The following is a 231,658-nucleotide window of genomic DNA, read 5'->3' as shown; positions in this document are numbered from 1 at the left end:
TTCTGAACTTAAACGTCCTGGATTACTCGAACCACGCTCTGAAGCCTCGGCCCAGTACGTAACATCATTACCAATATGCTGGTTAACAATTTAGAGTTTAGATACAGACATTTTTGTAGAGACATCCCTGATGTGCATGGTGGTTCTAATTAAGCATACAGTAGGAGCATAGTATGTGCCATTTAAAAACAGTGTTCAAGTAAATGCACTTCGATACTTTCCATCATGACAATTAATACGAATGATTTCAATTCTGATGATGGTCCGGGGGAAACAAAGTGTAATATATAAATATTTTTTTCAGCGTGTTATTGCAAATTTCCAAAACATCTTACAATATTTATGATATGTTAATATATACATTGTTCAAACTATTTATTTGATAAATAGTTCACTACAACAGCAACATATCGAAATAACTAATACACAGATTTTGGGACACAGAGCCATTCCTTATTTGTGAATGTGTCTGCGGTGGAAAACATTTTATAATTTAAAATAAATCTAATGATAAGCCCAACCATGTATTTCATCTTTTTTTCAACCTTTGAAATAAAGTCATACATATGCATTTGTGGCGGATGTGGATGTGGTAGAAGTAATCTCGGAAATCCTGCTCCCAATACTATCACTGGTGGTGGTCCTTGATTTTCTTCCATAAGATGTCGCTGTAATTGCCACAGACGCAATACTCTTTTTTGTTGCAACACTTCTGTAGTCCTTAGGCAACTGGTAGTCAGGGTATTTTTTAGGACTGCAAGGTTCAAAGTCAAGAAATAGATGGTTATTTTTTTCTGGAAATAATCAAATGATGGAGAAAAAAACAAAGTATACAGTGGCAGCATTTTACCTTGAGTCGAATCCTTCCCTCCCTGCAAAGATACTGTAAATAAGGCCTCCAACAACAAGTAAAGTGGAGCCTCCCCAGCCAATAAAGACACCAACACCTATTTCAAACCTGGCAGTTCATACAAGAAAAGTATATTAATGTACATTTCTTTCTTCATAGATTAATGTTATAAATGTTGATATTTGAAATAAGGCGAGTTTGTAGTTATCCATGTCACTTAAAAATAATACGTACTTCTGAGCTTTGTAGTTTGGGTCCTGAAATTCTGCTCTGATTTTGTTTCCATAGTAAGAGAAAGCGGTCATTGAACACAGACCTGAAATATAAAAAATAAACTACATTATTAATCTTGAGATGAATAATGTAGTTTATTGTTAAATGACTTAAAGAGGTCTATGTAAAGTCTTACCTCCGATAAGGTAGTTCATTCCACCAGCAAAGGTTACTCTTGCATTAACAATCTCTGATCCTCCAACTTTAGTGCACTTCATTCCCACCAGGACCAGCACTGATCCAAAAAAAGCCAGGATAATAGAGATGATGATGAGAGCACGGCACATATGTATGTCCCCTGTCCAAGGACAACAAAAAAACAATATTATGCATACATGACAAGATGCAGTTACAAAAGATTAAGGATCTTTTTTTATTATTTATCATATTTTATCATTTTACTTACAGTTTAGTGCAAGCATTGATGGAATTCCTTTGCAGTCAGAAACTCCAGTTGAATCAGATATACAATCCTTCCACAGGTTGGAGAAGTAGTTTGAAGTGGTCAAGACTATGCTGTCTACCTCAGACCATGTCCAGATCTCTGTGGGCATGGTGGAGCACACCAGGATCCATCCAAATACACAGACAATAAAGCAGCCAATCTCCATGTACATCACCACAGTCCTGTAACTCATGCTTGCCTTGAAGTTGAGTCTCTAGGCAGAGAAAAAGCAAATACTAGCAATGGCACAGCAGCTCTTGAACACTGCTGAAACTGCGCACTGTGTTTCCAGCACTAAAGGGAACACACACACACACACAAACACACACACACACACAAACACACACACACTTGCACAAACCACACAAACAGGCCCAACTTGGTTTGTGTACATCATCACATGCTATGCCTTGAATTGTGATTCCAATGTTTTGTGACCGTCACTAAGGTCATGTGTTTGTTGTTAGTACAATACACCTGCCATCATCAGCTTATCAATTCCACAGAATAATAATAGTTCATTAAGAATATGTTGGCACATCATGACAAGGACTTTCCTGATAAATATGATTATATAATACACAACATTTGTTATTGTTAATCTAAAAACGTAACATGCAATTAAAAGCTGTCAACTCTGCTATGAAAATAAAGGAGTTAAGGAAGGTCATACCTGGATATAGTTCATATATATATATTATTGTGCTTACTCTAAATGTGTTCTCCATGTTAGTATCAAGAAATAATAAACGCACAAAACATTTCTGTAATTTAAACGGAAAAACTTTGAAATATGGAACCTATCCTGCTCACCTAATTATAGTCAGTTCAGTCACACAGTTCTTGTTGTGTGAATTGTGTGAATAGATATTACACAAACTATTCACCTATACTCACCACTAAGTAAGAAATGTACACCAGCTAAAGCAGGCAATTCTGGCTTTGTTTTTGTCAGTTTCGCCAATGTTGGTGCATTTAATTCCAACAAGGACTAGTGTTGAAACAAAAAATCCCAAACAGATAGCTGAAATCATCAATCCCATGCATGCTTGTGCAATGCAGTCAGGGTTTTGCATTTCCTCCATTTTCTCATCAATGGGTTACTGACCTTGCAACACCTAAAGCCAGACACATATCTTGTCACAAGCAACCCTAATTGTTTTCAGGCACTTTGCAGTCACTCTCTTGTCAAAAGGGTCCCATTCATATTACCTTGAAAATGAACATTGTGAAACTAGTGAGCCATGGGAGAAACCGCCCGAGGCTCCTGCTGAATCTCTTTTATAGCTTTCAAGCTTCAACACTTACGTATCTGGAAGTGAACGAGTTGTTCCTTAACTCATTAGGCCTTAGGATATCTAAGTGCTGAGTAATAATGAGCTTCAATTTGAATTAGAGCTGAGGTTGAACACTTTTAAGACACTTGAAAACTGGGGATTGATCTGCAGCACTCGACCAAACATAAAAGTGTAAAAAAACCTAATGCCTGTAAGGCTTTCTGATGACAGAGTAAATAACATATACAATGGAGAACTCATACAACCCCAACTTAAAAATGCAATTCATTTCATCCATTTAAAGGTGGCGTAGGTCATTTTGGAGAAACCAGCTCGAGTGCGCTGGAATTTGAAAATACACAGCCGGAAAAAATCTGCCACTTCCTTACAGAGCCCCTCCTCCAACACACACGAACGCGCACATGACCAATGAGGGCACGAGATAAGTTTGTACACAGATGGAAGGCTGACAGGCAGGTAGGCCATCCAGTTATTTTAGCCGGGCCGGCTAAAATGATTGGTCATGCTTTTTACAGTACTACGGCTTCCACAGATGAAAAATTGTTATGGATTTTTTGTCAAAGCACTTAAGATATTCATTGCTATCGGGATGTTAAAACCTGTTTCACGCCTTCCCCCCGGTACCGGGCGGATAAACGAGTCATTTGCAGGAAACAACGTCTAAGGAATCTTAATATTGAATAAAACTATGAATGTGTTAAATCCATGTAACGGGAAGAAACTCAGCTAACTGATCTTTTTAATTTTTTTTTTCAAAAAAAACCCACAATGCTAGCACTCAGTCTCTGAATTAGCCTCGATCGAAAAAACGGGACCGACAAAGACACATAAACTCACTCAGAACTCCCTTATTACTTATCCTAGATGCACAACCAAACACTATTTTTTGGTGTCCTGGAGACACTGAATCTAACGGTGCCCACCTCAACACTCAGTGATAAACATTCGCGACGCTATCAACGAAAGCGTACATCATCACATGTGGAGCTAAGAAGCTAAACACGTAAATATATCTTACCTTGGTCAAAAGTGGTCTTCAATGGCATTAAAACGATAAAAAAACGATGCTGCAGTTAATCCATAGGTTCATCCTATGTGTCTGTGCCTTCTTTGAAATTATTTCTGATAATCCATAAACAATACAACTGCGTTTTAGTTTCCAAACTCCAGAAGGAGACATTCCTCCAGTTTAGTTTCGCTTTCCACACGCGAAGCGGCAACATTTTTTCTTTACAATGTGTGTCTATGTAAGTATCCTCCTTCGATTCTATTGGCTCTAACGGTCACAAGGGTATGTCAACCAACCAGATCGAGCAAGGGGGGCCAGAGATAGGTCAAATCCACCCAAATGACCCCAGATGGCCCAGTTTTTGGCTAAATCTCTCTAAAAAGGTCAAATTTCACTTGTTTTGCATCAATCTTGATACAGGGTACTTATTATATGTTGTACTTTGGATTCCTAAAGCTTTTAGTCTACTAACCCATCATCCAAGGGTAGTTTTCACTATCTGTAAAAAATAATTTTTGGACGGACACTATAATTTACAGTTTTTTACTATGTAAAATCTGAATTTTCTTTAAAATAAAAAACATTTATATTGATTCTGACACTTCTACATCCAACTCACAGGTTTATCATTACTTTGAGAAAAGATTATTAATTTAACCCTTTTAGAAGGGAAGATATGGTCATTTGTTCTGGGAATGTCATTTTCGAGCCTGAGACCTGAAAAACAGGCTCAGAGTGGAACAGGTTAAGAGCATTCCATGGAATATAACAAAAAGTGTATCTCGTACCGGTTTCTCAAACTTACCTACCCCACCTTTAATATCCGCTTTTAAACAAAAACAGATACAAAAACAGAAAATAAATGTACATGTTTTGGCAAAAAACCTTAAAAAGTATTAAACAAGCATTCAGAAATAAAGGAAACAAATACCGGAGTATCAAGTGCCATCATGGACGGAAAGTCTTTGCAGTCAGAGACTCCAATAAAATCGAAAAGATCTTCCACAGATTAGAAAAATGTGTAACTGTGGTAACTACTGTTCCATCAAGTGTAGATAACTGCCAGTATTCTGTCGGCAAGGTGAAAGACACCAGCACCCAGCCTGAAATGTTTCAAACAAAGGCCCAGATCTCCAGATACATTCTGATCATTCTGCAGAGAGGATTTCTGCACACGATTGTGCGACAGCCAGTTGATGAGACTTGAAATTGATGAATTGCTCCCTTGCCAGTAAGCGTGTTGAACATGTATGCTCTTCAGGTTTAATAGATAGGCTGTGATTGAAAGTTAATGTATTGGACTGTTATAGGGAGGAGTTTGACCGTCAACATCAACAAGTGGCCAATAGTCTATTATCATCCAGTACAAGTCACTTTGACTCCATGTCATATAATGGTTTTTTAAGCTCTAGGATGTTATGCAAATGTAATAAACTGTGTACAAACCAAGCAATGCTCACTTTTGTGTGTGTCTTTTAGTGTGTACCTTTTTTAGTTGGCATATAAACTATGATGGGTATGGGGTCCAATACTTAAATTAAATAATGTAATGCAACCCTGTTTTGTTGTTGTTTTCTTTACAGTAAATAAAAACGCTGGTCAAATATTTAACCTAAAAAAATGCATCGTACAGTATTTTGCATGTATACGTGTTGTGAGCCAAAGGTACATTTTACAGTGTTTCTGGTCGTTTGCATCAAAAACCATGGACAATATACAATAAAGAAAAACATTTAAATTAATAATACTCATATGGTGAAAATGTCTTGTTTATTATATACATATGTTTAGATATTCAAGACACATTATAACTTTTAATATGTTCTTTGTTTGAATCACAACGAAGTTAACACACATGATGAGTAAACACAGGGCAGTGTATTTTAAACAGAGTATGACCTGTTTTACCAAAAGAAAACATGAGAAACAACTGAATTAAAATTATACATGGTGCATGGAAAATAAAGCAGAGGGTTTTATCATTCTATCTGTATGTCATAACCTGATTGCTAGTAAATCCCATTTCGAGGTAACATGTCTTGTGAAGTTTGCATGTTTGTGTTCAAATAAAACTGTACATAAAAAATAGCTTTAAACTACTATACAAATGCGTCTCTTTCTGAGAGTTTCGTGGGTGTTGTCTGTGACAGCTTTGAGATTCTGGAGCTGTTGGACGGTCGTGAGCCCATATAAGATCCATACTGCATGGGTGGTTTGTAGTATCCGGTGTACAGGGTTCTTCCTCTGGAGCGAGGGGCCATGTATGTTCCTCCTCCATATGCGTATACTTGCCTGAAAGATCAAAACATTGCCAAAATGTATTACATGGTAGGAATTCAGCAGGCACAGGAAATGAGTGAAGGTGGAAGAATATTTAATTGAATGAAATACCTTTCAGGGAAAATGACTCGGTAGACTGTAACAGCGTAAAACAAAGCCCCTAAAAGAATTAAAAAACATCCCACCAATCCTAGAAAAATGGGAGGTCCTAGGTCATACCTGGAATTGGTTCAAAAGGAAGACAAACGTCATGATAAATTGTACATACTGTCCATATTGTAATATTTTTCTATAGAATTAAAGCAATACTCTTATAAAGTTGTCAATTTTATGATGAAAATCAGTGTACCGTAAGACTCCCGGACCAACAGTGGCAGCAAAGGTTGTCCTTGCAACCCTGTTTATGTATAAGCAGTAGCCAGAAACATCTGACACACCTGCATGCAGAGGTTTCGTTGGTATTAAGAAATAATGATGACAAAACACTTATTTCATTTACAGAGGCAAACACGTGTTTGTTTTGTACTCACTGCCAGCAATATGAAACACTGCTCCAGCAAGAAGAAGTTTGTCCTTGGTTTTCTCAGCTCCTCCAATAAAAGTACACTCCATACCAAGAAAGCAAAATACTATTGCGAAGAACCCAAGAGTTAACCCGCACATTAGTAATCCTCTCACTCCCTGGACATAAGCTTTGAGAAACAGAAATAAATTGTTCAAGTTAGAAAACAGTCTTACTGTACAATTCTGTCAGACACAAAATAATCTAGAATTGAGGATAAATACTATATCGTTTCTGCTTTTAATATTTGTCAAGGCTTTGATCCAGGCAATTCACACAAAGTAAGGAGATAATGTTAAATCATGGATAATGTTATGCCTAAAGATGGGATGACAATAGCACAAGTAAAGAATCCCAAAATCAGCTAACTGACCCAGTAATGTTACAATACTGTATGTACATGACAATATCAAGCTACAGTTAGCAAACATTAGAAACCAAACCAAATGGTCACACTATATCAAATAAAGCTGCAAGGGGGCAGGTGGTTGCTTATAGAAGTTCAACAATTAACTTCTAATACAAAGATTGTATTATTTCATCTTTCTAAAGTCAATTAGTCTCACTTCAGGCAATGGTGTTACTCAGTTTCATTGAGACCACTTACCTATAACTGTGTTCTGCTATGAGTATCAAACTATGGATCTGTTAATCACTTTGTTAATTCAAAGAGAAAGACTTAAAAATATCGTATTGCTAATGCAACATGTGGAGAACTTACGGGTCACACTCCAGAGCACGGGGAAGTCTCTACAGTTGGTGACAGCCGTGGAGTCTGTGAAACAATCCTTCCACAGGTTGGACCAGTACCAGGCCACTTTGATGATAAAGGAGCCTCCTTGTCCTCCTATTTGGACGATTCTCCAGTAGTCCATGGCCATGGAGCAAAGCACGAACAGCCACCCCAGTGATGACATCAAAAAGCCAAGCACTTGGATCAGACGCTTCTTCATTTCTGAAATCACTAAATTAACCAGGTATCTACCACTCAGTTGAACAGAAGCAGAAAACACATTTAACGTCTACTCTGTGGGGCAAAGGATGATGAGTGGTTTCCTGTTTCAGGACAGGGTGACATTGTGTGTTTGCCGTGTGCCATTAGTGTTGATGAGGGCACTGTGCAATTGGGTGAGATGTTTACTGTCAACTTGCTGGAGTGTGCTGACCGCTTTAGGTGATTCACACCAACTGCTGGTTTTTTGTTTCAGGTTTATATCCAGCAATGAATGCTAAAAGTACATTTCATTTGTATTTACAGTATTTTGTTTCTAAAACACACATATTTTTGTGTCCAAAGTGTTATTTTCAAGAATCTTCTTAAGAGAAGATAACACAAAAGTACAACACTGCTGCCCTCTTCAGTCTGCTGAAATTCAAATGTATCTTTTATTCTTACTCACACACTTTTATATAAAATTGATACACATTTCAATCAGAAAATACCATGATGCTGTCCTTTCCCGACCTTCTTCATGTTAGCTTGGAGTATTACAATCCTAGTCACAGGAAAATCTGTGTTTTAAACACTTTATAAATATTTTCACAACAGATTAACTAAAAGTTAAAGATACAACCAGCAAAATAAATGTCTTAAAACACACTTTATTTCCAAATACATTAAAAAAAAGAATATGCAATTTCTCAACATCAGAGAGTAAACTGTATCATACTACTATGAACTACTGGCCCCTGGAAGAAACACTAATGAGTATTTGTAATGTAATGTAATTCCTAATGAGCTACAGATTAATCTCAGTACATTTCTGTGCTATTAGACAGAAACCACCATGTTTCATAGTATGCTGTATCTTTTACATAGTATAGATTACATATTTTAAGACTCATTGGTGTCTTCAACTTCAAGTGTTTTATATTCACATCCCTCACACATAAACATTCTTATCAAAGTGCTCCATCCTGGAGGAGTTGCTGTAGTCTGGGGGCGGCCTCTGGGTCACAGGCTTTGCCTGCCCTCTCGGGTAGGAGGAGATATGAGAAGCAGTACTTTTGTAGATATAGTTTGCCTGTCTGCGGCTGTGAACAGACAGAAAACAGATTCATCTACATAACTCAAACACCGACATGGCTCAACTAAATTGAATAATACATATATACTGTATAATGTTAACATTATTAATAACAGTTGGTGTTACCAAAACAAACCTCTTGGTAAAAGAACCTGCGATGGAGAAACAGAGCATGGTGCCCCCGAGGATACAGAGGATAGAACCTGACCAGCCAATGAAGAGAGCGGCTCCAAGTTCATACCTGCAGACAAACACTGATGCTTAATGATCATTAAAGTGGTTAAGTTACAATAAAACAGTCACTGGGTGTCAGACAGTTCTTACTTCTGTGCAACAAACATTGGGTCAAAAAACTCTGATGTAATCCGGTGAGCATAAAGGGAGCATGATGAAAGTGAGCAGATGCCTAAAAAGAACAAGAAAGAAAAGGGAATGTAACTACATCAAAAAGGAAAAAGATACAGATATTCCATAGTACATTTGACCATACTTACCACTTAAAAGGAAATTTACACCAGCAAAGCAGGCAATCCTGGCTTTGTTTTTGTCGGTTCCTCCGATTTTGGTGCATTTCATTCCAACAAGAGCAAATGTGGAACCAAAAAATCCCAAACAAATGGCTGAAATCATCAGTCCTCTGCAAGCTTGGATGTAGCCTGAAAATGGATAAAATGAAGGTCAACCTCTGTGCAAAGTGTTCTTTGGTTTTGCGTTTCCTCTACTTTCACAACGGCACACTGAAAGGTCAATGGGTTATTGAACTTGTGATCAATATACACATAAAGCAAGGAAAACAATTTGTCAAGTATCCCTAATTGTTTTCAGACACTTTGCGGTTACCCTTCTGGTATAAAATGTCCCATTCAGATGTGATTTTGAGGCGAAGATTACCTTGGAAGTTAACCCCTAAAACCAGTCAGCTGTGGAAGAAACCACCCGAGGTTCCTAGTAAATCTCCTTTATAGCTTTCAAGCCTCAAGAGCGGGGCTAAACATTGACATATTTGAAGGTAAATGAGTTGTTCCTTGAATAATAAGCCTTAGGGTATCTATTAGTCCTGAGTGGCAATGAGTTTCAACAAGTAGGAACTGAGGTTGAACAGTTATATGGCACAGAAATCAGAAAATAAACCTCAACCTGATTGACCAGAAAAGGAAAACTAAGAATCAAATAAGAAAGGGAAAAATGGCCGACCATCCAGTGCCAGCATCGAGGCAAAGTCTTTGCAGTTGGAGACTCCAGTTGAATCGGTGACGCAGGTCTTCCAGAGATTCGACCAGTAGGTAGCTGTGGTGATAACTGTTCCATCAAGTGAAGAAACCTTCCAGTAGTCCGTCGGTAAGGTGGAGGAGACCAGCACCCAGCCCGAAGTGCTTAAAATATAGGCCAATATCTCCTGAAACATGCTGCTCTTTCTGCAGAGAGGACTCCTCCACTCTGCTGTGTGACGGCCAATTAGGTTAGTGAGACCTTCAATTGCTTAATGGTTCCCTTGCTAGTAAAGCTTGTTAACAATGTAGCTAAACTCTGCACCAGTAAGTTCAATGGATCGGCTGTGATTGATAGTTAATGTGTTGTGGACTGTTATATTCTGTGGGAGGAGTTTGGCCTTAAACATCGACAAGTGGCCAATGGTCTATTTTCCTCCAGAGCACGTGACTGTGACTCGCTCTCATAGATGATGGGGACTGAATGTTCTGGATGTAGAAAGTATTATGACGACATCAGAAATGACTTTTAAAATGTATTAATTGTTTGCTCTGTGTGATCTTTTACTTAGGTATAGTAGCAATACCGCTGTGTAGAATAACTGTGTAACAACTAAATATAGTTTTTTTAAAAGTATACATGCACAGAAGTACTAGCATTAAGGTATACTTAAAGTTGCAAAAGTTAAACTTATTATTTATGCATTATCGTGCTTAAAATAATAATAACACATGATGTTTGTTGATTATATCTGGCATTAAAAATGTGCATCTGAATCTTCACATATTTTTGATTATTTTGGGAATTAAATAAAAAACAGTTTCAAGAAACCAAAGATACAGATCAAACATTTGCGATGGGATACAGGACAGTGAATTTGACCCTTTGACCTTTAACCTTGCACTGCCACTGACGATTAATACTCAACAAGCGAACAGTTACTTCCTGAAAGACCTAAAATAGACACAGGATTTAGATAACTTATTAACAGCATGTCACTCACTACGGTGTCCTAGCATTTGGATGAAACAAGCTTTCTGTTACATTACAGAGACATGTGTTAATCAATGGAGAAAAGGCTAAGTTCAAAAGATATGCTTTACAGATAAGAAGCAAACAAGAGGGAAATTAAGCAAAAAGGCTTTTTCTAATTTGAAAAGGAGCCCCATCTGGTGGCATTAGGCCATATTATTATAATGTATTTATTTCAACAAAGACCATGCATACAAATATATTAATCTCAGAAAAAACAAGATATGAATTATGCCAGATTATAGCTAATAGCTCATTTCCATCTGCAGTCCTCCGAGGGCGGGTACATAACAATCAACAAACACTAAAAACATTGCATAATCTCTATCACACAAACAATTATAAAACATGATTTAAGTACAGGTCAATCAAATAATACATAGTACAGTTAAAATATAATATTACAATACAGTTACAATTGAAAAACCCAGATAATGTTGGCATGACTGATTGCTTAATATACATGTTTTATTATTCATATAATGTTACTGTAAGCACACAACAATCTGTAATAGTTCTTTATTTTTTAAGGTATGCCGTAAAACAACATCTTCCTGGATTAAATGATTGTAAAGAGACATTTATATGAAGCATATTTTATCTTCAAATTAAGTTTTAAAGACAGGGAATTTGAATATTTTCAGCATATTGAAAGAAATACCAGAAAAGAAAAGAAAAGAACAGAAAAGGGGTTAAAACTATAAGTTATATAAAACGATATAACTAACTAAGCATTAAACTAATACAACTCCCTAACAAACTAGCAAAAAGAGTAACTTGTTGTGCATATCAAGGAATGTCTAATTATGGACAAAAATAACTAAATGCCCTCATTATCACGCATCAAGTGTCAAGTATGTGAATAAACAACATTACAAAGCAAGTGAATTGTTTGAATGGAAAGCAGTCTGACAATTATTTCCTTCCTGACTGGTTTGTTACTGCCAACAACAGGTCTTTGAGTGTAAACTGTGACACAGACACTCGACACTCCCAGATTGACATTTCCAAAAAAGGATTAAACATTTGCTGCAGTTAAGACCTGAGCCATAATCTGGAACTCTGTTTCTGCCTGAATTTAGTTTTTTCTAATCCTAAATTTGGTTTAAAAAAGTAGTAGATTGTGATTATATAAACAATCACCAGTCAAATATGTTGATCATTTCATTATGGAAACAGGTATACATTTTTTTTGTCTTTTTTATTTTTTAACAGATATCTGTGACCAGCGACACAATCTGAGACTCAAGATGAACATTTGTTTCATTTTTAGATTACAGAGATAATCTGATTATTTCCCTAACAAATTGAAAGAAAAGGCTTTCAGAGCCAGCCTCTACGAGAGATACTTAATAACGACCACTTAAAGTTGACTTATAAGCCACTACTTAAAAATATGCATTAGATTCATTTACACTGGGTCTAAATTCTGAATAAATGTTGCCAACAAATGAATGGTTCTTGATATAGCACATCTTTGCCTGTGAAACAAAGGTGATACATTTGTTCCTGTAGTCAAGAATATCTAGTGTACATTGTGTCATTAGGCATAAGGAACATTTCATAAAACCCCTCCACGGTATATCCCCTGCAGCTGAGTGAGAAAAGACCAATACTGTATGTGGACGCCATGAAACTCGGACCCTTACCTTCCAGCTTGAAAATAGTATGATGCGGTCTGCAGTGCAGCGCTCCAATGGCATTTCCAGCACAGTTGTTCCAGAGACCCTGGAGCACCCAGGTCGCTGTGATGACTGAGGATGCTCGGCTGGTGGCCCTCCATTCGTTCGACACCGTGGCAGCGATAGTGGCCCCCAGCCCGGCCAGGCCGCTGAGAAGAGCCAGGATCTGCAAGCTTGACATTTGGAGCTTTACGATATGTTTAAAGTCTTTTAGCAGATTCAGGAAAATGAGAAGAAATAAAATGGCCCCAGGCAGGCAAATTACACTGTGGACATGTGTTTCATTGAGATCATTAACAACCAGGAAATCTTGACCGTGTCTCTAGTGGCGAGGGATGGACACAGTCTGAAGGAAAAATCGTCAGGTATGAGCTGTCAGTTATTCATTAAATGTTGGCAAGCAGTGTTTTAAATGCACATTTTGGTCTACAAATAAGGTCAAGTACCATATTAACATAACAAAAATAAAGGAGTAATCATTAATCCACAAAAGAAGAAGAAATGTGACAAAGTCCAGTTACTGGTTCATCTATTTCTGCATAGGATTCAAGCAGTGGACTAATGATTGTCAGCTTATATGTAAACATATGTTGTTGTCACTCATGAGAGCATTGTTTTTTTAACCAAAAATAGAATAAGAAAAATAAAGCCACTAGTAAAAAGAGAGAGGAGAACAAAATCAGTTAAATTGTGTCGTCGACCTCAATAAATAAATATTACGTGAAACTGACAGTAGGAGTAGGTTGATATTTGAGAACAAATTAAGATCAAAAGTTTATTGGTAATCATTTCTAATTCAGTAAATTCAACAGAAATTGTTGTTAGGACCTTTAATGTCAAAAATCTTCATTTAGACACAAGGTTGTGAAAAATAACTCCAGTAGATGTCACTTTTCTAGGCCTACCTTCCTTGAAAAATAAATACATATGTATATCCTGAGACTGCTATCAGTCAACATTGTATATACACATATATCTGTAAAGCACAAAGAAGAAGAATAAGGGGGCTTTCACACCAACGCGGTTCCAGGGCCGGTTCAGAGCTAGAGCCTGCAAAGCACCGGTTTTTCCTGTTCACACCGCAGCGGAGCCGCCTCTAAGCTCCGGAATCCGGTTCGTTTCAAGCACCAAAAAATTGTCGGTCTAGAAGCAAGAACCGCATACGTCACGCTTACGTCGGAGGGGGGCGAGATTAACCTGAGCTAACAGTTAAAGGCGAGTACGGCAAATACAAGTTGTAACAAGCAGTAGTGCACAATCATCGACCCGACGCAGTCGTTGTTGTAAGTAGTGATCGCCGTAACGCCGTTGGGGAGAAAATCAGCGACGTAAACGGTGACGTCATGACGCAGCAGCGGCAGCACCAGTCGGGCTCTGGGCGGTGTGAACAAAACGGGGGCTGAAAAGAAAAACCGGTTCCAAACCAGAAAAGCTCTAGCACGAAGCTAGAACGGGAATCTGAGTCATTAAAGTCTTATTTTCTTCAAAACTATTTGGTAAAGCAAATCAGCTGTTTCAAAATACGTTTTTTTTAAAAAAGTATTTGAAGAATACATTTATTTTCTTCTTGATTCTTGCTTCAAAGATTCTCACACTTTTTTCTGGGAAATCCTTGAACCAAGTTATTGAAAATATTGTAGTAACGTCGCTACTAGACTGGTATACTTTCCCCTTATTATTTAAGAAAATTACTTAATATCAATAACATAGAGTAGTTGAAATGATCTCCAACGAAACCGGCTAACATTTAAATACTAAATACAGGTGAGTTTTAAAATAAACTAAAACGCTTAAAAATGTAATAAAAACAATTAAATGAAATAATCTAGTATAACAACAATCTATCAAAAATCATATACACACTATCAGTATAATTCATGCATGAGGACTTCTACTTCTGATTAATTTCGGATGACATTTCACTTTATTTGTAGTACTTTTGTGTACATTATACTGGGTAAGAAAGGACAAGAGTTCATGAAGGACTTTGAGAAGTGATGGAGACTTCAGTGAGCCAATCCTAAAGCGGTGGGCGGGGCTAAACAGTGCCCCGCTCACCTGACTTCCAAACCAGTGTTTGTGTCCATTAGTAATCCTGTCCTGGATGTCTGAGGGGATGACATTGACAGACATTGGAGTTCACAGCATCTGTTCTCTCAGGCTTGACCTCCTCTGAGTTTCTGTCGATATCCCCCCGCCACACAGCTTCAAGAGAAACTCCTCAGGTCGCTTTTACTGGTGGGGGGCATGGAACAAGTGCGGAAGGAGGAGAAGGATAATCCGTTGGCTTCAGCTAATCTTCTCTCCAAGATTTTCTTCTGGTAAGAGAAGCGGCCTTCAGGGACAGCCGTGTTTGACATTAATTGAATGGAGAGCTCTCCTGTGTGACTGTTTGTCAACTCAAAGGACTGTCCACTGGATGTGATAGCAGGTAGCTCAGCATCAGTCCATGCGTAAACATAACCTCACTGTTCCCACACACAGGAAAGAGCTCAGGCTTTAAGTACCTGTTTATTCCTATACACTTAAATGACAACAGGCACGTCTGTGCAGTACTTCTAAAGTAGCATGACACATACAAAGTGGGTGAATATGTTTCAATAGTAAAGTAAAAAGTAGCTTTTACTAGCATTGATTACAAAAAGGAAAATGAGAAACAGTAAATATTATATAATAACATTTGAGTAGTAAACAAGTTTTGGAAGTTTGCAAAAAACGTTATTAATAAAGAAAAACATGGATTACACTTGAATTCTTTTTAACATCTGCTCTCTAGTATTACACCCCCTTAGTGTAACACCCAACATAAAAATAAACCACTTTCTTCCACCAATATCTTTATTTAAACAATTCAAAAATCCATACAGTGTTTTTGAGAATTGATTCAGTATTGCAAAACATAACATTGTGATACCCAGGTGTTGATATTTTCTTACACCTTTCATACAAACATACTACTTACATAAGGTACAGTAGCAATACATTTATCTGTTCTGGTAAAAAACAGTACTTTTATTTTCATGTTTTTTAATAAGGCTAAATCTAGGTGTCTATAGATTCTTTGAACAATAATTTCCATATTATATTTTAACTTCTGAGCATGCTTTCATTGACTTTCTCTCTAGTTGGCTTAACCCCTTGTTCAGAACTGGGTACAAGAGGAAGTTGGAGGAAGATGACATGTATAACGTTCTCCCAGAGGACGCATCAGAAACACTCGGGGAGGAGCTGCAAGGGTAAGATGTTGAGTAGAGTTTAGTTAATTATGTTCAAATACATATTTACTGTAATTTTTCCAAAGTACAAAGTAGCTAATATGATGGTTAGGTTTAGATTCTTGGAGTCCGATGCCACAGTGATCTATTTCTGCATGTACTATACATAAATTCTAGTGTCGTACTATATACACTGATTGGGGTTTAACACCTTTTACATTTCACAGGTACTGGAACAGAGAGGTTCAACAGGCGGCAAAAGATCTGCGCCCACCCAGACTTGAAAATGTTCTTGTACAGTGCTACTGGAGATCATACGCACTCATTGGAATTTACATCTTTATAGAGGTACAGTTACACACATCTACAGAAACAATACTGTTTTAAGACTTATGTTTCTCTCTTTAATTCAGCACTCTTCTGCTTTACATCTGATTTTCTATCAGGAAGTTATCAAAGTCATTCAGCCGTTGCTACTTGGGAACATAATTGAGTACTTTGAGAGAGAAGACCGCACCGACAACACAGCTGCGGTCCATGAGGCCTACAGATCCGCTGCGGGCATCTCCTTGTCCTGCATCAGTCTGTCTGTTCTTCATCATCTCTATTTCTACCACGTCCAGCGAGTGGGCATGAAGATTCGTGTGGCCATGTGTCACATGATCTATCGGAAGGTCAGTCATTATGTGACACTAATGTATAATGTCATCGTCTGTCATATTCCTTTGGTTCATATACATCAATTAACAACTTTGTTTTGCAAAGGCTCTTTGTCTTAACAGCAAAGCATTTGCCAAAACTACCACAGGACAAATTGTTAACCTCTTATCCAATGATGTCAACAAATTTGATGAGGTAATTATCTGAAAGCATGCTATGTTTATATTTAATATCCAGTATGTCTAACCCATTCAATAATACATACCTTACACCAATCCTTTGCTTTTCATCTTTTTCTTACAGGTAACCTTATATTTGCACTTTCTGTGGATCGGGCCTCTACAAGCTGCAACTGTGATATTATTGTTGATGTATGCTATTGGCCCATCATGCCTTGCGGGTATGGCTGTTTTCTTCATCCTGATGCCTGTACAGACAATGTTCGGACAGTTGTTCTCTAGTCTCAGGTTTGTAGTTATTATATTGTAGTTCAAATCAAGAAAATCATTTTTCATTTGACTGCGTGTGTTGTACTGGTGCCGTTGCTGCAATGTTTGTCTGTTGTTTTAGGGCTGACACAGCAGTCCTAACAGATGACAGAATACGGACAATGAATGAAGTCATCACTGGTATCCGTGTTATTAAAATGTATGGATGGGAGAAGCCTTTTGCTGCATTGGTGGATGAGGTCAGAAGGTACAGCCAAAACTAACCTGCTTTCCGTTTTATCAAAAATAAATTAGAATCTAACATCCTATCCTCTTAATAACAAGCTCATTAAAGGCAAAGGCCCGTGTTAGCTGACAACAATGTGCATCATGTTTGTTAAACAGCTTTTACTGACAACAACTCCTGTTATTGTACAGAATGGAAATCTCCAAGATCATGAAAAGCTCCTATCTGCGTGGTCTGAACATGGCGTCTTTCTTTGTGGCCAACAAGATCATCGTCTTCATCACCGTCTGCGTCTACGTCCTGACAGGAAACCAGCTGTCTGCCAGCAGAGTGTTCATGGCTGTTTCCCTCTACGGGGCGGTCAGACTCACCATCACGCTCTTCTTTCCTTTTGCTATAGAGAAGGTTTCTGAGTCTCTAATCAGCATTAAAAGAATTCAGGTAATTACACCACACACAAAAACCTTATTATACCCAGTGTGTGTTGAATACGGTCAATGTAAACTAGAGCTCTGAATGTGCTTCCTTCTTCTCAGACTTTTCTTCTGCTCGATGAAGTTGCTTCTCAGCACCTGGGGCTTCCCTTTTCAGACAAGAAGGACTGTTATGTGAAGATTCAGGACTTAATATGCTACTGGGATAAGGTGAGAATTATTGTGGGCAACATGTCTCCTTTCTATCTGTACATAGCTCATGTGCTTCAATCCTTACAGCCCTCAAGTAAGGATAGAGAGTGTTGCTATGCAGATTGTGAAGCCTTGAGGACAAACTTGTGATTTTGAGGTATAAGTAGGCTTAATTCCACATTAACAGTCTGAATAGTTATTACATGACAGTTTCTGTTTATTTACAGATGCTAGAGGCTCCAACATTACAGAATGTGTCTTTCACAGTGGCGCCAGGGCAGCTCGTGGCAGTAATCGGACCTGTTGGGGCTGGAAAGGTCAGGTCAGTTTTGTACTCTCAGGCTTATAGTCATGCTGCACATGTGACATGTCAAGTAACTTTGAAATAGTTTATTATATAAAGGTCAAAATTGTACTATTAGTACAGCATAGAGTCAGTGCTAGGTTTGACTTTTTTTACCAGTAGTCGAATGCCATAAACAATTTTACTAGGGCTATTGGCTTATACTGATACAATGGAGACATTACATGTTTACATTTGTAAGAAATACAAATGAAATACCATGCTTTTACCATAAAGGAAAGCTTTTGTAGGATTGTATTGTAAGCATCTCTATCTAAAGCCAGGTTGTTGGATAGTTAGATTGTTTTCAGGCAGCACTATACATTATCTTCCTCAACTGAAAGAACTGAAAAACACATACTTATTCACTTTATTACCGAGAATTAAACAAGAATAACAGACCTCTCTTGTTTTTGTGTGGCAAATATGGAGCTAGTGCAATCAGATATTGGCTTGGCTTAACATAAAGACTGTAAGCATTCAAGAAAACACCTAGAAAAGTTATAAACATGTGGTCTGTTATTTCTTCTGTGTTTGTGCATGTCAGTCCTCACTCCTCAGTGTGGTTCTGGGGGAGCTGAGTCAGGAGAGTGGTGTGGTCAAGGTCATAGGAAATCTTACATACACCTGTCAGCAGCCCTGGATTTTACCTGGTACGATTCGAAGCAACATCCTTTTTGGGAAAGAGCTCAACCCCCAGAAGTATGAAAGAGTCCTGAGAGCCTGCGCCCTCAAGAGAGTGAGAATCACATGCCCTGCTGCATCTTCACACTCTGTAGTCTAGGTGTTAATAAAGTTTAGTTGGAAGTGAGTTTCTTGTTAATGTGGATGACTGGTAAGGGTTGCATTTGCACCCTGTTCAGGACCTGGACCTGTTGCCAGGTGGGGACTTGGCATTGGTCGGGGACAGGGGGGCCAACCTCAGTGGAGGACAGAAGGCAAGGGTCAGCTTAGCAAGGTGTGCTATAAAAAAGCAGCAAGGCACATTTGTATTTGGTGTAAGTGATAAATAACGACAATAACCTTCACATGTGTGTACTTTTAGAGCAGTGTATCAGGATGCAGATATCTACCTGCTGGATGACCCGCTCAGTGCTGTGGATGCTGAGGTGGGACGGCACCTCTTTGAAAAGTAAGTCTTGTTATTAACATCTCAATATTATTTTCTATGGATCACTCCAGTAAAAATCAGTTAATCAGGTCTAAGTTATGGAAGTATGTCAGCACAAAATATATATATATTTTTAGGTGCATTTGTGGACTTTTGAGGAAGAAGCCTCGTATACTGGTTACTCACCAACTACAATATCTGAAGGCTGCGGACCAGATTGTTGTCTTAAAGCAGGTTTGTGTTGACGTTTGTGCTTGTTTATAATATACTGTATATAACATGTTAAAAAGGTGACCATGTGGTGATAAAATATTTAAAAAATGATGCATTGAATCTGCATTTAGTACGTCTCTCCATGCATTCTTATATGTGCTATTCAAATAGTTTAGATTATGATCGCATGTGTGACAAGGTGTATACTTCTGTTAACAGTCACTGTATTATAACATTACTTCGGCCTCATTTCAGTGCCTTTTTCCAGCTCAATTACTTTCTCAGTAACTCCACAAGCAAAATGTATCTTTTAAGTAACAAACACTTACCCTCTCAGGTATTAAAGGTTGCTTTAACAAGTTTGAAGTTACCCTTAGGGCATCAACTGATTGGATCTGATGCCTTATGAATATGCCTTTCTTTGGTTGCTATCTTTGACTGTCTGTGGTTTGGAGCCAGGCAGTCTGTAGTTCACAAGTTTTTCTATTAAAACAAACAAAGGATTTGATTTCATCTCTCAGTCTGACCCCTTCAAAGCTACATATAATCACCTCAATCAGTATTGAAATAAAATACAACAGATATTGATGATTAATTGGTAGCAGCTTTTACCACAATTGTATTCATCAAAGGAAACAATACTTTCTGTGCGGTGTTCAAAGGTTAGACGCTTGATGTTTTATAAGTTAACAATATAATATTCAGAACTAGATTATTAATTTGACTTCCTTATGTTTCCTACCCTATATGTATTGGGACTCTTGTTATTTCAATACTTTCAACACGGTGAAGGACATTCAACAAGTTTTTGTGAAAAGACTATTATTCTCTTACTTAGAAATACATTTAATATATCAATTATGTGTCTGTGGGAGGACTTTCTTTTATATAAGAGTTTTGAAATGACATACAGTAGGATGAAAACTTACATAATTGTTTTGTAAGTTAAAAGTTTCATTTCCAGGGGTAAATCTTCCAACAGTAGCTGAAATGTTCCTCACATTTGTCTAAATTATGTTTATTTCTTCCACCATTGTCAGGGTCAGATGGTAACACGGGGAACCTACAGTGAGTTGCAGGGCTCTGGACTCGACTTCACCTCCTTGCTGAAAGATGAAGAGGACCAGGAGGAGGACAGGAAGACCCCCATCCCTGGGACTCTCTCCCGCTTCCCCCATACACTCTCTGACAACTCAATATCCTCTAAGTCTTCCTTATCTTCCTCTCGGTGCTCTTTGATTAAGGCACCAGAACCAAACGAAGTGGTAAGTGTGTTGGATCATTCTTTAAAGTTGGCCATCATTTTCGTACTTACTTCATCAAACTTTAAAGGTCACCTATTATGCAAAATCCACTTTTTCATGTCTTTTATACATAAAACTGTGTAAAGACATTCTGAAAGTTTAGGGAAAAAAGATTGGCTCACATATTGTCCTGATCCGTTTATATAAAAACCTGTCTGAAAATGAGCTGATCAGATTTTGGCCACTTTACGATGTCATAACGATTTTTTGGCTTGTGTAACCAATAGCCAATAACCAACCAAGGTAACCCCCCCCACCTTATCACCTGAATCTCCTCCTAGAGCACCATTGTGTTCTTTTTAAACAAATATCTCTCAGAGGGGCGTTGGGAGTGGCTCCTTATTTTCATCTAAAGTAACAGACAGAGAATCAGCACTTTTGAAACAGGGCTGAAACAGAGGGGTTTATGGGATGCTGCAATGATCTGTTTGGTATTTCAAGGCAAACACTTCAGAGACATGTTTTGTATATATCTGAGACCTTTAATATATTGATGAAAAACAGTATAATAGGGGACCTTTTAAGCATATGTGTATAGCAATCTCAATGTATGAAAAGGGTTTGTTGTGAGTTCTGGCAGCCACTAGAGGGCAGAAGGAGCTCACATTTCCCTGCTGCTCATTAGAGCCTGATCTTAAATGTTGCTCACTGACACTAGTGTCTATCTGAAGGTAGTGCAACCAACAGAGGAGGAGAGCCGCTCAGAAGGAAACATCGGCCTGCGTATGTATGTGAAGTATTTCAGGGCAGGCGCTAACTTTCTGGTCCTCTTCATCCTCATTTTACTCAATGTCATAGCACATGTGAGTCCATTTTTTCAATTCATTTTTTGTGTGTGTTCCATGCATTTTAGTCAAATACAACATATAATCGATCTAGTCATTTTTAGACAAAAGAGAATACTGTAATAAATTGTCTTGATTAATGTTAATTTCATGTTTTTTGTGTTTTCTTTTTAGATAACATTTGTGCTGCAGGACTGGTGGCTTGCGTGCTGGTGAGATATTATTTATTTTACACCTTGTGAACACATATGCTTGCAAGAATATCATGTATTGAAAGGCAAACTGACTATTTCCAGAGACTGTAAATGGTGGATGGTTTGGTAGAAGAAGGCTGAACCTTGGTATTATCTGTCACTTGTTGAACTGACCTTGTGCTTCAGGATAGGGGGAATGTTCTGTTTAGTGCCTTCCTGTTGCAGCATTCTTTATTCGTTGTGTTTATTTGTCCTTGTGGATTTTTGGTTCTTTTGTGGCTGTCTTGCAGGGCCTCTGAACAGAAGCACATCAATGTGACAGAGCCCCTCAATGGCAGCCTCCCCCGGCAGCTGGACCTTGACCTGTACCTAGGTGTTTACGCAGGTGAAGCTCACTGAGCGCACACTGCTTTTTGTGTACTGTTGAGGCTCTAAATATGCCAGCCATTCAATGAACAGATCCACAGTTCTTTGGCTGTGGCCCAAGGCCTTCAAGGCCCAGTGTATGTGTACATGGGCCTCAGCTGTACAGGGAGATAGCAGTGCCTTTCTTCTTCTCTCCTGTTGGATTGCTCTGATTGTCTCCCTGTGACTCCTAGCTCTATCAGGCTTTGTATTCACTGGGACAGTTCAGCATTCAAGACAAACATGAACATCATTTGAAGGCAAAACTTAAGTGGAACACTCTATGTCATTTCTTATGCCATTCAACATACAAAATAATGGGAACTGACCTTGGAACAGGTACAAGGGAAATATTTTAGTGTGCTGATGGATTTTTCTTCTGTGCTTTTGTCAGGTTTAACAGCTACTTCAGTAGTGTTCGGCTTCCTTCGCAGCTTGGTCTTCTTTAATGTGTTGGTGAGCGCGGCCCAAACCCTACACAACAGCATGTTTAACGCCATCCTCCGGACCTCGGTACACTTTTTTGATATCAATCCAATTGGTAAGTGACTCTCATCAATACTGATTTATGTAGTACAGGAATGAAAGGATGCTTTTGAGACGTTAACATCCTCTGGGGCCTAAGGTTGAGCTTATTGTTCTAATGTCTCACCACTAGAGAGCAGACTGTTACTTACTTTCTCGTCTTTCCATCCACTTTACAAATATCCACTAACTTGGCCTTCAACTCCAAAATGTGTTATTGCTATTAGATTTAAAAAGTACGATAACTTGTCTTTTCAAATATAACAGTTTTCAGATTAAATGTAAAATTGTATACAATTCAAATCTTTTATATTTTAATCATATTATTTGAATGTTTATGTCATTTCTATATATAAATAAAGTGCATATCTGAAAATTAATCAGTATATCTATTATTATCTATAATTAATATAAAGGCTGTACATTTAGTCACACATGCTTATAGATGGTGTTCTGTAAGTGGGATTTATAGGTTCTGAATAAACTGGCAACACAAAAGTCGCTGCTGGGAAGTAATGCCTGTGTAACCAGGAAGCCAATTCAGTCAAAAAGCCTTGAGATAGGACTTTATATATAGCCGTAATGTATTTACAAATGACTAAAGGGAGTGTTATCTTTTTTTATTGTGAGCTTGAACAAAAAGCAAACAATCATATTGAATAAATGCTGTTTGCACAAGATCTTGGTCAGTGTTGTGTTTGGACTATAGAGCTGTGTAAATACGGACGTATTTGTCTTGTGCGCATTATCAGAAATCTTCGATTTATTTCATTAGCTTTGTAGGCTGTAGCTGCTGGCTCAATGGAGTAGGCAGATGGACAAGATTTAGAAAGTGAGCAAACACTCCAAATCGCCTGACTTTACTCAGGCAGGGCTGCTGGTTTTCCTTTTGGCGTGTTTTTCACTACCATTTTAAATAGATACTAATATAACTGAGAGCGTTTTCTCCTCTTGTAATTTTAGCTTTATGGTATTCATTATTTTTAATAAGGTGAAGTACTGTCACTACAATCTGTCATTCATATCCAAAGTCAACTGTCAAGTGGCCCACTTTGATAACTTTAATTTTTCTGGAGCATGGTTCACCTGTCAGCAGATAATTACTCAGCCTAATCTCTTCATAGTGACATGCATGTACTACACAATCAGCTCGGGTGGGAATTCTCAACAAGAAGGAAACTTGTTTCTGTATAATGAGTCATAATAAGCTGCTAACACAAGTCTAAATATGATTTGAGGGTGTTCAGAGCTTGCGGTTTCTTCTCGCTTTAGAAGTGGGTGCAGCGACAAAGCTTCCCTTTGCATAGCTGTGTTTGGAGCAAACACCACAGGTCTTAATCTTTGGCTTTTGTTTTTACTGCTGCCGTTGTGTTAGGTATTGGACTACCTGGCAGCTTATCTGGGTGTGCCCTGCTTTGTAATCTACGCACGGGAGGAGAACAAACACTTTGAATAATGTAATAATCTGTTTAATAGTGCAGCAAAAGAGAGGCTTAACAGACAGTGCTATCTGATTGCTGTTGTGCGGCTATCAGTAACCATTGTATGTCCAGTCCAGTCATTACAGCTTGGCCTCTAGGCTGGCTAACAACACTGTGTGTCTGACTGCATATTTAGACAACTGTCCCAGAGAGGGGGTTTCTTTTGTCCTTTGTCCAGTCAACAGTAGATTAAGCATGACCGTGACATTTTTTTTGACAATATAAATGACTTTCACTGATTTACGTTTTTCATTTCTTCTCTCGCTCTGTATTTTTGACTCCTTTACTTGAGTGAAACCAAACAGAAAAGACCAGTAAAAAGCTGTTGTCAGCTCTGTCACTTCTCTCTCACTCTTCTTTCTTTCTTATCGCGCTGCTACTGTCTAAACCATTTCTTTTTCTTTCACACAATAACCACTTCTCCATCACAACTGTTTCCACAACTACTTGTCTCATGCAATAAGTGTGAGCCATTTGTTGCTGTGTGCCTATGTGTTGTTAAGGATTTGACAACTGTTTATATGTGTAAGTGATAGGTGCACTGCTGCTGAACAGGCCCAGTGTTTGATAGCTGTCCACAGAGTGAAAGGTTACCATTTCAAGCATCACTGCACAAAGGTCTTATTTGTTATTCTGTGAATGTGGTTTATAACAATAGAGTACAGCAGTGGTGAATTATGATTGATGGAGAGGCATTGTAGCTCTTCTGTATCAGACACTGAATGCCTCTGCGCCATTTGAATCATGTGTTATCTTTTGTGTGGAAATAGTTGATTTCCAAGTTTTGTGATTAAACCTTTATATTTTGTATGGTAGGAAGACATCCAGATGAGTTTGATAAAACTACGGACTGATTTTTGCTCTTCTATATGAATTTATATAATCTAATATATTCATGTTTCTACATTTTTGAAATATGTACAGCTGTTCTTCCAAATGTGATCCAGTTAGAGCAGCGGAGACAGCGGTGGATGTGTTGAGCTGATGTTGATCCCTGTAATTTAGTGTCATTGAGTGGGCTAATCCCCTCAGAGACTGCAGGCCAGGGCTTCAGCTCATCGGCACAGTCAAGGAGTGGAGTTTCAGTCTACACACACACACACACACACACGCACACACACGCACACACACGCACACACACGCACACACACGCACACACGCACACGCACACGCACACGCACGCACACACACACACACACACACACACACACACACACCCACACACACACACACACACAACCACACACACCTTTACCGTCCCCCTTAGCATCGGCATATTGGGCCATCTCAGTGCCAGGTGTCACTCAGTTGCTGTTGATGCAGGGAACATTAGATCCTCTGTAGTCAGTGAAGTGAGATTCTAATTGTGTCTACAGAGGCAATGTTTTTAATGTCTGTATTTCAGGTCTTGGATGCAAGAGTGTTAAGAGCGAAGTCGAGGAAGTACTGCAGAGAGGATGATGATATCGAGGTGTGTAAATTGAATGTGGAGATGGAGCCGTGTGTGTGTGCAGTACGGCTGATAGGGCTCCCCCTCGCTCGGCACTTCCACTATTTAATTGCATGAAAGGGAAGCAGAGGAGATTGCAGGAGCCTGGCGGTGTGAGCGAAGAGAATGGATTTAGAATGTATTAGTATTGGCAGCAAGGCGCCGGCGGTGGGAGGCTGCCCCAGGCCCCGAGGCCCTTCATGGAAGTACAGGTGAGCTGTGCCACCTCCAGCCTTGGCAGCCCCCTCCCCGATATTCCTTCATTATCACACTTGCCTGACTGAAAGGCCCTTCCAACTGCACTGGGCCCACACATGGAGCAGCTCTGAGTCGTCCCCTTATCTTGATGTTTACAGGGAACAGCGATTTGCCACACGCCCTGCTCCAGCCGGACCCCACTGTTCCACTTCTTTAACTGTGATTGGGGGCCCTGCTTTCCTAATATCTCCACCTAAGGGGCCACCTTAGTTGGGAGGGCTTGATATTTCCTGAGCCTGAAAAAATGGTGCAAATCACCCCTGGAGTCTTAAACCATGATAAATGGTTTGATAGTAATGCTGCTGATATCCTGAAACGTCTATACCCCTTTCTACACAATAGGTGATATTGTTGACAACCACCCATAGTGATTGAAGCCATTGTCCCATGCCGATCTTACCTCATAGGCATTTCCATGCAGTGAATGTCTTTGTGTAACGGCATCACTGTAATGTATCCCCTCTATAGTCCGCGGTGGATGGAGAAGGCCTTTACTTCATCTCCTCTGAAACTCTCTGTTAACTGAGCCGCTTGTCAAACAGCTGATAGCTGACTGATGTTTTCTGTTTTAACACCCTCTAACCATGGTATGATGTAACCCAGAGAAACCTATCCTCTTCTTGCTGGCATTGTTTGTCAGATATGCATGAATTTAGGTCATCTATGGCTTAGACAGTAAAATTACATAAAATATTATTGGATCTTCCGCAAACACAGTTTGACAAATACTCCCCCCATTCCCAGACATAAGCAGTGATCTTCTACACTAGTATAGTAGCAGCTCTACCCCCTTGCATGAACCCTCCCCTCAGGATGTCTGTATGCTAAAGGGGCACTCACACTGTGAATAAGATTAGTCTGCCTCCAAGTGTACAACATGCTTACGCCACTTGACTTTGAATCAGTACTGATTTGGAGCATTGCTGGATTGTTGCGGGGAATAATGCTCTGGCTGGGTTTATGCAATGGCTGTTATGGGGAGCCCGGCCTCGTCTGCATGCATGTTTTTAAGGCGGGAGTGGCATTTTGGATAAAGCTGTAAGCTGCTTATGGCCGTGGAGAGAGGTGATTACAGGGCCCACCTCCATAAGACTGACTGGGAGGCTCCGAGGCAAGTTTTAGGTCAGTGGTGCCATGGCTCCACTCCACCACGCCTCCAGAGTGCCATTCTGCCACATTCTGCCAATGTGCCGCTCAGCCATTTCCTCTCTTAGTCCCGTAACAAGTCCCACCCTGTTACATAGCCTATTCTGTAAGCATGGATAAACACTTCCGCATGCTTGCAGGGATAGTTTCACTTTATCATGATTTTTACATTAAATACTGTATGCGAGTGCTGCTTTATTTATATTCTCTTCAAACTGATATTGTTTGCTTAATCACCAAGAGAGACAATGGGTTGCTTAATAGCTGTATCAAACATTATGACACCATTTGGGAGTTGTTTTGACAGTGAATATACATTAAACTACGCACAATACTGTATATCTACTGGTTGTTGGTGTCGGGCGCTGTACAATAGCTGCCCACTGCTCCTAGTACTAGACTCCTGGTACTAGGATGTGTTAAATGCAGAGAACACATTTCACTGTGTGTGCTGTGCTCTGCATGTGTGACCATTACAGAGGGTTTCATCCCTCCCAATTCTTCTTCTATTTTACCTGTAGCCATTTTTCCTATTGTGGCACTGCAGGCACTGCTCTGGTACTTCTTGTCTGCCTCTGAGTCTGAGTTCTTCCTTCAGGGACAGAGATAGAGAACGCCTTTCTGTATTGCCTGCCTTTAGGAAGTGTAGCCTAGGGATTTACTTTCACTGACCCTGCTGTAAACATTGTGGGAAAGCAACTGGAGTGTAATCTTATGTACTGTGGGATCAGAATAGGGGAGCAGAGTTACTAAAATGGTCACAATAAAGGACTGCCACAGCACCTGCGAAGCACCAGACAAAATAATGAACACCTGAGCAGATTGGAGGCAACTCAATTAACGTCACTGACACTGCCAGTCAGAACATAAAGGCAGGTACACAGCTTCTGTTGCCCTTTTGTTCCCAAACAAAAGGTTCCCTCGTGTATTCAGCCAAGAGTAGGGCAGTCTTTATGAAATGCTAGACAAATAATGATTCATTGTTTACTCTAGATAGGCCTGTGTTTTTCATCTGATATCACACTCCGTGTATAAGCTCTTTTCTATTAAGTTGGAAGGGACTTTGGTAACAGTTGCTCAATAGTCAAGTGAGTACAAGGAAATTGAAACAGACTAAATATTGTTATCAGTGGATAACAGAGGGAAATTCCCAAAGGATAAACAGTATTAGCATTTGACGCAGATTTTTTTTTCTAATTTCTATCTGCATATTAAATTGCACAATACAGTAATATATCTTGAATGTCCCCTCACACTACAAAAGTATACATTACATTATCTTATTTTTCTCCAATAAAAGAATACTCTGCTCTCAATTGTGGGATTCTATCTTACATATATCCACTCTAATGTCTTGTAATCTGGACCTTTTGTGTTGTGTTGTTTTCCAGGAAGAATCCTCAACAGGTTTTCGAAGGACATCGGTTACCTGGACTCTCTGCTCCCATGGACGTTTGTGGACTTTATCCAGGTGAGTCTCACCTCGGCAGGTTTGGTCGCTGGCGCTGCAGCATGGGAAGGCCATTTCATGCCTGGCTAAACCTGCTTTGTGGTCCGGGTCCCCTAATCTGGAAACAATTACTGTAGGATTACCCGCCAGCGCGGCCCAGCGCCTGCACAGATTTAATAAAAGTGTGCACATAGGCTGAGGGCGTGGCTCCCACAGTGTGACACAACAGAAGCGGCATCTTCAGAGAATGTGTTTGGGGAGTAAGCAAGTGATTGGGAGAGAGAAAGGTACCAAAGAGGAAATAAAGGCCGCAGGATGATGGGGATGATGTGGAGAAAAACAGTGGGTATGCGAGGAGGGGGGTGACAAGGATGATGAGTTGAGTGGCAAAGAGAAGAAGTGTGAGCAGCAGGCGTGCGATGTGTTCGCAGGAGTGGACCTGGAAGCGTGGTAGAGGGGAAAGGGGGACAGGTCAGTTGGAACAGATCCAGAGTGGGACTTGCCCCTCTCCGCGCAATTCACCTACAGTAATGCTCTACAGTCTTCAGGCCTGGTAGCCAAGGGCCACCCTGGTGCATAACCAGGTAAGGTTACCAAATGCCACCCTGCCACCGTGACAGCCATCTCCCACGAAAGCCTGCGGAGATGAGCCAGCTCATGCACCTAGCACCACAAAGACGGGAATGTTCGCTGCACAATTCGAGGTAGAGGAGCAGGCGTGGCTCTTTGGTTAGGGCCAAAGAATAGAACAAAGGCGTGCTGAAAACGAATCCCCCCTCCACAATGCCTGAGTGATGTTTGTGGCAGATACCCATCTCACAGTAGACAAAAGCCATCTTAAATGCTGAAAGCACAAAAGATCATATGCACAAAAGCTTTTTGTCTGCTATAGTTTCCCTCATTTTGATAATAAGCTGAATAATGGCTGGGGTAAAATAATAAGTTTGCAGAAGGCGCATAGCTCCTGAAATGAAAACAGTGAAAGTAGCTTATGTCATAACTAAATACAGACTTGTATTGCACATATGAACTCACTGTACTTCAAGTATGACTTGAACAGTATAAGATATTACCTGCTTTTTCTTGGAATATAAGAGACATTACTATTTTGTAGTGCATTGTAGTGAAGAATAGCTTTTAGTAACTTAAGGGCCAACTTTCAATAAGACAGGATGTTCTGATTGTTTCTGCTGGTCTTTTTGTGGTGAGCAAGTGGGAAGTGATTGTGACTTGGGACAAAGGTGGCATCCTTTCAACAGAATACTTTTGTTTGTAATGCTTTCTGCTCTTGTTTGCAGGTGTCTTTCATGGAGCGGTCTTTAATGCTTTCAGGAAGGACGATTTTCACTCTTTTTATCAAAGTATTAGCCGTGCAGAAAAGCTGCTGATCCTGACTATTGTTGCTCATTCGCAGAGGGACATTTCCCCATAGTCATTGTTTAAATGGTTGTCAGGGGGGAATAAAGTGAAACTTCATAAACAATGCCCTAACTGGTTTATCTCTCTCTATGGGGAGAGGCCGCTTCTGTGCAGGGATTTGCACCAGAGCCTCCACCTGTTTGGTGGAGTAAGGCCTTCAGCCTCTCAGCACTGCCCCCATACCCGCCTGACAAGGGGATTCCCTCAAGCTGGGTGAACCTGGTTACACCCCAGAGCCCTATTTTTTTCACAGGTCTCATTTAGTAGTAATTTGGTGTATGGAGGAAAAGGCTTTTTCTCTTTTCTCTTTATGGTCACGGGACAAAGACAGAAATGTCAATTAAAAACACCTCGGGCTTCGGGGACTGTCTGTTTTTGTGAAGACTTGACCTTTAAATCCTGGGTTGCCATTATTTTCACAGAGGGGTCAGAGGAGGAGGGCAAGACAATAAAGGGTGAGTTCAGGGGTCTTTCAGTGAAGGATTTTGTGTGAAGGCTCTTGACCAAGTCACAACACTTACTGTGAGGTCCATAGCTACTTTCACAGTTGTTCTTAACCATCCACGCAAATTCAGTTTGTCAGCATGTGTATGTAAGACACCAGCTGAAAGCTACTCTCATTTAAGTAGGACTTAGCCTGGTCTCGGCATTGTTTATGGCATATAAACGTGCATAAACAGTAGCTCATAAATCAATTGTACAGCAGTAAAACCTACAGTCGAGAAAATATATAACACTTTATAGTGCGTGTGAGAAGAAGAGGTAGTGCGTGGTATACAGACACAAACCTAGCACCAGGACACACACACACAAACACACAGCAAAGGTGGCTATTGTCTAAAAACACTGGCGGGTGGATCGCTGTGTGAGTCTGTATATTGTGGCACATTGTGTGTCAGGCCTTTTCAGCGGCTTTGTGGGATATGAGAACTGCTGACGTAACCGTGAGTGCTGTAGGATGGGATTTCACTTGCTTTCTCTGCTTCTTTACCACGCGGGTGACAGAAGAAGTGAAGAATGCTCTGGCTCCAGGCGTTACACAGGTTAGCCTGAGAAACACAGAAGATGGTCCTGTGCAGAAATATATACATGTAGGCTGTAAATCCCCCTTTGACCATTGTTTTATGACATTGCAATTGTCTTCATGCACAAGTAAAAAAACTACAAGTGACAGAGAAAGGGGATAAGCCTAAAGAGGAACTATGTTAATTATTCTATTTACTTATTTGTCAAATTAGATTGTTTTGATTACACCACAAAACAGCATTGTGTTTTTGTCTGCTTATGGGTGTGTCTAACCAGCCACTCAGCAATACCACACATGGTCATTTGATGGCGAGCATTGGCCAGCAATATAGCATTCAATGTGTGTATGTGTGGTCTCCCATGATGCTGCGGTCCAGCACCTCAGCTTCTCTGACTCAGACATACAGGGTGCTTTGAGCCTGGGAACTTAAAAAACAAAGTCCCATCTACTAATCTACACTCTCACCTCATGTCAATATGACAAACCTAATGAATTCTGTGCATTCTGCCAACTACTTTTGTATTGGTGAATTGCTGTTTTTTTGCACATTTGAAAATGTTTTTGTGTTGTTTTAACAGAGAGAGAGAAAAGAGCAGTGGCTGAATGAATGAATTTGCTGGACACAAGTGATTTATAGTTGAGAGAAAGGGAGAGAGAGTGAGTGAGTGAGAGACCGCATTTCAAAGCCTTTCTCTTATTTCCAAAATGGGGTTGGAAATCAGCAGCTTGACTGAGCCCAAATAAGTGACTTCTTTTACCTTTTCACAGCACACAAAGGCCTAATCCTAGGACTACTTGAGCCACCAATGTAGACAGCGACTGAGACCACCACAGTATGTGTCAGACCCTCCTCACCACACACAAAACACATTGACTGCAGCTTTATGAAGTGAAAATGGCCCAGAAAGGGAAAATGTGAGGGAGGTGTCCACAGTCATTTCTCCCAAAGAAAGGGCATGGCATCTGGGCATTTAATGCTAAAATAAAGCCCAAAGACAGAGTAGAATGGATTGGGTCACTTCTTTTGTTCCAGAGCCCGAGTGGAACAGCCCTTTTTTGTTTCAGTACCACTGACCCCTGCAACTTATTGTGCAGCTCTGTCAGGGAAAAGTGTGGAGAGAAAAAAATTCCAGCGATGACAGAGGACTTCTTTTGAGGAATTTTCTTTGCTATGCTTTCCCCTCATTTCCTGTTTTGTTTGCTCTCTTTTTTGTTTCACAGTGGCAAATATTGCACACAGTCAGTAAATAAAGGGAGGATGAATAAGGCGTTGTAAAAAGCATACTGATTATTTGTGTCCGGAGGGATGTTTAATTAAAGGCAAGTGTTTATTTTCTGCTGCCGAACAACAGTCGCTATCATTGCCGAACACAAATATAGCAATTAACTTCAATTTTCTGCATTTACTTGGACATCAAAGAGCTGATAGAATCATTGAGAAAATAAAGCAATTAAGGTCAGCAGAGATCTCAATGGTCTTTGGACACAGCAGTGCGCCCACTGTGCTCGAATGACTGAATCACATGCGTGCAGAAGCTTTCTTTTCTTGCTTAAGAGCAATTAGCGCTAATTCTTTATTTAAACAGTTTGTCCACAAAACCTTTCATCCTTTTATCCACTTTTATGTGCAGCGGGATGTGGCTTTGGGAGTTTTCTGTTCCTGTGTGGTTTCATAAGAGATATGGATGTGGTCCGGGGGGGTGAGGTGTACGCTTGTTGGATCACTTATCTGAGTCATCTGTGTGTAGTGTGGGTGGGGGGCCACGGTGTTCCTGATGCGGACATGATAAGCGGCAGACCACGCAAATGGGTCACATCAAACGGGGCCCTGACGACAGAGGGCCCTGGGGAGCAGGAGGAGGCAAGACTCCTATCTTAGGGTTCCTGTTCCTCCTCTGTTGCCTCAGATGACCCCACTGTCAGATAAGCCTGTCTCGGACCACCGTGGCCCCTCACTGAAATGGGCCCAATTAGAATTTAAATAACCCAATCTGCAAACCTGAATGAGCAGTGTCGCTGTGTCACCAAAGAGCAGCAGGAGAGTGAAAGAAAAACAGTTCATTTGATAAGACATTTGTTCAGTTAATATTTGATCCCCTCAAGGGAAGGCTGGATAACATGCAGTAATGGCTCGTGTGTCACCATCTCACTTTGCAGTCTGGTAGCCTTCCATCAAGGCTAAGATTGAAACTTATGTACTGTGAAATTCTTGGGATCAGTTGTGCTCAGTAGCCTCCACTCACTGTTTGATTGTGTGGGCTCCACTACAGCAATGGTTAGACTAGTAATACCCTCTTATCTGAACTGCAAATGGAATTGAGTAGCTTTTCATCAGGAAACTACACTGAAAGTGATCATGCCTAAATGTGTGCTTAAGTGGCAGATAACATCCGTAATTAAGGTGCTAAATTAAATTTTCATCTCTCTGGGCTAGTCTGAGACCACTGAAGGTAACGGCACGATCTTAATCTCCACGTCTCAGGATTCATCTTTTAGGATGTGTTTAATTTCAGGGTGTGAGGTTTCAGTTTTATCATGTACTGTATCAATCGAATATGAAATATGTAACACAGTATACCTTTCAGTTAAGAAGAAACCGTGTCTCAAATGTTCACTGGTGGAAGGAGTATTTCCTTCATTCATTTAAGAAAAAAAATATTCTTCACAAAGTAAACAAACAAACTTGAAAGATCTGCATTACATATCCTAGTCAATTAAAAGCATGGAAATACTATCAGGAAGATGTAGGCCCCTTAGTATCAAAAGTACAACTACTACCAACTGACCAATGTGACTGATATGTAAATTGCTGTTATATACAAATATAAAACAAGTTGTAAAAAAACATTTGCCTGTAAAATGTACTAAAGCAGAAGTATATAATTGCTTAAAATGGAAACACTTAAGATGATATACAGTATACTATCATATATATATATATATATATATATATATATCTGTTGATTCCCCAGTCCCAAGTTCATCAATAAAGTATCAATCTATATATCTATCTATCTAAAAGTATAAGGACCTCAAAATTCACTTAGGTACTGTACAATGGAGAATATTAACCACAGGTGGGCTTTGGTAATCATTTTTATATAATCATATTGATGTTTTTATCAGATTCAGTTTCTAAACAAAGTGCTTTGGTGTCGTCACACTCACTGCCTCCTATCCTGCTCAGGCAGCTCTGGTATCCTGGTCTAGATGTGTCACAGAGCCATTAACGCAGGTGATGAGTCACTGTGTTGTTGAGGGCTGTGTGGTTAGAGTGTGATGTATCAGACACCCACAGTGTGGTTCCCAGAGCCCTCTGCCAGTCACTGTGGCCCGGGCTGTTGGCTGGCTGTTCTGCCAGGGAGGCTTAAAGGCCAGAAGTGTTGAAGGGAGGGCCCAAGGGAGCCAGGGATATGAGCTGCAGTGGCCAAGTGGTAAATTCTCACCTGCTACTAAGTGAGAATTAGCGCTGTGGTCGTTTTCCTTTCACACTGTGAGTCACATAACCTCAGTCCCACAACCTGCTGTTACCTTTCTGTGTGTCTGTGATGGTCTCACACTTATACAACTGAAAGAGTTTCTCTTGTTTAGCCTAAATAACTAGTTTTGCTTCCCTGGTGGTAGCCACCACAGCAGCAGTGGAGCTGTTGACTCTGTTGCTGTTTGTTTATTATTGTTCTCCTTTCTATTTATCTTTCTGTCCCAGGTATTTCTCCAAGTCATTGGAGTGATTGCAGTAGCTGCCATCATCATCCCCTGGATCCTTGTTCCTGTTGCTCCACTTCTTGCTGGCTTCCTGTTTCTGCGATGCTACTTCCTTCAGACCTCCAGAGACATCAAGCGCCTAGAGTCTACCAGTAATTTTTTTTTTTTTTGGTGGTGGGGTGGGCATGTCCATTTGTGGTAAGAGACAAAAGCCGACTGCAGGAATGCTAATAGACCATTGAAGAAAGCCATGGTCATTAGCATAAAGGCTAAAGGTGGCGGTGGCCTATGGCTCGGCCACACGCAGTTTCCTCAAGAGACGGGAGTTCATGACATCACATACAATGGGGAAAATGCCAAGTGGGCATGACTAGGCCATTGCGGGCTTTAGTTCGTCTATTTTATTCTGGGCTGAGAGCCCAAATGCACATTGGCCAACAGGTTCCATCATCTTAAAGAACAAAAGTTCTAATAAAAAAGCCCAGAGGAAACATTTAGGTTTTGTCTATGGTTTTGTGAGCCTAACAAATAGAAACAAAAGACCACTCTATTGCAACCTTTCTCTAAATCAAAACTCTTTGACATGAGGGGCGTTTTAAATGTGTTTATGACGCAGTTCGTATTTCGCAATTTATAACCAGCTCACATTTTCTTTGTCTACGCCTTCTGAAGGAGAAAATATTAAGAAGAGAACCTTAAAAGCACCAAGTAGGTTATAATATAATAACTAAATTAGAAATACAGTTGATTACAACACAGAAGCAGTCAGTTATAAAAGCATGATGAATTAAAGAAAATATGTTTGATGTTTTTAGTATAGAATAATCAATGCATTTGTGTTGAAAAAGGTTGTTGTTGAATAGAGTTGATTTTACAGATGCATGTTTGTTTAAAAGCTAAAACATGTGGTACGTATATATATTATCTTTCAGCTCGGAGCCCCGTATTCTCCCACCTTTCTTCATCCCTCCAAGGCCTGAGCACCATTCGTGCCTTCAACATTCAGGAGAGGTTTCAGCAAATGTTTGATGAATATCAAGATCTTCACTCTGGTGAGAATAAAACATTTCATCATACCTATAGAAAGCCATTCATACTACTTATGGTTATTATTTCTATGTATCAGCAATATTTAGCTCTAGAGATTACATTGTGTGTATATTTTCAACAGAGGCCTGGTTCTTATTCCTGACCACTTCTCGCTGGTTTGCCGTGCGTCTTGATGGAATTTGCTCAATTTTTGTGAGCATCACTGCTTTTGGCTGCATTTACCTCAGGGATGGTACTGTATGGGTTTTGATAAACAACGAGACATTATTATTTACATGTGAGTCTTTATTAGTGAAACTGTAATGATAAACTCATGACTGTGTGACTGCATGTTTGCTCTGATACTACAGGATTAGAACCGGGTGCAGTGGGTCTGGCTTTATCTTATGCAGTGACACTTACAGGCATGTTCCAGTGGGGCGTCAGACAGAGTGCAGAGATCGAGAACATGGTGAGAACTTTGAACTGCAGGTTATATTTTCAGTGGATTATGTAATGGAATGTTTTTGTATTATTCCCAACATTTAACAAACACATCACAGTACAAGTTCTTGGCCCATAAATTCAAAATGGCCGATCAGACCAAGGGGTGACCAAAATCACATATTACCACCTAAAGTTCAATCATAGCAAAACAGGAAAGATAATATTTCAGTATAGATATTCTCACGATCAAACAAAAGAGGGAACATAAAACTAATACAAATTGATACAATTAAAATAAATTACCAATATATCTCATCTAGAAAATCCCCCCTATGATGTGACAGCCACTTGGTACATTCTGATTGGCCACTTCCTGTATTTAAGTGTTCTGATTTAAGTGGTGAATCTTTTGCCCCGGCCTACAACCAGCAATGGCATTCTCAGCATTGGTAACTCAAAGAATAGAAATGAGAACAGCTCAGGCTACTCAACAAAAAAAAAATTAAAAAATAAGACGTATTGACCAGTCGTTGAACCAGGGACCCTGCGGTTGATTGTCAACTGCTTTCCAGCTGAGCCACAGCACACACACTGAATCCATCTGAAAAAACGGAATACTATTTATTCCTGTATTTATTCATTTATTCATGTTTTTATTCCTACATTTATTTATGCTTTTATTTATTTATACTTATGACATGTTCCGACCTCTATATAAGTGAGGGTCTGAGCTCTCTTAATTCCATCGTGTCACCGGGCCCGGGTACAGGTCAGGAAGGGTAATATTTATATCGTTCTTATTATACATCCATGGGTAATATGAGCGTTGTGGTTCAACCGATCTAAAGCACTTTCTGAAGCAGTCACGTGGTATTGAGGGGCAGCGAGGCTTCGTTTGTCATCGGTGACGTCACTGGCCCAAAACAATACAAGCCTCGATACAAGCTTCACAAAAAGCTTCGGGGATAACTCGACACACGCTCCGAAGCCTCGGCGCAATACGTAACATCACTACTAAAGACCAACTTGAGTATGAGGTGGGTTAGCTTAAGTGCCTACACTACAAATAAAAGCTAACATAAACTATCATGTATGGAACAAAAGATGTGTCTCACAATGCATCTGTTTGCTGATGTGTGTGTATAAGGTGCATGAGGCACATTCAATAAGGAGAAAAGTATCTTCTAAACTTTAAAAATCTAAGCTGTATACAGGAGGGTTACAAACATTTGAATCTGCTGTGTGGCAGTAGGTGTTGCATTGTGGGAAATGAAGGATCATTTGGACTACAAGTCAACACATCTCAGCCTCTGCTGTTTTAATTTTGGCCAGTCCCTTTTTAAATCTATGGAAGTACAATTATATGAATGGAGTACTACTTTATAATACGTATTCACTGGTTGAATATGATTATTTTGAGACTTAAGAAATGCCAGCAGGGTGTCAAGTTTACAGTTTTTTGTTTAAAATGTAGGTTTTCTGAATCTGAAGTACTGCTATGGTTTATTGTTTCAAAGGAGCAAAATGTATATATTAGAAATCTGTCTTTACAACTACAGTCTTCTGTATTTTGACACGTTTTGCGATAATCATTGCCTTATTTTGTATAGATGACATCAGTGGAGAGAGTGGTTGAGTATGCAGAGCTGGAGAGTGAAGCACCCTGGGAGACGGAGAAACGGCCTCCGCATGATTGGCCAGAGGCAGGCTCCATCACCTTTGACAGAGTGAACTTCTCTTACAGTGCCAGCGAGCGTTTGGTCCTAAAGAACCTGACTGTCGTCTTCCCATCCAGAGAAAAGGTTCTTGTCTTTATTCCCACCTGTGCAAGCTTACTGGTGTGCACAGCCCATGACTTAGATTGATATGCAGCTAGTGTAGAAGGCGTGATGTGATTCTTTTTATGTGGCATTATTTTCAAATCAATTATTAAAAGGACACCATATTGTACTGCTGAATCTTCATGACTATACCATTTGTGATTCATGGAATACATATCATGTAATTAAGACTGTTCAAGTGGATCCATTTGTTCCCAATTTGCATTTTGAGCTACCTGACGGTGACAACTGTTTATTCACTATAAGAGAGAGGAGAGGCCGAGGGAAAGGGGCGAGGGAGGAGAGAGAGGGAAGCGGAGGGAGATGGTTGAGGATGATTGAAACTGTGTTTAATGCAGGGGGTGTATTTTGCATGGCTATGGTTGGCCAGGGCGGCTGATTTCACAATGGATGGGTTGATAAGTGTAGAGGCCCTGGCTCTGACAGCCCATGGGAGGGATCTCTGCCACATGCCATGGGGGGGAAAGGCTTTGTGCATCCTGACAGTTCCTCTGACACCCTTTCCGAAGAAAACCTACAGTACAAGATCCATCCACTCTGGCCATCATTATTCACAAGATGTACATAATCATATAAAACCAAACAACTAAATGCAACACCTCAGTTGACCTCCCATCATTGAGCGAGAATCGGATTAGTAGGAATATATTGCTCATTTAAAAAAATCAAGGGTGCACAGTCCTAGTTTAAATGTGTACTATGCTAAAGACAATATTATGTAATTTCCACTAAGGTTTCTAAAGTGCTGATCTGAAATAAGATAAAACCGTTGTTTGATGAATGTTAAGGAAAGTGTGACCGACCAGTTCTGAACCATTTTCAAATCCATGTTGAGACGGTTCTTTTAAGACAGTCATTATTCTTATTTGGTTATACTTTGAAAATATATTTTTTAATTCTCTTTCAATTAGGAATTCATTTTATATCCTTGATGAAAGGGTATACATGCCTCTTGCTTTGTTGTCAACGTTTTTTTTTCTTCCTCTTAAACATTCAAACAGTCTTTTCCAGTTCTTACTCAAGTAGCTAATATTGGGCATGCTCACTCCATGGCTTGGCTTACTGGGAAAGTTAAGGGAGTCCTTCATGTCAATATTAACACCTGTGTATTTGCTGCTCTAAAAGTAAACATGTCTGCCATACAGTAAAACGGTCAGTCATTGAGTATGTTCAATTATTTTGTTAAATACACTAATAGTTCAATAAACACCTTATTTGTTTAGGTTTGGAGATATTGCACATAATTTGAGAGGATGTAAGCGAATATATGGCTATAGTCATGGGCCATCCTCCATTTGCTATGCCGTTGCACCGATTTGTGTTAGCATAATGTTAGCAACTTTGTTTTCCTTAAAAATGGCTTAATTAGACAGAGATGGAGTTGTGGCCGGCCAGGTACGGGCAGATGGCTCTTCCTGTGGTCCCTGTGACATGAGAGCAATTCAATTCAAGCCCAGTAATATTAAAACAAGGTCACTTCCTCCTCCAGCAACTTTATGCAACAGTTTATAGAGAGCAAAAACTTTCATTAGAGAATATTTCTTTATAAAAAACAAACTTACAAAGAGCTTTAGAATTTGAAAGAATCATAAACGTCTCAATACATGTAATGTTTTATAGACCATGAACCTGTATGTTGACTAGCAGAGTGAATACTCTTCTGCTGAGAAAGGATGACCCAATGTGTGTAGCTCCCATTCAGCAGCTCCTTCTGTGAGTCAGTGGTTGCAACAATGTTTTGTTTAGACTATTTTCCCTTTGAAAACATTCCTTTCAAACCTTTGTTAATACTAAATATCTAAACCTTTTTATCCTTGCTACCTGGGTGAAACGCATATGTCTGGGTTCTAAGATGTTTGTGTGTGTAGGATATTTTGGCACCGTGGTGAAGCCTTTTCAAATCATTCTTCCACAATACCCCTTTTCTGTTAAACAAGGAGGTTGCTTGTGCTGTTAGCAGTTCAATCATGTCTGTACACTCTTTGCTGCAGCTTTTTCATAAGAGAGATCTGGTATTTTCTGTTTTCACAGCAAATGTGTTAGTGAGATTTTCTTGACATGCGGTCACAAGGGGTTTAAAAACTTTATTTGCCATTTGCTCAGGCACACATGTTAAAGGTAATTGGAATACTCAGAGATTAGTAATACTAATAATAGGAATACAACAATACAAAGTAATAAGAGATTCACAATATATTGACATGACAATAATTATGTACACAGCAGTGAATATTATTCACAGAGAGGATTCTGTAAAGTTGTTTTTCTTTTCGTCTCAAGGATGTTGAGGTAAATTGTAAAGAAATGGTGTTCACGTCTGCACTCGGCTTGTATACTTCTCGATCGGGTGACTTTTACAGTACATAAAACACATACAAAAGACCGGTAGCCTATAACGTTTTTATAGCCTTGTTTAATGACTTTACTTGTAATCATAAAACTCGAGTTAAAATGACTGCACATTTGACCAAAATAGAGAAATTAGCATGTATTGCATGAAACTATACTACATTTACTACATAAACATGCAAAAGGTCTGAAACAAGATGATAGTTGATGGTACTCCTGCTCATGTGATAAAACAGCAAAGATAAGGACATCAATTTAGTGTAGACAAGTGTATTGATGTTTTCATATTATTTATTTTTTATCTCCGAACAATAATAGTGATTCTATTATACTTAGACATAGGAGTTGCTTCCTCAGTGATATTGAACAAAAAGAATATGTATAATTATTAGCCCAAAAGAGCAGAAAAAGTGGCTTGTGAATACACGTTTTCTTTCAGATTTAATAAATGTTGTAATTTCTCCACTGCAGGTTGGCATCGTTGGACGCACTGGTGCTGGTAAAAGCTCCCTGATCTCCGCTTTGTTCCGGCTGGCAGAACCCGAGGGACGAATAATGATTGATGGCTTTCTGACTTCTGAGATTGGCCTGCACACCCTGCGCCAGAAAATGTCCATCATCCCACAGGTGCCCTTTTTAACATTGGCCGTGACAGTACATATGGTAACCAGTGGATAAATGTAATGAAATATAATAAAATATATACGGTAGATATGGTTAGAACCACCCCAGAATGCAACTTTCAGCATGGAATAATAATGCATATAATGTATTTGTCCTTTCCTTAAACTAATGGAGTTTTACTTGACATATATGGCCTTTTTCTATTCTTCTTGATTGAGAAATGTCAAAACTGTAAGATGAATAATTTTAAGTCACCTACATGATGTTGCCCTTTTTTTATACGCCTGGCTTTTAAAAAGCTAGAACAAGTGAGGAAATGTACAGTCGTCTCAGGGGATTTCTGAAAGTGAGACAAACGGATGCCTTGAGACAGTTTAACTTTATTTCCGCTTGTTGAAACTGATACGGCATTAAGAAAATGCCAGCCTGCGGGTGAGTGTCAGCAGAGTGGAGGGAGGGGAGAAGACTCCCACGGCCTGTACTGTGAAGAGAGCAGTTCCCCATCCCTGACAGAGGATTAGCCCTCTACCCCCCAAACATGGGAAAGCTGCTTAGAAGAAGTCTCCCCCATCCTCACAGTCAGAGTCCCCTTGTACACCGTCACTTAGCCCAAGTCTCAAACATTTCCAGGGTGCAGCCAAGATGCCCTAAAACAGTTTCATTAATGCTTTTTTTGGTGGATTTGATAGGTTTCTGGCATTGCTTCTTCTTCAGATAAAGTTTAACTTCCCAGTCTAAAGTAGGTTGAGATGGATGTGATGTGAGTTTGATGAGATTTTGTTTACTCTTTTACCTTCTCTCCTAGAGGGAGAGAGTTGTACAAAGTGGCAGGTTGCAAGTCAGAATGTAAACTTCATGCTCATCCGTATCACATACAGGATGGCATTTCCATGATATGAAGTCCTAGTAAGGTTTTTCAGTATCATTCTCTTAGTTTTACAAACGGATATAGAGCAAAGTCTCTTGGATTTACACAAATCCATCTGAAAGCCTTTTTATTTTCCTGCGAGACGTCAGAGATAAAGTGATATTCAGTCAGCCTTTCACTTGGAAAAAAATCTTGATATAACTTGCTATTTTCCTTACCTTTTCATGTGGGACTTTGAGTGTGAAACTGTATGTATACTATACATTGCCAGTGAGTTTCATTATTTGCCACCCACTGATTTTATTATGATAAGCTTTTATTAGCATATGGCATTAAAAAAGGATCCATTTCAGTTTCTATTGAATTCTCAGGAATGACTGAGTAAAAATGAATTCTGTGGCAAACAGAGGGCTTAGAATTGGTGGAGCACATAATCGGTCTATAGAAAGCTGTGCTTGAAAGCAGTTTTTCCGACCTAACATTGAATCCTCAATTAAAGTGTGTCACAAAACTAGTTTGAATTGGGACTTCAGCTGGCTTAATGACAAGGTGGCATTTTGGTGACAGAAGGAAAAGTTCATTGGAAGTAAAGAGGTGGAACATTTTCTAAGGCGCAGGTAGCAGGGATGAAGTCCGGAAAGCTTTATTCTTCCTGCAGGAAAATTAAACAGTTAGTCCCGAGTCTTCTGACATACATGGAGGTTTGTTGAAACATTATTTTGTATATAAGGGATGTGTGTACAATGAATGTATCTGTGATTGTGGCTGTGACCTGTAAGAGAGCAGAGATGAAGGTGTGGATAGTGAGTCACATAAATACAAGAAGCCAGAAACCTTAATGCAGGACACTTAACCTTTTAGACTCATTGTGTACTCAAACTCCTGGTCTAATCTCACAGTTGCCAGGTGAATAATTCCTATCTTGACTTTAGGTGAGATTCATAGCTTGAGTAAACTGGAGGTATTACTGTATATAGCCTTGACTGTGATGAGGATACAGTTGGAGTTGGTCAGTTCTTGTTATGGGCAGTAGCTTACTGCTATGCGTCACCTCTGTTGCTGTGACTCTGCCATATATCATCCCAGCTTTTTTCAAATAGCCATTATAACCATTTAGGTGTCATAAATTCAGTTTCATGTTTCAAAGGAAAGCACAGCTGTTTTTGTTCACTGATAATAATAAAAAAGCTTATATGAAAAGCTTATCTAAAGCAGCTTTGTACCATGAGAGGCAAGACTGTCTCTCTATGAGGACCTGGGATAGTAAGAGGAAGTGTTCAGTAAATCACTTCAACACTGAAGCAGGATTTATGAATACATATCTGACCTGACACGAGAAGATGCCGGCTCACTCCTGTTTATCAGGTTAACCACGAACTGAGTGACATGTTAGAAAAGTGCCTTTGGACTTGTGGGCTCGTTCCTCTGTGCTGTAATAAAGAGCTTTATTTACTCTCGTAAAGATGACTGTGCGGCTAAACCTTGATACAGGTGTGTGGCTCACCATAAATACATATCTTTGACATCCTAGCTGTCTTAGATCTGAGGCTGTCCTTTTCTTGAGGGTAGACAACTGATACGATAACCCCTCCTGACAGATGCTTGTGCGTTTGACAGAGTAAAGCTGTTACTTTTTGCCAGACATTTTGAGATTACCATTTCTAATACACCTACTGTATGGAAGTCTTTGTACGGTAACTAGATGGCCCTTTTTGTCCCATCTTATATATTCCGACAATGTCACACCATTGTTATCCACCAACACTAGCGCACCAGCTCTGGTTTTCCAAGTAAAAATATCAACTTATTGAAGCATAGTTGGCCAGAACATTGAATAGAGCTCCTGAGAGGAGCAAGCCTTTTGTGAACATCTTCCCCTCAAACATTGCCTAGCGGCGCTCTATAAAGCTTGTCTTAACCCTTTCATACATCTTCCCCCTTGTCATTATCTTAACTGGCCACGGCCTTCTCTTTCTATATCCATCTATCCACAGGACCCAGTTCTCTTCACGGGCACCATGAGGAAGAATCTGGACCCTTTCAGTCAGCACACAGATGAGGACCTGTGGAATGCACTCCAAGAGGTACTCCAGCGTGGCTCTGAATGATTCCCCCTTGCCGGCCCAGGGGGGGATCCCTCTGTCCCCCCGTACAATGCTGCCATTCAGCCTCCCTGCTCGCCACAAGTCATGGGGGGAAATCCCATTAGGGCCATGGGGCCCAGCTCAATGTGCGGCTTGTAACTGGGAACCATTGAAAGTGCTGGGGGAGATGTGTTTGGGCAGTCAGGCCAACCAGGATGAAGGCTCCCCCCACAGTGAAGGGCTTCAGCTCCTGGTCCTGCCTCTGAATGGGTTTGGTGGCCTGGATTAAAGCTAGAGGCTGGCCACAAGAGAGCACTGGCCAAGGTCATCAGTGGACCTGGCCCTGCATTGTGCCAGGCGGTTAATGGGTGTGTTTGGATAGCTCTTTAAAGACATCCCCACAGGAAGCCTTTATGAAGGGGTAATGAAGGGTTGGGGCTCTGCTCTCCCTCTCTGCAGGTGCAGATGAAGGCCGTGTTGGAGGACCTGCCCAATAAGCTGGAGACGATGCTGACGGAGTCCGGCTCTAACTTCAGCGTGGGCCAGAGGCAGCTGGTGTGTCTGGCCAGGGCCATCCTCCGGAAAAACCGCATCCTCATCATTGATGAGGCAACGGCTAATGTGGACCCCAGGTCAGAGGACACTCGAGTCAACAAGTGAAGGATTCTACACTTTTGTTATACAAACCCAAATTATTCCTAAAACAATACATTCGTTCCAACGAATCTACAAATAAATGAATAGCACATTCAAGTAAAACATTCAAAGTCATTAGAGAGGCCACACATCTAACCCTTAGTAATTAGCAATGTTCAACCAATTGCCTGATGGGAAACGGATTATATAAAAGGATGATATTTTGTTATTATATCATTGGAGCATACGCTTATCAATTATTGAATTATTCATTTACTTGTTCATTTGGATCCCCATTAGTCACAACTACTTTTCTTTGAGTCCACAACATCATAGGCCACACAGGGTTGAATACATCAAAATGTACAAATTACACATTTAATATGACTTCAAATAGGCAGAACATGATTGTAAACCATATAAAATCTAAGTATTCCAAAAGAATAACACGAAAAATAATGCCTAATAAAACTAAACAATCTTCACAAAAGTCAAAATAAACTGAACCTATCTTTTGTTAACTGAAGGAGCTTTTCTTTCCTTTGTTTTGTATGCCCTCTATTGCACATACCTCACTGATGATGAGCCATTGTTCAGTGTTAAGTAAAAATCCCTGCCCAAGGGTCTAAAGGAAGAGTCTTTTTGTGCTGAGGTGTTGTGTTCCCTGCTCCTTTTTTAGAACTGACAGCCTCATCCAGCAGACTATCCGGGACAAGTTTAAGGAGTGTACCGTCCTCACCATTGCTCACAGACTCAACACTATCATTGACTGTGACAGAATACTGGTAAGTAAGAAAGCAGTACATTTCCATTGTCCAGCACTTAAATCAACATTTTAAACGAAACTCTTCTCCTTCTGTTAGCAGTTATAAGAAATAATTAAATTATCAATAATGACACTTTCAGTTATTACATTTAACGATTTCCCTTCACAAACATGTTCCTTCTCATCAATTATAATAAATGTAGCTTCCATTGTGTGTCAAATATGTAGTTCAACACTGACACACGGAAACATACCCCCTATATTCGCTGCCACTGAAGCATGACAAACACACCTGAGATTCAGAGCTTACAAACGCCTCCTCCCTTCATTGCAAGGAGCCTCCTGCACAATCTTTTAATTCACTTGCTCTATTTTGCAACAGCTGGCCTGATTCACCCTCACAGCGTTCCCTCATAGAGCCTCTGCTCAGGCCACTTGATCTTTGGCCCTCTCCTTCTACTGCCTGCAGAGGTGCCAATTAGTGCCATTTGTGGCAGCATTTGTTAAGCGTCTATGGAGGACAGGGCACAACCTGGTGGCTGCTCGGTCACTGAGAGGGTTGCTGAGAAAAAGCCAGATATCACACAGCGGGGGACTGTTTCACACCTACACTCGCGTTATATGCCCCCAGATTGTTTTGGCCTCACCTGGATTGCATGGTCTAATCTTAAGCTTTGCCATATTTAGACGCATAATGTTCCCAAAATACAAACTCCATCTCCTTGTATCCTGTCTATTATGACAGCAGCTGCAGCAGTCTCCCTTTCATACTTAATACACCCTGAAACTTGGCTTTAGTGATAACAAACTGCTCATTACCACTGTAAGGGGATGGAGCTTGTTAAAATTTGTCTGTGATATAATTGTAGTCTTTTCCAAACTGCTTGAATTGGCACTATTCTTTGTGTGGTTTATATGGCATGTGATGACACAGAAATGATGGTAATTGACTAGAGTGTCTTAAAGGTGTGATTGTTGGATTTGACTGAGGACCACCCCTGAGCTGCTGAAACGCCAGGATAAACACATGGATAAATCACTGATCTTCAGTCTGTCAGAGTCAGCGTGCTTGACTTTCACACTGCTAACAGGACACGCTCATTGTCAGTCACCCTGTTGAGCACAAACAGGCACCAATGTTTGCTGTTGCATGAGTCACATGAAATGGATGGTTCCTATGTGCAGAGACTACCGTTCCCCCCATTCATCTTGCACTGTCTGCATGCATCGCTCAGCAGGGAAACAGCTGATATGTCAGTTTTCCCCAAAGTAAAGTATACGTGCAGTGATGCCTACTCACACCCGGCATTGTATGTGTGATTGCAGGTTCTAGATGCCGGCAGGATCGAGGAGTATGACGAGCCATATGTGCTGCTCCAGAACCAGGAAGGGCTCTTTTACCAGATGGTCCAACAGACAGGCAGAGCCGAGGCCGCCTCACTGCTACACACAGCCAGACAGGTAACCACACCTACCTTTGTCCCAGGACTGGCTTGTGACTAAATAGAGTCCAGCCGTGCCACACTAATCCCAGACTCTCCCTTTAACTCCAGTCTTCATTGCTTACCTCCAAAATGATACAGTTAAGCAGAGAAGATGTGCATTACCCTGACAATGCAAAGACACTTGATTACCATTTTAATTTAAAGTGCCTACTCGGAGCAATGCAACACCATAACATTAATTTCAAGAGAAAAATTGTTCCCTTTGTAGATTTCCATCCCCTGATTTTATCAAAGAAACTCCCCGTATAATCTTTTTCTCATAATGTAATTTTGAGATCATTTTAGAGATGATTCCAGAAAAGCAGCTTTCTTTGCAATACAGCTATTTGGAAATATTGGGTTTAACTTCATCGCGATTTGGGATAAACTTTCTATGGGGATTACTGTAATGGAGAATGTCCATATTTTTTCCCTGTGAAATTCATTTGTGATGTATTTCCCCTTCAGACAGTGAACAGATAAGAGCTGGCTATTCATTGTTCAATTCCATTTTATGTGCATCTGTCTGGGACTTCAGATACCATATTGCAACTTCAAACAGGTCTTTGTGAAATAAGAAAAAGTAGGCATCATTTCATTTTCTCTCTGTCCCTCGCACAAATTTATCAGCGGAACTGTATCTCCTCCGCCAGAGGAGTGAAATGAGTAAAATACTGATTTCAAAGACTCAGCACACTGTGGTATTATTTGGTATCGTCTTACCCTGTACACTGGCGGATTGGTAGTGACATTGTTCAAGCCCTTACGTTTTCCTTTCTTTATTGTAGGGTGCTCTGCTTAGATCAGATTACCACGGCATCCATAACTGTCTAGCACCACTTATTAAATACTGAGATGGTCCACATGTTGTGTGTCAAGTTTCTATAGTTGTCAGTCAAGGTTTAAATACATTCAATAATCTGATATCAACCTCTAGCTCCTTTGTCCGCGTTGAAAGAGAATCCCAGAGCAGAAGGTATATCTCTGAGGCCGACCTGTTTTCACCTGTTTTCACCTGTTTTCCTCTTTTTCTCAAACTTTCTCTTATCGTTGGTCTGTCAGAGCCTCTTTGTAGTAAGAAACCATGTATTTTGTAAGCAAACACACAGGTAAAAATGAACTCAAATGGAACAAATAATTTCAGTGATTATCTCTGATATTTTCAACCGTGAATTTCCCAGAGCTAAATAAGCCACTTTTGCATGCTTGAGCGGGTGACAAATCCCTTCACCCAGCTCTGACTGGATCTGTCATGAATCACACCCTAAATAGATCGTAGCTTAGATTGGACTGTGTGCTTGTGTTCTGTGACACTGCTTCCCTGATGCACTTCCAGGTTTACATCAACAAAAAGCGAGTGGCAGACGTGCACTGTGCCAAGGACATCCATGTCATCTTTGAGACGTCCCTTTGACAGTTTGGAGAGTCGCTGTGGACCTCGTACTCGCCATCACTGACCAAATCTTTTTCTGGATATTCTTACATTCCTTCCTGTTAATCAAATGTATTTAGATTCCCAGTAGCTAGTGTGTAGTATGTGCTGTGTTTGATTGGCGCATTCTTTTGATATAGAACAACTAGCTGAGGCAGGGTGTGCCTTTTTATTGACAGGATTTTACTGCATGGCTGTTTATTGATTACACCCTGCTATGTTTATGTATGTGTGTTCTGGCCTCTGGGGTAGCTTCAATCCTGCACCGGTGCTCAAAAGAGTGCAGATATTGGATGTGATTATCCTGGTGCGATAAATTATTGGTGACTTAAATCATTCTTTTAAGGCACACATTGTGTAATAGGTCTGAGGTGTTTTTATTATTCAGGAAATGCTTGAAAAGACTAGGAGAATGTGAGAGGAGAGATGTTCTCAGTAATTATTGTGCCTTAATCAGACTATTGATTCTTGTTTTTAATTGCACAGTTTTAATTAAGTATCCTTCCAGCACTTAAACGATAGTGGTTATATGTCTACCTCAACTCTTGTCAAGAGAGAAGAGTACAATTTGAATGTAACATTTCATGTACGGGCAATCATAATGAACACTAAGAAACGTGGGACAGAAGTGTGTTGCATCTAATACATTTTAGAGACTATCAACTTTACCCCTATTTTTGTAAAATAGGCTTTTGTTGCTTTTAAAGCATAGCATAGCTTAGCTGTTTCTTTGGCAGTAATAGGACGTTTAGTATGACTATTTATAGCTCCTATGTACTTATATTGTTTTCTCAGTAAATGTATTGTTTTGTTATGTCATATTTGATGGAGTTGCACTTTGTAGTTTAGTAGTAAATAAAAGAATGTCTACAAATAAATGTCTTCATTTTGCATTTAAAACATTATCTTGGCTCAAAACATTCCCTCAATAACCATTTCCTTCTGCTGTTGCTCAGCCTGTGTTCAGATGTCTGAATGGTGTTTGCTTCAGTTCAGTGGTCTTGACCAAGATGCTACAAATTGGTAAGTGGTTAAGGAGAACAACCTAGTGATTATCTTCTTGAGTCAACTGATTTCTATGATGGTAAAATGCTACAGCCATTTACTCTGTTATTTTAGAAAGCTGGTGCAATATGATGATTATACCCCCAATTAAATTGTGATTTTCTCATCACCAGCGCAATTAGAAACGAGCTGTTTAATTCCCTTTCATACAGAAAAGAGCAAAGCTGGTGATTATGCGTTCAGAGATTGCTGTCAGTAAACACTTAGCTTGCTATAAAGGCTGTATTTAACCAGGCCCAGATTTGGGTGGTGAACTGCGGGACATCAGTTCCTTTAAACGCTGAGTGATTTACACAATTCATTAAAGCCAGTGAATCTTCAGCCAGCGTCATATTAAATGGTTACTTACTCTCAAATAGCCCCTTGGGAGTTGAATTGTTGGCTCACGAATAGATTAAAGTTTACATTGAAAAGAGAAATTGAATTCAGAGGTAATCAATAGCATAATGGGCCAGTGAGAGGAGCCTGCTGCCTCAAATGAAATTACCATATTTTTAATCTTAATTTTCCACTCTGTTTATCTGACAGTGTGGATGTGCAATCCAAACAGATAATGAGAGAGTGGGATATTGACAGAGAGGTCCTCTGGAGTGCTTGTTTCAGTGATTAAACGCTGTGATCTGTGATTACTTTGTGTCTGGTGTCAGGCTGGCAGCCAGGGCCCGGGGAGACACAGGCCCAGAGCAGCTGGAGCATCATGGGTCTCTGAGGTGCTAATGCACCTGACACAGCATTGACAGCATTCGAAATCCTATCAGGGACTGCGCCACACGGCAGCTGCCACAATAGGAATACTCATAGCACTATCTACATCAGAGTCAGCATATATCCTCTCTGCTCTCCCCTCGATAACAGTCAACACAAGAATGGCGACAACAAAGTTTGCACAATAAGTATTATTAACCAGATACCTTCCGACGTCCCCCAATAATAGCACCATTTTACGACGTATCTGAATACAGTAGGTGTGCAAATAGCAATGCCGTCAACATAGTGCTGATATGGCTTTAATAAATAAATGTGTGAGAAACCTGGCTGTCCCTACAATGAAGTGTAATCCCAAAGAAATAAAACACAAAAAAGGAGTCGGCACAATGTGGAGGCGGCGAGTGAAATGATGCATTCACACCGTAGCATTTAGCCCATCCACACTTTAAGAGAGGAGTGATACGTTGGTGCTGATTTGAGGATGTGATATGCGTCCTATTCTGTTTTATTGTCAGTCGAGGGAAGAATAATGTAACAAGTATCCACAACAACAGAAATGGTGTAAATTGTTTACGGTTGTTTTGTTATGGGCCAATAAATAAGTAGTGTTGAGGCCATTTTGGGTTGAGGAAACAATGTTTTTCACAAACTTTCTGTTGTGCCAGCATTTTCTTTTGTGATGGATACTGCTGTTTGACAAATGGAAACAAATTGCATGGTGCAGGCGCCTGAATGGCAGGGAGTTGGGGAGTGTCAAACTCGGTGCTGAAAGACGATGAAGCAAGAGCCTCAGGTTTTTGTGGGCGACTCAGACCTGACTGATCCCAGCATAAAGTACTTGTTGAAGAGAATGAGAAAAGGAGAACAGGATTTCGACAGGCTGCAGTGAAATTAGGAGAATTGACTATGGCGGCTTTGTTCCTGGCTGGTGACATGGGGTGGGGGAGATGGGGAGACTGGAGCGATTCCCCAGAGACTCTGCGCTCAGCCTTTATAAAGTGACTACAAACTGAATATCTGACAAGTTCCCAAGGCCTGACATGACTCTGTGGGGAGCTAAGAAAAACAAACAACAAATGGCATGTTTTCAAGATACATGTAGTGACACTACATGTCTGTTTAGAAAACGGCTTTTTATCTTGTTAAAAATAGGTTATCAATTTGAAATAAGGATGCTATATTTTATAGTATGTCGCAACAACCTAGTTAGATTTAGTTTTTCCAACAGACTTTGTGAAAGTAGAAACTACCAAATAGGTTGTATTGATTTGCAACTTATTAGACGTCTTATACCTGTTTCTATTTCATCTTCAAAAAACAGAAACTGCCACATAGTTCTTCCCATGCTTGCACACGTGAGTCTTAATAAGCCTCACTGTATCACGGTGTCTCAGCAGTTTAGTGACCACTCTGGACTGGCTCACTAATACTGCTACAAACAGTAATTACAGGTCACATGTGTAATGGATGATTGTGCTTCGTAACCTCCCCAGGCTGTGGTTTGTTTCAAGCTCTGTAGAGTGTGAGTACATTTAATATGCTCTGGATAATTTCGCTCAAATGTAACACCAAACAAGTGGTTTCAAAGAAGCCTGGATTCTTTTTGTAATTTCACCTGCCCCTGCTACTTTGAACTAAACTGGCTAATGTGGTCCTTTGAAAGGCCACCAAATAGGAAACCTCTTTGCTTTAGCCTTAAATCCTGGGCATGCTCTGTCACCTTCCAAAAGTGCTGTTTGATTCTTCAACAGTGAGAGAAAGAACCAAAGTGGAGGGCTAGACAATAGCAGAGGGCTTATCTCATCAGTAAATACAGCTTATTGCTTAAAGCTATAAAGGGCTATGCTTATTGGTGATGTCACCCCTTTGTGGAAGATTGATGAAGCTTGAGGCAGGGGGCATAATGTGAGTGTGAATGTGTGGAGGAGGAGGAGGAGGAGGAGGAGGCCTAGTGCACCAAAGAGTTTCCAACTTTCCCCTGCAGAGTTTGATATCATTTAAAATGTATGACATATATTTTAACTGCTGCTGCACCAAAATTGCAGTCTTTGGAGGTAAACTAACCCAAATATACTTCAAAGTTCCCTCTGGCCAGGGGGCTTTTATCCTTGGCCATGAGAGCAGTTGATGTTCTGTGCATGTAAACGTGCAGCTTTGGGTAAAGGTGGGGACAGCTTGTGTCCCACATTTTTGTCTGGTTGCATTTACGTAGGTCCAAGAGTCCACTGTGTCTTTTCGGGTTACTTTCTCATCATTTCTCCTAATGTAGAGACCCACAGGGTTGGTGGCAAGCGCACAATGCGGCTGTTGTATGGTTACTGTCAGCTCTCTCAAATAAGGCTTCCTGTTCATTAGACTTCTTTTCACCTCCACACAATGCGCCGGCTTTGCAGCAATAGTGAGTCGACGCCCATCTCTTCAATGCCTGCTGAATAGTTCTAAATAGTGTTTATGCAAGCCATTGTTGTCTATTGTGTGCCTAGTCTTAATGCACAGTGATTTGACTGCTTCTGTAGCCTGGGATACATTATCTTGCCTATGTGGCCTCAGATGCAGGCCTGGCCTTTGAACCAGTAAACAGTCTGAAAGTTAACTCCCAATGGACAATGCTGGAGATGCCTGATAAAGTGGGACAGAGTTGACTAAATGCCCCTCTATAATTGTGCAAATGGCTTTGTCGTCTTCTCAGTACGTATCTGTTTTAAACTTTGGAATTCCATTAGCTGAGAAAAATACTAAACTCTGTGATTTTTTCAAATGATTTCTTGTTGTTATCCCCCCTAGAAAATGTAATAATTAAAAAAAGTTTGGAAAAGAGAGTCAAACCTTAAATATGGTTTGAATCGTAATCTTTGAGGATTATTCTTTTTTTTTAATAAAAACATAGTAGAGTTGATTCTGTTGCTTTGGGAGATTACACTGACACTATCTGTTGCACATCTGGTGAAGAATGTCCATTCAGTAGGAAGATATATTTAAACCCTGTGTCTTTATTCTTCAGACTGTCAGTGTGAAAATGAAAAGGTAATACAGATAGACAGCCAGGCGGATAATCTGACGCAGATCACAGTCAAAGAATAACAACTTTAACATCTTGAAGATAATGTCAAAACGATATGTCTTGCATTGGAAAGGTATGTCTCCCATCAGTCACGTAAACATAGAACTTTTTGTGAAATTGGTTTAGTTTATGTACATTTTTATTTGTGTTAGTATAGCTATATCTTCTCTTTGTGGCTCATCTGTTTTTATATTTCACAATGAAGTTTTCTTTCTCTATATTTTAAATGTTCAATTAACTTGAGGTTTCTCCCTGAGCACTTGAAAATGTTATTTCTTATTAGTTTGATCAACAATTAAAGTCTTTCTCAAGGATTTGTTGGCACCTAAATCGTTTTTCAAAAAGAAAACAAAATAACCCTTACAATTGAGAGAGCAGGAATAGGCAGCATATTATAGCCTTCATCTGTTTGTGGCCTTGTTTGAAAGAGTGCGCATACATCACCTCCAGAGAGTAACTGATAGGTCTAACCATTCACTTCTTGGATAGATGCACAAAAGCAGAAGATATCTGCGGCACAGATTACATTATTCCCATTTCAAAAGCATTCACAGTCAAGTATGCAGAACTGGAAAAAAAATATATTTGTAATGCCGGCCAATGATGCCAGGTGAGTGATGTAACTGATAGTTGGCCCATTATTGTTCAGAGATTTGGTGTATTTGACCCCCTGAAGCATTCGGCTGCCAAGGGAATTCAAAACAACCTTTGGACTCGGAGGAAAGGAATGTTATGATTGCTCTCAGTGACACTGATACAACACCGTCACATCCCTGACTCCCGACTACAGGAGAGGCTTCACTGTGTGACTGTGAGTCGCATTTCTCCAACACTTAGCAGCAGACATTTCATTAACCTGTCACAGAGAGGCTAAATGTTGCTTTGTCTTTAATTGCCACATCCCCAAACCTTCATGCTGCTGCTTTTACATTTGACCTCCATTAGCCCACCAGGTGTGTTTCACATTTTTATTTAATGAACTGTAGTCATGAGGTAATTCATTTCCTGCAACATTACTCCTTGAAGCGAGTTTCTCACACCAAAGTAGTGATATTGACTTGTGTTGCTCCTGGGCTGATATTTTCATTAAAGGCCCTCTTATCAAATAATGAAATAAAGAATCTGTTTCTTGCCCAATGCTATTACCTCCCACAAATCAAAAGGTTTCGAGTGTAATGTCTTGCCTCCCATGCCAGTTAATTAGGTAGCGTTGTGCTACATACTGATGCTGCTTTCATGGGAATAATCTGAGACAATAAACCCGTCTCCTTTGTGTCCTTCTGCAAGCCCTCTTAATTAATATCAGCAAATACAAACCAAAGTTAATTGAAATTTGAACATCCCATGTTTATACTTTACAATGGTACAATCGCTAGTGTTTTGTTACTGTTGTTGAATAACTATAATAGCTGGTATCATATCTCTATTTAGTATATCATTGATCGCTCTCAGGGATGCAGCAGAAATATAAAAGAAATAAATGTCTTAACCATGAGGAAACATAGGAGGCAATATATGCAACCCCAACATTGATTTAGACCGAGACATTAATATTCACACTCCTCCAGATAATCAAAGCGAGGTGTACATGATTTGTTTTCATTGATTAAGTGACATTGCTCCGGCTTCTCACACCATGGTTATTAATATAGTTTGCATTGATATTATTTCTGCATTAACAACAATTCCACCAAGTGAGGGAGATTACGGGACTGATGCAAAACAGTAGCATCTTCATGGCCGAGAGCTTTAATCAGAAACTCTTTTGATGCAAAATCTTTACAACTTTAATCAATCTTTATGGACGAGCTTTTCAAACTGTATGCAAGTTTGAATAGCTTAGTTTTAAAGAGGCTGTGCCTTCCTGTCAGATACCTGATGTGTTTTGCAAATTACAAATCCTTCTAGGAATATGAATTAGATCGTGCATCTTCGAATGTTCTTCCATGTATGGTGTTCAGTTTTCACTTTACATTAATTCTCAGAACCAGATAATGTAATCAGGCCAACAATTCCCAACTAGCGTGGGATTTTAGTACACAGACCCACAACAAAGCCAAATCTGGCATGCTACTATACCAGTAGGATATTTTTTTGTCCTCGCACTTCTTTTGTCACATTGGCCCATGAACAGAAATAGCTAAACAAAATAAATAAATAGATAAACAGTGGGTTGTCTTTATAGCCTTTATATGCAGGGATATGTCTGAGCCAAGAACATTTCCGAAGTTAACAGCATTTATGTTCCGGTAGTGTTGGTCACAGTCTGTCACACATTATTTGCATCTGCATGTCCGATTAACAAATATGACATATTCCTAAAATCAGGCTCCTAGCACTCTAACCACCCACCATGGCAATTAGCTGTCTACTAAGCTAACAAGCGTAACACACATGCCTGATGCAAGCCAGTAGAATATCAAGCTCCTAGATGTATCCCTGTTTACCCCGTGGTGCCTCTGTGAACACACAGTACATGTGCAGGCTAATTCAAATGTTGATTAAGTTGCAGCTGTGGACGGAGGGTATTTAGTCTCGCCAGTATCTTGGAGAGCAACTAGCATTTAAAATTCACTACAGATAGAAGGAGCTGTCATCCATGTTAGGGAGTAGTGAGACCTTGTCAGGATGAAAAGAGTTGAGAAATTCAAAGGATTCTTCTTAGCTTTTCTGTGTATAAAGGACTGTAAGGTAGTGCATCTAGCAGCACTGATAGCCTCTTCTGTGTCCAGCTTACATGCTCAAATTAAACTGACCTTCACTGTGTGCAGGCTTGTTATCACTGCTAAAGAAAGAACAAAACCGCTTGGAAATGCATGAATACTTACAAAGAGAAATTCATAGCAAAGAAAGGTCAGGCGTACAACATTCAGTCAATCTTATTGTGAGTCAGGTTAAGAGGGCAACTGGATTGACAATAGCAAAATGGAGGACACTTATGAAAGAACATATTGTATGTCATAGCAATGAAACTTCAAGTATGAGCACATTTGTTTGTTCCAGCAAGTGGTCTTAACCATAGTTGACATTGTGTAGATCCTTGGATGCAATGCCACTGCTGCTGTTGAATCAGGGATTATATCCAACATAGAATCTGAAGGTAGAAGGGTTTTGTAATAAATTCATTTTTTTTCTAGTATGATTGCCAACTAACTAAACTATCTGTTCTTATTATTTTTAAAAAGCATTGACCGCCGGGGCATAGCCAATATGGAGGTTAATCCATTCTAGTGTCTATACTATGGGATGCTTATGGAAGCATATTTGCTTAGGGCAGCCATGCAAATTATTACTTACTGCCCTGTAAGCTGATAACACAAATTAGATACCCATTAAAGTTGAACAATGTATATAGAATGAGAAAAGATTGCAAGTGATACCTGAAGGGATGCTTAAGTCGTATGGCACTAAAATATGCCTCATGCTCGCAAACTTCAAAAGTGGAGAGATGTTTATCCTTGGGATTGGAAGATGCATAATAGTAATCTCATATGCACAGAGGCAGCTGCCAGGTGGAGGATAGCACACTGCATGTTTATGAATAGAAATCATTACAGGGACTGGGGAGCATACCGGCATGGACCAGTGACACAGAACTTTTTTTTATCATCTACCCCGCGTTAACTACAGCACTTAAAAAGTTCATGTGCTGAAATGTTAGGTATACTGTAAGGCATTAGTTGGTCATTCTATGCTGTGTTTGATTTGCTGTTTGTGGTTTCTTTTCTGCATGTATTCGATTCAATTGTGAAGAAACATTTGTAAAAGTCCCTCCAACTTTAAGTCCTGACCTGAATGTGGGTTGGAGTTGAGAACAACAGGGCTGTTAATTCGATCCTGCCACCTGAGGGGCCTGTGAAATCAGAAACATGCCAGCTTTTAAACAGCAGCGCCACAGCTCCACTGGGCCTCCACGTTCACTAGCCTCTGCTCTTATCAGATGAGCCACTTTCATTCAAACACCTCTCTGAGGGCGAATACAAATGTACAGCAGCTTTAAGGAGGTGGAAATGCCGTTTGTGGCGCGTTAGACTAGAGAGGAAGTGCTTCAGGCCGGTTTGGGAACCCCGGCTAATTCTACCTTTGACATGTCTGTTGTTGTCTTTGAGCCCCTTTCCCTTTCTGCTCCTCTGGCCGGCTGATAGTTAGGGATTCATCTTAAAACCTCCCCTTTGTCTGACAGACCGTGGAGTCAGCAGTTATTCTTCAACTGACGACTTTCAATGCTTTGTGGTGAAAGAGATGAAGCTGAAACACAAAGGCAAATTAAGGGTACAAAAACACTCGCCATTGTCCCATTGTTGAGGGTCACAAATCGTCAAGTAAAAGCAACACAGCGTGGTTGAAATGTATTCGCCTCCATCCCTTTCCCCCCTCCCTCCCTTCTCCTCTCTTTATATTCATTAGATTCATTATAGGCCACAAAGGATTGCCAACAAAACAGCTTGTGATTTTAGTTGAATTCATCCCCCTCTGAGGCCTGCAGGGAAATTAAAGTAGGTGACTATCACTGGAGGGGGAGCAGGCTTGACACATCTGAAGCTTTCAGTGATGCTAATAGCCAAGCGTATCCAAAATACACAGGAGTTGACCTCAAACAGATTGTGGGGGTTTTAAATCATTAGTTTGCAAATGAAGCAAAAGTACATTGGTTCTTTGGTAAAATCAGCCCACTCTGAACCTTTGATTAGTGTTTGTCAACTCCCCTTTCTCTTCATATTCCCCCACCCACTTGCAATCCAAAAATTAATAAAGGAGACATAGCGACACTTTGGATGGAAATGCTTGCATCTCCAGCACCTGTTAAACAAATGCACTTAAGGCAGAAATCAAATTGCAGGCAGGTTTAAATTGGTGTAAAATCTTCATTTAGATGGTGTCCCCAGGGCCTGCTTATTACTTGAGATTTATATAGCATTAGTTCTGCCTCGCAAATGTGGTGCACCATTCCACCTCAGTGAAATATGAAGAGGTTTGATAAAAAGCTACAACAGATTCTCTCATTAAAAAAACCTAAACCTTTTAAAGATTCATTAATTCAACTTGTGGCATGCGGCTCTGACATGCACAGAGTTCTGTGCCTGTGCCCCTGAGCGCTGTGTGTTATACGGTGTTAGATGTTGCTGTGGCTCATCGGCAAAGGTCTCTGAGAAGAAGTGCGCTGACAAATTAAAGTACCTCCAACACTGAATACATGTCTTTGCATTGCAGATGTTCATTTTGACACATGTACTGATGCAAAACAGCTACCAATGAGGAATTCTGTAAGATTCTTTGCACCTGTTGTTGTTGTTTTTTTACTCCAAATTTGAATTTGGTCACACTTGCTATTACATGTCATGTTGCCGTGAATGGCACACATCATACTGAAGGCTGGAAGGAAACTACCACAATGGCATTTCATTTGTAGCAGTGCCCCTATTGAGTATGTCTGTTTCAGTCACCAATCTGTTTTGTTCTCCGTCCTTTTCAATTTGTTTACATTTGGCCCCTACTGGAGAGGGACAGTCTATTGATTTATTGTCCCCGCTTCCTGAGAGTGCCGTTAAGAGCGCACAAGGCCCCCCCCGTCTTCAGGCCCTGCTCTTGCATTGTGTCGCTTGGTTGCTGGCTTCTGTTACAGAGACAGGCTAAGGAAAGGCCTTGCCCGAGCATCACAAGGACCCCACAAGAAAAAAAGCCTGAACCGCACATGGCCTGAGAGAGAGCACGGCAGCACAATGTAGCTCCGTCTGAATAGCAGACGTCGTGGGACATTTGCCTCCCACAGAGGGCTTTTTTTCTTCTGCGTTTTCAAACTGTTAGATTCTTACACAAAACGTCCATTTCATCATAATACCAGGAATTTACTATACACGTATATATAAATATGTATTCTGTGTATGTGTGTATATATACATATTTATCTATAGGCCCTATATATATATATATATATATATATATATATATATATATATATATATATATATTTGTATCTGAATATATATATATATATATTTATGTATTTTTTGCTGTATGTATGTATACATACACACACAGGCAAGGACACATACTTTTTCTCTTCTTTCACGGTGGTTTGTATTCATGTTTTGTGACATCTCCTTTTGCAGATTGATATTTTTTATGAAAAGCATCTGTCTGAAATTCTACAGAACAATTTATACGAGTCTAAAGAATCGTTTCAGATGAAAGTTGAAATGCTATTGTGGAATAGCCTTTCACTCCTCCCGCTTGAAGATAAACAATTTCCCATGAATATATGGCTGGGCCCCCTATCTATCACAAAAATCAGAATGTGTCCCATACTGAGCCTATTGTAGTCTATTAAAAGAAATCCTTCCCTGTGGCAACCATTTTGCAGGTTTCAAGTAGATAAATGCCTTCCAAGAGGGATAAGAATGCATTTCTACAAAACTGCATTAAAGAGTAATGTTTGTCAACTACCCAGATAAAAACTTCACAGTCACAATTCTTTTTAGACGCTGCAAATGCATTGGCAATGTGTAAAGCTGATTGGTCTGGGGAGGCTGCCTACAGGTTAGCAGGCCTCATTTCCAATCTCTGACAGCAATATGTGTCGCTGTGCGCTTCATCCCGATTGCTCATGTTCAACACAAACCATGGTCACTCTATATATGGAAATCTCTGTCTTCGGGGCGAAAAAAAATTAAAAAGGTGAGATTGGCACTTTAACCTCCATGCCCCCCTGAAAATATGTTTTAGTCTGATACATTATACTACTGCGAATTATTTATCAAGAAGATACAAGCTTGATATTTCAGAAAAATAATGAGATGTTGAGGTGGCAGCTGGAATGTTCTGGTCCAGTGAGCAGCATCTATGAATCGGGGGAAATGAAGTAAATATGGCTGGCTGGGACACGCCATGTGCAGAATGTGAAGGAGAGGAGTGCAGCGTTTAGGTGGCACTGACCAAAACTTAAAATCTCTCCTTTGTGGCTGTCTTTGAGTCTTGTTTAGAATAGTAGGTGCATAGTAGACTCTGAAATGTGTAAATGTAGCCGTGGAATATAACCAGCATCCAGATTAAACCAATTAGATATGCATGAATTTATTCTTGGAAAAACACTTTTTGCCTAAATGTTGTAAATGCTTTGAGCACAGATGTGTCAGGAAAATGGTAATGGAATATTTATTACCTGAAAATGTTTCCTATTTGCAGTTATCATGTTTTGAGCTATTTGATAAGTCCAACATGGAGTCTGGAATCTATCAGGCAAAAACAAAACGAGTGTTGTGCTAAATTGAGTTGAAAGAGCTCACCTGTCGACACGCTGCTTTCAGAGAACAAGTCATCCAGTTGTTGCTGTTCATACAAAGCGAGTGAAGAGAAGAAATCCATTCACACACTCTGAATACAGTTGAAGTGTGTCTCTCCTCAGATGACTGTTATTTGTTAGAACAAAACAAAGAAAGGCTGCGTATTAATTCACTTCAGACCCTGTCAGTCATTGCTTTCACTCCATTTTAGTCCTCACGCTTTGATGAACACACGGCAATCAAGGTGAACCGTGACTTGTTGGATTTTCTTTTTAAGGCAGTAACATGTTTTTCTACAGAACTCATTTTACTGACACAATGTCTCTTAGAACCGAGATGTGATTTTAAAGAGATGATTGTGCACGCACATAAAAAGGACTTGTTCCTACTGTAGTTATGTGTGTTTGTACATACAAAACATAATTCTGTTAATGCATATAACATAATACATATTCATTTTGTATTTTAAACTGTAGAAACATCAGGCTTGTATTTAGAATCAACTTGTTGACTGAATTAAGTAAATCAAATGACAAGAGAAAAAAAAGCTTTATTTTGGCGCTTTCCCCCTCCTCACCCGAAACTCTTGTCTTTGTTTTGATTTATTTCATCCTTTCAGAACATCCCGCTGCTTTTCAGGGCCCCCTTTGTTCTTGGTGAAGGGGTCTTTTATTTGGGAGAAATCTCCCATCTCAGACCAGCGCGTTGCCTTGATGCAGATCTTCATTAATCTCCGGGGCCGCTGTGGGCTCTACAGCAGCCTGCCGTTTTGATGGGAATTGAATTTGATACCGTATTGTGGCTTGTATGGAAGCTAACAATGGCCTGTGTTCCTTCCTGTGTCTGCGCACAATCAGAGAGACCCAATTAAATAATTTGGTACAATAAAGGGGAACAAAAGGATACCCAGGCCTACAGTGAGGGCTCCAACATTTGCATTCTACCTATTTCTGTATCATGTTAATTAATTCGCTTTGAAACCACGGGGAAAGGCACAATGGAAAACAGTGCAGCTCATTTCAAAGTATGTCTGAGGATGCTTTATATTCAGGTGACATGCTAAATCAACATTTTACAATAGAAAAAAACCCAAGAATTTCTCTCTGCAGCGCCATAGACAATCAAAGTGTGACTTCCTTTATTTGAATACAGTTTTCACTAATGAAAAGTCTACTTTATAAGGAAGTAGTCATTATTTCAAAATTCCATTAATCACATTTTGTGTTAATGTATAAATTCTATTTTGTAGCTCAGCTAAATAATCCCTCTGGATGAATAGAATAATTTTGCATCTAAAATGACTGTCACCATAACCTGCTCTTAATTAACAATGTGTGAATTGTGTGATATATAACTGCTTTTGTTGACGGTAATATGTCATATTCAATGAAGGGTAAATGAATTATCCACGAGTGGCCCGTGATAAGCGGTGATGGGACCCATATGGAGCTGTCAGTGGACCGCTGGTGGGCTCCCCTAGTCCAGTCGCTGTAATTGAAAGAAATGAGCCATGGAGCTGACACATTAGCTGTCTCCCCAGAGATGGACCACACAGCACACACACACACACAGGCTCACTGACACTCACACACACACATATTCTCACTTTTTATACATCATCTATACAGACTCGATCTCCCTGAAAGTAGAACCCAGACAATATCAGCTGGGCTGCGCAGGACAGCGCCCTACTGTAAGTGAGACAGGGTGTAAGATTGGGTAGGTCTCCGTCTGGGTTAAGGGGATAATGAGAAACTGCCCTGCAGTGAGTTAATCAGCTCATCGCTCTCCCAGCACTGCCATTTATTTGCTGTTTATTCCCCAGCACAGGGCCCCCAGGGGGAGGCCTGTCTGCGAGGCAGCACCTGCAGCTTCCCCAACGCCTGATTTAGTGCTGTAAATGCTGCTTGTGGGCCAGATTACACTGGACAGTGATCAAACCTTATTTGCACTCTGATTAGACGAACTGCTCCCTGCACTGACCAGGCTGAAGCAATTCTCCTTAAGCAATTTGATACTGCTGCCCTGCGTACAAATGATTAACACTGCCTGGATAAATGTGGCAGAAATTCTCCACAGCCATATTCCCGCATAGCCTTGATTCTGAACCAGGTGACACTCTGCTGCTGCTATAGACCAACTATTATAAATATTATAATAACAGCTATGAAAAGGTATTGTATATTCGTAAATGCCTTTTTTGAAGGCAATTAGATAGCACACTTTTTCTACAAATAGTCACATCATAGTGTGAAAAGACTCATTGCCATTTCTTCAATGCATATTTCCTTAGGTATGGCTTAGGTATGTCTTGCTGATTCTGTATGGAAAAAACAACTTTACTGTACCTCTTAATATCTCGCAGTCTACTTGATGTTATCTCACAGTTTGCCAACTGAAGTTTAAATGAATTGTTAGTCTAAAACATGGATCTTGTGAATTTCCGGTGCGAATTGAGCCCGGAAGACTCACGGCAGAAATAAAATATGTGAAATCAGAAAATATATGCAGAAGATAATGTAAAGTACGTACAGGCAAGAGAAACATCAGATAAAAAGGTATTTGAGCCTGGAAGACACTTCACATACAACGCTGAAAGGTGATAAATATTAGGTTAAACGCCAATGTGATGGCTATTCGACAGAAGTCTACAGTCTAATTCAAAGCAACCTTTCACAACTAACAAAGTCCCTTTGTGCAATATTATCTGCCTTATGTATTATTATTATTATTATTATTATTATGTTTTATTTCAAAATGTACTTTTTTTTCTTTCATCTACCTCCTTTGCAACCTATGTATATGCACACATGCACACACTCTTAAGAGCAGACAAAACATCTGTAACCTTCAAACGTATTGTGTGTAGAGTAGATCCCCTGTTGCATTCAGAGTAGAAAGCACTGCAGCTCGGTCATTGTACAGCAGATTTTCATGCTTTAGTCCTACACAAAGCCTGCTCTTTCCATCAAATGATCAGGCCATCTTAAATGTTGCACCTGAGACTGAATAGGTACGTATGTAGTGCATTGGCAAGGTCTCTTTTCTTTCATCTACTTCTGCGAAGGCTAGTAAAGTCTTAATGAAACCGTTTTCTGATCTGCTCTCTTTACCCTGATCCTCCCCCACAATGCCTTTCTTTCATTTTCTCTAGTATTTACTCTATTACCATAACCCTCATGCAAGACCCATTTAGAATTGGGCATGAGTGACTGGGTAGTATATTAAGGAAAAAGGAAATCATGTACAGTATAAACAGCTGAAGATAATACAGGGCAGTGCTCATAATGGTATCTGAAAGCTTTCCTTTTTCCCTCATTGTCTCTTCTTCCTTCTCTAAACAGCCTTCCTTTTTTCAGCTATCAGAGCAAAGTTCTTAGAGAGAAATGAAGTGCATTCATGCATCCTGAAAGAGGCTTTTAAGGTTGAGTACAGCTCAAACAAAAAGCAAGGTGAGCTACGGCTGGACCAGTATGACTCAATGTTTATAACCTTGCCGTGCAGAATTTAAGAACACTGAGGGATTGAATGAAGCCGGCTATAAAGCACATCTAAGCCACAATGGTGGGAATCTTATTGGTATTCATTATCACATGCAAAATGTTTCTGGATAATTAAACTCAGCATTCAAAGCTGCAAACTATAGCTATTGAAATTGAGTTGAAAAACTGACAATGGCAGAACTTTCTTTTTTGGGAGAAATCATTCTTTAGAATAGTATTATTGTATTCGTATTGATTAAGAGTGCGCAAAAGATATGCATCTTGAAGATGAATGTACAGCTGCGATAAGATACAAAGAGTATTTTTCTTAGCTGTCAGCCCCCTCCCATCGCTCCCAGCCCTTTTCTCTCTTCATTTTGCTAACTGGTGCTCAAAGCCTCTCCTCCGCTGACCAAGCATCAGCTTCCCTGTGCTGATAAATGGGCTTCTTTGAATTGATGGCAGGCTGGAGGAAAAAGAGATAATCCTAGATAATGTGGACACAGTTTTCATTTCTTGTCACCCAATTAAACTGCAATTATCCCAAGTGCAGGAGAGGAGAAAAGTGGAAAGAATGGCCAAAGAATGGGAGAGTGAGGCTCCCTGGGACACTCTCTACCAGACACATTAGCCCAGATTTGCTCCATCCTGATAAAAGAGACCCATTTCTTGCACTTGGCAGTGCACAGCGAGTGGCAGACCAGCTGCAACCTGGGGTTTAGAAAAGAATGCCTGTGCAATGTTTGTGCCATGCCTCAAAGTGGCTGGGAAGAAAAAGATCAAAATGTATACAGGTTGTCGCCCTATTAAAGCACTATGGCTTTTGTATGGCACTCCATGTGTCTTTAGCTGAGGACATCAAGGTTTTATCCCTTAACAGCCCATATAGATTTTTTTTATTATTATTATGCAAATGTCTAAGACACATTGTCGGCGAGAACAAGTGTGCATTTTGTGAAACCTTTGTCATCACTGACTGATCAATGTAAGAACCCTGGAGCTGACTACACAGGGGTTCAAAGACCTTCAAACAATCCCTTAGCATATCCAAAAGTGCTTTGACTGAGAGCTTGTGTGAGCACCTACTGTTCCCTAAAAGAATCGACCACTGCTTTAAAAAAAAGGGACGCTTCCTCCGTGAATTGTTTCCCTCCAGATGAATCAAGGCTGAGTGAACCTCTCCCTTGGCACAAAATCTAAGAGGTAAATTAATGTCTTTTGTAATTACAGTTCCTTTTAGTAATTATCACACTGGACAATTTATGGATTAACATATTGATTTCACTTGACCCCTGGCGAAGCTTAATTTGGACTGAGAAGATACTTTTGGCTTGTGCTGCCAAATAGCCCTCAGGGCCCCCGCTGGAGCTTTGCTCTTTAGGCGTGTCATAGCATCTTTAGCAAACGTCCCATGGGATGATGATCGGACTCACAGAGGGTCACAAAGGCTTGGCTATCTATTCAGAGTGTTGCTCTGCACGGGGATTGACTTTAGCCAAACATAAAAAAAACCTGGACAAGTGGAAACTGAAGGAGCATTCGTAAGAGTAATTCATTAATCTTCACGCAGCCGATTAGTGCTTTGAAGTCTATGATTTTGAAAAGCTGTGCTCCGCGCTGTACTATCCCTCCCCTCACAGGCTGTTTAGATAAACATTGGAAATAAACAGATTAGTTCAAATCATTAGGAAAACATCTTAACGCACAGACACAGGCTGCCTGTTTTTGCAACGCTGATAAGTGTAACCCCTCTGCAAAGGCATCTAATGATGTTGTCGGGTGTGCTGTGTGCACAGAATCAGCGTTGGTGGCAGTAATGCATTGCTGATTATGGAGAGGGGGAAAATACTCTGTCAAAATATGATCAATATTTCCTATAAGTGCTCCGGCTGCTCTGCATGAGTAATGGCCTGATTAAGCGGGCAACACGAGAGAGGCCAGTGTGAACGCAGCCTCTCCACTGCTGTGTCCATCAAATAATGAGATCACCTGAGACAGCCACTGTCACTGCCCCCCCTCCCCCCCCCGCCCACCCCCAAACAGGACGTGCTGACAGGACACTTGCCCTCTCATTGATCAAATTGTCATTCACCCGGTGCTTGGAAAACACATGTACACACACACACTATCACACACCTGTTCGGATTCAAGCTAAAATCCAAATTGCAGTGCACATATCACTAATGTCTCCCCGTGGTATGTGTCTGTTGTAATGAACTCTTACACCAGTTGTTGGAATGGCCATAGTTTTTGAGGTATGTCAGACAACACTGCTATAAAAGACTCACCTAGAGACATGTGACATTCAGGAGCAACAATGAGCCATCTGCAGGAATTCACTTATTTCACTCTTTTGAAAAAGTGAGACTTTTTTCTCTCTCTCTCTTTCTCTCAATGACATGGTTATTATCTTGGTCACTTAATCTCCTCAAATAAGATTGATTTGTCCTTTCAGGCTGTGTTAGAGAGCCTCTGTCAGAAGGCGCTCAGGCCATGGGAACCATAGAGTTCCAATGCATCCTCACAATTTTCCCATTTGATGGAGGTCACAGTCACTCAGGCTGCTTCTTTGACATACTGATGAGTAGAGGCACAAAGGCCCTTTCATTGTTACAAGTGATAGAGAAGAGCACGGCTTTACGCACAATACACGACAGGAAGAGATGCAGGGGTTGTGAATGTGTCATGCAAATGCAGACATGCACCCTGAATTGTCAGATAATTGTATACTTGGATAATAATAATAATAATAATCAACTGGCAATTATGGCGTGATCGTTTAAAAAAGACATTTTAACACTTGCTTCTTATTCTCTGTGACATAAACAGGTGAAGAAGTGAGTAAAGAGGTGAGAAAGACAAAACAGCTAATGAACACTTACATTTTGATTGCTTTCTTTGTTTTTAATATTCTTAATATATCTCAACTATGCTTGTCAATTCAATTACTGTCTACTAAATTCCCCAAACTCTTTAGAACACATCAACACTTAAATAAGTCTTAGCTGAGAGCGGCAGTGTTTGGTCACAATGCCAAGGTCACTGTTCTGGTGCTAGCTTAATTAAAAGATTTGTTTTTTTACCCTTTCTTCCTTTTGTGTAATTTTATTGAGCCTGTTTTTCATATATCAGTTTCGGCTAGACTGTGAGGTCTAGCATACAATAGACAATGATTCACACAAAAGCAAAAAACTGAATCGCAGAAGGCCGTTTCAAACAGGCCTGTGAATGCTTGTAGCAGTTTTTGCAATTTGATTTGATCTTATTTAACTTTCACCTTTCATTTGTGAAGACTTTCGCATTCAAAAAGCTCTGAAATTGAATGAATCTTGACCCCTTTTTATTATTTCCACCTTCTATTCATTCAACCCGGATGAAAAGAAATCGTTGGATTCAGCTCTGCATTTCCTATTCATAACATTAGGGAAACATAAAATAAGGGTCAAAAGTGTTTAATAAGCTGGAAGTACTATACTGTCAACTTCTATACAAGTGTGTTTAATGTTGTCTACAATGTTAAAGATTAAAAAGTCACCCTCTGGATTTTGTTCTGCTCTGAAGGACGATGGCACACTATGAAAGACCAAATAGCATGTTGCTGCGCTGCCACGGGTTCAAGGAGATTGGATCACTTTTTGTTTGTGAAGCGGCCTCAATTCAGCTTCCACATAAAGAGCGAGAGACTAGGAGAGGACTGAGAGAGAGCAGTCTTTGTGGTGTTGAAGGGAAAGGGTGGATAAAAAATTGCCTTGGTGCATCACTTTTCTCTGATCCCAACTGGAACTATAAATTTATCTGAGAGATGAGCTATCTGTGGCGGCTGTGCCACAAGCAGGCCTTTTCTTCCCTCTGTCCCTATGATGAGTTAGCAGGACCTGGAGTGATAAAGCTGATAGAAGGGCTGCTATCAGGTGGCAGTCTGGGTAATTACAACTCTCTATTTGGGGCTTTGCAGAGATGCTGTGGCGATAAGGGGAGTATAATGAGGAAGAAAGGCCGAGCGATAATGTATCCGCTAAATGGTTCAAAATAGTCTATCATGGGAAAAGTCATCTCGGTGCCTGGAGGAAAACAAGTATCTTTGGATTTGAACCACAGGGCTCTGCGACGGAGAATATTAGGAAGGTTTAAACCAAATATACGCCCTGTGGGGGGGTAGCATTAATCAGGGTTCAAAAATCATACTTTTCACAAAGGGTAGGATAGGCTGTTTTTTTTTTAATGATCGAGGAAGTCGTTTGATTGCCGCTGCTGTTTTGTTTGCCCCTCGGGGTGCGGAGATATTCTGCAGTGTGAGATTACATATAATACTTTGACAAGCGGCGGTTTAAAGATGAAGGTCTTATCAACCTTGCGGACTCCACATCCTTCTGTGTAGCCATTCTCCCTCCATAATGTGCTTTCAAAGTTTGTTGTATCTGTCAGTTCAGGTCCTCGAAGATTGAACTGACAATCACTCCGCTTTCTTTCCTATTTACCATCATTCAAGCACACACACACCTACACCTACACCTACACACACACGCACACACACACACACACACACACACACACACACACACACACACACACACACACACACACACACACACACACACACACACACACACACACACACACACACACACACACACACACACACACACACACACACACACACACACACACAATATCCTCAGGGCCATTTGCCTGTTCTTGAATTCACAGTGTGGCTGTTTTATTGTGAATTACAGATTCCCTCACTGGGATCATGACCACTATCAATAGTATTTCCACTAATGTGATTAACTTAATACTGTGCTCTATGAGAGGATTATTTCTCAATTCCTCTTGATATGCGTAATATTTAGGTTGTGGTTGAGTAAATATTTTGGTTCTTCACCAAAATAATTCCCACTGAGACAAAGACACGAAAGTCTGCCCTAAGGAGCAATAAAGACTGTATAATTAGAATGATTAACAAACTGCACAACTAATTTGGCACTTATTGAATATATTTTGAGAACACAACGTTCAAAATAGGTCACATATTTAAGCCACAAAAAAAACATTAACTTTATTCACATTAATTATGTATTTATTCAGACATCCTGTGTGACTCATTTGAGGTGATGCTGGAGTCGGCATTGTCTCTTTACCAATCCGATCATTATATTGCCTTGCACTTAAGCATATTTTCTACATATTGTAGAAGCTGTAAAGATACCTCATTAGACAAAATGACTTCTAATCTAAATGCAATCATCTTTAAATAGTAATCAATTGGATCCCTTACAACGCTAAACTGTTTGTCATTAGCACTTTATCAAAGGCTCACTTAAGATAAGATTCTGCAGCTAATGGCGTATGATAGTGACAAAGTGACTTTGAATGCTCTCGACATCCTGCAGGAAACACTTTTATCTCTGTGTGTAGAATGTTTGCTTTAAAATGCATTCACCCTTTTTAGATGTTGTTTCCTCATACCAAAAAGGTCTTTGATATGAATACATTTGTCTTAAGCTTCCGCAATTTAGATTAACCAATGATAAATAAAATAGGCTACATCATAAAGAAAATAATTAACTGAAAATAAACAGTGATTATGTAGCGAACAATATTATATTTCTTACTCCTCAAAGCCTCAGAATACCAGGCATGGTTTACATATTTTTTTAAGCTAAATTAATCAATTATTTGGATCCAGATTTGTGTATTTATCTGCAGCATTAATCCTTAATCTGAAAATCAAAATAGAGCAATCGGCTCATTTCTAAAAGGATTATTGGAAATCCTCAGATGAAAATTAGATACCTTTTTTACTGAGAGGTGTATTCATTGCTTCTGCTTTGGCCCCGGCCTGCATTGGAGCAGCAATATATCTGAAAAGGAAGGGGAAGATCCGGGCAGAGCTGTGATCAGACAAGCAGAAAGAAACCACATCAGGTACACAATCAGGACCCCTCCCTCTCCCTTTCTTCAAACCTCCCAGATAATGAGCAAACTTTCATGTGGTTGTAAATACTCCCCACTCTTTGGGGTTTGAAGTGGCACACAGAAGATATTGTTGTTTATCCAGCTCACTTTATTTTCAAAGAAAAGCCATCTGATAGCAGGAGGTCAACTTGTGTTCCCTTGAAATCAATTTAATTTAAGACTTGAGTCCCCTCCCACCACCTCCAACAGTACCACTTTGGGAGAATAACAGTAAACACTTTGAAAAAGAAAAATGAAGTAGAGTACACATCCTACACTAATCTTTGTAGATGAGGTCTCTTTATGCAGCCCGGATTATCCAGGGATCCTCATCAACTCTCTCTATAATTTCTTGTGCTTTCTCCCAGAGTTAGTGGAGTGTTGAGCAGAATAAACTGTTTGGTGCTATCATGAAGATTGTTGCACCTCCAGGGGCTCCTATTTCAGAGTGATGGCTTTAGCACTTTAGAGTGAACTGTGTGCGATCTCTCCGGGTAGGAATATGTCCCCATGGGCTTGTTGTTGCTGCTGTCTGCCTTCTATTTGCATGATATTTTTCTATTCAGTCTTATCATCAGTGTGCTGTGAGGTGGGAGTGCTGGCTCCGTCTCAGAGGCTGGACCCGGTCTTTATCGGCAGGTAATTCTGCGACTCTCACTAACTCATCTTGAATTATTTAAGTGTTATTTCCAGGACCCAGGCTGAGGTAAAAGAGGGGGGAAAACACAAACTCTTGCTGTCATTTTTCTTCTTCTTTTAAAAAAAAATCAGATCTTCATTAAATTATTGTTTTTTCTCAGCCTGCAAAATAACAAGCTGTTTTGTAGAATAAATACAACGAATCTTGACATTTTGATGAGTAGAAAACGTGCTGCATGGCTGCACCTGCTCTTGTTATACAGGCTCAAAATAGGCCCTGCATCGGATGAAATCATAACACGTTATTAAAAAAATAGTGCCATAGTGAGGTATTTTTCTACACTGTCGAACAATAAAATAAAATTAAATGAAACTGCAGAGAGGAGTAAAAAAGTATGAACTCTTTAGTGAGAATGTGCACACACTGGATTCCACACCTTTATTGTCAGCTCCCGATAAGAACTTTCCACCGTAACTTATTCATATAATTCATAGCAATTTTTGCCCGTTTGTGTCACGAGAGGCTTGTGCTCGTGCGGAGTGAGTGGAGCGCTTCATTGCAGTAATGTTATCGAGGTGAATGACAAGCCGACAAAAGGGGCGCACGGTGTTGAGAGATGCTGTGGCTCAGTTTAGTTTAGCAGCAGGTTTGTCTCTCATCTCGTCCTCTTGGCGCGGATCATCCTCACCTTGTCAGGTTTCCTACTTGAGACAAAAGAGCGATCCCTCAGTGAGCTTTTTCTGCACTGGAATAAAACAACCCAAATCCTTGTTAACAGAAAATGTAAAACAAACGCAAACTGCAGCGATTTAGGGCGCTGTCTCTTAGAAATTGCGCACCACTTTTGGATAGGTCAGCGTCATCACTCAACTTCCACACTTCCAATAATATGCTTGTTAAAATATACATTATGTGTACAATATTTGTATTTTATTATAATCATAATTATAATAATAACAATTCAACATTGTGTGTTGTATAAACTATCCTTAGATTATGCTAATCCGTTAAATAAGAACAACAGTAAATCTACAGTAAATTTAATTTGACATCCATTTATATCCTAATTTAAACGCTCGACCTAAAGCCTAATTCCTCATTTATAATATTGTTCGATACAGCCCTTCTCTATTTCCTTTTTTGTACATATATAATTGTGTACAACGGGGAAGGTGCGAGAACAAACCACTTAAACCTACAATTTACTCAACAAGTCCCGCAGATAACTGTAATTGCTTAGTTGAATATTCGACAACCTAATTTCAGTTGTCGATTCGCTGCCCTTGGGAAAGTCCTTTGAAGTGAAAGTGAAAAGGGGGATTTCAGGAAAGTAATTAATTTCACCAAGCGCGATTAGAAACACTTCAGACCTCCTCAGCATTTGAGTATTTACGACAAATGCCACAATATCAGAAAATTAAAGAAGACATTCTTTAGCTCTTACACACTACTTTGTGCCGCGGATGGGTGAGGGAAGAGACAGGCAGAGGGACAGTGGATGAAAGGTGAGAAAGTGGAGTGACACCAGATTGTCAAGTAAAGAAATGAAACAGACTAAGAGGCTAATAGGCGTGTAATGATAAATGTTGTAAATAAAGGAGAGTTCAATTAAGTGTTTGATGGCTCAGATTCAATGTAAGTTGAACTTCCACAACCTGTCTGCTGCGTTCACTGTCAGTGTATCAGTGAGATGCTTATACATGCTGCCACCCTCAGGTATGTCAGGTGCACCTGTCTCCTAAATAAAAAGTAATTACTGATAAACTGAACGATTCCAATGAGACAAGTTGCTCATTAGCTAAATTAATTGAGAATATGAAGCTAATGAGATTAATAAATGAAGATATATAATACCACAAGAAGCGTTTCCCGTTCAAACAGGGTGGGATTTTTCAAAAATCATTCAGCAAGTCGCCTGCGTACTCCGTGCCAACTGCGCATGCGCCAGTGGGACTTTCACTACCTGCCACACAATCCTGTATTTCACATGGGGCAAGCGGGAGTTCTCATCCATTCGCGTAAACGCAGCTGCTGAGTGGTGGTTGGAAGTCTCTGGCGACGGGAGGAACACAAGACAGCTTTTTTTTCTTCTTCTCTTCTTTGCTAAAGGCGTATCACCGGTGGATTCCACCATGGAGCAGAAAACATAAGTTGAGCTTTCGTAAGGACGCTGCCACTTGTACTTTACTGACGATATTCATCGGAGGGATGAAGAACTGAAGTCTAAGTAAGTAGCCAAAACAGGAGTTTCACTTGTTGTATAGTTTAAATTAACACAACTGTATTTCACAACTTTCTAAATGAGTTTTGTGTGTGGTTTTGTTCAGATTTGGCAAGTTGTGTATACTTAAAATTATTTTCCAAATGTTATTCTTTCAGATAGAGTTTGTGCCAACATGTCTAAACCAATGGATCACGTCAAACGCCCGATGAATGCTTTCATGGTCTGGTCCAGAGCCCAGCGCAGAAAAATGGCTCAGGAGAACCCGAAAATGCACAACTCCGAGATCAGCAAGAGATTAGGAGCGGAGTGGAAACTTCTCAGCGAGTCTGAGAAGAGGCCATTCATCGACGAAGCCAAACGACTGCGAGCGATGCACATGAAGGAACACCCAGACTATAAATACAGACCGAGACGGAAGCCCAAGACTCTGATGAAAAAAGATAAGTTTTCTTTCCCTGTGCCCTACAACCTCGGGGAGCACGACGCGCTGAAAGTGAACGGGCTTTCCGTTGGACTTCATGAGTCCCTCATGGGACACCCGGACAAGGCAGCAGCGGCAGCGGCGGCCGCAGCGGCGAGGGTCTTCTTCAACCCCTCCATGTCAAACCCCTATTCCTTTTTTGACCTGGGATCCAAGATGACTGAGCTTTCTCCGCATTCGTTTCCGTACGGGTCTCCGTTGGGCTACCCGCCGGGAAGCGCGGCTTTCGGGACTGGCGTTGGTACGCACGCCCACACTCACTCACACCCGTCCCCGGGAAACCCAGGCTACATGATCCCTTGTAACTGTACGGGCTGGCCCACAGCAGGACTGCAGCCGCCCTTAGCATACATCTTACTCCCCGGGATGGGAAAACCTCAACTTGAACCGTACCCTGCATATGCTGCAGCATTATGATAAGGCCCGCGTTGGACTTCTGAGAAAATGAAATGTGAAAACAAAAACAAACTAACTAAAAAAAAAAGCTATTCATGCAAGAGTTTTATTATGCATGCACAAACCTTGTTCATGTGATGAAGTGCTCGTCGTCTCAGATATCACATGTGTATGTATATTGAATAATGCCTTTATCTAAGGTACTGCTTATTTAGAGAACTCTCTAATCTATTATTACCCAGCCATCACCTCTCACAGCCCAGAGGGGAAGGACTAAAGGATGGCAAACATTTGAGGAAAGGGTATCAGAGCATTTTGTGAAAAACCCATTTTGAAAGGTACACCATTTGATTTCTATTTTTTGCAAGTTGCACCTGCTTTGCCTAACCTGTTGGAATCAAAGGCAGCATACACACTGACCATAATCACAGGATTTTCTCTCAGATACATCGAGGCTAATGGGTTGTAATTAATGGATCAGGGAAGATTTATCACAACATTTCTCCTGTCCTGTATGACTGTAAATGTGTACAGATAAAAATGACTCTAGTTTATTTGCCGTTATAGGCTTAGTGTTTGAGATAGGGCCAGGAACCTACGCATTTCACTAGAAGTGCTGTGTATATTTTGAGTTTTTAAACCGTTTTATAGATGTCTGTAATATTTATTGTTTAGTGGAATCTATGGTGACCCAGACAATTTTAAAAAGGACACGACTAGTTCTGTAATATGTGCACATGACACGTTGAGGATGTAATTTATTTTCAATGGGATATTCAATTTCAGTGGGTTTGATTTATTAAACCTTTTTTTCACTTCAAACTGTAAAAAAGTTACAATTTAAATGCAAGGGGAAGTTTGTTCAAGGAGTTCATCATTTCTTGATCATCACCCACCCACTCCTCGTATCATGTGCAGCAGAAAAAATACTTTTTAACTAACTCTTATGGAATTTGTATGTTTTGTGTTTTCTTTAACCTCCGTTATGTACTTCAACCTACTGTTCACTTGTTGAGCGAAGGAATACAATAAAGCCTATTCGGATTAAACGGAAGGGAATCGCAGCTGTAGTTCTTGATGAGATGAACAAGATGGTTATCTTTTCTTTTCCTGCTCCTCAGTCCAGGTGAAGTGTAAGGTATCCTCAACAGGCCGCTTTTGTCCGCGCTTTGAATGGCAATACTGGGGGGAAATCTAAATCAGCCCATTGTAATCAAGAGCCAAAACCTTATTTATCACAATTTTAATCGTGAATAGGAGGGAAGATAAAACTGTGTAGTACTCTGAGCTTTCTTTTCCCATGCAAGGTGAAAAAAGAAAAAAGAGCTGCTTTTAAGCTGCAGAACAAGCTCGTCTTTGAGGCTTTTAAAAAAAAAAAACCTGAGCCGAGTGTGTGCGCACCCAAGTCTGAAAAGAAAAACAAAGTTCATTTAATATTAATTAAAGGCTCGTGGACATAAACAAAAACATGCTGATCACATGTTCTAAAGAGTGCACGATCTCGCGTGCGCGTGCATGTAGAAGGTGTTGGTGCACTGCATTTCATATTGGATCTATAACTTGTATTGTTGTTTAAGCAAACTGCCCCTCCTATGTTACACTGAGAGATTAATTCATAAGGATCAGAGCGATTATGCAAAACTAATTTGGACAGTCCAGGGATAATTATCTCCGTCACGGTTAATTAAACCCTTTCAGCACTCTGTTCTCCATTGTAACACCCCGATCACTTCTCTCCACGGAACTTCCTTCTTGGCCCCGAAAATAACGCGCAAGTGACCTTGTGTTTCATTTACAGAGTTTTTCAAAAGAAAATGTAGATTATTTTCTCTAAGTGAGTTTGAGGCCATGCCTATATATTTTTTTATGAATACTGAAAGTGTGCAATGTTATTTTTGCTTTATGCCACAAAATTAAATACATTTGAGTATCAACGTGTAGAAGGCTAACTTTTACATAAGTATAGGTATAATGGTAAAACAGCTTTCTGATCAAAACAGACAAGGTCGTCCTGTCTGTAAGAAACTTGCATTACGAGTTCAGTCGGTGGCCATTTCTTTCTCTTTCTTTTGCCTTTTTATTATATTTTTTTCTTCTGGAGGAAAAGGGGAAGAAAGCTGAAAGAACTTTTTTTCTACTCTGGGAGCGTTTAGACGGTCGAGGAGGTTTTGTCTGGGAACAAAACGTGGGTTGGGAGGTTTTGTGAGAGTGTTGTTTGTTGAAGTGGAGCTCAGCAAAAGCGGCTGCTTTCCCTCATTGTGATGAAAGCAATCAGTGGTATTTGGAAAACTGTTAGCATTGTGCACTTCTTCTGTGTCCGTTGTGGAGGATTTCTTTTCACAAGGTTTTTTCAGCCGATCCAGCTGGCCGGAGTGAATAGCACTGCAATGTGTACACGCTTTGTCCCTGCAAGCCCTTCAAGTAGCCCACATTGAATAGAGTGAGTTGACACTGCATGACAGTGAAACAACATAATAAAAAATACATGAGCGCATGAATAGAAGCAGGCGCATAAATAAATAAAATGGGTGGCCAAAACTGGATAAACTGAATGACAAAACGGTGAAAGGGGAACAAAAAGATATTTAACACGCTAGATTAGCATTAGAATGCAATCTACAAGACAGAACAATTGATGAATAGGTTTACCGGCCAAGAAAGAAATGGACTAAATGCCTTTTGAATAGATAGCCTATGTTTTGTTTTTTTCTAAGATGGGAACTGAATGGGAAAGGTGGAGATGCAACTATGGAAATAAGTAGGAGAAAACTTTTTCTTTTAAAATGTTTTTCACTCCTGAATTTAAATTCCTCAATAAATCAGGGTCAACACAACCTGTTTCCCAGGACAGGATTTCAGTTAAGATACAAACATTTCTATTCAACCAAAATTATGTACATTTCTCAGGGTTTCAGCCTCCCTTTACTTTTGTTTTTTCACCTTAAACAGGCTTAAATAGCTTGTTTTTAAAAAGAAATTGTTGTCAAGGAATAACTTTTACAATAATTAATTTACATATGGCCTGATAACCTTAATTTCTTTCAATCCACACAATTAGTTGCTAAATATTATGTGGTTATAGATGATATATACATTGTGATAAACATCTGGCCTGATGTAAAAGCTGCTATACAATGTGAACTCTTGTCAAAACACAGGATAAACTCAAGCGGGCAGGAAGACATTAAATAAAAATGTTGTTTAATTTAACACATTTAAATAAACCAGCCATTAAGTATTAGTCATGTATCAAATATAACATAATTTCTTCTTGGCAATAGGAGAGTGTTAAACAAATATAAAGTGAGAGTGTTTTAAAAAGAATAGTCCATCTACAGAAGCAGTCTTCGTATGAATTTAGTTGCATATTTATTGATTTCTGTCTAATTTAGAGCCAACAGGAAATCCAGTTCTGAAGTGATGACACTGTCAGTGGTTTTAATTGAACCTATACTGTACATGTATATATATAGGTTCAATAAAAACCACTCTGACAGTGTATATATATATATATATATATATAAACACAATATGCATAAAAACACAATATGTATATGGCTAGATAATGGCAAAGTATTTTTAATTTAAATCAGTGATTCAAACTCTGGTGCTACGCGTGTTTTTATATATATTGTAGATGAACGTTAACTAAGGAATTCATTTTTTTATTTTGTATTAAGAAATTAAAATGTGAAATCCTTACCGCACTTGCCTTGCTATTTGACAGCCGGTTTAAAGGTTTCTATAGAAGATTTAAAGCTATGGCTGCCCCATGTTTTCATAAGCCCCCCGTCTGATGCCCTGATATCATTATGTCTTAGTGTTAAACCCTTTATGTGCCTGTAAGACATTTGTAGAAGTGAGATTAGGCAAATTAACATACATATGTATCACCGGTTCAACCATGTTGACCTTAGAGGGACGTACAATGGCTTCCTCATCCCTAATTCGCCCAGGGCTGCCCCACAAGCATGTGGATTATCACCTGGCTTCAATAGCTTGAGATGGATCATTTTAGATTTTTTTTCTGACATGAATAATACATCAATATCATCTCTTTGAGGATATTTTCTCTGTTTGTTTGCAGAAGTCTGCCTCTTGCTAACCTGGTTGTTAAAGCATGTGTGCTGTGTGCAGCGCTGGGAGATATTCAGCCAGTGCTGGCTTCTCTGTGAGGAACCTCAAAGGGTCTTGATCACTGACTTCCCCATTTCATTTTAGGCAAATCAAAGTGTGAAAAGTCTCACCTGGAGCAATATCTCCATCATCAGGTTGGGTCAAGAATGTTTATGAAGGCTGTGTGCCATATTACCTGTAATCTCCAGAGTATGAAGTGCTGTATTTCTTACTTTTCTATGCTCCCAGGAGGGAAAAAAAATGCCCAAATTATCTTGCATTGCACCTTTTCCGCAACCCCTCAACGTGGCAAATCAAAGCCTCAAAACCGTTCATGTCACTGTGCCCAAGGTCACCAAGAGAAATGAGAAATCTCTGTGTACTTTACAGACCATGCCTATAAACATGCCACAGCCTCTGAAGTCTGACTCTGCTTTAAGAAGTCCAAGTTTGTTTAATAGTACATAATGCAATATGTCGATGGACCCCTGCTGGAGTTCAGAGGGAGGAACGCTTGAATTAGGTAGGGGGCAGGTGGGTGGGGGTAGGGGGGTGTTTGAGGTAATCCAGAGTTTTGCGGGTGAGACGAGTGATCTGCCCTTTTAGTTGTCTGGTAGATCGTCTGGCGTTAATGTTTCTGAGATAGAAACAATAACATAGCCCAGCTCTTATTTATCACTACATGTTAAATGCATTTCAGGACGCTTCTTGAATGAGTAGAATATTTATTTATTTTTGATGTCCTGATCGTAGCTGATGAAATCATAGACATTATATGGAAACATACAGTAATGCCCTGTAGTTGCTGGTTTAGGAATACATATTGTTGGGGGTAAAACAGATGATTTCCTGTAAGTCTATTGCTCTGTTTGGGGGGCTTGGAAATCAGGGTCCTTTGTAACAGCTGAAAATATAGTCAAATACAATTATTATATATTTTATTTATTTAAATTACAGAATATTACATGTTAGATCTCTTCGGGATGTCAGCTATAAAACATGTACAATTTACTTTTACATCATTTATATCTGACTTTGTGTGCAGCATTTCCCCCTCCCAAATCCCAAATAAGTGTGTTCACAAACACACTTGTCAGAATTGTATATTACTGTAATTGGACTTTTACATAGCTTGTCAACAAGAGGTTTATAGCAGAAAATGAAACCTCTCTGGCATCTCATTAACTTAAAATAAAATAACTTGTCTGTTTTTGACAATTTGGCAAAAAATAATATATGCATTTCCTCATACATAACCTTTATAACATATTTAAATTAAAACATATTATTCTTTGGTGCAATACCAAAGCTTGTTTTAAATTGTTTTACTAAGTCTGCTTCCTCAAATTGTCAATCCCATAGTTTGGCAAAAGCAAAGAGAAACCACTTTGCTTCCTGGCCCCTACATATATTGGATATTATTAGTTCAGAAGAAAATAACACACATAGGAAACATATATTGAATACAAAGAAAAGTTTAATTTAATTATTTTACATTATTTTTGCATATGAAATTTGTGGAACCCCGAACAATGAGGAAGTAAAATGTCAAACACAAGTGTTTACTTTTCTTATCAGTAAATGAACAAGGAATATCCATGCCCCCACAAAATCTAAAAAAGTCGGGACGATTATTTTAAGAATAATCGACATAGTCTGAGGTCTTTCTAAACAGATAGAAGGAAACACTTTTGAGGTTGGTGTTTCCAAGTCAGTTTTAATACAGAAGGAAATACTTGAGAAGCAGACTCTGAAGCTCCCACTGCTGTCTAAAGGAACTAACTGCACTAATAACTATTTCATTCAGATTCAGTTTTATAACAAGCAGAATCATTTCACAATTCCTGCTCAGACATGAATATAAGACGAGGCTTGTTTGAAAATACACAATTTAAAGTGAGAATACTACATACAAGGACAAGTGTTTTTACTTGAGGAAAAAGAAGTGCAGATGTTGCCGCTGACACAATTGAATTCCTGACACGATTAGTCTTTTTCAAAAGATCCTCTTGCTGCTGGGTACTCACTGAAATCATTAAGTTAATAACCCAAAACATGAGGCATAGGATTATTCTATGAATCCATCAATAAATTAGAATAATGTCAGTGAACAGCCTTAAAATATTTTCTTTAAACTGACATGACATTTTTTGTTCCATTTCCAAATGACCGCTGGCAGAGATTGCTGGCTCTCGTATTAATTCGCAGGTTTTTCATGAAAAAATATATCTATCATAAGTAGAAATAATGAAGTTGAAGAGCTGATGCCCCGAGGAGCAGTCACAAAGAATTATATCTTTCTATAACACAGGACACAGGCAAAAGATAAGTACCTGTCAGTTGGCATACTTTCTGCTACATGTGCCTATCAATAAAGAGATTATTTCCCCCAGTTATTACAACAAAGATCTGCAGGGCTCGAAGATTGCACCTTTAATGAGAAGCAATGATTTCCTCCTGCACACTCACAACCACACTTGAAGTGAGTGAGCTGTAATGCCATCCATTTCCCCTCTTTCTCCTGTTTTTTCAAAATCATATTAAAATGAAATATTGCCAACATTAATTCACAGGGATTATTTATTACATTTTAACAGGATTATGGTGTGCAAAGCTTGATTTGGGATTCACACCCTGTATTGTGATACCGCGGTTTAGCTGTCATATTTTGCAGACTTGTTGTAATTAACGGTGGCAAAATAGATCATTGCCAAATGATATGTCGCTCCATAGCTAATCTTCGTGTACTGAAATGTTGGAATACTGGATAATGCATTCAGTGGATGGAAACTTGTATTTTGTCTCTATCAGTGGAGAGCGGCTTGTTCTTTTTTGTGCACTACTTTTCTGTTAAAGAGATTCCAGTCCATATTGCAGAAGGCTATTTCTTCGTAGCTGTTTATGGTATTGCATTTTAAAGTGTCAAGTGTAATGGTGTCTAGTAGAGCTGACATTGATCTCATGTCTGTCGCTGCTTTTCTCCACAAACACAGTTTTGCGCATGCATGGTGTAATGCACTGGAACAACCAAGATGCCTCACTAATGACGATATAAAGAAGGCAAGTGCGTGTACCTTGATGACAGCAAAGCAATCATTTGTACGGGCACCTTATCAAAGTCTGCAGAAAAGCCAAAACATGCAAACAGCGTCTTTCATCTCAAAACATGGCTGCTTCATGAAATGTGCCATTACATATACTGATGAAGGAGCATGACTTCATACCTTAATTGGAAAGTAAAGCGAAGATCCTCAGAACAAATCTATTATGAATGCTCCTACCAGACGTCACGTGCAGGGGTCCTTCAGACATCCCACAGTCTTTAGCCCCATCATCACGCTGTGCCTGGTCATATTGTGAAGTGGACATTTACCATGTTCTTTGTTACCACAGAAAGGGTAACATTGAAAGTAATGGCTTTTGAACATTGCATTTATATTTGCTTTGTCTGCTTGTGTGTGGGGAGAATGCAATCTATAAAAGGATGAAACAGAGAAAGCAATCAAAAGTTTGGCCTTCACTCTCACTGTGCTGCTAATGAAAATGTTACAAGGCTATAGAAGCTGCTGAAGTACCTCGCCACTGAGAGGTCCTCCTCTCTAAATGCTTTTTTTTTTATTGTGCATGTAAGATTCAGCCTCTTCTCTTTCAAAGTACAAAGCTGTCCAGGTGAGCCACAGTAGGCCATGTATACAAGTAGGTATGAATAATAATAGCATATTACATTGACATGTTGTTACACGCGACAGATCCATGCAACAGTCTATACATTTCAGCCGTTACATTTGAACACACTGCAGTTGTTTGTATGAAACATTAAATTGGGTCAAGTGGAACAGTGCCCTTTGACAGGTCTTTTTTAAAATGGTATGAAACCCTTGGAATAGCAACACTTTTTTTCAAGGAGATGGCAACCATACAAACTCTTACAGGAGTCGCAAATAAACTTGAACGTCTAAAAGCAGAGCTCTACACTTTGATATCAGTGCAGACAGGTGTAAAAATATACATAGCTGTAGAGCAATAATAACAGATGTGTGTATGTAGGGCGCAAAGGAAATGCCGAGCCGCTGCCTGGTGCTGTCAGGTTCATTTTCCTGTTGCGTCATTCACCATGCCAGCACACTGAAGCCAAATATGGCAAAATCCTCTATTTTTCATAGCACATGCATCATGATCTCTTGTCAGACAAACGGATGTCTGAGCACCGTGGATTGTTGGATGTTTGTATAAGAAATGTGTAAACAGGTTGAAATATTTCCCCCCTTAATTTGATGCACAATACATCTTGACAGCTAATTCAATTCATGCAGATTTAGCATCCAGTGTCACATGTCAGGTCTTTTCTGCTAAGATAAATAAGTTAGTTTAGTGGCAGGCGGATAATAATCCCATATCTCCACTCAACACGGCAAATCAGGCATTGCTATTTGTCCTGTAATATTATCACCTCATTCTGACCCTATCTAACCTTTTACCTGTACAGTCAATACACTCAGAGGTGATAAAAGACCACGAGTGAATGGAGAGTGTGTAATGTTGCAGCCAGCAGCGATTACAGAGGTAACATGAACACTTGGAAGCGATACTGAGACATGGCTTTTTGTGCCTCCTAAATTGCTGGACAGCTCCAGGGCTGACATTTAAAACATAACACCGCCAAACAAAAACACATTAAAAGAGAAAAGCCGAGCGGGGGGCTTTAAGCAAAACCTGAAATTCAAGTTTTGGCTAAGGCAACTGACCCAAATTTCCTGCCCCTTCTTCTCCTTAACATGCTTCTGCAAGCCTGGGCCCTGGGGTGACATATCCCTTACACAGGGATTGCCAGTGCATTTTCATAGCATGGTTAATGAGAGATCAACACCAGGAAAGCGCCTTGAATATAAAGCTTTCTTGTAAAAATAATGAGCGAGCGATTGATCCATACTCAAACAAGCCGGTTTGCTGAGTTAATACCAAAGGCAGATTATAGCCAGTGCCAAAAGTGCCCTGGCGTGCGACGCTTTTTGCTTAGAGGGTCCCCAAACTTGTCATCACATTAGCACATGGTCAAGGAGTACATCCTGCCACTCTCATAATCTGCTTTCCTGCACAATTAGCCTTCTATAATAAGGCAGCTGCCTGACAGCCGGCAGGGAGAAAGGAGGGAAATCACTGAGTTTCACATGGGATGGATGGATCGTTCACTGCCACTGAAATATAGACTCTCTCTGAGGGGATCCTCTCTCCTACTCATCCCCTACTATTGCTCCTCACATTAGGTCTGAACGTTGTGACAACATGGAGGCTTGCTACTCTTTGTTGTGCCAAGCATCTATTGCACTTTGATGAAGCCAGACAAAGGAGGGGAAGCAGGGTTGGGTGGGGGTGTGGAGGAGAGATAGATAGAGAGAGGAAGAGCACCCATGGCCATAGAGAGATGTGTTTTTAGCTCAGGAAATCTGAGAGAATCAGATGCTGGAGAGGGTAGGATGGCAGGGGATGGCAAGTTTTTCTGAATAAAATAATAGATAATTTCATTCCAACAAAGGCGAGGAAACTATGGGCAAGAGAACAAAATAGCAGGAAGGGATGGAGAAGGGAAGGGGTTTGAAAAGAATAAGAAGAATTCAGTGCTGCTTCTTGCAAGGGAAAAGAAAAAAAAACATTGATGACACCCGGTTCCATTCTTCCGCTCTCCCCTTTCTCTGCTCCTCGCCTCGCAGCACGGCGGGCTAAGCTGGGAGCTGTAATGTCATTAAATTGCAAATGCTTTTTTTTTCATTTCCGACACACACTGTTTACTTATCTGGCAAAAACATATGTTGGAAGGAATCCGTTAAATTCTGCCCATTGCCTTGGGTGAAAGTGCAATAGAAACGGGCCCACTGAGCTCCTTCTGTCGTCTCCTTTTAGCACTTTGCCTTATCTACAAGGCTGCTTAGCAGCAAACTGGCGAGTTCAATGAAAAATGAAGATACAGTGCAAGATTAGGGAAGAACAGTGAGGGGAGAAATGCTTGGAGAGAGGGTCATCCCATTGCAAATGATTTCACTCCTCTCCATCTGCATAAATGACTATTTTTAAGGCATCTCCAGCGTCTGTATATTTTTCTCACTCTGCCACACATTTAATTTCACGCCCCGTGTTCTGAATATGCTTAAATGCATATCTCTGATGCACCTTTAAGCCAGAGGAAAGAGGATGGGGGGAGAGGGGAGGGTACGAAAGCAAAATTAAAGATAAAATGGTGTGATTTGCACTACAAGTCTATTACTTTATGGCATTTACATATAGTTTACCTCTGCAATTCCAAGATTTTTTTTCCTACCACCTTCCTATCAGTATTTGGGCTTGTATAAATATGTATAAATCTTTGTTGAGAAAAAATAGAATTCCTAGCACTGCACTGGAAAGTTTGAAGGGTGCACTTTCTTGCTTCAACTTCTTCTCTTGCTCCCATGAGATTGTCAGCATATCTGCTGGGGGTGTTCTCTCCCTGCTTGCCCCAACAAAGACACAGGCTTCAAGCACTTTGTGCCCCGTGATCCCCAGATACTCCTCCCCTCAGTGGAAGGAGTGGGGAGAGGGATCCTGGGTCAGGGCTTGGCCGTGGCTTTAGAGGAAGGGCCTGGAAATGCAAAGCCTGATGCAGGCGAGGACTAGCATCCTTGTCAAATGAGTGGGTAAACAGCTCTATGAAAACACAACATGAACTGCATGTATGTCAGGAAGATTGTAATAGACGGTATTTACAGAGGACCCCTGACTCCCACGCAGGTCTCTCACATTGACATGATGAATAGTGACTACATGTGTGCTGCTACTGCTATCAGGTGTTGTTCTACAGAGGAAGTTTGAGCTGCGAGTGGAAAGCCCGCCCCTAACAGCAACGAAGAGGAAGGCTGTGAATTGGCCTGGGAATGAAAAGGAGAGAGAGAGAGGCTATTCAGAGCACGATTCCTTTCCTTCATTGTCTGCCCGCTTAGATTTGAATACGCTCACTCAAAGCAGACGAGAAAAATGCTTCAGACCCTCGCATTGTTGGCTTTCTCTCTCTTCTTTTCTATTTGCAATTAAATGCATTTCAAATGGAACAACTGTACAGAAAGCATTTGTGATAAGAATGAATTCCATTGCCTTTAACTTCCTTTGTAATGGCTTTGCAATTTTTGAGCACTCTTATTATGAGAATTGCACAATCAAAACATATCTTTGAATAGAAAATGCCATACAACTTAAGTATTGCTTCATTGAAAATTAAATTGCATTTAGAAATCATTTTTAGCCCCCTGTGTTCCTCATTTCTTAAGCCAATCTTAGTGTTTCTGTGTTGTTGCTTTGTGTGTAACATTGTGCTTTGACAGGACCCTTGTGTCCTGAGCAGTATCATACACGCTGGTCCTGAGCATGAGATGAGATCAGTCAATTAGAATTAATGTCATCTGGTCATTTACAGCTAAACACCCTCCATATGCATTGTGTTTGCTTTGTGTGCAAAGCATCAACTGCAAAACCAATCTCATCCTCCAGACATGAATTTTTGAAGGATTTGAACGCTGTAAATAACTCCAAACCCTCTCTTACGAGGTTTACCCCTGGAGCACTTTGTAACTTATCAGGGCTGCCTTGTGCCTCCTCTAATGCCTGCATTATGCTCAAATGTAAATCGGTAAGCTGCCAGAGAGGTGGGCGGGAATCACTGAAGAAAGAATCACTGAAGGGTCTAGCCAATATTCTGATTGGGGCATAGCAAAATAAACAGTATCGTTTTTTTGTATTTATTTTTCAGACCCAGATGTTTAGTTTTGTTGTTGTTTATGAACAAAGATATACCACACTACTCTGTTATATTAACACACAATAGTTATTTATTGTAACACACTAATACACATTTCAGCTTAAGTAATAAAAAGTGATTCTCCCGCCTTCGGATTATTCTAATATTTGCGAAAGTTTTGAAGGTTGAAGGTTTTAAAATGCCAAGCAACAAAGTAAACTGATATATTCTCAGTGAATGATGCCTAAGGGTCGTTTTGTATTTCTAATTTCCATCTCTAATGGTACAAGAGACTGATTAGTAATTAGGAGAAACTCATTTAAATGCATGTAATGAGCATTATAGGTTTCCCATATACTGCGCACTTCATTCTGATAAAAAATGGATAGCATCTTTGTCAATTTGAACGCATGTTGACCTTTAATGGCAATTAATCTACAACACAGTTCTTCATGCTGCTTGTCCTTGAATTGGCTTTATACTGTAATGAGTTTATCACTTGCATCTTCCAAATAATTGACCTCAAGCATGTTTTGCAGCATAACTATTAATCGTATTTTCCAGTGAATAATTTGATCACTTCGCAAGAGAAGAAGAGAGGGTTTTACAAGTGCAAACTAGTGCAGAGGGATATGTGGCCCCTAGATATTAATTTGGAGATGGATAGGAGTCTTAAAGAGGATTAAAACTCTATGCAGCTAGTCATTTCATACGACAGCATACCACCCAGCCGACTGTATATACTGTCAGTCACCGCCTGGCATGGTTGAAATTTGAAATGGTGACAGTTAAAGTACAAAGATGTCCAATCCTAGACTATTTCATGGCATATTTCTCGGAGCATCCTGAAGGAAATGCAAACTGTTTGGGCCAGTCATTGCAGTGAACCAGGGCCAGCAGGAACAGCAACACTGCCCCCTGTCTACAGACACTGCACCCCCCTCTATGTGTGCACAGTATCTCTCATTCTCTCACACTAGAACATACTCAGAGTGAAAGTAAAGGAGCCATACTTCCGTAGTTACTACAAGTACTGTCAAAATGTTAATAGGAAGAGGTTGTTTTGGACATTTGTGGTTGCCAAAACTAGAAATGAATACAATTAATCACGATAACAATTAATCACGATAACATTAATCATAAAGACCGTTTTATAATGTGACATAAACAGAGGATTATGTACTTTGTGAAAGAGATTCATCAGACAAAGTATATTTAATCAATATAGAGTTCTTAAAAAAATGCCATGCCTGGATTTTTTTTAATGCAAATATTTGATTCCCAATGTTGGAATAATTACAGACATTGGTTGATTACAGGTGTGTTGATAATGTAAAGATAGTTAAATAGCTGTCATAAAGTACTGTAAATGTATATTGCACTTTATGTAATTTACAAGCAATCACATGACCTGTGATATGTTTTAAACTAGCTATAAACTACTTGTTTTATTTTGAAATGTACCTTTTTTTTTGCTGCCTATTCTTTTATAATTTTATATTTGTGTTTATGTGATGTTTCCTTGAGATGATTGGACCAAAACAGCAGATAGGCGACATGAGTCATGACCCATACTCCCTTCTCCTTCATTTTAATAAAAGTTTAGTTGATTTGCATTTTCACAAACACATTACATTTAGTGCTCAATTAAAAGAACAAAAAAAAAGGAATATGAATATGGAGAAGTAAACCAAAAGCCCACCAGGGGTTGTCGAGTGGTCGCTCACGTCACACATCATTAATGAAATAATAGCAAACAAAATCAAGCAAAAACATATGAATTGGTTGCTTTTAGACAGTTTCCAGGACACTGAGCTCAGTTCTCTGTAAATGTAACTGAAGAGGCTTCAATTAAAAAATGTAAAAGGCCTTCTCTTGTTTCGCTACGGGATATTCCTATAAAATGTATGCAGAGTGGGTTTGGTGTTAAGTGCAATTTCCACAGAGCTGTCAAGAAAATGGAAGCATTTCTTTATCCACATGGTAACAGGTATATCATTTAACAAATGAATAATCACCTCTCTTTGAAAGACTATTAAGAGAATGGTTTCATTTGTCCTGCTTCGAAGCACACTATTATGATCACCCTTATGTTAGACCTGAGAAGAGGAACTCTAAATGAATAGACAGTGAATAGATGCATTGAGTTTTATACCTCAGAAGTGAAACGCTCATAAAAAATGTTTCTTTCCACGATTCCTTTGTTTCTTTTATAATAAAAATATCTTTGATGTCACCTTAAAACATTATTTGCTAATAATAAAACGATGTTAATAGTTATTCTTATATTATTATAAACTGATTAGCAGATATTTCAATACAAAATATGTTTTATAATGAAACCCATACTCCTTTCATTAAATACATTAGTCACTCAAGCATCTTGCCATTCGTCTATTTGAGAAGGCTTTCTCTTCATGGCTCTCTGGCACCATCCTGTGTCTCAGGAGGGATAATGGATTCTGTTCATTTACACATTTTTTAAGTCAGTTTTGGGTATAAAAATAGAGACCAAAAAGAACCAAAATGTCTGAGAGAAAAATCCTTTTGTTAAGATAATTGAAAATGACATTGATACTTAAGCAAGAGATGACTGGTGTATTTCAGTGTTATTGGAATTCTGAATATTTTTGAATAAATATAGTGAATTGAGTTTATATATCCTTACAAAACATGTAAAGGCTAAAACTATTGAATAAAATGGAAACATAAAAAACAAGCAATTTGAAAAAAACCTCTAAGATGCTTTATCACAAAAAGTGACTAATCCAGTTTTTATGAATATTAATGTCAGCAAATTATGTTTTTTTTTTTTTCTGTTCTAATTTTGTACAAGAATGACTGATTCTATCAGTTGCTATTCATAATCTCTGTGTAGCATGAAAGTGCTGCATTCAAAGGAATGCATCTTGAATCAGATAAATTAGTTTTAATAATAATAATAATTTCAATTTTTATAGCGCCTTTCAAGAGACCCAAGGACACTTTACAATGGTAAACAAAACAAACAAAATAATAATAGTCACACAGATACACAGGTTTGAAAAAGAACAGGTTGCTGGGTACTGCATTTTAGCTGAGGCCAAAGGTTTGAGTTGTTTTTTGAAAGTGTCCAGAGAGTCGGCATTCCTTATAGTTTTATTTGTTGTCCTCATTTAGTTTGCTTACCTTTTAGGAAGGCATGAATGTCAATTTGATAACATTTGCTTTTATCCTCTCTTTAAGATGATTTGGGTTAGGCTTTTTTACACACACAACATATCATTTTCGTTTCCTTGACAGGCCATGACGTTGATGAACAACAAGTCATTATTCAATTCTTTAGTCACACTGACCTGAGCATCCATTTCCCTCTCAGTTACACAGTTAAGGATATTTTTCTGACATAAATGTGAAATCATTCCTATAGAAACATTGAAATGACTCATTCCAGGAATTCCACTTGCTAATCCTGTTGAGAGCAGTGAACCTCACATGATCACACATGAGTTTCTTCATCAGGCCGTGTTTACGTCTGTCCCATGTGCCGACTCTCATACTGTAAGGGTGTTTCAGACTTGGACTCTTTATCATTATCATAAAAAAAGAAAATGTTATTTTATATCTTTATAGTTTTACAGAACCAGGATTGTTATTATAAAAAAGTTAAACTGTTGCATTTCTTTGCAATTGCAGTGAAATAATGTTCTTATAGGATATGAGTTGACAGAATGATTCGATGCTTGAAAATCAATACATTTATATGATTGAATTATGAGTGTAAAAATGAAGAGGTGAGTTATGATGAGCAGTTAATTCACTTTATAGTTCCATAACAACCGTTCCAAGTAAAAGTGTGTGAAGAACTCTTGTTGGCTTTCTCTTGGTGAAATACAGAGGTCACATGCCAGACATCAGCAAAGCATCAGTCAAAAGGCATCAGGAGTTTGTCCCTTTATAAAGCTTCCTTTATGAGTAGACCTCCTGCTCCTGAACAAAGGCTGATTCACAGAAACAAGTGAAACGCTAAGTATTACTTAGAGGCATCGACAACAATCATGTGCACGCACAGAGATCATCACCTCACACGGAAGTTAAGAACAAGTGATCATGTTTCTTGTAAATCACAAGTGTGGATGCTCGAGTGTGAATCTGTGTGTGGTGACGGATTTCCATGTAAAGGTTGAGATCAGGAAAAGGAGGAAATTAAAATAATCACCTTTGTGTTTTTTATAAATACAATTTGTATGGTTGCTTTCTCTTTCTTAAATTAACATTTACTTTATTACTCAAAAGAGAACAAGATATTTTATAAAACGAATAAAAGCAAAAATAAAAACATACACAAAGAAACAACTAAATACAAACTGGTGATAATACAAGAGAGACAATCCATACAAATGTTGTGTTTGACGTGTCCACCTCGCTGAATTCAGTTTCAAACTGTACTGGTGACGGTGAACACGACACTAGCTCAAATGGCAGCCTTTCATGAATTCTGAGCATCATTGACGTCATTCTCTGAAGTGCTCATTCTCACATTTTCTAGGAATTATTGCCACAGAAGGTGTTTGTTAGCGTTTCTGTTCTAGGAAGAAGCAAGACAGCCTTTTGGTCTGCTCACTGTTGTTTAGGTTTCATTAGGCATGCACTGTAATATAGATGTCCGTGCTGATTGATGAAACAAAATGTTATTTGATGTCACACTGAGCAACAATTAAAAAAATAATCTCAGTTTGAATAGACTGCATTCATGTGTTTTTTAATTGTTTATTTAGTCAATCGGACTAAATAAACAATTAAAAAACACACAAGATTGATTTATTACCTGAGACTAAATCTTTCGTTACCGGTATTCAAATCCCAAAAGAACAAAGGTTTCAGCGATATATGAATCGCTGTGTGATGTGATAAACTGTGATGTGTCAAAAGTATAAACACTTGCTCTACAGTCAAATCTTCCAATTACTGATATATAATGTGACGTTATTAGATTGTTCAGACTGATGCATCAGTGAAGACTTTATATATAGTGGTGGTCTAATGGATAGTGAGGTGAGCTGAAGATTGGAAGGTTGTGAGTTCAAATCCCGCCAGGAACACCACCACTAGTGTGCCCTTGAGTAAGGCACTTAGTCCTTAGTTACTCCAGGGAGAATGTCCCTGTAATTGGTAATTGTAAGTCGCTTTGGATAAAAGCGTCAGCTAAATGAAATGTAATGTAATATATCACCAGATACAACTGGGGAGTTGTAAGAAAGTTAATGGGGCAGGATAAAGAAGACATCTAGATTTTATTACCTCCTTAGACTTGAATGTAAATGAAAAACATCTGAGAAGTTTAGAGGGGAAATGCCTTATGTCTTAAAGGGACACAAGCCAAATCATCAGAACCAGTTGTTTAATCGTATAGGTATTGTGTTGTAGAAGCTTATTTCTTGTTTAACGGAAAAACCCCAGTCTGTAAAAAGGAGTAAAATAGAAGTATTAGTTTAATTAAAATATTGAAGGGAGATAGAAGTGCATCAAAACTGTACAGTATTGTTGTTATGTACTTTTTCATCCCTGCATATAAGATATGGATAGTGTTTGAAAGAGAATACCATATCATTGCTAAAGTTGCTCTTTAATCGCCTCACATGCACATCACAGGGTGTCAGCTGACACCTTTGGGCGAAACATTTGACTAATGGAACAAAAAGATAATCAGATCCAATACCATGAACAATCTGAGTTGATGGTGTGATTAAGAGGATAATCGGCCATACAATTTACATTACTGATTTACTGAAGGGGTTCCGGCCATTTATTCTGGCCCCAAAGAGGACTTTTCCAACTGTTATTGTATTAACATAGCTGTGAATGGTTCAACAAATTCATTAGTGTGTCATTTCTTTGTTGTATTTGAATAATGTCTCCACAGTTGGCGGAAAATCGAACTAATTTGCCAATTCCTTTTTTTTACACTTTTTGCCATTTTACATATAATTACTGCAAACATTCAAGTCTTTTGGTACATAGTGACTTTATTTTATAGTCCCTTTAGGCAGTTTCTTGGTATTCATCCAGATCTTAGTGCAGACCACAGCTCACAGCTCTGCTGTCAGGTGATGATCACAAGACCAAGGCTTAATCCTCCTCAGCTCTATTTAAGCAAGAACAGAAATCACAGGCTTTCTTAATATGCATGTAACCCACTGGAACACTACATGATTTGGCTGTTTACACAGAATTTAAAACTATCACTGAATCTAATTTGAAGATACACAACGGGGGACCGTAGCAGACTGAGATTCCACACTCTTCTGGAGGAACTAATTGGCCTTATTACCGCTGATAGTTGAAGTACAAACTGATTTTTCACAACTGACTGGAGGAAACAAACTGGTGAAATATGATGAACGCTCTGGGTCTTGGTCTGCTTTGTTTGCTGCTCTGGCCTGAGCCTGCAGATGCTCAGTTTCCACGAGTGTGCTGCACAGTGGAGGGGATTGTGTCCAAGCTGTGCTGCCCCGCTCTGGGCTCAGATCCTGCCAATGTGTGCGGCTCTCTGTCGGGGAGAGGAAGCTGCGCGGCTATTAGAGTGGACAACAAACCCTGGGGAGGTCCGTACAGACTGAGAAATGTTGATGACAGAGAGAGGTGGCCCACCAAATTCTTCAATCAGACTTGCAGGTGTACTGGTGAGTAATTCACAATGTTTTCAAACATTTAACTCCATAAATGGCTCATTCTGAACATAAAACAGCATCAACATGATTTAATATGTTAGTTTTCTCTGTGTGTTGCAGGTACCTTTGGAGGTTATGACTGTGGTCAGTGCAAATTTGGCTGGACCGGACCAAACTGTGACCAAAGGAAAGCTACTGTTGTGAGGAAGAACATCCACTCCCTGACCCCCGAAGAGCTCCAGGAGTTCCTCAATGTCCTGGAGCTGTCTAAGGCCACCACCCAACCAGACTACGTCATTGCCACCCAGCACTGGTTGGGACTCCTGGGACCAAATGGAACCAAGCCCCAGTTTACTAACATCTCCATCTACGACTTCTTTGTCTGGCAGCATTACTACTCTGTCCGGGACACGCTTCTTGGTAAAAGACCATGGTCACGTTTCTTTTAAAACTATTGTTACTATTTCCAAAATGATTAGTTATTATGATGTCTGGACCTAATCCATATTTTTTAAAACGCACTGAAAAGTTTTGGAAATGTTGGATTTGTATGATAGAAATGATTTGTGATACATCAAAAGTATGTTTGCTCTAACAAGGATTCAAATGTTTGTTTTACATATAACAGTATATTTAACAGCATGATGTCTTTGTGACATAATGAGGTCACCTTGTGATCACATAGAGCTCACGACACACTTTGTTTCCCTTCAGGTCCAGGTCGTCCATTCAAAGCCATTGATTTCTCACACAAAGGACCAGCTTTCATCACATGGCACAGATATCACCTCCTCAGCTTGGAACGAGAGTTACAGGTATGTGTACACTTTGGAAAACAAGTTGTGTTGTTCTGGCATGACTGGGTGTGAATAGTCTTTTGTCGCTGTAAACTATAATTCTCATTGGGGTGATCAGCTTTGCATTCCTACATGTGTATTTTTGCATGACATTTGTAATCGTTAATTTCTTTTATTATCTTATACTTATTCTTGGCATATCAGTGTCTGATATCTTGGAGGTTGTTTCCAGACCACAGGTTAATACAAAAAAAACGTTCTACAAGTTGTTAAAGTAACAACACAATTATCTAGTTTATCATTCAATAACACTTTGGTGAATACACAGCTCCAGATAGGTGACTCTGAGGAGGAGGCTACCGGCCTTAAATATATGTTATTCACATCAAAAACAAGTGTTTCTGAATGTCCCATACTGTCCTTCCAAGTTAGTTATAATTTGTTGTCAATGTTGAAGATTTTAACGAATCAGACAATTGGTCCAACATTTGAAAAATGCGAGAGAAAAGTAGAGGATATCAAGTGTTTGACTTGATCTAAATTGAAGTGATGTGAAGTTGTTGGGGCTTGTGTAAGGACCGTCAAAAGTGTTGATGTTGATGACCCTAATACATTTTTTTACTAATAATGTAAATTTATATCAAAACATTTGTCTGCAGAGATTAACCGGCAATGAGAACTTTGCGATCCCGTACTGGAACTTTGCCACAGGCCAAAGTGAGTGCGACGTGTGCACCGACTCTCTGCTGGGGGGCCGGAACCCAGAAAACCCGTCTCTCATCAGCAACCAGTCCAGGTTCTCCAGATGGGGCGTGGTGTGTGACAAGTAAGCCCAAAAGCATGATGGGAGAGTAAACAGACTATATCATTAATGGTTTGATAATGATGAAACAATCGGGCACATTAATGCATGTTTTAGTTTTGGAAATCACATTTTAATGTTTCATTTGATTCATTTCCAGTTTGGATGAGTACAATCAGCTCGTGACTCTGTGTAATGGCACCAGTGAGGGTTTCATTCAGAGAGGGATAATGGAGAAGGCAAACACGTCTCTGCCCACCATGACCGACGTCAGAAGCTGTCTGGGAATCAGAGACTTCGACAGCCCTCCATACTTCACCAACTCATCCTTCAGTTTTAGGTACTAAACTCAAAAATGTATTATCAATTATCATTTTAAGTGTATACCTGCTATTTCTTTGCAAAACCCAACAGACTTTGTGCTTTCTGACCCACAGAAATGCTCTGGAAGGGTACGAGAAACCAGATGGTGAACTGGATGATTCGGTCAATAACCTTCACAACCTGGTCCACTCCATGCTGAATGGAACGAGCGCTTTGTCTCATTCTGCAGCAAACGACCCCATATTTCTGGTGAGAATCTGATTTCATGGTTCGCTCTGAAAGGACACATTGGATTTTTCTTTCCTTGAAATCACCACGGTTTCACTTTCTTTTGTTGTTTATTTCGCAGGTGCTCCATGCTTTCACTGATGCCATTTTTGACGAGTGGATGAGAAGGTTTGTTCCATCCAACGCCACTTACCCCGATGAGATGGCCCCCATTGGTCACAACAGGGACTTCAACATGGTTCCTTTCTTTCCTCCCATCACCAACGAGGAGATTTATATTGCATCTGAGGAGCTGGGATATTCTTATGCTCTTGCCCTTGATGGTGAGCAAGTTTTTACTGTTTTGGGAAATACTCTTATTCACTCTCTTTCCAAAGTTAGATGAGAAGATCAGCTCCACTGTATTTGTGTGTTGAATATGAGGCTGGATTAGCCTAGCACAAATACTGGAAAACAGCTAGCATGGCTCCATCCAAAAGTAACATAATCTGCTTACTTACACCCCTAAAGTCTGCCAATTAAACTGTTTACTGAATTTGTCTTTGTTTAATCAGATCAAGATTCTTTAAACGTTTTAAATTCCACCTGAGCTCAGATAAGACTTTAAGGCTATAATTTAGTTCAATCTCAGAATTGTTTTATGCTCATACTGTAAGTGACAAATAGGTTTTTAATCTTTATGAGATAGCTGGTAAAATATTATAATATATAATATATCCTTCTTTAACACCAACATTTTTTTTTTAAGATTGAGAATACATGTTTGTGAAAGGCATTGCCCTTTCTGTTGGGTAGTTGAGTGTTTTCAAATTGGGTTTTAAAGTTAGTTTTGAAGTATAGGTTAATAGCTGAGAAACATTAAGTAATTGTTGTCAATTATAAGCCTCATCAAATCACAATTTTGAACATCTTATCATGAGGACTGACATTTACATTTGTTTTGTTTTCCTGCTGCAAATAGTTCTCTGAACATTTCCACCTGTGCTATATTGTTTTCAGATGAAGAAGGAGGGCCGGCTGTGTTTGTGCTGGGCTCTACTCTGGGGGGAGTCTTCATCGGTCTCCTGGCGCTTCTTCTTATCTTCGTGCTCTACCTGCGTCAACGAAGAAACAGAGGCTTTGAACCTCTGATAAAAGCAGACTTCACAAATAGAAAGTACACAGAGGAGGAAGCCTAGACCTCCGTTGTTCTGAAAAACACTTCAATGCTTTTACGTACCTGAAAGAAATGGAGCAGCCAATGTATTGTATGCCCTACTCTGATGCAAAAGGACAATATTAACCCTAAATATTAACTTACATTTTACTTTGAAATATTAAATCAAATCTTAAATCAGAATCTGAAAAAGAAAGAAAATTCCCAAAACCAATCAAAATGAATGTTTACTTTAACTGTTTTGGTAGCATAGTGAGCGTCTAAAAGCGAAAGCTAATTTACATTTATATTTTAAAATGTATTTTTAACAGCCACTACAAATACAAATATATTGGAATGTTTTTAATAAATATTTATTCTCAAGAACAGTAACAAAACACAAATGCAATCATTTTAATTGCACTGGAAAACAATAAGGCATATTTTCTGAACTAGTTATTCACCCCTTTTAGTTTGAAATAAGAATCAAACTCCAATCAAACGTCCCTTCATTAGTATTTAACTTCATACAGAATTGCATTGATTGTAAAAAAAGGTTGACTTAAAGTGTTTCCTGCTCATTTTATTTGTCAGATAATTTCTCTGACCAGACATTGACTTTTTAAGTTTTATTTAAAAAATATTACCATTAAAAGTTCAATGATACAAAACATAAAAAGGGCATCCTGTAAGACCATAATAAAGAATCCTTTTAAATGACACATTTTTTTCTATATTTTTGTTCTTGCAATGTGGATAAAACTGCAATAAAGAAAAAGCTTAACTAATAATCACTGATATACTGCGAACACTGGTTAATTCCTGGGATATGTAAGCTGAGCTGGCCTGGTGGTTATGGAGCTGGCTCTCAGAGAACAAACAGGCTGGTTTTGTCCTCCCCCTCAGCACTGCCAGGCCTCTCACATTCTCCGTAAGTTCGCTCTGCTGAGGAGCTGCACCGGAGCGTTCAGGCCTGTCCGCTCTGCACAGATTCTCATTTCACAGGTGACTGTGGTCGGCTTCCAGCCTGTCTGTGCTGCAGACACAACCAGTCGAGCTTTACAGATACATTTAGGGGCCCTTTCTTTGCATTTCCAGTAACCACTGTGTGCTGTTTGCTACTTCTTAATAATTGTCTGACCTTTTAAAGAACTGTGCTAATATATATGCAGAAATAGCAACACTTGTTTTTACTACTGTTTTACAGTATGTCAGTTTTGTAGAGCTATAAACACAATGCATATTTTAATCCAAACTGTGAAATCAATTACAGGATACGCTTTGGCTATTATCACATATGCAACAGTTTCAGCCTTCTTTTTGTTACTGTATATTAATATTAAACATTTCTTGAAGTTTAAAAATGTGTAATATTTGTGAAGATATTTGTAGAGTATTCTGAGGATGGCGAAGAAAATGTTACCAAAAGTTAATTTAAGTTAATTTCAAGATTCAAGCAGTGCAAGATTTCCACCTGTGATAGTGATTCTGTATTGACTGGGTGTGCCCTTTATAAGGCAATGTCCAGGTCATGACTTTCCAATATTGTGCCTATAAGGCATTTATAATGTCAGCATGGTATGTTTAGAATAGTTTAAATATCTAAAGACATGAAATGGATAATTTATGTACCTCATATTGAGAGGTATGCTTACCGGTCAATGATGTTGTGAATAATTGTTGAATGCTGACACTGGCTGACTATCTTTATGGAGACAAAATTCAAATAATATAGTAAAAAAGAAAACCATGACATTATGAATCAATCATTATATATTGGAGTGGATTCAAATGTGTTTTCCATCATTACTCTACACTGGTGGGACCTTTTCTGTCTGTAAGTAACTGTTAGCATTCTGTCCAGGTTGTTAACTCCTGAAACAAGCACACAAACCAGCATTATATCAGAATGTTTTAAAGATTGTAATTTTTTGCAAGGGAAATTAGTATACAAAAATGTCAATCTTATCCCTTTTAACAAAATGTGAGTTTAGCACAAGGCGGCTGTTGAACAGAGCAGATCCATGACAAACCAATGATACGCTTAAGCTAACAAACACCATGGTTGAAATGACTGTGAAACACAAGATTAAGCAACACGATTCAGTAAGATTAAGCAACACGATTGTTCTAAAAACAAACATGGATATATGATGATGAAAACATCCAAAATCAATAATTGGCACATGATTTAATGGCGATGGAACAAGGATTCAATTAAAATTTGAGGCAGAAATGTTCCTTCATTTTCTGTCATTATCCACTGTTTTGGTTTTAAAATATGATGTTACCTTATGTGACCACATTTTTCAACACACAAACAATTTTTGCATAAAAAAGAAAAGAAAAACAATCAAAGTGCGTGTTATATTTTTCCACATGGAGAACTACATTAATACCTGCCATATGTGCAAGAAATCTCTGAAGCAGAGTTTGTTGGGTCGGCATCAGTGTTAGATGGAGAGGTGATGCCATCAAATGTCAAGTCTAAGGATGGCACTGCACGATCTTTGGGAAAGTGGGAAATCACGATGCATGGCTGCTCTCTTTTTCAGAGCAGACTCTTCTAGCCTCGAGGCTGGCAGCATGACTGTAGCTCCAATCTGCCCGAATACAAAAACTGCAAAAATAAAATAAAACCCTGCTGTCCATGTTTAGCCGGTTCCTCCAGCATTATCTCCATAGCTGGTGGAGTGCCAGGGCTGAGAGGGCCAGAATGGTTGGCAGCGCTACAGAGGGAGCTCGGAGCGGGGCAGAGTCGTCCACTGGCCCGCGCCGATCAGCTTCCACCACCGGGGCCTCTGAGGCAGCACCGCCCGCCTCTGTGGGGCAGGCTTCTGTGCAGCCGCTGCCACTGCCTGAGCCGCTGCCTTCATCACCTGCAACACCAGAACAAAACACAAGCAGACTGAGTACACCACTGGAAATGTAAACAATAGTCAACAATTCATCCGAGCTGACGATGTGATTACGCCAAAGATTGAAGCCTCTGACGCATAAGAGTGAATGCTCTAGCTATCTGGTTTTTAGGTCCAGTTTCAAAAGATTGTGCAAACAAAGCATTTTAGTGTCTTTAAGCTAACTGTTTTGGCTTTTCTGTTTTGGTTAAAACTCAATTTTCTCATCTACGTCTTTTTCAAACGCAGCTCTGATAAACCCACTGTTCACCCTCTGCCAAGCAACAAGTGGCAGGCAGACAGAGTCAGAGGCAAGCATACTGTAGATCGATATATTTGCTCAAGAATTGGTGATGACCAAAACAGAGCTAAGAGGAGACTAATAATGGGACTTTATCAAGTAGACACAATTTCGCAAATAAGTGTACAGTAAAGCTGGTCTCTGTGAGTTGGATAAACATTTTCTGTATCAAATTCAAGTGATAATATGTTAGTGTTTTATTCACACTGTGAATCTTTCTATTTCTGTCTTCATCAGGTTTTCTTTGACCGTTTTGACATTGACTGTGTTTTTCGACACACTGCCTGTTATTTACTCCCTCTGTGCCTCTTGTGGCTTTACTTCTGTCGATTACTTCCACCTCAAGGTTAGGTACTATTTCAAAGTTAACAGTTTATCAAAATGAGTGACAAGTTGAAGTATGCACTTGACCAGTCAGGTCCAAAAAAAACATTTCCTGCCTTAATACAAAAAGTAGCATGTTGTCAGGTGTGTGAATGGGAAAGGGACAAATTGCTCACTTGAGTCTTGAAAGTAGATATCATTGCCGTTGTAGGCATTTTTCAACTTGTTGGTCATCACCCTGAGAGCCATGATCTGCTGGCGGATTAGGGTGTCAGGGCGGGTGATGTCCACAGCCACCTCAGGGTTATTCACCTGGTTGGTGAGTCCATCCTTTTGGACTTCAGGAAAGTACCTTTTAAGGGAAAAAATGCAACAAATAAAATAAACATAATGTGGCTTGTTAAAAGGAAAAGGAATCCAGTGAGTGTCAAAGAGAAAATAACTTAATTGGTCTATCATTTCCTTTCCAGTGAAAAACACAAGACTTGCTTGTTGACAATTTTTTTAAATGTTCAAAAACATTGAAAAACACATTGGAAAAAAACGTTTAGTGCTTTGGTTTGGTGTAACTTTCACTTTCCCTTGTGTATTGAATAAGGCATGTCATGAAAAATGTCATGGTATAGTATGTCATAATATAGTTGTAGTAAAGTAGGGTAAAAAATACAAAAATCTATGAATATTTGGCAAAAGATGATAGTATAGTATGTGGTGAAGTATGTATAGTAGTATTTGTTGTACTGAGATACAATATTATGAACTTTTTATGTCATAGCTAATCTAATTGTTACAAAAAATGTCATGGTAAAGTAAACCACATCAAATACATAAATAATCCATAGTATGTCCCCCAAAAAGTTGTTGTATAGTATATGTAATAAGAAATGCAGAGAATGTCAAAAACACAAACAGAAAAATGTCAAATATAGTAGGTTATTGGAGAAAACATGTAATGTGGTTATTGGTCTAAACTTGTAGCTGGATGTGGAAACATTTAAAACAAGTGAGGGAACATCTGGTCATGGTCAAGTCATGGTCAAGTCATGCTTATACACTTTTGAGAGGACATTTAAAACTGAAATAGGAACTTTAATACACTTCATATGGGAATGAAGTTCGGTCAGATAATATTTGAAACCATGTTAATATTATAACTTCATGGTTGGAAATGGCGACCTCTGCTGGGGATTTTTATAAATGCTCTTAACTTGGGTAGGGAATATGAAACAGGGATATGTATAATAGTAACACATATGAATTAATTCCACTCAAATAAATATAATATCTCTATACATCAAACTTACTAGCTAACTTTAGCTTGATATGAAGCTACTGGTTAGGGTATTTAAATGCCTTCTGTCAATGTTCTCCTGTCAATAACACTTAACACTTTTATTTTGATAGTATTATTTTAATTTCAGTTCAATCTCTTAATTTGTACTATTTTACTTTTTAATGTGAATTAACTACGCAAAAAAAAACTGGCCTGTTTTCTGTTTAAAGCAAAACAACAAAACTAGTTTTCTAATTTTGAAGAATGGATTATACTTGAGTACACTGACCACTAGACAAAAGGATTATGGAGTCTGAGCTCTCTCACGTGCAAAGAATTATCTTGATCAGAAGTCTGAAGTCAATAAGAACTAGAGAAAGGCTAAGGGTACTGATACATAAATATTATTTCAAACTGGAGGTCTAATTCTCACAGATTTGAGAACAGCTCTCAGAGGTTAGAACAGTGCTGGTGAAATATATCCTAAATGTAATGTTTCTTGTGAGGGTCATGTTCTGACACACTTGTAATATATTTCTTCAGAGTAAGCACGTCAGCTGCCTGCGCTCCTGTCTGATAAATAAGCAGCAGGCCATCATGTGAGGGCCTTTCACAAATTCTGCTGCCCAACAGCATTTCCCTCCATAAGCCCAGGTCACCCTGGCTAAAACAAACCTCTGACATCTCAGTGAGTTATGCAACATTTAATGAACACTGGGCATCATTTATTTTGTCATATATCTATTTTTTCACAGACAATACCAGCCAATTCCAACACTAATCTACAGGATTAAATCACCAGGTTTAGAGTCATTCAAATAATGTAACCATTAAAGCAGGACATATTTTTGATCATACAGCTGATGGTATGGATAAAGGTCGCAAAAATCTATTACCTGGGACATCAGCCATGGCGGTGGGAATTTAGTTAGCTCATGCAACTTTTTCCCTCAAAACATGAAATCAGATCAACAGGGAAGCACCATGCTACATTTTAACGAATGAAAACATATACAATTCCAAAATATAACACTGACAAAAATGCAGAAAGCCTTTTAAAAAGTACATTTGAATATAAAGTAAAGGGTGAATACAAACCAAAGAGGTCACTTCCTATTGTATTGGTTGATGAATAACAGTCAAACTAGGCCAAACTCTTGCACAGCTTTGTTTAAATAAGGTTCAAATCTGGTTATTATTTCTAGGATTAGTCCGATTAGACTGAATTGAACAAACTTTGGACTTGAAGTAACCTTTTGTTTAAGCCTGCATTAGCCCCGGGCTTGGTGCACTCACCTGCCCTTGGTGTGTCCATTCCAGCAGTCCTCATCGCTGGCATTTCCAGCGGTCACTCTGTCCTCCGAACACATCGCCTCGGGCAGGTTGGACCAACATTTCTTTGACAGCTTCAGTTTCTCTTTTATGTCGACCACCTAAGCAAAGATAGGGGTCATTACATACTGTAAGTGGGGAGAGAAACCCTGTTAAATCAAATCCAGTCTGGGTTTCAATATAGCAGTTTCAGCCTTTGAGTTATAGCTGAAAGTGATGCACATATCAAATTCATACAAACACAGACACACAGTAAATAATGCTGCAAATATAAGACGGTACATATTAATTGGCAGCACATTGGACATTTTGTTATTTAAGATATTATTCATCCCAAGCATGAAATAATACAAAAAATAGCAGTGTGAACAACGCGTTTCCTTGACTTCTGATGACAACCGTTCACATACCCAATTCCATTAATTATGCTGTAGCCCGCAAAGCATTTCATCATCATTACTAATTACCAAACATCCTTGTAAAAGCTAGATAAATACTGAAATATCTCCTTGAAGTTTCTAATGACAAATCGTAGGTAACAATCTAGCATTTGTGTCAAGTACGTCCTAACTGAGCTTTAGTCTTTTAAAATCTCTCTGTTACTCATGATACATCTGATTTGAAAACTCATTATAAACCTGCCCCGCCGTCACTTATTACCACATCTTATCAAAGGGATTATAAATCTTGGGATTTAACCCTAAGACATCTTAACTCTTTGACTCCCCAAAAATGATTTCGGTTTAATTTTCCCTCCACGTCGTCTATCGAATGTTTGCATCATGAGAAAGTATAAGACCATGCAGGCTCGCAGCAATCATTTCAGCTTGAATGTCAGACTTAAATGCTTCTTTGCATCCCAGCCATGTGACATATTCAGATATCATTTCCTGACTTGAGCCTGTTGAACTCCAATCTTTCATCAAACACAGAATTTGACATATTTCACTGAAGCTGAGGGAAAGCCTGATAGCAGCAGGTTGGCCCCATTATCTTTTTCCGTCTGACTTGCTGTTGGCTTACGTGAAATTGTGGTGAACCTGAGCAGAACATGAAAGGTGCTGTACTGACTGTGTGACGCTGCTGTAGGCCCCGACTCGGCTTTTGATGTGTTAATCCTGTCACACTGATGCCAAAGCACTTCAGCGGCTCTGATACTGCCCCGAGGGTCAAAGCTACACTCAATGCAAGAGATTGACTGGCAATGTTTGACTAAACCTCACACATTAAGTTAAGTTTAACAAGTGAGAGATTCACCGTTTTTTCCGTTGGCAAAACCTGTAACAAGTGTGAGTTGAACTGGGAATAAGGAACTCATCTTTAGCTTTCTGTCCCCAGAGTCAGAACTAAACATGGTAAAGCAGCATTCAGTTATTATGCTCCAAATATCTGGAACAAACTCCCAGAAACCTGCAGGTCCGCTGCAACTCTTACTACTTTTAAATCCAGGCTGAAGACTTTTCTTTTTGCCGCTGCTTTTAATTGAACTATTCACATCTTAAACTGCACTGTAACTTTTAACTTTTATCCATGTATTTTTTCTTTTAATGTTTATTTTATTATCTTTTCTTTTTAATGACTGATTTTAAATGCCATTTTTAAAATGTCTTCCATTTTTGTAAAGCACTTTGAATGGCCTTGTGTTGAAAGGTGCTATATAAATAAACTTGCCTTGCCTTGCCTTGCCTTGCCTTTAGAGTATGCACATATTTAATTAGCACCTCTCGTAAACATGGCACTGCCGTATTTATTGTGGCTGTAAATAGATTACTTATTATATTCTTTAATGGGCTGAGATGACTAATAATGGCTTATGATTATGACACACACATATAGTGTGAAGTATTGGAAAAACAATCTGTTCATAGCCATTATAGAGAGTGACTGAAAGTTGGATGCTTCCTATTTCAACCACCCACACAACACATCACTTGAGTAGTTTCACACAATTCCTTAGTGATAAGGAAAACTGCAACAACAAAAAAAGTACCTGATGAACATAAAATACCCACATGTCAGATGCTTTAAGGACAGAAAGAGGAAAGGCCTTTTCACAAGATGAAATGCCTTTGGGAAAAGTCTGCCTCTCTTTATTGCGCATTGCCCATGAATAAATAATATGACTGCAACAAGCATCCTCGGCATGCAACATGCTGCAATGTACACTAGATGGCACTATGTCTTTGATAAATGGGGAGACAGATGAACGCTTCCAGAAAGCAAATACATAGATGAAATAGAAGTGAGAAATGTATTCATGATTTAAACCAATTATGTCTACTCGTGATGTTTTCTTCAAACTTTACATTCACAGGAAGTTGAGTGGTCTAGCATGAAGACCACATACTTGCAATAGAAACAGAAGAGATTAGGAGGACTAATGAAAGACTGAATTACACAATAGGTATAAATATCAATCATGTCCACATAATCAACCCCGTATGGTGATGGTATGTGAGGAAGCAGAGAGCTTATTATTATCATCACACTGCCTATTACTGACAGTGTTAATATTGTCATTAAAAATCACAATGAAGATCATAGAAAGCCAAACACCTCCCGGTCGCCTCATATCAGAAATTACAGTACATTTCTTTTTCCATGACATCCTAACAGATGTCTTTAATCATGAAGTGTGATAGTTATTTCAATCCATGATGACATGTAATGTGTTATTAGTGTGTGATACATATGGTTCGCTAACAAGGGCTGACAAGGCAGTTGATAGAAACATTTCCTCACGGGAAACCATGATTGTTTTATATTATACAATTTCCTATTTCCTTCAAAGGACCTCATGAGTACACTGTCAACATTTGAATCTTAAAGGTGGGGTCGGTAATTCACTTCAGAAACACTTTTTGTTATATTCCATGGAATGTTCTTAACATCCCGATAGCAATGAATACATTAAATGCTTTGACAATAAATACATAACACAAATGTCATCTGTGGAAGCCGTGGCGCTGTAAAAAGCACGAACAATCATCTGAGCCGGCCCGGCTAAAACAACTGGATGGCCTACCTGCCTGTCAGCCTTCCATCTCGTGCACAAACTTATCCCGTGCCCTCATTGGTCATGTGCGCGTTCGTGTGTGTTGGAGGAGGGACTCTGTAAGGAAGTCTGAAGGAAGGGGCAGATTTTTTTCGGTTGTGTACTTTCAAATTCTAGCGCACTCGAGCTGGTTTCTCCATTCTTACCCTACCTTTAAGTGCTGGGACAATTTAACTGTACAGATGTTTTCACTGCATGCACAGCAGAATAATGTTTTAAACATGACACGAAGGATTTGGTTTTCTTTCATCTCCACAAATGTGGATGTACATGAGATTTTGACAAGGATTTAAGTTAATCTAATCACCCATATTTAACATTAATACATACACACACATGAAAGAATTAGAAGGACATTTTAAATGTACAGTATTGGTATTAGTAAACTACCCCTGTTTTAAATACTGCTAATGAACGCTAAACAGGGGAAATTACTGTTAATAAGACAGAACAAAATAGATTTGTTCTATGTGATTTTTTCACAGTGGGTATAATTAAATCAACCCAACAATACTCCCCTACTGTTATTTTTGAAATATTTTAATTATACTGTTAATAGTATAAGCACATTTTCGTTCAGGCAAAGCTTGATGTGTTTCTATTTCAAACTGATGCACAGTAAAACGAAGAAAAGAACAAATGCATATCTCTTGCACTTTCACAAGGTCTTTAGGAGGAAGGCTCGTCCTGCAGGGCTTCACATGGCCTTGCCCTCTATCTGTTTAATCCATCAGATCATCTACATTCTCTATTTATTAAAGGCATGATATTTACTGTTCCATACAACTTTGTGAAAATGCACGCCAAAGGATTTCTTGTTAAACAAACTGTAATACATACACAGTCAAATCTGGAGTGTTACTTTAACACTCTGTGATAAGGACCATGTTCACTGGCTCAGTGTTCAAATTGACTCTTTAAGTGTTAATCTAACACTTAAAGAGTGTTAATCCCTCCCTTAAGTGTTAATTTAACACTTAAAGAGTCAATGAGCCAGTGAACATATGGTCCTTATCACAGAGTGTTAAATTAACACTCCAGATGTGACTGTGTACTGGCAGTTTTCTATATATTACATTTAATAAACACATCTTTCAATACTTTCTGACTTCTCTGACCCCATCTATGTGACAGTCTCAAACCCAAGATTTAAATCAATATAAGTGTTGAAGTGCAGTTTTATAGCAGATAGGCATAGTAGTTAATTACAGAAATATAAAGTGGTTTAGTATTGGGATAAATGCACATTTGGTGCCCAGGTAAGTATTACAGCAGCATGAGGAATGAATCGATTAAAAAGGAATCAGCCATGCACAGAAGAGTACTGCTGTGACTTCTATCAGGCTTTGGCTTTTGGAGAAAATCTAATGAAAATGTATCGTTGGTCTTTGTCTTTTCCTTGGACTTGGTAAGGATGCCAAAAACACAAAATCTCACACGACTAATCCTTTAAAAGTACTAAGCTAAAACAAGGAGGGATTCATGGTAAAGCATCTCATTACAACTTTGGGGTAAAAAGAAAAAACTGCAGCAAGGTGTAGTTTTGGCTACTCTTCCTCCAGTGACATATTTCTTCTCCTTCGCCCTCTGTCTCCATGCTTCCTGTCAGGAACCATATATTACTTCATGCTGTTTCTCTCTCTCTCTCTCTCTCTCTCGCCCCCCCCTCAATACTCTGCTCTCTTCTTGCTTCTGTCTCTCTATCTGCTCCACCGGTCCAAAGTGAAAGTGAAGGTTTCATGGCTAGCTGACCTGTAATCTTAGACCAGATTCCTATTCCAAAAAGCTCTGTGAAAAAAAGCCCCATGTCTTTCTTTCAGATGTGATATAAGAGTGTATGCTCGGCCTTTTTTTCCTTGTAACACCTCTGTTCTCTCCCATTGTTTTTATTGTATAGTTCCACAATGTGAATGAGCTGTACAGCAAGATTGTAACCACTATTCTTTTTTCTGCCAATTATAATTTAAAGAAATGTTTTTTTCAATCATACGCGTAATCAAATCAATAATCTATTATTTTCTTCTCTCTCTGTTCCTGCTTTGTATCCGTAGGAACAGGAAAACAGGAAGTTTACCAAACAGATTAAACAGAAGATGAATCCAGAAGTAAACAGCATTGAAAAGAGGCCCATAATGAGTTACAGCTCACACATATTGCATGCCGTGATACAAACACGCCTCACCTCTGATTCTTCTCTTTACAAATAAAACCTGGTCAAATATAACAGATATACAGTCCAATGTTAACCCACGGTACAAAAGGAATTGGCTATCTAAAATAAGCAAACACAAGGAATTGTTGACAGAGAACAATTATTTACTGAAAAAACAGTGTGAGTCAATGAGATAAAGGCATTAGCGGCTTAACGTCTGTGTGTACAGATACTCCAAGCATTTCTCCCAGTATTTATTATCAGTCTTGTTTTTACGCACACAAACACAGATTATCGTTAACAGGGTGGCTTCTGTGTGCCACCTTTCAGCCCAGCACGGTCATGTGAGCGAACTGTTCATTGACCAGTGGTATTCGGATGCCCTTGCCTATTCTCAGATCAAAAGCTGACGTGTCACAGGCTTTGAAGCCGCAATCACACTCCTGGCAACAGCACAATGTCAGCGGTAGAAGCTCTTATCTGGCTGTGAGATGATGCCCGGGCGTGCTATCTGCCATTCTGTAAAAATACGACTATCTCTTTCACTTTTAGTCTCATAACACATCGTGCTTAGAGCGATGTTAAAGCTGACCTACAGCTGGCTGTGTGTCAGCTGGTAAACCTCCCTTTCGCTCGCTCACCCGGCTCTTTAGGCACGCCTTCTCCCCCTTGTTATAACACCTCTCTCTTGTTAAATTAACAATTTGACATTTTGTAAGCAATTATCTAGGGATGCCGTCATTTCTCGACATGGAGCATATCCCTCTGCTGCAAGTCTGAGCTAAATGAGTGCATGTTCAATCTAATCTTAGACTCGGCAGCAGGTCTCACCACTGAACCACAAGGGGCAGACAACTCCTCGATCAACTTATTTTCCCTGGCAGCTGCTCCTCCTGTCTGCGTTAAAATAGTTTTTTCATTTGATACGAATGCAGTATTCTTCCTGCATCTCAATTACAGAGGTCAGGGAGTCGGTTGTGCTCATACCAAGACCTTGACGATGCCATGAGTCTCTCCCTGACCAGTGACCACTTTGAGGACAGGCCGAATACTTTCTCACAGGGAGGAAGACCACAGTCAGAATAACTCTGCCTCTTCATCACATTCTTGATCAAGTTTATATTGTTGACTGAGTCAATCCTACAAAACTAATACACTCTCCTCCCCAAGTCTGGGTGCACTATGCAGTCATGAGGCCAACAGAATGACTGCCACAGTGTCGCGTATCAGGGTGCCGACGCCCTGTGGGTGCATGTCCCTGGACACGGCTATTTAATCTGGTGTATAACACGTCATCAAGTCCTACTCATTCGCTCAGGTCCACACATAAACAGCAGATTCTCTCAACCAAGGCCTGCCATCTGGACTCTAAAGTACTGTTAGCACATAAAAAAATCAGTAGAGTAGAAATAATATTGGCTAGCCCAAAGCATACCAAGTAAATGGCCTCTGTGATAATGTTTTCAGTAGCAGTTGCCCCCCACTTGTCAGGTCTCATGTTGTCCTTGTCTGGAAACACTCACCTCAGAGGTGACTGGCAGTGTTGCTTAGAGCAGGTAACTAGCTGAGTGCATTATTGGTCTGGCCTGTTTTCATCCAATCAATATCCATCAAGAGAGGGAAAAGAAAATATGTTTCCCCTCTGTGACTTCACAATAGATGAAACTAGAAGGATATCGCCCAGTTGTTTATTTTGCACTACTCACAAAGACTGGAATGGTAGACCAAAGCAAACCATGGTTAGAAAAGAGCACAACCACTTTCAAACAAAAAAAAAGGTTGGATATGACAGAGCAGCCGTGGTTTCTGTCCTCTGCTGCCGGGCTTCACTCCGTGTGTTCATGACAAACACGTTTTTTAGCATCATTCTGTGGGCTATTGCCCTTTGTTCAGTTCTCAGCTGGAGCCGCCCTCCTTATTTCCCTTGATTACATCTGATTATGTCCCAGCATAAATCTGCCACAGCAGAATACTATGACATGATTTAACACGGACATGTCCACAAAGCCTCAGCCTGAGCCGCGCATATATCTTTCTTATATCTTACGGTGACAGCACTGTCAGTGACAGCACTGTGATATTGTTATTATGCTGCTTCCTGAGAGTAGATACTTGAGATAAAGTGGAGTTCTATTGTTATTCAAAACCGGACATTATTTTGCATTTGTTTTGATATTCAAGCCCGGGATTTGAACAGTATAGCGGAAATCCTGTGAGATGCATTTTAATGGTATATCTGACAGAAAGTGATGGGAGGATAAAGATACTATTCAGGAAACAAACAAAAAGTAATGAATATTTATCACTTCACCTTCACCCTATCACATACTTTAAGATTTTAAAACTGCTGCCTTAAACAATACTGTACACAGTCTTGATGAATTTACACAATTACAATACTTGATTTGCTGCCATACTGTCTGACAGTGTTGTCAAAGTTAGTTTTGATTCCTTACATAAGAGAGAAAAAGCTGAGAAAAAATCTAATCGCTGAGTTATATGACACCCTGGAGACATAACTTTATTTTCAACTTTCAAAAGTGTTCATAAATGTTGCAAGGGAAATAATTCATCATGCCTGTAATTCAATGTGACGCTGAATGTCTGTGTACCTTGAAAAAGAAAAAAGGAAAGATTATGCTTGTTCCAAAAATAGAAGGAGCTGTGTTGTTACAAGAGACGCATAATTACAACCACTTTGGTCTCTTTAGGCTAATTTGATCAGGTGTTATCAATCTACTGAGAAATAATCCCCCAAAATGCATTGCACAAATAGAAAAAGATAAACTACATCATTGATTTAAGAGATATTTGTGTTAGCCCGATAGTTTAAAATTAAGAAACAGGTGTTTTTAGAGCCCAATGTTACTGGCTTCAACAGTATTTTTGTCCATATTTCAAATTGCTCATCAGGATCTTTTTATCTTCTAAATGACAAATCACTTCATGTTGTTGAAGCTCATGTAATATTTATGTACTGTCAATGAACAGTGGGGCATACTCAGCGGCCCGTTTTACATAATATTGCCTCAAACCATGTGTTCAGTCCCATGGTATCTACAGAGTAAGGCAACATGTTGTATCATGGTGAGCAAAATTAATCACACAATGATCCCACAGTGCGGGGGGGGGGGGAAATGATAGAATATTGATGAAACAGTGGTGAGTTTGTGCTTGTGATTCGCCCAAGGCCACGACAGAAGAAGTTTGAAAAAGGGAGATGATTAAAGGGAAACTATACTCTGTGGAGAACAGAGCAATCATCAGCAGGCCGAGCTCCCCAGAGAGCAGGCAGCAGAGAGTGTAACGGGGCCAATGTGCCTCATTAATGTATTGACAGATATGGAAAAGAAGCAGAGCTTTTATGGCACCAGCATTAGTCGTTCAGAAAGGAGGGACGATGCATAAAATGATTTAAATAAATCAATGAGCTTCTTATGTGAAAAATGATAGTCCTGCTTCAAACCACTGGTTGACTTGGCCTTTGATTTAACCTTAAGAATGGATGAATTGTGAAATGATTGAGTTATGAGGATGGTTTATGAAAATAAATAGTATTTTAGCTAAATGATTATGGAATGAGTATGGGCAGATTAAGTCTTCACTCTCTCTGTATTTGTTCTTTCTTATTTAACTATGTTAGTGTTTTAAATGTGTGACTCTGTAGACTCCATTTATATTATCATGTATTTATTTCAACAAGGACCATGCATACAAATACATTCATCTCAGAAAAGAGAAGAGATTCATTATTCCAGATTTGAGCTAATAGCTCATTTCCATATAGTTAGTCTAGTCACTCTCACCCCCCTGGATGATACCCAGATTTGATTCAATACATAAATACACATGTATCTAACTTTATACCTCTGATCATGATGTGATTGCAGCAGTCAAGGTGAAGTGAAATTAACATGGAGTATAAGAATCATTTATATGACAAGTATTACAATTCATACAAAACTGACCTGACAAAAACACTATTTAACATCTGACACCGTCAAACTTTTCCATTATAAGCTTGCTTTGAACGCAATGCCATTCAAATTTGGTTAAACTTTTAAAACTTGACCTCTAGATGTTATGTCTGAGCTCTTTATTGGACAGCCTATGATAAAGCTTGGCTGACACTAAATCAGGGTGTTAAATTAATGTCATTTATTTGAGTGAGGATGGAAACCAGAAGTCAGACCTCCCTTCTTTGGTTTTCTTTCCTTTTGTTTCTCTCTTCGAAGGTTCCTTATTATTTTGTCTCAGTTCTTTTCTGGTTGGTTTCTACTAGTGAATGAACATGGTAAGTGCTACATGTTTATCCTTATATGGTCACACAGAACCTTTCTAAATTTCAGTTTCTTTACAGAACTTTGATAAATGTGGGCCTAGAATTCACTAAAACACTTTTCCCATTATATCCTTACTTCCATGCAACGTGAACAAGGCTTTGAAAGTGGTGAAAGGACTAAAGTGTGAGCAATAGAAATGGTTTAAATGTATTTTCCTATAGTTTCCAAGCATGTATGAAATATGAATTTTAAATATGATTGAAAATATTCTTTAAAAATATGTGTTGAGAACATGGCGTGCGAAAATATACGGGTCGTGCTGCAGCTAGGTTTGCCTGTCCTCTGTAAGAAGGTGTCGGCGACTAACGGCTGTCCACAGGCTGTTCCAACTTTATTAACTTCCAGGGTAGTGAATTGAACATGCTATTGTAATTGGGTGTGTGGTATATTTTCGTGCACGGACACGCATGTTCCACAACACCCAAACTGAACAACATTCAATTTTCCGATCGCTACCAGTGTCCTTGCGATCTTGTTATAACAACAAAGTGCACGTTACTGATGCAATATGGTTCAGACCATTCGGGCTTATTCTAGAGGGGTGCAAGGAATAGTCCAAGTAGTGGGGGAGTTTTATACAATATGTTTAAAACATAAAGATAAAAAGGTTTTAAAAAGTTATTGTTTAATGTTTTAAGGAGGTGACGCTACTCAGACAATCAAATCGGTGCAGTCAGTGAGTCAGCACAATAGATTCAAACACACACACAGAGACGAGACAAGAGGAGAGAAACAGTCTTCATTTTATCTTACTGGACCTCTTTGAAATGCAATTGAATACCCCTGCATTATAGCAACAACAACAATAATAATAATAATAGCAATAATAATTGGGAGGGGGGGCGCGGCTGTTCTTATGTTCTCTGAGGGGAGTCTCACCTTCCCACACTTTGAAAACCCCTGGCCTATACAAAGTACAATTTCTTAATAAGCATTATTGAGACCACAGCTTTGTAATTCTGCTTGACTTTGTTACAGGTTTACTTGTTGTTTTGAGTTACCTTGTGAATGACGACGATATGATAAGTATCCGGTTAACACCCTTAGCTTGTGTGATGTCTTTATCTCACCACAGAATCAAGGACATGAAGCCTTGTAGTGCTGTATGGCTGTAACACCATGCACTTCTATGACAGTGTGATTGAGATATGCTGCTTTTGGATACGTCACCTTGCATGTTTGTCACATACATTATTTAATGATGCACTACCAACTGACACAAAGTGATGGCTGTGTAATGAGGGAGGGCTCTGTTTTCTAATAATCCTCATGCACAGCTCTGTTCTCTCCCAGACGCTCACGGCCACAACAGTCTGCTGTATGTTTTGATGTGTAAAACATTTATGAGAAGAACCATGAAGTGATCAAACGGTAATTTCTTGAGTGTTGATATGTGGTTACTGTGGTCCATTCAAAGCAAATTGTGCATGGACTTTATAAGAAACCATATGGTTGCATTTAGTGTGCAAGAAGAGAGACATATGTGCATTGTTACACACCCACACAAACTGGCCTTTTTAAATTCAATTAATGTCCTGCTTTACACATACACAATTGCAAATATCGTGGAAGCTATCCAGTAGCTTTGCAGCTCAACTAATGATGTTATAGGTACCTTGCTCAAAGATAAGACAAAGCTGGTACTGACTGAGTTAACATGGTATAAGTTGGAGATCATCTTTTAGTGCTTTCCAAATTCTGGTTTTGGGATGAAACCAAAAACGGACATGTACGTGTTTTTCTCTTCCAAATAAACCTGCAACAGGGATGTTTTCTGAGCTGTAGCTGTTAATAGCCAACAAGTTTCCGCATCGACTTCAGCATTCAGATCCTATACGCTTACCAAGTAAAAGTAACATAGAAAATATAGACTGACCCTTGTTCATCCCACATTTCAGGAAACATACTTACACCATAGTTCTTCATAAATTATGAAATTATGTTTATTCTATATGTATTTCATATTGATTTGGAAGTATGTAAGCAATTTATTTTGAGAGTATCCATCTTGAGGTGAAAAAACGCTGATCTCTTATTTATTGACAAATCTCTCTCTTTTTCTGACAGAGATCAGAGGCCTGTACTACGAAGCTGGTTCAACTTAACCTGGATATGTTTGAGTTAGCCGGTTGGCCCAATCCAAAACATACGCGCTCTGGCTAAACTGTCCTACGACGCTGGTTATCAAGTGGATCGCTCAAGCCAGCCGTGTCCTATCTAGTTAGGTGCGCGTTCACATGAAAGGGGTGGTATTTGGAGCATTCGACCAATCTCAAACACGGACAAGCATACTGACAGCGCAGCGTCATACTTCCTGAATGAAAAGTTAACTTTAATATTAGTCAAATATGAAGAAGTTAAACTTTAAACATCCATGACTTAAACACTTTATCCAGGATAAAAGCCACATAGCTGAACCTGCAAGGTGAATACAGCTGGTAAAAGAAAAAGCGTTTGAATGCGTACATTAACAGGTTTATGAAATCACTCCCCCGTCCAAGACACGAGTGGATCTGACTTTAATTAGGAGAATTTGACTCGAGTGTTTCGTCAACTTAATGTGTTGCTTAAAATAATACTTCTGCATACAGTATGTGACACTGTGAGTGTTGCACGGCCAGATACGGCTCAAGAAGCTGACTCAAATAAGGAAATATATGATACATTATGATGTGATATGATATGAATGATAATGGAACACAGTGCAGTACAGTGCCGCGGACTGTACTTAATGTTACTCTGATCCGGTTACTTATGTCGTGGCAGATATTTAAGTAAGCTTTCTTAACGCTAATATTATAATAGTCAGATTGCTCTGAAGATGGGAGGGGATATTCTATTAATTTTCACGTTCACACAGTCAGTTGATTTTGGCCGGCCGTCTTTCCTGCAACGGCAGTTTTTCTGTATTTCCTCTATCCTGTAATATGAATTGATCGCTTTAAACTCCGCACACGGAGCTCTGATTGGTCAGCAGGCGGTGCTTTCACTGAGTTGATCTCTTAGCCTGCCACCTAACCTGCTCCGGAGCAGGTTTGCCGCTCAGCATAAGTTACCATGGAAATCTAGCCTGCTAAAAAGAGAACCAGCGTCGTAGGACCGGAAAGCCCGAGATTTCCCTGAAGTCAGCCGGCTAAGCGAAAATCCGGCTTCGTAGTACAGGCCTCAGGACTCGTCCACAGATAAGCCACTATGTTAGAATTTATTTTGAAAAATTCACCAAATGCAAGAAACCCAGGGTTCCTGCAGGTATTTCCCTCTGGAAATACGAAGAGATTTTATTGCCAGGAAATCACATACTCTCATTCTGTACATTGAACTCTATCCTACATCTAATACACCAAAGCGCCCCTGCTACCTCAACTGGAGAAGAGCATTACACCTGACATCAAGTTTAAAAAGGTCTTCGTAAGACAGTGTGGGTGATGGACACTGAGTCAGTAGATACAGTATAAGTGGATAATGCTTCAGCGAGTTGGTTGTTGAAAAAGAGAACATACAGTACTGTACTATCAGTGCTGTGTGGGAACAAACAACAAAGAGGCTTATTCAGTATGCCAATTCCTTTAGCAATATGTGATATGTATCTGCATGTGGTGTTTAAAAGCATGACTAGTGTGTACTTCACATGCAGTTAGCTTGAAAAGCACAATGATCCTGCGTGGAAAAAGTAAGAGAAATACCACCAATAAGCACTAACCATTTCAATCCATGTTTGTTTCCCACATTGCTTCAGTGATAAATCATCAAGACGCCAGACCAAACCTGTTTCTGCTGAAGGGTGATTTACATTTAAAGTTATATGTGGTATTTGTCAGGTTGTAATTTCAGAGCAAATATTTACACTCGAGTGCCAGCCATAACCGAGGGGATTGTTTAATTTACGCTCAAACAATGCCTGGCTGAAGTATCATGCCACATGTGCATTTCTAGACTATTTATTTTTGTGTGGTCTTAGAAAAAGTACAAGTTTTGTTAGAATCTGTGGAATCCACATAATTGCATGGTTTGGGCAAGATTCAGTAAATGCAACAACTCTGAGAAAGGAGCTGTGGATAGGCCCACTTTGCTTCCATTACGCTGGATCCAACACAAGAATGTAACAGTTGACATGTTCCTGGACGGTAGGAATATAATGCCAGGGTCAAGATTTTGGGAACGGAGCGGTTGTGCTTTTCTACTGACAACTGACTTTACCAACCACAGACGGATGTTTCCTACTGAACATGGCAAAGAATGAGAGACATTGTGTGTACTTTATGTTATACTATTACAAGCACTAAATTAAATGTATACATGAATAACATTTCTTTAAATAAAAGTGAGCAGAGACTAAAAGGGATGTTTCTCGTTTCTACAACAAAGCATATACAATCAAAAAACTGTTCAGTCTGAAAAATAATGAGTTCACTCGCACCTTACCAAGCTGAACAACTACATTTTTGCCCCTTTTCCACACTTTTCACACACTTACTCCCAATCAAAGTCACGGAAGGCTGGAGCTAAAGTAAGAGAAAAACCCCGGGCACATCCCTGGTCTCTCACAATGCTAACACACACAGACAAGGCAGTACCACAGTCACACTTAACAACAGTTTATTGACCTGCATGGTTGGCATGGAGTACCAAAAGAAAGAAAAAGCAAACGGGGAGAAAACCAAGATTTAAGTGCAAAAACTTTCTTGCTGTAAGGCAGCAATTCTAAGCATTGATCCACCATGGCGCCACCTTTCTTACTGAAAAGACTAGCCAAAAGGACAGAGTGATTGTCTATCGGTCTTGAACCAACTACTGACATTGGCACATTGGTATGATAAGGCAGGTAGCAGACCTTGGCATTGGACGCACATCAAACTGCCCTTGATCTAATGTCACAGTAAGAGGTGGCTTTTGGTTATTTTCTATAAAGTCTAACCCGGCTCAAAAATATGTTTATCTCACTTGGATGTTTGACCTTCTCTGGGCAGAATGATGTATGTGCAAAGTCAGACACTAGAAGGCTGTTTCCACATGCATCTGCTGAAGAAGGGAAACTTTCTCTGCTCACCTTCAATCTGAGTATAAGACATGTATGAAAGCGCATGATTTATGATATAACCAAGGTTTGGCCATTCTGTATCAAAAAGGAAAGAAGTTCAACCAAGTCTAACTGCTTTATTCTAACAGTAGACATGGAGTAAAACATATGCAGTATTTCAAAAGACAAACAAATGCATCATGTTCTGTTTACTTGGGTTTTCCTCAAGCGACCTCTCTTATTTATTGTGTGACTCAATGTTGGAAACCACGAGGTCCAGCAGTTTCCATGAAGACCATTTGCCTTACAATATTATGTAAGTGTTCTTTTGTGGCAGCAGTTAGGAATTTCTGTGGCAAGTTTAGACTAACCTTGGGGTGTATTCCTGAATGCATGGTAGAAAGCCACTGGTGATTGTTGACTTTGGATTCCAACAGTGTTTACTTTTGCCAAAAGTACGAAAATGCTCCACGGGGGAGACGGGCAGGGAGAGAAGGAACGGCAGAGAAAGGCAGGGTTAAATATATCTACACAGATGAAAAGGAAGCTATAATTTGTTAACAATTATATCTAAGAAGCCACAATAAGACTACGTTGAAACTTAGTATATACTTTAGCTGGACCGTGTAACAGGATATTAAATGTTCATCTGTGTTTTTTTTGTCATGGTATGTTTGTTCTTCAAATACATTAAAGTGGTTATACTGTAGTTGTGAGCACAGAAAACAAACCAAAAAAGGAAAATATTAGATTTAAAAAGATGCAGACGGAAATAAGATTGAACACATTTACAAACCGTTTGATAAAAATCAGGTTTGGAAACATTTGGAATATAAAAATCCCCTATTATTGTACTAATCATTGTATTTTATCCTGTTTTGCCTCATTTTTTGGAAAGTACTTGTTGTAAGAAGACTTTGTTTAACTGAGAAGTTGTCTTCAGAAACCTTTTGAGGCAGTAGTCAAATGTAATTTTTTAACTGCCTACATCAAATGGCCTGGGCGCGCAAGGGATGTAAACTTCTCAGGATTTGATATCGACTTGGAGATTTCTAAATAACAGCAAAATAGGTCAACATATTGCTTTGTGTAAGGTCAGAAAGGGCAAATCCCCCCTGATTCAGCACCATGGACAGGGCCTGCATTTCCACTACACGGTCGGCCTCGGCCACGCTCGGTACGGCTCGGTACGGCTTGGCCGCGTTGGGCCTTAACAGGGCCGACTCACTTCATGCTGCGCTTCCATTACAGTTTAGGAACTGGGGTAGTTACTATAGTAACGCAGTGTAGGCGGAGCCGTGACGTCATCTTCAATGAGAACTCCAGAAACACAACACAGCCGTTAGCTGTTATGCTGCGTTCACACCGGACGCGATGCGACTATTCGCTTCGCTCTAATCGCTCCTATCGCTTCGCTCTAAACGCTGGAGGTTCACCGCGGCTGCCAGCTGTGTTTACTCGCATCATTCAAACAAGACGCGCTGGCTCGGGAGCTACAACTACAACAAATGAACATATTTTACCGTGATTAAATTGTAATACACGTTTCTAAATGATGCCGAAGTAACAACATACTGATACCGGTTAGTAACAACCATGAATTAAGGCTTTGACAAGTCTGCAGACAAGACGGCAGGCAAAACACCTTTTAAAATGCTTGTTTTCTGAATGAAGATCGGATCGACCAGGCTAAGCTAACGTTGTCTATGCTCATTCCACACTCATAACAACGGCCTACAGACATAAATAAAGCAGCGACTGTATTCACCATGACACAGACAGTCTGGTTTGTACTTGTTTAACTTTTGTCCAGTTTCTGAACGGATATGAGGAGCTGTGTGCTAACTGCTAACAGCTAACGGCTGATGTTGTGTGGTTGAACGTCAGTGACGGCGGCTGAGATTCTCACCGCTGATTGGCTTCCGCGTGAACGCGTCACGTGAATTTGACACTCGAGTTGAAAAAATTGAACTCTCGCGTTTAACGCGGCACCGTTCAATCGCCTCAATCGTGTGATTCGCGCCGCGTCCACCGCTTCATGCGCGCCGTCGGAGCGAATTCGCGTCTGTCCACGTCTCTGCATTGACTTTACATGTAATCGCGCCGCCCCCAAACAGCGCATCGCGTCCGGTGTGAACGCAGCATTAGCACTCAGAGCTCACAGCTCCTTATATATGTTCAGAAACTCGACAAAAGTTAAACAAGTACACACCACAGACTGCCTGTGTCATGGCGAGTACAGTCGCTGCTTTATTTATGTCTGTATAGGCCGTTGTTGTGAGTGTGGACGGTCGGAACATATACTGCGTTAGCTTAGCCAATCTCCATCTAGAAAAACACGCATTTTAAAAGGTTTTTCGCCTGCCGTCTGTCTGCAGACTTGACAAAGCATTAATTCATGGTTTTTACTAACCGGTATCAGTGTGTTGTTACTTCGGCATCATTTTGAAACGTGTATTACAATTAAATCACGGTCAAATATGTTCATCTTGTTGTAGTTGTAGCCCCCTTGCCAGCGCTCCTCTCTCTAGTTTAGCATACTCAGCCCGACTCAGCCCTGTTTGTTGGCCCCGATAGAACCACAATTTTGTCGGGCCAGAAAAGAGGTGAAAAAGTGGCCCCGGGCCGGGCCGGGCCGGGCCGTAACTAGGCCTAGTGGAAGCGCAACCAAAAACGGGCACGGCACGACACGGCACGCTTAAAGCGAGCTCCGCGCTGTAGTGGAAATGCGCCATAAGAGTCAAAACACTTCTCTATTTACGCTAGGCTCGTTGAGAGTTAAAGGTGAGCAGGCAAGCAACAGTCAGACGGCTGATGGAGGCATATTTAATACTGCTATTCATAACAATTCATTACAATGTGCTGGAGACAAACAAAAGATAATAAAAAATATCCTAAACAAATAAATGTCATGCTGATATTGAATACGTTGGTAATCGATGTTTAAATCAGTTGTGCAGTGCAGCGTTACTTAGATTTCTTTCTTGATCCTATATACAATACCCTAAAAAACGACCAAATAGCCAACACATTTAGGAATGGTAATCCCACATTATTCATTGTGCATCAACATGAATTGTTATTACTTATTCTCAGACAGATAGCGGTGTTTGTTGTGTGTGTGTAGCGGGTGCCAGTGTAGAAGTGTCATTGTCCTGGGTACTGAAATAATTGCAGGTAATAAATCTTTACCAAGCGTTTGTTTTTTCAGTGGATTTGGACAAATGGGCTTATAAATGCGGGCATGGTGTGTATTTGAATACACAATACAAATGTCTTTTTTCATTTATTTATATCCTCACTCGCCTAGTAACCGATGCAAAATCCAAATCCATCTTTCTCTGTGCGTTCATGTTGATGCTCAGAACCTTCCAACATTTCCTGAGGTAATGCTTTCCCTTTGTTTATTTCTGGTAGACCTTTGATTGTAATTGCCACAGTTGTTTCAGATCCTTGAGACAGGCAATGTGACTTGCTGAGTATTTAACAATCACCTCACCCCATCATCTAAATGTACCTTCATGTAGTCCTTTTGCAATTTGCGTTGCTGCACATACATAAACCAAAATAGTGCGCATAGAGACGGCCACACAGTCTTTGAGCCCAAAACACCTTATGCTTGACATTACTAATCAAATTTCAACTGAGGGAGCAAAATATTTAACTGAATGCATGCATTTTGCAAATATGACAGCGACAATAGCCCGGAACAGGGGTCTGAATTAGAGTCGCTACACAGCCAACGAGGACGAGATCTGTAGAAGAAAACCTTTCCAAGCATGGATATCTCCTACTTATTAGGTGAACCACGGCCAACAGTGAACAATGCATGCAAAGATAAAACATGTTCACTTTGCCTCTTAGAGTTTCTGTTGTTTTCTAACATAAAAATCAAACAAGTAAAAATGGTCTAAATCAATCTCGTTCTTTGAAAAATTCCAGATATTTTTGAAGTTTGATTCCGTAAAACTCCAACCAGTCTTAGACATACACACAAATGAACTGACCAAGCCTTAGTGAAAGAGCTTTCCAAATAGATCAAAGACGTTGGATCAGCTATCTGAGGACTTGGGTTTCATTCATTAGTAATAAGCGAAGGGTGTGTATATTAATAACCTTGTAATCACTGATGATACCTACATCCTTTTTTTCCAAAGCACATCTGATCGACTTTTAAAAAGCATCCTCTGCAAAGAGGGTTTATTGCTGTTAACAGACATACAGCTGTAAATCAAAGGATTCATTCTCGACAATCATTGTACCCCACAGTCTCTTTCTACAGTCTCGTCTTTATTTCTGTCTCGCCTTTGTTTATATAACCATGCTGATAAAACGCGAACCTTGTACAACACAAAGGAGACAAAAAGGACCAATAAAACGACACTAAATTGAACTGAACCAAACTTGTTACAAATGTCAAATTAAAAGCTCCACCTCTTATCTATAATGCGCTTCTGAGCCTGACAGTCTGTTGTTCCTTTATCCCCTCTTTGGACTCTCAAATCTCCATTTCTCTAAGAGCTTTGAGGGTGTTTGCTCTGACAGAATGTCAGGCAATTAAACAGTCATGGCTCATTGAGCTGGAGGTGAGCTCACTCCTCCAGGCTTCTCCATAGGCAACACAATAAATGAATGCAGGCTCTCCCTGCCTTCCCTTGCACATTGTTTGACTCTGAAACTTGTGGTTAATCCAGACAAGAAGTTCTAATGAAATGACACCTTAAAAAATTGCCATCTTTCACAAGGCTGTCGCTGTCACGGTTAATTATGTTGTGCCCGATTGTAAATGTGGACGGCACAACACAGATGTACCCAAGACAAACTCTAAAACATAAATGCTGTCATATTAGTGATGGCATGGGTAAGCAGACTAACACCTTCACAGCTACTCTGAGCGTACAGCATACAGTAGAGGCATGACAAAATAACAGGCAGCAGCTGCTTCGTCACTGACAAAAAGTCCCTATAAATTATGGTATGTTTGTGATATTTCTGTAACAAGCCCCAACACCTGCATCTGAACTTCTGTATTTAGTCCACGTTGGATATATACAAGCCACCCAACCACCTGTAAAGGGAAATGCATGTGATGCCTGCCACTACTCACCTCTTTGGGTATCCGCCAAACAATAAATAGCATGTATCCTGATCCAACTTGAGTCAAATCAGCAGAAAATGCTTGCCTCCAGGTACCTGATGGGACCTTTAAATCATGAATATGAGTGGCTACTGATTAGTCCACAACACCTCAGTCTCTTAATTAGCTAATGTGACCTCAGACCACTCGGTGCAGGCTTCAAGTGACCAAGAGTTAAAACATAATCATGTGGAAAGACATGATTTTGTCACACAATCAAAGACCAGTGATTAGGTAGACCATGCTGTGTTTAATAAACTGATATATTTCGCATGTTGCCTGACTCATTGTACTACATCTTTTGTAAAAAGTCCATTAGTGCGATTTTTCTCAAGTTTTCAAGGTATAGTGGAGACTTCCTTAAGACTTCCTCATGTGAACTAGACATTTGAGCATTAGGACATGTGTCTGTGTGTTCCTGCCATGCCTTTGCTTGTCTGCAATATGTTCAATGTTATTGTGTGACATATTTGACAGCTGGAGGTAAGCTGCAAGAGTGACTTCACAGCAGATGTGTGTGGTATCTATACACATACTGTATGATTTCAACTCTCGTAATTCAGTGTTATCAGAAAGAAAATGTCAAACAGTTTAAAAGGTTCAAACAAGAGTAAATAAGCACCCTGAAATACGCTGTTAACATATTGCCTGGAAAGTGCCTTCGATCGTTTTTCTTTCTTTGTAATTCAATGTCAGCTAAGCAAACCACAGCTGCCATTTAAGTTGTTTATTATTACCACAACATGATTCATTAAAAAGATAAAAGGTTATATTTCACTATCGGAATAATATGTTTTATCATCTTTAGTTTAGAAAACGAAATGCCGACTAGAACTGTTCATTTACTGAAATCACAAAATATAACCACACAAGCACTCAGCATACCAGTTTTCATTAATGATTTAACAGTGTAATGCTACCGAGTAACACTCTCATATAACACACTAACTTAATTGTATGAATTAATCCTATAGTGCACCAGGCAATTGTTTACAATGAACAAAGGCTTTCATTATCCACAGTGCTCTACAATTTTGCTCCAGCAAAAGAGCAGGCAGACCAAGTTAACAGACACTTTGTGAACATTTATTTAACAGCTAAAGAGTCAGATATGTTCTCAGTAATTAGTAGACAAAGAAAAACAGAGATTAAACCAAAGTGAATATACGTCAATGATTTGGGATCAAGCCTCCTGCAAACCAATGCTAACGATGCTCTGTTTTGATATTTAGCTGACACCTGACTGCAGCGGTAATGATGGACTGGAGCCGGACTGAGAAAACAAGGGATGTTGATGATATCATTTGCTGCTCAGGTATACTGTTCTAGGTATGGCATGTAAAAACAAGCTCCTGACACTGAGCTTCATCTTGTGTGAATCTCCAGGCTAATTGCCCAGTTATTCATGAGCAGTCTGAAGCTCCCACTTCACTGTACCATTACAGCAGATGCTGGTTTCAACACTCCCCCACCAACTCTTCACAGCTCTCTCCCTCTGCCATTGCTGACGGAGCCGGTCATCTGCTGATTGGTTAGCTTCCTCAAGAAGTTGGCTCTATTAGCTAAGAGAATGAGGGTCTTCGTCTGGGATGTGTCTAGAATAGATGTGGGTTTTGACAAAGGTTTTGTGTTAGACATGCAGAGTGGAATCGTAGAACACCATGGCTTGTGTTCAACAATTCCTGTGGTCTAAGCGGCTCGACTGTAAACTACCATGTTTAACAGCTGATACTCTGATGATATATGACACCACAGCCGCTATAATCGAGGTCTGGCTTGTTCCTGTAGTAGATCCCCTAATAAATTACAAAGTAGGAAACTTTATGAGACTAGGTGACACTGACCTTTTGAGGAATGGAAATGAGACCATGAGTGACATTTACAGGTCAGTGTTTGTTTGCTGTAATCTCTAACAGCGAGAACACATTTCTATTTATCCCCAACCACACAATATTAAAACATCGTTTGTGCTTCGTCACATTGCTTAAAACAGCTGTAGACAATAATCCCAGCAAAGAAAACACAACTGTAATGATTATAAAACATTGAACCTTACACTGTGTTGCATCGCTTTCCAAACAATCCTCTGGTTTGCAGCATAAAAGCAGGGAAACAGAAAGTCTTAATTAATTCAGTGTAGGTGGAAGAAATCATTGACGGATATACAACACTAAAAAGGCAACTGCTGTATATGAGACATAACAAATGTGTGGAAAATGAATTAGATGTGATTAGTTAGCATTGAATAAAACACATAATTAATCAATTGTTATGGGATTCCAAAAACCAGATGGCAAAAAATGCTGCTGTTCAAATGATGTATTCATTAACTAAAGATCACATTATTAACACAATGCTAGGATTAGCATGTTTGAAACTATGTGGGCGAGACAGCTTCCCGCTAAACTGAATTAGTCATATTTGCTACTTTTCAAAGGTCATTAAAGGAAAAACATATATTTTTGGTTTCTGATATAAGCAGCTCTAAACACTTTACTTAGAAAAAGGGCTCGAGGGGAGAAAGGAAGGGCAGAGTGGCTGCAAAGGTAATCCATGATGAGAACTGTCTCTCAGCTGAATTGGTCTGTCAGCTCCGTGTTAACCTTTACCCTGATGCAGCATTTTAGGTTTCAAGGTTGTTTGAGATGGAAATCCACGTATCAAGATCAAATCCAACAAACATAGAGCTAATCTGATAGAAAATAAAGGTGTGCTTAACAGCAAACAATTGCTATGGCGAGCCTCACAAAATCTATCCATCTATTCTTTCATCCCTTTCTTTTCTGTTTGCCAAGTACACAGAGATGAGAAGGGCACTGAATGCAGCACACCTTCCACTGCCCTCTTGGGGTAAAGCTGTTGATTCGTTAACAAACACAAATCGATAGAAGCGCCTGAATGGAGGACAAGTACAAAGAATTAATTTCCGGCTCCAGGGGCTTACAACGGCAAATCTAGAGCTTTAATCAACGGTGTCAAGTCAGAGAGACAAATGATGTTTACACTGAAGCAGCTTCTGCCTGAAAACAGCAGCACTGACTCAGTCTCCTTACCAGTCTGTCTAAGCTTGTGCCAGCTGCAGTGGTGGGGCGCTCCTCTGGGCTGTAGGGCCTGAAGCGAGCGCTGAACACATCCGAAACACCGCGGGTAGACCTAGTCATTCCTGCGGGTTTGGGCTGGCCACAGCCTTGAAAAACCTGCAATTACAAAAACATGGGCACCCAATTGTCAGGGGTTTAAATAACTTGGGAAGCGGAAAATAGAAAAAAAAAACCATCCTGTTTTGTTAAGGTCTTATGAAGCATTTGTCCCACATTACCCGTGTGACAGTGCTTTTCATCAAGTTGAGGTAACCATGTTGATAGAAAATTAAACTAGGAGTTTTAACCAATGCTATTTAAGATGATAGAATTACATTTTTATGGCCTTTTGGGAAAATACCACATATACTTAAAACCATAAACAAAACTGCATCTGTTGCATCGGAAAAGCCAACGGAGCATTTAGCTTCGAATAAGAACAGGCATCCAAAACTGCGTAGGCAGAAAGAAAATCTTCACAACCACCTACATTTTTATTTCTTTCTGACTACAATTTTGTGGGCAAAGAAAAATGCAGTAAAACACAGGAATCACATTAACTACTGTTAGTTGAACTAAGATTATCTGACCAAAATTAAAACATATAATTCAAACTCAAGACCTAAAGTTGGGCATAATTAGCACGTGCTGTACTACACACCTTGGACACAACCCTGTATGACTTCAAGAAAGCTTCCCTCTTAGTTTTACTTCAACTTGGACTCCAGCAGCCGGTCTGAGGTGTTACTTTATGTCTTTAGGGAATAAACCTAATTGACATACCCTGAAGGAGACCTGGGCACTGTTCTCTTGCATATTCATGATGGCCTCTGAAATCTTGACATCAATAGGCTCCATGACAGATTCAATGTTGAAAGGTCCCTCCAGCCTCTGTGCCACCAGCAGCATGGCATCTGTCAAAAACAGTGGTACAAAAACGTGGGGTGTGGGATGGAGGGGAGAAAAGAGGAGAGATGCAAACAGACAATCAGTTGAAGATACATCCACTGTATTGCATTGACTGCCACTGGTCAAGCCCTCCAATACAGAAACAAGACTTCAAATATTGCAGTTACTGTGAAGTCCACTCAGTTTAGCCGTGTGCATTTACAGTGATTCTGTATTTGCATGTGTTTTCTATATCTGCGAGTAATTGCTTGCATTTCATTTGTACCTCATATGTATTTGTTTGTTGTCCTTTCTGAAAAACAATGCTTAAATGTTGTAACTGCTGTAAATGTTTTCTTCAGATTCTAACAGTCTTGAACAGAAAACACACAACTATTGTCAAGCATTTTGATCGTAGATCATTGCTAAAACACCCAAGTTAGTTCCAGTTTCTCGAATTTGGATTACTGGTTATCTCCATTTGATATCACTGTAAACTGAATACTCTTGGGTTTTTGGCTGAAAGTTGGATAAAACAAGCAACTTCAAGATATCACTTTGCACTCTGAGGAATTGTGATGAGCATATCTCACTATCTTCTGAAATTTTAAAAACGATATAATCACAATCATAAAAGGCTTAGCTTCTTGGGCATTGTTTTAGTAGAAGCTTCAAACAACAAAGTATTGTGTATTGCCTTCTGGTTACTACACTGTGTTGTCAATAACATCAAACTTCTCATCACAGTCCACCAACACACATTTATTAAGCATGAATGCTTCTTAAGGCAAATTCAATTTGTATGTAGATTAACTTAATCATGTCAACACAATGCTGTTATGCTGCATGCAACCAATAGAGCTGATGAATCATTGATTTAATAAAACTTCCGAAAGGGAAGCATATATTTCCATCCCCTGTGGGCACTGATGAATAAGGTCAATCGCTCATTAATGTCCTTGTGTGGACACAAGCCAGAAGCCCTTGTTAAACACGAGTCACTAATAGTTTTCATCACTTCTAATTAATCCCCTGACCGTGTAAAACAAAGATCTTGCTGTCGAAATATTTTATATTTACAGCTATGGTGCAGATTTCACAGCAGCGCAGCGTAGTGAGGCACCAGCTTAGTTACCAGCCATTATAAGTTTAAAAGTGAAGGTTGGAACATGACACCAGTCAGAGCATGGGCCAACCCCTTCACACAAACACACACATTTGGATTTTCGTTGAAATAAATTATTCTCTAATGCATATACTGTATTGCTTGTTTTCTTTTATTCCACTTATCACACTATCATGCTATTGAAACACTCAGACTGATGGATTGAGGCACAGGGACCTCCAATCTCCCCAAAAATGGGGTGACATTGTTTCCCCTGATAAAATATAAAATCTTGCGAAAGAGTGTGAACAAATTGAGATAAAAGAACAATAAGAGAGAGATAAAAGAACAATAACAAGTCTGAAATAGCCCGACTAGTAATAATTAGGGGGGTCAATTTTTTGAAAAACATCCCTTGAATACAAATGTAGAATTATACAAACTGACACAGTTAACTGGTTGCTGCTCTGCTTGTATAGAATGGAAATCAGATATCATTATAAAAAGAAGTTGTGACATACTTTGTGTAAGCCGTACTTTTGAAACACACGTTCACACACATTTGATGGAGTTTAATGTTTGACATAGTTAAACCAATCATGTAACAGAGGAGACGATGCCAATCCTGAAAACTTATTTTGGATTGAAATACTTTTAATAAGCTGTTGTCCTTTTAGCGGTTCACTGTGTTAATTGATATGGCCATGAAACAGAAACCGTGCTAAAGTGGTGTCCAGCCCACAGGGTTTGTACTAATGTGCCAAAGTCTCTGTAATGGCAGTTCTCATTTGAATGCAGTGCCACAGGGAGTTGGACATCACTAAACCACAACTCATAACTGAGTCATTCCCAGATCTGGAGACGGTACTTAAGTCATCTGCCAGCAGGGGTTTCTCCATAGACCTCCCAGCACAAGACCTCCCCAGCAGACTGTCATAAAGACTCTACAGCTACGCCCTTACTAAATAAGGTCATTTGATAGTGAAACAATGACCTGTGTATTTAATATCCACTACACTATGCAGAATTTCGATTAATGGAAAATATCATACATATCATTATGACATGCAGCTGCCATCACCACATCCATCATAAGACTATTGTGTTATTTGTTCACAAGCTGTTAACACACCGATACTTTTCTAAAAATCAAAGCCATGATGAAAACCATGTGTGAAAAGAATGGAGCTTAACTGAAAAAAGAGAATAATACTCTGTGTTAAAGCTTACCAAAGACTTAGAGGGGATATTGGAGACAAACAGTGTGAATTTAAGAAATTACACTGCAGTTCTTTGAGCATGTCCAGCTTTTCAATCTTGAGGGACCTGAGATCCCTAATGGCAGAGGAATAGAGCCAAGAAACATTACCCCAGCTCTGGCTTCATTTCCTTTCCAATTATGTCGAGGTCTGAGCCTTTGAAGGGCTCTTCTGTTTGTTAACACAAAATCTAATAGCCTGTGATGCTTGCTGAGATTTTGTCAGTGCCAAATTGTGTTCTGCAGTAGCACTTCAATTGCGCCGCAGTGGAACCATATCTAAGTGTAGACGACCCCTGTACAAGCAGAAAAATCAAACCAAACAAAATTAACGATGCCACTGCTAGTCTATTAGCACTGATGCTAATCAGCTGCCATAAGGTGTTTCTTGACACTGAACCTCAATTTAGGCAGAGCGCTTTCTTCGAATTCTTGATTTCCTGGAAATAATTTGGATTTGGCATTGCCATATAGCTTTCCGTTTAATCTGATTATGATGTAAATTCATTCAAGTGCCCGAGGTGTGTCTGCTTACTTGATAACAAACACATAAAATCTCAATTCAAGCGTCGGTAAAAAACTGGCAAGTGCAAAAACTGAACATTTAGGTCAGAGGAGCCAACTGGGAACAACTCATATTTCATAATAGGAGAAGAGAAGAGTGCCTCAAGCACCAGAGATGATGGAAACCATAGTGACTTATCTGCAACGTATCAGATGGGCTCAACAAACACAGAGAGCCAGGAACTTTGTCTTCATACAAAACTGAGGCAGAGGAGACAGCGAGCGACAGCACTAGAGAGAAAGAAGAAAGTAGAAAGTAGAATAATAGTGGGCTGATGGGGTTGAGTCAGGCCAGTGGACGGCTTTGTCCCAGGGGAAGGGCTCCTGTGCCACATGTGGAAAAACTCTACCTACATGGAGAATTAATGACCATCATTTATAAGGAGTCCATGAAGTCCAGTCCGCTGTGGCATTGCTGCCACTCTGAGCCAAGTTTTCCCTGCATCACTCTTGCAGCACTGAGATAGGCCACTGGCCAGCCGGAGACATCTTTTTATCATCATGACACAGCCATGCAAATAGACGCATCTTGTCCTATTCTGAGCTGAGGCTTTTAAAAACAACAACAGACACCATGCCGTGAAACCACAGCGTGGCGAGGACATTTAGTTTCATATAAGAGGCTAATGTTTCAGTTTGGGATGTGAAACATGTTTATTTGCTCTGTCCTGCTAAACAGACAGAAAAATCCAAGGAGGTAATATTACTCTGGGCCTCTTTATCGAGATTGATGTCCACTTAAATTCAGGCTATGTCAGCCAGCGGCAACCTCCAGCAGACAAGGACAAATAAGGAAAGTGAACAGGCCCATCTATGGCTCCTGTGAAGAGCTCCACAGAATGAAAAATGGCTCTATTGTAATTTAGATTCTGCAAAGCATAGCTCATCTGTGGTTCAGTCAACCAACTAATGGTGCTATATGAAACGGTATAGAAATGGATACCAAAGAAAAGGCATGTTATTCCTTCACACCCTTTGTCACACTTTGTCCTGATCAAAAAAGTCCTTGAATATACACATCTCCACATGAAAACTAACTTTCTATTTAAAGTATCTACAGAAGTAAAACTGAGCCGGCATAAGCAAATCATTTTGAATACATTTTTCTTACCAGACCTTAAAAGCATTTTCAAAACACTTTATCTTTGAAAAACCTCACAAATAGAAGCTCGTGTTCCCAGGGGAATGATGCTGACAGACATTGGTGATTTTCATAATGCTCCTTTAGCCCCACCAGCAGGTCCAATTATTCCCTTTCTAGCAGATTATCTCTTAGATGTATTGGGCATATATTTATTGAAGACATTCACGTTTCCAAGACAATGCATCCTAGCAATATTGAGTGATGTATAAGCTATATAACATATTGATCTCCTGACTTTTTATCTCAGGCCACCATGGTAAAAAAATTGTTTTCCAATAAAGAATTTGACCTGAATATAACATGCCCCTCCCTGTGTTTGATTTTTGTTTTAAACATTGAATCATTCAAAAATATATTAAGCCCTCTGATAGTGTCAGGTTCTTACATGTATGTTAGGGCTCTTATTATTGAATGTAGCCTGTTGTATGTCAGCAGCGTTGAGGCTATCGCTAAGATGCTACACTGATGGTCCCACACATTAAAATGGAGCGACTTAGTCCACATGATGATTTACCAACACACATAATGATTGAAACCACATGACTTATTCTCACATTTAACAATCAGTCTTACCATTAGGCTTAGACAAATCACTTTGTTGAAATCGTCAACTATTCGGGGTCCCCCCATAACAACACATTGAGTTGTATTCAAGGCTACTAATCTTAAAGCCATTTACTGGAGCAGCGCTGATACTGCACTGCACTGCTAATGAAACTAAGCAGCATAATCCAATAATGAGCCCTTCACAAGCAGATTGTGTTACTAATGGGTTTGGAGATGTAATGGAATTTCAGTCAATGGATGCTGACAGGAGTGTTTTAAATATTTTGCCCACAAATATGTTGAAGGAGTCCTTCCCCCCGGTCAGTATCCCTGTTTTCACTCTGTGGAATCCACGTTACAGGGCACATCACCACCACAAAACTCAGAAGTGATCTGGACAGGATCAACAGCAAAGAAAACGGAGCAGCTCAGAGTAAAGACAATGTTATGCATCACTGAAATACACCAGAGAGAAGCATTTCCCTCTTTTCACAGAATTCCTCTTTCTGCTAATTCGTAATTGTACAGGTGGGAAATGAGTCTGTAATTAGAACCACTCAAGCACATCTTCATGTAACTGTGAATGATTAGGCAAGCAAAGAAAAATAAAACAAAATGGAAATTAACGTGTTGTCACTTCAGATGCTTTTGCACATAAATGTGAGAATGTTCATCTGGTACTGCATTGTAAATAAACACAAATATGTTTTACAATATTTGTTTAATGTCTTTAGACAAATGAAGCGTGCCACAGCCTGGGACAATATCTGCCAGAAATAACTCCTGTGTGTTGAAGCTAAATAAAGTAATGCCATTTCCTCAGGCTTTTAAGTTAACCGTTTTCTCACTGTTCGGAAGCCTTAATGAAGGACTCACAGTTTTATTTAAAATCTGTACATTTCAAATGCCGCAAAAAGGTCAATTCTAACAATATATATAATTGAATGGTGATTAACTATAATTGTATTGTTATGCAAGAGCAATTATCCTGTCAAGCAACCTTTCAATCGGGTGGTGAGCGAAACTGTCTTGATTTTTTAGACATTCAATCTTTTTGAGCTGAAAGACTATAAATGGTTTGCATGGATTTTATGGATTTCTTTATTCAAAGTAAAAAACAGACCTAATTTCTTTAAGTCCTCACTCTCTGGTAAATACAAGAGAATCACATGTAGCCTGTTAGCTCAGCACCAAAACAGGTGGAGACCACTAGCCTGGCACTTTCAATCCCTAATAAAGTTCAGCCACCTTTACCGCATGTTTTAACTTAGTGCTGCAGAAATGTTTGACTAGTTTGATTTGATTTGGACCTTTGAGGGCATCGGAAGTGTGAACAAACAATGACACATCGTTATCTTTTAAGCTGGCAAATATTTTAGCCATCACTTTTAAACATCAGTTAGAGAGCAACAATATCATTTATTTAAATGAGTGTTTCGTATACATGTGAGTTTATTATCCACTCTCTTTCAGCTTGGTTTTTGGTCTCCATCATCTCATAAATTACCGTTTACCAGCTAGTCTTTAACATGTCTGTCTGCTGTGTGGTGCTGAGCAGGAACTACTGTGAACTTTTGAGAGGTTTCAATGGAAATAGCGATAGCTGAAAATACAACAATATGAGAGCAGTGAGAATTACCTTTGTTGAGGAGGTCAAAGCTTCTGTAAACCATATTGTTTTAGGTCTACTGTTAAGCTTCAATCCTCCTGGCGAAACTCATTTTCCTCAGGTATACAGTAAGGAAACAAATTTAAAATTATTATTTCCTACATTGTGCTGAACAAGTATATTAATCTAAAATCAAGCCCCTTTAAAGTTTCATTATTTGTAGTTAAAATGTTTGACCAGATCTTTTGTTTTCATTCTGGCACACATAAGTAGTATCTAGAGGGAGATTTTTGGCAGTGAAGCTTTGCCTTTTCTTAACTCTTTGTCTATGGGTGGTGAAACAAGCCACAAAGATTGCAAACAATCATCATGAATCCATTTAACTCCCAAGGTGTGGGTGAAATGGCTTTTAGACATAACTGTTCCAAGGCACTTTTCAAAAGCATCTATCCTCCACAGGGAAGATCACACAGGAAGGAAACAGGAATAGAAAAGAACTCATTTACTTTTGACATTACATGACATACAAGGCAATGATGGCCAGTCCAATGGGAAGTCTATATTTAATTCCTATGTGAGTTTTTTCATTTGAGGAGCTGAAGACCTGTGGCTGCATGTGTTGCTGCTTGTGAGTGTTCAAGCTCTCTGAATTTGAACCCAGTGTAGCTCTGATTGCACAATCAGGAGTTTTATTACCGCACATCAGATGCAAGCAAGCGTTCTGTCTCGCCTTCCAAGTCTAGGACCAACTAATAAATCCTTATATGCTAGCTAGAGAATGCAGGATTAGCGAAGCACAGAGGTACCAGGTAAAACAGTTTAAAATCACATGGCTGCTTCTCTCTGCACAAACATTTACATTAACTAAGTATGTGGTTGTTCTTGCATTAATATACATTTAAAAGAAAAAACGAATTAATTAATAGAAAAGCCAGTTCACCAGTGTTGTCGGAGCCAAATTGAACCCGGTGGTGGAGGAGGTTCATTAAGCCAGGTTGTGTGATGTGCATTAACCTATTCAGATCTGCTGCAAACGCTTAACTCGCGTCGCTGTGTAGGCGGAAAATAAGTATTAGACGGCCTCATTATGGTAAAGTGTAAAGGTGTGAGATTTATCAGTGATTCAATTCATTCTGGGGAAAGAACACAATTCTAAACCCATCAGTATCCTTGTGAGCCTAAAATATTTTTGCTCAATTTGTCTGGTCTGACTTCTAGCCATAGGCTGTCCATTCACAGTGTGTTAGGCATATTTTCCCACACAATATTTTATTCATGAGAAATGTTTCATAAAGATTTGTTGCTATAATATATGACTTGAATGTTCGTACACATTGAGGTAGTGGCTGGATCCAGTTACCAAATGAAACAAATCCTAATTAAAAATAAACGAGCAAATAGAATCGCTGCAGATCACTTCCTACTGTATGGTGTGACATGTCTCTCTGAAGAGAACAGCAACAGCCCTGTAAACACCACAGTCACAAGAGAAACAAAGCTGTGGCACAGTCACATATGTATGAAAAGAGCGGCGTATACTGCATTGGTCAATATTCATCACCACAGCATGTGATTGGTATTAAAACAACCTAATAGGAAGAATTTATGCAGACAGCTTGATAAATAACATCAGAATGGTTAAAAACAGCCTGCTTCAGAACATCCACCAACTGGATGCACAACCGGAAGAGTTTTTAAACAACAAAAACAAGTAAGCACTGTCAGAGTGATCATCTTAAAACAGATATCCAGTGATTAATGCAGAAAGCTCTATATATCCCAGAGGACCTGGCATGTGGGTCCTGATTATGTTCAGTGTAGTTCTCAGGTGTAAACAAAGTGACAGCTGTTCATCGACGCTTCAGTTCATGTAATTAAAGTCTAATCCCACTAATAATCACAGCAAAATGCACACAAACTGTTTTTTTCAAATGCATGATGGGAAAGTACTATTTATAACAACTTTCTAAGTTAAAATTGGGTATTTCTAATGTACTGTAATATGCACACAATACACTCCTTAAGAGCAGTGTGTTATTAGCATCTGGTTCCATAATAATTGCCCCTGAGCAAGTCTTGTCTTTAGGAGCAGATTGGGGAGAGGTCAGCAAGGATTTGTCCTCCAGTGGGAACACATGGATTAGAGACTGACGACTCAGCAGAGCCCATTTAATCTACTGTATAATTTATTCACATTGGATTTACTCAGTGTAAAATTAAGGAAGAAATGCACATTACAGGCCGGTATTATAGCTCTGTTTAGCTTATGTTACCTAAAACTATAGGCACCATTTTAGCTCCTGCGTGAAGTGTTTCATTGTACATAATGAGATGAACCTGAATAAACTATCTCAGTCCCAGAAACAATACCTTTCAACATTAATCTGAAATGCCAATGTGAGACTGGCGTATTTAAAACTTACAGGAGTCTTTTGAAGTCTACAGACAGCTTGTCTTTTTACTGAAATGTCTTGGTCATGTATGAATTGCTTATTCATCTTTTGCTTTGGGGCAAGCAAAACAAGCACATGCTCAAGGACATTTGGTCTAAATTTGGTAGTTGAATATATCCTCAACAAGATCCATAATGTGTTGTCCACTGGCCTTAACAACAAAAAAAAACAGTTCAAAGAACATGGAACATCTAATCAAAACAAACATGAAATACTTTAGTTAGCTATTCTTCTTTTGCTATGTAAGTGCAGTTCAGAATCTGAAAACTAGCAAATAAATTCAGAGATTATACATAGCAGTGCAGCTGCTATTTAAACTCACAGCTGTTTAAGCTCGTCTGTTCACAGAGGACACAAAGTAACATTATGGATACCTGAAAGTAAGGCCGGTTTGTGTGAGCCAATGTTTCTTGTTCAAGTTCTGTCACAAGTTGGAATTCATTAAACAGAAGGGTGTTATTTCCTGCAAGTGGCTTCGTTCAGAGAGAGGGTGTTGTACGGGAAATCGTTGCTCTCCTGGGCAGAGCCTCGAGGTTTAAAGGATTTATCACTCTTTGGTTGGATTAATTTTCCCCTCCCCAATATCTTGTCTGCTCTGGTCAGTGGAGCAGGTGTATGATGTTTGTCTGAATGAAAGCCCTGGGAATAAAGATGAATATCTTAGTCTGCACCAGCAGCTCTCTGTCAGGTCTCTGAGGTGTTCCTCCATATCTCTCCCTGAGACCTCAAGACAAAGCTTGTTATTATTTTTTACCAACAGATAAAACCCATTTTTAGCTGACCACAATGTGTAAATAACGGCAAGAGGCCTTACAGTCGAACAGTTTGAGTAATAATCATTTACTGCTATGTAAGAGAATGATTCGAATGTTAGAAGCATCATCTATACAGCGTTCCACTTTTCAATATCTCCGTCTGTGCTGAACATGACAGAGCCCTCCTGATTATTTAACACCAAGAGCCAAGTCAATACCTTTTCTGTGGTTAGACCTTAAGCTAATTGAAAATCATTCATCCTTTAATGAGCATAAAATGTCAGAGCCAAAAGTCATACAACTGGCTTTTAATCTTCACAGGGGAACAATAATCCAATTGACAAGAGCCCTGATGAAGATAGAGTGAACGCTGCCCTGCGATTAAAAAGCAGAAATGTAAAATTGTCTCATTTAATTGGTCTGAGCTGCTAGTGGAATACATGTAGAACGTTTTAGTTTATTTAAAATACACTTGGACTCTTTGTAAGCATGCAACAACAGCATATGTTACTGACACATAATATATATTGCATTGTATTGGTAAAGATTGATGAGTGAAGAGACTGATGAGTTTTTTAAATAGATGAATAGAGATAAACAAAACTGTACATTGATTCCAACTTAAGAGCAGGCAGACAGGAAATGCTGTTTGGCCAGTTGAACTTAAGCTGTGACAGGTGTTTCTTAGCAACCAATTTCCGACCGCTTTGAGAGCAACAGGAGCATCTGCAGTAGATTATTTTGGGAACGCAAAATACTTTTTATTTTTATTATGAGAATATGCTTTTAGGTCAATTATTTTCATTATCAATTTATCTGTGTTGTGTCTTTTGAATAATTAATGATCAAAAGCAGCAAATGCTCGCACAAAGCTATTTCAGGTTTTGAGTGGTTTGTTGAGTTAATAGAGAGGTGCAGTGACGCGTCCTAAAACACGGAAGTAAGCTGCGCTCGCGTTGCCTCGACAAAAAAGCAATGGGATTTCTCCATAGGATTTTGGAAAATAGCTGGAAATAAGGTCTGTGGAAAACGAACCTGTTAGATAAATGCAAGTTTTGTTCAGCCGGATAATATCCACATGTCTACCCTACTTTTATAATTTTCGAATCATAAATCTATCGATTAGATTTCTATCGATTAGATTTATGATTGCAGGCGTCACTGCACCATAAATCTTTTCAAACGCTGATAGAAGAATGACTAATAAAGCAGCTTTTTATCCAAGGCCCCGATGTGTGTCAATGGAAATGATGTTGTCAAAACGTGATAACAACACAGCACCAGCTGTAACCTCTCCTAAAATAGAAAGTCAAACTTGACAACATAACATTCCTGGTTCTGTTATCCTGCAGACTTACAAGATAAACATTTTGACCTGAATCATATGGTAACATTTCATTTATAATATCAAACCATTTAAAACATTGTTAAATGCTTTACTGTAGTCACAAACATTCAGCTTATAGTTGAATATCCAACCTAATGAAAGAAATGAAAGGCAAACTAATTGTTATCCTTCAATCAATAGCTAGCTGCGAAATGTAACCTGCCAGATCAGGGAAACTGAAGTGCTAAATTAATCTCTCAGTGCTATACATTTAGTGAATTTATGATTGCAGGCGTCACTGCACCACTCTATTACTGTGTGTTAATAATCCACTACCTTTTAGAAGAAAGTGACCTAACAACCTGTTCCTTCTCCTCCCACACTGAGCTCCTCTGCACTGTTCTTGTTAAACACGTAGAGACATCCTGGACACTTTGGATCTTTTTAACAGATCTGTTGCCAAACATTTTCTCAAAAATGTCCCTTAATTTTCTCTCATCATGCGATGTATAGCTTAAGAAATCATTTTAGAAACCTTGGATGGTGTTTTCCGTTCATTGCGTAACAAACAAAGCTCCTTAACCTAATTCATTCCTAACAAAAAATAGAAATTAAATATATGCTTAGATAGGTATTCAACAAAGTTATTGTTGAGAAAAAAAAGGGTTTTATTTTGATGCAATTGCTCTTTTTAGACATCTCTGTTGTACATGGTCATTGCAGTTTTTTCTTCAGAGTCCACATCAAATATATATTTAAAGCTCCATTAGGATTTTTGATAGTAAAACGGATTCTAATGACTCTGTAATGTGAACATTTTGGTAATGCTGCTAATCCAAGCCTTCACCCTGAAGCTCTTTGCAGCTTTAGTCCTCTTTGATCCGCTCATTGTTTTGGTTCGCTGGTCCATATAGTCCCAATGGCTCAACAAAACTTTGTCCAGCTGCTCCAAGGTCACGAGCCTGCACAAGCCAGTTCTACACTACATGCGCACTGTAAAATGGCCGAGTGCCAAAGATAACGATTCACTGGTGAGGAGTATGGAACATTAAGCAGGCCAAAATACAACAACATCACAAACACAAGGACCAAACATTAGCTAACAGGAGAGTAAACATTAAGGTAAAATCATCCAATGCTTAGAATCTGCTGGATGTGTACATGTAAGTAGGGATGTGTTGGGTAACACACAGTGGATCGATTGGGAGGTATCTGTTGCTGTGAGTCTTAAGTCTCAGCCTTAGGTCCCAGGGAAACAAATGTACAGTCAATTTGCTTTCTGTTATTGTTTGTGACATGTTTTCCAGTGACTCAGTAGTGTGCGGGGTAATACTTTCAAGAGGGATGTGATCAAATCTCTCAGGAATTTGATAAGTGAGCTTGATATGCGAGCATTCGCTTTGGGAGAATCCTCAACTAGCAATTATGGATCAGGAGTTGGAGGATGAGAAGAAATTAATAAATAAGAACCATTCTTCTGAAAATGTGAAAACGCCTCTCTGCCCCATGATATTGCTCTGCTAATAAACCAACAAGCTTCACTTGGTTTTATGTGATGGGAGGGATTAGCTCGTTGCCCAATATCATGTTTGATTGGATACATTTTTGTAAACATCCACGATGATTAAAAAACACATTACAACATTGATGTTTTGTGAATAGAGAAATATCGAATTGCTCAAACATGCTTTGGTGGTATGTTAATTTATTCAAAAAGTTGCAGTGGTGGGATTTAAATGTTTTACGTTCTCATTTTCACCACTTTAGATCAACCCCATAGGATGTTTCTATCTAAAGGACAACATGTTTCATCTATGTTAGACATTCAACTTCTCCTCACAAAACTTGACACTCAGCGCTGTGAACTTCTGCCCTATAACAAGTCCTCATTTAGCCCAGCAGGAGAGCAGAATCCCATGAATAAAATCTTTTCAAACGCTGATAGAAGAATGACTAATAAAGCAGCTTTTTATCCAAGGCCCCGATGTGTGTCAATGGAAATGATGTTGTCAAAACGTGATAACAACACAGCACCAGCTGTAACCTCTCCTAAAATAGAAAGTCAACCTTGACAACATAACATTCCTGGTTCTGTTATCCTGCAGACTTACAAGATAAACATTTTGACCTGAATCATATTTTAACATTTCATTTATAATATCAAAACATTGTTAAAAGCTTTACTGTAGTCACAAACATTCAGCTTATAGTTGAATATCCAACCTAATGAAATAAATGAAAGGCAAACTAATTGTTATCCTTCAATCAATAGCTAGCTGCGAAATGTAACCTGCCAGATCAGGGAAACTGAAGTGCTAAATTAATCTTTCAGTGCTATACATTTAGTGGTATTTAAATACACTTCATGTAATACATTCCCTTCTTTATGACAATTAAACACCAGCCTTAAAGTGCCTTAACACCAATGTTTAAAACAGAAATGCTTAGTCTTTGATAAGCGTGAAAGACAAAAGGTATAAAAACACATCAAGCACTTTCTCCGATATTTAATAAATCCCTAATGTAAAAGGTATTTCAGCTATCGTCGGTCTCACCCATTAACACCCCGCTTTTCAGCCTTTAAACTTCTTTGAGTTTATTGTTATAGAGTAGTTTGTTGGTCAAAAACATGCAGCTTAAAATATTATTTGGCATTCAGCACAGTTTAAACAGTTTATAAGTAATTAATGTTGCTCGCTGACTTCAGTAAGCTTTTCAAATGCAGCTCTGTGTAAAACAATAAATAGTTGAAGCTGTTACACAAGAGAAAATGTGAACATTGAAACAACGCTTTCATTATTGAGAGTGCCAATATGATGTTTTTTCCCCAAATCCACCACATCCATTAGAGCCATTTAACTATAGTGCAGAGCCAACACCAAAGCATAAACACAAACAAACATTTAATGGGTCTAATGGGAAATAACCCAACAGCAGCAGTGAGGTGAGAAACGGTTGGAGCGACGCTTGGAGAGACTTACCGATGTACAGATTCCACTCTGGATCCAGATCAGCCTGATTGGCCAGGCAGCCCTTCATGACATTCAGGCAGTAGTTCTTACAGGGTTTAACTGCCGGCATGCCCTGACAAAAGGGGCAGTACAGCATCTTGGTCAGAGCCCGAATACATGCTGGAGTGCTGCTTACCTGCAGGAACAGAGTGAGACAGCTGTCATTAGCACCAAAAACACACACAAAAATTACACTTTGTCATTTAGTAATTAACATTAATTCCATCATGCTTCCATGTTCTTTTCAGGCAATTTTGCTGAACACATCACACTTGAGGGTTATTGGCATTTTCAAAGTGAGCAGTAAATGTTTAATACCAGTGATTAGATTTCTATTGTCTGTTTATTTAGAAAAAAAGCTTCAGTCAAAGATACAATAAGAGTGAGCATGTTCAGAAATGCCATAAGAGCCGAGACAAGGCTTTTAAACGTCTTTGTGAGCACTTTCAATCACAGTGTGTGTGTATGTTATCATTGTCAGATAATTTAACCCCGCATTTAAATGTCAAATATTACATAATGACAAATATTTATTTATTTGCCCAACTAGCTTTTTAATTTCATTCATCTTTATCAGTTTATTTCCATAAAGGAAATTGATGGTATTGTTTGACAGGCGCAGCTTGAAGAGGGCAGAAAGGTTTCATCAGTCATCACACTCATCAGGAAATACAAAGCTCAAACAAATAAATAACAGATATTTAGAAAAGATTAGTCATGATAAGCTGACATTATTTCTTCAGTGTGTTTTCACAGAAAACCTCTCCACCATCAATGAAGAAAGAAGCCTTTACCAGCAATATGCCTTCACCAGCCCAAACAACATTAAATTGACCATTGTGTTGTAGAGCTGGATTAATGAATAAATAATGAAGTGTTTGGTAATGGAGAGGACCGTAGTGGAAGACTGTGTAGCCGAAAACATCCATCACAGATATCCAAGACCTCTAAAACAGGACTGTTACAGAAATTGATTTAGAAATGCTGAAACTTAATAATGTATTTCTTGACATTATGATCAATACTAAAGCAGATGTCTTGCTTATGATGAGTTTAGAAGCTCCACTTTAAGATGCGCTCAGTTCTAAAGCCATAAATATGATTGTGGAGGCACATTCAAAAGATTTCAATTAAAACCACAGGATTATTTTAGTGGGTGGAATTTAAATGTATGAATTAGCTACTATTGAATTCATAATGAATTTGTAGAAAGTGGAAAACAACATAATCAGTCAGTTTGACAATCGGTTGTGGCACTAATTGAGTGTTTATTTTTTACTGTTGCTATGTTTAACTTAAATTAAGTTTCCTTTTTATATTACACCACCAGAGTACAAATTGGAGTTTATGTGCAGCTTAATGTGGCACATTGAACGTATGGTGCTTATTCAAACCAAGCATTTGTATGTATTTTTGTAAATCAAAAATGTACTCAATTGGTATGACTCTGGTGAACAGCGGGGGTCGCTGATTTAGATTCAGTCCTCATGTCTAGACTCTGTGCGAACAAACTGCAACATCTTCTCAGTGATTGTCTGTTTTGCTACGTGTAAGCCAGCATGGTGACATTTCAGATAGCAAATACCAGAAATACAAACTGGACTGTGTGACCTTGTGAGGCTGATTTAATTAGATAATGTCTTAAGAGCAGGCGGCACTCAACATTCTTATCCTGCAAACGCAAATGCTTGCACTCTGGAGCTCTGTCAAAAGGTTTGAAATTAAAGCTCCTGGGTTGCAGCTAATGGATTTTTGATTGTGTTCCATGAAGCACCAACAGGCATCTTATAAAGCATCTTTCAGACTGAAAACCCACCTTCCCAGACTAACACAGACATGCCATGCACTCACTCATTAATGTCTAATTTTCTTTGAAAAACAAAACTTTTGTTTTTTAAAACATCACTCAAAGCAGGTTTGCAGTACTGAAGACACTCTAACTCAGCGTAACTTGCTTTAAACAAAGGCTACTGCTAAATAAATCTAATGTAAAGACCCTGAAAAAGAGAAATGTTTAAGGCCTTGTCTTCAGCCACACGTTTAGTTAACTTATGAAAAGCATTATCGCAGCATGATAGGAAAGGTAATTTCCATGCCTTGAAACCTATTCAATGGTAAATTGAATAGGTTTCTCCTCTGTGGGACTAATAAAGGTATTCTGATTCTGATTAACCTGATCACACAGCGATGCAAGGCTGACGTTAGTAACTTTAAAGCAGATCCACCTACAGAGTTGTTGTGTTGTTGTTGCCAAGCAACTATAGAATCAGACGTTGGCCGGCTCTCTAATGATTATTAGTGAAAAGCCACCATTGATAATGTTTTAAATAGACTGGTGTAAAAGTAGCCCAGACTATTTAGGTTCAAGGTTCAAGGTTCAAGGTTCTTTATTAGTCATACAACCATATACAGAGTAGTTATGTCGATGAAATTCTTAAGTCACAGGCTTCTCCAACAGTGCAACACAATATTACAGAAAGACAGAAAAATATAGTGCAAGTAAATATTAAAAGTAACTGCAAAAAGAAAGGAATAGTTTAAAACAATGTGAAATAGTGAAATAAGAGTCTATATGCAAGCTATTTGAATTATATATTAGGTAGCTTGCATCCACTCTGGATCCAGATCCAATTAATGTCATTGTATTAAAGTATACCTACTGTCGTCATGCTTGTCTTCCATGCTGCAGAGTTAGACTGTAAATTATTTAACAAACAATTAAATATACAGTTGTGGAGGCTAAACAAAACGTGACACATAACTGCTTGGAGATAACGTGTACCCTGCAATAAAATCATAGAAAAAGCAACAGGTATCTATCTTTCAAATCAAGCTCTTATGTATATGTAGATTACATCTACTGCTATATTCCTTATTATATCAAACTAAGGTGGGTAATGCTGCATATTTGTTGAATACTCCCCATTTCCAGAGAGCAATTAATAAATACTATTCTCTGACAAAAAAAAACTACCATCGAGTATCTGTGGCGGTTGCAGAACGGGACAAAACGATAAAAATAAGTAATCATCCAAGCTTTAGGAACAAGTAATGATACAATCTCAAAAATCTAATCTAAATCTACTGTGACAAGGGTCCACTCCCTTGAATGTGATAAAAGTCTGGCGGGAGCATTTTGTCCCAGCTGTAGTCGTTGGATATTTGGCATGAGTTGAGAAAAAAAAAATATTATAAGATCTTAAGATAAAATAGGAATTAGGGAAACGACATGATGTTGGGGATCTGTGTTGGTGTTTGATGTTCCTGGAGCACTACCTCATATAAAAGTTGGTTTGAGGATTTTATGTTTGCTCCAAAGAGTGGAAGGAGACTCAAACACACCGCCGTGTCTAACAGCAAACGCTCACACATCACCTCGTAGACAGCTGGTGTGACTTGTCACATACCAACTTCTAAAAATGCTCCTGCCAACACCTATCACACCTCAGACAGGTGTAGGGCAGCCTCAACAAATTGACACGGTGCTGTTCTCAGCTAATATACAGTAGAGGTCATTAGGAGATATAAAAGTAGTAATTATTATTATTCGAATTTACATTTGTATTGGTAGTAGTAGAAGTATAAATAGAAATTGTTCTTTTAAAAATTGTAAATCCTGCAAAATAATTCTGCACACTATCTTTTTTAGTCAGCACAGCTCTCCACTTTAAATACAGTATTTAGTATTTGTCATATTTTATTATATTTGACTGTACCCAGTTTCTCACATAATTATGTTGTGTCCATATTTAAAAAAAATTATAATAGTCTTAAAATAGTTTTTTTTACAATAGCTGTTATAACAGTACTATTTTTATTTTATTTCATTTTACCACACATTCTTCATTCTGTGTCTCTGTATGCACGACATACAGTATACCAAAGCCAATTCCTCGTATGTGTAACCTACTAAAGCCGATTCTGATTCTGGAATAGAAGTGATTGTATTAATCGACAAACATATTTTGGAAAAGAGAAATGCAATCAAGTGACTGATAGAATAAAGGACCCCTCCCGTGGTAATGTACACTGGAAACATACTGAGAAATATAATATTTCAATATCACAGAGTTGATGCAGCCCATTAACGGTCACTGTGACTCTAATGACAAAGACTGCACGATGTTTTAACATAATTAAAATGTGTGCTTATTGAATTGCCAGTCTACTACAGTGAGTGCATTCAGTAAAAAAAAGTTGTTAGCTCAAATGTTCTGAGTATCAATAGCCAGACAGTTGATTATAAAACTTGAAGCAGATGTACTGTTGCTGTATGGGTAATTATATGGCATCACTATGAGCTTTGTTTGTGAGAGGCAGACTCCAAACATGACTTTCTGCTTCCTCAAAGCTCCGCCGGGTTCTGTGTTTCTTAAGCTGTGAAAAGCAATAAAGTCCTACATATATCTTCTTTAATTCAATACATATCAGGGCAGCAATAAGCGTGGATGTCACATCTTAAGAGGCGCTGTGCCTCAGAAATCTCTATCAGCGTGTCTTATTCCATTATGCTTACACCCAATCCCTCAGGATGAGTTTATACCCTGGGGATCAAAGGGCTGCGGTCCCAGACACATGACCTGGATCTCAGGTCCCACTGAAATGTCAAGAGGTGAGGCTGGGAGATGCTGGCTTGTGAGAAACGCAGAGTGTAACTCAGTAAACGCATACTAACAACACATCCTCCGTGGCAGCTTCGAAATGAGCACCGCTACTACTGGTGAGGGGGGGAACTGATACACATAGTGAAGGGATTAGTTTAAAGTTCAACGAGTGCACCACGGTGGAGCAAGAAAACACATTCTGGATTTCTTCGTCTTCTCCTTAGTGTCTTCCCTTCTGTTTATGATGATTGAGTGTTATTATACTTTCATTGCCTTCTGAGTATATACTGTACAGCAGATCTATAAATATTTGATAATCCACTGATACTGATATCAATAGAGGAGTGAAAAGACACCAGGGTGGTTGGGGATTTGCCTTATCAGAGTGCTCCTCTCAGCCCATAAGATGGTGTGTAGAGCCCTGTTGTTGTTAAGTGTGACTAAAGCCCAGCCTTAGCCTCTTGCTTTTCCTTTAATCTTACTTTGTACATGATCAAAACTACACATAGTCCCAGAGCAGTATGATACACTGCAAAAGCTGCAATAAGATTACATCGCATCAAACAGAATACCAAGGCTAGAGCATGATTAATGGCTTTTGTACACTGGGTGAACAAATGTTACGAAATAGAGCAATACACATCTATGGCACAACATTTATTTTCTCTACTTTTTCATTGCGTGGGCATTTCTCCTGAGCAATCCACGGACCTTTCGGCAATTGTTTTCTAGACAGCACCTGAACAAGCTGCCTTAAGTCCTAAGCTTGCTGAGGACATGCACAAAAAGAGTACACATTTGTCAGAAAGGTATCTGGGAGGAAGTTGTTTTCAGTTGAAAACCAGAGGGAAATATGTGCTTGCTGCCAAGGTAGAATTGCCAAAAGATACCTTGTGCAAATCTTGATTTCCACTCAGGCCAAATTCTGAATATATTCAAACAGAATCAGAAAGTGCAATCAAATAAAACATGGTTTTGTTTAAGAATAGTAAATTACAGAAGCAGGCAGTTGATTGGGTGTTAAATTAGTTACATTCTACTAAAGTGGTGAGCGCTGTTACCTTAGACACTCTCTGGGCCACCTCCCGGCCAACAGAGAGCCCTTGGACAAATGTGCGTGCAGCGATGAATGCCCGGGTAACCTGAGCCTTGAGTTTCCTGGGCACGTCTCCAAAGGGCTTGAGCTGGTCGGTGTACTTACTGATACACTCCAGATAGTCCTCAGTGATGACGTACTGGGAGTTGAGCAGCGTGAACATACGCTCCAGTAGCCGCGACCAAAAGTCATTAAGCATTTCCTCCAGGTTAACATTTCCTCCTGTGTAATAGCGCTTCAGCTCTGCAAACAGGTTCTCAAAGACCTCTGAGTTCTGCATGTAAGGCTTGCCATAAGTCCTCACAAACATCTCATTCAGGGACCTCTCCGTGTTTTCCAGTAGCTCCAGGAAGAATTCTGGGTTAAAAGGAAAAGAAAAAAGTGTTACTGCCATATTTTTCTTTCATGTGTAACGTGTTGGTGTAGATATTATACTGTACATGGCATACATAGACATGGCTGGCACTGGGAACCTCCCCTGATGGAAATACAAATGCAGCAAAATGACATAAACTGTGTCTGATTACAAGATAGAAGGCTGCTTAAAGTAGAAGCCTGCTTGATTGCAGCGCTGTCACCAAAAAAAGCAAATCAATTACAGCTTCTGATGTTGGTTTAATTTGTCAGCTTGTTGGGTTTCCTTTAAACAGGCAGTGTGAGCCTTCCTCATATATATTTCTGTAAAGCAATAAGTTCTGTGTTTGCAGTTCATGAGGTCTGTATTGTCCCTATTTCACCTGTAAACCCAAAAGACATGTGTGCACCTCAATAGAAAGGATATAATATGTTGTTCAAAGACTTCCTTTCCTCAGAATCTGCACTGGAACATTGCTCTATATGCTGCAGGCAAAAGGCTCTCAGATGAAGTCAAAACAAGTATATCTTAAAACTATTCCACAATTGAGTTTATGTGTAAGGTTTGCTGCTGTTCTGCATTCTGGTTTTCAAGCAACACCTGGTGTTTACCTCATGGCCTCTTTAACTCACCACAAATTGGGAAGAAATTATACTATTTTTGACCATCTGCCATCCATAATGATAGTCCTTGGGTTCAAGGACCAAGATTAAAATATAAATAGGATTTTAAGACCCTGCACATTTAACTGCAAAGAGAAATATTAGACTGGACAGAAGAGATTCAAATACTGTAGTATTGGAGTATTGGCCACTTGGAGAGTGCAGAAAGCTTTGACATGTTATTACTTCATAAGGTTGATAAGCCGAACATCAAACTGTCGCTGATTAACACATTTTAGAAGACATTAGTATTTCTTTGAAGCCTGGTTATGGACAAAAAGTCCCACACAGATTCTTATATTCACTTCTCCTTTGTTTGGTTTTAGTCTCTGCTAACTCCTGATGGGAACATGAAGTGAAAGGCCATGTTGACCCGACAGTCACCAACTCTTTTTTGCCTGCTACTTGGTGCTAGGCTTGTCCTGTATGGTGTGTTTATCAGAGAGAACAGCTGCCTGCTCGGGATCTGGACCAGGGTTGATGAGAGCTGAGAGACTAAATCGCTGAGAGACTAAATCGTTTCTGGCCGCAAAACAAAAAAGGATACTTTCTAAAATACTTTGGAGGGTTGTGTTGATAATTCACTGAGTTAAATGCTTAGTGAAAAAGAGTGTGACGGTGTAACAAAGCCTGCAATAAAACAAAATGAATAGGTGGGAATAATTAAAAATAATGAGTGCGTGGGTTGTCTCAGTAAACGCTATTGATACCATGAACCTTGAAAACACGAGTGTTTTGACTCTGCATTTTACAGTAACTGCCAGCTTTGTAAATCGCAATCATCATGGCCTAAATCTGTACAGCAATTCACAGCAGCTAGTTTAAATGACCAACTATCCACTTAGTCATTCTGCCTCTCTGAGCAATTCGAATTAGTCACTTATCAGAATGGCACTGACACAGCTGTAATGGATTTGAAGTGGTTATTAGTGCTCTGCAATGCAGGTAAAATTACAAATTGCAGCAGCAGAGAAATGACGCTACCCTAAATCACATCTGGTTAGCTATCAAGAGCTGTCCATTTTGTGAAACCAGCAGAAAGTAAAATGTGAAAAATGTGCCTCATCTGCAAGGTAGCAGAGCACAGGATGTTGTTTCATAATGTTATTACGTGATTGAGACACATGTATTTTTAGCTGCAACAAGCAGGGTAAAGGTCACATTTTCAACAGGAGAAATGCTAGATTCCACTCGTGCACACATTATTTCAGCCTCAAACTGCTTCTGATTATCACATTCAACATGCTTGTTAAAGAATTGCTCTGTCTATTCTTATCACAATTAATTTCTGTTCATTAGTACGTTTCATGAAAGGTACCTGTGTGTATTAACTGTAAGACATCCTCCGGGGATCTGATTAAATGTGTTACTCTCACACATATTTCCTGCTATCCTAAGAGGATATGTATTTTTTTCTTTTAGTAGCACATACAATATGCAGGACTTGTGATGTTGGTCAAAGTCATTATTGAGACTGAATGAAAGACTGCAGTGATTAGTTCTTTACATAAATAAAAAACAAAGCATCAAGCATGATTTGTGTCTCAGAGACCCGCTGTTAGTAATGAAAATAGTCAATGACAGCTTCAAAACTAATTTCACCCAAAGCAAATGTGCATATTAGAAATAATCATCTTTATACAGTCAGGTTTTGTGCCCAATAAAATATGTCTGCGGAAATATTGTGTGAATATAACAGATGCAATTAAGGTAGATTTATTGTTAATATGGCAAGTGTAGTTGATATAATTCTCAGCTCTGTTTTGGAGTGATTACATTGAATAACTTCCTTATGGATGAGCTTAGTATAATTCAGTGAATAATGTATTGAGTTGAAACAGACAACTTAATCTAATTAGGGAAAATTCACGAGCGGGTTATATTATACAATAGCGAATTTATTGAAATGTCAGAGACTAAAATTATCAGGAAAGCTTACATAAATCCTCAACACATCTTAGTAATTAAGAAGTCTGTCCAAAAAAATGGCTTCAGTGCTGCAAAGAAAGGATAATGATGCTGAAACGCTGGACAGGGGGACATTTTAATTCTCCCACCTAGCAGAGAGTTCATTACATTTTGCTGATAAAGCTCAGTTTGGCTCCAATTCCTCACTGAGCGCGCAGAGCAGAGGTTACACAGAGGCTTTCTGTCTGCTTGCTCTTACACAAACCTCCTGATGGATGCTCTCCTAGATGTCAGAGATGTCAGTAGAAATCTCAATTTGAGAAATATATAAACAATGCACTCCTATTATAATCTAGAGAAAAAGGGAAATTTGGTTTTCCATTATAAGCAGACCACAGACTACAGAAATGATAAAGCAACTAACAGAGGTATAGGTGTGAATAGGACGGCATCCACTGCCCTCGTGGGAAGTGAGCAGCAGAATTAATTACTGCAAAGACTCCTGAACTGTGACCAGCCATAACTAAGGAGGATAAAAAGGGTTGGTTTTCCACCACAATTCCCTTTTTTCAGTTGAGTAATTACACTCTGTCATGAAAAAACCAGTGGTGAGGAAACTGTGGCAAGGCAACCTGGTCCACATTTGACATCTGTGCAAGCAGAACACCGTTTAAAGACATATTTGTGTACAAACATAGTAATCATAAGCATATATCAGGCTGCAATCAACACCTAAAACTGGTATTTAATCATAGTCTGTGGGTTAAAAGTCAATAGTTTGAACTTCAGAAAATGTTCGTTTTGCACAGTTTTGCATCTTACAGTACAGTAAGCATTTGAGTATAAATAGCAAGAGGATTTTTGAGATGGAAATATCACAATGTGTGTCTCAAGACAAAATCCATACAGTATTTAGGCACAGCTTAAGGTTCAAACAGGGACAGTGGAGCGCAATTTAAGAGTCAATACAATGAGGCTGTGTAATTACTGCAAAACTCAGGAGCAAGCAGACAATTTGTTCACCTTCGTTCATGAAAGCTGCAGCCTCAATAAATCCAGTGGAAATCAGTCCCAATAGGGATTTTTGTGAACACTCTGGCAGAAAGGAATACAGTTCACAGAAATGCAATTGAAGGATGCACTTTCAACTCATTTAGTGTTGAATGGAAATGTTCAAACATGTCCAGGATGTAGGGAGAATCTTTTAAACCACTGGAACAACTCCTCGCTTACTGCTGATGTATTAATCTAACTTCAACGTTTCAGGTTCTTCGTGTTAATAAGTATATGGTCTGCATCACAGGACTTCAATTCACACATAGGAGCTGCCTCAATCATCCAATTATTTATAAAAAAGGACTGCCGAGATCGACTTGACTGATGGTCACCTAGATCTCACTAAAAGCATTTGTCTCACCGGTCAGAAAATAGCATTAATAATATAGCAAAGACACAAAAGTAATAAACAATCTGAATAAATGCAGTATCATTTATGTAACCTCATTATTTAAAAAAGGCAAAAACTAAGAAAATAATAAGTTAATTTAAGAGCAAACACACTGATGTATCATGAATCTTACAGTGTAATCAAAATAAACTAATCGGTTCAAGGGACTAATAGGGACTAGAACTTCATTTACTGAAAGGATTTTTCAACGTCATATTACATAAACATATATACCGCCAATAGCGTTTAATAGTCACTGCTCAAGGCCCATTCATTAGTACATTTATACAGTAACATCCAGATAATTAAAATAATATAAGAAAGATTCTAGAGGCTAGGGATAAATTGGTGCAGAGGACCAATAGACTTCATCAATGCATATGTTATACATACATACTGACCTTTTTGAAACCATTCAAATCAGAGAAAGCTAAAACATGTTATCCAGTAAAAATGCATTGTTTAGTTTTAAGGAGGTGGGGAGAAGACTCATAGTTTGTTTGAACATTTCACGGATAGCCCACACTCTGGACTGGCCTTGGAAGAGGTCTTTTGGGGGAAATATGAATATGAATAAAACCAAATGTCATGTTAGTGGGTTTGTTGAGCTTCAGGGTGTTTGACCTGGGCTTGTAAAATTGCTTCTGAATGTGAGTATTTCTAAGAATTGTTACAAGTTGAAGACTTTGTGCAGAAATATCATGGAACTGCTCAAAAATGCATGAAACGGGTTACATTATCATGAATTCTTGTAAAATCAGAAACTGCTTAAGGGACTGAAAAAATATGCTCAACTGTTGAAAGATCTTTGGTAGATCATGTGCGATGAAATAAGTAATGAAACTCTTACAATATCTTAGTTTCAGTGAAGCATTGCATTTCATTTCCATTATCAAAGAAAGGTAATGAATTCAGAACAAAGAGATTTTTCAAATGATTTGTTAGATGTCGTCTTGTGAACAAATCTGTAATTTATCAGTGAGGCTACCCTGAGTGATATGCACGAGTTGCAAATGAGCGGCTTAGCCCTCATGCAGAAGAATAAACAGTCCTTTATCTCCAGCAGAGCCACTCAGTGTCTTCTTCAGCCAGACAGAGAGGGAGCCCATCTCTCACTATGTGTCATTATTGGAACCGCATAACGCAACACATAGGGCTTGGTTTGCAACCCATCAAAGCTCTTCTGCCTGTACATGAAACTGGCAATTTTGCTGCCAAAAGGAACAATTCTAATTGCACATGTCAATCATAAGTGGATGCCTGATTGGTCTGACAGGAGGCACTAGTCTGTAGAGGGCTGCTCTGAGTGCTATGCTACTGTACAGAACATGACAGGCTGACCTTTTCTGTCTCCATTTCCATGTGTTAATTCTTTTAGCCTGTCGGCTGGGAGTCACACAGTGGCAGTTAAAAGCAGACACTTTCACGTAACAATCACAGCTGGTATATAAAAAGGTGAATAGTCTGCTGGTGAATCAAGGGGAAGAAAAGATCTAATGTCATGATGTCATTTTACTAGAATGTTTTTCCTCATATTTAAAAGGTGCCATATATGTTGCTTCACAAATGTTAGCATACAGTCTAAAAAGTAAAGAATAATCCAGACTATTTACTTTTAAAATGCTTATTTTTAACCATGGATGTGTACTTTTTTTAACCAACATGTGCTTGTCTCTACAATGAATACGTTAGCTTTCTCTTTTTATTTTTTTGCCTTTTATCTGTCACTTCTGCTGTAACGATGCAAATGTCCACGCTGCAGGATATCTTATATACATATAGAGACAAGGATTACAGTCACAAGCATGTTCATACAAATACAGTAGTGAAGAGAGATACTGTAGCTTCTCACTTGAATACTACCTACTCTCTCCAACTGGATAGTCCAATAGGACTTCTTAACTAAACAAGGGTTTTGCTGAGCAAGCATGGCCTTTTCAGCAGTACCCAGCTCCACATTCATCTCAAACACATCCACACCTGGTGGCTGGCCAGCACAGTGCAGCCTATTGTGGTTGGAAGCTTTAGAGGAGTTATTTCAGGTTAAGTGCTTTGCTCAAGGGCACATTAACAATAGCTGTTGAGGGAAGAGAGATAGGATAAACACATTTGCCACATTCTCACTCTCATTTTTTATTTAAAAAAAATAAAAAAAGGACCAATTTGCAGTCGATACAGCACCAATAAAACTGGGATAACTTCTGCCAGGTAAAATTATTTATTTCCAGTGTTAGCGTTATTATTATATACTTTTTACCTTAAAACTTTTTTTTTTTTATTATAAAAAACGAGCATATGCCATCAGCAACGAACGGGACTATGGCTTCACACAGAGTTTGAGTACTATTTTACGACCATGTCATTTTTATTCGGGTACATTAGCCAACACAGAACCCCCCCACAAATTAGACACTAGGTCAAAACCAGCCATTGTCTGCTGTTGTTCATTAATAAGGAAGTCCTGAATTAGCGACATTTCTTGTGCTGTGTGCAGTAATAGAACTGATGCCATATATTTTCTTAATAAACTGCAAGGAAACTTTTGACGAGAGATAGCGGCGCAAGTCAGTTACTCCAAAGAAGATCAATTGTGAAGGGTGAACCACATTAATATTCTGTTTGGCTACCCAGCACCATGGCGTTCATGGTCAGAGGAGGGTCAACAATTGATTAGCAATTAAGAACCATGACTAAGTGTTTAACGCGTAGGGAAACAAAGCTCTGTGCCAGCCTTTTATCTAATTTCTCTGAGCAAATGTTTTCCTGAGGAATAGGAATACACTATACATTGTTATATTTGTAGTCTTCTGGCTTTAAAGACTGTTTCGTAAATTATTGTAATGTTATGATGTGTTTCTGTCGCACCTAATCTAAATGCCTTTGAAGCACTTTAAATTACCTCATGTTAAAAGGTGCTATATAAATACACTTGCCAATTGCTTTATAATGAAGAGAATATTTGGACATGATAATAAACATTAATTATTAAACAGGCAAAAACAGCTTTTGCAATAACTGTGGCTTCATTTTTGGTGCTATTATTTTTCAGATGATACAGCTTCTCTCTTAGATTCACACAGCTGTACAGTGCATGTATTGTTGTGGGTATTTCTGTATTTGTGCTCTGATGATCTTGGCATAGTCGAGACTGTGCCCTCTCACTGTGACACGTAGGCTGTGGTGTCAGGTACGCGTGGGCTGGCCGGCTACTGTCAGCTTCAGTAACACTCATCACAATCTCTGCATAAAGAGAAGAGAAGATGCACATACACTGAACCGTGTAGGTGGGATCCCAGAGCCAGGTGCTACATAGATGGTAAAGAGCATCTAAATGGTACTGTTTGTATCTTTAACTGTGTTCAAACCCAGAATTAAGGCCATTATAATTATGTTGGTAACACTGTTTTATGAAGAGAAAATATTGTTATATACAGTGTAGGAAATAAGTATTTGATCCCTTGCCCGATTTTGTGATTTTAACCACTTACAAAGAAATGAACAGTCTATAATTGTAATGGTAGGTTTATTTTACTGATGAGATAGAGAATATCAAAAAGAAAATCCAGAAATTGACATTATATAAAAGATAAAAATTGATTTGTATTTAACTGTGGGAAAAGTGGGCAAACTTACTAAATCTGCAAGGGATCAAATACTTATTTCCTCCACTGTAAGTAACATGGAGTCAAGGAAATGACACATCTTATAACACAGTACATATTGTGCTCAAAATGCTGGAAGGTTTTTGGCTTGGCTGGTTCAATTTCAGCTAATGTCTCTGGCATAAAACCACACAACTCTCAACACTCAGATTCAATTAATGACGCAAAGAGATAAGGGTGGAATTCAAATCCAGCAATCAATATTTGAGATTTCCCCAGCGGCTGGTCAGTCGAGGCCCTCAGCAGACTCAAAGTCTCCAGATAGCAGAGGGCTACGGAGGAGAAACTCGAATATGGCATCTAATTTGACGCTGATGAAATCATGGAGAATGGCAGCGAACCCCAAGAGGAGCAGGGGTGCCTGGAGTCATGCATCTAAGTGCTGCTGGACAAACCCCATGTCCTCCCTCACTGGAGCCCTCCCTATGACAGTCACTACCCTGACGGGGGCCGATCAAAATAACACTTATTTATTTATTCATGCTTCCAGGAAACACACGTGTGCTAAATAAGTGAATATTCCTGGAAAACAAAACAGACAGACATCAGCCGGGCATTATGACATTGAGTTTCTGGGCAATGTTCAATCATTTGAGAGTTGCGTCTGTAACTGAATAGTAGGCTATTTGTTTCATATAATATGTTGGACAATTTGAAAAATATGAGCAAAGCAAGACAAGTTATTGACCCGTGAGTATTCGATTGCACTATTAATCACTCCAGCATTGCTCAAATGTTGACATTGGACATATTAAAATAGCCCATTATGAAATTCTATGCTTCAACCTCCAACATTTGGACCAAATTATAATAATGTTGGATTAAGATGAAGATATTTATATCAAAAGTATGCTTATAGATCAAGCACCATGCTATGAATGGTTTAAGGCACAAAGAGCCACTGACACATAGTGTGTATTATGTAACAGTAATATAATTTTTGACTTAATAGTCTCCTTGAAATACATTAAGATAAGCCGTATTTAAAATATGGGGCAAGGAAATGAATTCAAATATTCTAAAGGTTCCTCTACTGCTGAGTGACCACAATCATTCAATATAAAAATAGAACTTGTGTGATCTTTTATGTTAAGTCAAACACCTGATAAAACATGACGATAGGGTCGTATAAGTCAATGTTGCGTTATTAGTCAGTTCAGTAGTCTCAGCTGCGCACTGGCAGTACAATTACTACTCAATTTTGAATTCAAAGGTAATTCTAGATGCATGGCCCCTAGTCTTCTCCATTTTCACAGAGAGATTGCCGTTTTGCAATTTAAATTCCGCAGATGACAAGCGAGCAAATTGATTTAAAATACAGAGCAGAAAAATGTCAACAGAAGTACAGTTATGAGATGCCTGATATGCTAATACCACTCAAACTTTGATTTATGTTGTGTATTTGCTTCCATATGAAACAGGAATCGTGTTTGTTATGCTACTGTATATGCAAACCATGTCACAGGAAGACAAGATTGTGCATTAAATGTAATCTATATGCTATTAAATAAATGAGCTGGATGTTATTATCAAATGCAAACCTCTATCAATCTTGATGGTACAGTACGTGTATGTATTGGGGATACAACACCCTTTTATTTCCGATGATTCTGCTTTTTCTGTGCTGCTCCTCAACTGAGGAATACTGTAGCTTCCCGCCAGAGTCTCAGCACACACCGAAAGCCTTTTCCTTTCTGCTTTTTTAAATGTTATATTTGCGGTTTCTCCATTTCTCTTTGCTTTCAGCTGTAAAGCACTTTGTATCCGCTACTTTAGAGAGTGTAATAATAAATAAAGAGTGCTTGTACTGGCACTGTTGAATCACCCATCATTGGAGCTTTGCCTTTTCTTTTCATGATTGCAACTGGAAATGTTGATACTCAACCTTTATCAACTACAGGAAGCAAAATTGGATGTGGGGTTTTAAAGTTAGGGGCTTGTAACATACGGTATATGCCAAGGTTAAAGTCATTATAATCTGGTTGCCATTCCTGTAACTGGGCATTAAGAAAGTTTTATAAACCATTATTCCTCTATTTAAACAAAAGACAATATGAGTGTATTTTCCTATGAAAGATTTGTCTTTGTTGTCCTGCCATTCACTTAAAGAAATTGGAGGATTACCAACAGGGACAGTAGAGTGGCTCTTTGTTCAGTAATGAGTAGGATACATCCACTCCCATAGCAGTAGCTCAGTGGATGTGTGGGAGGGTCAAGACAGTCGCCATAGGGCTTTGACAAGATCACACAGAGCAGAGGACCACCAAACAGCCGTAATAATGCAGAGTTTGGCTCTGAACTGCTGTTCAAGCTGTCACTCTGCTGTGCAAGACGCCATGTTTGTCTAATCTAACAAGACGGTTCTCCACTCCAAGGCATATTAATGAGATTTTCAAATCCTGTCTCGTCTTAAGGGGAGGACAGTGAAAGTGCTACGAACAGTGAACCTTTTCATATTAAAGGGGACCTATCATGCAAAATGCACTTTTGTACGTCTTTTATACATGAATATGTGTCCCCGGTGTTCCAGGGAACTCACCAAGTGTCAGAAAACACAACCCTCTCTATTTTCCTCCATACCCAAATCTCTAAAAAAGGGGCTGCAATGGATCTGATAAAAACTGATCCACATTTGAACACTTCTATGACGTCACAGAAGTGGCGCTACGGCTATTGGGCCAACTCTCCACCTATCAGGGGAATGTGGGGTTGGGCCACGGGCGGCCATTGCCGCTCGAAAGCGCTGGAGACGCTGTAGTACATATGCCAGGCCTGTAAGTGGCGCTGTAGTCTGCCACAAAAGCAGCGAAGAAGACTTCCCGCCCATAGTTACCATGGTTACCCTTCTGTTTATTCTCCGCTGTGGCTTTTTTTCTCCCTCCCCGAGGCAAGCGTTTGCTCCCGCTGCTTTAATTCAATGCAATCCCTCCCCGTCGAGGCAAGCACTGTAATTCTCTCCGGTTAGTCCACCAGCAGATGACAAACACCCACCTCTCCGCCTCTTCCAAGGAACGAGGGGACCGTGCGGCAGAGTTTCAGTTTCAGTTTCTTTCGCCGGTCAAGATGTCCGTTAAAGTTGAAATCTTCCGGACAAAATTAGAAAAGTGCCGGTCAAAGGTCTTCTTTGTTATTTATTGAGCTTTAAAACAAATGAATAACGACTCTATAGGCCTATAACAATATAATAAAACACGGAGGACAGAGATCTTTTTTTCTCCCCCTCTTGACTTGATCAGAGCACGGCTCCCCTCTCCTGCAGGGGGGCGTGGTCAGCTGCAGCTCATAGAATCAGCCCAGTAGACAGCAAACAGCAAATAGAGCGAAATGAGGCATGGCTAAAATGCATGATCTGTTTGGTATTTTGAAAACAGAAACGTATAAATATACCTTATATAGGTATGGCCCTACAATATATCATTTAAATATAGCATGATAGGTCCACTTTAAAACATACATTCAAAATCCTTTTGATTTTCCTTTTAGCAGCATTTTGTTCAATGGTGACAAAAAAAGAAGCAAAATAGGAAGATTAGTCAGCATGAAGCATTAAGCGAGAAATTAAAATGTACTTACCGTCAAATCTTTTATGTCTGGAAACAAAGGTGCTTCTCAATTCATGACTAATTTCATCAACAAGATTCTCAAAGTCCTGTTTGCTCTGTTGGCCAAATGTGTCCTCCATTTCCTGGGTGCAACATGTGTTTCCCTGAGGACATACACGGAGATGTTCACCTGCAAAATAGACAAAGAAAATGTTTTAAGACCATTAAAATTCCAAATGTAACTTTAGAAATCCTTGATTGATTTTGGCATCACCATCAAATTTGTGTTTTTTAAGTCATTTCCAAATTCAAAGAAAATGCAATAACACTAACATCTTGAGCCCCCCATCCTGAATGTGGGTTGGCTAAAATTACTCAATTTACAGCAAAGAACTCATTTTGGACACATAACCATTTGAGCTGATAACAGTATTTAACTTTTATGGTCTCCCATACAGGAATGTTACGGGAAACGTGTGAAGGACTGTGGTTTCAAACATCCACCATCAGGTCCTAATTAGCAGTGCATTCAAATAGCCTCATTCCCACTTAGTTACTGTTGCTATGCCTGACAAGCTTCCAATCGTCACAGGGCAAAGTGTTGAGGCCTCATGAGACATGGCACCACACTAGAAACTATAATACAGTAGCAATATGTTGACATGCCAAAGGATGCTGTGTAAATTATGTAGAAGTTAGTGGATGCCTTTTAAACATATGAACATGTTTAAACTAAAATACAACAAATGAAAGCACATGCTAATAAATTGCAGTTTCTCTTATGAAACACGTTTTTTAAGAACACTCAAAAACTGACATTTTAAGTCTCCAACATGACACTCTTGTCAGGGCCCACTTACTTTCATTTGAAATGTGATGTGCAATCGTTCGTCACTATAATTTTCTCTGCAAAGAACATTTGTTCCCAATTTTACAAATTGGACAAATGGCGTTTGCCTTGCAGTGTTGTCAATCATTGATTCTGAAATTTGGGACGTTTTGATACTTATGTTCTGCCTCACTGATACACTGGTACCAGCTGCGCTTTCTTTTTGTTCTGTTCTTTACAACAGCCAGTTGAGACAAACCGCTGCAGTGCCACAATCCCCTGCCTGCTCTCACTCACTCACAGTACTCTCACTCTATTTCCTCTCCTACTGTGCTCCAGTTGAATATAATCATTTGTGAGTCATCATTGCCTTGTTTTATAGCCTCTTAATTTCAAATTTGTATCACAAACTGTCTCACAAACTTATGTGGGAAACATTGGCCTTGTTGTTTGTATATTATGATAGAATTAAAGCAGTTATTCCCTCAATGTGTTGTTCAAATTGTCTCAAATGTCAATATAACACTTGTGCCTTGCAGGATATTTAACAGGATTCTGTGTAGAAGAGGAACAATGGTAGTACTTCTCATTTTTTTGTTTGACAATAAGAGGCTTAATTGGGAATATTCCCTTGCACTACATAATTGAAAACATAGAGAAAATACTGAAAAGAAAAAAGAAAAGAAAAAGGAAAATAAGTGTTTTTCTCCATTTCAGTCTAAAGCCAAAGACTGTTTAAATGAAACCTATAAAAGCATATTGTAGACATAATATTTGAAAGAGCACAAAAGTCATTTTAGTGCTACTCAATCTGAAAGTGAACCTTCATGTTCCCTCCTTGTCCTTCTGCTTTCAAAATAGGTGCTGGGATATTTACGTGAATAAACACCAGGTGATGACAAAGAGCAGTAATTGGTATCCATCTCTTAACCGTATTAATAATTGTGTGGGTGATCAAAAGCGGGGTCAACTTGAATCTACAGACACATACGCCCACAATAATTAAAATTGTAGTAGGGCTGTGCAATTAATCGTATTTTAATCGCAATTACGATTTTGGCCTGCCACAATTACGAAAACAACATAATCGAAAAAAACAATTATTTTGCTTTGCTAGGTTGTGACAGTGCACTGCAACATATTTGATCTAATTTATTTGTATTTATCATATTTATATATGTTTAGTAGCTTGTTGAAGTGCGCTCCAAAATATTTGTTGATCTTGTTTATTGGTATTTATTATTTTGATATGATTTATTTAAATGTAGATATAAATGTATCATTTATTTAATGAATTTTTGTATTGGTTTTTCAGTTGAATTATACGTTCAGGGAAATCAACAGTTAAAAAGATACTGTTCAAATTATTATTTGTATTTAAAAGTTCAATAAATGGATGTTTTCAAAGTCAATGAATAATCGTATTTAATAATCGTGATATCAATTATTGACCAAAATAATCGTGATTATGATTTTTGCCATAATCGCACAGCCCTAAATTGTAGGATAACAAAAATGGAAAAAAAATATGTTCATTACATCCTAAATAATCATATCAATTACCGGGATGATAACATTCACTGATTTCACAATTTTGCCCCCTGCACACACAATATAGCATAATAATGTGTCTCGTCCCCACACAAAGCACAAAGAAATCAGTTTTCTCTTTTACAAAACGCAGAGCTAATGTACATCGTCTACAATCAGCATGAGCTTCCAATCAAGCAGCTGTACGATTCTCCCTGCATGCATTAACAGATAGATTGCACAGCAGCAGAAGAAGAAATGGATTTCACTTACTGAGCGCCATACTGAGTGAGCAACAATATGATATGAGCACGATATTGCTTTGCACATTGGTGTCTTCAAATGGTGACATGTGGGAAAAATCTTCATTAGAAAGCAATACACATAAGGCATGTAGTAGGAAATATGCAAACTGAACCCAGTATTGCCTTTACAACAGTCAGTAGCCCTACAAATAAAGACCAAAGAAGAGGAGATAAGAAAGTCCCACCTTGTCAGATCAAGCATGTTAGAAAATCACTTGATTTAAAATGATTTGTTTCCTAAGTAACACAATACAAACCAAATTCATGTCATTTAATTGAGGACACAAATCTTGTTTCTGCACCTGGGGCTGTGAGAGATGAAGACTGTAAGAAGGTCTGTGGAAAGTAATACTGCTGTTATTCTCCCCTTGTCTCTCCATAAACTGAACATGCATCCTTCTTATCAACATACAAATTAACTATTTAAAAATATGTAGTGTAGCAAGGGCACAGAACTAAACAGAGGGTGGTAAAGACAAGTCATTTCCTTCATAGGCTACTATAGGGGAATGACATTTTACTTTTAAAAGGTTTTATCATTTTCACCATGGGTGACAAACAAACTATTCTATGACAAACAAACGTTTGTCATAGAATACATATTCGTATGGAATTCAAATGTGGGATTAAAGAACAATAGTTTTCATAATGTGAGTTTGTTTATATAAATGTCCTATTGAAGTATATTTAATTTCACAATCTGCAGTGTGTTGTAAAGCATGTGAATAGGGAATGTTACATATGTGATTACACCAGCAAAACATTGTTTTATGGTTCTGAAAAACAAGAACATGGTGTTTGAAAGTGTCCTAGTAAATGTAAAAAACAAACAAAAAATGTAATAAATGTACTAACTTACTTCCTTTCTATCCCCCTAAATTGAATTCCTTGCTAGGTTCAAGTTATTCTTTGAATTTTGCTTTTATTTTTTATACATAAATATGTCACCTGACACCAGATGGGCAACACTTCCCTCCCTTGCTCAGACCATACCCACCTTTACACTCTGCCTTCATTTTGATCTCACATCACTCTGCACCTGTAAAGTTTAGTGACTGTATATTGCACTGTTATGACGTCAACATCACACTCTCGAGTAGCTGCAGCTGGTAATAAGGGGACATTTATACACAGCACTCAGGTATTCTCAGAAAGGCTTTGATCTTAGGGAAAAAGGGACCCAGTTCATATATGTCACTGGAGCATTCAGGGCTGCTGATGTGTACCCCTCCATGAAGCTCACAATTTCAACATCATAGACCCTCTCCTCTTCTGATCAGACTCACTGAAGAGCAACTGGAATTTGAATTTCAAAACAGCACTTATCACAAATAAAGTTATGGAGGGATTTAGAAACTTCATAAATATCACACAGACAGTGTCCTAGCAAGTCCCTCTGACTACACACTCTGAGTGCAACCTTTTCATCAGATATGTCAAGAGCACAAAAAACAACATCTTGACACAAAACACCTTCTGTGTCCGGCATCGGTCTCAACAGAGCAAAAGCATCACTTAAAATAAGACTGTTGTAAGTCAACATATGGGAAGGAGCTTTCAAGGGACTTCACCACTCAGTAAAGTGCCACCACCCTCCTTGCCAAGGTTAAAACAGCAATGTGGCTTCCCAGATAATCTATCTAGGAGCACTGACCACACACACCCACCACAGTCAGGATGGAGTGTGTGCCAGACAGTTTTTTGCAGCAAGGGAAAAAACTCTGCATCTTAAAGTTTGCTGCAGTGTCATAAAAAGATTTTATGGCAAATAATTTGCCTATTCTAATATTATTGTAACAGCAATTCATTGATCCTATAAACACGTTGGCCGATGTCCAGCAAAAAAAAGCCTGATATAGCATATTCCTTGTGGTCATAGACCTCTATTGTAGTTATTGTTTTTTTTACTTGTGACTGTAAATAGAGATTGTATGGACACAGTAGGGTGGGTGAAATTATGCATCTCTTTACTTGGAACATATGGCTAGGAATTAGAGATTGGATGTTGTAGAAAATCGCAATTAGCCTACCATCATACTATAACTCAGAGACCAACTTTAATTAAATTGCATTCAACACAATACTTTTCCCCTGTTTTTTCAGTAATTCATCGGAATATCGTTCTCTATTTACAAAGCCTATAGAAAACCTCCACACAGAAAATCGCAGCTTTGCATTTATAACATTTAGTAAAGTCATAGACGGTAAAACTACAAGATAGCAGCCTGATAAACAACGAATGCCACGGCCATGCCCAATATTTTTGCGCAAAGGTTTACGAACATGAATCTTTGTCCTGCACTATAACTTGTTCTACGAGCCACCAAACAAACACATGTGCTGCTAACGCCATTTTGTTTGCTAGACAGCGATATAGTTAGCTGGTCAGCTGCGATACATTTAACAGCAACGTTGTGAACTGTTACCTGTGAATGTAAATTCGGTCTATCTGCTGGAGAGGCTCTTTGGCACTGGAAACAAAACACTGTCTGCCCATGACTTGGAAGCTAACGCTACTGCGAAGGTTTGTTTACTATGTCCGGACAGGATCTAAGGCAGCTGTCAATCAAACATGGACCCGACATGCCCCTCCTAAGCTGACCCAGAGCCTGCTGCACCCACCTTTAGGGTCCCAAAAGGTCACACCCTGCCTTCCTGGCTTTTAACATTAAGCAAATTTGACTCTTCTTTATGGATTTAAAACCCTCAAAACTGTATGTAGTTATGCATTAATCATTGTCACGCAGTGGACTATATGCATATTATTTTTTAACCCCTCTACTCTGGTGGCATTGTGATGTTCCTAGAGTTGTTTCTGTTAAAGAAGTCCATTTAGTCCTTTCAATTAATTAATTCAATATGTGTTTTCAATAATTAGAAACCATTTTCAAACATGGTTTATGTTGTAATTAATGTAGTTACATATAAACAATTAGTAACTTAAGTAAGTTGCAAAATACATTTATGACAGATCGTTGACCTGTTTTTATAAAGGACTCTGTGCTTAAGACCACAAAGGCTAAACCTATCCTACTGCAAAAAGAATACAAAATAAATATAGTGTACCAACGCGTTAGAAGAAAAGAGAAGAGAGGGAGACGAATATTTGTGTATACTGTGTTTTTTTTTTTAGTGTTGTTTAATAGAGTCTATTTGGTCATTGCACAAAAGAGAATGTGCGTTAATGTCTGCATGTCTGGTAGAGTGACATCTTAGCAGCTTATGGGACTGCTGATGTTTTTCTTACTGTTGTCAAAAAGTTGACAGTTAGGATGGTAATTTTTGTTTGCTCATTATCATTTTCCAGTAACGTCTTTTATCCTTTTTGTTATCTCGAAATACACATAAAAGTAATATTCTTCCTGCAGTAAAAAAAAGATGCTTCTTCACTCAAGCAGTTGATCTTCAGAAAAGGCACTTTAGTTTACTTTAAGTTTTTTGTGCAACATTTCTTTGTGACTGAATTATAAATATGATGTTTCTTACTGCATTATCTCTCCCAAACAATCAAAAATATAAAAGAGAACGAAACCACAGCAGTCCTGCAGCATAATTGATCCATCATTGATTTGCATGCCCTGTAAGTTTAAGTTAACACCACTGTTGAAGTAGCTGGAGATGAGCGTTGGCGATGGATGCCCTAAAGTCCTTTGCCAGATAGTATTGGTTTAAAGTGTAATTGTAAGCATTTCTATGGAACTCAGCAAGTTTCTCCAGATAAACTGTACATTGGCACTGATACAGCTCTGTATTGTCAATCATTTAAGTATATTGTAAAACTACAACGCACACACACCATCAGGGGCGTCGCCTGGACCTGAAAACATTCGGGGCTTAGCCCACAGTGGCACTACAGTGGCATTTTTTACTGCAACACTCCCCACACGCACACACACAGTACACCCGCGACTGTTACAATGAAGGCTCGATAATCAGCTCACGGCATATAGGCAGGGGTAAAGTGGTATTTTTTATGAGTGGGGGGCTCACCTCCTCTAGGGGGGTCCGGGGGGATGCTCCCCCGGGAAGATTTTTTTTTAAATATTGAAGTTAAATGCATCAATCTGGTGCACTTTGAGAGCAAAATGAAGAGATCTATGGATACCTCTCTCAACACCCATATGAAGCAGAACTGTGAACAGATGTACTTTTTCTTTATGGATATTTTACTAATCACTCCCCTTTTAAACTCTATTCTTGTTTTACTGCCATATAGTATTTCATAACTGTTTTTCGTTTATTCTTTTTTTTTTTAATAACTATAATGATCATATGAAGGTGTGCCGCGGAAATAATCTTTTGAATAATTTGTGACCAAACCGTTTGAGACCCACTGAGATAACTTAGACTAAAGTTAAGTATCTAAACACTCAGAGAGTCCTTTAGCTCACCTGAGTCTCTCAGTCTGAGGACTCTCCTCCAGCTTCTTGTGGAACAAACAGCTCCTTATGTCCGTTAGTGCAGCTAGCTAACCAGATGCTAACAACACGGTCCATGCTGACACCGGTCCCTCCCTCTCTCCCCCTCTCTCTCTCTCTATCACACTAAATGCGCTATTGCCACACACACACACAGAGCCGAGCTTGAATGACACAAGCACACGTTTATTTCCATGCAACTCTCTAATTGGTCTGGTGTCATGCCTCTGTTGCATTCACTGAACACGGGAAATTACAGTGCTGCCGTCCTCTCTTGTGTCATGATGAGGTTCACGTAAAGCACGGTTAATGTATTATATTATTGAGGGAGAATTGTCCGGGGCTACAGAAAAAACATTCGGGGCTAAAGCCCCGGATGCCCAGGCCAGGCGACGCCACTGCACACCATCCATTGTTATAGCATAGCTTATGGAACAGGTAAAACAACTTGATTCATCACACAAAAAACTTAAATGTACAATACTCAATACTGTACTTCATCTGTATGTTATTTACATTGCGGTTTGGATTCAGTTTATTCATTTTTGCAATAACTGTCTAATTTCTACTTTATTTTATTTCTATTATATTTCATCCCCTGGTTTAACTTGCACTTCTTTTATTTCTAGGGTCCCATTTTGTTTGCTGTAAGATTGTATCAACTTTTCTCAGGTTCCATCTTTAAAACTGAAAAATAGAGCGGTGTGAGGATGTGACCCATGAGAGTTACAAAGGGTTTGTGGAAACAGTTGTGAAAAGCGTTCTTCATGCCTCAGCACAGCTTTGGGATAGTTTTTTTTTTTATTGGATCTGCACTGAGCCAAGTCTTATGCAGATATAGTTTTTTGTTTGATTTTTGACACGGTATGGTATCCAGTTTGATTTCCATCTGAAGCTGTCGGTGATTCTGAGCAAGCCTTACTTTAGTTGCTGAGGGAGAATTATTTCCCTTCTCTAGCCTTGTATCAAAGCTGGCCTTTGGCAATTCATCCAGAATAAAGAGGGCTGTTGAGGTGAGACAGAGAGACTTGTCCCAGCCTAACCTCACTGTACCAACCCGTTCCCTGTCCTTTATTTGTCCACAGCCACCAGCAAGACGCATAACTTGACTCTACAGCCACCAGATGTTTAACATGCATACAGAGCAGCAGATCCTGCACACATTATCATATTAATGACAAGACGCAGATTCAATACATACTAATGTTATGTCACTAGTGTTAACTCTTTACCAAAACTGCGAAAAACATAAAACTGAGAGTTAATGATAGAGGTTTATGCATGCACATTTATTAACGCCTTTGTATACGAGCTATCATCATGAGTCGCAATTACAGTACTTCACGTCACACCCATGTCTGTAATTTACCTTGTTATCACTAATGATGAAGCGGAAAGAATAAATGTATTCTGCCTTCTTACTGCTTCTGCTAACATGTTGATGCATACCTTTCTTCTGTTAGTAGGATCTCATTGATTTATTTATGCACTGCAAATGTAATACACTTATAATGTCCTTTGTTGTAAACATTGGTAATCATTTCACCATCAGTCACCAGGTCAAAGATTCCTGTTATAGTGTATAATCCTACAGATTAGATATTTTTTTCTGATACCTGTTTTTAGATATTCTCATTACTTCATTTACTTATGGTATATCTCTTATTCTGCGATAATACCTAAACCCCACGCATGTTCCAAAATGCGAAAGTCATTGTTAAAAAAGTAAAGTAAATATAACACATTTTTGTATCTAATTATTTCTTTATACTTTTTGATTTATAATTTCTATTAGGTTTATATGATTGTCCCTGCAGAAATGTAGAAGGGAAGAAAATTATAACTAAGACCTTCACTGTCTAAACACATAGCTTTACAAATACTTACATGTTTAATATGCTCTGTTGAACACAATAGTTTCTAATAATCTATATATGAAGACATGAGGACATCGTTTACAAACTTCAGCCTGGAGAGTTAAGAGTCCAAGTTCCTCTGCATACAGTACGGGCAGAGGTAGGCCAACTCTCAGAAGTATTATTCAGTGTACCTGGCCAAAGAGACCCAGCATGTGCTCGGCCATCTGCTGTGTCCTAGGATTCCCTCCGACAAACTCTATGGGTTTACACACTTGGAGCCACACTCAAACCTAATAAGATACACTTTTTTAGTGTCATTGCAGTTTCTACTCCTTTTCACATCACTTCATCATCTTAAGGCAATAAAAGGCCATCTGAAATCTGGATGATTTGTAAAGCTGTAACACGTTTGTCTTAGCTAAGTATTGCACTCATTCCAATTCTAACTCTCTGTTATCATATAAGCTTTTATACGGCTTCTTTAGAGCTTCTAGCTAATGGGCTTGAGAGATTCTCAGAGGAAGATTTCCTGCTAAACATTTTTGAAAAATCTGAGCTAAAGTGATTTAGGCTGGCCTATTTGAGACAAGGCTATTTTAGTCACATTATTGAATCCAAAGCACGGACACAACACAAAGCAGCATGCACTTTGAACACTGTAGAGAGGAGGCTGTTTAAGGACGCTGTCTAAGTGTGACGTCTTCAGACATATGCATGAGCAGACCAACTATGAATAAATGAGAAAATGCATGACCAAATCAACTCATTAATTAGTCTAACTTCCAATGTAAGTGGGTGGTTGGATATAGACGAATGAATAAATGAACATGCATGTAATTGTCAGGCTTCATGATAATCACATATATAAATGATAAAGAACAAAAATCGTTTTACCTTGTAATAAAATAGTTAAACTACTGGTTGCTTTACATTGCTGTTCTATTAGGGCTGTGCGATTATGGCAAAAATCATAATCACGATTATTTTGGTCAATAATTGATATCACGATTATTAAATACGATTATTCATTGACTTTGAAAACATCCATTTATTGAACTTTAAAACAAATACAAATAATAATTTGAACAGTATCTTTTTAACTGTTGATTACCCTGAACGTATAATTCAACTGAAAAACCAATACAAAAATGATTAAATAAATGATAAATATATATTTACATTTAAATAAATAATATCAAAATAATAAATACCAATAAACAAGATCAACAAATATTTTGGAGCGCACTTCCACAAGCTACTAAACATATATAAATATGATAAATACAAATAAATTAGACAAAAATAAATTTGATCAAATATGTTGCAGTGCAGTCACAACCTAGCAAAGCAAAATAATAGTTTTTTTCGATTATGTTGTTTTCGTAATTGTGGCAGGCCAAAATCGTAATTGCGATTAAAATACGATTAATTGCACAGCCCTATGTTCTATCCAACACTTTTCATATCCACTCATTGTTGTATGCTTTCAGACATCCAAGGCAGTCAATGTAAATTGTTTCCGTTTTATTGAAACATTTCCTCTAACTAATCAGACGCTGAGTTCCTTAACAACCACAGCAAATGAGGATGGAATTTAAAGCATACGAATCAGCATGCACCTATACATGTGTGCACTACACACAGTCTTCCCTTACACTTACATAATAGTGTCTCCAGAGGGTTTTGTGTACAGAATAGACAAGTTTCTCGCTCAAGTTCGAACTTGCATCAATCAAAATTGAATGACATTATTCCCATCACATTTTGGGTCATGTCAGAAGTCATAATGAAAGGCATGCTCATGTTTTAAATAACTCGGGGATGCTGATATAGAGGAGTATGTCCTTGGGTGAATGAGGACAGGTTCAAGAGAAATGAATTCTCACCGACATAAAACAGTCTACAATAAAAGCAGCACAGTACAATGGTATTGCAATGGCATTCTACATCCTCAGGAGAGTCAGCGTGAAGGGAAAAAGGACAAGAATAAAGATGTTGGAACAGTTTCATACCCCTCGCAAATGTGTCAGTATTTTTTTTTTAATATGTCAAGATATTTCACAGCAACATGCCATGTGCAAAGCTGTGTATATGATAAAACAGCCAAATGTTGCCTCAACGGTGTGGTGATTCATATTGAAATATGTTTACATTTACGATAAAGAAATCTCTTTGAGGAGAAAAATATAAATGCATAACTCGCCCCTGTCACTGCAGAAAAATGTGTAGAGGCTTTGAAGAAGTAGTAGAGGAGGGATGGGTTTTTATAGACAATATATTTCTATAAAAAAGGTAATTGTTCCCAGAAACTGGGCTTCACTGTGGCTCTTGAATATAGAACCATCTTTGATTTTGCAATTACTCATTTTGGTTCATATATGAAAGGTTTGGGTATTCTAGTACAGAAGATAAGGCCATAAAAGTTAAGGGTGACTGATTGAACACATTTCTTCGGAGAGGCTGTGGCGCAGTGGACTAGTGCGTTGGTGTTCGGATCATGGGAGCACAGGTTCAAACCCCACTGCAGTCAGCATGTCGTTGTGTCCCTAGGCAAGACACTACACCCAAAAAAAATGTGTTATATGAAAAAGTAAATAAATGAATGTTTTTTTTTTTGGATTGTGATAATCTTCTGATATTTTACAAACCAAACAATTAGTTGAGAAAGTAATGAGCAAAACAAATAATACTAAAAGACAGTTTTAGCCTTGCTTTACTTGTTACAGTGAGGGAATACATGTAAAACAATAGACAAAGGCTAGATCTCCCTCGTATTAATCTTTGCCAAGAAGATATATACAACCACGACCCCGAGAAAATACCTATGGAATATTCATGTGCCATACCCTTTTGCAAGGTGCACCAATATCATTACAGCTGAGATTAATGTATGGATTCCCTAACACCATGTGCAGCACATTTAGGAATGACAAGCACCGAATATGCAGCGCATGTAGCACTATGTCTGGCTTTGATATTTATTGAGGAGTGTGTAATAAAAAGCCTAGAGGGGGCATGACAAGACGGTGTGGATATTCGATCCACATGGGCAGCACGCCTAGAAGCCCCTGAGAATGAGACGTGAGCAGGCAAGCCACTCTCTTCTGCGTCAACTTGTTAAGTGGAGCATGGCGGAGGATTGCGCTACAGGCAGCAGCTGGTGGCTGTTTGGAGACCTCCAGGGCCTTGAGACCTGCACTGATCATTACCTTTCACTCAGCATTTACAGCGTAGTTTACAGACTCCAACCATTATTAGCTCTGCTGCCTTGTTACAGTGTCCTCTTGTGAGCAGGCTGCTTTAGTGAGAGGTAGAGGACACAACTGTACAACACACAGATCCTCACCGCAGCTTGCTGAAACACACCACACCTGAGCGTCGTCAGGAGCAGAGTAAAAGGCAAGCTTCCTATCCAGTTGCACATCGACAGCGATGAGGCATTCGAGGGGGCTTTGTTTCATGATGGCTAGGTTTTGACAGGCAGATGAGGTGTCAGGGAAAAGTACCAGCTATACGTCACAGTCATAAGCCTACATTTGATCCTCATGTCAATGACGAGACTCGCATTGATCCTGTGGATTGTTTTATGAAAAGTCAGGGAAGGCTTAACAAGAGACAGTGATATACTACGTGAAATGTGTAAACAATTCTAAAATAAATAAATAAACAGACTCTGACAAGTTAGAAAAATATCAGTTTAGGGACATTCGGGGCTAGTCATCCGCAAATCTGACACACACAGGACAACATGGTGGCATTTTATGATTTGCAGGTGAGAAAAAATATGACGGTGAAATCAATCTCAGAATGTATCCAAGGTAACACCTCTTATCCATCTCCCACTCCAAAGTGAGGAAATAAAAAAGGTTTATTAAGAGCCTTGTAGTATGTGAAGAGAGTTATGTCCCCTGTATGAATTGCCTTTGGTTGATACAAATTATAATAGGTTTCAATATGCCAAAAGGAGTAGAATGCTTCTGTTTGTGTTACAAATCAGGCGTGTATTGTTCAGTGTGTGTGGTCTACACGGGTCAAGAGTTTCGAAAAATGAAAAACAATACAAAAACAGAATCAGTGACTAGAGGAGATGTGTTTATGCCAGCTTGTGAAATAAGGAATAAAAAAGCTCCTTCTCAGTGGCTCCAGGTTAGAATTTAATTGGACAGTTGTTGACAGGAACTAATACATCAAAATAACATCCATTCAATCTCTTGTTGACAACAGGAGCACTCATTCTTTCGCATTTCTAATTATTCTTAAGCCATGAAAACAGCCATGCTGTCTCAGGAGAATCACTTCAATCCATTTTCCTTGCTTTTCACAGAGGATTTATCTCAGATGATTGTGACAAACGTTAATTGTTTATGGCTGTGTTCACACCATCATTCCTTCACTAACACATATGATAACAGCTGTTTATCAACCGTATAAAAAAGGCATGTCAGGCGTACAGTACCTCATGAAGCTTCAATAACCCAGAGTCTCTTTCATGTCCCTTTGTTTCAATCCTTAACTTATTCAGAAATCACGAAAGAAGCAAGCTGTGTTGCTACATTAAAACAAATGTAAGTCAACGTTAGATAATAATATTCTCTGTGAATTAGGAAAACATGCAGCAGTTAATAACTGCCAGCTAAAATCCATGTTGGTGTTAAACTGTGTCGGCTCTATTAAAGTTTTAGAACCAGCAACAGAAAGTTGGGCATAAACCCTGCTGAAGGACACAAAAACCATAAACAGAAAGCCTGGGTCACAAACAAGATTATGGTTTAGAATATTATCCAGAAACGACTTTTAGTGTGTTAAAATAAAAAAAACTACCCCTGAGGACATGAGTTTCCCTCCTTTTCTAAGGAAACCCAGATCCATCAAAATTCACAGCATCTTGCTTTTAGAAGCCGAAACAAAGCATCAGAGCATAGTCTGTCAGTTCCCAACTGACTGACAGAATAAAAAAGTTTGGGTTTTGCACTGTTGGTCAGATAACATATGCTAATTGCCTGGCTTTATGAGTGTGTTCATGCATGTGATCATGTGGCCATGCAAAAACTGACACTGAATATCAGCCGAGGTTGACTTAAAACCAACTTGTACTACACATACTGTACTAAAAGTAGGAAACAATATGAAAAAAGACAACCATTACCAAAGGTTAACCAATACTCCTGTCCCCAGTGTATATAAAGACATTTAATGAAATCAAGTATAACCCAAGAGCAAAACTATCTCTAAAGGTTAACCTGCACTATAGCTTCACAATGATAGCACCATACACTTGTGTGTAATGTCTGAATCAAATGAAGTTTTAAGTTAGGACAAACACCTTCGAATTCATATATTTTGTATGTATTAGTTTTCAACACCCAGAAGCTCTTATTTGTTAAATTGCTTAATCAGCACCCTGAAGTTGGATTCAAATTAATTTGCTGGAAACATAAGCAACAACAATAATAGAAAGGGAAAAACCAGAAAAATATCTTTGTGAAATAAAGAAAAATGTTGACAGAAAGTTTGAGAAACTTACTAAGAAAATAAGTTTTCAGGGTCAAAAATATGGAGTTGAATAACAATGCATTGTACAGGAGTACCTAATACATGTCTGCACAAAACTCTATTTTATGGTTCTATTTTATAAATGTACCACACAAGTCAAAACAAATTTAAATTAAAAACTTTATTTGATTATAGATAAGATAATCTATGCTTTGATATTCTTTAAGGGCTGAGTGTTGTTCTGCTTCCAAAGCTTCAACCCTAAAACCCTTGTACACAACGTTTCCTACCGCTCTCAGAGGGAACACCTGCAGAGAGAGCCCATCATGAGGCCATTCTAGCATTCATGAACATGATTGATGACACGGAGATGGAAGCAGCGTTTGAGAAATCCCCTCTGCCGCCGGAAAAAAATGATGATTGTTTGGATTCTTCCTCCCTGATAGTGCCCCCCTCTGCTTCTCAGTAGGACACATTCACATTACTTTATATAGAAGAATGCAGCCTGAAATACTGGCGCTACAAAATAGGCTACAAACTCAAACAATAAGTCACGCTTCTAAAAGTCCAATTATCGGAAAATGTATCGCAAAGATGTTGATGTTTGTGGAGGGAAATGAAAAAACATAGACACACCACAAACCCATCAGAAGCTGTGATCCCCGTCTTTGGCCAGGTCTCTCTCCACATGAATGAGTGGCAGGAAGGTCACAATAATCCGACGATACATCACAGCAGCACTATGCTGTGAGGGCACCTGGCCATTTCCTCTGCAGGCACTCCCATTTAGCCCTTTTTAATCCTCTCCATCCCATTACATGACAGAAGAGAACCTGTGCACATTACACGCTTCAGCAGAGATAATTTGCTATGTTGTGCAGGCAACACTGGATCACATTAAACATCAGCGCCGTTATTTCTGTCCCATCTCCATCTCCTGACTGCGAGTAAACAGAGCCGGCCGTCAATAGACTATGACATGCTAAGAAGTTCTTCTGAATCCAGCAGTCAGGAGTGTGACTCACTACGCATATCTTTCCATCTCGTCTCAGACGTTTGGTGACAGCTGGGGCTAGACTGCAGGATGCAGGTCTGATTTTTACCCAGAGCAAAGAAGCGGATTTAAAAAGCTAAAATTTGACACACTTGTTAACAGTAGAATTAAAGTGATGGTTCCGCAGTGGAGTGGGGTTGGAGGGGGAGACGCTCTGGGCAGTTTTAGATATGTGAACACTTGAGCAATCCACAAGTTCATGCTCCCGTGGTTTAAAATTACTTCACCACGAAGCTGTTGAAAGCCTCCAGCCTGGCCTGGTCAGCAGGCAGAAGCATCGCCTCATTCTTGTGGAATTACTGTTCCAACTGAGCCTTTATGGCTTTGGATCTTAAAAACATTTCTGTCAATAACACTGACCACTGCTTTCATTCCACCTGACCTGCTCCTTCTGTTTGACCCAGAGTGTGGGATTGTAAGCCTTTCATTTTTAGCTTCAGAAAGAACATGTTGTTTCAGTGGCTGAGCAGTGTAAAGGTGCTGAGTACAAAAACCTTGCAATAATACCCTGCTGTTTTTTCTCCATTATATTTGTATGGTTGTAATAAGTGCTTCATATTAGCCAGAAACATATGGTGTAATCATAATGTGAAAGGCAACAATGAATGAATAAAAACATCTGAAAAAGGCAAATAGCTCGTAATAAAACAATCATTCATTAACATAGTAATTGTGATAATAATTGAACAGTAGTATAATGGGAATTACTTTAATGAATAAGTCAAAATATCTGGGATTAAACTGCAGGTAACGTCAAAAGGGATAGCGAGTTTCTGTCTAAGTTCATGTCTTAAGGTCTCTATTGTAATGCCGTCTCATCAAAAGAAAAAGGAACACACAAACACATCCTGTTGTCACTACAATTTGATGTTGGCGTCTCAGATAACGACAGAGATATCAAGAAATCAAACTCCAAAGAGCAGCCATTTAACATGAAGGATGTGGCAGCAGTCAAACCATCGTTTGTAGAGGTGGACCAGTAACATGAAGGTTGACGTTTTTGCCAAATCATCAGTAAGTTAATAGAGTGTGATGGCAGCTGTAAGGCTGACAGAAACAATAAGCTATACGGGAAGCTTTAAGAGGCGCTCTACACCGAGTCCCAAGAGGGCCAACTAATCTACAAGTAGCATGCTGGAATATTAACTCCAGGTAATGTCGTCAGTAAGGATGCTGCCCATCTGCCACATGGACTCTTAACCCCTTTGGTGCCACATAATAAACTGCTTATATTAGGAATCTGTTGATGTAATCTGCCATATGTGTGCAGTGTTTATGTCTGTCAGTAAAACCTGCAAAATGTGAACAATATACCTCAATGAAATGAACTGCTTTTGTCCTACACACACTTTTTAACTATATGCTATCTTTGTTTGTATATGAGTTTTTGTATAAGTACACTTTAATTGGATATAGAACATACATATGCAATACCTGATTTATCTAAAGCATAGACTACTGCACACAAAATACTACACTATTCTCAATAGACCCATTGGAAATAGCACAGAAAAGTACCATCCATGATAAGATTCAAAACCAATTCAACATTATATTAGTCTCCAGAGTTTGAAAAGTGAAAATGTAGTTCAGCTTCTGCTACTTTTTAAATAAAAGGTATCTCAACCTTTACCTTAGCTAAGGTAGGTCTCACCTCGATTATTGTTTGCATGAGTGAGAGGCAATAAGTCCCAAGGCTGAAGGGCATGCCCATCACTGTGTGAATTTGCTGAGGTGTTGATAATGCGTTGTCTCTCCTGCAGACACGTAAGGTTATGACTCATTCAAAGACCACATCAAAAGACGTTTATTCAGGGTGACAACGCTCGGAAATGAGAGAGATTGAATTTTTCACTCATTTAGGAGATTAGTTGTGATGTCAGAGACTCAGATCCAAAGGATTTAATCAGTAGGTTATTCAACCCAGCTCTGAACAGGTGTGCCTGTTATCAAGTATGCAGCCTTTTACATGTGCCAGATTTCCTGCTTTATAGAGAGAATGATTGGCCCTGAAGCACAATAATGTCAACCTGAGAGACAACTCAGCTGGAGTAATTACTTTTCTACAGCTGCACACATTAACATGATAAGAAAAATATGACTTTCACTGATCATGTGAAATCACACAATAATATTTTTGAATGGACTGACTGACATATTTTTAAATGATCTGAAATGCTAAAATAAAATGTATATGCATGAATTGAGAATGTATCTCTTTTAAAAAGGTTACTTCGGTTCCCAAGTCAGTAGGTGCTCTAACTAGACATTATTAAAATGGTGTCGTTTTATGTATTAACTCTGTCCATTTAATACGCTAATAGGACATTTATTATATAAGTCATTTAAAATAACTGCTCCAAAGGGTAGTAGTGGCTGTAATGATGTAGTTGACTCATGATTAAGGACTGCAAGAGCCAGCAGTTCCACTTCACCTTATCACTTAATTTTCGCCAGACAGGAGTTAATCTGCACAGTTGATCATTCATTATCTCTGCTTGGTTAGTACAGTCGCAGACCTCTACTGGACACAGATCTTTCCCACAGCTGCCTGGGGCACTCACTCTTCACACATTCAGTATTGATGCAGCTGATGAGATATTGTTATGGCAGGATGGATATCCAATCAGTAAACCAGCTTTTAACTGGGTTCAGGCGTGTTAAATAAGGAGTTTTCCTGATTACAGCAGGCCTGTCAGTTTACAGATGCAGGGTGCTTGTTGCAGGAGGCTGCAGCAGCTGTTGGTGACCATCCAGGGAGGTAAATGCAGAATATGTTGATATAACTTTCGTCCGTTTGATTTGCAGCAACTTAGTGAGTGACAGGTGGTTGGGTTGCTGTTTGACAGATTAGTCTGATGCAGCTACAGTTGCAACATCCAACAAAATATCTACAGTAATGGTGTATTTATTAAGCCACTTTGCATATTAAAAGTTTGGGATTTTTAACATACCATACAGAGCTTGATAATAAAAACAAAGCATATCTTTTTTTAAAGCATTCGATTTTCTCACAAAGCAATTTATATTGTCCTGTTAAGCAGGTCGTTAGCCTCATTGACTGGTGGCACTTACCTGGGATCTCCTGAAGAGGAACATGTGCGAAACTGAAGCCTTTCCCGATACAAGCCTCCCTCACCTCGCTGCAGTTCCGTGCCTTAAAATCTGCTCTTGCTGCAATAGCCAGCACAGAAAAAGTGCAAATGATGGTCCCTAGTCTGAGCATTGTTCACTTCTGTGAAGATCCTTATTGTTTAAGGTTCTCTGCAGTATCCTTGCTGGTGAAAACTCCCCTGCAGTAGATCCGCAGGTAGGCTACTTAATGACTGGGCGGTTAATGGTTGCAACTCAACTATTAGTGTCTAACAACACATTTCAAGCAAAAACGGGTTTCTATCAGAGAATGACAGAAAAAGTCCCTGTTGAGAAAAGATGTGGAGGTGCCACATGAATCCAGGCAGAGCGATTCCCAGCGTGTTGACTCAACTTCGCTGAGCAGACGAAGCCGCTGATTGCTGAGCTGAAGTGGAACTGCTGTGGAGAGGAGCGCTGTGTTCACATCAGATACACTGAGGAGCCAGAGAGGGACACAAAATGTGGAGTGGAGTCCAGTCTCATCCGTTTTGGTAGTAGTGGCTGCAGGTCGGCACCTAGACCAACAGGGACGTTTTGGAAATAAATCAATACATACATTTGAACAAATAGGTTACTTATGTAGGAAGGTGGGTTAACTGTGGAATGTAATCTGTTTTAAGAGACTGTGTATGTTATTATCAGGTATAGTATACACTCAGTTTCAAATGGGAAATCTTTAAAACCATGAGGAAAAATGTGGGGAAATTATGCAATAAGGCTAAATGCTTATTGTTTTTTTTTTGTATATGTCTTGTTTACCTAATGTTTGTGTCTAAATATGACATCCAAGCTCCTTAACATAATTGAATTGTCTTATGGTATGATCCAGTGATGGGGATTTTCCTGAATTCAGAAAATGTAAATGCTGACAGTTTCTTTTTTTCTTCTTCTCATTCATCTGACATCAAAGCAAACACCAGTTGCATGGTATCAAACTGTATTAACCAGAGAATTTAAATGATGTGTGGAAGACCAGAAGGCAAAGCTTTCATGGCTTTATTGATTTTGCAACAGCTTGATACAAGGTAGATCATCAGTGGATTAACATGGCTGCCACCACGTGCCATCATGATTGATTATTGATGGATTAGTATAGACTAGGGGTTGGGCTATATAAGCATGGTGCTTCTTTCTCCCTCATCTGGGGCAGGAAATTACAATTGCTATAAAATGTTCTCAATCAAGTATATACATATCTGCCATGGAAAAGGGAAATCCCACATGTTTTGCTTGTACCTTGACAATTAAATAAAAAAGAAAACATATGTAGCGCTTAAAGACATTCCCCATTGAAACCGATGCATCTTATTTATTGTAGCGTCAGCTAAATTGTATGTATTATTTCATTCAATCACTTTGTTCCTATTGATATGGGGATATCACATTTTCAGAGGTGCTTTAAAGATACTTGTTACAGAGAGTGACCACGCACTGGACGATTTTGTATCAAATAACCAAATCCAATGCTTTTATGACATCAATAATTGATGACATCAATTATTTTTGGAATGTCTGTTATTATTTAAGATTGTATATTCATGTTGAATTATGTAATTTCTATTAACCACAGAATCAGTTGGTGTATCTCCTATGAGCCAAAAATAACAATGTTGAATTTGTAAAATACAATTATAAAATTATTGAAGCGTAATCATTTGTATGATATGTTACAAATGGTCAAATGCTTTTGTTCACGAAATACAAGGTACTAATGTCTTATGTGCTGTGAATGGTGAGTCTACTCTGAGCCATCCTACCGCTCCCAAAATATTCTCTGCTCTACTTTTTTAGCCTTTTTGAACTGGACATGTCACAGTTAATTAACGTATCCAACTTTGACACTCAAGGGACGTTTCATCCAAATGGAAATTTTTGATACAATGACAAATTAATTTAATGGTAGATTCTCAGTTAAGCTAGCCTAACTACACTACTTGTACTTCAGAACATCTATATGTGTGCATGTGCATATGGGCTGCATTAAATGCTGCCTGTGCACACCATTTGTAAAACAATTTGTGCATGTTTTATTTTCAGTACCATTGCATTGTCAACATTGTCAGAGATGTACAAACCCTCCTCTGTGTTCTGAGTTTATCTTGGGGTCTCCTTCCAGCTGGTCATACCCAGTACTCCTCCATAAGACGGTGTAAAAAGTAACAATGTTAAAATGCAGGAGACTGATGATGCAGAACATTTTATTTTATTATCTTGGCAAAACCACAAACATTCCTTTGCAAAACAGTCAACACTTCATCCATCAAGGTGATTAAACTACATCTTTGGAAATCGCTTTACAGTGCATAAAGATTCAAACAGTCAACCCATATTAGTAGCTAAAGCATGCATTATCAGGCAAAGGCACACTGAACACTGGAAAACCAAGAGGAATCACTCATGTGATCCAATTGTTAAACGGGTCATTAAAAGGACAGATGCTTAATCAGGACCTTGATGAGTGCCACATTCTTACCAGGTAACTGAAACACCTCAACGCTACAACTTTTATGAAAAGGCAAGTATGCAGCTTTGAGATCATTTGCGATTTATATAACTTTTCACCATATCTCAGAGAGAGACTAACCACCTTTGGAGAGTCCTATAGCTTTTTGTATCTGCAGCCTTTTATGTTTTGGTCATCAGCTAAAGGTTATGGGGTCATAACATCTCTATGTGATCCAGCATGCATCACTGCAGCTGAGACCAATAACTGTTAAATGCTGATGATGTTTGGGATAATGATGGCCAGATGTATGATTCACCAGGTTTTGCTGATGAACATTGTTTAATATTTGCTAGTATAACATTAGCTGGCTGAATGGTTTAAGCGCATACTTTTGTGATTATATTGAATTGTGTTTTATATTCAAGTCTGTGTGTGCAGGGTGTTTCATCTCACTGGTGTTTGAAAATGTATAGTGAGCATGTGGATAAACTGATATAACCAGGTTAACTGATTTCTGGTTCTCCTTTAAGTCATGACAACAGATCAGAAACTGTAAAATAACTGAAATTATTCAATATGAGTCAGTAGGTAATACTAGAAGTAGTTATCTACCTGGAAGGTTCTATTCTCATTTGTGTGTCATGTACCAGACAAATCATTTTGCTTTTTTGAGTCCTATTATTTCTTGCTTTCTTAAATATTTGAATAATTCATATCACTCATTAACACCGCTTCCGAAACTCAATAAATAGCTTTTATTTTTAACAAAAATATTCTCATCACAAACCATCGCACTTCCAACTGAGAGTTTTGAGCAGTCACTAATAAATTATCTACTTTCAACTATTTTATGCAGTGAACTTCTCAACCCTGCAAACCAACCCACCCCTCACTGGGGGACTCTGAACATTCATGTTTTAATGTTTGGTGTTTTTCTCTCTTATCAGTCTCTTAATTTTGGGGGTTGTATTTTCCTGCATTGAAAATGGGAGAAAAAACACCTGAACTTTTGAAAGAACACACATAACATTCATCTGTTTGCAACTCATATATCAATATTGCAATTACATATAGACTACTCTGCACTGTTTATATTATATTCTGTTTCTATTATGTTCTATTTTATTTTATTTACTTGTACTATTGTATCTGTTGTATTGTGTTGCACTGTTGGAGGAGCCTGTGACCTAAGATTTTCATTGTCATAACTACACTGTAGCTATGCACACATGACAATAAAAGCCTTGAAACTTGAAACTAGTCTATATCAGCATTAGAGTCCCCATTCAAATGTCTCTGAGATGTGAAAACAGGCTTTTGCACAAGTAGTTTGGAGGTGTATGGAACATATAGTGCTGCACTGAACAGATGCTCAGAGGACAGGGACTCCTCATCCACTCCCAGTTAAACGAAATGCTGTGTTTCAAAGAATGACCCATTGAGAGAGGAATGAACAATCAGCGGCTACACCGATGCTGGATTAGTAATCAAAGTAATTAGGCTGTTACTGAGCCTAAGGGGTTACCTAGCCACCAAACCCTTGACTGTCTGCACTCAGTCCCAAGCCTGCGCCTAGAGTGGACTCTTGTGATTTTACTCCATGTGAAGGCTATACCAAACCGTTGTTAAAGCTCCTCTTGTATTGCTCTCGGGTGACCTCTACCTGAGGACACTTTACAAAGTGTTGTCTTTCAAGGAGCATTAGGCTCAAAACAACATCATGGAGTCCAAGGCCTTCAAACTCTCCACCATACTGTGTCTGCAATATCAATTTGAATAAGATGCGTTTGCAGCCACACAATTGGGTTTTTCAATCTTACCTATGTGTCCAAAATGCTTAAAAATAAACACATTCATTATTTTACATTTTATATTGCAATATCAGTTTGAAAAGTATTTCTGTTGGGATATCATGAATCATAAAACACCTCGGTTGCACTCACTTCTCTTAACTGCAGATTGCATGCCCAAAATAACTAATCACACAAAGCTAATTCCCGTCCCCTGAAATCAAGTGAAGTGATTCTAATTAATTCAGTTTAAACCACATTCATACTCAGCGTTTCCTTATTGCATCCTGATTGCATATTTGTACTGGCCAGACTCAAGGGAGAGTAATAATGTGACATCACTATGCATTTTCAAATATAGTCTTGAGTTAATGTTTAGGATTTTATTTTTAAACGATCCAGATTAGGACACAAATTATGAGAATTTACAGACCTCAATTATACCCTGGAAAGAAATTAAAACCATAATTCATCGGATGAATTAGGGAGTCACAAGTCCCATGATCATGTCTGATTGTTTCACCATGACTGATGACTGTACTTGGATGAAACTTATTACCAAGAACCCCCCATAACAACTGATTATTCTCTATTGTTGGGCTTAGTGACAATGTGAACATTTAATTATGTAATTATTATGAAATAAAAGGGGTCATAAAATCATGTATCTTAGAAAAGACATGCAACAATCAGAGCCCAGCACATAAAGGGCAAAGTAAGTACTGTTTGGCATGATGGTATTTGTTTGTGGAATGTGGCTTTTTCTCCTCACTGCTGGAATGAAACTGCTGTATAAGAAGTTGTACCTGTTCCTTTATAGTACCTTTGTGTAATAAACACTTCTTAAGTACACAAAAAACATCTGGATATGATACAATATTTATACTTATTCATTGTAAAATAATTATATTTCAGTAGAGTATATTAATCTGACATCTCATGAGGTACGTCACATTTATACCGACACCTTACAGGTACGAACCAACGTTTTTAAATGGAGGCCTGTGTGATGAAATTACACGTCTCTGCGTTAGCACTACTTTCCATCTTCTCTAAAGTATGGCCAGAGAGGTCCCACACATTTTCAAAAAGCCCAGGGCAAGGGAAGACTCTGCATGTGGGTCTGTTACTCATTCTTCATCACTTCAGCACTTGTTCATTGCATTATAAACAAACATGTCTTTGGGGCATGTCTTGGGTTGAGTTTGAGAAATGTATCCATTATATAATGAAGAACGATCAACAGTTACAGTATGCAAATACAGCACCAACCAAACATGTTCTGCATGATAGATCCTTTGTGTCTGCAACAATTCACTGCAGCATAACACTAAGATATGACCATCCAAACCAAAATGTACTGCAGTTTGTTAACCTCAGAAACAATAATACAATAAACACACTTAAAGGTGGGGTAGGTCATTTTGGAGAAACCAGCTCGAGTGCGCTAGAATTTGAAAATACACAGCCGGAACAAATCTGCCACTTCCTTACAGAGCCCCTCCTCCAACACACACGAACGCGCACATGACCAATGAGGGCACGAGATAAGTTTGTGCACAGATGGAAGGCTGACAGGCAGGTAGGCCATCCAGTTACTTTAGCTGGGCCGGCTAAAATGATTGGTCGTGCTTTTTACAGTACTACGGCTTCCACAGATGACATTTTTTTTATGGATTTTTTGTCAAAGCACTTAAAATATTCATTGCTATCGGGATGTTAAGAGCATTCCATGGAATATAACAAAAAGTGTATCTCGAGCCGGTTTCTCAAACTTACCTACCCCACCTTTAAATGCACAATTTTAAATCATTATCCTTTCCGATCATGAACAAAGTAAAGCTCAACTCCTTTTCCCCTGACATGCTGAATTAACTTGCATTCTCCCAACATTGGATTGCGGTCTGATCTGAATGTGCGGAGAGGAATCCCACCTGACAGATTCTGCAAACACTAGCAAACATCTCGGATAAAGCACTAAAGCTGGGCAGATTAGCACATAAAGTATGCTGTCATTAGACCTGACCATTTCAATGACTTATCTTTACTGTGATGGCCATGGCTGCCCCAGTCTAGTCTTGGCTCTTTTATGTTAGGGGAGCATAAAGATCGTGGTTTGTTTTCAAGTATAAACCCTTAGCTGGCCCTCATTTATAATGTTCCTTATGTTGTTGCAGACTTTGCAAATATCTAAAAATAGATTACTTAGACACATGTTAATGATTACATTTAATGAGGATTAAATGTGTTTATTCTCTGTAATTACTCTCTAATTAGTTCACATGCACAACATCGAATGCAGAGGAACCATTGTAACCATCGCAGGCCACACAGCATCACAAATCCATCAATAAAATCATCCATTTATAATGAGTGACATACCATTTATCCGCTTCAGAGAAAATGTTTTTTATCGTATCACTGCCTGCAATTTATGCTACCCTCCATTTCCCTGGATTGCATGCACGTTTTAAAAGCCATTCATTTTCAACCAGCGACTTGTTATTTTAAATCTGCATTTGGATCTTCCTGGGATTTCTTCATTCTACTGATGTTCAGCAAGACAGATTTAATATGCTGTGCAATCCTTCAAGCTTTGCCCCTTCCCTCATTCCAGGGCATCTGATGCAGCATAATGAATCAGTGGCAGATACTCTTAGACGAAGCCTGTGTCAACGTCAATGCCATGGATCGTTTTAGAAATCATCCAAAACATGTCATGCATTTGTATATTTCTGCAGTGCTTTTTTATAAATGTCAGATGCATTTTCCAAGGTGTGAGATGACTAATTACTTAAAGTCAATTGCTGAGAGCAACTCAAATAAATGCCATGCAACATTTTCAAAAAATGATGGTTGTGTAAATCTATAGTCAGAATGTCAGAATAATAAACACAACATCAAATCAATGAGCTTCGGGGTGAGATTAGGTTTATCCCTTTTTCCTCATTCACACTTAATCATCGGCTCACAATTACCTTATTGTACTGTGTAAGTGTCTGTTTTATGTGAAAATACACTTAAATGACACTTAAAAGTTATGGTTTTGGATCTGCCATTGTTTAAATAAGCAACACCTTTTTATACAGCATTAAGGTTCTTTTCAAATAGAAAACAAAATACCAAACAAACCATGATAACCTGTTTATAATTTTCAATTATTATAAACTTTTGATTGATGTGAAATGACTATTTTTGCTGATATCAGTTTATCATATTGTTCATTCAAAGTGGCAGATCAATACAACAGATGTGAGAATTTGATGAGGCATGGTCTTTCTTTTGAAGGTCAGTCGTTATTAGTTGGCTTTAGTTTGAGTACAGCAAACTGTCCTTCCCATGGTATCATTTGCATTGGTTTTCACGAAAATACATTTGTCAAAGAATTTCCTCCATCATTTGTTCATCTAATTTAGTTATTAGGCTTTTGGTAATTGATCAAAATACACTGCAAAGGTGTGTTTCTCCTAGGGGGTAACATAGTAATTAATTACCAATACTCTGAACTAGTACAACTTTTTTTTAACAGTGACCCAAAACTTCAAAGCAGACTGATAATGATTTTCTACCACTTAAGTTTCATTCTTTTCCAAACGTCTAAAACCTGGCAACATAAATCACTGAGACAACCCAGGTGAACTTAAGGCAACGTTTGGCTGGTTACTTCAATTTTTTTATTCAGCACAGCAGACTGACATTCATCCAGACTGTGCCGTCACAAGAGCAGGACGGATCAATATAACCCAATTAGAAACACAGTATCTCTCGGATCAAAGGCCTACTCCAATCTTAGGGATGTGACTACTGGACAATATGTTAATATAGAAGCCAGTTGTTCTTGTGACAGCAGCATCCCATCCTTTGACACTCCTCCACTGCCACTGCCAGAATACCAACAGTCTTTCATTGTTATAGCCCTTATACAATCAATTTCAATCTAAGGCTAGTGGTCAATCACTCTCTAATGGTGGACACACTGAGCCTGCAAATAATAGTGCAAGGAAGATAGGCTCGACAAAGCTCCTGGAGTCCGAAGCCTCTCTGCTGTCTGTTGTGCCAGGCAGACTAGAGCACAGGGAGTTGTAAACAACACAGCTGGGACAAACAAACAAAAATCCTGACACTCCTTGGCTCTTCTCTGGTTTAATCCTTCGCTTGCTCTGTATCTGCCAGAAACCATAATGATTTGGACTGTTCTGGGCACCTGGAAGATGTTTTTAAAAAATAATGTTGCAAGTCAAATTACCTGTGGGAATCGGTCGGACACAATACACCTGATGGCTTATAAACACTGATAAGACAAGATGGATGGGAACCGAGGAGCTGCAGCGAGATCTAACTGTGCTGGTACTGAAATGCCCAAGAAAGCGCACTGATAGCATGCAACTCATTTGCGTTGGTGTGTGCACAGGCATGTTTATGTAAAGCAGAGGTAGTATGTGGGAAACGGTGTGAATGTTAATGCAGGAGGATGTGTGTTTGTGTGTGCTTCTTTTTTGGTACCAAGTTGATCCCAAAACAAAAATGACTTCACTCAAAATGCATGCATTTCACACAAAAGCAGACCAACAATCAGGGTCGGCAGGCAATCCTGCTGTTATTGGCATCAGTTACCCAAACTGACTTTAGCTGGGCACTTGAATCTGTTGCTTCTTTCTGAACAATCAATCCACAATTCAAGAGAATTCTAAACAAACACGTTTCAACGCTCCTTCTATTCACACAATTAAATCATCCTCTTCAGTATTGATATTAAGCTCCTAAGCTATTTACATTTCCAAAGCTCTCTCACCAAGGGATATCCTGCAGTGCATTGTCTCCGAAGATAGCATCTACATTTCCTTTCACAAGAAACGTCAGGAAGAAAATATCATTGTCTGCCTTTCTGTTCTTTAAGAAAGGTTACCACAAAAAGTTGATGGTGTGTTTCAAAGATGCAAATCATGTTATGTGTGTTGTTTTACTCCAGGCACTGCACCCAACTGTTTTGGCAGACTTCTAGATACAGTAAATACAAAACAAATCTGTTTCAATGACCAACACATATTGGAGATCATTAAATGTATTTATTGTTTCCAATTTATGCACCAAGAAACATTTGCTGTATTAATTCAATCCATTTGTTTTCATCAGAAGTCCAGTTTATAACCATTAACCTATATTTTACGTTTTTTCTTTAGTTTCACTTTTCCATCGTCATCTTGCAACATCAAAGTATTTGTACTTCACTTTTGCTCTTGTCATGTTTAAGTAAGTAAGTAAGTAAGTAAAACTTTATTTATATAGCACCCTTCTCAACACGGATGTACAAAGTGCTTTACAGTACAGTACACAGGACATCAAAGGTAACATAATGGCTTTCTAATAACCCTGCAGCAGGCTAGAACTGGTCAAACATTGCATGTGTTTTCTTATTGATGCCTTTCTTAGTTTCAGGTGAACATATTCTATCTGACACCCTGCAAACAAGTCAAAAAGCTGTGAACAGTTCCAGAGGGGATGTGAGTCTTCTTCGGATTAAAATGAATTTCCATCAAAGAAGTCACACACTCTGAGAATTCAACACTTTCAACACTGCCAGAATGCAAGGGTCCAGGCACCTCAGGGACCCCAAGTCTAATTTGCTTCAAACCTAAAAGGCAGATAATAATGCTGATCTGACAGCCAGCCAATTCCCAGCTCCCCTCATCAAGAATACATTCAATTTCAAACATCAAACTGCTTGCAACAAAAATGAAACCCTTTGAATGAATGAGTGGGATGTCAGGGGGGAAAACCTTGAGGAATCCTTGATAGACTTGACAAGTTTGAAACACTATTAGCCCCTGTGCTTATGTATGGTCCACCATTTTAATTAGAGGAGGTGTTATTGAAAGTCACAAACTTATTACAGCTTTAAGTCAAAACAAAAGGTTAATAACCACTTTCTTCATTTGAGTATTTATGTAAAAGCTGAAATTGACTAATTGGCTAAACCCAACCCTGCAGATCTTGCAAGTGTAAGTCTAGCAACGATACTGAGATGATGTGAAGCACGACATTTACATTAAAAAGTAAATGATATGCATCAATGTGCCCTACATTTTAGGAGAGCATATCATTTTCATATCACACATTTCATAGAACCAGTATCCCTGGAAACTTTCTTTCTCTATATTCACTGTGATGACAATAATAATAAAATCTTAAGGAATCCTTGATAAATAGACAAGTTTCAAATGCAAACCTTGCTTAGATAAATATTCTTTGGTGCTTGTCTTTTTTTTGTCACAGCTAGCTAGTGGCTGTGTTGTGTTTTTTTCCACTATACCACTTGATTAAGGTATGTTGTGCTTTAAAAACAAATATACATATCTGTATTAACTATGCATCACTCCTGTCATTGTAAATTATAAGTAACTAAACATAAATGGATGCTGGATCAGTCCATAAGAAAAAGCAATGCTGGTGCACTCACAAAACATGATGTCATTCAAGGGCAAGAAGTTGATGGAATTAAAAAATAAACGGTACATTATTGACACTTATCTGGAGCCAAGAAATTGTGTCAGCAATCGACAGGTTTCTGGCAGTTTACAGTGGCCTGTAATTAAAAGAAAACACAGTGATTAAAATAAAAATACCAACGGATAAGAGCAGAGATCTAAAGAGAAATCCATGTTCATAAATGGACATTTCTAATAATATCATATTTGGATGTTTTGAAAAGTGGGTTTTTACCTAGCAGAACCTCTTAAGGTCGTTTTGTGCCATGAGGCAGGAATAACCTTAGCTATACCAACCTGAGGCTGGGCAGGAATTTCGGGCTGGTTATAATAGTCTTCCGTGAATTAAGGTAATGGAGATGAGGATATGTGTTATTTTGCAGTATGTGATAGACCTGAAAGCTCTTCGCTCAGCCCTGCCTCTTCTTTCCTCCCTGTGGCCTTGGTAGCTCACCTACAAACAATCTGAGAATATAAAAGTCAGAGCCGATCGCCACATACTCAGGCAGTCGTGGTGTTTGTCAGACAGATACTGGCCACTGAGTTTATGTTAGGTCTTGTACATTTCTCCTTTTTGTTCGTTTTGTTCTATCTTAGCAAGTGATAAGCCATTTATACATGAGACACTATTTATGACAGGTCTCTAGGCGTTTAAAAATGTTCTGGCTTTTATTTTTATTTTATTGATGGTTTGAGAGCACCAAAGGCAGTCTGGCAGCAATAAGGGCCAATCTAACTTTACTGCAGTGAGGTAAAAAACAACAGGTCTTTTTTAAAACCTTCCATATGGACTGTTTGATCTCAAGTTAATGTTACCTCTTATTCAAATACCTTTTATTGTTATTATCCCTTTGTTTAATCTTTGTATTATATTCAAGGAATGTATAGTTTCAAACTGTTGGCACATTTTGTTGTGTTATATTGAATTGGTGTCAAAACTGTTGTGGTGTCCTAAAAATATTTCTCTCTCTTTCTCTTCCTCATATCGTTATTATCATGATGTGTATAACTTATTATGTTAATTAATATTATTTTATAATAATATTAATCTCATTATTTCAATATATAAACCTTATTTTTGTATTTACATTCTATACTTTGATCAAGTTGTGTACTGTTTATCCTTGCATTTTAACAATTGTTTAAAATATGTTTCACAGATTGCCCTTTTTTGGGGGAAATACATATGTTAATTGAATTAAATCAATACAAAAGGCTAATTGGTACATACACAGGGACAAATGTGTTAGTTATTGTAGTGTAATTGTAGGGTATCCTACTCAACCTTTTTTTTAAACCTAGAATTTTCATAAATAATTAAGTTTCTTGAGCCAATCATTGCAAGAAAATTGCAGATCCTATATAATACAATCCATATCAGTCTTCATTTACATCATACCCGTTTTCTCTGGGCTCTTTCACCCAGTTACAGTGAGATGATATGAACTTGCTCGGTGCACGCTCCATTACCGAGATGCCGCTGCCACATAGGTTACAGCTCATTAATTCAAAGCCTGTATGACTTGTACCAAGAAGATGGGGGTTAAGAGAGTGAAGAATAGTTATACCTCGAGTTTTGACAGCTGCCATTATTATGTACAATTCTTTTATGTGAATGTAAATTCAAATGATGCTCATCATTTTGATAGGCAGCTGTTGCTGTGGACAAAATCGCCTTAAATGTAATCATTTGGTTTCAAAAGAACAGTTACCCTGGAGCCAAACATTATAGATGCACTTTCTTTAGATGTGCCTGGATCACAATCCACCCACTTATTCATCAATAAGCTCCTCAAGCCTCCTGTTTGCATTCAAACCCACACATTTCTATAGTTGCAGTTCTTCTTTGATTCCTCTATTCTTTTACAGTGACATACCATAAGACTATATAAGTGGAGTCCACTGTATACAATGTGCAGTATATCTTCTGGTATGTTGTGGCAGGCCATGATAAACTATACTGTAGTTTTCATGATGTTTGCTCCAATGCGCTGTGATGGCTGTCTCTCTGGTGGTCACTTAATTCCTTTCAGAATTTAGTCTGGCAGCGTCGCCAAGTTTCTTGTCTAAACTGTCAACGAAAAGTAAATCTTGCTTAGTAAAGAGCGCTGTTTGGATCATATTAGACTGATTCTTACATAGGACAAAGGGCATGCTAGTATAGTTGTGTGTACTACAGAAGATCTCCCCAATCCACATTCAGAACTGCCTTGCAGCAATTATGAAATGTAGTGGAACAGAGAGCTAAGGCTAAAAGGAAATATGAGTTTATTTCTGACAAATGGTACATCTTTAGCAGCAGTCAGTGATGTGTGTCATCCAGAGTCAGCCCCAGCTGTCTCATTTGACATTGCCTGCAGGAGTACGAGTGTCAAGTGTGATGTTCAGACAAGTGGGGTCAAACCATCAATTCTCTGGACCCTAGATGGTGACAGATACTTTCCCGCAGCTTTGCTTTGTCAACTTTCAGAGGATGGGTCTGAAATATGAATTCAGACAGAGTAATTAGGCGACATAGTAATCTAATAACTCAAGGGGGAATCACTCTGTGATGACAAATGATATGAGTCATTAGCCACAGTGGAACTGTAAACACATCATTTCACTGTGAGTGAGGCAGGAGGAGGATTGTAAATACAAATGATCCCTGTCTTCAACAATATGCCTTTACATTCAGAAGCACAAGACAACTTTCGCTTATTTGAAGATGTTTGATACAGGTAAAACATCCACTTCGGATGAACCCATGTACATGTAGAAACAAACCATGTAACATATCGTGCTGAGATACATCATTTGGCAAATTCTGACCACCATGAATGCTGGAAATGGCCAAAGCAATGTCTCATCATAAAAACCTTTTTTAATTATAGCTGACATATGGAGACTTATTATATATACGCTGAGGTCTTCAACTGTTCACCCACAGTGCCCACAACAGCACAAGACACAGTGTTACAAAACCACTTCTTTTCCCCTGGAGAGGATTTATTCATTAATGAGAAGCTGCTAAGAGGCTTGTATCTTACTCCTCTCAGTCGGTTTCTTCAGAGAAAAAGCAATGTGTCGTTTGAGCTGTCAGTAAATATCTCTTGTCACAAGCTGTTATTTCCCAGAGACTTAAGTATCAAACATTTTATATAAGGACAAAGGGAAAATGTCAGACGATGAGATTACATCCCAACACTCATGCTCCTTAACATCACATAATGGTAAAAGCAATGTGTGTGCTGCTTTTGCTGCATCGTGTAAACCTGCTCACTCACAGGAGAAACCCAGGTTTACAATGCAATGAAGGCCGCGCCATTAGCCATCTTACCTCGGGTAACTTAGCTTCACAACTTTAAAGCAGATATAACCACTGAAAGAAACTACATGTTTTTCCAATATATGTAAATCAACAAACACATCAGTGGAGCATTCCTTTGGTTGATCTCTATGTCACTGGGAACCTTTTACAGATAGACTGTTGTCCATAAAGATTTAATACCAAAAGGAATTTTTCTACAAGCAGACGTCACCCCGTTTGTTTTCAGAGAGAATATACGCTCCTTGAGGGGAATTAAAATGAAAGCGTTGCCTTTCTTCTATTAAGCATAACTCAAGTGATGAAATACCTTAAGTGATATAATAAATGTGTAATGTTTCTTAAGCTATGTTCCATGTTGCCATTTTAAACATAGGAATGTGCTGAAAATATTTCTCTTGATACACATTTCTGTGTTCTTGTTGTTGGCCCTGACTTTTGGTGAAACTTGTGTAGTATGGGTGAGGATAGAATATGCATCAGCCTAGGTGTTATGAACAGTGTGAATAGCCATTCATCTGTAAACAGAAAAAGGGACAGAAATTGTGAAATATTGTGGTATGGATTAATAAAGCTGATGTTTTGCCAGTAGATTAAAATGAAACAGTAGTCGAGGGAGATGGTAGCCTTTCTCTCATCAAAGCAATAGTCGCTGTATCTACCACATGCCTTTCACAATCCCTCTGAAAGCTTTTCTGTGTTCTGGAAACAGTCTGATGCCAGTTGTGTTACACTGTTATCCACCAGATTACGGTTAAGTGAGGTGTGGCAGAATTTAGCAGAAAACGCTATGATCTGTGACGGTCTTCAAAACTTGAAATATCGCTGTTTGTTACTACCTTTCAAAACAACAGAAATTGATATTTTCAGACAGAGCAAAACAGATAATTTGTCAGTGCCTCGAAAACTGATAAAAAGTATTGTTACCAAAAAATAACTGCTAGAGCTTTTCTTGTATAAGCCACCACAATGCTTGGTCCCAGTTAGGAAAATAGAACATTATGTCATGTTTTAGGGGGGAAAAATGACTTTTTCATTGAGACTCATCACATGGCTTTGCTGTTTCTTCACCTCTATACGGATCTTTTATCCGTCTTTCAGCTGAATCATGTCTTGTTACTTTTACAGCTTTCAATTATACTGTTTTAATTTGGTTTTGAGTTTGAATAAACATATTGTACTTCACAGCGTGATACATACATGCCTACACATAATCAAAATGTTAATAAAAATGCCTGCGTTGTTTTTTTTTCAGACATAATTACTGACATAAAATTATGTATTTGACTGATAAAGATCATTGCACACCAGAAAAACACACACATGAGAGCAGCAGGTCGAGTGTTAGTGCTACTGTTTATGAAAAGCTCCAGAAGCCCAGATGGTACATTTTTGATAGACTGAACTATAAAATACTGATTGATGCACACAGATGTTTCACGGCCATTTGCCCTGTGTGGACTTTCGACAACCCAAACCCAAGAGATAGTAGCCAGTTTAATTTGTATCCCACTTCCATAAACCAACATTATGTTCTTCCATTCTATACAGAAAACACTAAGGAAAGAGAACTGCTACACTGCATGTAAGTCCTGAACAGCACCATTGAATGTGGTTTGAGAAAACTGCTTGGGAAGGACACAATTACAAATACCGTAAAACACTGGAGCTGTTGCTGTCCCCGCAGTAATAACCCTGAAATTGTCACAGGGCCAGAAAAGAGTAGAGCCTTTGTTGCTTCAACACCTGCAGTGATGCAATTTCTGCCAGTTCTGTCTTACTGTCTGGTGTACTGGAAATTAGTTGAGCTGATGAGAAAAAATAAGAGAGGTTTTCAAGGCAAAGGGATCTTGGCCTCCCGAAGGATAGGAATTGAGAGACAGTAAGGGTGAGTGAAAAATAGGACACAGACTGGTAGCTGTGAAATGGTGTGGTTAAAGACAGTTCATGTGAGCAGCCCATTTTGCTCAGTAACCCCAGCCGTGCTCTTTCTTGCACATGATATCTTTGAGGCCCTACTTAAGACTAGAATTTTTCACAACTATACCCAAACTGGCCTATATTTTACAAGGACGTTTTTTTCTAGATTTCAACACCAGTAATTATATTGTAATAGTATTTCTTGTAAAAAGGTTACATAGTAAAACATTCATTTTAATCACAGCAGGACGAAACAATAGTGTGTAAAACGCAACTTTGGTGAAAGGTTTTACTAAAATATTACACCATTAATTTTCATACGCTCATTCAAGGTCTTAAAGCAGTGTAGGCCTTGTGTCAAACTTGTGTATTGTAACTTGTGAAAGCTCCTTTATTTGTTAAGATGTGTCAGTCTGTATAAGTAGCATGACTTATCTAATTCGAATTATATAATTATTACTAACTCAAGCAAATCACTAGGGTTCATCTCGACATCACAACAAACCAGGAGTGTGTACAGTATACTAAGCAGGCAAGAGATTCTTTCCTAATCTCGTTTGGACATTCTTGGAATTCTGTCGGTGTCTTGCTTCACAAGCCACGGAGTCAGCAAGTGTTCTGGCACAAAAGATTGTGATTAAGCTCCTTGTGAAAACTCCTCATCAACTGGCTCAGGAAATTAATTGTTTTTCATTGCTAATTCAAAAGGGCATTAGCATAAATTGACAGCTGCGTTGTTCCATATGCATACGTAAAATTAGAGTTCATTCTCCGGTCGGGCACGATCCTGGAGATAGAGTCACGGTTAGCTCACAGAGGTCAGGTGAAGGAGCAGACCCCCGTCAGAGTGAATGCCAGCAGTGGATTGCAGCCTCAGCAGCATGGCTGACAAAGGCTTTTTTGTGTCTGTTAGCAGAATTAAACAATCCCCTGAGACATAACATCAACACACACAAGGTTCCTTCTGAATATTCAATTAGCCCTACAAGTAATAAAAGGAGCTAAACAGGTTTATGTACAATTAGTCACACACTGATAACCACACTTTTATGGAGCTCTCTAAGTTAAAGACTCTTCAAGCAAATAAACACATTTTTTGCTACATTGAGACTCTCATCGGTGCCACATGTAGTTATGGGCGGAAACAGTGGGAGCTGGGTAATTATTACCAGGATGAGAGTCTATGTTTAAGAACAACGTTGATTAGGTGTTTGAGTGTCTGTAGTGAATTGAGGGCTACTCAATTTCAGTGAAACCAACAACAGATAAACATGCTTGAAGAATGAATCAGACTTACATCCTATTTCTCCAAAACATTTGTCAAAGTCTCAGCAATAATTTCACCAGGGAATCCAACAAATGTGAGCACGCACCAACAGCCTCCCATCAGTCCAATCCTTAAGGAATCACTGCATATTGATTAAGTGTTACCTTGAGTTGATCCTCAGAGGAAAGGAGAGAACAATGCATCCTGAAAATGCACTCTTTAATTTAGGCGATGTATTCTATATCATCTCCTCTAATCCAGGGAGTGTTGGGGCAATAACTGTTCACAATAAAAGGTCAGTTTTGCATTAGACATAGGGGGAAAACACCATGCCAAGGGTTAAAGGGGATAAGAACATGTCTATCATTTCTAGCAAAGGACGCAGAGAGAGAGCGGCACAGAGAGCGAGGCTGAACTCTGAATACAGATTAGGGTCCACGAGAATAACACAATCAAGCAGAAAAGCAGAAAGCCCAACACTTCTAGCAAAGACTACTTTTGTGCTGAGAGGATTGTGTCTTAATTAGAATGTGCCTTTGAATGACTTCCGACAACTGGCAATTGCAAAGAGACAGACCTTCATTTCCCATGGCTACATCTAATAGCATTTGAACTAATATTCTTTCAACTGCTCATGGCAAATGTAATACTAAGACATGTCCCAAACAACATACAGAAATATTTAATAACCTGAGCGTGCCATCTTGGTATTATGATGATCTTTTCTATTCTATTGTAATATGGCTGTCAAGGGGAAAACAACGACAATCAAGGGCAATCCATTTTAACATTAAAGGTAGGGTAGGTAAGAATGGAGAAATCAGCTCGAGTGCGCTAGAATTTGAAAGTACGCAGCCGAAAAAGATCTGCCCCTTCCTTCAGAGTTCCTTACAGAGCCCCTCCTCCAACACACACGAACGCGCACATGACCAATGAGGGCACGAGATACATTTGTGCACGAGATGGAAGGCTGACAGGCAGGTAGGCCATCCAGTTATTTTAGCCGGGCGGCTAAAATAATTGGTCGTGCTTTTTACAGCGCCACGGCTTCCACAGATGAATTTGTTTTAATGTATTTATTGTCAAAGCACTTAATGTATTCATTGCTATCGGGATGTTAAGAACATTCCATGGAATATAGCAAAAAGTGTTTCTGAAGTGAATTACCTACCCCACCTTTAACTGTATAATTATTGAGAACAATAAAGTCACTTTTCACCTCCTTTTGGGTAAAATAACAAGATTGAAATACTGTGTTGAAGTCCGTTTTAAATTGGATACTTTTCACATTCATTTCAGACACATTATGTCCATACTTATTCAGTTTCACCCAACAGGGAACCTCTGGTGTTGAAAAATTAAGTTCCTCTAATGGCCACTTGAGGCTAAATCCAATCAATCCCCATAAATACCTGTTGTAAAATGCCAAACTGTACATCAGTACATCTTCTATTCTAATATAGAACAAATTACCAAAATATTGCATTTGACTTAGTAAGTCTGTGCTAATATTTCTTTATCTTTTCATTGTTTGTTCTGGTTTTAAAATAAATAGGCCTTGCCTTATTTGCACAGCAGTGCATTTAAATCCAGCTAAATGCTATGTCTATGCTAGCATGGTCACAATCGGTTCACGGCTTTATGTATACAGTATAATGTTTACAACAATCAGCATTTAACATGTGAGCTAACATTTACTACATGTATCCACTGGGCACCACCAATGTCGTAAACAAATGTTTGTTGAATGTTATCACAATGCATCAAGAAGTTGTTGATCTGTTGGATTAATTGATTAGGTTTCAGAACACTGAGCTTTCCTTCAAGTAGTATGTTTAAATATTCTGTAGCCTATTTGAAAGATGGAAGACTAACAAATCAGTTGATCTCTGACACAGTTTGCTCAAATTAAAACACCAAGTAACACCTGGCATTCCACAATCACCCAGAAATCCATGTCCCATAAAGGCATAGGATTTCTTTAGACATCAAAGTAAATAGAGGTTTGCCAGAGCAATCAGCATGGGCTGACAAGCAGGAATGCATCTTTTGAGTTCATGTCCTTTCTGGATGCTTCCCATTTATCTAAACTGTCAAAGAAAGAGGACATGATAATGAAAGGTGAACACTCCAGTGAATGGCTCTCTCTGCCAGCCTACCATGCAATGCAGAATAATGAAAACTCTGCTCATTGGCCTGGGGTTGGCTCAATGTGTGTGCATGCGTCATCTATTTTAATTATGTTGCACATTCCTTTAAATGGAATTTAGGGTAAAAAGAAACACAAACACCCTTCTAGTAATACAAAAACATAACATAGCTGTATACAAATGATTCATATTGTGCCGTTGTTTGTACAATAATGTATGTCTTATTGGGCAGTCAGATACCTCCCTCTGCTGGAAGAATAGGTAACTGCACATTCAATTTAAAGACACCATTTATAGTTTCTTCAAAGTAAGAAACTATAATTGTACAGTAGTTTCTTTAAATTAAATATATATGAACTCAATACACAATCGTAACTAAGCCTCTCTGACAGGCCTAAAAGTACCAGGAGTAAAACTCACCCAAAGCATAACTACTTTTTATTTTTTACATCATTGAGGCCACATGTAAAACCTTCAATTGTTTCAAGATATCAAGAATGCATTTTAACATTAGATGTTTCACAGATAATAGTTGACATGTGTTTAGGAAGATGTGTTATGAACTAAACAAATGTATTACTCGACATGTCAATTTAAATCCAAAATGTTTTTTTAAATCCTGATTTAGAGATTATCAATGTTACATTTCCATTTAATCGAAGCTCAAACAGTCATGCACCAAGTTTAAGGCATTTATAAGAAAGTTAAACTGTTGTGTAAATAAATGTTGTAGTAATTTAGGAGTAATAAATAACATGAACAAAAATTCCATGCAAGAGATCCATTTTCAAAAGCAAGGCATACATTTTTGTATTATAGATTTTAGGGGAAATGAACCAAACAAGGCTGAAATAAAAAATGAAATCCAATTTTACACAAGGATTCTAACAGATTGACCATGAAACGAAGACATTGTCCTTCATGTTTAAAAAAATAAAAAAAGGAACATACCCAGATTGTATGGATTTTTTTCTTCTCACAATTATAGGTTTTACAGTAAAGTAACATTTGTTCTTAAAATCAGTAGCCATTCGTCAAGATGATTAATATGTGGTATAAAAGCACCAAATCCGTAGTGAGCCAACTGAAATATTTTATTTTCAACATTGAATTGTCAAAAATACTGTACCGACATTGTTTAGTCACATTTAGAAAACAAACTTCTCCTTAGAGGTATAGATAAGAGTCAATTGTCAGATATAAAATGTTGCCTTAACTATGAATTAAGCCATATTTAGCAGTTTGATTAATACTACATAATCACAAATAAGAGAAGAGGTAAATGGTGAACGCAAGGATGGTAATGCAATAGAGCAGCACAAATATATCCTTAACGCATGTGGGCCATTTGGTAGTAGAACTTTGTGCAGAACAATTCCCCATGTCCTCAACAGGCCGGGACAAGTGCAATACCACACAAGTACAGAGCATTGCTTCCTCTCCCAACCTGCACAGAAAGGGATCACTTCTGATAGACTCATTTCAGTTCTATGATCAGTTTTGCATGGATTTGCACAGCAGTACAGTGATAAGCTGAAAGCAAACCAGCAAAACTAACCAGAGACCCATGTACATTAGCTACCACTGCCGTTTTCAAAGAAGAAACATACATCTAGGAGTACTGTAAGTGCTCACACTGCAGTAGAAATTCATACAACTACCTGCACTATAAGCACTTTAATACTACTGACACATTTCTGTACCCTTTTTAGAGAGCTGTAGTGGGAATCCTATTGACCAACCAAGTAAATTGGGAATTCAGATGAAAACACAGGCCACCATCAGTTTTGCATAGATTTGCACAACTCAATTCTTCTTGCAGTACAACTATGCAAAACTAATAGAGAACTGCCACATGAAAAGTGTGTATATTTATACACACAACAATTGATACATATCAGATGAGAGTTCCAGAATCTTATGCCAGAAGGAGCACTTAGGGCAGTAGGTGCTAGTCTACTTCACTATCTGCACTAGATGCACCTTAGCAAAGGACTGGTAAAAGCCACGCAAAACACCCATTCAAAAGGATTTCTCTCAACAGTACATATTGAGGGAAGCCTTCAAGACCAATTTCACATTATGTGGTCTGAAACGTACAGTTAATTCTGAATGGAAATACTTTGTTTTACTGATTTCATGCACGGTTTAACACTGAAATGTCGTTATTAACAGTGACAGAATGACTTCAAAATTAAGCATGTTTGATAAGAGGGGCCTCTTTCAGGAACAGCAGGGTACATCATAGCAAATCAGTGAAGAGGTGTGTATCTTTTTTTTTTATTTGGATTTAGTCTATCCTCTACAAGCATGAACCAGCCATGTCTGTAAAAACGCCTGCTCCTTTAGTTACCATTATCAGAATAGTGCTGAAAGTGCCTTCACTGCAGTAGATCTTATAAAACTACCTGCACTGTAAGCACTTTGACACTACAGTGACTCTTCATGGGAGCTTTTCAATCAAAGAATGATTCAGGATGCTTTAAAGTCCACAAGGAGCTTTCCAGAAGAGATAAAGGTGTAAACAGGAGTCTGAAAGGAGAAAGAAGAAAAAACAAGAATGTTAGCAACTTCAATTCATGGGTTAAATCCATAGGTTAAATCACATTAAATTCATTGATTAACAATTTATTAAGTTGTTTTACTTAAAGGTAGGGTAGGTAAGTTTGAGAAACCGGTTCGAGATCGCTAGAATTTGAAAATACACAACCGGAGAAAATCTGGCACTTCCTTATAGAGCCCCTCCTCCAACACACACAAACGCGCACATGACCAATGAGGGCACGAGATAAGTTTGTGCACAGATGGAAGGCTGACAGGCAGGTAGGCCATCCAGTTATTTTAGCCGGGCCAGCTAAAATGATTGGTCGTGCTGTTTACAGTACTACGGCTTCCACAGACGACATTTTTTTATGGATTTTTTGTCAAAGCACCTAAGATATTCATTGCTATCGGGATGTTGAGCATTCCATGGAATATAACAAAAAGTGTATCTCGAGCCGGTTTCTCAAACTTACCTACCCCACCTTTAATGTTAAGAAATTGTGAAACATGTTGTTTTCAAGTGGCAATTGACAGGCGATTGAGTCTATGAAAAACATACAATATTTAGAAAAAAAACAGGGAAAAACGGCATATCCTAGGATGTGTACATTGGAACCAGAGAATGTCAGGGATTGTTCTGATAAAAGTATTAATGATTGAAGATTACCAGTTACTTAAGCACTTATGTCAATTGTAACTTGAAATTGGGTGCATTTAACCTAGATTATGACCCTTGTTATGTTGCACTTGTTAAACTTCATATGCTATGCCGTTCTGTCATTTCGTTTGTAGCATATACAAAAAAAATCTTTTGTTGTAGATTGTGCCAGTGAGACAGTCAGTGAACATTTTGCGATGTCATTCTTGCGCAAGGCCTTGGTATCCACGGCGATATCTCCCCAACCCGCCTAATTGCCTAAAACCTATGTGTATTTGATGCAGGCAGCGTTCACAAGACAATCATGAAACTTTGTAATGGCAAACACAGGTGCATTCACGAAAAACACGCAAACGATTATCAACCACGTGTCGAAATGTCTTCAATAACAAAGTTCAATGGGAAATCCGAGTGTGCAGAAGGGCTGCCAGGAGATAGCAACACTTGCGCTCCAGTCACATTGCTGTACGGTACCCCTCCCCCACGCACTAACATGGCGCCTAAGAGTCCACATTTTGAGTGTTTTATAAACCTACTTCCACCGACTGGAAAACACAAAACGAGTGTAACTAAATTGGAGACGTTAAAATTACTATCTTTACGAAATCAGGTGCATGTTAAACGTGAGCTCATTGTGACTGAGCGCACCAAGCGTATGATACGAGCTACTGCAAACTTGAGCCAGAAATCCAGCACACAACAAGCTAGTAGTACCCGAGGGCTCATCAAAACAGTCCAATGTAAGCATGTGCTAGTCAAACATGCTAACGCGTGTAGCCTGTAAGCACGGCTGGTTTTCAGAAAGATTTTTGTTCATATGTATAAATGCTTCATATTGGTTAGTATTATACATGGCATTTGGGAAATTGGTTTAAAAGACGCGCTAAATGAACATGCTGTTGTTGGATAGCACCCTCAATCCACTTCACAGCATACTCTTATCTTAGCCAAATTAGCTGCTTTAGAATAGCTTACCCTTGCAGGCTAACATTAAATATCAGTGCATATTCCCGAGTGCTTGTCGACACTGGCATTCCCACTTATTACACAAACTGTGGTCAATAAAGCCAAGAAACATAATGCAACTCAACGTTATCTTTAATATGTTAGCCACAGTGGCTAGCTAACTCAGCAGCTCGCGGGATAGCAAGGCGCGCGGCCTGCTGCAACCCCATGTGCTGCTGCTTTGTTCTGCAGGCTGTTATAAGTGTACACCACGGCGCACAGATAAACTGAAAACTTAATGTTCAACCAACATGTGGCCGACAACCATAGCCCACGAGTCTACAACTTGCTGCAACAACCAAAGTGTGTAACGCACAATTTTCACGAGTGAGTATCACTTCCCCGAGGTACCGACTTGAGGTGCAGCAGCAACACATGCTTTTCAAATCTCCCTCATTCTCGAACCATGGAGGAGAGGTTGCCATGCGATGAGCCGCTTACAACATTGTTTTCAAACGCGGAAATTGAGATTAAAACGTTTTCATTTATGTAAAACGCAAAAGTGTGGCTCCGGTGTTGCACACAGAGCTGAACATTTTACTTTCCGGACATTAACCGCATCTCCCGAAAAGGCTAACAACAGGTTTCCTGCCAATAACATGCGCGTTATAAGACACTAAAAATCCACCATCTTCACTCACTTGTACAGACTTACCGTTTACTCAAACTGTTTCGGGCTTCTCTGCAAAACTGAGAAAAGAAAAAAAAGACTTGGTGAATTGAGTAACAGCTAGGACGAATAATCCATAAAGCACAACCATGTGCTACTATTATGATTTGCTAGGAGTTTGTGAATCGTAGTAAGATTGCGAAAGTGGCGCGAGTAGAGTCTAGGTTTAACCATGTGGTGAATGAAGGGCGGCTCCCAGCCAGCGTAGCTAAACCCCAACTCCTTCATTAGCATAAATCAACTACTTCCTCTCCAAGTGCCACTCTCAAGTTTCACCCCTTGATGTACCCTGTTGATCAACACCAAATACGCAATCGAAGTACTTATTTCTTATAAAAAATAAATTAAAAAACACATAACCACGAGCTTAATACAACAGTAAACAGGCGCCCACACATTTGTATAAACGATGTTGTTTCCCTTGGTTGTGATCTGAAAAACATGTATTTTGAAAACAAAATAGAAATAGGTATTTCCTTTCATTCTAACGAAAAAATTGCATTTTCTGAAATCAATACAATTATGGCACACATTATTCTCATTATCTGTAACAATAATCTGTATCCACTATTTCAATTGTTGTATTCTATAGTAAACGAAATTATATCCTTTAATTAATTACCAACACTTTTTAAGGTAAGAATTTAATAGATCACTCAGATAGGATCATATTTTTGTCTTGATAGGTATTAAATGTACAGTCATACCACTTTAAAGAAACCTCAAAATAAAAAAATGCATGTGTGTTTCAGTGTCTTATTTGTTCAAACAACATGCGGTAGAATTTCTGCCCAATTGATATCAAGGAAAATAATTGTTAATTCAATAAGAACACGTAAAAAAAAGTTAGTTTCCTTTGCTACTAAAGAAACAAAATGTAAAAGGTTTTTGGTACATGAAGCAAGATGAACTTAGTACATTTTAGGCTAAAGTGTTAAGAGGTATCATAAGAAAAAGCTATGTTTTGATACAAAGATTTTTAATGAATTGCTAAACATGAACTTTTTTTTCCTGCTCATATCTGTACTGTACAATGTCAAACATAGGCCTGTTTGAATAAAACTTGATTTATTAGTACACAAATAATTAGCTTAATCTCAAATACAGTTATTTATTTCTTATAATAGCTTACTATGATCTTTTAGTTTGCATAATCATTTCACAACAAAATCCAAATGAAATAGTAACAAAAAAACTACAAAACCAGTGCAAATTGAGTGTGGCCTGCGTTTGTATTACATTGAAACCACAAATTACTCTCAAACTTTAGGCCACATTGTGTTTTAATTTGTCCTTTTTTTCTGCTGGTCGGCATCAATGTAAAACTTTATTTAAGCCAAAGCTTCATGCACATGTTAGACATACTCATTTATTTCAGCCAAGGTTTAAATAAAAAACAATTCAAACCAACATGTAAAGTGTATGCTGCCCAAGCTCCACCTTCTAGGAGGGTTCTTCCTCCAAGCTGTAAAGCGGGGGTTGTCTTTCTTTTGACCACGGGTCAGTTGACCTTTCACCTCTAGGTTTAGTCATGCGTGAAATCACAGCCGGATTTGATGCATGGATGTTTAAAGAAAAACAGAAGCTGGCCTCCTGCTCACACAGATGTAAAAAAAACAAGGATGTTAAGTACTGCTGGATTTTAAATGTATAAACTATTATTTTGTGTTATGTTAAAATATGACAATAAAGTAACTGCACAATTAAAGAAACTGTTAAAAAATATTCCCGAAATCTACTCTGAATTAATTTATGTGACTTATTGTTCCCTTTAGTTTGATGAAGAAAACTATGTGATCTAGGAGGAGGCAAGGATGACCCCTACTTTGTTTTCGGATGCTGTTAAATGTTAAATGTTTCCCTCTGCATTGTTTGTAAGTCTCTCTAAGCTATAGCTTGAGGACATAATTGGTCCAAAATGAATGAATGAATGTCTGACCGGAGATAGGCTGTTTCCTAAAATACAATTCAAATATAAAATGGCTCATATCTGACAATATTGTTAAATGCCCACCTTTTTTCAGAACAATACAAGTTCAATTAAAAAAATCAAATGCAGAAGTTTGTTGTCTCTCACATGCGGTTTATCAATTACATAATTTTTTTATTCTTGGTTAGAGATTATTACACAGGCGCTGTTCGATGTGTTGTGCTTACATTGACAAAAATAAACACCAACACTAGGACCTTGAAAGATCCTAAACATTACTGAGCGTACAGAATTTTTTAATATCAAACTTTTTTTGGCAATATTTTTTTTATTGAAAGAATAAAACTATTTTACAAACATCTAAAATATTAGCTAAACATTGATTAAGTTAATGTGCAAAAGTGTTTGCACAAATATTAACTTCAAAATATATAGATGCACAAAAGGAAATAAAAAATGCCTTAGTGGAGGATTCTTAAATTAAAATGTCCCTATATAATAATAGTAGGCAATTTTTCGGCAAAATAAATACACAAGGGAACAATACTCAAAATGCAATAACAACAGCAACAAAGTAAAAACTGGGATTTAAATGTAATGTCTCCAGTAACAGAACAAATGACTATAACAATTATAGCGTAATTATTATGCTTGTGATTATATAAAAGTTTGCCACTGATTTGCCCCTACAACGGTATTCTAAAAGATTAAAACCTTTAAATCCCACATTTTAGAACTGTAAGTTATTTTAAAAAACCAAAACGTTATGTTGGACACATATAATGAACAAAATACACATATTTTATTCAAATATATATTTTGCCATATATCTTAACACTGTTGTTATCAGAAAAGTACATGTTACTCTTGGCACTATGCCAACCCTTCTTTTTAGGGTACTATTTTCTTTTTCAAAACCCGTTTCGTCTTCCTGCAATATGAACCTAATCGGCTGCCGTCGTAGGTCACGCTCTGTCATGGCTGCTTTCCGCGGAAGTCGTATCACCCTACCACAATAAAGTAATACAAAAATTCTAATACTAGTACTTTACTATCATTTATTAAAAAACCCAATTGTGACATTATGTTTTACCAAAAATCTCATACCCTGTACATCTGCTCGACTTCTTAAGTGTTTTCTCTACCATATTAATGTTTTCATCGTCATGATCGTATAGTTTATAATGACTTTGACTTTTATTTTGAAGGTACTTCGGTTAAAGTGTGATTCTAGCATGTTTCTAGTAAGGATCCTTTGACTTTGCTATCGTGGACGTAACTTCACTAGGTTCTTACACGTTTTCTTTATGATCAAAGGTGAGTTCAACTGTGTTGTTATAGGAAATATACACACGACTGCATGAATTGTACCGGATACCAGGAAGAAACTTAAGCCCATTTGGGCGCTCGCAACCCGAAGTCTGACATTACATTACCATTCTGCAATGTTTCCGTTCTCCTACTCAAACGACTTGCACAACACTTCATCATACAAAATATGAGGTAGCAGAGTCCTTCTAAGCGATGAAAACGTACCTGTTTTGATTGGATGTTGTAGTCAAACGTAATTTCGTTGTCCATGCAGAAAATATTCATTAAAATACATTACATTTCATTTATCTGACGCTTTTATCTACAGCGACCCAAAATAAGTGCAATAAGTGTTCTACATGTAGCCTTCATACAGTTATGCATACTAAACGTTTCATGTTTTTTACCATGGTTTTCATCAAGGGAAATTCACTTCTTTTGTACTGTTTCTATGTCAATACATTTAGGTTACCTTTAGTAAATGATGAACAAATGGCTTTGCAAAATAGCAAATGTAATCCTATCCAAAGTAACAATATACTTTGCAGTAAATTATTGATGTTCAGAAGGAATTGCATGTTGTTTTGACTGATTTTGGTGCTAGCTTTCTTTAAAGATTCTGTCTTTGTCTTTTTAGGCTGGCAGATTGATGGCTGCCTTTGTGCTGTGTCGACGGCTGCCGAGGCCACGATACCTCCTAGGCTCGAGAAAGGACCGGACCCAAGCTCAGCTCGTGTCTGTCGAACAAAAGGATGAGACTGATGATCACAAGGGAAATAAAGGAGCATTGCAAAAGCAGGAGGCCTCACCCCAAGAAGTATACAGGCTGTTTTACAACCCTTCCTCATATCATCGCTCTGTGTGGACCACTGCATCCTCCAGGAGCCAGACAGATAATGATGAGGATGAACAGTGTCTCTCCACACTCGCACCTTCCTTTTGGCAACAGAGAAATCACTACAGTGTGAGTTGCTCCCGGCACCTCTCCAGCTCAAAAAACACACTCCTTGACTTAGCATTCAAAGATCCTGAACCTGAGAGGCCTTCAGTTTCTTCCGTCAGAAAACCCACACCGCCAGATGTGAAAGTAAATGCACGTGCTTTCCTCAAATGTCGGCCTGAGTATGCCTCAATGACCATTGACCTCACCAAACGGCCTCGCCTGATTGAAATGGAAGAGGCCTTGCCACTGCTCCAAAAGGTGATTGTTTTGAAAGGCAGCATGAAACCATCTGATGTGTGTCAGTTTATTATGGAGCTCAGCCGCTTGCACCGTGACAAGATACCAATGGTGAGGAGTGACCAACGCTTCATCATGCTTCTCCGATATTCCGTGGAACACCTTAGCCTCTTCACTGAGCTGCAGCTTCTGGAGGTGCTCCAGGCGTTTGTGTTGCTGGACATGCCCTCCGGCCACACTATCCTCGGGCTTTATGAGGCAGAGCTGATCCGCCGGGCCAACCAGATGAGTTTACATCAGCTGCTGTTAGCTGCTGACTTGTGGCGTTGTATTGGGAGGCAGGTCCCCCAGTTCTTACAGCACCTCTATGATTCAGTCCGTATGTATTGGGAAGAGATGGGGGTCACTGAAGTGGTGCATCTGTTGTATATCATTGGAGAGGGTAGGCAGTGCCCAAAAGACTTAATGCATCCTGTAGAGCAGCAACTCATGCGTCACATACACAAACTTCTCCCTGAGGAGGTTGGTGCTGTATGCCTGGGGCTCTTTAAGTCCAAGTTCTCAGTATCTGAGGGTGCAGTGACTCGTATTGTTGATAAGGGGCACTCCCTTATAGAAGACATGAGCGACTTTGCCATTGTGAATGTGCTGAAATTACTGCGTTTCAGCCACCTGTCTCACAGGGGGTGGCTGCAAGCAATGTCTCAGGAAGTTCCTCGGCGGGCCCAAAAGATGGGTGTCCAGGGGCTGATGCATGTGGCGATTGCCTGCTCAGCGCTGCGTTACCATGATGATAACATCCTAATGGCAATTGCTGAGAGAGTTCCGTCACTGGTGGCACACTGTAGGATTAAAGACTTATGTAAACTGCTGTGGGCCTTCGGCACATTCAGGTTTCCCCCAGTCCAGAGCCCAAGCCTCTATCCGAGCCTTACAAATGCCCTGAGAGAGAGAAAAGCTGAATTCCAGAGTTACCCTGAGCATCTTCTTACGGCTCTTTTAGGCCTGGCCTTTGTCTCCCAGTTTCCAGAGGACCTTATTACAATAGCTTTGAGTCCTGACTTTGTCAAGTTAGCACTGAAGTTTACAAAGTTCGAACTGAAAAAAGACTTCCTCACTTTAGATGAGACCGTGGGTTTGGAGTTACCTCATTGGAGTGGCCCACGGCTGAGCTGTGAACTGAGAGAGGAAGTGGCAGAAATGCTGTGGAAGTTTGCTCAATCAGACTTGTGCCAGAAACCAGAGGTTCTGGAGGCAGAATCTGCTCTTCAGATTCTGCTCGGTGGAGAGAAGTTTGTTTGCAAGAGAATGATTCTCCCCCACACTCGCTCAATCGACCTGGAAGTGCATTTTGACTCCAGTGGACAGCCAATACCTGTGAACCCAGCATTGCACACAACGACCATACCTCCAGAGAACAATTCATCAACATCTATTTCTCATCAGGGTTGGGGAAGAGTGAATTTAGAAGCAACTATAACTGATGAACTGTTGACACAACTAACAAATAACAAAAACACCACCAAACCGTTAACCCCTTCTCCTACATCTGAGCGTACATCTCCTCACGGAGTAGAGCCTGATGATGGTAGGAGACGGTTTGACACAGGGCTGCACCTGACCAGTGAAATTATAGAACATCTTGCCCAGCCCTGTAGCCGAGACTCAGCACCCCAGGACTCTACAAACACCTTGAAACTTGCCATCCAAGTTTCCAGCAGAAACCATTATTGCTCCCAGTCACAGCATTTGCTGGGCCTTTATGCCATGAAGAGGAGACACTTGAAGTTGGCAGGATACAGGGTTGTAGAGATTAGCTCTCACGAGTGGTTTCCCATGCTGAGGAAAAGCAGGGCTGAGAAGCTCGCACACCTGCGCTGTAAAGTGTATAACAGTCTGCAATGATTCTCTGAACTGTAAGATCCCCAACAAATCCCAGCAGACTCAGACTTTAAACTATGTTGGCAATTTGGCTTATGGCCAGTCTAGGATTGTTATGAGTCTGCAGAGCACAGAAAACGGCCTTTTAAAAACAGGTTCATTGTTCATTTATCCACATCCATCATTTGCTTTTTCTGTTTGTGTTTAATTCAAAATATATTTCTGAAGAAGTTTGTCAAAATGCGACATTTCAAGACATTTTTGTGAAAATAATGCAATAAAAAAATCAAGTTTTCATTGTCCTTGTTAAGGTTGTGGTATTATATCATTACATATCATCATATTTTACCAGGATAGCCACATGTATACAGTTTACATTCCATTAAAACAGCTAAATACACATTTAAATCAAGGAGGCTTTATAATTCCACCATTTCTATCAAAAAATAAACAAGCTAGAGACATTCTTGAAATGTTTCCATCATATTTAATTACACAGACCTAATGCCTGATGGTCTTCAGAGACATAGACTGTGCATTTACTGTAAAGCTCAGAGGTCAGTTCAATTACAAATATAAATGTGTGTTTTATGTTGGACAAAATAACATCTTTCAGCACTGTCTAATACATCACTATCCCTAACTGCAACACCATAAGCAGTATTGTGCACCTCCCTGAAAGGCCCAAAATATATTAAATGTGAAAGGCTTTACACAAACTGAATGTATGACAGCATTTATGACATTAAGTACATTACACTGTCACTTTTTTGCGACAACCCTTGATGCAAACCATGGCATTTACATGGCGGATCATACACAACTGTAAACACCACCTCTGGGACTGTCTGAGCATATCAAGTGACAGACTGGTTGCAGCCCCACTGACTCTGGGAAATGAGTCCTTTCACACTGGGATACAATTGATGTTCCCAGGTTGACTCTCCCACGCCGTTTTAAAATGACTTTGCTCTTCAGGTCATCTGTCCGTCTCTCAAACCTGCAATGCAGCAGGGTCCGGATGTGTTCACAGATGTCACGGTTTGAATTGTTTTCCTTTGGTTCAGAGGTAATGAAAAACGTACATGTTCTTTGACCCATACCAAATTGTTCTATCACCTTTGTATAAACACGAAGTGGTGGAGGAATAGTAGAACAAAACAAACCGATCCATTTATATTGTAAAAAGCTGTCAGATTTTCCTATTGTAAGGTTGAAGTGTTTTATTTTTCTGACAATGTATCTTGAATGCAATTCAGTACGACAGCTCAAGGTCTGAGATGCCTCACATCAAAATCACCATAAAGCAGTGGTAGAAAAAGTCATCACTTCAGTCCTTTTCAGAAAAGCATGACAGCATTTATTTGCAGATTGTTTTATTATAAAGTCTTTGAAATACATGACAAGAAACACATTTAAAAAAAGGTATACAAAAGCTTTTGTTTATGTTTTGCTGACTGTCATATCCAGATTGGGGAACATCCGTAAGCAGGACATCCTTGTTACTCCCTGAAGAAAAAGCTGTGCTGATACCTACTGTAGGTGTTAGGACACGCTGCAGAGACTACAGGTGTCTTGTGTTCCCCTTAAAATATGTATCCTTTCTCTCCCTTCACCCTCCTTTTCTTTTGTTACCAAGAAACAAATGTCGAGGCTTCCATCTTGCCAGCTGTCCTTAGACTTTTAATAGACACAAAAACAGCTTCAAGGTCCTGACTAGTGAGACATTGAAGAAAAGGCAAGAATTTCCTGCAGGGAGATTTTTTTAAGAGCACACACTAAGGCCCAGACACAAAGGGAATCTTAAAATCTCAATATCCGATCTGATGATCTAAATGTGTCAATTGAGAGAAAAGAAAAGAAAAATAATTCTGCAGCAAAAAGGCTTAACTCATACAATTGTATTGAGTATAATCTTCCCCCATCTCTGTTGATTCAGTACAGTCGACAGTGGACAGAATAGACAGAATTTGCAGCACATGGTTGTATAATATTTCTTTAGACTGACAATTTAAGTTTGCATCCCTTAACTAAAGGATACAGAATCATCAAAGAACTTTCCTAAATTTCTTCACTTCTGTCTACTACACACACTTCCTTTAAGTCACTTGCTGATGGGAGAAAAGTGGTGTGAAAGGAGAAAAGGAAATGAGCAGTGGGAAAGAAAAATTCAATCATCACTACATCAGCCAGCATGCGTGGGAGCGCTTGATGACCCCCCCAGGAGGAGCTAGAGGAAGCTGCTGACTGCTCTGTTGCTCCCTGATCTGGAGAATGAATGAACAGAAACATGTTACAACTTGCCAGCAGAGGGCACTCTTAACTTAGGAAACAGTATGCAAACGATTAAATAGTTCCATGAATCCTTGATATCTCTGTGGAAATTGTTCATATAACTCAAATTAGTATAAATGCAAATTGTGCATCACTGTGTCAAGATAAGCTTCAACACGCTTAGAATAACATTTAAAAGGAACATTCATTTTCATTGTGTTAATATTACATAGTGTTTTTAGCTGCACAGTTATTTTGCAGACCCAACAAAAAAAGACAAAAATACGAGTACGTTTTAACAAGGTAGAGGAGAACGATAAATAGCTCTCCTGTTCTTCAGAGATCTGAAAAACTACAAAAAGGAATTCACATTCGGGCACTTTCAAGTCAGTGCCATCCCTGCAGCTATAAATTTCACACTGCTGGGTGTGCAGGAAGCATGCTTTTGAAGTTGAGATGATTCAGTTTCTAATTTAGCGCCATTCTCTCTGGATTCAAATGCAACTCATTGGATATCAAAATAAATCCCGTATCCACGTGGGGTTAGAACATTACCTCTCTCACTGATGTGTCAGCTCCATTGTGTTTTCAGGTTGATGCTAACAGTGGCAAACATGTTCAGGGATTTGGGACTGACTGCCACATTACACTATAGTTAGATCAGAGAGTGTGGAGTAATGGGACTGATTATCAGTTTAGATTGGATCATTATGCTGCTGTTAAAATGTGTTCTGAGTAATCTACAAAGCAAGTTGCTAAACGTTCTCTTATTCTTTCATGACTCTCTGACGACAAGGCATTTAGTGAGTTATTACCTTGCTCGAAACAAAAGTAACTAGAGAATAATTATTAAGCTTGGACACTCTCTTCAAACGTGACCAGTATTTCACCCGTTAATGGAGGAGGCTCGGCAGAGTGAATGCTCTCTCAGTAATCCCTGTTTTATTTGCATCTGAATTATTTTGCTTGCCTGGAAACTAATCCAGCGCCGTCTCAATGTAGCCTCACTTTGCATCATCATTTCTTAAGCTATCTCAACATAAAGATAATACTGTCTGTCTGCTATAATTCCTTAACTTAGTTTATTGTATGAGACAGACAAATCCTAGTGTCACATATTAATAAACACCACTACTTCTTGTCAAAGAAAAAATCCACTTGGTGGCTTAATCTAGTTTGAGTGCAAATTATTTTCTCTGGGGATTGACAACAAATGAAGACCATCACAATCTTGCTACTCCTAATTGTCTCTGTATCAACCTCTCTCAGTGCCACTTCCTTTCTGACCTCTTCAGCAGCATTCAATAATGTGTCTGGATCCTTGCCTTTAAGATTCCAAACACACACTCTCTGCTAAACCAACTGCCGCAGGGACGCCACTGATAGGGAGTGTTTGCATTCAGCCCTTGTCTTTGCTGCCATTGATAGATGTGTGTTAACTTAACCAAGTTCAAGATTTGCAGCTCGGTTCCTAGTTTATCTGGGGATAAACCTTTTCACCTCAAGGACACAGTGGATTTGGCTGGATTTAGATTATTAGTTTTTCGCCCCATAGTCATACACAATCACTCAAGCTATAGTCTCCCATAGAAATATAGGATGAAGCCGTCGCACAACCATTCTGTTAGAGCATTTACGCTGCTTTAGATTTCTATTTGTGTGTAAATGTTGCTTATCTTAATGGATTTAGTTAGTTAATGCTATACATAGAAACATTTGCCCCATGAAAGGATCCATCATCACCAGAAGGCATATTACAACCAGAAGGTTGAACACAAACAACAGTAGGCCTTATTATTATTATAATATGCAGCTTTGCTTCTCAGTTCAAAAGTTCATAAGAAATACACATTTGCATAGGAGAAATTCCGGTAATTAAAGCAGATGCTGCTGTAATTAAAAATCCCCTCCATCATACTGCAGGGACTATTTTCAGCCAGCTTGTTTAGGATGAAGGTATTGGGGGTGGGGGGTTGTTTTCAAACTAATTAACATTATGTGTCCTCCTCACTGTGTGCGATAAGATCATGATGACACAAGCAGCATTGTGTTGCATAACCACATTGCAGTCTTCCTACACTTTACATTTAGTCATACCAATCTTGATTGCTCAGAGCAGGATGGGTGTCATCCCAATAAAAACAGTGGAAGTGCATAGAAGAATCACTAATACAGGGTCATCATGCCAATAGGAAATTCCATAATCATGTAAATTCAGGAGTAGTCTACCATGCTGGATATTCAAATTTGCAACCCATGAATTAGGGCTTTACAGGAAACGATGCATGTAGGCCTACATTTGGACATCAAAGCTTGTACCTTCTAAACAATGAGCCTATATTTTGTGTGGGCGCGCTGCAGTTATGCAACTTCTCTTGCGTTTCTGACAGAGTAGCCTCTCAAGCTTTGTTTGCTGCCCCCAGGGTTTAAACATTGTGTAATTTCAAACAAAAAATGTGGTTAATATACCAATCAGCTGACGGATGCTAGCTTGTACTATAGCTAACATTAAAGCTGGCTTTTCTAATTTCTTTCAAACCTAGATTAAGCTACAGCCGCATCATTATCATATATGGATGCCATTTGGATGTTTTTTTGGCGAGGCCTACGGATCTGAGGTTGTAGATTCAGTTATTTATTAAATGTATTTTTCAATTGGGCTCAGGTTTTGTGTTTCATTAATTTGCGCTTTCTCTTTTACAAAAGCTCAGTCAGTATATTTCATTTTCAGTAAGACACATATGAGAATTCCGAATGCTTACTCCGCAGGATGGGTGAAGATGAGAATGAGAAAGATCAGGAGTGCAATTTTGGCATGGATCAATTACATCTTTTTTTTAGGCGCATTTAGCTCAGTGCACGAGCAGATAATATGTACAGAGCTATTGCAGAATCTTGAATTAAAAAGTATATTCAAGATACTTGAGTCACTACCAGAAAGATACCAATGGGAGGATGGCAGTGTGAGATCAATCAAGTTGTATACCCTGACAAGGATCTACAGCTTACTAAAAAAAAATTAAGAAAAAACTAAATTAAGGAACAAGTTTACAAATAAATGAATACATAATCTCATAAATTACTTCAAAATAAGAACCATCATATCTTTTTATGTTGTAACATTTGAGCTTTGTTGATATTTGAATGTTAAGCTATTCCAAAGATGATAGCACTTCAATATTACTTTGGTCTCCCTTCCTTATAATTTAAATTTAATGAGTTATTTCAAAATGCTACATGCATCTTTTACATGTAGATCAGTGTGCTGTGGTGAGACACTAAATGTACTTTTTCCCCAAATGCCCACCGCAACAATGTTTATGTTTTTCCAGCCTTCCACACTCCCACCTCATCAATTAAACAGACATGTATCTTTCTTGTTTATATGAATATGTCGCTATATATGCTGTTGGCAGTTAATTTGAGACTTTAAGACCTGATTTTCTTCAGTGTGACACATTTCTAGGTTTTATTTTGTTGGTAATTTTTTGTGTTTGTGCAGGAATTGCAACATCAGGAAGTGTTACAAACATCAAACCATAAAAGTTTAATCCAACATGCCTCTTACGTAAAACCTTTATGCATTAAGTGCAAGATAGAATTGCGAAATACTGCAACAGCATAATCAGAATTTGTCTCATGAAATGAAGACGGGGTTTTCCTTGATGCGGTTCCACGGAGTGATGCACAGGAAACCCATGAGTCTGTATTAAACCTATCCACTACATCTCTTGCTTTTAAGTGCACGGAAACCATCTTCTGCCTAATGGGAGTTCATATTTTAGTCAGCAATTAGACCCTTGTAACCCTGGTAGACAAATTCAAAGTGATGGGTTAACTATTGCGTAATGATTAATAACAGGTTCTTGAACATTGAGGGATCAGGTAAATACAGAGACAGATGCTAAAGCTGAACACTAACACACACACACACACACACACACACACACACACACACACACACACACACACACACACACACCACACACACACACACACACACACACACACACACACGCACACACACACACACACACACACACACACACACACACACACACACACACACACACACACACACACACACACACACACACACACACACACACACACATATATTCGTAAATGAATTATGTCCTTACTACATTATAGCATCAGGAGGCATGCTGGGGAAGACAGTTGATGAAATGGCTGGAGATATTTAAAATCTTTCCAATGTTCCAACTTCCTTTTAATGAATAATTGATGGATTTAACAGTACATTCACATTGCTTTGACATTGCAAAAACATTATGCTCTGCTGCACATTATTGTAGAACGTTCCCATTTCATGATTGTATGGTGGGGGGGTGAAGAAGATGGTGATCGTGACTATGTATTGTGCTCTTATTCCTCAACAGAGCAGACTCAGTTTAATCAAATAGGACTACTGCCTTTCTGAGTCATACCCACCTCATGACAAACACTGACTAACAGCCATTTTGACAGAAGCGGTAAGAAGCGACATTAACAACATTTCTTCCTGTGCCAGTAGGTTTCAAGGTGCTGCTATTTGACTGATTGGAACATTTTAAATTGGAGCTCAGCTTTCAAACAGCCAAAGTAGAAAGGGAAAGGACAAATGTCAGGGCACAGAAGAAAAACACAGCAAGGATGCTTCCTATTGAAACAGATTCATAAACAGTAGCTATTTCAAGTTACCCAGAAATGTCAAGTCTCTAAAGAAACTGCAGTTCCACAAGCGGTCTAGTATCAGACATATCCTTTTATATTTGCAGAAATAAACTCAAATCAATGACACTCAAATGAAGGACATTTCTGGTTGTCTTTCTCTCTCACTTCACAGCTTATACTCAGTTTTCAGCCAATGCAGGTTTCAGTGGTTGTCAAAACCACATTTTTAATGGATTTGACAGTATGGCAACCCTAAGTGGTTGACCTCATTCCTGAGGATTGACGCATTACGGGACCTTCTGATCAGACAGGGTTTTTTAATAATTTCTTCGTGGCTTATTGCTTATCAACGTATCCTGCTTCTGATTAGGCTCCATTCCTGCTTTAATCCGGACAACTTAATTATACAGGAGATGTCAGACTCCCAAGGACGCTCTTATTTCGAGTGTGGTAAATCCAAGAGTGAATATTTGATGTTGCCACCATCCTGTGCCATAGAAATGCGGTCTCCTGGGAATGGGAAAAATACACAAATATACATACATGCATGAAGAAATCACATGTTAAAATCTGAACGAAACCAGAGTCTTCAGAAAAATGAAAAAAAAAAAATCTAATGCACATTATATTGAGGTTTATTAGACTGTATGGAATATCTGTAAACCATAATAAACACAGCGAGCGTGTTGCTGTGTAAGAGCAAAGCTTGGGTTGATTAACATACTTAATATGCTTCTGTCCTAATAATCAAATTAGTGTGAGACCATACAAGCAGTGGTATAAATTGCTATAGCAACGGACCTTCAGGGATGCATGCATGCTTGACTGTTTTCCTGCGAGTGGATGTTGCTTTGATGTAGTAGCCAGTGGCTAGGTGAGGAGTTTAACTGTGTTGTAACCAGTGGGAGAGCCCCCCCCATGGATAAAAAAAAACCTCATCCAGATCACAATCAACACTCTGATTGAAGTGGGAGCGAAATTGTCGTAATCTGGTTGCATGAGTGTCACATCTTCCAGGAACGGATCTCTATCTTTGAACTATCTGGTGTGTCTCACTGCATGACATTTAGAAGGATACAGACAGAAAAGGACAAGCAGTTCTAGTTTTTATGGTTTTCTTTTCTGCAGGATTGCTTTGTTGGATTCATTCATTTTTTAATTAAAATATACTATAAATATGCATGTAAACCTCTACAGAAACCCAGGTATTTTCAAATATGCAGGATATGTGGTTAATTATTAACAGACATTGTGAAATCTAAAATAGTGTCTTTGAATAATTCATCTTACATTCTTGTGAGTTTCTTGTCGCAGAGCAGTTTGGGGATTGATTTGTTATCACACATTGTTAAAGAATTTCTTCTAATTTGAACATCACTTTAAATCTCTTACCTTTTTTTATATATATATATTTAGCTCAGAACAGCTCTGAGGAGGTTGCTCAGTGAGTTCAGCTGCAGCAGGTGGCTCTGCTGTTACGCAATATGCAAATATTATTGTTTATGCTTTCCAGAGGGGCGATCACTTAGTTCCCACCTGAGTGTGTTGCCACAAGAATGTGGTAAGATCACATTCTTCTGTGACAATACAGCAAACAAAACGTGCCTTTCAGTCCTTACAAAGAAATCTGTCAGTTTGCAGCTTGCTTTGTGTTTCATGAACATAAGAAACAACCTTTTTGATGTTTTAATCAAGGCCTTTAGAACTAGGATACACACAAAGGGGGTTTTCTCTTCTCTTCTCTTCTATGTCACTGCGGCTGCATGTTGTGTTGACTGACTGAGTGTGTGCAGTCACCTGAGCTGCTGTGCTGTGTGTGCAGATACAGCTGTGCTCAACATTCATCAGGGATTGGTCGCTCTCTCTTTGGATGTGTTATGAACAATTTAGTGCTAACCTCAGCTTTATGTCATTACATTTCTGCTGGGTAAGGGCACAGTACATTTGAGTTTTTTTCCTTCACTTAGATTTATGTCAGTATTTTATATCCTAACTTTTTTTAAAGATAAATAGGAATAAAATAAATGGTGTGCCTTGCTCCAGAATGACAATGACACATTTATTTTCGATAACACAGGTAACGATTTCATTTAGCATCATTTTGTTTAAAGAATGCATGGCAGAATCAGACTTAGCATACGAGTAGTTCATCAGTGTTTAATCTTAATAACGCTACAGTGTGGCAACACAATGATAATGGTAACATGCTGATGTTTAGCAAGTATAATACTTATCATCTACCACTGTTTTAGTTCAGTGTTTTATCATAGTAACATTAGCTAGTTTGCAGTGGATCACTGAAAAAATAACGTCTAGGTTAGGCACATGTTGTAGTTTATAGTTACAAAACCTAGTGTACTTAAAAGCATCACTTTGTTTTTGTTGTTTTTTAAACTTCATTATGGCACCTTTCAAATATTCAAAAGGCATAAGTCTTTGTTTGTAGCAAAGTGGAACAATCCTTGTCAAAACTGGTGAAGTTTATAAGTGGTTGGCTGGACAAATTTGACATGTCTTTTGGGAAATCTTGGCAGTCCACCAACAATAGCCTGTCAATTATCCAGTCAACAGTAAACAACTGAAGTAGTGTCTCGCATAAATTGTTATAAGCTTCATCAGCTTTACCAGAGCTGACACACAGACTTCTCAGTCTTTTGGCTTGTTAGGAATTGTGTAGTGTAACAATACTTAACATAAGGAGAAACTTGAAAGAAGTGTTTTGATGCACTTGCTTCTGCCTGCAGTAGCCTTCAGCAAATAATGTATCCCAGTGTAGTTAATGAGGAAAGATATGAATGGTCAAATGTAGCTGAGGCATTGAGTTACCCCTCTTTGAAGTGTTGCTTTTTGAATATTAATACAATTCATGACCTATTTGCTACTTAACGTTATGTAAATTCCCGATGGCCTTGTTGCCCTGATGCTTTCATAGAGGATAGAAAGATGCTTTTGGCACAACCATAATATAATTAAAAAGGGAGAGCATGTATAAACTTTGTAATGAGAACCAAGGATGTGGCTTCAACACTGTTTTTGCATTTTTTTGGATGTCTAAGCAATTTTAAAAATGAGCATCAAAGTCAGGATCTTATTATATTATAACAAAAAAACCTCTGGGTGAAGACATTTGTTTGACAGCAGTGCTCCCTGGGGTGTAGAAGATGGTTACCCAACACCCCCACCTTGCCATCTGTCTGGATCCATTGTAGCTTGTTGTAAATCCCACAAGGATACTTTCAGTGCACAGAGACAGAAACACAGAAAAGTGCTTTTAGGAAACACAGCAAACTCGCAGCCTGTCACGAGAGTCGAGTATGAAATGAGAGTCTTGCAATGCCTTGAACTATGTACTGCTTAAAAAGTTATATTCAAGTTTAAATATAATTGTGTCTGAGTTGCCACCAAGAAAACAGAGAGGAAAGTTTTTCTACTAGTGTTTGTAGACAATGCTGTGTACATAAATATTTATTCCTGGGTGTTCTGAGATGCATTAAATCTGAAATAGGTTTTTACACGGTTCTGTGAGACAGCTTTAAGAGAACAGTGATCGGAGTGGATATAGCCTGTGTCTGACATGTCAGGGTTTATGTTGCAGTTTTATAAACCTTGTCCTGTGCGGTGGTCAAGTTACCGAAGAAGATGCCAAAAGGATTTGCTGTGATGAGGGCATCTGGGTTGTCCTGTGTCCCCACATGTCTATTCTGCTTAGTCTCCTTGAGCAAGAAACCAAATCCTTATCTGCTCAGTAGGTGGCACATTATTTATCTGACACTGTTCCAAGGCAAAACATATTGCATTTCCAAAAAAACATTAACACGAAAATGGCTTTTACTCATATCGCCAAAGTGTAGTGAGTAATCAAGTTATATTAAGACACGACAAGACTCCATTTAGAAGCTATGGATTTCGTCCCCAATAGATTGATTTAAAGGGGGAATTGACCTAGGATAAAGTGAATTCTCTGTCAAACCATCTAACTTTTGAACACACATCTACAGTTAAATGTAAAGTACCTCTGCAGTATGCTCAATGATGGTATTTCAGGGCACATCACATCCAATCTTTTCCAATCTCTCCATGGGTACTTCAACAATGACAATTCACAAGCATATTGTTGCAGGAATCTATAATAATCTTGAAAATCGTGAAGTAATAATAAATGGCTAAGAAATCATCAAATTAAACATTTCCCTACATTTCCCGAAGATTATGCCCTTACACTTTTCTTACACCTTTTCCATGCCTAGCTGGCATCACTTTTACTCACATCATCAATCTGATATAACATTGCCCACAATAAGGAATAAACCACAACACATACAGTACACTTATGAATTGCATGTCGGCGTGTGGGGGGGAATGCAGGACTAAAGTAATATAACATGGCCATTTAGTACAGCATGTAATGTCTCTTTCTTTGTAATTATGGCCTTCAAAGAAATACTCAATAGGGAATATGTTAGGGGAATAATACTTAAGTCTCTTCCCCCATTTAAAGGTTTAATCAGCTGAACTGTACTTGTCAGAACAAACTGAACACTTGAACATTTTCAGGCGAGTGGTTAGTCTCCTTCTTAAAGCTGTTGGTTCAGTTGTGAGAGATGGTCAGGGAAGAGATGAAGGAAATGTGCAACAGTGCAGCTATAGCTGCATTTAAATTCAGGCTGACACAGTACATGGACAATCTGTAATAGTCCACTCGCACTTCATAGTACTTGATTCAAAAGCTTCACAGCCAAGTCAGATTTATGTGGAGTGTGCAATTATATCACTATCACTAAGAAAAGATTGTATAAAATAATACAAACTATAAATTGTTGTATGTCATTTTTGTTTTGGCGTTGATGCTTTTGATTTTGAGATTTGTGTCTCTCCCTCTCTCATTTGAATAAGGAAAAAAGAGCCCTTTCAGGTTCAATCGTTTTCAAACCAGGAGGAGACCCTGCCATAGAGGATCACCCTGGTGGTAAATAAACCCACCACGAGACAAGAAACATACTTTAGATGTGTAAAGACACATTTTACAACATATTCACAAATGTGGTAAGGTTGTCCATCGAGGCTTGTTTGTTGGCACTATAAATGACAGGCTAAAGCGTGCAAGTCCGGCGAGATACAGAGAAGGACATGCCCTTGATGTGCTGAAGAGCCATGAGGAAAACGAGATGATAAAAAGAGGGTGCGTATCAGGCATGGACTGGAGGTTAATGTGAGATGAGTGACTGCAGGCAGAATGTGAGCTTTATAGTGTGCCAGTGACTGAAAGAGGGACAAGATTGTATACAAAGTGGATCATTTTGAATTAGTGACTATTATTAGTTGTATGGGTACTGCCAGGAAAATCTCAGAGAATGAAATTATGCATACAGCCAACAGACTGATGTTGTAATACAGAGCACTCCAGCTATGAAAGCCTCTTATAAACATCAATTCACTGTATTCACAACACAGCATTTTATTTCACCTTTTGCCAAAGCTTTTCTTTTCTCTTGATGTGAAATATTATTCTCATGTTTAGTGTATATGGGAGGATGAAGAGGGATTTTATTACTTTTCTCAGGATGGCAGTCATAAGCCTGGATAAGCTTATTAGTGTGTCTCACACATACTGTTTCTAGTTGTTGCAAATATACTGGCAAAGTTTAGCACATCTCGGAACCAAATCCCCCTTTCTGGGTTAAGTAAATACCACGCTACCCCAACAGCAATACATTTCTCTTCATATCAATCTAAAATTATGGACCTTACCACGACATACAACATATTCAAGGACACTGGACACACATGAATGTCAGTTTATGTTCAAGATGTAATGCATCAATTATTACTGAAGCCTTTTACCTTGCCTGAAAGTTGTAGGAAGGAACAAAAACGTTGAAAGACGAAAGAAAAGGATAAAGGTATGCCACATTGGCTGGCTGAAGTCCTTGAGGCAGGCATGAATACACTCTGAGTCAATAATTTATTCACCCAGACACACACAGTCAAACACACACACATACACACACACACACACACACACACACACACACACACACACACACACACACACACACACACACACACACACACACACACACACACACACACACACACACACACATACAAAGGGCGACGGAGAGAGACAGAGAACTGCTGCAAAGGAAAACAGAAGACTCAAAAAAAAGCTTCAGGGACAGAAACACAGACTGAGACTAACAACTGGAAGACATACATATGTTGCCAGATGTGAGATTGTGCTCTTTGCTACGAAAGAAATATAGACATATCAAGGTTGTTTAAGTCAGTGGTATTTCTACAATGTTGTAAGCCTGATGTAAGCAAATAGTAAAGGTTTTTTCCCTTGGTGAATTCTTACAGTCATATGCCGTCTTCACACTGCCTGACACATCTCTTCAAGCTTACATAATGTAGATCTGCCCTAATTTCCCTCTTCCTAGCTGAATTGGGGTCTTCAAGCAGCTAAGCAACATAACATCATCAATCTGACAAACACATTGAGTCGAAGGTGATCCACTGTGCTTTGTTGTCTTATTAAAATTAGAATACAACAAGAAATTCACAAGTAAATATAATTCAGATGTATGCATTTCTTGCAACTCAGCTTGAGTCTTTCATAAACAATGTTTACAATTTAGGACGTGCAACAAACACACATGTTAGAGAGCTGAGTTACAAATGAGTTCACATTCAGCGTAGTATATTTTTGCTCCAGATTTTTTTTTCTGTGTCAGGTAATTGGATGTTTCCATGGATACTGCTATGTATGCAAGTGTCGGGTAGCATGTGCATAAAGATGTGTTCATATTGCACAGTTACAGTAAGGTCACATATCCTTACTCAAGCTTTAAACACACCAAGAATAACACTATAAAACATCCTTTGTTGCTTTGAGATGCTTGAGAACAAACATTTAGAATCTAAAGAGTACAAGATACTCATATTTTGAAAAGTACTTTTTGTAACACTGCCCTGGGCCTGCTCTGCTAATGTTATTTGCGCGTCTGTTTGAACGCTGTAGGCATCAGATAATCATTTCATTTATACATGAGAGAATTGATCGTTTGAGTTCTTAGTCAACATGGTGGTTCTGAGTGAAGCTAAGACACCACACAGTACTATCTATGCCACTTCAACGTTGATTATGCAACACACCCATTTTTGATATATCCCATTTGCCTATTTGAAACCATGACAATGGCTTGATCTGAACATTTGAGTTGTGTATTATAATTGTAGTAAAGGCCAATGTTTTTCTATGCAACATTTTCAAAGCTGTCCTCTCTGTGCACTATGACATTTACTTCACACACCATTTGTTTAGAGGGTGAAGGGAACACAGAAACCAGGGTATAACAAATGAATGCATATCTTTTATTCGTCAGCTAACAACTAAAGAAACAGCACAATGTAGATATATTTACCCCACATAATCCTAGTTGTACTGTGTTTTTTTTGCAGTAAGAGACCAGATTCTTGCTTTTCAGATCTAATTTAAGTTTGCATGGAAATGCTGATGAAGTGTTCTATATACAGATCTGAGGTTGACATAGAAAAGCAGTGTTTCATATGAAAAAAAATAAAAAAAATAAAATCAAACGTAAAAAGGTTGGGGTCAAATAAGACACTGTCTGGATCTCTTATTTTTTTGCAAATTAAACATTTGTTCACATACACAGGACAGTCACATTTCAATTCAACATATTTTTGGATTATCAGTATTTGCAGTCTCACATGTGACAGATATCGGCATTTGGTCATAGATAACAAAAAGCTGAAAGAGCAAAACATATATCAAATGTCTGTTATATACAGTAAATACTGTGTTCCATTACACAGCTGCCGTCTCAAGATTCATACAGATTGAAAGAAACAAAATGTTAAAGATATTGGATTTTCCTCCATCAACCCTGGAAAATTAAGTTATTAGTATTTGTGTTGTTCTATTTTGTCATCTGTTGAATTCCTTTTGTTGCACAAAATGTACCACACATTTATAAAAAAGCAATTATTTAAAGAAATAAAACAATTACCTAAATGTTGGACATCGCTCACAATACAAACATTGTGTGTGTAACTTTCTGTGCAGGTTTACAGTGTTTTCACCACTAACTTTACACCAATATATTGATTTAAATAAATCCTACATGTAGTACAAATCTGTGCAGGTTAACATCATGCTGCACTGTGTTGACTTCATTTTAATTCCAATAAATGTTCTCATAGCAGACACAGACCAAATTACGAAATAATCACAAAATGACTGTGGACTTGTAAAAGGCAACACACCGAGACTGTATACTTGATAAACAGCATGACTACTGCTGCAGTGTAATACATGGTGACATGCAGACACAGTCCAGATACACATGTCCTCTAATTAGCTGAGCAAAGATGACAGGTTTAGGGCATAATACTGCATATGAGGTGAATGTACACTGTGTATTAAACTGTTAGGGAAAGTCACATTTCTGTGCTTACACTATTGACCCAGAAATGTGTTTGACTGCATTAGGACTGGATGATGTGCTTTGACTTTCTTAGAGCATAGACCATTTTGTGCATAAAGCAGTCATTCGGTGTGCTTCTCAATCTATTAGCTCTTGAAGACCTTTATGCATTTGTTACACACACCATCAATCCCTTCTTAGTGAGACATAACGAGACTGCTAATTGCAGTCAAATTGCCAGATTTCATGCAACCAAGCACACAAATGAAACAATGCCAAATAAATGGTGTTTTTCATTGTGATGCAATACACACACATCCTCTCAGCATGTTGCTTTAAACACATTAAATTAAACATTAATGAAGTCTTAGAAAAAAACTATTATCCAAAATGTGAATATTCTGAGGAGTTTCTGAGTGTTCCTTTTTAAATAAAGATGTATGACATTTGATAAAATGCTTTAATATCATGTTCATGAGCAACTGAGAGGATGGGCTGTTTGCATTTTGTAAAGATTGTCTGAGTTAACTCCATAGCTATGCATAGTGCATAATGATTTAACATGTACTTTTACGTACACAGCTATCATACCTACTTCTATGGCTATACAGTACGCACATGTTACCATATTGTGCATTTTATAAAGTGACATCATTGTTAACCTGTAGAAGTCAATAGTGCAGTTTTTTAAAATACAATGAAATGAAGAAAATAAATATCCCTTTGTACAAAAATGTGCAATCATTTAAAATATGTTGAAACATTTTCAGTTGAATTTTCGACAGAAGCAGGAAGATACTCATATTGTATTGAAAATCTACTCAAATATGTTGCAACTGGAAGATAGCTTTTGTAAGTGTATTCAGACATAAAAAAAAAGGTTGTCAGTTTACAATAAAACACAGGAATTTAGTATTCTGAGTGTCAAACTTCGCATATGTTATGAGACGATTTTCTTTTGCTTTGGTTCTGGTACGAATAAATAAAGACACATTACATTCTCAACAAGTATGTTTTCAAGCTGTATGTTTGCAAGAGCATACATGTTTGTGACAAATGATATAGACCTTTAAAGCTCCCACTTCAGTTACAGTACATCTGAATACAACTTTGATTATAATCTTTTAGTTGCAACATTTCTGAGTAAAACAATGCATTGATATGTAACTCAATACAAGTGCAACACGTGTCCATAATCCACAATTGTAGTTGGTTTGGAGATGGGGAGGCTCTCATCACAGATTAGGTTTGTTCAGTGTATTTTTAGGAAATATTAATTAATCTCTTACAAATCTGCAACAAGAGAGCATTGACTGGTCTCATAATCTGTGATTTGAGATATTAAATTGTAATTACTTTTATGATCTCATGCACTAAATATTATCATCCCAGAGCTGTGCAAGTGGGAGGAAAAACTGCCTCCCTAATGTGTGACTACATTTTTTACTGGAGCACAATTTCAGGGTATAAAACAGATGCGTCTTTTGTTACACCTACACACGTAGGTCAAATGAATGTTTACAGATACATTTCCTGTTAAAATGAATTTGATTTGTTTGATTTTGTAGCCATGGGTATAACTGTTAAACAAATCTAGGTTATTTTGGGATATGAACATATCTGCACACTTCATTGACATCATAATGCAGCTAATTTGAGAGAAAAAAGCTCTGTCTCACATTATGCTCAATGAAACAGCTCTAGGATGTATTTTAGGTAGGGATAAGGTCATAAAACCCAATCATTTCTGGTTGATATTTACAAATGTTAATCAAACTGTTGAATTCCACAGGGGTTAAGGGTTACTTTAAACTGAGAAGTGTTCCACTTTGTTACTCAATCCTGTAACACACAATGTCCAGAAATGCATATAGTCACACTGCATTGTACTTATAAATGTCATGAAATAGTTCTGCCTGTTTTTCAAACAGGGTCTGATTCCTGATAAAAATAGAAACATTGCAACAATGCATCCAATCTGACCGCCCAGGTGTCAGGTCTCTCAAAACTGTGAAAATGTTGTTCGCTTCTCCAGAACTTCAAGGTAGTCTGGATCAATATGAAGCTTTGCTTTAAGTTCCCAGTACTCACTCCTGTTGGGCTCCACATACACAGTACTTGGTGCTGCACAATACAGTATTGTCTGTTGTATTCTGTCTGGCTGCACGTATTGATTCCTTGCATCAAAGTCTGAGGTATACAGACTTGAAGAGCGTGCCGCATGCCTGCATGGTAACGTATTGCTGTAGCGTGTGTGCTTGTCAGGTTCAAGTACATCTCTGTAGTAACACTCATGATCATCTCGGTGAGGGGTGGAGGGCTTGTTAAGAGGCTCTGGAGTGGTGGCACTGTATTCCAAGCTTATTACATTACTGGCTGCCTCTTCATCCGAGTTACCCAGAAAAGCACTGCTCAACTCGTCAAAGTCTCTAAATCCATCCACTGATTTGCTGTCCGTCGGGGTTTGGGCAGTAGTTCTGCATGTGGGTTCTGCGGGAGGTGGGATGAACTCATACACATGTCCTGCAGATGTTCTGACTTTGGGAATGGATCCCTTTTTGTAGAGGCCGTATTCAATGTTGAGAGAGCTAATGCAAGCATTCATGGAGTTATTATGCTCTATTTGACACTTTTGATGTCTCTTTTTCATTACCACGAACAATCCTGCAGCCACAAACACAGACACAATGAAGATGAGGAGAAGGGCTAGAATCATCACAGATAAAGGAATGGCGCTGTATTGTGTGTCATAGTCCAAGGATGTTTCTATGGTGATAGTGCTGCCAGGAAAAGATTCTTCCGAGGGTGGGATCATGGAGGCAAGTATATCAGAGTTATTAGGGCAGAAATTTGTTGTCTTAATGTATCTCATATCCTCCCCAGCTAGCTTCTTAGGCGATCCACAGATGACATTGTTTACAACCGTGCCTGTGCTAAGCTGCTCCAGCCACATCTTCAACTCCAGTATGCTACAAGAGCAATCCCAGGGATTCTCAAACAAATCTACCTGCACCAGTGCTGTAAGCTGATCTAGCACGCCGCTGACCGGCAGGTATCGGAGATGGTTGCTCCGAAAATTCAGTCTGGCCAATGTGAGGCCGTTTAATGTTCCGACTGGTAAAGTTTTCAAGAGGTTATTGTTCAGGAAAAGAAGCTGAAGTTTAGGAACATGCTGAAAGGTGTCAGAAGTCACCTCTTTAATGACGTTGTATTCTAAGTATAAGAACTGTAAAGTCTCCAGGCCATAAAACATGTTAGCTGTAAGATGGTCAATCACATTCCCGTTAAGGTATAGTCTTCTTAGATGTGTCAAATCGCCAAAAGCTCGGTCATGTATGCGAGATATTCGATTGTTACCCAGGTGAAGCAAATCTAATCCAGTCGCCTCAATAAAATCTGATCGACGCACCACAGGGATAAAATTCCCAGTTAGATACATCTTTTTGGGATTGTAAGGTTTGGGATTTAAGTCGGAGATGGACTCAATTTTTCGCTCTTGGCAGTTCACATTCAGGCCAAGGTCTGAAATTTGAAGGTTACATGTGCAGGCAGTTGGGCAATCTAAAGGCACAGGGGATTTGGTTTGATATGAAATAATTTGCCCATAATTTTGTGGTTTGTTTGATGAGATGCGAGCAGTGGGCCTTGATTTTAATTTTCTTGACTGGCGGGGTCCCTTAGTGGGTCTTGATGAGGACCGTGCAATTGCAGATGAGGTGAAGGAGGCTGGGAGTAGAGCTGGTGTGGTCCTATAGTATGCATCGGTGCTCAAATGTGGCAGCTGGGGCATCTCATATTCAGCAATGGCTCTCCTCGGGCACAACTCCTGTTTTGATACTTCATCGAGATCTCTTCCATGAAGCCGGAAAGGGAACTCACAAACAACGTCTCCAACTAAAGCTGAATATGATATGCTCTCGAGCCAGGTTTTAAGAGCAATGAGCTCACACGAACAGTTCCACGGATTCTCCTCCAGCTGTAACTCCACAACGCTGTTCATGTGCTCCAGCAGACCTGAGTAGGGGAGGACTTTAAGCTGATTCCCCCTTAAGTCTAAATGAGTCAAGGGTACATACTGGAAAATGTTCACAGGCAGAGAAGATATTAAGTTGTCATTTAGAATCAGGACCTCCAGATGTGGAAGTCTGCTCAAGGCATTAGGCGCCACGTGAGTGATATAATTATTATCAATTTGTAGATATTCCAGAGTTTCAAGGCCAAAGAAAATCTCTTCCTTCAAGGCATCTATTTTGTTATTGTTGAGATGCAATCGTTTTAATCCCTGAAGTCCATTAAAAGCTCCTGATTCCACTTCAGATATGTCATTATTTCCCAGATGTAATATTGTAAGTCCTTTGTAGTCAACAAAGTCATTAGCAAATAGCTTTTTCAAAAGGTTCCCTGTTAGCAGCAGATGATACTGGGAGAAGTACACTGGGCTTATGTCTGAGATACTTGAAACTCCTCTGTTTTCACAGCTCACTGTGAGAATGCCCTCTCTCTCCTCACAGGCACACAGTCGTTGACATATTTCTCCATAACTGCCAAACATCTCAACAATGCACACTGACATTGCACTTAGCAAAACATATGAAATCCAAAGATGCATCTTCGTGCACAATGATGGCCGAGCTCACAGTCCTGCTAAGGTATCCTCAATGTCATCTAGAAATAAAAGACATACATGGTGATGTAAAACAGTCAGACTGCAATAAAAGCAACTTCCACACAACATGCTGTAGCCTGCATAAGTCAAAGGTTAATTTTCTGTTATCCAACACAAGGGTCACTTCTGGCTGTGTGGCTGCTGATTCTATAATGGCTCAAACAAGGCAGCATAGAAAGCAACTCCTCAAGCTATGTAAACATCAAAAAAGCAAGGTCAAAGCTGTACATAAGCATGAAACAATGGACTTAATCCAATGTGAGGGGAAGCCACATCACGTTTGCTTGTTAAGAAATCAAAATCAAATCAGTTTAAATGAAATATTTGTAAAGTAAAGAAGGTTAGCTGAGGTTCTGCATGACAAAGCACGCCTTGTAAGACGTCAAACAGTCAGCTTAATTTCTGACCAAGTCCTGGTAGACATACATACCTCACGCACATTGATGCAGATGAACACTCGTTGGGTTGTAATTCAGCGCATCTTTTATTTTTAATCCGTCAAAACGAAGGAGGAAACACAAGCTTACGTTCGTCGTTTTTAATGCACCGGAGAGGATGAAAGAAACGCTGATAAATCATAACTGCCAAATGCTTCTGATTAACGACGCTGTGCCGGAGGAGACACAGCTATGCCTGGTAACAAAGTTGCTTATTCGCTCGCTCGCTCCCTCGCTCGCTCGCTCTCTCTCTCTCTCTCTCTCTCTCTCTCCTCTCTCTCTCTCTCTCTCTCTCTCTCTCTCTCCTCTCTCTCTCTCTCTCCTCTCTCTCTCTCTCTCTCTCTCTCTCTCTCTCTCTCCATGGACGCTGCATGGACTCCGTGCACGCACGCACGCACGCTCGCTCGGTGGTCGGGAGGATGTCAAGTCATTTCATGCACAAAGAATCAGCTCAGTGGAGCATCGAGATACATCCCCCCAAAAGATGTTGACCTACCTACAGAAAAGATGTCCCAAAAATATATCAATAAATCACCATGCCGAGCGCTCCTTCGTTCAAACGGTCTGTTAAACAGTTTATCATGTCATTCATTCTGAAAACAAAACCCACTGGATTTTCATAATCTGTCTATCCCGTGATGTTTATTGATGTAGCTGCTTTTTTTTCTACACATCCCACTTGAGAAAAGCAGTAGTTCACAGTACATAAGGTGCTGTGCAGGTGCCCATATCTCTATAACTACCTCAGTGGTCAGAGGTTTTTAAGTTTTAATGGTATAGGTTCAGTGAGAATATTTTGTAAAAATCCAGGTAACAGTCATCCCTTGAATGAACTGTAAAACGGAATCCATTACAGCCAGTGAAAAGCTGCACTAAAGTGCTTATATGGCCGTGCAAAAGAGCCATAATAATCATGTCATCCACTGCCTAATGCATCCACACACTAGGGCTTTTCCATGGTATATATATTGATCTACCCCCTGTGCTAGCAACAAGCTGCATATAACTAAAAGTAGTCTTGTAATGGTGTTATATTTGCCTGTTTATTTTGAAATAAAATGTAAAACTATGAGTCACAGAGTATGACTCATTGCCCTTATTGAGTTTGTTTTCACCTGATCTTAATGGGAAAAAACAAACAGTTTTGGCATGAGTTCTTGCGGCAGTATAATTAGACTGAATTATTCAACTCTCTCATTTTCATATATCAGATGGAGCATCTGGTGGGACATGTTGGTACGAAATGTCGTGTCAGTTTAGTGACAGAGCGGAAAAGGTAAGGAAGGAGACCTGTCATGCTCATCCCCACCTGATGCAGTTGCACTCGTGTGGAAACATGTCAAGCATGGCGTTGTATATCGCTGTGTCCTCGCAGAGCTATATCCATCATCCTCCCCACTTGGCTCTTGTTCACATGGGAGGAGAGGAAGCACATCAGGGACATTGCCTGTGGCTCATATTAGAGAGTATGAAGACTGTATTCATCCTGCATGCAATTCATTTGCTTCTGTTTTCTCTGCCTTCAGAGGTTTTTGCTGCATATTTGGCTAGGCCCTCAGAATTAGCTAAACCACATCATTACACCACTATTTTAGCATAAATTAGCATTTAGGTTTCTTGCAATATGATAATAAAGTTTTCAGCTGGGGCAAAATAGCAATCATCACCATCATCTGAATGAAAGGATTCAGGTTTGTTTTTTTTATATTAAGGAAATGCTATTTCAAATTTGACTATGTCAATTTTGCGTGGTCACATTCTTCTTACGTTCAAATATCTTTGCATCTCTCTGCAGTATGATAATGAATACTGTTCATCCATGGTCACAATGTGCAGAGGGAACATGAGGCATACACAGGCGATGCATGATACGAGCCTCATTTAATACCCCTCCAAGTCTTCCACGACACTGAACATAATCTTCACCAACTGGGAGCAGAAGACAGCAACCACACGTGCGTGCGTGCGCATACACACACACACACACACACACACACACACACACACACACACACACACACACACACACACACACACACACACACACACACACACACACACACACACACACACACACACAAAAGGAATCAGCATAACAAATGTGTGGAAAAACATGATGATGACTAACAATAATGTGCTCCAAGGTCAGTAATACACAAATGAAGTTGGAGCAGTGCCACAGAGGATGATGGGTATTGCTTCTGATGATGTCCCTTACAGATGGTGGGTTGCACTTTGTCATCTGTGTCCAACACTCTGCATCCCATGAACTTTTTCTGCTACTGTCTGACAGAAACATTACTCTGTGGGCTTCAGAAGTGGTGTTAAAAAAGCATACAACACAGTCCTTTTCACATTACTGTGTCAACACATTATGCAGGATTTTTTTCCCCACAGAGAACACGCTAAAGCTTTTGAACCCTTGAATAATTACTCAAGTGGTGGAAATATAATTTGATATAATCTGGAAAACGAAAGGAAAACTTCTAACTAACTAATTCCAGTATTTGCAATTAAAACTGTATTTGCAGGCCAGAAAAGGAGTCCTTGGAAACTAAAGAACCACACATGGAGTGAGGGGATGGTCAGACGAGGCGTTAAGAGACAGGACTGGGAAGAATGGGCCGCGAGGGGAGGACATGCAGTCTGCCTGACACACTGCATCATCTCTGAAAATACCGTCCGTTGGGGAGGTGCAGTGTTTTTCCAACAAGTCCCTTGTCTTCCCTGAAATGAAGCCGTTATTGAATGACAGAAAGAGGTCGCTTATGTCAGTGCCAAAGGTGGGTACAGAAAAAGCAGAATAGGAATATCAGGAATGGCGGAAACCGTTTCAGGAGGAAGGCTTAGGAGAAGGAGAGGAGAGGAGAGGGCAGCAAAAGAATGTGAGCAAGTTTGTAGGGGCATGAAAAACATCTTGGTTACAAGAAATCTAACAGCAGGCAGCCTGAGAACATGCCTCGCAGAGTATCTCTGGTCTCCCTAGAGGAGGATGAGGAGAAAAAGATGATGGCCATATTATCAGCCATCATGGACGACACTTCTTACCTCCCCATGGATCCCTAAGTGCCCAGAGCAGCTCCTTCTCTGGCAGGCAGCTCCATAAAAAAGCGGCTCCACGACATGTTTTTCATTTCCACTGCCACAAGGCCCTACAGTCTTTACTATTCTCATAAATAACGCTATTAACTATACTTACAAGTGTTTTTGAACTATTAATTATTAATATGGGTATATCTACTTTTTTTAAATCAGGCTGGTCAAACATACTATATGATGCTATTATTTAGTGTAAACATTGTTCTCATTCACTTATTTTCAGTACAATTATGCTTTCATTGAAGTTCTACTCATAGCATTATGTCTATTTACTTTATAATCAATGAACTCTTATTTTTTTATTTCCAGTGCAATCTCATACATTTTTTGTTATTTGTCACACACATTATGTAACACTCTGATCTAATTTGCATATGACACTGCATTTTTTGAAGTCAAATGTCATTTATTTTGTTCTTGAAAACAAGATGGCGGTTTTGAAGCGCATGCACATTGCGTCTTCATCTTTTAATCTACCCCTGTAGCCCACCAAACTGCACTCTCTTAACTCATCGGCCACACCACTTCATCCAGACCTGACCTCAGATATCCCTTAACACCGCCAACTGGCACCCTGGACTTTGTGAAGTATGGACATTGAAGTGGATTTCTGGGCTTATTCCATTTGACCTTTAAAGGACTGACCGTTGTGTTATAATTGACATTTTCCCCAACAACAGTTTCTTACACCCTCAGCCACCTGAGGGTGTGTGTGTGTGTCTCTCTTTGAATTAGTGCTCCTGTGCTCGCCTGTATTATTTTTCCAAAGTCCCATTTTCTTATGGTGTTACCTCCCATATAAAGGGCTGAGTTAGAAAGTGTTGCTGTATTTTCCGTTAAAGCCCATTGTAGCACAATAACAGATACACTTGACGACAAAGGAAAAGGCAACCTGATTCTATTTCTTGAACACCTTAGTGTTGGAGCAATATATTATTACATATTTTTTAACAATCATAAAATGTCTCTGCTTTTTTATTAGACTGCCCTTCTCCTGTCACATTTTAACGTTCCCTAGCGAGATCTATAACGTTTTTCCTATATCATAGTAGCCATAATTGTACATACTCATCATAACCTTTTAATATCAAGGGCTTGCCATTCGTTACTCATCCTGCTGCGGATGACTGATGTGCCTTAGAAGAAGTTTTGTGGTAAACTATCTATACTTTATGTGTTGAGTTGCACTACTGCTTTGAAGTATTTCATTATTTCCCGTCAATAATCTGAAGCTCTCCCACATTTTCTTTGAGATCTTGTGGAAATGTTTTTAAGTGCTGCTGGAGGTCTATGGACCTCAGTAGGGACACTGCTGCTCAGAACATGCAACTAAATCAGAGCTTTTGTTTTTATGCTAGATGCTTTGGCACCACCTGTTGGTCAATGTTAAGAAATATAATAGGGAGGGGTAGATACACAATGGAGGAATAGGAGATAAAAGGAAGGATTGCACCTGAGAGTAATTGGTGGTTAGTGATGCATTCAGATGTCTCCTTATGTATGAGTAGACATAGTTATTCTCATTATTCGATCTGTATAAAGAAAATGCAAATACTTGCAAGTACATTTTCTGCTTTATTTGTCCTTATCATAGTTAATCCGTAGGTGACAAGGACATGGTACTTTGTCATGAAAAGTCAGCCTTCACTGTTGCCGTATCCCTGCATAATTTGAAATAGAAGGATGAGAAGAAGGCAACATTTAAAGTTATTATCTTTCACCACAGGTCAGGTCAAATGAAATTACTTTTGGGTGATGAGAAATCGACAAAAGAAAAACTGGATTCCTTTTACTGGCTTAACCTTAACAGTTGAGTTTCGAGTTTGATTTAGAGAGAATACAAGAGTGCATTGAAGAGGTAAGTCAGTACATCTGAAGAATAGTGCCTTGAAGAAAAAACAGGAAACAATTATCACCAACAGCCATGGTCAGAATGTAATTTCGCATCCTTGGCCGTTTCATGTCTATACCATACAGTGAGAAATAACTGGAGTGAAATTGTATTGCAGCCATTTCTATTTGCTTCAGGTACAGTCAGGTTACTAAACTCTTACTGCTGGTAGCCACACGTGCACAAACTGTCTTTGATCTCGGACAAGAAAAGAGTACTTCACTCCAATATCTGCAAGTTTATAATGACTCAGGTGAAAATTGTAGCTAAACATATAATATATTTTAACAGAAAATAAATGTATGACATTTCTGCTCTTGTTTCTTTTGTGTTTTTAAAGTATTCATTTTCTTATTCTTGTATTTCATTTTTATTCGTATTAGTGCTACTGCTACTACAACTAGTTTTACTACTACTAATACTAATACTAATCATCATCATTGTTGTCACATCATACATCATTATTATTAATATGACTCTCACTATTACTGTTGTTGTTTGATTGATATCATTTGACAATTGTTTTTCAAAAGAACAAAGTCATTTTGTTAAATTATGTAATTTTACCTCAAACCTCAGGGTGTCACTGCTGACTCAGGAAAGAGTTTGGTTTGGATTACCTTTCTTTGTACTCCTTTCTTTGTTCCTTTCTATCAATAGGATATGGAGACATTTAACTATTCACAGCTGGAATACAAATATAATCATTTGCTACGAAAATGTCGAACCAAATCTCAAAAATCATTGTCGATGGACCAACTTCAAACATTGACCACATGGTTGTTTAAT

The 231,658-nt window shown here is 39.0% G+C and overlaps 8 protein-coding genes across 10 annotated transcripts; 3 read left to right on the top strand and 5 right to left on the bottom strand.

Moving 5' to 3' along the window:
- Positions 1-259: 259 nt before the first annotated feature.
- LOC117481179 (claudin-10-like) lies at positions 260-1,973 on the bottom strand. The gene is made up of 5 exons (XM_034128768.1): positions 1,530-1,973; positions 1,260-1,421; positions 1,085-1,166; positions 851-958; positions 260-754 (listed from the first exon to the last, which is right to left on the bottom strand). The coding sequence occupies exons 1-5, from the start codon at positions 1,759-1,761 to the stop codon at positions 559-561; spliced, it is 780 nt and encodes a 259-aa protein (XP_033984659.1). The 5' UTR covers positions 1,762-1,973; the 3' UTR covers positions 260-558.
- Positions 1,974-5,607: 3,634 nt separating this feature from the next.
- On the bottom strand, positions 5,608-7,809 carry LOC117481175 (claudin-10). Its single transcript, XM_034128758.1, has 5 exons — positions 7,439-7,809; positions 6,686-6,847; positions 6,505-6,592; positions 6,267-6,374; positions 5,608-6,167 (listed from the first exon to the last, which is right to left on the bottom strand). Exons 1-5 carry the CDS (start codon positions 7,668-7,670, stop codon positions 5,975-5,977), a joined length of 783 nt encoding a protein of 260 aa, XP_033984649.1. The 5' UTR covers positions 7,671-7,809; the 3' UTR covers positions 5,608-5,974.
- Positions 7,810-8,427: 618 nt separating this feature from the next.
- LOC117481243 (claudin-10-like) lies at positions 8,428-12,848 on the bottom strand. Of its 2 annotated transcripts, none has more exons than XM_034128869.1 (5): positions 12,635-12,848; positions 9,239-9,400; positions 9,069-9,150; positions 8,881-8,985; positions 8,428-8,751 (listed from the first exon to the last, which is right to left on the bottom strand). In XM_034128869.1, the coding sequence occupies exons 1-5, from the start codon at positions 12,846-12,848 to the stop codon at positions 8,601-8,603; spliced, it is 714 nt and encodes a 237-aa protein (XP_033984760.1). In that variant the 3' UTR covers positions 8,428-8,600. The 2 variants fall into 2 exon arrangements, with proteins under 2 accessions (XP_033984760.1, XP_033984761.1); XM_034128870.1 differs by lacking the exon at positions 12,635-12,848 and adding an exon at positions 9,939-10,268 and having other exon boundaries at positions 8,601-8,751.
- Positions 12,849-14,914: 2,066 nt separating this feature from the next.
- Positions 14,915-96,878, top strand: LOC117481180 (multidrug resistance-associated protein 4-like). 2 transcript variants are annotated; one of them, XM_034128769.1, is made up of 38 exons: positions 14,915-14,988; positions 15,793-15,903; positions 16,110-16,230; positions 16,329-16,556; positions 16,648-16,737; positions 16,846-17,009; positions 17,113-17,238; positions 17,409-17,658; positions 17,754-17,861; positions 18,071-18,160; positions 18,734-18,925; positions 19,050-19,144; positions 19,232-19,318; positions 19,435-19,531; positions 20,551-20,772; positions 21,486-21,617; positions 21,774-21,811; positions 22,084-22,178; positions 22,593-22,739; positions 28,489-28,568; positions 34,700-34,850; positions 35,631-35,750; positions 35,870-35,980; positions 36,099-36,199; positions 37,785-37,976; positions 40,836-40,991; positions 43,851-43,940; positions 44,400-44,572; positions 45,256-45,361; positions 46,669-46,803; positions 91,853-92,090; positions 92,199-92,498; positions 92,793-92,893; positions 93,535-93,701; positions 93,838-94,017; positions 94,115-94,250; positions 94,351-94,552; positions 95,229-96,878. In XM_034128769.1, the coding sequence occupies exons 1-38, from the start codon at positions 14,915-14,917 to the stop codon at positions 95,405-95,407; spliced, it is 5,385 nt and encodes a 1,794-aa protein (XP_033984660.1). In that variant the 3' UTR covers positions 95,408-96,878. The 2 variants fall into 2 exon arrangements, with proteins under 2 accessions (XP_033984660.1, XP_033984661.1); XM_034128770.1 differs by lacking the exons at positions 91,853-92,090; positions 92,199-92,498; positions 92,793-92,893; ... (3 more) ...; positions 94,351-94,552; positions 95,229-96,878 and adding an exon at positions 48,163-49,086.
- Positions 72,412-74,604, top strand: sox21b (SRY-box transcription factor 21b). Its single transcript, XM_034128771.1, has 2 exons — positions 72,412-72,676; positions 72,829-74,604. Exon 2 carries the CDS (start codon positions 72,846-72,848, stop codon positions 73,569-73,571), a length of 726 nt encoding a protein of 241 aa, XP_033984662.1. The 5' UTR covers positions 72,412-72,676; positions 72,829-72,845; the 3' UTR covers positions 73,572-74,604.
- Positions 96,879-98,037: 1,159 nt separating the features above from the next.
- On the bottom strand, positions 98,038-175,074 carry LOC117481220 (glypican-6-like). The gene is made up of 9 exons (XM_034128828.1): positions 174,775-175,074; positions 156,243-156,401; positions 144,601-144,992; positions 138,906-139,071; positions 125,059-125,189; positions 124,249-124,392; positions 101,456-101,592; positions 99,063-99,238; positions 98,038-98,243 (listed from the first exon to the last, which is right to left on the bottom strand). Exons 1-9 carry the CDS (start codon positions 174,923-174,925, stop codon positions 98,038-98,040), a joined length of 1,662 nt encoding a protein of 553 aa, XP_033984719.1. The 5' UTR covers positions 174,926-175,074.
- A 27,166-nt stretch (positions 175,075-202,240) lies between these two features.
- Positions 202,241-205,675, top strand: LOC117481336 (FAST kinase domain-containing protein 5, mitochondrial). The gene is made up of 2 exons (XM_034128989.1): positions 202,241-202,323; positions 202,955-205,675. The coding sequence occupies exon 2, from the start codon at positions 202,967-202,969 to the stop codon at positions 205,400-205,402; it is 2,436 nt and encodes an 811-aa protein (XP_033984880.1). The 5' UTR covers positions 202,241-202,323; positions 202,955-202,966; the 3' UTR covers positions 205,403-205,675.
- Positions 205,676-222,778: 17,103 nt separating this feature from the next.
- slitrk5b (SLIT and NTRK-like family, member 5b) lies at positions 222,779-225,385 on the bottom strand. Its single transcript, XM_034128881.1, has one exon. The coding sequence runs from the start codon at positions 225,383-225,385 to the stop codon at positions 222,779-222,781; it is 2,607 nt and encodes an 868-aa protein (XP_033984772.1).
- Between the last annotated feature and the right edge of the window lie 6,273 nt (positions 225,386-231,658).

This window comes from Trematomus bernacchii, unplaced genomic scaffold, assembly GCF_902827165.1.
Source record: "Trematomus bernacchii unplaced genomic scaffold, fTreBer1.1, whole genome shotgun sequence".
NCBI lineage: Eukaryota > Metazoa > Chordata > Actinopteri > Perciformes > Nototheniidae > Trematomus > Trematomus bernacchii.
This window is presented reverse-complemented; position numbering and strand designations above follow the sequence as displayed.

Bases quoted from the DNA above. Each gene is read 5' to 3' on its own strand.
- LOC117481179 (XM_034128768.1), bottom strand. From the start codon at position 1,761: ATGAGTTACAGGACTGTGGTGATGTACATGGAGATTGGCTGCTTTATT. The intron at 1,422-1,529 runs GTAAGTAAAATG...GTCCTTGGACAG, and splicing joins ATCAATGCTTGCACTAAACT to GGGACATACATATGTGCCGT. The intron at 755-850 runs GTAAAATGCTGC...TGAACCTTGCAG, and splicing joins AGGGAAGGATTCGACTCAAG to TCCTAAAAAATACCCTGACT.
- sox21b (XM_034128771.1), top strand. From the start codon at position 72,846: ATGTCTAAACCAATGGATCACGTCAAACGCCCGATGAATGCTTTCATG.
- LOC117481180 (XM_034128769.1), top strand. From the start codon at position 14,915: ATGGAACAAGTGCGGAAGGAGGAGAAGGATAATCCGTTGGCTTCAGCT. The intron at 28,569-34,699 runs GTGAGTCTCACC...TTTCTGTCCCAG, and splicing joins CGTTTGTGGACTTTATCCAG to GTATTTCTCCAAGTCATTGG. The intron at 36,200-37,784 runs GTGAGAACTTTG...TATTTTGTATAG, and splicing joins GTGCAGAGATCGAGAACATG to ATGACATCAGTGGAGAGAGT.
- LOC117481243 (XM_034128869.1), bottom strand. From the start codon at position 12,848: ATGTCAAGCTTGCAGATCCTGGCTCTTCTCAGCGGCCTGGCCGGGCTG. The intron at 9,151-9,238 runs GTAAGTATGGTC...TGTTCTTTTTAG, and splicing joins TGTAAATTTCCTTTTAAGTG to GCATCTGCTCACTTTCATCA. The intron at 8,986-9,068 runs GTAAGAACTGTC...GTTTGTCTGCAG, and splicing joins CCAATGTTTGTTGCACAGAA to GTATGAACTTGGAGCCGCTC.
- slitrk5b (XM_034128881.1), bottom strand. From the start codon at position 225,385: ATGCATCTTTGGATTTCATATGTTTTGCTAAGTGCAATGTCAGTGTGC.
- LOC117481220 (XM_034128828.1), bottom strand. From the start codon at position 174,925: ATGCTCAGACTAGGGACCATCATTTGCACTTTTTCTGTGCTGGCTATT. The intron at 144,993-156,242 runs GTAAGTACATTT...CTTTTAACCCAG, and splicing joins CAGACATAAAAGATTTGACG to AATTCTTCCTGGAGCTACTG. The intron at 125,190-138,905 runs GTAAGTCTCTCC...TGTTTTTGACAG, and splicing joins AGAGTGGAATCTGTACATCG to ATGCCATGCTGCTGGTGGCA.
- LOC117481336 (XM_034128989.1), top strand. From the start codon at position 202,967: ATGGCTGCCTTTGTGCTGTGTCGACGGCTGCCGAGGCCACGATACCTC.
- LOC117481175 (XM_034128758.1), bottom strand. From the start codon at position 7,670: ATGAAGAAGCGTCTGATCCAAGTGCTTGGCTTTTTGATGTCATCACTG. The intron at 6,593-6,685 runs GTGAGTACAAAA...CTCTGCATGCAG, and splicing joins AGTGTTTCATATTGCTGGCA to GTGTGTCAGATGTTTCTGGC. The intron at 6,375-6,504 runs GTACACTGATTT...AACCAATTCCAG, and splicing joins GTTGGTCCGGGAGTCTTACG to GTATGACCTAGGACCTCCCA.